Raw genomic sequence first — 242,240 nt, 5'->3', positions numbered from 1 at the left:
CACTGTCGACACGAGTCTGTTGACAGGAGGATGAGAGTATTGTCCTGGACATCATGTCCTTGACCGTAGTCTTGTTATGCCAATGGCCGCAAGAGGCGCTAGAAAAAGCTGTTGCTTGAATTCGCCACCGCATGACCATCGTTAGCCGTATACGACATTCCGTTGGACATTCACCTAACATGGCTCTTCTCTTCCCTTGCTCGTATACAAGAAACCAAAATGGCATTCGTCCTATGGCCTACCGAAGGGCGGTCAATGATTCCATCGGTCGGAGTTCAACGAACACATCGACCGGGGAACAACCGCCATTGCTGAAATGTCGTCTTCAACTTGGCAAATCGAGATTAGCTTAAAATTGTATTAGTTTTAAATGAAGTCTAACAAATTTATTATGTTTTCATTATTTTTACCAGAAACAGTTAAATAAAGTAAAGTATGTAAGTAAGTATGTACCTGAACTGGTGATATAGCAAACCTAATCAGTTACAACACCCAGTACAATCTTCTATAGCATTTTTGTATTTCACGTGCACCTTCTACCCCCCTAACTTTCATTGAATCATAAACCTATTTAGTACTGTACTCCAGAAAATGACAGTACATGTTACAATTAATACAACTCATTGTTATTGTTTATGAAAGTTTGGCATATTCAGATCCTAGAATGCAATGATATATTTTCTGCTTGAAGCGTTCGTTCCTCTTTTTTTCTTTGCGGGGGAAACTATATAGACGAGGGTTTACCGTCTGCATTGTAGAACGAGGTCAATCGCCGACGCCGGGTCAGGCCGCTGACCTTGGAGAGAGGGCGGCGTCGCCAATGAGAATGTTTTCCCCATTTGAACGGGACGCGACGCCGCTATCGATCATTAAGGCTCGAGAGTGGCATTAAATGTATGCATCAAAGATTCGAATTTTTAGATTCCACTTTCGTTCATATTTTTCGGATTTTCGTAATTTTAGCTTTATGTTTTAGAACAGAGTTATGGCCGATCGGTGCGTTTCTGTGCGCACACGCAAAATTAAAGTTCAAGGGTATTGTGCAGGTCAAGGACTTCATCAGCAATATTATCAATTTAGAACGATTTCTGCAAAACCTCAAATATGAAAGAAGAGAGTGGTGAACACTCCGTCAAATTTCGTAAATCGAATGAAGTATTTTTGATTTACCTGATTTAAAAAGCAAGACCACAAGATAATAATAATTACAATCGGGCAATTTTTCTAATTAGCATCAACATTTAAAATGAAAGAAACTTTCTTAAGAAATTACACAAAAAAAATAGATTTAATCACTAATATTGATCGCAAAGTTTAAATGGCAATTACCTACTCTCAAATTACGTGATTAACAATAGGTTTTCTTATCCAGACTTTGAAATTTATAACATCAAAGTTTAAATTTAACAAATAGGTACACTATCTGTACAAAGTGAAGATTACAATTTGATGGAGTACCGCTCTCTACACGTAGTAGTAGTAAGTTAATGAAATGCCCAGAATGACAATGTACATATTTTATTTTGTTTTTAAATGACCATTATGTTGTTTATAATGGTATACATCTATTACTAAATTAAATTTAAAATATTGTTTAAAACAATTATTATAAATTATAAAATATTTCAGGAATCTATAGATAAAAATCTACTGTCCGTTAGATGTCGCCACGGTAACAAATTTCCATGGCCTACTAAATCTGAACTGCGCCACGCTTATTACGGCCGTAACAAACTAGCTGAATGATTGATTCGGCTAACCTCAAAAAATCTACCCTTAACTAGCGCCATCTCTTTAAAGATATTAAACTACAAATCAACTAAATTGCCACAATAATTTAAATTTCCTTGAATTTCATCACGGTTGAAGTACAAACAAGGGAAAATAGTGCGTTACATGCGGAGAAAATAACAACAGTTATTTTCAAATTCCCAGCAACCTCCAAACCAAATCCGAAATTAATAAAATTATAAAAAAAAAATAAATGAAACATTTCACTGTGATACATGTCTCTTCTTTATTATCTACAGCAACTCCAGGACCCTTGTTACGATTAGTTTGGCTTCAAGACCGTGGGGTCTGTAAATTTGTGGGGCTTTTAAAAAACTTTGCTAATATTGCCACACAAATATTATCATATTTAATTCCAAAAAAATCCTTGTCAGCCACTGGTTACTACTTTGCATCCACATTTAATACAGAATTCCATATTTACCTGTGATAAACACAAAGATAAAATTTGTATAGTTATTATCCAATTATTAATGAAACCAATTTTAAACATTTGTTTATAAAAAAAAAAACAGATTACATAAAAACGAAATCCATTCAGAATAAAATCACAAGTAGGAAGGTTTTAAAATTATAAACTTACAAGAAAGGTATTGTCTTCCTGCAGATAGATAGTTTTACTTTTAATTTTTCTACTGTGCTCTATCCATTTTCAGATTTTGCAATTCCATTTAATATATAAATATTACGTTTCATAATTTGATTATTGTAATTATTAGGTATTCTTACGTTCATGAAACGTATTCGTGAAAATTTATTTTGCGTCAAAATGACAAAATAGAAAGTGTTAACCTAACAAAATAAACACGTTATGTGATTGTGATTGGATAATTTCAATTCAAATTACATTTTTCTTTTCCATTTGGCTAACAGATGGAGTTGGTTAAGGGTACATTTTTTGAGGTTAGCGGAATCAATTGCTCCATTGAAAATCCGAGCTTTGTTACGGCCGTAATAAGCGCAGCGCAGTTCAGATTTAGTAGGCCATGAAATTTCGATGAAATTTCCTTGATGTGGCGACTTCAAAATAAAATAAAACCGACCGTACCGATAATAGCGTTTTTAACAATACCGACTTCCCAGCCGTTCGCCATGTTGTAAATTCTGTGAACAACATTGTGAGCACGTGGAAAGTGGTATTAGGAATTTTATGAATACTCATCTTCTTTCAATCAGTTTCAATCATTAAAATAAAAATAACTATAAACGTAGACAGCATACGTTCATTTAATACTGGCAGAGGCAGCCAACAAAACGTAAGTAAATCATTTTAAGACAGTTCAAGTGTTGTTCTGTAGACGTATGTGCCAATGTGGCCGGCTTTCAATATTTCACAGTTTTTTTTAATTATTACCACACTTTTTACGGAATAACAACGAATTTTCCTTGTCGATTATGTATTCCCGAGCCAGTCAAGTGTTGATTGATATAATACCTATGTATTATATCGTTATTCATCGAGTGGTATTTAAATCATCTCAAGTTTTGGACACTTTTGAAGTATCTACTACATATAAACGTGAATAGTAAATAGAATGCCGGAAATTGTAAACAACAAAGGTGTTTGCATTTTGGGTCAGTCGAGTTATTTTTTAAGTGGGTTGACCTCAACGAGAACAACGTTCAAAAATGAGCTAGATGCGCGGAGGGGGGAAGAAATGGAATACAGGAAGAGCATTAAACCAGAATGCAAATGTCAAAAGCTAAAAATGTTGATATAAATATCAATGCATGCATTCTGGAAATTACACAATTGAAAAAGTGTTACAAATTGATCTGGTTTTGAACTAGCAAAATGTGGCAGTTGTAGAATTTTTTATCGACTATCGACTTCACGATAATATTTAAAGTTTATCAAGTTGCAAAAAACCACTTTGCATTTGCAACAGCACCTTTATGCCATTAGTCATTTGAAATTATTTTAAAACTGTACTTATATGGAAAATATTCAATCCAAACTATGATTTTCTGGTCCGTTTGTGTGATACGCGTTAAGTAAATAAAATGTTTTTTTATTTTTAAAAACATGCAGGGCTTGTATTGTCCAAGATGATGGACATATTAAGTGGTATTGTACATCTCATGTAGGTACCATATTGTTGGGCACAAATGGCCCTTGAATCACATTTTCCCCCCCAAGAAACATCTTTGTTTCTCAAAAGAAAATACTCAAATCTGGATAGTTTTTGAAAGTCGTATTATATTATTATTTTTATGACAAGGATGGAAAATTACGGAACATTTATTTCTTACAAATGATAATTTTCGGAATTATTAATTTTTTTATTATCAGCGTGATCGTGATCCATTGTTTGCATCCGTGTAACAATATTAATTTTCAACTCTACCAACAAGTAATAAATCTTGAACCTGCGACTATAACTTGACCGTTGTACGAAACTTTCTTTTTTTTTCCAAACCATGAACCACCTCGCCCTTTTCAGCATGACATAATTCCGTTCCGTGTTGGTGAAATCATCAGATTTTTTTTAATGCTCGATTGCCACCGTCACGCCTAATAGAAGAAAGTAAACTGGTTCAACGGTTTTTTTCTCTTCGTATTCGAGAAAAAAAGCAGTCTTTTTCCACCCATGCCAACAGCGGTGTTTTACTGTTTTATTTTTCACAAAAAACTGAAAGTTAGTTCCTAGTTGAAGGAATTGAACGTTAACTATTTGAATTCGGATTGTCATCTGAAATAAACCTAGAACTAGAAACCGAGAACACCCTTTAAAGTAAACGTAAATTTCCCGCCAGCAGTTGATGGTATGAAAGTTCGGCCTTCACGTAATTGGCGCATGCGTGTGTAGCAGTTGGCATGGAGTGAAGGCGATAGCCACGTGGTAATATTAACCGGTGTTAACAGCGTGGATCGTATGATAGTGCTCAATATTGCACGTTGAAAACAGTCATATTTCGTGAGTGTGTTAGGACGTTTATAATTTCAAGAAGAGACTGTCAGGAGTAGAACAGTGCTTTTTGTTAGATGTGATTTAGATCGGCAAAAAGAATGGTAAGAATGAATAAAACGTGGATATAAAATTTTTTTGTATTTATTTGTTAGGTATTGTATAAATCCCATATTGTATTTTTATCGTTTAAGCGGCTGTTTTTTTTTTAAATAAAATTCCAATACATTTTTTTTTAAATTTCGAGAGATCGGTTCGGTTTAATGAATTTTCAATAAACTCGATGACCTTAGCACTACTTTTCCACTGACATTACACCGCATATGAAACTGATAATATTACCTTGTTCTTATTGGTCCCACAATACTTTCTATTTCAAAATAATTGACATTTACTTTGGTGTCGTTCGTTGGTTTACCGCTTTCGCGGCCAATTTACGTAGACATATGTAGCATCTATTTTTTTTCCGTTGTAGGACTGTTTGGTTTTCGAGGGGGTCAATCGTGGATCAATCAAGATATGGCCCCGTCTCATTCACGCCAGTTGTTGATTTGGACCATACCAACGATCGCAGTGATTTTCAGTTATTTCTGGTACAGACGCAAGAGAATCGAATCGAAAAGTGACCCCGGCGACACACTCAAATGTACAACAGCAGTTACACCACCGCCAAAAACAGAGACCGACAGTGAGCACACGTTCACGAGTCGAACATTTTCTCGCTCTCTATCAGGTGTTGAATCCGCCCCCATCGACATCCCGCCCAAGCAGAAAACCGCCAAACCTAGTCCTGTCATTATATCAGACGAGGATCTGGATTTAGAAATTGAAAAAATTAAATCAATGCGATACGGCGGTTCGATCGATATAAGAAAATCAAATAGTTCTAGTGAATCGGCGGGGGATAAACAAGCGTCCTCTGTTAATAAACAATCCTCATCGATTATGGCTCAAAAAGTAACGGAAGAAAGGGCGCCTTTAGTTCCGACGGAAAACGTCAAAATGGAGAAGTCGCCAGTAAATAGTGACGACATTCAGAGACAGAATAGCGAAAGAGATTCGGCTAATCACAGCCCCGCTGATGTTATGATGGCTAGTCCGACCCTTAGCAGCATTTCTGATAATCAGAGTGAGGTATGGTAATTTTTTTTTCTCATTGTTATGTATTTTTTTTTATTGCCAATATGGTTACTTAATAAATATGAAATTGCGCTTGAGGGGTACCGTTAAAGCAGTCTTCTCTAGTCATATTTGAATAATTATTTGTTCTCAAATTTAAGATAAATTTTATTTATGTTATGCGTAAATGAATAAAACGTCCATGAAAAATGTGTTTTACCAATCCTATTATAATTCTCATTCATAATATTAATGTAGATTAATTTGAATCTGTGTTGAATTTGAAAAATCCCGTGATTCCGTGAAAGGTTAATGAAATAAAAATGAACGTCCTATTTGTAAAGTAGCATTTGTGGCTTTCTAGGAAGTAACAAAGTACCCAAAAGTTGATGGTCTTTTTAAGTTGCTAACAATGTAGCGAGTATAGTAGAAAAATAAATAAAATCCAGTAGCACACGAATGTGTCATAGCTAACCAGCACCAACAAGCATAAATGAATTTCAAAATAGTAAGCCTATTTAATGATGGGACACAAAAACATGCAAGTATTAAAACAGTGACAACATTATCTAAAAACCAAACGTTCTTAACAAGTTAGAGTTGAAATTTCAATTTTGCAAAAAATAAAGTACTTTCAGGTAAAAATTAAAAATTGGTTACTACTTCATACTCGTACACTGACCGGCACAAAAAACTACTCACTTTGAATTTTATTAATATAATTAAGTACATAATTCATTGTCTTACAATTTTTTTTTGATATCATGTATTGATAAGTGTTATTTAAGTTATTCTTTGCTAAAGAATATCCAACAAACAAAACATTAAACACAGCAAATAAAATTTTAATGAAAAAAAAAGTAATTTTTTAGAAAAATTTTTATGTTATGAAAAATTGCCAAAATTTGAACAGCATTTTGAATTAGTATCTCGTATTGTCAAATTAAATCTTTTAACGCGTAAATCAACCGACAAAAACAACATGGAAGTAGCCCAAATTTTCTAATAATTTATTTAAACAAAACAATTCGGTTGCCATGGTGACCATAGCACTCCCGATCATTGAAAATATCCCAATTTAACTATGATAAAGAAAAATAAGCACAAATATATTTTCAAGACCATTTATTAAAGAAGTCATAATGAGTCGTTTTTGTGCGGGTCAGTGTAGTTTGCAGAGTACTATCGTGTTTATTAACTTATAGGAACTTGCAGTATCTTAATATTTTTTAAATTAGCTTTCTTAGTGGCACTTTATCTGAAGATTAAATACTGCTCATTAGATGTATGTATATAAGAAACAAATCTATATTGGAGTTTCAGTTGTTTCTGTTCAGAGCTTCAGTGCACATTGCGTACAGTGCAAGTTAAACATGTTGCATATATTTAAAAAAAATAATCAAGCACCGAAGGAGGAGGTAAGTTACATGTGTACATACACTTTGGTGCGCTTAAATCACATTTAAATTTTTCGTACATAATATTCTGTTTGACGTAAATTGTTCAGAACAATATTTGCACGAATGTATTTACTTTTTTTTTTATTGGATAAAACAAAATTTTTAGTACACATACGACTTTTTTGTAATTTATTTTTATACTTAGGTAATATTTCTACTTTATCGGCCCTCTAAACAACTGTCACGTATTAGTACTGCCAAAGACGCTATGTTTTTTAATTAAGATCTTTATGTGAGCATTATCTGCGATTTCATGGTTTTGAGATTGGAACTGCACAAAATTGAATCGGTAAAATGGCGGATAATTTTAAACCAACGCAGTACGCCCAACCATGAATTCTTTATCTTTAGTCTTGTGTTAATTTTCGTGTTTTTTTTTTGTTTTGTTATTTTGTTTGTTTCAATAGGGTTCAAACGATAGCGGTAAGGGCGGCAGTGATGTAGTGACACCTCCACCTGCGAGATCGCTAGACGTAGAAAGCACCACAGCCATAAATATTTTCGAATTCATCATTCCTCAGTCTCTGGTTGGCAAGCTGATAGGGAAACATGGCAGTTCAGTGACGAATATAAAGGACAAAACCGGTGCTCACGTAGTGGTGAGAAAACATCCGAGCAACAACAAACTGAAAGTGTGCTCGGTCGAAGGTACACAAAATGAGATCGACAGCGCACTCAAACTCATAAGAGACAAATTTCCCATCAAGCGTTATCCAGAAGTCACATTGGAACAAATTTCGTTTCTCCCCCAAGTTTCAACAGTGTCTCTGGTTCCGGATCATTTATATGTAAATGTTTCGAATTTGAAATATTCATTTGAATCAAACCAATATATTTATTTTAGTTGAAATTAATTGAAGGCATAAATAACGATACCATAGTAAGTTGTATAATGGCACCCAACCATTTGTTTTTACAACAACCTACTCATCCTACGTTTCCAAACCTAAACATACTCAGTAGTTTTATGAACACATGCTACTCTGAAACAGATTCTCCGCTGTTGCCAACACCTATTCCAGGTAGTAACCGGCTTTTTTTGCAATCTTTTTTGTGACTTTTTTTTTTAGAAAATACGATTTGCGTTGCGTTTTCGGGTGACTGTTGGTACAGGGCGGTTATCCTTACCGAAGACCAAACGAATGGTACATGTTATGTGAAGTTTTTAGATTATGGTGGTTATGGATACATAGACAAGTCCAAATTGCGTCAGATAAGAGCAGATTTCATGTTGTTGCCGTTCCAAGCGGCAGAATGTTTACTAGCCAATGTCAAGCCGGTGGGGGGTAATTTCACCAACTTAAAATAATTCCGTTGACTTTCAATTTACTCTTGGTTTTGTAGAATCAGGATGGCGTGAAGAAGCATACAGTGGAGTAGCAGAGATGACAAAAGGTGCAATTGTCTTTACGCAAGTAGTTGATTACACAGACGAAGGTATCCCGCTGGTGTACTGCTATTTAATTTTAGGGCCAACGGTGAGTGTACGAACCCTGTTGTTTCACGCCCATCTAACGAGATTTTTTTTCTAGCAAGTTTTATTTTTAAACCAAGAATTAGTGAATCAAGGACACGCTGAGTGGATTAGTGATGGAAATGAGGCCTCAGGTGTAACTGTGGCGTAATTTGTAATTTATTTTGTTATATAGTCACTTGATTGTTTGAATCAAGCTTTTGTTAATCGTGAATTTTTTGTAGTGATTTAGTAGATTTTTTTATGAATGATATTGTTTGAGAATATTTTTAGGTTGTACGTTTGTTCCGGTTGATTTTTCGTAAATAATAAGTAAATGTTAATTTGCCCTATATATTTTTATTTTTTAAATTATTGTAATTGTAACTTGTTTTGTTAAACTAGTATTTCTGACTGCTAATACCAACCGTTAATTGTTTTTTGTGCTCAATAACTAATTATAATGTAATGTTTTACGTTATAGTGAACTTTTTTTTTTAGATAAGTGGTGTTATTTAAATTGTACATAAAAATCGTATTTTTTGATAATATTACGCTAGCTTTTGTGTATAGTTCGTGGGAGCAAGTAAATATGTGAGTGTAGGATGTTAAGTAAGATCATATGATCCTGTTCCTGTATTTTGTTTTTTTTTTTTTTTACCACCGACTGGTTGTGGTGTTTTCATTTTTAAGTTGATTATTTAATTAAGCGCGCGTCGTCCTACAATTACGTTAACTAAGCAACTGTATTATTAACTTTCACTTTAGGATAAGCGCATTTTTATTTCTTTTTTCACGACAATTTCGTATTTATTAAGTAGTGCTCTGTATATAAAGGTTTTCTTGTACTACACTTTCCTTTGGGATTTGAAATATATAAGATACACGCAAATCTCGTGTTTCTGATAACTGGATCATTGTACTATACGTTAAGTCGACACGTGGTACAGTTGCGGAAATAAAATTTCGGGCAGTATTCCAGTATTGGCAATGCCATAACCGTAACATAAACTCTCAAAACAACCTTTTTCAACAACCGTCAAAAAAACACATTTTTGCATCGTTATCAAGCCGCAAAGTATGTCATTTTTGACATGTCAAAAAGTTTCCTTGGATGCTTAAACAACTATTTTATCATCGTAAAATAGTGACAATCCAACTCGAAAATTTTGAACCAATTAAATTGAAGCATTTTTCAAATTTGGACCAATCAAATTGATTTTATAGTGAAAAAACACCGAGCAGTGTTTTTTCGCATAAAAAAAAAATAAGCACAAATATAATTTCAAGATCATTATTAAAGAAATCATTAGTCGTTTTTTGTGCCGGCCAGTGTACCATGTATTCTTCAAGCAGTAACATTTTTACCCCGAAATGATGCTCTAATCATTGTATTCTAGTGCATTTCGTAGTGTTGGGCTAGTCTACAACTTAAAATCTAGACGAAGTATAGAACTTCTGTTCTATGTGCCAAATTTCAACGAGCTCTGATAAACCCCTCTGAAAATATTTAGCTGTATCAATACTTTTTAGCGACCTGTATGTATTTATTGACAGAGTGAGTAAATTTATCTTATTCGTCTTATAATACATTATTACAAATTTTCGGTTGCACAAAAAATGTTGCGTACACTTTGGCCGCGAAATCTTTTAACATCCTCGAGATTGCGATGCCTCGACGACAATTTTCGTTAAAGAATGGTTTGGCGGTCTTGATATACAAATAACTATTACGTTAATAACCTTTTTTATACTTTGCGTTCGTACTGATGCTATTTCGATACTGTTTTGCGTATCGTAATAGGAAAAGGCGTGATATAATAATATGTAATACTAAAAACAGTGAAATTTAATTTTTTAATTTTGACGGATACTGTGGTGTCGCGGCAGACCGCAGACGTGACCTTGGGTGGAATCCTTCAACTTTAACGGTTTTAAATTTTAAATTTTTTTTTTTCATTGAAAAAGTGGCAAAGTAGAAAAAATACTGTATGACATCTCGTTTATAAGGCATTTTATCGCACTTCCTCCTTTAGGGCACTCCTCGCTACGCTCGTCGTGCTCTAAACCCGTGCGTGCGATAAAATGCTTCTTATAAGAATCTTATAATATACTATTTTTTACTCTTGTCATGTTTTTGACTTTATTTACATTCTAAAATTGTGATTTGTGACATAATAACGGGTAGACAACAGATGAAAGCGATGATTTAATTACACTCAGTACAATTAACTCAAAACTCAAAAACTAACTGTGTAACTGACGTAGAAAAGTTTAATTTTTGAATATCAGTCTGGATGACAGTAAAAGGTGGTTTGCAGCGGTTTTGGTGAGTGACAGAAAAATGCTGCTCGAAATTCTATCCATTTTTCGTAATATTTTGTAATCTTTGCTGAAAATAATAACGGAACCAACACTGACAAATCAATAAAATTGACAAAAAAAAAAAGTCGAATACAGTTTCAAACAATACCATTTTATTATAAATATAGCATCAATCTTTAAATTTAACAATAAATTGCAACCCGTCCTTTGAACAAAAACGTGTAGGAATGTTAAAATGCAAGGATTTTAGGCACCACGATAATTTTTTTAAGTTAATGTTAATAATAATTGGACCTAACCGTAATTTCCATTAACTCCACACGTCGGCAGAGTAGCGTTTTTGCGTTTCCATTTTTTTCAAATAGGCTGAAGCTTGTTGTTCGTTCATTTGTCCTTTATCTTGCATTACTTTCATGACGATATTTCGCACATCTGGTGCCATGGATTTTGCGTCCCTGTTACAATACATTTTACAAAAAAATTAAACAAACATGTCGCCGAAAACTTACCCGCAAATATACAAATGTCCGTTATTTTCCACAATAATTCGCCATATTTCGTCGGCGTTCTGTTCCAGTAAATGTGATACATAGATTTTGTGCGCCTGATCTCGAGAAAATGCCAAGTGAAGTGTCAAAAGTCCACTCTTTTCATAATTGAGGAGTTCTTCTTCGTAGATAAAATCTTCGGTTTTCTTACGACAACCAAAGTAAAGAACTGTTTCACCCACTGCTTGTCCGTCTTCTTTCGCTTGGTTTCTCTCTTGTATGAAGCCACGGAACGGTGCCAGACCAGTTCCGGGACCCACCATGATGATGGGAGTTTGAGGTTTTGTAGGTAATCTGAACTGGGACTTACGTATGAAAATGGGCGCGGTCGGTAGTTCTTGACCGGCGACGGGTTTTTTCACTGCTAACCAAGTGGTAGCAACGCCTTTATTGTGACGGCCTGTTGGAGTGTCATATTCAACAACGACAGCAGTGATGTGAACAGTGTTGGGATAAAGTTTAGGAGATGACGAGATGGAATAATAACGGGGCTGCAAACGAGGCAAAAGTTCGCATAAATGATCCAGTGAAGGTTTACAAGATGGCATGTCCTCTAGTATATGGACGATGTTCCGATTGTTAGAAATGATCCATTGCTGATAGAGAGCTTTTCCTTCAGGAGACGTGCTCGACATGAGTCTGAGTTTTTCTTTTTCTGCTGGGTCGCTACAGTATTCGGACAATTCTTTAAGAACGTGAGTTCTAGGATTCATTGTTATATCAAGGTAATGTGTCAATGCTGTTCTGTACGTAGTAGGACAAGGGAATGGATGTTTCTTACTGGATTCTTCATCAGTGTTGATCAAAGTGAAGATCGTTTCCAAGTCCTTACCGGTGTGTTTCCCGATTTTCTCGACTAATTCTGAATCATTAACGGGATAAACGGCCAAATGGTCGCCGGCATCGTATCGCATTTTGGAACCTTCAATGTCAAATTCAATGTGCATGCAAGACCTTTCGTTGCCTTTGTGGAGTTCACGATTAACTCGAATTTTAGACAAGAAGGGATTTTTGGCGTCAAACGGAGGTCTTTGATTTTTAAGCGAATGTAACCTAGCCATTTCACCAGTGTAAAGCTTCTCGGGAGTTTCATCTTTATATTCTTGGAGACGATACTGACGTATGCTAATGTCTTCTCCAGTGGACTCGATACCGAAATGCTCGCAAACCGCCGGCCAAAACTTGTCTTTCCATGTGATGAAGTCGTCCTCGATGCTATTTATCATAATAATCAGTATAAATCGCCGTCCCTTTATTAAATACATTATGTACTTACTTGGCATCGTCATCGCCTAGACCAAGATCAAAAACACGTGTGGCACCCAATTCCTCTAAGCGTTTATCAACGTAAATGGCAACTTGATTGTAATGTTCGTACGTTTTATTCCCCAAGCCAAAAACCTAAAATTATCATCAATTTAAACAATGGCACACGTGTCAATGAAGGTCACTTACAGCATAATTCAAGCCTGATAAATCCGCGTCGCCATTCTGTAACCACTCGTAAAACTCCATCGCGTTGTCGGTTGGGTCTCCTTCGCCGTACGTAGCCAAACAGAAAACGGCCAAAGAAGTTGGAATCGATTTCAAATTGACCAGTTCCTCCATGTCGCACTCCTCTGGATCAGCAACCATACCTTTCAAGTGATAACGCACGCCTTCTTTCGCCAATCGTCCCGCGAATTCTTCCCCAGTTCCGGTTTGGCTGCCGTAAAATACCACTAAGCTTCTCCCCGAAGTCTTAAGTTTTTTAATAAAAGAGTTGTCGGAACTGGTCTGAAGACTCATCGATGTAGGTCTGCAAATTTGATGGTGACTTGCAGAACAGGATTTTTTTAACCAGACTTACTGTATCGAATAGGAACGCGTCGATGTGGTCACATCCTTTTTCTTTTGTTTGTTCAAAAACCACCATGCTATTCCACCGATCAGTATTGTCAGCAGAATTATGTCAACAGTACTGAAGAGAGCTTCTGAGGCTTCGGGAATTTGTTGAGTGCCGATACTTGCTTCTGCTTCGTCCATGTTCAAAATCTGCAAATTTCAGTAATCGATATTTTCGAAATTTATTTAAACCACCGATAAAGTTCAGAACGGGTCTTTTCTACTTCGTTTGGTTACTAAAAATGATAAGAAATTTCAGCTATTGGCAAATTGAATGACATTTAGGAATCTTTGATAGTGACGAACTTTGAACGGCGAGCGATTGTGATAACGGAATTTAGTTTTACAGGCTCACTACTCAAAAAACACACGAACACTACGTGTTAAAAAACCTAAATTCACATCTGAAAAATTAAAGAAAAGAAATTTTTTTTGTGTGTTTCACCTTCTCAGACAACCGGTTATACGTATAAATTAACTAACTGGAAACTTCGTTGGTGTTTGTGTATTAGTTAATAAACCATGTGTTGAATCAGATTGACACAAAAAACCTGGGACGTTGCTATTAATTTGCAAAACGTATCAGATACCTAATCGATAAAATGTTTGTATAATCCAATAATTCGATAGGTATATGCTGCTTATATGAGATACAAAAGGGTTGTAGTAATTTATCCAGTTTCTTGAAGTGATAACGAGATAGCGGAATCGAAAAATTAAAATCAAAAGTACAAAGCAATCTCTAAAACGAACAAGTACGCCGTATTTAAATGCATCCTGTATAAATTGGACGTTATTTTGCGCGGGCAACCTTGATAAACAATTATTAGACCTTTTTAACAATGGCAAAAACTCACCGAAACAAAGAACACAGATAGTGATGTAAAAAATTCAGATAACGTATTCATCATTTTCTTGTAACACTGTTTTATTTAATTTTTTTAATAAATTAATATCACACTTATACGTCTGTAAACATATAATTCTACACTAATACTGGTATGTCCACCACACTACGCTCAGCATAAAAGTGGATAGTTCCTGCTGCGTCGCTGGTTTAAGTAGCAAATTCTTGCTTGCATTATAATGATCTGCATGACGTTACAAGTAATTTACATAAAAAATTGTTTAAACATAATAATCATAATGACATGCAATTTGAATTTGTAGGATATTCAGTAATCGTGGATTATGATTTCAGCAAATTTTATTTCCCAAATTACACTTACTCATTGACAATCTGATTACTTCATCGGCTCATGAATTTTACAAATTGTCTGGACGTGGTTGAGAATGTAACTTTGATACGTGGATTATTCCATCAAATTTAGACAAACAAAAACGAGCGGTTTACGTAACGTAAAATATACTCTGAAGAAAGATGATTTAAAAATACATAGGGCCAGTTTATAGAAAGAGAATGAAATATTTAATTCGACTTAAATTTTAATGCGCGTTTAACCCGTGAATCCGAAACTTCGATTGGTTCAATCTGATCACGTGATTAACTTAATTTCGCTTCTGTAAACTGGCCCATAGTTTTTTTTTTAACTTTTCAGTTTCAATAAAAAACCAAGTCGATGACTTTACCCAAGCTTGTGAATTGTTGTTAATGCTCTTTGGGTGAACTTTATTCCTAGATTTAAAATTTAGTTTTGTTTATATCTAGTTGTTTATTATTTAAGAGGTTTAATGTGAAAAAAACGTTAGCAAAAAATTGACTCTGCACTCGGTCACAAACTGAATCGACAACACAATTGGCTTTTTAAATTTTTACACGAATACTTGAGTGTCACGGAAATTGTAAAAAATTAAATTACTGGTTTGTTTTGCCATAAGAAAGGAAAAGAGTAAAGCTTATTGACGTAGGAATTTGTTTCTAAATGATTTACAAAGTATAAACTAAATTGGTCAATTTTGGCACAAAAAAATGCACACTCGCTCTGAATTTTATATGTACAGTCGTTGACCAAAATAAAATAAGACAAAGTAAATTTCGATTGTGTAATTCGATATTTTAGTGAAATCCATCTCTTAGGAAACAAAAGTGTCAAAAATAAAAATACAATTCTGATAAGTGTCATCATTCGAAGATATTTCAAAAACTCACAATCATTCAATTGAACATAGTGACAGTGACGAGATGACAAGTAAAAAACACAACCTAACTTTTTGGATATCAATCGTCAAGTCAAATCAAGTTGTAATCTGAGACACATACGCCCGTTATAAAAAAAAAAAAAATACACTACACAAATCTTTGAATTGTGAAACTGTCTAAGGTAACACTTTGTCCTATTTTATTTTGCTCAACGACTGTACAGTTGCGGCCGTTGAAAACTCAGACACTTTGACAACGCCAAACTTTTAGTTTTGTAAATGGTATTGAAAGTGACGTTTCTCAAAATGTCACTCAAACATTATCCACATTAATTTCTCTCGCAACGGCTCTTATACTCACACCGTCCTTCAGTCAAACACATTTTTGCAAATCAGATAATTGCGGCATGTCAAAAGTTACGCGCGATTCTGACCTAATATGTCAAATACTGACACTGACTTTATAATCCTTGATGAAAATCCTGTTTACGCTAATCAAATTTCGGAATTTATACAGAGTGTTTAAATCTTTCCTGTCTGAGATTTCAACGGCCGCAACTGTACAGTGGCCGGCAAAAAAAGTTAGCCATCATTTAAATGTCATTGGGCCGTATGATTTCCCATTTGTTAAGCCTTTCATTAGCTAAATAATTGATTAGACAAAGTGGAAGTATATGCCAAGCACTATGTTAGACAGAGACAAAACAATTTATCGACGTTCTATAACTTTAATGAAAGGGAAATCATACGGCCTATCGTCATTAAAGCATTCATTACAGATTTGCATTTTGACGTAACAGAAAAGTCATGGCTAGTTTTTATTGCCAGCCATTGTACTTATTATTGCGGGCAAAAAAAGTGGGACATCAAGTTTCTGTCAGTTTTGAAAAATTCGATGTAGTTCAAGCTTTATTGTCATTTTTTTGACACTTCCAGCTGACAGTTTAAAAATTTTATACTCCTATTTTCCTTTTCCAAATACCCTCTTCTTTTGATAAAGGTAGATTTTGATTGGAACTTTGCATTAAACAAATACCTATTCACTACGTGCTTACTTACAATCATTCCCTACAAACTACAATACTTAATGACAACGTCAATCAATTCAAAGTAGCGTTTATAGAATCAGTAATCAGATAAGGGTTATTTCACATTAAAACTCAAGACAATGACGTTGATGTCCCACTTTTTTTGCCCGCAATAGTACATCAACACCAAAATGAAAATTACCAGGTAATATGTAAATCGATTTTTTTTTTACTTGACGATATTAGCAGCACTGAGTCGACCAAGGAAAGTGCGATAATTTCCAATGTATTGATTAACCACCGATGACTTTCCCATCATATGGCAATACTAGACAGAAAGAAGTTAATGAACTTCGTTGAAAACGACTTTGATTTTCTTAGTAGCACCTATTTAAAATATGTTAAATTTATTCGGGTTAAGTAACGTACAGAGGTCATCCTCGCTTCTTTTTATCATTATATTAAAGGCTAACAAAACGTGAAACTTGACGAAAACTAGTTTTACTAGGTAGTTGGTCTAAAATTTCCAAGAAAATTTATGATGCAATACAGAAAAAAGACAATAACTAGTACCTGCTTAAATTCTCAATGTACTCAAAAGATAAGAAATAATACGTATGACAGAATTATTGTTAATTAAAATATGAATTACACATGGTTGTGTTTAGCTAGTCTTATCCACACCGCCTATGAATCATCCTTGACATGAAACAAGATGAAACTATGAGGTACAGGTATATTATTATTGTGTTATTACAGTTGTTGATGTTGAAAAAAAGCAACGTAATTTTGAAACCATAGTTTTTTTTTATATCTGCTATTGCGTACGTGACTCCAGCCGACGGCTACATGTAAATTAGTAAGGAATTACCAATAAATGAATTCACACTCACTGACGTAGATATTGGAATTAATACGAATAAATGGCAATTGTGGAAATATTGAACGGGCAGGTAATTTATGTATCCAAGATTTTGATACATTACAAGTGAAATAACAAAAAATATTTGTTAACGCAAATGATAACCACTAGATAACCCATGACATACAGTTGTCTTAAATACTTACTTAGTTTAGTGATACGGTTTGTTTAAATGTTGAAACTAATGACGTAGTTTGTATTCACTGGAATTGTGTAAAGATGATTTACTAAATAAATTATTTGGTGCGAATGTAACAAAAACACACCACTACTACCCACAATAGCTCGAAAGACGTGACTGGCAGACTACAGACTACACATATGCACATTCATCATTATGAATTATGGAAAACGAATACAAGGCTGTTTTGTTGATTACATAAAGACAAGACTTTGGAGGTTATGGTGATTATAACAATTTAATTTTCAGTAAAGTGGGTTGCATACCTACTACGTGAAAATACGTTCTCGATTGAAAAATTTTAATAATCCAAAAGACCTAACAATAATAACAGATTTCACTTAAAATAAATACGTAACGGACATTCAGAAAAAAATACCAGAACATTTATCTAAACTTGTTCAAAATGAATTTAAAGAAAAATGACGGTTGGCCTTTACAGCCATTCAATCTAAATTTAAGTAAAAAACATGTAGGTAACGTAAACTGAATTAATGGTTAGACTTACGACAATTAACAGTTTAGTTCTTTGTAATGATTTTTGTTGAAAGAAAACTTCAAGTGAAATTTTTTATTGGTACTTTTAATAAAAATATAAAAATTTTGGTGAAAACAAATATACAAGAATTGTTAGTGACGCCGTAGGAATCTTTTAATTTTATGCGCCACTGCATATTTACCTAACTCCTTTACTAAATCCTAAATCATTTCAAAACACCAGTGACACACTTAAAGTTATCACATTTGTTGTGACGCTTCTTACCATCTCGATTTTGTAATGCTAGAATATAGAAATTATTATACTAAAAACTGAAATTAATTTTTTGAGACGTCGCAATTACATATGCCTTGACCAATTTGAATTGAACGGTTATTCACGTTCGCCATCGTAGCTTTACACTGGTCATCATCAAAACATAACGCTGCAACCCTACAAAATAATTCGTCGATATTTTCACCGGTTTTTGAAGAAACGCTCCAGTATTCGGCTTGCAAGTTCTTAGCGGTATTTAGGGCCATATCCTCTGTGATTTTATAACTCGCTTCTGACTGTAATTTTTTTTATCAGTATAAGTTTTTTATTAATTTCGTTAGGACAGTCACCAACAAGTCTTTTTTAGATCCCACTAAAAATATGTAAGGGGGATCATCGGCAGAGTTGGACACTTCCAAAGCGTCCTGTAGCCACTTTTTGCAATTGGCCAGAGTTCTGATTGCGGACAAATCGAAAATTACCATGACTGCTAAAATAATTTAGAAAAAGTGTCTTTTCACCGGTATATACATATCTATAAGGGTTTTCTCACCATGTGCTTTTCTGTAGTAACATTGAGTTATGCACTTGAACCGCTCTTGGCCGGCCGTGTCCCATCTGTGAACGGTTATATTAATCATTGATTATAATGTCTATTTTACGTAAAAATTACATCTGCAAATGATAAGGGATTCCTAAAATATTAATTTCTTCACATTGAAAGTCTACTCCGATGGTACTTCTATAAGTGTTGTCAAAAATTTTGTAGCAAAACCTTCAACTGACTTGTTGAAATGTCGTCAACTACACTCTTATATCATTACCTGTTTAGAACCGAAGTTTTGCCCACGCAAACGTCTCCCAAAATAATAATTTTACAAACTTTTAAACTACACACGAACGACGCGCAATTTCCGTGAATTGCGGTCTTAAAGTTAAATTTATTGTATGGAGTATAATTGTAAGGTTTGGGGAATACACTTATTTCTTTGTTCACAAACATTTTCATCGTAACTGAGGCAAGTTCCGGTGTTTGTATTGAACCATGGCGTGAACCGTGAAACTACACATTATATTTGAAAATCCCGCGCCACAATCAGATATCACTCAGAGAACAACCATCAACTAACTTCATTGTTGTTGTTAAGTCTATGGTTAAATGGTTAAGTCCATGATTAAATTTTGCACTGGAGCTTGATTTTAGAACATTGGCCCGATTTCTATAATGTCTTTACAGTGTACAGAGTGCAGTCGAAAATTCACTGTCAAAAGTAATTTAACGAGACATCTTCGCATGGTTCACAGCATAGAAGTGGAAAGAATCGATATACTTCCAGCTGATTTCAATGTATATCATTACAAGTGCTTAGAAGGTTGTAACATTTCATTCAAATACAATCGCGAATTGCGGAAACATCTTCGTCTCAAACACGAAATAAATTTGGTGGAATTGAATTTGGAATTTCCCAACTCCAGAGGTAATTTGTAAATGCTTGGAAAAAAAATTGTAATTATGTAGTGAACGGAATTTTAGAGTTTAACAAATGGTTACACAATGAGGAGACCAGTAATTATGTCCAATATGTGCATTTGACGGCAACAAAACGAAAAAGCACAGGTGCCGAAACATATTATTATGAATGCAGCAGAACTGGTGAGTGTCCAGTTAGACCTGAGTAAACAGTTTAAGTTTTACAGTTTTATTATTTACTATTTTTTATTACATGTACATATTCATATATAGACGTTTTCAATGACATCCCGGCTGTCCCTCCGCTGTCAATATGACAGCATGTTGGCATCACTTGCTGTTTCAGTTTAGTAATTTTGAATTTCCTAGATTGGCACTTCACCTCGACGCGGCAAATTTACAAATTCAAATTATTATGTATTACTTCCGACAAATCAAAGAAAATATGTAGTCTGATGCCACTGCCGAGTATGACTTAGTTTAACAACGTTTTACACCGTGTTGAAGATTGAGTTTTATTGTCTGATGTTTGACGAAATATAAATTTTGTTTAACATAACCTCAATTTCTAGTTTGACATTTTTGTAACTAGAATTTGCTTATACTCTAAATACTGGGTTATGAATTTGAGTGTATAATCGGTTACAACATATTAAAAATGACACTGACAGCACGCATGTCGTTGAAAACGACTTTTTTTTTGTAAAGGTGTTTTTTAAAATTTGGTGTCGAAGTAGGCGTTGGAGAGTCGATTGAGATCGCACCACTAAAAAGCACTAAAAGCGTAAGATTTAAACAGCTGATCCGTGATCCGTAACCTGTATAGTGCGTTCACAATCAACAGTTCAACGCCTACTTCGACGCCAAATTTAAAAAAACACCCGTTATATGCCTTTTGAAATTAATTTTGATGGTCAATTGTTAAATTTGAATTGATTTTTTTTTAATGTAAAACGAATTGTAAAAATTTGGATCATATTTTTTTACTCTTTCCAATGCTGTTATGTGATTAGAAAAAATAAAATTAATTAATGCCCCATTGTTATTAGATTGAGAGAGAGAGAGAATGTGTGATATCAGAAGGTTGTTTTTCAGTTTATTACACCACTATACTTTTTTCCCAGGTAAGCGAAGTCACGTAGATGAAAACGTAAGAAAAAGAAAGGCAAGAAAATGGGTGGCGAAGTTAAATCGCGGATGTACAAGTCAAATAATCGTAAATAAATCGCACGACGGTTCGTACTCGATCAATTATTTCAAAACGCATTACGGTCATGAAATCGGCCTCGAACACGTCAAGTTATCGAAACAAGACCGAGGCTCCGTCGCTTCTAAGTTGCTTCTTGGACTACCCATTTCGACGGTTCTCCATTCCGTTAAAAACGCTAACGGGAACTTGAAGCGTATCAATTTATTAGCTCGGAAAGATGTTTTTAACATTCGGAAGTCCTTCAACATCGATTTAAGAGATGGAAAATTGGCAAATATCGATGCTGTCAACGTAAATTCGTTCTTGGCTGAATGCAATACTCATCGAAACAACCCGGTGCTCTACTCCAACGTCGAAGATTTTCCTAAATCTGATGAAATTTGTTTTATAATAATGAGCAGATATCAGTCAGAGGTACTGAAAGAAGCTGGAAATAATATTGTTGTTATTAATACGACGCCGTTGAAAAATTGCGACTTTGAGTTGATCACGTTGTTTGTTATTAGCAAAAGTTGGGAGATTTTTCCAGCGGCTTGCATGTTCACGAACAAAGTCCATTATGGCATGTACGATTTGTTTTTTAATAAAATTCGAGCAAGAGTCGGTACAGTTGTACCGACGGTGGTCGTTACGAATTGTGACGAAATGTATTATCAAGCGTGGAGATCTGCAATGGGCGACGTCACCTTTAACATATACAATCCTATCCAAATCGACGTCGATTGGAAATCGAATCTGAATCGAATAATCTGCGCCGAGACGGACGTGACTCGAGTAAAACGCAAGTGGGTTTACGAGACGATGAAGATTCTCCAAAATAACCACGATGAAGCTGATTTTATGGAAAATTTGGAAGCAACAATGAAAGTTTTGAACAGTGATGAAGACTTTAATGATTTTCTTCAGTTTTTCTTGAAGAACTACAGCGACCCCAAAAAGTGGGCCGATTGCTATAAAAACGGTGTGGATTTGCCGTCGAAACAGTTGGAAGTAATCAGCGACCTGCTGCGGCAGTATTTAAATGAGGAAAACGAAACTCGATTCGATAAAATTTTTCATTCACTCATTAGATTTATACGGGACGAGACGGTAAACTCTATGCTTAAAAGCAAAGCGAATCGAGTGTTTTTCATGAATGAAAACGACTCTAGACACAACTCAATGATAGATAAGCACTTTAATGGAACAAACATAGGGGAAAATTTATGGAATGTCGTCGAAGAAGAGTGCGCAACGACACACGTCGTCCAAAAGTACTTGGAGAGGAAGTGTTGCAACTTAATTTGCACACTTTGCCACATTTGCTTACATTGTTTCAGTTGTACCTGCGTGGATTTCTTCGTCGAGAACTCTATATGTGTGCACATACATTACGTTTGGGTTACTTATTTCCAATCTATCATGCAGAGTGATTGCGATAATGACAGAGAGCCTAGTTGCGACGAAGAGATCATCATCGAAGTGGACCAGGAACATGACGATGAAATTATAGATGACATCGACATTTTGAGAAACACTATAGGCGATAGGACTTCAGTTTTGACAAGTAATATATATAACGTACAAAATAAAAGTACGTTAAAGGTGATTTTAGATACTGTTAACCAATTATGTGATCTTAGTGCGGTGGGTGGACATTTTGACACCTCTCAGCCAGAAGATGGTGACAGAGATATTTTAGGTGACCATTCCTATTTGTAATCTGTTGATATTTAATGAATGATGTTCTGTTAACCGTCATTGATTTTAATTGTTAACTATTTATTTGATAACCATTAAAAGATTTTAACTAAGTAAGATGGGTCCACAAAATGTTATGTTGAAATGATGATTTTAAGAAAAATTAACGAACATTATCTTAGATCAGAGAGAATGCCAGAAAGTGGTCTTAAAACCTCGCCTGTTAAACCAACTGAAACAGAATAAACACCGAAACCGAATGAAATGTTAATTGACATTCTCGCCGTTTTGAAATCAATTGCAATTTACATGAGTTGTTTGTTGCGATGGTTTCCTTCGGTTTTATGCTAATGCTGTATAAACAGGGTTAATTAAAATGTGAATTCAAATATTAAAATGGTGGTGTCTGATAAACGTCGTATCGTGTGTGTACTGGTTTTTGTAATTTTTTATCAACAAATTTGCTGCTCGGGTTTAGGGAAATGTCCCAAATTGGCGTACATGGACAACTTCAACTTGAGTCTGGTTAGTATGATTTCCGTACCAGTTTTTGGACGTACGTGCTTCAGTATGAGTCAGCTAAATTGTTGCAATTCGATTGGATTATTGTTGTTATGTTGTTAGAAATCGTATAACGAGACATTCTTCAGTTTACAGGCCGATGGTACGAAATCGAACGTTCTTTTTACCTCATGCAGATAATATCGAGTTGCGTTAGTGTCGACTTGACCGAAAACGCCAAAGGCCAGCTTCAAGTTGATGTGAGAACGAAGAGCAGATGGTGAGTGCTTTGGATATTTCCGCAAATCCAAAAATGTGTCCTTTCAGGTCAGGAACCTTGACTGTGAGCGAAGGAGTGGCATCATCGACGAGGCGCGATCCTAGTATTTTAGTTTACAAAGTAGTGAGCAAATTGCCTCGGGTTGTTGGTCGGTACTTGCCCGGAGCCGGCGCATATCAGATCGTCGATACAGATTATGAAAACTACGCGATTTTGTGGTCTTGTACTAATTACGGTTTAGCTCATACGGACCTGATTTGGATCTGGGGTCGTCAGAGAGAAATCAGCGCCAACGTTCGTGCTCGCATTTATGCGATGTTGGATGAGATACGGCTGGATTCAGAGAGACTCATTTTACCGAAAAATGCCAACTGTAGCGAGACATAGAGGTGTAGGTTAATTCATTTTTATTCTATGTTATAGGTTTCAATTTATCTCACAAAAAGCCTTAAATATAAAACATCAAGCACTTGAACACACCATGGTAATTGTTTTAATTACAGACATGAATAAATGCTTGATTATGACCATTCCAATTTATTATTACACAATGGATTGATTGTGATATTGCTATCGTCGCTTATTATATCTTTGAGTTGCAAAACTTCTGCTTCTCTCTCTTGCAGATTATTGCTGTAAGCGGACTCGTTTTTCAACCAAGCCTGGTCTTTCCCAATGTCATTTGTAACAACTAAAAACAATTCTTTTTCTCTACAGTCCAGTTCTTCTTTCAAATAGTTTAAAAGATCTGACTCCTGCAAATAAAAAAGAAAAAAAAATCAACTTCCTGTTGCCATTTTCTTTACCTGTCCAATGATCTGGGGTGACTCTAATTTTGAGTCCAAGTTATAGAATAACCCATTCAATTGTCTGATTGTGATCCAATGTCTTCGACGTAATGGCAGTGTGATGAAGCTTATTTTGTATTCACTTGGCACATTTAAAATGTAACCACAGATGTTTTTAAAATTTAAACAGCTGGGATCCCTAGAAAAGTTTATTAACCTGGAGGACTTTGCTTCATCACACTAATAAACTCACTTGCGCTTATCAAACCACACAGTATCACATCCTCTTGATTGTAATGCTTTCATTATTACATTTATGTCATAATTACCAAGTCCCAATAGGGATTTGTGGGGGTTTATCCAATTGTCTGGCGATAAAGAGTGGCAGATCACGTCTAGTTCCATCTTGGTGAATGCATCCTTTGATTGGAACAAATTGTTCAGTGCGTGCAATGCACACAACTCCCTGACTTGTTTTTCGTGGTAAATCTCATTTACGTTCATATTGTGAGGTTAGTTTACATTTGTTCGAGTAATTACAGTCATTTCTGTCTCCTACAGGACTAGACGTTGAAATCTTTTTAATTTTGCCTAAAACTTTCCCACAATTTTAATTTTAAACCATATTAACCGGACTTTATAAAGTGGAGTAAATACGAAACATTGTCCGTCACTGCAGGCTCGTTCTGTTTGTTGCTTTGTGTTTACTGTTTACACCTTACACCCGTCAATGTGATATTTGTTTTCTCGTCTTTTCCTCAGTTTTAAACTTGAAATATGACTCATATCGTCACAAAAATGAAAAGGTATTTAAATACCAGAAAATACTGATATAATATTTATTAACATAACGTAACCTCAATTTTATTACAACTAGTATGTACACAATACACATTGAACGCGAAATAGTACTTTTACAGTAATTACCTAGATAAAATCATTGGCATATCCTTTTGGTGATTTGGGATAAAAACAAAACAAACTTAATTGAAAAGCGGATAAAATGCATCCTAGGAAATTTGGTATCTGCAATGAAAAACAGTAAACATTGTTTTATTATTGAAAAAAAAAACACTTGTCATTTGCAACAGCACTTTTTTCAATATTTTTGAGCCAAATAAATGCGCAAAGGGGCCAGAAAATCAGTTTGGATTGAATACTTTCCATATAAGTACAATTTTAAAGTAATTTCAAATGACTAATGCCATAAAAGTGCTGTTGCAAAGGCAAAGTGGTTTTTTGCAACTTGAGTCAATTATAGGTACCTGTATAAAAGTATCTTTTAAAATATATCCATAAATTAACCATTGCATTGAAACAACAAAGCTGGCGAAAATGATGGGAAAAGGTAAACTTTCTGAATTTTTCATTTTAATGACGTGTAAAAGGGACGCTAACGGTGCCGCAAAGAACAATATAGTTACAACGCAACAGACAATTCCGAGACATTTTTTAGCTTCTTCAAAATTCTCTTTATTTTCTACATATAAGAGGGTGGCAACCAACAAAAAGCAGCAACTCACTCCCTGTCGTATTACAACTGACTGAAATCACAGATTATAGGAAGCATGTAGATTTTAAAGGTAAATGAAATTACCTTTTTGATGCTATAAATAAAAAATGTTATGACATACGCAAAAAATAAACTGGCCCCTATTGTGTTCACTAAAATAATTGAACGTTCGTTTATAAAAAATCCGTAACGGAGCCATAAACTTGTCGACAGACAACCACTAACGAAAGGAAATGATGAAATATCACCACTACTTTTATTTCGAACGATTTTTAAACAAATTAACCTGTAATTAGAGATTTTTAGCTGATCTACGCACAAACAACCACCTTACGTTCCACTTAAGAATTGTAAAATTGTGGAAATCGAAGCCGTGGTTGCGACTACGTCTTTGAGATCTTCCATAGTCATAACTGCACATTTTTCTGTGACATGACACGACAATAATTGTTTTCCAACAAAATTCAACGCAAGCAAATGTATTATGATAACCGGCTTTATCTTGTCCCGTACGAAGGGAGGGTGGGAGCAGAGAGGGGGTGGGAGCTCTGGTGGGAGTGTCGTTACTGTCGTTTCTTTTTTCTTACTTTCTTCGTCTTTCTCAGCCGGTGCGCACTAACTTAGTTAAATCTGGCGGTTTATTTGAATTGTATTCACTTTACTGTACGTTTATGTAATAGTAATTTACGTTATAAGTTCGGTAGGTTACTTGTCAAGAATGTCTATATAAACGAGTACAAGTACTACCGGATGTATTGGGTGATTCAAAATGATTGTGGATAAGTATGGCAACTACTTATAAAAATAGTATATTGTGTTATTAGTATTAAAAGTAATATTTTTTTTGACGAGCAATTTGTTTGCATAGTGAGGCGAAGCGAAGTGTAGCCGAGCCACTACAATAAATGCAAGTCAAAAAAAAGTCACTTTTAATACGAATTTAATTCTCATCACTGCACTTTTTACCTAAAAAATGACAGTTCATATGAAAGCGGCAAAAATTTCATAACATGGGCATGGCCTGCTTCGACTACGATAATTTATAAATAACCCTGCATCTAGAAACTCATTGTTTTTTTGTTCGACACTGTCAGAATTTGAGAATTTTCTTCTGTGTGAGCGGATTTTGATAAATGTCACAACTTGTCAAAACAAAATGTCAAGGTAATTTTAAAGATTTTAAGCGATTTGGAGCCTTTAAGGGGCTCGTCGAACAAGAAAACGTATTCAACTCGTTGGTGTGCAAATTGGGCCTTTTTTTGCATTCGTGGGCTTTTCAAACGCTCGTTTCACTCGCGTTTTAAAATGGCCCACTTGTACAAAAAAAGGCCCGAATTACACACGAACTCGTTAAATAAATAACCATTTTGAAATTGATTGCTAAAAAACAATCACGCAACGGCAAGAAAAGTTCCGTGTTTTTCTTTTCAGTGTAATAAATAGTTTGCAATTTTCTATTGGTGCATGTAATTTTGTTTCTTTAATGTAACTGCTTAACATTATACGAAGTAAATTATCACAATAAATAATATTCACATTTTTAACACTTAACCGTTTCTATAACGCACTATGTAATAATCATTGTTACAAAAGGTAGACTTTCGACGAGATAATAAAATAAGATAATAATTATACTATTCTAACAGTTATATTAAGTTGATATAACAATATTATCACAAAATGGAAGAATTTTTCAATGAAATTTAGATCAGTCATCACAATAATAAAAAAGAGAGTTTCATAGAACCATGTACGAGTACATCAGATATTAATGCATAATGCTAGGTAGTCATGCCTTCACAACCCTATATGAACGGAATGTTTTTCAAAGTCATTAAAGTTGACACTAAAAACAACATAGTTTCCTCCAGGTTTTTCTTTTTTTATGTTTCTTCAACGCTACAGTGATAGCAAGATCGAAAGCTTCTTTTAAATGATGACAGGTTTTTGCAGAGGTCATAACATAGGGAGCGTTGAGCCGTTCGGCTAAATTTTTGGCCTCCATTGGGGGTACGGGACGTTGCTTGCGCATCCTCAACCCCCGAAGAACGTCTGAGTTGTGTTCGAGATCACACTGAGTTCCAACTAGAACGACTGCTGCGCCAAGTCTGGTCAGTTCTTCGGCCCATCTGGTGCCAGCAGAGTAGAAAGACGATGGTTTCACGACGGAAAAGCATAATATAAATACGTCCGCTCCGGGATAGCACAAATTGCGAAGGGGATTAAAATCATCCTGAAAAAATACAGCAAAATTTATAAACCTACACACGTTGAGTTCTTATCAAATATTTAAATGAATTATAATAATCTCATTTTGAATATGTTTTTGTAGATACTATTAGTTGGAACGAAGAGTTGTAATGATATAGATTATGGGTAAAAGTGGTTGAAAACCTTGGAAAAAAAAGTCAAACTAATTAATATACAATAACATATCAATATCAAAAATTTATGTCAACAATTTCAAAAAGAAAATGTTGCGGAACATCTCATTGTTTTTTTGGTATGATTTATTTGTACAAATAAATTATTGCAAATAATGTCATTATCGAATTTATCACTTTTATATCAGTTTAGTTGCACTATCTAAATCACCTTATCACATTTAAATTATAATCGTTTTAAAATAGTACCAAACACAAGATCAGTGTTTATTTTCCAGTGTCGTCCGATAAAATATAATCGAAGTCTTATTGTTAAACATGCAAAATAAAAGTCTAATTGTACAGGGTTATTAATTATTATTATAAATGATTGTAGTTCAAGTAGGCGTAAAAACTGAATGTAAAATTTATGGTTGCCGCTCCATATAAAAAACATCAAAATGATGTGAATAAGTAAGTCAACACCGTTCACACACAGGAGTTAAATTGGGTGCAAAACAACCCAATATTTTTAGAATTGATTGAAAAACCACTCAATATTTTTGGATTAAATCGTTGATTTAAAAAAAATTAGTAAAACTCTCATCACCGCACTTTTGACCTAAAAAATGACAGACAGCGACAAAAATTTCATGGCCTACTTCGACTGCAATAATTTATAATAGCCCTGTAGCTTGTAGCGTATGGATGTACAAACTGTAAAAAAAAAATTATACTAGATATTTTAGCTTTGTAAATAAATAAATAAAATTAAATCACAAGGAGGGTGTACCATCACTGGCCAAAAAAAAAAAAAACGGGATTTCGATACGGTACAGTTTTATTGGTCAAACAAAAAATCAAACCTATGCATATGTAACCTTTATTAAAAAAGTGATGTTTACACAACTCAAATTTTTAATTTTTGGATCTGTTGTTTTGTTGTGTCATCTGTGTACGAGTTTTTTTTGGCCAGCGATATTACGCTCAATAACAGGAAACGCAAAAAAACGAAATACATTTTTTGGCTTATGTGTGTAAAATAAAGTTTATTTTTTAGTAACACGATATTGTTTCTTTTCGTCATAGATACACATTATGAAAAACAAGTCATAACTCCCTTGGGATATTTCAAATTTTTTCGCCCTCCCCATTGTTTACAACAAACTCATGAGAACGAAACTATTGTAAGAAAATTTTAACTTTTAAGTATCGACACTAAAAAATAAAATATTGTATGCACCACGGGAGATATGCATGTATCATGTTCATATCTCCCTTAATGCATAAATATCTATACCCATGCTGCAAAATAAAGTACAACTTTATTTCACTCGTGAAAAAATGTCCACTTTAAACACGTAAATCTGATGAAAAAATTACCTTCTTTTAATGATGGCGACAAAAAAGTGTATTTTCAAAAAGCAATGTATGTATACTAGTTTCAATTTGGTTGTAGGTCGTAAAATTTTATTGGATATTATGAGCGACTAAGGGGCACAATGGTTGGGTTTGAAAAGGTTGGGGAGCGGCGCGTGCCGTTTGCCGTACAATGCAAATATACCAAATGTACAATACAACCCTGCTTAAAATATTACCTGCTAGTGGTAAACTAGGATTTATAAGCCCCGCAAGATCTTTAACTTAAAGTACCATAAAATTTTACGACCTACAACCAAATTGAAACTACAGTATTGAAGGGCACGGAAAAATTTAACTCGGGCTTAAGTGGTGCAACTAAGCTAAAAAGTCGAAAAAAAGGAAGTATTTTTTTATAGTTAACTAAAATGTTCAACGTTATTAACACATATGAAACAGTATTGTGTACGAATTGACATTGACTTTTTTGTTCTTCACGGCCAATTGGGCTCTCTATTGACATCTACAGGGATTAACCTTGACGTTATTTCCTCTATGTACGATGTTAGTATCTATAATAGTAAACATTTTTCCCCATCTAACGTCTTTTTGTGAAAAGAAAGTACGAGCCGCAAAAATTCGATTCCGATACGAAATAGGTTACAAACTGATTTCATCTGTTATGATTATGATAATTCACCGCACAATAGATGTAAGTATTGTACAGCCATCACTTTTCTGTCACATAAAAATCCAAATGTGTATAAATAATTAATGCTTTAATGACACTGACATTTAAATGACGGCTAACTTTTTTTGCCGGCCACTGTACCTACCTACAATATTTTTCTCTGCACTCTGTAGGCAACGTTAACACTACAATCGTAAATTTATGTCACCTTTTCGTAAATAAATCCAAGCAGGACTCCATAGTCGTAAAAAAAAACTTATGATTTGCATAGATAAATAAGGAACATGTGAAAATCTTATTCGAATATTGTTCCGTGCAGTCCGAGCGTAAGAGCAATATGTAATTTTAGTGTGGCGCTCTTTGTGTATGTACGTCCATCGGCAAGTATTTCCGTATACCTGCATGAGTAACAGAACTCTTGTGTGAATCATTTCAATTTTATGACGAAGCTGTTCTCGGGGCTAAATAGTGTGGACTACACAAAAAAAAAAAAACATTTACCTCGCCAGCTGTATCGCAAAGCTCCAGTCGGATTGGTTTTCCATCCACCTGCACCTCCACTAAAATAAAAAAAAAGAGAGATGAGATCGATAAAACACCACTTCAAACATGTTTTACCGCGAAGTTTCCTCAAATAAAATTAATCTTTTAAATTTCCAATACGATTTTTGTTTAATAAAAAAGAGAAACACGTCAATAAAAATGGAACAATGATTCATATTGGTTAATGAAGATAAGTAGGTAGATAAAAGTCATAAAATTATTAAATCTATATTTTTTCTAGAAGTTAGCGATTGCAACATTGTTTACTTTGTTTTTTTTATTGGAAATAAAGTTTACAAACGCATGTGGTATTTAGCCGCATCCTTGCATCTATACCTGAGAGGTGAACTGGCCACTGGTTTGGACAAAGAAATTGGAAAATGGCCGACAGTTCAAGTTCAGTATTTTTTTGTTTTAAATTGATTCGGATGGTTTACAATCGGAAATGGCACGTTATTTTCACGGACAACTTGTTGCCAAGGTCGTACTTTAATTTTTGGCTGATTAATCGAGCATCGTCTTGCCGCCCTATCTAAAGGTTTCGACGGCTTCGAGGCAATTCGATCTTTCGACCATGTCACCAATGCAAACAACTTCAATTTTGCACATAAATACCCTAGATTTGGACAAGACGGAGATAAAAACTGATTAAACCTGTACACCTCGCGAAACGATTAGAACCAAGGCACAATAAGTATACGACGGAAAGCTAATTTTTCGTTTACAATTTTTGACAATACTCCCTTTATGGTGGCGAATAGATTTACAGTCCCTTATTGTAAATTAATTACTCTTTTAGTTGGTAAATCAACAAGGTTTAATTTGATCTTGGCTGTATAGAAATTGGAGTAGTAGGGTAGTCCTAGCTCGGTCAGTTTTGGGAAAATTAATTTTAATGTAATTATGTCGAAGGTAAAACCGTAAATTGAAAGATGAAGAAAGTGGGTTTTCGTTTAACAGACTGAAATAGTATTAATTGTTATCATGAACATTATAGTAAATGTAAATAATGACTGTGTGATTAATTTCGGACAAATTTCGACTGATTAAAAGCGGAAGAAATCCAATTAATGGAAAAATAAAACGAGGACAGAAATGAGAATGGAGCGTGGCCTTCTGACTGACCTTTCGGTAAAATCTAGTAACGCTTTGTCTACCGTGAAAAAAAAAAGAATTCAAACTTACCGTTGTAATTATCGTATGCTGTTGGGATGTATTCGCTGGGAAAGCTGTCGTTGCTGTAAGAAACTGCTAGGGCTGTTTTGCCAACTTCTTTGTCTCCAACGATAACACATTTGATTTTATTCTTCTTCTCTTTATTGTGGGCCTTTGTTTTTAATTTTTTATTATTTGTGTTATTGCAAAATATCACAGATGACTGTTGAGTTAGCAGGGGTTGCTTTGTGTAGTGCAGGTTGACGTTACATTGAGGAGTCATTGTAATGTTTTTAACTGATTTGAGTGTTACTTTCACAAACTCTGACGTTCATAGCAGTGCAGATCGGTAATGATGATATTTGTCAACAGTGTTAAATTTTGTAATTCTTCATTTTTCACAAATCGAACACCACAACTCCACGCAAATATCGCTCACTTGACTGATAAATTGATGTTGATCACTTGCCAGACTTGGCTTGACAGTGAACAGTGACTCATAATAATATACCGAACCGATAATAATCCAGAGGTTCTCAAAATGTTCGTGTAAAAACCGAAAGCAACCATTGTAATTTCTATTTGAGTCGAGAAGTTTTAAAAGTCAGACAAATGAAATAGAACGAAGTTTTAATTAATAAAAAATATAAAATAAATAAATAAAAATTAAAATCTTAATATTTTGTCATTTGACACTTGTGACAAGTATTTTTTTTTTATGTGACAGAACAATGATGTCCAAAATTTAATGATCGTAATAGTACCATCCAGCTTTATTTTGAGTTTAAATTTTTAGTATTTAATTGAAATTTAATTTCAACTTGTACTTAAATGTTTCTTAAATTCATTTCTATGTTGCCAGTATTAAATTGGTCCACACGAGAAGAATAACTAATTATGTCTTGGATTTTATGGTCTTGGTAGAAGACAAATCATGAGTTTCATTTATTACCTACACAGAAAGTTTGATGAAGTATTAAAAGGTCGAATTTTATTAATATTACTGTTAGTTGTGACGATTAGATAACTCTACCTAGAAAGGTGTTTTTGCAATCTTTTTATTAAATATTTAATATCAGTCAAGATCGTGTCAAGATGGTTGACTGGCACTGGTGTAACGCCAAAGGTAGAAGTATCGGAGCGCTCTTGTTTTTGATATAAGCGAAAATGTTTATTCGCTTCATTATTTACCTTTCGGCAAATTACAAAATGTAATATTATTATTAGTTAGGTACTATATTTTAATTGATATTCAAATTAGTATGTTACAAAAAGCTCATTCAGTATATCGTAAATACTTATTTAAATTATCTCGCTTCCGCTTCGATTTTTCATACATACTGCATGCATATGCATAAAGCATGTAATTTTTTTCTTTGTCATTGTCATTTACCAAAGTTCTAAAAAGAATTCTGTTTCTGAACTTTGTTTCCGGCGGCAGTAAAATTTAAACCGGGCTCCGGGGCGGCATCTACTTCGATTAGTTTAAAACTACGATACGTTAACCAAGTAATTTCACATTCCGTGTCGCTTCTTCGGACGCCACAAAATGGATTCAACTGATTACATTTTAGAAACATTAAGGAAGGATATCACAGAACATAATTTGCAAATTAAGGCGATAATCCAGGTACGTAGGTTTAAATTTTGAAAGAATATCCAACAACTGTGACACGTCTGAGACAGGATATCAACGCATGCGTTGGTCCATTGAGCGAACTACACGGTTTAAATAGCGCGGGACGTTCAAAAATATCAGCACTTCGGAAATTCATCGATAAGTTTGGCGATATCGCCAAAGAACGAAAAAATTCACAGTTTTTGAAAGATGTCGTCTCATATAGGGAACAATTAGCAAGGTAAGCCATATAATTTTATTCACGCCTCAGATTGTTCAAACATTTGCGAAGACATTGTATGTACTTAAAGTTGCAGTCAATTACAAGTTTTCGTTATTTTTTCAGTACGATGGATGCTTTTAAAAAGGCAAATATTAAATCAATGTTGGCGATCGAAAAAGGTGTGCAAGACGAATTAATGAGGCCGAAAAATGAAGAAACAATATTGAGACAACGTCAAAAACGCGACAAAGAGAATTTAGTTAAAATGAGTTCAAATATCACTGAACAGTTATTATCAATTAGTAGACAGTTAGCCGACACGACTAAAAGAAGTGCCGATACTTTGGATACTTTAGTGACTTCCTCTGATAACGTAATTGGATCACAGGAAGAACTCAAAGTCACTTCCAGTACGATTAGTCAATCAGGAAAATTGTTGGCGAAATATGGCAGACGGGAATTCACCGATAAGATTTTGATGTTTTTTGCTTTTGTGTTTTTTGTGGCATGCGTTTTTTATATTGTACAAAAAAGGTTATTTTAATGTCGTCAAAAAAAGCATTCAAGTAAATATGTACATGTTTTTCTGCTGATACCTTTCTTAGAAACCAAGATAATTCAATTACTGAACACAAGATACATTTTTGCTCACTCATTCCTCTTTGTGGTCTGTAAGTGCGCCATTTCAAGTATTGAAATGCAAGTCTTCTTCTTAATTTGACCTTAACATTAGGTTTTATAAAGAATATCAAAAAGATAAATTATGACGCGCTTCCACGTTATAAATAGTAACGCTGGCATATTTTGTCACTTTTAAAATTCTATAGCAAAATGAAGTTGATGTGCGTAATGTCTACGGTGTTTGTGACGATTTTACTTCTTTTAAATGTGAATTCTCAACCAGTACCTTTCTGGAACTTGTTTTCTGGTTACGATTATCCTGTACAACGTCAACCTAGAAATTACGGAAGACAGTATGGGGGATCCCAAGGAGGTAATCGAAGATATAAGGCAATCTGCAGAATCCACGCCGTGGACTCTTTGGCGTTTCCTGGGCGAGTAGGGAACCCCGTTTGTCCTTATTGATCAGCAGATTTTTGTAAACATTCTTTGAAACATATATACTCGCAATTAGATTCAATCCACAAGTACATTGTTTTTTACGTATGTGCCATATTTGTATTCATCATTTGCAACGGTCTCAACCTTTGTGATGAGATTCGTTATCGTATCATTTCTTTGTTTTTGTTTTGCAATTTTGATTATTCAATACATTCTGTTTCCTGTTATTGTACGCTAATAGCTGTTTTTTTTTTAAATGAAATGTAATTATTTACACAATAATTACGTATATTAATGACACTGTAATGAAACTAAATAAACATATTACTTGAAGTCTTATTGAACTAAAACTTTATTTCCAAACTTTTATAATCCCATCTCGTGAAGATGAAATCATGAAACACTGTGACGCCTTACACAGTGTTATATCTGTTATGCAGTCTCTATGTCCGGCTGGTGGCTGTTCAGGTCCACCTCTTGGTCCTTCTTCGCTGTTGTCCTTCTGCCTATCGTTTTCTGGATTTTCATAAATTACGTGAAATCCATCAATCAACCTACTTTCATATGTAATGTTGGTGCCGATGTGATCGTTGGCAGCCGGTGCGACGATATGAGACTTCTCCGGATATACTAAATTCCAAAATCTTAATCTTTGATCGGTTCCGCCGGACAAAATGAAAGGGTTCCGATCAATACAACCGGACAGCAAAGCACAAATGCTATTCGATGGACCCTGTGGTAATTCCCAATTGTCGCATTACTTCTTCGTTATCATTACCAACTTACCGATGCTTGTGATAAAGGTGGAGCAGTACTGCCCCAAAGAATTTTTTCTAGAGATTTTGTCTCTAAATTCCACATGAGGATTTTATTGTTGCCTTGGACACTTGAAATGATCCAAGACGGTTCTGTTGGATGACTGATCACTTTCCTTACTTTTTCTTCGCCTGAAAACGGTTGAATAATATGTAAGTTATTATGTTAGTTGATCACGACCTGGTTGTGCAAAAGAATTTATTGGTAGTTGAAATCGCAGATCCCAGGCTTTGTAATGGCCAGTGCTTGTTCCCGAAGTCAAAAGACTCTGATGGGAGTCTACACAAAAACTTGTTATAAAACCATTTTCTAGACTATTTTCTAGTCGCCAAGCTATAGTCGACGTCCTCAAATCCCATCCGATTATAGAACCGTATAACGTGGCGTAAACTAAAATATTTTGGAAACCTGAATCTAAAGTCTGTACGTCCACCACAAATCCATCTTCATCCAAGTTGAGTTGGCGACTTTGTAACAAATTCATTCTGGAACGTTGTACATGTACATACGAGCACGACTTGCTAAAAATGAATTGGGTACTTATTTCCTGTTGGATCTATTCTCAATATATTGACAGATCCGTCAATACTGGCGGCTCCGATAGACTGTCCGGCGTCACATACGGCCATGCTTGTAATTGCGGCGCCGTTAGCTGCTTTGTAATGTTGCTTAGATCGGTTAGCTATGTTTTTCCCCTCCATTTTTGCACAATCCCAAAGCCTCACATATCCGTCTGTAGAACAACTCACGAACAGGGGCTTGTCTGGTATCGCACACACGCGATTGATTGCTCCTCGATGTTCGTGAAGATGTGCTACCAAAACACCTCGCAAATGCCACTCCGGAGGTGGCAGTTGTGGTTGCCATGCCGCCTGCTCGGCCCATTCTTTACCTCTGCGACAATAATCATGATAGGTCCAGCGCAAAACCTCAACAGACTCACCTCAGTGCTTCTAAATAATGCTCTTGTTGTTTGACTTTCAGTTTACTTAATTCTACGTAACAACTCGACCTCCTGTCTGTGAACAAAATGAAATCATACTCTCTGCGTCTGTCTTTACGATACAACGTGTCTCAGAAATAAGTACATTAATTTTAACCAGTGGCAGTTCTCGTCAAGAACAACACAATTTTTATGTATCATTTTCTTCGAAATATAATTTTCATTTCAGTATTTTTCCCCCCCATAAATTAACGAGCTGTCTATTTACCCGCATTTTCTAGTTATTTGACCCAATGACAGTGACCGTGAAATAATACTTTTTGTAAAATCAACGCAAAACATTGTGTTTTTAGAATACAGTTTTTCCGCTCTGCGGCCGAGGTGTAGATTTTAGTTAGTTTTGTTTGACTCCACAAGGCAGATGTTTACGTGTTGGTTCTAAAATTTTGTGAAAATGGCGAGTTTATTTTCGAGTAGTGAATACATAGATAATGTGTTGGTGTGTGGTGAAGCATCGGGGTGCTCCGCGAGTCTAGAGAATTTCCGTACTACTTCTCGTGGGGGTACATGAAGGACTTGGTATATTCGATCCCAATTGATACAATTGAAGTTTCAAGAAAACGGGTGTAAAATGCAGTCACAATAATTTGCAATAACAGAAAAATGCTAGAAAATGTGGAAGAATCATTTCGTCGGCGCCTTCATTATTGTATTGACAATTGCGGCGGTCACTATGAACACTTCTTGTAATGGTTAGTGATTACTGGTTACTCTAATTACTTCATGAGAATTTTTACAGATTAATACACTAATTTCAGGAGACATTTTGTCATTATTTGGGTATGGGCACTTCCTTAGGGTCTGTTTAAAATATTGATTATTAAAATTGTTTTCATTTGATATCTCCCAAATGATTCTCTTTTTTCTTTTCCATCCTTATCATTATAGGTTACAGCAACGGGCGCAGCAATTAGCCGCTACTTAAGTTCGCAAGAAACAAGTGAAAGTTTTCTTGCATTTGTTTTTTGTTCTTTGCTTATCGGCAACGGCGAAGCAAGTAATCCCCATAGGCAGGTAACGAAATTTGTGCCAAATGTTTCAATAATTTTAATTGGATAACTACAGAGCGCCCAGAAATGTGGTAGCAAGTTTTTCATTTGGTTCCGCAAGATGACACTTTTTACAGAGACCTTTTTTATGCATGGCAACGCCGCTATCTAAATTGAGATAAATAAATGTCAACAATTGTCAAACGTAAAACAATCAAATTTAAATTTTATTGAAAATGTTCAAATTGACCACCGTTATGCTCAATGCATAACTGAACCCTTCGAGCAACATCTCGACAAATTTTAGTGCACACATTGGGGGTAAAAATTGTTCGGAAAACCTCCTTAACATATTCTTTTGAAAAAATTCAAAAATTGAATGTTGCAAGATTGAACAAATTTGGTTTTTCGAAAGTGCCATCTTGTGACACTTTGTGTAAAAGTTGCTACCACATTTCTGGGCGCACTGTATAAGGTTAAGGAAAAAAATATATTTAAATAGAGGTATTTTCATATTTGGTGGCGGAAACAAAAGACTGAGAAATGTCACAAATTTGTAATTTGTATTGTCAGTGTCAAATTTCTCAGACGTTCGTGATTTCGACAGAAATGCAGCAAATTGGCAATAAGAAAGTTATTCATCGTCGAACTAGAGAAATAATTTGTAATACGTTTGATTATATGAGAATAACTTTTCCTTTTGAACCACTGACAAAAATTGGTTTCCTTAGAATTTGTTTTTTCAATCTATTTAGCGAAAATTTAAATTTACCTAGACATTCCTTTTTACGGCGTTTATGAGAAATTTGACAGTGACAATACATTTTTGTGACATTTCTCTGTCTTTTGTTTCCGCCACCAAATATGAAAATACCTCTATATTGTTGCTATTAACGAGTTCTATTACCAGTTAAAATTAATGTACTTATTTCTGAGACACGTTGTATGTACCTACATTGTATGTACGACCGTTCGTGGAGACTTATGTTAGAAGATGGCTCTGTACTGATGAACGGCGTGTGAGGGTCCGGAGGCGGTGAAGACGGTCGCGATGATGTCGACCTGGAAGACATACCTCCCGAGTTAGTGCTTTCCGAATGACGCGTCAATATATCGGAACTATAATTCCAATCGGAATTGATATTAGTATCTATAGATCCAGATGTATTGGTGCGGTGCAACCTCCTGTTTGCCGGTATAATAAAAGATAAAATACATTCAAGACGTTACATTCGATACGTTTACCTTTCGGCAATAAAGTCCGTTTTCTGTGTTTCTCCCAAAAAGAACATGTGACCTTTTACTTGACCGTTATAAGCGTGAACGTCAATTTTCCCATCGACTTGATTGTATTTTGGAGCCGTGGCTACTTTGTATTTGTTAATTTTTTTAAGATGATTTTCCATTCTGAGAAGGTAATCTTCCATTGCGTCCGTCATTCCATTGGCTTCAAGTCGCCTGAAAAGCTGCTAAAAGCAATAAGAAGCCGGCCGATGTTCAGTGTAATAAAGTGATTCTTACGTTTTTGATGGAAGCGGAGTACCAATCTAAACTAGTAACGCGACCGACCATAGCCGAGTCTCTGGCCAATTTCCGTTGTTTTAACATCTTAAGCAAAACATCTAGCTCTGAATACGTAACAACACTATCGTAAATATTTCTCGGGATCGGATTATGCAGCGATTCCAACAACAGTTCGGGCCTAAAAACATAAGTTCATAATTGTTCCAGACTTTGCTGGAATTGTACTTGTCGATTTGAATCAGAGGATATTTCATGTAAATTTTCAGATTCGTCATTATTTTGCATTGCACATCTAAAACCGACAACGTTTTGGTCGTGGTCGTTATGAAACCGACAACAGCTTGTCTTATCCATAAATTCGGATGGACCAAAAAACAGGAACATTCAGACACCATTTCGCATAAAGCCGTTTTAGTCATCAGTCCCAATTCTGTCAGTGCGGTCATCGCGTTTATGCTTTTAGTTGTGACAAACTCGCAGGAATCGGTCAGACCCTATAATTCAAGTTAGTTCACGAAGTCATCTATTTACACATGCCGGTTTACCTGCAGCAAAAGCGGTGTCAGAATTCCAGAACAGTGCCAACCTATGTAAGCCGCTACTCCTACGATGCAATCAAAAAACGATCCGCGCAACTGTTTGTCGTCCTTATCGTTCAAAAATGTTATCATGTGAGACAATAGCACATCGTTTGCTTTTTGTTTTCCGAAAAACACGCACAATTTAGTGATTCCATTTTCGATCAACGTTTGCTTAACCAACGCCTGAGAATCTGTTAAAAGAGCGCTGACAGTTTGCTCTACCATCTCGTGGAGCGCTTGCAATTCCAGTTCATAGTTGAAAGTGTGGGAATATTTTTGTTTATTAATGTTATTGTCGTACCAGTCGTTCTGTATTTGGTCTAGATATCTTAAAGCGATTTCTGCCAATGTGGCTATGTTTTTTGCGTAGGCGGCTCTCACGCACGTACTAGGATCGGCTGCCAACGGTGCTAAACCGGGTAATACATATTCAGGAAAAATGTTTGAATCAGATCTGGGCAACTGCTGAACTAAATCAAGACATTTCGTGATAGTGTTGATGGCACAAATCTTTACACGTGATGAAGGGTCACGTGCTAAATACATCTAAAATATAACGGATTTACGCCAGCTCTGAAGTGAATCCCCCGTCAACTTACAATGTACGGTAAAATTCGGTCTAAAATGGTTTCGTCGTTCGCATGATTTGACAGCTCTAGTAGAATCTCAAGGCTGCACAGTTTGGAGCTACAATCATGCAAACCCCGAATGCAAGAAGTTACTAATGAAATCATGATGACTAAGCCTTCACTCTCGCCCTTGTCGTATTTTTCTATATCGTACTTTTCACCGCTGTCTTCGTAAGCGTGTTTAATGGGACCTAAAAATTTAAATATGCTTGCGATGTCGCTTTTTAAGCGCAGAATCTTCTCGTCTGGGGACAAAATCGGCGTGGCAGAAAAAATCAACATGTACGATTGTAAAAATGTATAGAAATATTCCGGAAATAGCTTTCCACGCTCCCTTGCTAAATAATCTTCTGCCGAAAGACGTTTACTAGGGTCTATTTCTATCATACTTAGAATTAAAGATTTTAATGAAAGGTCCTCTAGATTGTCCAAATGTTTTTGCGGCGAGTATTTGCCGGCTCTGTATGCTAATAGTTGAGAATATTCAAAAGGAACATGTAATTCATTCCACAATTCCAACAATGCACAACTGTAATATTTAATTAATCAAAAAGGCTCAAGTACATGCCACAACTTACCCTGTGGAGAAGATGTCCATAGCTGGTGTAAGTTCTCCACTGTCACATGAGGTTTCAGTAATTAAAGCACTGTTTTCACTACTTGTTGTTTTACTGAATCTTTCTGGGGCAATGTAACATGTACGTCTTCTTGATGTGTCAAAAAAATATGAGTAGTCAGCAGGATTATCCTCTGGCACAAAAGTAGGTTTGAATGAAGCAAAATCAACTAACAACACCCAATTCCATGATGTTACTGTAATATTCTCCAATTTGATGTCTCCATGACACACTCCTACTTTGTGACACTGATGCAAAGCATACAAAATTTGAAATGTGATCCAACGCTTCTCAATGTTGGTTAAAAAAGGTCTAGTGCTGATTCTGTCATACAAACTATACTTCACATATTCCCTAACAATGAGACTGGCTTTGTCTGTGAGGATTATTTTTTGAAAAGGGATGCAATTCACTGCACTTGATAGTTTTTTTCGTATTTCTTCCAATTGATCTTTGTATGTTGATAGAGGTAATGATGGATCATGAATTGCAAAAACTTTAACCACTACTAAACCCTCCTGTGATTCCGCTCGGGCTACTTTAAAAAAGCGAGTACTTCCTAAACTAAAAAAACAAAAATTAAGGGTGTTTTTTAGAGATGTATAGTTACCTGAGATCAAATTTTAACTCTGGGTGATCAGTTAGGTATCGCTCTACCGGAAATATTTGAGACGGAGCTATGCCTACCAGTTGATTTCCCATCTTTATTTGTTGATTGAAAATCGTTATTTACTAAAAACAATATTTATACCATTGGTGTGTATCGAAAACAAGTAATTATGTATCATCCGATGTTGTATAATAGGCATTAGGCAACACAATATACACTACCACTACACTACAGCTGTTACCATGTTGCCAACATTATAATCTCAATATTGTTGAGATTGTCTACCACAGAATACCTTTGTCTACTATAATTAGTAATTACTAATTAATTACAATTAGTGTAGGAGTTTTTATTTGTTCGACAATCAGTGAATTTAATGTCAAAGTTATGATTTCCACTTTATATTGTCAAATAAAAATAATGAAAAGAAAACAATATGGTTTATTCAACCATAGAGAATATATTTTTATTCGTACGTACCGATGTAGATTGGTGCTTCAATCAAATGCTGCTAGTCTAAGTTTGACGTAAAAATAACAATGTAACGTTCCTTACTTTAATTGCACAAAGTACACAAGTCCTTTTTATTAACATTATACAAAAATCTTATCTTGAAAAAAATAAAATTCTTGGCGTAACCTACAGCTATTACGCATATTGTTTTTTTTATTTAAAATGTATATAAGTATATATTTACATGTATAATTTATGAATATGAAAACATTGCAATTGCAGGATCTTCAGTTTCGTAAGTAATCAGTACGTCTCTGAATTTATCCAATAATTGTAACAATTGGCTCCTCCTTAAATTTTCCAAATACATTATCTCTTCAATGTGATGATCTCCATGAAAATAGCCTTTGCGACATAATCTGGCAAAGAGTCTCAAATCTTCAGGATTGTTGGTAGCAGGAATCTAATAAAATACATTCTGATTATTGAATATCGTGTCGGGGCGCAACACCCCACCTTGAAAATGTTACTTCTTTCTTCATCAGGGAAATCTAGAAGTAACTCTTCTTGATATTCCTGTTTATCATCTTCAGTTGAGGTGAAGCTGACATTTTCCAGGCTACAATCAATATTACGTAAATTTTTAGTTTGTATTGATTAGGGCGTTGATCGGACTGACTTGATGCTTTTATTAATCAAGTCTGATTCGCTACGGAGTTCGGGTGTTTCCGATACAGTGGAAGTACCACTTTCGGACTCAGCTCGGGAATGTTCGGAAGCATTCGGTTGGTACGAACTGGATAAAACAATGTTTCGTTGCGACGACGTATGATGCCTGTCATTTCTTTCTTTGGAAGTTGACAGTCCATGGTCAGTTGGTATGTACTGTATGTAGGTATGCAATTGTAACAGGAGATGATGCTGCAACATCCATATTATGGTTTGCACTAAATGCGACTGCTGGGCGGGATGACACAACGGATTGCATTTTTGACCCAAGGACGTTGGCAATGCAAAATCACTTATGACCCTGATCAAATTAGAGGCTGGAAATGCTTCAGAGAATTTATCCAGTAAAGGAGAATTTGATTGTATAGGGGCGTCAGGTGATATCACATATTTGTTTGTTAAGCAAATGGGAAAAATTACTGTGGCCTTCGCCCAATAAACGAGATGAGCAGTCAATTCAAAAACCTGGAATAAATCAAAATAAATGTTGTCAATTCAGCGTGAATGGGTGGTACATGATTTAAAGTCAAATCGGCGTCAGCAGCTAATGTTTGGAGATTTTTTATCGGTGAATATTGTTTTAGCATCCTTTCTAGAGATGGAGAACCATCTAAACCAGTAAAATCACCCATCTGTTGTATTGGGTGGAGTAATAACAGACTGTGATAGGGTCGCAGCGCTTTCAAACATCTAAAAATGACAAGATAGAAATCAATTGTGAGATACAAATCAATAGACCTGTCAATATCTTTAGGTTCAACGATTTTACCCCGTAGATGCCATTGGTGTACTTTTTGGGGCAAGCAAAAACTCAATGTTATCCATTTGTTGATTTGAATATTCACTAGTCCTGAATTGCACAAATCTTCATACATCTTTTTAATATTACTGGCCAAAGTACACTTGTTTAAAATCGTCTGAAAGGCACTCTCTGAATTGCTGGCGTAACCGTCGTCGTGTGCAGTCGTCATCGTTTGTGTCTGTTCACTTACGTAACCACAACGTTTTTCTTCATAACGTAAAGCAATGCCAATTCGTTTGCTTAAATCATGATAGCAAGTAACTGAAAATACATTTTTTGATTGATAAAGATATTGCAGAAACAGACAGATTTACCAACTGAATGACTAGCAAGTGCTTGCAGAGCAAAAACGACATTAATCAACATTAAACCGGAAGCATCCTGTTGTTTATTCCTTAATTGTAGCAGTGTTGGATGTCCCACAAAACGAACATCATTTACCTTCAGTTCAAATTTTTTATTGCACAATTCTGATTTGACAGCAAATAGGGATGAAAGTACTTCATCAGTGAATCCAGTCAGCTGCCCTTTGTTTATGTTGGAAGTTGGTTGGGTAGGCGATTGTAGCAAGTCCTCCAAATTTGGAAGAGTGTAAGGATTACGTCGTTTTGTGTTGGCCGGTTCACATTTCTCTAAGAAATGAAAGGGGTAGCGGAATAAAAGTCGGTCGCCTTTGCTGTCGGATTTTACCAAAATAATACTTAACGGATTTACTTCCATTTTGCCGTGAAAATTTTTTCACTTGTAGGTTACAATTTTTACGAAACTCCTACAAATTAAAGCTACAGGTCAATGCACCCTTTACATGTTTACATTGAATAACATAACATAACCTATAAAAGTGACACCACTGACATTTCTCCGGCAGAGTACTGCGGCACTGTGGCCAACCTAGCGGGACACTTTGCATTGGGAAGGTTCCGGGTTCTAACCCCGGTGCTGCCTGACCAGTTGTGGGTTTTTTTCAGAGGTTTCCTCACACCATCAGTCCATCACATCGTGGTATGCAGGGCCGTAACAGGACTTTATTTCGGGGGGGGGCTTAATTTCCTTGGTGGTCTATGAAAAGGGAATGAAAAAAGGCGGAATAGAAGCAAAAAAAACATTGCTCATCTCTAAGTACACGTCTTTATTTTAAAAAGAAATAAGAGATACTTAGTCTGTTTCTACATATTATCGGTAATGGATTTTTACACATTTGTATACCAACATCTGTAACTTCTGCAGCCTGCGCTTATTCTTTATTGCACCCCGAGAAAGACTTGAGTTCTGAGAGAAAACGACATAGGTATGCATTTAGTTAGTGGACGACAAAGATGGACAATTCGGCCTGTAAGAAAAAGTAGAACAGAAACGAATTCTCGAGCACCTAGAATTCACCTTTAAGGAAAAGGTGGGAAAAATCAAGAACAATCGGGAACAACTGGCAGAACAAGAAAAGAAATGTCTCGAACAACAAAAGAAGCTTGTAGAAGAAAAAGAAGAACGGAGGGAAGCAAAAGCAAAGTTTCTATAAGAACAAGAAAAGAAACGTTTGCATGAAAAAGAAGAACGAAGAAAAGAAAAAGCGAAGCAATATTAAAGTAATTAACAGTTTAAGCAGTTTTTATTAAAAATTAATAATATGTAATACCTTTTATTACGGAAACCCCCTTTACATCAAATAGTTCTATAATAATTAAAAAAAAAAACAAAAACCAATCAATCAAAAGTAATTAATACAATTCATATCAACTACGAGTATATTAAAAAAAAAGAAAAAAAATTTCCAGAAAATCTCTATATTGTTATAGAAACGACACAGAATTCTGTTTTTCTATTGGTTATTTTTAAGTGTCGTTCGGTTTTCATTAAAAAATCCTAGCCCACATTAATTTTTTGGGGATTTTAACAGTAATTTACCGAAATCCGCTTACTTAACACAACAAATTACCAAATTTTTTGACAAATACTGTCCAATTTGAAAATCATAGCATGTCATATTTAAAAATCACTAAATTTTAAATCAGTATTTTAAAATAAAAACAGCACCTTTAATCTTATTTATCTAATCCCGTGGAATAAATGATACTTATCCCACTAATTTTGAGTGGGATAAGAACTTCATTACCTCACTCAGTGAGGTAATAAGTTTCATTACCTCACTCAATGGGATAAGTAAATTATTATCCCACTTTTTAATAAGGTATTTAGCAATTTGGTTGGAAAAAAACTGGTGTTTTGTAATTTTTTTTAAAAACAATTAAGAGTATCTAATATTAAGTGAATTCAGAAAGTTTGGGAATCTGATAAAAATCTCACTTTACGAATGATTAAAATAATAGGCATTTTATTAAGTGTGTTTTAAAGAATAATTACAATAGTGTATTGATTTGATGTAAATAAAAACTTTCTGGCCATTAATTTATATTTCAGTAGTTACAAGGAAATTCTTAAATATTTGATTGCAAGGATGTTTGTCGGCGCATAAATATCATAGGTACAGGTACCGTCAAGAGCCTTTTATTTTCTTGTTTTTAGAACACATGACATGGTTACTAAGGGCATTTTCCAAAGGTAGGTAATATCTTTTTGTCAAATTGGTTGTTGAAATTGAAGGTTTTTATTGAATTCAAGACTGTTTTGGTCATGCATCTACGTGATTCTCATTTCCTACACCGCTACAATTGTGGCAACGCTATGGGGTAAATTTTTGAGTCATCCAACCGTAACCAGCTTGGTTAGCTCGACATACCCCGTTAATAAAGTTCCGTTTCCTGGAGTGGCCATATGCAGCTTAAACAAACTCAGCAAAAAGAGAGCTCGAAACTTTGCTAATCGAATGTCGGTGTTGTATTTTTTTTTTAATTTTAACTAAAGGCTAAATTTCAGAGCTAATGTTACCAGACGAAACCCCAAAGAGATTATGAATTACATGCGTTTCATCGGCCAGTTGCATGATTTCGATTTTGAACCATCGTCTGTTTCACAACTTTTAGAGTTTCAGAATATTTTGGATTTAATGCAGATCACAGTAACAGATTTGGCCAAGAAAATTGCTACTCCATGCGAAGAACTTTTAAGAAGTTGCTTTTGGAGAAACGTTGAAGTAAATTGTTCGACAATATTTTCGATGCGACTGACCCATGGTGGCTACTGTTGCGTTTTTAATTATGTCAAGATAACCTCAGATTTGTTATTAGCTTAAAAGGAACGAATTGGGTGATTCAAAATGATTGTAGATAAGTATGGCAACTATGACGAAATTTATGTGGCAACGTGCGGGTGGGCTAAAGTTGACATTTGTATGACATTTCATAAGCGTGCATTTGATTTTTTTTATACCATTGCACACTGATTTGACAATTTTCAAAATGGCGCGACTAAGAACTGTCAAAGAAATGTCAACTCTATTCTACCCACACAGTTGCCACATAAATTTGTGCACATTGTTGCCGTACTTATCTACAATCTATTTGAATCACCCAATATTTGCAATGTAGTTTAATTTTTATTATCTCGTAGGAATAACAGAATCGAAGAGAAGCCTATTACAACCGATGCGGGTGTTGAAAATGGTCTTTACGTGGCGATAGCTAATAATTTTCCTGATTACTATTATACCACTCTATCATCACCCGGGGCGATGGTAAATAATAAACGATTTCTGCTAATGAAAACTACTGATTCAATTTTGTTTAGATAAGCGTTTTTGTTCCTACTGATTATCCAGACAAACCCAGCGGGGCCGTTACTGAAATTTTAGTGCCACCTAATTCCGAGAATTTTGTTGAAATTGTACCAACTACTTTGAGGTCAGTTCGTGATGTTGCTAATTACCCGGTCGCAAAAGTATGGCAGTATTAATTTTTCGTTATATTTTTTACTGTAACGATGTTTTCAGAGGGGATGTTTGTTTGACAAAGAACGAATTACGAGTTTTCAAAGAATTTATTCACAAAGTGACTGTAATGTGGACTGTCGAATGATGAGCATTCAGGCTATGTGTCATTGCATTCCTTTCATGATTCCTTTCAGTAATAGTGACACGGTATGTACCTTGGCTGATATTCCTTGCCTGAACAGATACAGAGGTATGGCAATATACCCTTTCTGGAACATCAATATATTTGTAAATTTAAATTAATAGATAAATGGAATTCTTTGTTTCCCTATGGAGAAGATATAGGACCATATTTGAACAAGGAAAAACAGGATTCACTACGTTGTGACAAAAAATGTTACCCACCGTGCGAAGAAACCGTATACGAGGCATTTGCTACTTCTTTCCCTATTTTTAAGTAAGTTATCAAATATTTCAAATTATATTCTCTGTCTGCAGCTGTTGCAGTAAGACACAAAAAGATGGCAATCTTACACGAATTTACTTATACTATTTAAATAGATTTTCAAAAGTTTATCGACAAGATGTCGTGTATTATTGGTTTGAGGTTTTAAGTGAGTACCTACCCTTGATGTGTTGAATTTCAACTATTTTAACTGATTTTTTAGGCAATTTTGGAGGAATTTTTGGAATTTTTATTGGTTGGAGTCTTATATCGATGATACAGTTTACACTTTACTATTTTCAAAAATTTGTTGAAAAACTTACTAAAATGGGGTAGAAATGGGGTAGTAAATTTTGAAAATGATCAAATCAAATATTTTGTGTAATAAAGAACTAATTAATCAATATTTTTAGTGCTAGCGTATATGAAAGTTTAATTGGAAAAGTGATACGAGGATGAGCTAAAAAAGTATACTTACTATTTTGATTTTTTTAAAATTGTATCATATTAATAAAATTGGGTCAAACAACATTTGTTTATACCTGCTCTCGGCCATATTTACTCCAAAACACCTTAACAATCAATGAACTGAAATGTTTATAGCCATACAGGGTGATTCTGAAATAAGTTTGGAAAAAAAATGTGGAGTATCCTTGACACAAGTTAATTCTGCGTAAATGACTTTTGGAGGTGAAATCAAAAGGATGGAAATTACCCTATATCCTTGTATTTTCAACGCCTATGAATAGGGAAAATTTGTCCGAATTTGTTTATGTATTTATTTTCACCATCATTCATTGTTATTTCACAAATTCCACCTTTTTGCCGTTTCCATTGCATATAACATTTATGTTTTCAACCTCTTTATAACAATTTATACATTTTTCCCAGCCACATCTATGTTCTTTACTGCCCTCTTCTATCATTTTGTTACCTTTTTTATAATGTGATTTATCTTCGACACTGGATGGACTTCGCCCCAGAGAGGAAACATGTTATTTCCTTCTTCAATCATTTTATTACCTTCTTTAATCATTTTGTTACCTTCGTCAACCATCTTATTATTTCTTTTTATTACTCATATGCGGGATAAGTAGGGGAAGAGCGGGCAACTTGCCATACTTAGACTTGGGGGGGTTGCAAAATTGTTTCTGTAAAGTTTATGTCAGAATCCTTTTACGGCAAGTAAGGGTAATATAAATAGATTGTTATGGTAAAAAGGAAACTCTGCAAAACTTTATTTGGAATTGCAAAAAAATATATTTTAGATATCTTGACAAAAACCATCTTGCCCGACATACATAGGGCAAGATGACCTGCATGAAATAGTCAATCATTCACTTACATAATTCACAAGCTGCGAAAGCTCTTTCAGGTGCTTGGAGTTTTTACCTCGGCTACGCTACGCTTCGCCTCGGCAATTTAAAAACACCGCGCACCTAAAAGTAAACTTTCGCAGCTTGTAATGTAAATAAGTATTTTATTGCATGTTATGCTGTCCTTCGAGGCGAAGCCGCCTGGTGATAAAAAGTATGGCTTTTACCTCTTGATGTATAAATAAAGTATTTAGGTACACTTGTTCTCAACTTCTTGCTTAATTTGCTACAGAAATAAAGAAAATACAAAATGAATTTCTGATGGAATACTTGACAGTGATTTACTGTCATAAACGTATTTAATTGTAAAAAAACTTCATTGTTATCAACAGATTCAATCATTCTTGATCACCGTATTTTGCTCAAATGAACAGGCCGGAGAGAGCCAAGAGTCTCGACTATTTAGAAGGTCGTGCTATTTATATAAATACAATTACCGAGTGCTTTGAAATAAATAAGTTGCGGTTTTTGATTATTACGTGTTGTTACCAATAGTTGTTAAGAATAAATTTATGTAACACTCCCTTTGAATAATTTAATTTACATTTATTATGAAAAACCGTCAAAGCTTTTTTAGAGTGTAAGTTCTTAAGACAGAATTTTTAGATTCAGTAAATACTGTAACATAAATAAGAGGCATTCGACAATTGATATTAAACTTAATCCAATGATCAAGCCGAAAGTGCCACCAAAGTTACCTGAAAGTGTGTACCCAAGAATAGTAAAAAATTCGGGTAGAGTACAAATATTCATACATACTTAATATTTCAAACCAGTAGTAAACAACATCGTGTTTATACAAATTGGAAAATCTGTTGTAGTAATAAATATGAACGACCGTGTGATTCCTGCTTTTATGTTTATGTATGATTGCCCTCTCCGAAACTACGTCATACAAAGTGGCATCACATGAGGGATAGCATGTCTGACTGCAACGTAAGGAGTCATGTTGTTCGCGTTGTAAAAGTCCTAAGTCATCTTGTTCTGGATATAAAAAATTCCATTTGTCTGGAAAAATGTCGAATGAATTGCGGGATAGATGAATCTTAGTGAACTTTGTACTTCTATATTGATGTAAACATGCTAGATTATTCAGTGTACATACTGAATCTGTTGTGCTTAAGGGTATCATAAATGGAATACACTGACATAATGCTAAAGTGCTTGCAATTCGACAATCCACATTACAGTCGCTCTGAGAATAGACTCCGTTGAATTTGGTTGGTCTTTCTTCATCAAAAAGACACTGTCTCTGAAAAAAAAATTGGTTAAATTGATCTAGAATAGTAAATATAAGTTGCAGAAGGCATCTATTCAAGCACGCGTAGCGGAGAGTTGAGGAACAAAGTGCTTGAAGGACCTTCTGCAACGAATCTTTTATACTATTTTTTCTATTTTGCCGCTTTATACCATTTTATAAATAAAAAAATAAAAAATTTAAATGTAGGGAATTTTGCGGTGGTTGGTGACATTTTTTATGTGGCATAATTTTAGCCGGCTGTGAAAAAAAAAAAAATTAAAACGTCAGATTATTTTATTTTCGCATTTGATGTTTGAAAATGAATGCTGAAGAAAGTTTATCACTAACGCCGCCGCAAATTAGGCAAATTGCACAAAAGACGTTAGAAAATTTACTGCCGGAGAAGTCCAAATCCCAGAATGAAAATTAAACGTTTTGTTCATTGTTATTTATTAATTTGCTTTATTCTCTGCGTTCTCTGCGAGATTTATTTTTTGACGTCTGTCAGTTGACAGTTCACGCTACCAACATCAATACAATAAATTTTACTAGTCTATTCTAACACGCCAACGACCTCACTCAAATGACGTCAGTTGGGTGCTAGAATAGACTTATTCTAAACGCAAAATAGAAAAAAAAATCTTTTTACTTTATTTAGTGGATATTTGATAACTTCTCCAACGGTTTTAACAGTTGTTGGTTTAATTTTGAGAAAATTTTCAGTTCCTACTTCACCTACAATTTCAGTTAGGCTACCACTAGGTTTGTCAGGATAGTCAGTAGGGATGAATATTTGTATCTAAAACAGAAACCGTTTCTAGTTTTAGTAATAACTTTGACAGAAAGAAGTCAAGATATTTTTATATATATATATATATATAATCAATACCCCTTTTTACCCTTTGGTGTAGGGGTTCATTATTAATTTTACTTTTACTTGTTATAAGTTATCTTAAATTATTTAACTGTGGACAAATCCGGACCAGCTTTTTTTGTCTTGCGCTATCTTTCGCGCTTCTCTCCAATTTAATCCTCGTCTTTCCATCACTTTGGCGACTGTTCCGTTCCAAGACTCGGGGGGCCTTCCCCTTCCTCTTTTGGTGTTTATTCTTGCGTCCCATATTCTTCTGACTTGCCTTGTATCTGCCATTCTGGTTAGATGTCCATACCATTTCAATTGATTTTTCTCGATTGTTGTTGTTACCGGTTCTATTCCTAATTCTTCCCTTATGTCATCATTTCGTTTATGGTCTCTTTTTGTTATTCCTAGTGCTCTCCTGTGGTATTTCATTTCGACTGCTTGTATTCTGTTTTTTTGTCTCTTTGTTATTACCCAAGATTCACTTCCAAATGTCAATACTGGACGAAATATTGTTTGGTACACAGTCATTTTGGTCTTCCTACTAATTTCATTCTTTCCTATGAAAGTTTTGCCTAGTGAATGGTATAGTTTTGTCGCCGCCGATATCCTCTGGTTTATTTCTGTATCTTGCTTCCCCTTGTTGTTTATTGTGACTCCCAAATACTTGAATTCATTGACTTGTTCGATTTTTGTATTTTCAATTTCAATGTCTACATTTTTCTCGTCTTTTGTTATTACCATTATTTTTGTCTTTGCTATGTTTATTTTCATCTGTTGTTCTTTTAATACTTTGTTCCATGTGTTGAGATTTTCTTGAAGTTCTTTCTCGGTAGATCCAAACACAACAAGATCGTCGGCAAAAGCACATTCAGAGATTTTAACTGTTGTTAATTTGTAGTGTCCAATTTTTACTTGCTTCACTTTTTCTTTGGTCTTTTTGATTATTTCGTCCATCATTATTATGAATAGTAGCGGGCTCAGCACTCCTCCTTGTCTAAGTCCATCTACGGTTATGAATTCCTTCGATCTGTTGTTTTTACTCCTGACATAGTTACGGCTATTTTGATACAAACTTTTTGTAGCTGTTATAAGTTGTGGGTCCATCCCTTTTTTTTCTAAGCATTCCCATACTTTTCCCCTCGGTATCCTGTCGAACGCCTTTTCTAAATCTATGAATCCTAGGTATAATTCTGAGTTCTTCTGAATTGTTTTGTATATGCTCTCTTTGATTGTAAAGATGTGGTCTTGGATACTGTGGCCTTTCCTAAAACCGCTTTGTGAGTCTGTCATTTGTTCTTCTATTTCTCTTCTAAGTCTTTTTTCTAGTATCCTTTCGTACGTCTTTGCTACTACACTCAAAAGTGTGATACCTCTGTAATTGTTGCAATCTAATCTATCCCCCTTTTTATATATTGGTATCAGTACTCCTATTTCCCAGTCGTGTGGAATTTTGCCTTCAGCCCATGCTTTCCTGAATATCTTCAGTAATATTTGGGTGCCGTTTCCTCCTAAATGTTTTATCATTTCTGGGGTGATTCCATCGTGTCCTGCTGCTTTTCCGTTTTTTATACTTTTTATAGCTTCTTGTACTTCTGTTAATGTAATCTCATTTTCTCTATTTCTCTCGTTATTTATTTCTGTTTTGTTCTTCCTTCCTTCTTTTACTGTTTTTCCTGTTGATTCTCTGTTTGTCTTTGTAGGGTTCAGTAATTCTTCGAAATGTTCCTTCCATCTTTCCATAATCTTATGCTCTTCTGTTAGTACTTCTCCTTCTTTGGTTTTAATGCTATTGATTATAGGCTGTTCTTGTTTCTCCGTTTTCAAATTTTTTAGTACACGGAAAAAAAGTTTCTGGTTTTCATTTTTATTTTTTTCCATCTTTCTTCCAAAATCTTCCCAGGATTTCTTTTTTGCTTCTATTACTAAATTTTTCACCATTTCTCGTTGTTTTTTGTAACTCATATAGGACTCTTTTGTTCTTGTGTTTAAGTATATTTCCCATTTTGTTTTCTTCTTCTTAATTTCTTTCTTAATTTCTTCATTCCACCAAGCTGTTTGTTTTTTATTTTTATTTATTACTACGGTTCCGCATACTTTTCTGGCTCCTTCTTGTAGTATTGTTTTGAATGTTTGCCATGCTTCTTCTATGCCCATTTGTTCTTGTTCTTCTTTTGTCTGTTCGATTTTTTGTTCTACATATTCTTTATATTTTTCAGCTTGCTCTTTTTCTTGTAGCTTATACGTTTTTGTAGCTTCATGGCATGGTTTCGATTTATTCTTTGCTCTCTTTTCCGTATCTTGTTTCGTTCCGTCTGCTATTTTCGCTACTAACATGTAATGGTCGCTATAGATTTCAGGTCCTCTTTGGACCTTAGCGTCTTTTATCATTGTTCTTTTGTTCCTTTCTACTATTATATAATCTATAATTGATTTTTCTGCTCGGCTTTGTACTTCTCTTGTTATTTTATTTATTTCTTTGTGTGTATAAAAGGTGTTTGCTATGATTAAGTCGTTTTCTATGCAATATTCTATTAATCTTCGTCCATTTCCATTTCTTATATTTTCTCCATGGTTTCCTATTACTTCCATTGTGGTATTATCCTTTTTTCCAACTCTTCCGTTTAGGTCTCCTATGACGAATACTGTTCCATTACTTTTTTCCACAGCTAAATTCATTTCTTCCCAGAATTTATCTTTTTCATCTGTTTTTTCGTCTTCGTTTGGCCCATACGTTATTATTATTGTTATTGGGTTTCCTCCATTCTTCGCCTCAACTTTTATTATTCTCTCTGATATGTATGTCCATCCTAGTATTTTCTTTCTCCATTTCTCGTTTATCAGGCAACCCACTCCCGCTTTTGCTCTTTCATTTGTCGGTACTCCGCTGTAAATTAGGTAATACCCGTTTCCTACTTCTATTGATCCTTGTCCTTTTTTCTTTGTTTCCGTGATTCCTAGAATATCTACATTTATTTTCTGGCATTCTTCTATTAGTTCGTTCTCCTTTCCGCTTAGTCCTCTAATGTTCCATGTTGCTAATTTCCAATAATTCCTTGAGTTATCCTTATTTCGTGTTCCTTTTCCGTGCCGTGTCTTTTCCATTTTCTGATTTCCTTGTATATGTTTATCTAGTTTTTTGAATCTTGAGGTCTCTTGACTTGTTCTTTTTGTTCTTCCAGTCGGTATGTCTTACTGTTCCATGTCCATATTTTTTCGTTTATTGTTAGTTTCTTGTAGCCGATTCTTACTTTATTACCTTTTTCTTTTTCTGCATTTGCCTCTTCCCGTATCCATCCTTGTATATCTCGTTCTTTTTTGGTGAGGTCATTTGTTATAAAGATCTTTCTATTCTCGTTTTCCCGTAAGCATGATTTTTTCTTCATTATTTCTATCTTTTTCTCATATTTACTCACTTGTCCCACATACATTTCCTTATTGATTTTGTATACACTTTCTATCTCGACGTCTATCCCCAGGTTATTTTTGATCCACTCTTCTAGTTTTTTCTCCAACGTTTCATTTTTTTCTTTCGTCAATTCCATTCCATAAATTACTATGTTGTTCTTTTTCTGGTGTCTTTCCATTTGTTCTATTTTATCTTCCATGTATTGCATTTTGGTCTTCATTTCATTGTTTTCTCTCTTTATCTCTTTGTTTTCTTCAGCGAGCTTGTCTAGTATCTCGTGATATTTGTGGTTTTCTTTTCTGATCTCCTTCACTTCTTCCATAAGTTTTTGGATCATGCTTTTCAGGTCTTCCATTTCAGTGTCGCTTCTCTTTTTCTTCGGCGGTGTTCTGACTGTCTTTCTGCTTTTCTTCTTTGTGTCGTTGTTCTCTTCTTCCTCCCTTTGTCTTTTCCGGCTATCGTCTGTTGAATACCCTTCGACGTCACTCTCTTCTTGTTTTTTCATTTGATTTTATGCAGCACCTTCTACCGTTTGCTTGCTTTATGTGTTGCCTATGTCAGAGTAGTAAGGGGTTTTCTTCCGATTTCTTTCCTCGTACGAGAAAAAGCTTATCTGCTTTTTTGTTTCTCGCCGGTCACTTTACGATAAAGTTCTGCTACCGAATTTCACAGTATATTTTGCGTTTATTCGTACGGTTCTTTATTCCTTCCTCTGGTTTTTCCACTATCACTATCGTCTTTAATTACTGTCACTATCACCACTGAGTTTTGGTTTTTATTTCTGCTCGCAACTGCCAAATTTTTGGGTTGATTGCGGAGCGAAAATCACCGTGTTTACTCAACTTTGCCAACCTCTCATTCCTTCCTTTTATGATTTATGTTATTTTATTACTTCAATGCCACATGCCTACCGTCACTCCTTGAGAGTACAAAGGTGCATACATATAGTCTTCAATTTCATTATTTATTGTAACCGATAGTCCCTTGTCAATACCTGCCTCGCCTGTAATGGGAAAATCTTCCATTTCACCTTCGCTGTAAATGAACGTAATTAAGTATTAAAAAATAAGTCATACGTATTTATTTGAAGCCGAAAAGCAAATGAAAACTGTAGCTTTGTTTTGTTTTAAATTGTCTTATTTTACTAGGTTTCCAAAAAGCTACTTACTGAAAGTGAAGAGTTTTCTTAGCATAATTAAAAGTACAACAATATCCATCATAAGTTAATCTCAGTTTAAAAATGTTTGAGCAATTTACGTCGACACCTTTCCAACGACAATTTAGCAAAAGATCTTCGCATTGCAGCGTAAGCTAAAAATTGCAGTTGAATTAAACGCGTTAGGGACTCATACAAGTTTCAGATTTACCATTTTCATAACGGTGATTATGTTTAATTGTAATTTTTCGACTATATTTTGTAACATGCTGATAGTGGGTTTATCCTCTTTGTTATAACTAAAGTCGTATAATTTTCCCAACATTTGTGTTTTGTTAACTATTTCCACAACATCTAATTTTGTGAACTGAGCTCTAAAAAAATGCAACAATTATGTTGTAATATGTATAGGTATAAATGTGTTTTTCTCTTGTTGTCGATGAGAGTGTCAATCTCTTAAGTAGGTATATACAGGATGTTAGGTAAATGTCCTGCCAAACTTTAACCGCGAACCGCGAGCTACTGGCTTCATGTAGAACTCGGAAAAAATATTTAAAAAATTCTGTCAAAAAATAAATTGACATTTAATTTTTGAGGTAATTTTTTTTTAACTGCTTTTAGTCTTCTACGTTGTCCCACAACCTTGTAGGTAAAATTTCGGCATATTTTTAAAATACACCCTGTATATCATATTTTATAAAACGTACGCCAATGCGAAGTAACCTCTAAGAAATATGCTTTAAAACAATAAAACCGCATTGGTGTATGTACGTTTTATAAAATACGATATACAAGGTGTATTTTAAAAATGTGCCGAAATTTTACCTACGAGGTTGTGGGACAACGTAGAAGACTAAAAGCAGTTAAAAAAATTGTACCTCAAAAATTAAATGTCAGTTTATTTTTTGACAAATAATTTTTTAAATATTTTTTGCGAGTTCTACATGAAGCCAGTAGCTCGCGGTTAAAGTTTGGCAGGACATTTATCTAACACCCTGTATATCTAAAAAATAATACTTACACGTGCTTTGCAAATACAGTGGCCTTCTTTTTGCTGATTTTGTTCATATTGCAAATAGCAATTCCCGGATAAGGAATTTTGTTAACAGGGAGATAAGTGCTTTCTAAAGTTGTTACAGTGGGGTTTGTCAAAAATTCTTGCCATAAAGAAAGTACCAGACCGATTGTTAAGACAATGAAAATAATATAAATGCAAGACCAAACTATTCTGAAACAAACATCGCTTCACCAAAAAGAATTAGCGAGGAATTAAAAAACAAACCTTAAAATTACGTATTTGTTTTCTTTAAAAAAAATATAATCGTTTAAGTTAGCCATTTGGGGATGATGGAATTGCAGACGTGTTTGTTGTTGCTAGACACAAATTGATTCAAGTGATTCATTTGTTGTTTAAAATTGCCAATAAACGCGTGACCGGAAATTAAACCTAGGAGTAAAACACGCTAGAATATTCAGGAGAGCCGGTTTTCTCTGTAAATCTTTCTGGTAATTTTTTTGTTGTTTGCATGCACTGGGTTCATTACAGCAGTTACTGTATACACTAGGTTCGTTACGGTTGATTAGTAATAAAGAACGCTATTTCAGGAAAATTTGAAAAACCATGAAACTGTTTAATACGAGTATTTTTCTTTCATAAAAATCACGTGAAGTAAAAAACAATAAAGTTCTTTATTTTCGTAAAAAGTACACTCTAGTAACAAATATGATGTATAAAAATAGCTAAATAATAATAATTAAGAATTAAATTCATGCAGAGCAGCCCGTATTTTTGATGAGCTCATCTATGTTTGCTTTGAAAATCCTATAATTCACCTCGGAGGGATTCAGTCCCTTGTACAAAAAAGCGGGCATCTTATCCGAAAGAATCCATAAATTTCTGTCTGAATCGATCTATAGAAAGTGCTATTTATCAAAACTGATCTATGAAAACAATATGAAATACCTTAATGTCATTGGTAAAAATTAGGGTTTGATTATCCTGAACGACCAGGTCCAAATTCTGTGGGTTTAGGGGTTTCTTAGGGTTCCAGCAAGCCACACCATCTCTGTTCAATTGAGTTAGGAACAGTACGTTGGATTTTTCGTCGAAATCGGATGCCGAAGCTTGAGTCAGATCGCCTCGGTTACCTTCAATCTAGATACTCTAGATTTGTTGAATTTGTTTCATTAAAAAAAGAAACACTCACCTTGAACAAATAGTAGGAATGGGGGTCTGTGGCAACAGTCTTATTCTTCAGTACTTGTGTGGAAACCGAAAACTCTCGTGTACTAGCCAGTGGATGAAAATACAGTGTACGGAATCCGGTTTCCTGTTGAGGACCTAGTGCTAAACCAAAAACCCCATCCGTCCACTGGAAATTGACACCGCCAACATTGAAATCACCTTTAAGAGGATCAAAATGGAAGAAGTTGTGTTTGACTCGCCACGAATCATTTTCAGACCAAGAGTAAACGACAAGACTGTAAGCACCCAAGTCGGGTAGATAGGCGAAAGCTTCATCGCATTTGTCAGCACTGACGTCCACAACCTATTTAACATTTATTAGATTATATTATAGTGAAGCAGAGCGGACACTTATCGTTTACATACAATGTTAGCGAAAAAGGAATCCTCCTTGTAGTCAGTGGGCTTTAAATTATAGCGTCTGATCAGTTTGTCCGTTTTTAAATCGAAAACGAGAATAGCCTGAGGTGAAACTTGCTTTCCTTCTCCCAAGATATCAGCAAGACCCGTATCCATCACCCACAGCCGATCACACGCATCGACTTTTACTCGAAAAGTAGAAACGATTTGATTTTCTTCAGGTGTTTGACCACTTTCTGGAAGCGTGTTGGCTTTCCAGCTTGGATATGGTATTAGCGAACTGGTTTTATTAATGGGTGAGTTTAGAGGTAGGAAGTTTAAAGAAGCGGCTATTCCCGCCTTCCATCTGAAAGTGTATGACATTGAACATAATGGAAAGTATTACTGTCTTCAGTAAAGTGAATAATGACTGTGAAATTTGCTCACGATGCAAATATGCAATATTTATAAGGTCGGTCTACACTTCATCACCGTCTTGCATAATGCGGTTGTTGCGGAATTTCTTATTGATGAAGTAGATATGTATAAAAATATATGTAGGTATAAAGTCCATTCAAAGGTGAGAATTGTAATTTTGAGGTTAAGTGTTTAAGTGTCAAATTACTCAAATTTATCGGGGGTTCGTGTGAATTCTATTCTGGGTATGTTTAATAAATAAATGAAACGTTCTGAGCAATAATAAAACAATTTGAACGAAATTGAATTTTATTTGAATCAAATAAATGTCATAATTTATAGTTACCAACATAGTATGAAAAAATAACTACCTAGGGTTTTTTAAATTTTACCAATCTAAAGCAACAGGTGGTGGTTTTTTGATTTTTGAATGGACTATAGTTGTATGCCATCTGTCAAGTTTTTTCTCATAAAAATGTATAAAGTGTAAATTGCACTCACAAAGATCTTTTACCCTAGGTAGTAGATAGTTAACATGCTGTTTCACAAGATTTATGGTGCAACATTTTCTTAACACATTGACAAAGACATCGGTGGCCTATTTTCGTCATTAGTTATGTAAATTATTCTATGTAGGTTATTTAAAATAAAGTTCAACACCAATATTAATAGAATTCAGTTAAACATCTAGGTTAAGGTGGACCACTTGGTTTTGAAAATATTTGCAGAACTGAGAAACTTACAATGAAAGTAATGCATCAGTAAATGAAGGACGTGACTTTGAGTTATTTTACATAGAATTATTTTTTGCTTGGAGCTAAAATAGAAAATTACCTCGGAACCGTAACAAACAGTTTATCCTTCCATCTGTCCAATCCCAATGGCAAATTGTTTTCCGGAACGTATTGACCAGACTTAATGGCCTCGTCTTTGATCTCGTTGTTGGGCCAATCGAAGGATAATTCATTCCAGGCGAAGATTTCGTCGACTGCGGCTTGGATTTCAAGCAAACCGATCACCAACAAAAACGATAATTTCCACATTCTTAGAACGATCAAATAAACACTCTCCGTTTAACTAGAATGCTTTCTGTTCTGAGGGAACTGATGTTTAATATCGATGTTAAAAACGGTAGGTATTTCTCCCACTTGTGTCAATGGTAGGCTATCCATGACCCTGAGATCGGATAAATGTAAAAAACGTACATTCATTCCGATATTTTGTGAGGTCAATTTTGCGTTCAGTGAGAGAACGTACCTCTATCTCTATAGCATGTACAAAATATTTACAATTAGGGTCCCAATACTTCCAGTGGATCCTGTTGAAAATTGAAAAAGTGGCTCAAAAACTATCACTGACAATGAGAATAAAACACTGGAGCTTGATCGAGTTTAATACTCAAGGATTTTGCATTTGAATGATTTTTGTTGACAAGCACGTACCTAATACATTATTTTTTTGTTAACTTAGTCATTTCGCAGAATTATAATCTACAAGTCTACTTCATATTTCGTTGAATTCGTGTATATTACATTCTTTTGTCAAAATTAAAAGTTTCCGTTACGTCGTGTATAAATAAATTCTCATTTTTCTTCTTTGTAAACTGCCTCTTAACTGCCCTAAAGCAAAATGAGCAGATAACGAACCGTTGCCTTTGACAATACATTCAACGTCACATTTCTGACAGGTCTTGAAAAATTTGTCAAAACTGTCAAAAGCAAATGCGAAACCATTTTTAAAAGATTTGGAAGCTTCAGGGACGTCGTTTCAAATAATAAAATATTGTATGCAACGAGTTTCTGAGTAAATTGGGCTTTTCTAATTGCCCTCGAGGCCTTAAAACCCTCGCTACGCTCGTGTTTTAATCTTGTCCCTCGGGCAATTAGAAAAGCCCAATTTACACAGAAACTCGTTGCATAAATAACTATCTACTATTATCAAATGATTGCAAGCAATTGATATTTTTAAATAATCCAATCTCAATAACAGAGATTATAAAGCATTTGAGTTTTTCATGATTGTATCTTTCAATAAATGTGTAACTGTTTCAAATAACCTTTTTCTTGCTGTTAAAACGGTTGACCTAGAAATTTTTTAAATACTATTTGTAGTGCTAAATTTATTTTGAGCTTTTCCTTATTACTTTCGTTTTTATAAAAAAAAGTTCATACCATTAATTCTCACCTACGAATAGAATAGCGAGCTGCTTCAACATTCCAACGATAGCATAGGTATAATAGGATAGGTAGTAAACAAAATGATGCCTATTTTGAAATTTCAGGAGTAAGAATTAAAATTCAAAATTAAATCGATTAAGTTGTTGATACTGTTCGTAAATGGTAAAAAAAAGCATGAACATTACGCAAGAATTATTCGCTATAAAATGCGTAAACAACTACAGTATAATAGGTTGTCACATGTGAATGATTTTCTTTATTAATTTATTACTGAATTCTGTTATAAGCTGTTGTTAATTTTACTGATAAATGTAATTTGTCGCACATGATTGTTACTCGTTTCTAGGCGGTCCTACTTCAAAGTCCCAATTTAAATTAAAAAAATCCGTACCACGTCCATCGTGAAGTCTGATGTTAGAACGTATCTTTCCGTGTGGTAAATAATCTGGAAAGTACTTAGATTGGGGTGCAAAATTTACTAGCCTGTAGGAACCCTAAAAATGAAATTCTTCAGAGACAGAAAACAAATGAGTACATTTTTCACAAACTTTCTTTATATTACATAAACTGATATATAGCTGAGCATTTTTAAATTGTTCTTTCAAAGAAAAAATGTTTGCTTTTTCAATTTTGCACGTATCCGCTGTAATATGAGTACCCGTGAAACGGTACTCGTTGTGATAAAACTGATAAGCCTTTAGTGAACCCTAAAATAATAGATTATAAAAATTTGGAAATAACCGTAGTTTATTAATATCATAATATCTATAGGAACCATAATATCATACAAAGACGTACCAACAGTTTTTGATTGGTCAAATCTCGAATAATGTCGAAAGAAGCATTTAGGCCCAAGAAAGTCCGGTTAACTTTTCCAAAATGAAAGAAGACGTTCCTTATAAAACTGTCGTTAACGTAAACCAGTTCAGCTCGTTCAGCATAAAACTCATAATTCTGGGAAATTTTAATGTAAAATTAATTACAGAAAAATATTAATGTCCTACTGTGTTGTTATTGAATGATAATAACACAGTTTTCTGATACGTTAATAATCTCCTAGGGAATTATCTTCAAATAACAGTCTCTATAGCGTTATAATGACTTCGTTGCTTAGTTACGACCAAATTTTGACTGATAGGTATAAATTAATCAAATCATTGTCAATCCAAAAACACACGAAATCAGTCGGACATTAAGTTTTGAAGGCACCACGGGTGTTATAATGATACGCCCTCGGTCGGCGTACTCCCCTCGGGCCGGAGGCCCTCGGGTTTCACTCTGCCGACCTCGCGCGTTATCAACCTTATAACACCCTTGATACCTTAATAACTATAGGTACTCACTTTGCACTCGGCGAAATCAATTACATTTGTAGCAATGATGGAAAGACCACAAATTACAATGAAAAAATTCATCGTGATCGTGCAATAAATGGAAGTAATATCAAAATTTTCAAAGTATTTATAATGAAGACTTGTAATTTCCGCTCGAAAAATGATAACCCACTAATGATAATTACTGAATCGTTAAAACAATTGTTACCCATAATAGCGAGTTTAATTGATTCCTGTTGATTAAACTCATTCGACGCGTTTGTTTCTACATTTTTGGTGAAAATCGAAGACCACGTAGAATTTTTGGGAAATAATATCTGTGCCTTTCAGAAAAATGTTGAATATTTTGAAGTTAATTTTGTTTGTTGGCATTTTGCTCGCTGTCACACCTTCGCGTAGACTGTATGGGTGGAGTGTGCTATTGCTATTAACCATAGGTGTGGTTGTATCCACTTTTTTCAAAAAATCTGACTACATGAGTTTAATTTCCGTGAAATTAGTGGTTGCAATTTTTATGGATGCGACCCTTTTTATCTTTAATTGTGTAATCATAGTGGCAGCCACGTCTTGGAAAAGAAAACAGTGGAACAAATTGATGAGGAATTTGAAGATGATGTCTTTACAATTTAATAATCTCGCATCGTACGTTAATTGTCTATTAATTCATTTAATATTTTGGGCTGTTACTGTTTACGATACCTATGCCTGGACCGATATTATGGGTATTGAATTCTTTAAACAGTATGGCGTTGAAATACTCCAGTCCTACTTGCTGTTTCACTACCAATACCTAATCTACGTGATTTTATTGACGCTATTGTCGAGCTACCGAAACCTAATTTCACGTTTGTCCTCATGTGCGCAAATAAATTATTCAGATGTGATTAAAATCAAACATCATTTGTCTCTGTTGCAAGCAACCGTTCGATATTTCAACGACGTTTTCGGGTGGTCCTTTTTATTGATTATTTTATACACCAGTCTTCAGGTTCTTAACTATTTTGATGACAGCTTCAAGAGCGGATCATTATATGACGAGAACGAATACGACGAAGTGATTATTTCGAATGTGTGTTTCTTGATAATAACAGCGGTAATTTTCTGTTTACATAATTGTTACACAATAAATTAGGAGCGTATGTCTTATTGCAGGGTGCGACTACAGTGTTGATTTGGCTATGTGATGCCGTTTTACAGGAAGCGAAGGTTGTGTTTGTGCTGACACGTAGATTTCGTTACAGCGCTGACATTAAAATGCAAAAAATGGAAAAATTTCTCTGGGCTGTCACCAATAATTGCCCAAGATTTTCAGCTGCGGGATTTTTTTTTATTGACAGATCATTGATTCTTAAAATTTTGAGTGTCATTTTTGGTTTTTTGATCGTTATGATTCAATTGAAAGAACGCGGAAAATTCAGTGACTGTGTAACTTTACGAGTTAATAATACTCTTTTTCTTTTAAATTATACCCATCAATCATTTATTGAACAAAAATAATTTGATTTAATTAAGTGAACATTCTCATTTTGAAAATAAACTATAATGAGTATGTAGTGAAATAATCTTTCCAATTTTACAACAATTTTAGTTGTAATAATGGGGGTATTATTCATTTTTTTTTGAGAAAATGGCAAATTTTATTTTTGTAAAAATTTTAATTCACCTCAAACAAATACAAACAACCATCTAAGGTTAACAATAAAGTTTAACGCAAATGTTGAAATTATTCCCTGCCAACCATTTAGCACTTACCGACACTTTGTACACTGCGCTCAATAATGTCAGGGCTTTTCGTTGCATTTTAGAGCGAATTCGCTGCAGTAAATCTTCTAAATGGTTTGGTCGATTAAAATAAACCTTCTGTTTTAAATAAACCCATAAAAAAAGAATTTACATTAAAAATTAAATTAAATTTTTGAAATAAAAATTGCCATTTTCTCAAAAAATTGTTTTCATTCGTCGTTTAGGTAGTAGAAGAGTCTATCAAAAAGAGAAGAAAAAAGTGGGGATTGTCCGAGTGCTTTTCTTAAAAACATCACATTACTTAGATAAGAGGCGGCTATCACTTTGACAGTGTCAGATTTTTCGTTCTTTTGCTAACTCAGCTAATAAACGTCAAACAACTATCACTATTAATAACATTTTTACACAAAAACTTTTTTTTTATTTCAGAACCTGAAAGATTCATCTTACTTTCGTAATGGTGTAATAGGTATATGCAACCAAAAATACTTTCATGCATCCAGAGCATCTGAATGCCTACGTTTACAATTCTAAAGGCTTCTTTGATCTATCTAATCTAAATAATTGTTGATCGCAGTGGCGGCTCGTGACCAAATTGGAAGGGAGGGCACATATGGATCAATCCTGATTGTACCCAATTCTTTTTTTATTGCTGTCTATCAAATATCAAAAACGTAAAATGAAATCCGAAGTATTTTTTATTGGAACGATACCCAGAAGCTAACGCCAAACGTGATGGCAAGCGGACGTGCAGGTAGAACACTCCCCGCACCCCGCTCAAGCAATGACATTTTTCAAGAAAACGTCGTAAAGAAATCAATCTAACACAGAACCTAAATCTTTGAGAGAATAGGAGGAGCACTAATGAGATGTCTGTGCATCTCTGAGGATAAAGGTTGAAATGTGAGTAAAGTAAAAGTAAAGTACATAATACTAAAAGTAAAAATGGGTTTGTGCGCAGACTGTTCTCTCGCCACGCTATCACGTTTGGCGTCGGCAAGCAGTTGCAGACATTTCAAACATACAGGGTGATTCATCTTTTACCGCCGGTGGCAAAATGACCTTTAAAAATTGAGAAAAAATTATGAAATTTACAGATCTGATTTGTCGAAAAATTTACTTTCGCCGGTATAATTTATTTAAAAAAAAACTTTTTTTAAGGGCAGATATTTATAAAAAACTGGTTTTTAAAAAAATTTCATGTTTAAATTTTTGCATCAGAATATGACTAATGGCGTATAAAATCAATATCTGCAATAAAAGATCAAAGCTGCCGACCATATAAAAGAGAAAGTATTAGAAGTTAACTTTGTCAATCTTGATGCATTTTGTTTACTGGGTAGTAATGAATTTGACTATACATAGGTACTATACTATAGAATATAAAACAACCATTTTTATTTTCTTTTATTTGCATGATTATTTTAATATTGTTTGCGATATATCAGGTCTTCATTTAAATTTTCCGTGAAAGTTGGCGTTGAAGAGTCGATTGTGAACGCACCATGGATTACGGATCACGAATTAGCTGTTTAAATCTAACATCATTTTTTGCATTGTTTGTGTTTTTACTCGGCAGACTGACGAGTGGTGCGTTCACAATCGACTTTTCAACGCCAACTTTGACGGGAAATTTAAATGAACACCGATACAATATTTTATGTATTATACGTTAATATAGTTCAAGCCGTCCTGATTTACATTTTGGCCGGTTTCAGTTCTAGATACCATTGTAAAAAAAATATATCCCCAATGTGTTCATGATGACATTTAATGTTGATTCTCCATCGCCCCATTGGTGCATATTTTGGATAGTATTGAGAATCTAATAGAAAATTATTGATTTTGTAAGGCCCCTAAAAAAACGTTTTTGTGTAGCGTCCAAAATGTAACGGAGTTGTTACCTTCTTAACATCGCAGGCATCGATCATAAAACCGGCCCTCTGCAATTGCTCTTTTATGTGAAACATATTCAATTTCCAAACTTGGCAGGCGTTTACAGTGAATTTTTGACCGGAAAATCGGTATTCGTTATGGTAAAACTGGTCACCGGAAACGGTGGCCTGAAATCGGAGTCCAGAATTAAAAAAAATATGTTTAACTATTTTACCATAAGCTTTCCATCTGGGAAATCTCGAAGTAACACGTACGATACGTTGAGAGTGAAAATTGTTCGATTGTATTTGCCAAACTTAAAAATGAAATCCTTCACGATGGATTTATTAATAAAAGGTATTTCTGCACGTTCGGAATTTATTACATAATCGGCCTGAAATAATTTCTGGTTAGAGTAGGTATTCAGAATTGCTTAAAAAATAATTAGGTATGCATGTATGGTATTCTCAATTTGGTTGTAGGTCGTAAAATTATCGCATATTATGAGCGATTAACGAGCACAATGGTTGGGTACAATGCAAATATATAAAATGTACAATACAACCTTGCTTAAAATATTACCTGCTAGTGGTAAACTAGGATTTATAAGCCCCGCAAGATCTTTAACTAAAAGTACCATAAAATGTTACGACCTACAACCAAATTGAGAATAGGTACGTTACATGCGATATGGTAAAATAAAAACCAAACAAAACCATTAAAATCTTGTACATTTTCGCTAGGTAACTATGACACAAAGATACAATGTTTTAGTGAATTATTTTTTTTCACACTGTGTAAGCAGTTGATATTTATTATGGCTGGTTCTCATTAATCATAGTTGATTATAATTCCGGACCATCAGATAAAATTAATAAAACATAATGAGCGTCTCTATTTAAATTTGATTAAAGTAATTAATTAGTCCGAACAATGACTGTTTGGTGGTCACATAATGGGTACTTGGGCAAAGGATAACTTTGAACCCTAATTAATTTGCAGTAACTGAACTAACCGATATTAATTGATTTCTCATGGGTAAGTACGACCAGAAATATAGTGAGAATATGGCTTAATTGCCCGATTAACTATTCCTAGTTCATCTCCAGTAACCATTCTCAACTCTCAACATCTGATCGGGATTACTTTTATTAGGGTTTGCGGTAGGACTGTTATAAAGTAGTCCGGTCGTCACATCGATACCATTGAATTTGTAACAAAAAGTGTACAAATCAAAAGTTGAACACTTTTGGAATATAAATCCGAAGTTTTTTAAGGGCCTTACCGAGTTAAATTTTGAATAAAAGGCTTTCGAAAATGGACTGAATAACATGGCATCTTATGGACAGGTGTTTCGCGGTCACATAAAAATTGAAATTGTGCAGTTAAAAAGCATTGATTTTATAACAAAAAACTGCTGTAAAGATAGAAAATGACTTAAGCAATTCGCTGGTGCCCTTAAGTACCATCCTTACCGGGCATTCCAAAGAGAAAAATTGCGAAAACTAAGAATAAACAGCTATTAATGCAGCCATTGTTCAGACGACCACGTGACTCACCACCAATGCAAACGCAACGTGACCAACTCTTGAGTCAAAACAAGATCCGATTAAAAATGTCAACTTATATATTTAATGATTATTTCTTTATAAATCGATACAAATAAATCGGAAATAATTTATCATAAAATTTTAATTGTATCATTGTAGAAAAATTTTGATTGTACGAATTTAGAAATCAGTTGCTCTATTGACTAGAAACTGAGACGAGTCAAAGCCATATTCGCACTATACAGGCTGTCTCAAAATTCGCGAATTCCGAATTCAGAGCGTGGTAGAGCTTGTGCCAACTGTCATGATTGATGAACTTGGCAAAAGTTGCGCGAAGGCGGAGCCCAATTTTGATAAGTGAAACGTAAAAACGTCGGTCGTTTAGTTCAAATTTTCAGGGTGGCGGCAAATTTGCATTTTACCCTGTTCAAGGATTTGGATTAGAATGTCCGACATGATCTAAGGACTTGTCGGCTTCTCGCCAAATAAATATCAACATAAATTAGCTCACAAATCTGTAAAGCGTGACAAAATGGTATCGACGTTTTTAGTTCAAATAGTACAGACGCTTCGGTACGCATTTTGGTTTCTGCGTCATCGATCATGAGAGTTGGCACGAGCTCTAGAGGGCTCAGTGGAGCTCGAAAAAAAATCGCCCTTCCTGAAAAAGATATAAGCATTTTAATTTTGTTCAATACATAGCAGCCTTCATATCCACAATGACAAAATACAATTCTAGCTACGTTGCCGTTCCATTTTTAAGAAAAATTACAAAAATTTAAGATTTTTTTACTCCAAAGTAAAGTTATTCTTCAAAAAATTGTTTTACGTTATTATTTTCCACAATCATCTACACCATAAATAATAATAAAACACTGAACTTTTTAGCCTGTATCTGAAGAAAACGCATTTCAAAGAGTGCACTTTCAGACCAATGTATCTTTGTGAGGGGAGTCCCGATTTTTTTTTTATTTTCATATTTGGACTACCGAAGTGATCCCCTACAACGCTCTGAATTCGGAATTCGCGAATTTTGAGACACCTGTATTTCTGGTTGTACTTTATGCGGGAATGAACTCGTGGAAGAAAGATCAGGTGGCAGGGTGTTTTTCAGGTAACAAACACAATTTCATTCAATGAACATTCACTACAAATTTTAATTAATTTTGGACTATACAAGAACAACTTCAACAATAACATTTCAAAATAAAAACACAATATTATAGTAAAACATAAATTGGGACGTTTTCCACTCGTTTGATCAACCGGACAGAATTTTACTGTCGTAGTGTTTCTAAACTATGGTCAAAATATGTATATTGCACTTTTTCTAAATCTACAAGACTGTCGTCTGAAAATATTTAGTTATTGTTACAAAAATTGATCACAACAGATTACTTGGACGAATTGCTTATTATACTATTTTTTTTCTAACTGAAACTATTAGAAAAGGTAGAAAATCTAACTCTTCTAATTACGTTGGCCGCAATGAAAATAATATAAACAGTTAACCTACAATCTGTTTCGAATTTTCCAAAAATGGCAAACTAAGACTGCTCTATAAATCTTGGCACGATATAATTTCCAGTGTTCTGATTAGAAAAGTTTTAATTTCCATATAGAAATGGGTCTTTGAAAGACTGTAACTTGACCGTGTTCTTTTCCACCAATGACGTACACGTGCAAAGGAACATAATGCTCTGCGAGCCGGTCGAAATCCCGTTCAACTGGAGTTTTTTCTTTTCTGTTACGTTCTGCTCTTCCAGCACTGTGAGCTCTTCTCTTGGATTCTTTCGGACGCTGTACATAATCTTCTAAAGATAAAATATTTGATGGATGATTATGTGACCGGTTTTTGTAAAAAACTTTGGTATTCTTGTCGATAACTCCGTTGTAATCTTGAAGTTCTAATATATCCTCTTCGGAGCAATGAATCCCTCCTGAGTCTTCGTGTGTTAACAATTTTGCAATATGCTTTTTCTCGCCGTTATTGAGTAACGACTTAATATCTGGACCCATATAGTTCGGATTACAAAAACCAAACGGACCATCTTTTTCTTTGTTCTTTTGGTTTTCTTCTTGCGGTGTATTAGTTTTTACGCTATAATTGCTTGCCGACGATAACCGATTCATTGTTTCGATACTGGCATAGTCCGATGTCGACGACACGTTTTCCTGTTCGGAACTGCTGTTTAGCTTCATCATATGTTGATAGAGAGGATTATCGGCGTAACCTAGATGTGAACTGTAACTCTCACCTCGTTTTGGTGGCTTAAAATTTTCGCAAACACTTAAGTTGGTGGTTTTCGTAACTTGAAAGTTGTCACCTGAATGGCCACCGCTTAGTATATCGCTTTCGTCGTCTGTATCTAAATAAACCAATTTAGTTGCTTCTACAGGTGTTAGCAACGGAGTTGGCAACGTTAAAATGGAAAAATTTGGCACCGAAATCGGTTCACGAGTTATTTTGTTATTCGTTTCGATGCGTTTTTTCGTATAGTCATCTGTTTCGGTTTGACATTTTTTCTTAATTACGTACGCCGACTTTGATTTAACCATGGTGCCTCTCGACGGAGTGGCAATTTCGTCGGGATGTTGTGGATTGGCGTGTTGCTTCAACAAACTTTCTGTACTGTCAGTTGTGCAACCAGTTAGGACAGTATAACTACATTTGCTGTTCAACCTGGATAACTGAGAGATTTTTGAAATTTCTTGGAGAAAGCCTTTGGTTGTTTTCTCTTCGAAATGTTGTTGTGTTAAATCACTGCCGTCTGTGTAATTGCTTTGGGAAGGTTGGAATATGTACGTTTTTTCACATGGAGCGACTCGATTGTTTGGAAGATAAGAGGAATGGCGGCTGTTACGATCGGCTGAGATACATGTCCTAGAACGCAATCTGATCGCTTTACTCTCGGGAGAATTCGAAGACTCGTTAAGCGAAAGTTCGGATATGGAAAATGCAACGCTTTCTGAACGTGGTTGTGGTTTCGTGCCCGATATAGTGATTCTTTCCCAAGACTCTCCGTCTGCAATAAAACAAGCGAGTAATAAATTGTGCATCTATTTTATTTTTGAAGTGAAAACTTTTTTAGGCGCGCCACATACATTTTATTCCCGGGCAGTGAATTAGTTTCATGCAACACGGTAAAATCGTTCGCAGCACAAGCTAAAATCGGAAAATCGTTCGCAGTTCAGCGAAAATCGTTCGCAGCACGACACGGTAAGCTAAAATCAGGGAGTCGAGTTTTTTAGCAGAGCAATAAATTTTGGTCGTCAATGTCATTTCAAAATTTGGTTACATTGTCACAAATTAAAAAAAAATCCCTGCCTGATTATGCCCATGTCAACAAAGTGTCAAAAAAAATGACAATTAATGTCATACAACATGATGATAGGTTATGATCATGGCCAGCTCCATTAACCCTATGATTATTAGGTTTAATGGAGCTGGCCATGGTTATGATATTTACGACTATTTTACAATGGAGCATTTTCGATTACGACAAAGATTGACTTTGACGACCAAAATTTATTGCTCGCGACTGTACGTTGTGTTGTGGTCTGACTGACCTCAGTGCAGGGCTGCAGGAGTAACTGTATATATATACAGGATATTTCAGGAGTGATAATAAGCCTGACGTAATTTAAAATGCAACCCACACTATTTCCGAAAAAAGCTGGCTACTGTCATTAAAATGTCCGGCTTTTTTTGAAAATGTGTTGTGGGTTGAATTTATTATTCCGTCAGGCGCATAATCACTCGTGAAATACTCTGTATAGTTTTATACAATATAAACGATAAAGACACGACAAATATTGTAAGTTTACAGATGAATGTAGGATTTAATACGTAATTCTCAATTATATGGCTTTAACAATTTATCTATTGGAAAAATTTGTGTAGCAAAATGTGAAGAGGAAAATGGAAAAATTATCATAATACCTACAGGTATTGCTATGAAAACTTGTATTGTGTTCAATATCATCGTCAAGAAAATAAATAAAAACATCCAAACCAAACCTAACCTCACAAATTTCGCCAGAGTGTACCTCTAAAAGCGGACGTATTTGCATTTTCTATTGAAAAATACAGATTTTTTATGTTTATTTGAAAACAGCATTGGATTTAAATAATATTAATTACGCAGGTCAACAATGAAAAACCTGTCTCAAAATTAAAAAGTAAATATGATGGACTTTTGGATGCTGATGCTGCAAAAATATTTAAAAAATTCCAGCACGTCCAGTTTTCAAAGAAAAAATTTTGTTTGTTTGTCGTTTATTTGAATCTGGTACAAGGAGAGAGTAGACTTTTTGGACGTTAAAACTGAGCTAGAACAAAAATTTTGCATCTATCCTCACTACTTAAGTTTTTTTGTCTAAAAAAATGTTTGCTGCAATTTTAAATTCGTTTTTATAGTTTTATTGTCGATGGTATTTCTTGCTCCTTATTCCTCCAAGTAGGTACTATCATCCATAATGATATATTTTTTATAGAATAGGTACATATTACTTAAAATCAGTAACGAGTATCATAGAAGTTTTCACTTCTGTCGTGCGGTCTTAAGCACACACTCTTTTTTTTAATTCGATCTTTCGACTTACTGAAATTGAATTTCCATAATTCATTTGTCGGATGTCCATTCCTTTCACCACCGAAAATAAGCATCGACGACGGAAGTTTGCAAATTGCGTGGCTGTGCAAAGGACCCGGACCGATCTTTGTTTTTATTATGTTCCATGTTTTAGACACCGTATCCCACTTCCACAAATCGCTTCGTTCTTGCAAATCAGTCATGCCACCGTATATCCACATTGCATCGTCATGAATAACTGCCGAATGTTTATGACGCGGTGGAGGAAAAAAATCAAAGTTGTTTGTTTTTGCAGAGGAAGTTGAAAGCAAGTGCCAAGACTCGGTTTCTGCAAAAGTTTTTGATTGATTGTACTAATTACACATTTCTAACATTCTCGATTTTTTTACTAACCGAAATGAAAAGCCCACAATTCGCTGCAGGAACCACGTAGATCCTGATAACCACCGTACATCATCATGGTTCCCCGATAGATCAACGCTGTGTGTCCTCTGCGGCCTCGAGGAGTCGCAACACCTGAAGAAATTTATAAAATCATAAAGTAGGTATTATTATATTCAGCACAAGCGAATTGGCACCTTTCTTTGTACGTATTTTCCTCCAGTTATTATTTTTTATGTTATAACACCATAGAGGTGTTTCTGTGCCAGCAGAGAAGCCTACTTCTCCGCCGAAAACATATATGTGATCTTTATACGCAACTGCTGAATGTTCTTGTAATGATGGAAGTTTTTCGCCGCTAGGTTTTAACAACTGCCATTTTCCTGTTGCTGCAACATACGCACATTTAATTTTTTTTATTGTATTTTTCTCGTTACAAAATCCATCTAATTACTACCCATTAAATTAGTTTAATTTCAAGTTTTTCATTTTTTACTTATTTGTCGTAAAGTGCCATCGTTTTTTACGTGATTACGATTGATAATAAAATGCAAATATTAACTTAGATTGTATTTCCAAAAATCCCTCGTTGGTAAATTTCCATTGCGACCTCCTAGCAAATAAACGTTCTCCCCTACAACGGTGGCGCTATGCTTTGATCGAGCTGATGGTGCGGGACTTTCAATATCAATTGGTGCTACTGCACTCCACATGTTCTTCCGCTCAAAGCTGCCGCAGATTTATCTACACAAGAAACAACATTTTTAAATAGTACTTTATATAACGAGTCCTTGTGTAACTTGGGCTTTTTTTGGCATGAGTGGGCCAGTTTACACACGAACGAGTTGAATACAAGGTTTTTTTGTTCGACGAGCCCCTTAAAGGCTCCAAATCGCTTAAAATTTGCTTAACGTTTCGTTTTGACAAGTTGTGACATTTATCAAAAATTCTCAAATTCTGACAGTGTCGAACGAAAATAGTTATTTATGGTATAAGTGGGTTATTTAAGATATTACCCACGAGAGGTATTTGTAACCTACGAGGGCTTGCCCGAGTAGGTTATTACCTCGAGTGGGTAGTACTTAATAACCCACGTATGCCATACAACGTTTTATCCAATATTCCACAATTTTTAGATAATGACATTATTGATGAAATTCTGCTCCCGATGGGTTATGAACGTTAATAACCCACGGTGCTAATGGCAACGTGGGTTATGTATGTTATAACCCACGGTGCAAATGGCAACGTGGGTTAAAACAACAGACTAGTTATAGCCCAGTTTACTCAATTAAAACTAACTAGTAAAACACGATATTACTATTGAATGTTGGATAAACAATGTTATTCTAGAATTAAAATTTTTCCGATATACATAAAATATGCATATTATGTATATTTTTTTACTTTCATTCGAAAGTGTTTTTCATCTCTCCATTTTTAGTCACTTAGGCATGTCATTGGTTTAGGTTTAAGCAAAAATGTATCCACACAAAAGTTATTTCATCTTTTCTCTATATTACATCATTTTACAATACCAAAAATGCACCTGGTTTTAAAAATCTTGCACTCTTGTCTTTTAAAATGTTTGTGGTGTGTCAGATGAGAGCAAAAACATTATTTTTATTTTGTAAATGTGTTAGCCACAGTTTTTTGGACTCTGATGTACCGTTGTTTCAAAATTGCACTAGACACATGGTTTGTTAATTTACACCGTTGTTATCACAATCGAGAAAAATATACACGCATGCGTTAGAATGTATAATGCAGCCCCTTAACAACGCTATACTATTCTGACTGGAGCAGGATTTTATGATATTGATTCGTTTTGTTCACCCCCTCAATGCGACTCTGAAGTTGCTGGTTGCAACAGGAACTTCGATGCGCAGGACTAAATATAATGGTACGATGTCAAATTAGTTTTATGGAAAAATTTTAAAAATGTTTGTGATGGATTTTCCATTTTCTGTCTCTTTGAAATCAGACTTGTTTATTAATTGGCACCGTTCTTTTTTTTTAGATTCTTTCTCAAGCTTAATTTTTCGTTGTCAGCCAAGTGTATTCGTACAGCATCCAACGTTCACTTCTTAGTTCTTTGCTCCTTTAAAAAGTTGGATTCAATAGCTGTAATGATAATAGTTTTTAATTAATGAACTATTCCCGCAAGTGTAGGGGAAGTGTGAACATCAGCGCATTTAATATCTAGCTTCTATTCTGCTGCAAACAAAAGAAATTCGATAATCTAAACTGTACAGCTCTTTTAATGAATATTTTATTTGTCCGCCATTTTTTTTTAATTATGAAAATGCACACATTTTTTAAACACCTTCTCGACAATATTAATTTCGATAACTTAAAAACGTTCACGTAATCAACAAATAAATTTATTATAGTAGTTTATTTAACAAGTACATGTGTAAATTGGGCCTTTTTTGGCATGAGTGGGCCAGTTTAACACGTGAGTGAAACGAGCGTTTTAAAGGCCCACGAGCCCAATTTACACACGAACGAGTTGAATGCAACGTTTTTTTGTTCGACGAGCCCCAAATCGTTTAAAATCTTTAAAATTAGCTTGACATTTCGCTCATTTCGCTTTGACAAGTTGTGACATTTATCAAAATCCGTTCACACAGGAGAAAATTCTCAAATTCTGACAGTGTCGAACAAAAAATGACATTTAACAACATGACTGCCAAAACATGTCACACGGTCCTTCTTTCTTGTTTAACAACAGGTTATGGAGCATGCGGATGAAAGTAGTTTTCTGCACCTTGCCTCCCTTTGTGCACCTAACTCGAATCAGAGTTACAGAAAAAAACATTAGTCAGGAGCATTTAATTATTAGTGTTAATCTAAAACATAACACAAGTTTTTTTTATAAAAGTAAAAGTTAACAAAAAAAAATACATTACAAAAAATACAATATACAGTGCAATGTTAATAATCTAGTAATACGTTCGTTACTTGACAAGGACTTACAAAATTGGGTTTAGATGATTGCGTACAATTCAATATACTTACTTAAATTCAGTTTTACAATCACAGATCATATTTCTGGTAATCGTTGCATATTAATTATATCATAAGAAAAAGAAAAATATAACACGAACAATAAATACGTAGGTAACTAATTTACAGTTTACATTTTTTCCCCTAAGTTGTATATAAAAATGAAAGTATCACAATACTGTCTTCAATCATTGAATTTCAAGATGACAAAAGCAAGGTAAAAATTAGTACCTTTTAAAGTCAGTTGTTTAGGAGCCAATGGAAAAAATGAGCAGTGTTGGTCCTCTTACAGTAATGAAGAAAACTTCTCATAATAACATTGTAACATTTTTCCAAATAAAAAGACACTCCTCAGTAGGCCATACTTAAATAATATGGAGCAATGCTTTAAATTTGTCATTCTCCCACATAATATGTACTATATCTGCCTGTTCATTACAAAGATGATTTTTAGGTATAAAAGCTGTTCATTTTACAGGTTATTATGAATGATTGTCCCACCGCCGGTAGCGCCACCTATCGGCGATACTAGTGTCACTCATGTTATGAGGCTTACGGCACATTCAACTACGTCACCAACACCTACTGCGCTGGGATAATCATTTATAATGATCCTGTATAATTACCTATTACAATGGCCGGCAATAAAAACTAGCCATCACTTTTGTGTTACGTACGTCAAAATCCAAATGTGTAATTAATGCATTTTTGACACTGACATTTAAATGATGGCTAGTTTTTTTTGCCGGCCATTGTACAATATTATTACATATTTTAAGAATTCAAATTTCATGGATTTTGCCATTTTAAGATAGGTAGGTATATTAAAAAAATTAAAACCTTAAAGACTGCCTTGTTTTTAAGGTTTATTAAAAAAATTAAAATCTCAAGGCATGTCAACCTGTTTTTTAAGTTTGTTTTATTGTGTAATTAATAATTAGGTATATTTTTTTGCAGTGCAGAATCCACCGATTCCGAGGGTTCAAGCGAAAAGAACGTTCAGAAAATAATTAATATAAGTATAATACTTATAGTTACAATTGTTAAACAGGCTGTCTTTAAAAAACGGATCACGCTATAACTTTGCTATTGATGACCAAAATGAAAAAAATTATACAGGAAACGAAATGACTACACTACAAACTCGAGTGAGCATATCATTTTTATACCATCTACCCGTTTATGGGCATAGACTTTTTTTTCTGATTGTAATGGCATTAAAAAAATATACCCTTTGATAACGAAATTTCCGAGAAAAAAAGGAAAATATGTTGCAATTAGATTTATTGTCATATTAATGAAAAAATCGAGTTAACCGACCTCCATTTTTCAATGAATTTTAATTAAATAAATAAAATTTGCAACGTGAAATGTGCATAAAATTGCAAAATTACATTTAAGTGAAGTCCAGCACACAACCAACAAATTTTCATTAATGAAATAAGGATAAATCTAATTTTGGTGCAACATACAAGAATGAGAAATTTGACAAATTTACCATCAAAGGTTCGTTTTTGTAATAGCATAAACATAACCGGCATAACCAAAAATGTTTTTAATGTCGTCTCAAGTTAAAAAATCCGGTCAGTGCCACTTTCCAGACAAAAAACACCAGTACTTTCCAATTGTTTCATTGCCAACAAACTCAGTCTTTGTTGATCACGCTGTAGTATGCAATACATTTTATAAACTTCTCTAGACACTGGTTTATTAAAAACACTCGCTCCGCAACGCTTCGCTCGTGCCTAACATAAAACTCGTGTCTAAAATGTCGTTTATAAAACTTGTTGCATCATATACTATTTTTTGTTGCATCAATTGTTTCATTACCAACAGACACAGTCATTGTTGATCACGCTGTATTTCCCTTTTTTTCTCGAAAATTTTGTTATCAAAGGGTATAGTTTTTTGTGTCATTACAATCAGAAAAAAAACTCTAACAGAATCAATTAAAAAAAAAAAAGATTACCACTTGAAAAATAAAAGTTGCCCATTGCTCATAAATGGGTAGATGGTATAAAAATTATATGCTCACTTAGGTTTGTAGTGTTTTTAGAGCCATTTCGTTTCCTGCATAATTTTTTTCATTTGGGTCATCAATATCAAAGTTATAGATAGCATGGGCCGTTTTTTAAGAGAGCCTGTAAATAATAAAATATTTTTTGCAATTCTTTATATACTGCGTAACTTTCTTGTTGTGATTTAAGCTTTTTCTCTGATCGAATGGGTTATTCCATTACCGTCTCCTCGCTTATGTCATAGTGTTGCTGTTTTATTGGTTGATATTGGGTGATTTAAAATGATTGCGGATAAATATGGCAACTATGTACGAAAATTTATGTGGCAACTCTGTAGGTCCCTACCTACAGTTGACATTTGTATGCCATTTCATATTATAGAATTGATAGATTTTACTAAAAATATTTTTTGTCTTAACAGGCAAATATAGTAGTAAAATTATGTTAAACACATGAAACACTGAACACTTAATTTAAAACTATTATGTAATAGAACAGTTATAAATACAAAGAAAAAAAACAATCAAAAACCTAAATAATGACACATTTTCCAAGTTTCCTCTTTCTTTGTTTTTCATTGTCAGGTTGAGGTTGATTTCGAATAATCCGTACAACCTTTACAAAAATTGGTTAGAAAGAATAAGATATTTCTTGTTTTTTTTACCTCATGAAAAGTTGCATCAATATTAACTGGTGGATCTTTAGCACTAGTTTCAATATATGGAATTCCCAATTTATGAGCAAGTTCGCGACCTTGTTCTTCAGTAATTTTGCGGAGGTGAACAAGATCAACTTTATTAGCAACGAGTAGCATAGGATAAGTATCCCTATCTTTCACTCTGAGAATTTGTGTGTGAAAATTTATAATATTTTCATAACTGTTTTTATCAGTGACAGAATAAACTAGTAGAAAACCATCACCTTTACGCATGTATTGCTCCCGCATCGCACTGAATTCCTCCTGACCAGCTGTGTCGAGAACTTAAAAAAAATAATTATTCTAATGGCATGGCAAACAGCCCAATGAATACCATCTAAAATACAACATTGTCCATCAACTTCTACATGTTGTAGGTAACTATCTTCAATGGTTGGGTCATAGTCTGTGACAAATAATCTTTGAAAAAATTGAATTGTTATCGCACTTTTGCCAACGCCACCATCACCAACGACCACAAGTTTGACGGTCGGGGTTTGTTCATTTGGGGGGCGTGTCATTGTGATTCTAGTGTTTAATCTTTCTTTTCGTTTACCTATCTTGTAGTTTGACTAACTCAGTCAACCAACTTTCCTGTAAAAAGATAAATAAATATTTAACTATAGAAAATCGCAAATTCACCAAACAAACATAGTGCCATGTAAGGCCGTTTAAGAAAATATTTACAAAATTCAATTATCTGCTAACTGAAAATCCAAATCAAATGCTAGAAAGTTAGCAAAATAGCAAGAACACGACCACCCTCACATCACCCGATACTCTATCATTCATCTGTCATCTGTCACTGTCATTTAACAGGTATCTGTCAATAGTACGCGGGTATTTCAAACTTCTGTACAGAAGTACAGAAATTTTGACGGTCCTGGTAATTTTGTGGTATTATAAGATTTGTATGAGTCACAGAGACAGTTTCGCGCAATACACCAACATAATTTGTAAGACATGCAAAAAAATGCAGATATTGACATTCAAAAAATTATTGATACAAATGCTTCGACAATTATTTGAAAATCTATGACAACCTTTGACCAAGATAATTTATGATATCCCGGTATAAGCATCATGTAAATTTATACAGGCTGTTTCCTAAAAAAACGCCGCAAGCCATAGCTCCGTTATTTATTATTGTCCGATTTTAATAAACATTTAATCACATTCGTTCCATTAAAGCACTTCTCGCTACGCTCGTCGTACTTTAAACACACTCATGTGATAATAAAGCGTCTTCTTAAACTCGTATACAGGGTGATTTACGAGGAATAATGAGCTCGACGGAATAGAAAATGCAACCCACAATACATTGCAACAAAAAGCCGGACATCGAAGCGGTAAATGTCCGGGTTTTTCTCCTGATGAATTGCGGGTTGCATTTTCTATTCCGTCGGGCTCATTATTCCTCGTAAATCAGCTTGTATTGTTGAACGATTTTAACGAAATTCTAACAGAGTTTAATAAACTCGACCCGTGGGACCACCAGGATTTCTTATACACTCAGCAACACGTCGAGACATGTTAGAAATTAGATTATTATACTCCATCCAGCGAGATATTGGGAGATTTTAAATTGTGGACTTGTGTTGTAATCCAAAGCTACAAAATACACTAGAATACATTAATTAGGGCATAATTTCAGGGCAAAAAATGTTACTACTTGAAGGTAAATAAATAAATCATTTACGCTAGATAGTACTTTCTCTGCGTAGAATTTAGTGATGTTTATGCCAACCAATCTCTCGCTGGACACACTATATCAATATCCTGCCTGGGGTATTTCATCCCAGGCTTCTTGGATTCGACGTCTAAGAAGTCTATGGTCTAAGGTCTAAGTATCCGTGGTCTAAGTTCCACTAGAGTGTTGGGAGGAAGCTGTAAGTAAGTTGCTTAGCCTAGATTAACACTTATCATGTCCTGTGTTCTATCAGCGATAGGTAGATCTGGAGAACGACAGGGCAGTAAAGTGATTTTCGGCACGATGACGTGGACCGTGGAGTGAAAAGTAGACACAGGAATGGAAGGTATAGTTTGTTTCCAAACTATATGCAGTTGTATCAGTTTATAATACGAACTACGTGTATGTAGCTATCTCCTTTCAACACATGTCAAACAAGTTCGTTGCTTCTGTTACGTTCACTATTAAGATTGTCGCTCTAGCATCTCATTCTAAACCGTACGATTAGAGTAACATAGAACTATTGACGTGCGTCGGCTTCGGCCCGGCGTAAGATGTCCACCAAACGTCAAAATGTGAAGAAACGACGAAAATGTAATTCGATTTATCCAAAGCTTTGGAAATCATGACAAAAGTGTCCCAAAAGCAAAACTATTATTATTATTGCAATCGGAATGAAATTCGAAATAAATACACAACTGCGCATGCGCATCATCCATAATTGTCGAATGGATATTTAGATTATTCAAAGCGATTATTTCGATTTATTCGATTATCAAAATATATCGATTATGCCCGTAGAGGGATATGGAGGGAGCACTGCCTATGCTGGCAATGTAAAGGAAGCGGCACGTCGCGAGACCTGTGCGGAGACCTTTTATGACGCCTTTTAAAATGACCGCCAGTACTTCGTGAAATTTTGTGACGAGGGTCGTTGGGCATCAGATGCTTCATAGGCGTCGGTGTTCCGTCATTTTACTGGGATTTGCTTTTTTACACGTGAACCGGTTGGTGAATTATCTTTGTATTTTTTCAGTTGTATAACTCTGATCTGTTTTTATTTTGAAGTAAATATTTACGGTCGTGTTACTACAATTCCTATAAAAATTGTCCCCAGAAAAAAGTTAAAGGGACGCCACTCGCTCGGCTCATCTGGAGACCTTTTATTAGGTCTACAGAAAACCGCGGTCGTATCCACTTTTTTGAAAAGTGCTCCCTCCATATCCCTCTACGATTATGCCCAACACTACAAAATACTATAATTTCTTGACAATGACGGTATCAATCAAGGAGTAGGGATATCCCCACTCCTTGGTATCAATCAAGTCATTATGCTTTGCTGTCAAATGTCAAATACGGACGAACGGCATGTCGTCTTCTTGATTCAGGCGTGACGTCACTGCATATATTTTGGAAATAAACTATAGGATCTGATGCGAAAAGATGTAAACTGTAACCAATGCTAGCCATAGTGTTCTTCGACCAATTGACAATCACCTGACAGTTCCTTTTTGTGTAATTAATACGTAAAGTGAGGATTTTATTTCGATAAACATCAACACTATTAACCCTATGCTCAATTAAAAAAAAACATGTCAATGCATATAAGCATTACCTCCTAATGAATTAATACCAACAACAACTGTTAAAATATCGACAAATAAACAAGTTATTACAGAATAACCAAATTCAGCACATCCTCATGAGCCGAAGGCGAATTCAACCAAGTCTTTAGAACCAAATTTACCAGACTTATGTTCATTAAATCATCCGGATAATTTATTATTAACTTCTAATCACCATTTGTATACATACATATAACCACGAAGAAATAATGTCTTACTCAACGAAAACAAATTTAAACCAGTTTTTAAATATCAATAAGGAGAATTTTCGGAAACAATTATAAATAAAGACAACAGAAAGAGTGGAGTAATACGAGTAGTTTATGATCCATATAATAAACGATGCACCGTTCCTATACAAATATTCAGAGATCAGGTATTTTTCATTTTCTCTTCCTTCTTGTCGCGGGACGTTATAACGCACTGTTGCCAAATAGTCACCTCCGTGATTGCCACATCTGCAACGGTACGTATCATAAAATTCTCGTTTCGAAATGAAATGACAAAAATATTCGCTGGCTTTCCGACTAATAGAACTCGGAGGCTTAAAAAGTTCGTGGTGTGGGCAGTTAATGGCAAAAAGCTGACAACTTGCTAAATCGATTGATCATGTATAGGTGAACTTCCAAAAAAAAGAGTTCAAAAATTGTCGTGTACAAAAGGGCGTTATTCAAAATTTTCGACTAGCGTGTTAGATAGCCGATATTCAAATATTTTTTTGGTGGAAACTTTGTAATATTCTCTGCAGCCGTTTGGTTGTAAAAAAATAAACAATTTTCAAAGAAACATTGCGTTTTATGGGAAAAGCGAAATTGAAATGGCTGTATCTCTGTTCGACGCTCACCAAAAATTCGTTAATTTTGCCGTATTTTCACGTTCCTCACTGCATTGCTCGAGAACTAAGCCTCAAATCGAAAAAATGTATTCTTTAAGAACGAAAGACCGACATTCTCTGATTACGATGGTGTTTGCTATTATAATTTTGACCAAATACTAGTCAAGTTATGATTAAAAACTAACGTAGCAGCAAAATCTCTAAGCGATTAGAAATGCAAACAGAACAAAACAGAGAGGTGCGGGAGGGTAATCGAGGTTTGCGCTTATTAACCCGATAAGATTTTGTTGCAATTTTAGTTTTTTAATCATAACTTGATTAATACTCCCTCAAAATTAGAATAATAAACACCGTCGTAATCAGAGAATATCGGTCTTTAGTTCTTAAAGAATAAATTTTTTCGATTTTGGGCTTAGTTTTCGAGCAATGAAGTGAGAAAGGTAAAAACACGGCAAAATTAACGAATTTTTGGCAAGCCTCGAACAGAGATACAGGTATTTGAATTTTATTCTTTCCATAAGACGCAATACATTTTTGAAAATTGTTTATTTTTTTACAACCAAACGGCTACAGAAAATATTACAAAGTTTCTACCAAAAAAATACTCGAACACCGGCTATCCGATAAGCTACGTAACTCGAAAATTTTGAGTAACGCCCTTTTGCACACGACAATTTTTGAACTTTTTTTTTGGAAGTTCACCTATACCTGACCAATCGATTTAGCAAAATGTCAGCTTCTTGTCATTAACTTCCGACAAGATGAACTTTTTTAGCCTTCGAGTTCTCTGATGGTCGGACAGTCAGCGAATATTTTTGTCATTTCGTTCGCCCCGAGAATTTTATAATTCGTATCATGCGACTTGGCAATCATGGAGCTGACTATCTGGCAACAGTGCGTTAAAATGCAGCACGAGAGCCCACCGCTCAACTCAGTTAAATGAAAAATATAATTGACTGGATAGTGGATAATATATTTTTCTCCCTACCGGTTAGAAATGTAGGCTGTGGATACCTCATTTGAGGTGAGAAAATTCAACTTTCTCGCTAAGGTAAGAAAGTGAATCATGAAATGTTTATGGTAAAACTGTACCAAAATACAAATGTCAAAAGTGTCAAAAGTGAAATAAGTTATTGATAAATGAAAGCCAATTCAATAAAGCAAGTTGGTAGATCAATCATATAATCTGGAAAATAAACAGATAAGCTAGGTAGGTAGATTACTTTACCCTGTTTATATCAAATTTTCGAACAAACCTCAAATCTTCAAATGCGATGACAAGTTAATTAAACAAATAACACAGCCTACTATTCAATTCTCAAAATTTTCGTTTTAATCACGAATATAACCATCTTTTTTGACTTTTTTCAACAAAGTTGTGCCGGTAGGGAAAAAAATTGTATTCAAACCTTGTTAAGAAAGTGTCCTTGCAGACCTTAGGCACTTACAAACCTCGTCTACGACTCGGTTTATAATCTTTGCCTGCGGTCTGCAAGAAACCACTTTCTTACCTTGGTTTGAAATATACTATTTGCACCATTGCCGGACGGTTTGATGGTTTTCAATATAAACATTTTTTAATATTGTTTTTATAAAACCTGACGTTGTCAACTTGTAATCATTGAAGGATATTTTTTTCAAACATCGTGGTTTAAGTCATCTATTCCTAAATTGTAATAGATTAGTATTACTTTTTTGGAGAAATAAAGAGAATAATTTAGCTGTGATGGCAAGCTCGAAATGGTTTAGTTGTTTTACATCTAGATAGACCAGCAACAATTCGTCTAGATTACAACATACCTAACATTTAAATGTTTTTTTCCGTGTTTTGCCCTTTTCTAGAAAATCAAGAGTAAAATTATGATGTTTACCATTCAAAGACTGAGCTTGAAAATTAGAACGGTAAAAAATTCAATGTTATTCCGTTGCATTATAGCTATTAAGACAACAAGTGTTTTATAGACGATTTAAAAATCGAGATCGTAGTTTAAATCAGAGCGACCGCAGGGAGCGAGGATTTAATAGATCGAGATTTTTAAACTATAAAACAGGCGTTGTCTTCAAGATTTTTTCTAACACTAACATCTTATCAGAAATTTTAATAAATTCAGAAATTATTCGAGGCGCGTCACAATACGCAAAATGCGGAGGTTGCCGTGGGTACTATGGTAATAATATCAACAAATTTGGAAAAAAACAATTTTCATCGTTGAAATGTGCCAAAACGTTCCAGAAGAAATAAGAAAAAAGGGGCAATTTGTTACCAATGAAGTCTAAAAGTGCATACGAAAAGGTTTCGTTTCAAGGCCGGAACAATAAAAAAAAGCATCACGGAGGTAACGGAAGATGTCATTTTGGCTTTTCTTGATATGGGGTAAGTGTGTAGAACTTCATTAAAAGTTAATTCACACTACGGCAAGAATCATTTGAAGAAAATGTAAAGATTGCCAGCTTTCGATGGCCGAGAATTTGCATTGGATGAAACAGCAGAAATTAAAGAAGATGTTAGGAACAAGAGCACGAAGCTAATGTGGCAGTTCCAATCCAATAATTGTACTTTTCACTTTTGTGATAATTACTGTAAAAATGATGAATAAAATGTTACTTGAATGATATGTGTGAGCGTATTTTATGACTCTATAAGATACGTTGCTATTGACGACGTGTCTTATAGAGAAAAGCGTATTTTATGGGAAACATAAGGTGTGAGCTCAAATGCACCATGGAAACCATATAAGATATTAGTGTTAGAAAAAGGAATATAACGGGCGACTACTAAAATTTTCACTTGAAGTTGGCTTTGAACGAGTTTTTATTTTTTCTGTTACTTTAGACACACGCAAGAACGAACGACAAATGTCAGTCAGTACAATTGAAACATAACCAAATTAGAGAAAAAACATTTATTGAAATGACAAACTTGTCAGTGTCTAAGGTGCAAAGGAAAACAAAGAATGATCCATAGCCAACCCTAAGTGAAAATTTTAATAGTCACCCGTTATTTCACAAAAAAATGGGTTTGGATAATGAATATAAATGACAAACGATACAGAAATCCAAAATTAATATCTGAATATTTACCGTTGGTAAAACAAATCTCTCACATCTATCAAAGACCTTCTGGAGAAGTTGAAATTATAGATGAAAATAAATATTATTTTTTGCATATCGTAATGAAAATGGCACTTTTTTATACGCAAAATCGTAATGAAAGTAGCACTTTTTACACGAAAAATCGTAGTGAAAGTAGTGCTTTTTTGCATCATTTTATTTCATCTCCTTGGAGATGATTGTCAAAGCATATCTATTTCTTTTTTCTGCTCCATTTGATTTTAGTACATACATACTTTCAATATTCATTGTCCCAATCTAGGTATTTTGGAACAACTTGAAACTTTATTAAATAAGCTGGCTTCTTATAGTTTCGGAACTGAATAAAGACTTTTTATGCAATAATTTATTTATTAAATTCGCTTATACATATTATACCCGTATCTACGTAGTCTTGTCGTTGAAATTCGAAAAAATGCAGCTGTATCCGTTGTGTTATATTTTGCGCCTTTTTATCAATTTATGTTACTATTTGAAGTTATGCAATTAAAGACATGTAGAATTATAAACAATAAACACGAAGATGATAAAATTATATATGAGAAAAAAGATATTTTCATCAATGAATCTGCTATTCTTTAATTTTATAAAAACAGGAATCTAAGTATTCGTTCTTTCTACTGGACCCTAATAATGCGTTGATTTTATGTGTTAAACATTTTGTAGAATTATTATTATTTGCCGTTGAAAATATTCAAATGTAGACGTGCATCAAAATTTCTGTGGTCAAAATAGTGTTTATTAATATTTGAATTTACCGCCTCGACTAAGTTGGTTGCATTTTATCTCACTTCTCTTCATAGGTGCTTCATAGCTTCTCTTCTACCGTAACTACACATGCCGTACACGTGCTCGCCAGTGATCGGTAAGGTAAGTTTAGCAAATTGTATTTTTGTAATTTGCCTCCATTTTGATTCTCTAATAGACATATTAACGAACGCGACGTCATCATCTGGGATGTCCTTATAAAGGGCAAAATGGGCAAATTACAAAAAATAGTATAAAAAACTCGTTTCACAAGACCTTGAAGCACTCATTCTTTAAAATAACTCGTGCCTACGCCACTCGTTTTTTAATCTTGAATTCGTGCTTCATGACTGGTCTTATGAAACTTGTCTTTTAATATACTATTAATCTTGAAGTACCACTATTATTACCCAATTTTAACAATAGGTGCATTTACACGGACACTTTTTTCAACGTCAGAAAACAAAGCAAAGAAAATGAATACACGAGGTCGATCGATTGAAATACAAGAGGAGGTTAGGCCGGTAAATCCACCTTCCAAGAGATATAAAACACATAACATAACATAAAACTGTTTCTGAACTTTCAGTTGACAATAAAAAAATGTTCATGAAATTTTCAAGACTGAATTGTACGGTGGCCGGCAAAAAAAGTTAGCCATCATTTAAATGTCACTGTCATTAAAGCATTAATTACACATTTGGATTTTGACGTAACAGAAAAGTGATGGCTAATTTTTATTGCCGGCCATTGTACCGTCGCGAGCAAAAAATTCTGGTCGTCAACGTCATTTCAAAATTTGGTTAGATTGTCACAACTTAAAATCTTTTTCCTGCCTGATTATGCCCATGTCAACAAATTGTCAAAAAAATTTGAATTGTTATTAAAAAAATGACAGTGTCATACAACATGAAGATAGGTTATAAAATTTACGACCGTTTTGCAGTAGAGCATTTTCCATTGCGTCAAAGTATGATTTTGACGACCAGTTTTTTTTGCTCGCGACAGTACCTATATATTTCGGTTTGTTTTATTGACAGCCGGTATACATTTCAAATTTAAACGTCTAGGTTTTTGTAATCTTTTATTAATAATAGTATCTATATTTCAAACCAAGGTAAGAAAGTGCTTTCTCGCCTAAGGTCTGCAAGGGCACTTTCTTAACAACGTTTGAATACTATTTTTTTCCCTACCGACACAACTTCGTTGAAAAAAGTCAAAACAAGATGGTTATATTCCTGACTAAAACGAAAATTTTGAGAATTGAATAGTAGGCTGGGTTATTTGTTCAATTAACTTGTCATCGCATTTGAAGATTTGACGTTTGTTCGAAAATTTTATATAAACAGGGTAAAGTAATATACCTACCTAGCTTATCTGTTTATTTTCCAGATTATATGATTGATCTACCAACTTGCTTTATTGAATTGGCTTTCATTTATCAATAACTTATTTCACTTTTGACACTTTTGACATGATTAACTTTCTTACCTTATCGAGAAAGTTGAATTTTCTCACCTCAAATGAGGTATCCACAGCCTACATTTCTAACCGGTAGGGGAAAAATGGTTTTCTCGTTGGAACATGACACAAAAGTCACCAGAATTTATTGCCAACTGAATCAGTAATTGTTGCTCACACGGTATGTCTCTGTATTGCTGCTACATGGTTGTTATTACAGGCTGTGACATTTAAAGAACGATCGGTCAACGAGGCACAAGCATCGGAGGAACGAAAGCAGTTGTATTTGGCCGATGTCTTAACAAAAATGGAATCGCAAATAATTGAAATGACGACCTCGATAAACGGGCTGAAGACGTCTGTAGATGGACTGGCGACTTCTATAATAGAAAGGATGAAAGAAGAGCTAAAATTAGTTATTCGAGAAGAATTTCCTGCAGCACTAAAAGATGAATTGAAAAATATAAAACTAGTTTATAAGTCATCTTAAATTTATTTGATGTAGAGTACAGTAATAATAATTTTTCTAGTAAATCTTCAGTTTATTTTCCTATTTTCTCTGCATTTTTTTTCAACTAAAACATCAGAAACAACGTTGAATTTGACTTCTTACCCTTATTTTTAACCCCCAACTTCTAACGCAGATTTTCCAAAAAACATCATTTTTTTAGAAAAATGATTCGATTTTCAAGTTTTAGTCGTTGAAGTTTGTTGAGTTTGAAAAAGAGTCCATTGAGGTCTGTTCAAAAACACAAAAAAATGAGAAAATGACCTTTTTTTTAAGCCCAAATAATTGAATTTTTTTACAGAATTCCCAAAGATTGGCCGATTTTCTGCGCTATTAGCGACATTTTTTTATGTTTCATACGCTTACTGGCAATTTTTTTTTAAATTGATAATTAAAAAATGTCGAAAACTTCATTTTTTTTAAATGACAACTACCATTTCTGACACAAGATATAAATGTAAAATTTAATTTTAAGTCCACTTTTGTTAACATTGTGTATGCCTATTTGCAGCCGTTTTGGCGTAATTTCAATTTTTTGTTTAAATATTTTTTTTTAATCAAGCAATTGTTTTATTTGAATTTTTATTCAAAAATAGCATTGAAATAAATATTGGGTAATTCAAAATGATTGTGGCCAAGTATGGCAACTATGTACGAAAATTTATGTGGCAACATTGTGGGTGTCGTAGAGTTGACATTTGTATGACATTTCATAAGCTTGCATTTCATTTTTTTTATACCATTGCACATTTATTTGAGTTTTCAAATTACGCGCCTATGAACTTTCAAAGAAATGTCAACTCTATCCATTCCACGATATATGCTCTATCCTACCCACACAGTTGCCACATAAATTTTCGTACATAGTTGCCATACTTGGCCACAATCATTTTGAATCACCCAATAGTAGATAACAACAAAAGAATAAAAAATAAGCAAATTAACAAAAAGATATGTTACTGCCATTTTTAAATTTTTATAATTGAGACTTTTGTAAGGGATGTCCAAACCATACAAAACTTTAAAATAATTCATGTTTTTGGATCAAGATATGAATGAAAAACGTATTGCTGGCTGCATTAATATTTCGTTAGGTTCGGAAAGTTATGTGAATCAGTTATTTATATTTGCTTTCCATGTAAATGTTAAAAACTGCAGGGAACGTGTTGAAATAAAGGAAGATTGTGTTGTAAAATAAAAAGGTTTGATCTTAGATCTACACTAACTTGTCCCACTAAATCATGTTTAGATCGAAAACTTATACTGTATTGTTTTTATTATTTTTGAATGTACCTATTATTTTACAAATTTTATAGTTACAGTTGTCTATGAACAAAATATGATTATGTTAAAAATATAATAATAGTTAAAAACAAAATTATAAATAAATAAATAAATATAATAAATAACAATCGAAATACATATAGAGGCTGTTTACAACGTGAGCTTGTATCCGGATTGTAATCCCAACGGTAATGGGACGTCAAAGCTTCTCCCGTAGGAAGAGTGACCGTAATGTCCTCCGTGTTCTTCATGCGAGGTCGAATGTGTGTTGGAATGTGTATAGATCGGTTTCGCTATCACCTCGTAAGTTGTCGATTTGCTGCCTCCATGGGTTAGAGATTTGAGTCCAATGATGGCGGACAGCATCAGCGAGATCAGTGCTGTCATCAGAGCTTTGCCAGCAAGAGCAGCCAGACCTCCCAATGCTAACGCGAACAAAGTACCCTTCATCATAGCTCCGGCAGCCAGTATAGCGCCCATTCCCCCGTCTCCTTTTTTGCCGCCGCCGCCGCCGCCACCTCCGCCACCTTTTCTTGCTGAAACTGCTGAATTGGCATCAAACAGGTTTAGTTTGATGGAATGGCTGTTGAGATATCCAGTGACTTTTTTCATAAGGAAAGCGTCGAGGCGAGCGTCTGGATCGTTAGGGAAGTCTCTTGCGAGTTCGGCGACGATGTCTGCGGTATTTGGATGAGTTCCGTTTTCCCGCACAACGGACACCCCAGGAAGAACATTATAATTGTCCTCCTCGTTCAATTTGTCAACCCACGACACTATATCTAATTTGAGGCAAGTGGACGTATAGGACGTAGCACAGTCTCTTGCTAAAGATTTTTTCAAATCACTTCTATCACTTGATTTCGCAGCGTTTTCGCTGGTCAAGGCCGATTTTAAAAGAAAAACCGTAAAGAGCAACGTCAGGGTGTTAGACATTGTAGTTCGATGTAGGATGATGGACTGATGTTGGAAGTGAAAATGATAATGGCTTATATAGTGGAACGCCAAGAGTGAGAAAAATGCAAGCTCCTGTTTCTTAATTTAGTGACCATCTATCGATGAATGGAGTTAGTGGAGCAAGAAGGAATTGCGAGCGTTAAGTGACGGGGATATAATTCGATAATCTCACTGAACATAAGGAACAAGTCTACTGCTGCCGTACTATCACCGCTCTAATTTTTTCATTAATTTTTCAATAACTGTTACATTATTCACACTTGAAGGAGACTCGGTACACTGATGATGTGCGTTAAAGAAGTGTATTTTTTAAAATTCATTAAAACAGTGAATGGTCGGCTTGAAAGCAGAAACGTTTTACTGTTATTCGAATCAGTGTAAATAATTTGTACGTAGATATTATCTCTTTTTTGCACCATTCTTGGTTTTTAAAGATAAACAAAGTGACATAGGCACGGTGACAAATACAAAAAGTTAGGGATATTGTCGATATGTGGACGATAATGTTGGTCCGCACAGAATACCTACAATTGGTAAATTAGCGAAAATTTGGATCCACGTAGAACGCTAGATACAATTTTTAATTATGCTATAACTTGAAAACAAATGAAAATCGGATTAGAACATACGAGTTTATTTTACATTATTTTCACGTGTGAATACACTCATGGAGTTTCGGCCGTTCCTCCCGATTCACCCTGTATATCAATTCTGAGATTTTAATAACGCAAATGGGGGTTTCAAATGAAACAAAAAATGTTATTGGTTGGGAGTTTTTGCGTAAAATCAAAAATACATTTTTGTTTCCTCTTGTGAACCCAATCCAGGGACATACGGTGTATGTACAGTCGCGAGCAAAAATTCTGGTCGTCAATGTCATTTCAAAATTTGGTTAGATTATCACAAATTAAAAAAAAACCCTGGCTGATTATAATCATGTCAACAAAGTGTCAAAAAAATGACAACTAATGTCATACAACATGATGCTAGGTTATGATACTTACGACCGTTTTACAATAGAGCATTTTCTATTGCGTCAAAGCATGATTTCGACGACCAGTTTTTTTTTGCTCACGACAGTATAAGGTTAGGTTTAAGTGCATTATAACAGAATCGAGGAAGAGTTTGAAAAATCGAAACCAAGTCGAGATTTTTCAACTTACGAGATTCTGTTATGGCATTTAATAACCGTATAGTCCATAAAGCTTTTCGCACAATCGATTATACAAAATGAATTGACTTTGAAGTAATTTTTTGACAAGAGTATTTTGAAGACATTAATGTCATTAATTACTTACCGCATTAGGGCGGTAAGTTCAACTTACAGAGTGTGTCAACAACAATGGTAAGTAGCTAGTAACAACACGATTGTGCGAAAAGTACTTTTATAGTTGTCTTTATACTAAATTGTTATTTGTATTCACCAAAAGAAAATGTTTTAAACGTTGTTTTTTGTAGTGTAAAATTATAATCTTATTTTTATTATTTCACATTAATTCGGTAAATTTTGAAAATAGCATACCTACATAATATGTATTATTCTAGAATGTCAAACTACGAAGATAAAGGCAATAATTTTATTAAAGAGGAAAAACATGTAACAACAGAAAAATAAATAGAAAAAATAAATATTAATATAAAAGTATAAAATACATAATAAATCTTTTGTACTACTTATTGTGGGGGTTTGTAATCTTCTTGTAAACCAAGAGGCAGCGGTACATCAAAGCTTCTTCCATAGGAAGAATGACCGTAGTGTCCTCCTCCTCCTCCATGCTCTTCATGAGAGACAGAATGCGTATTGGCATGCGTATAGATCGGTTTTGATATAACTTCGTAAGTTGTAGATTTATGACCGTGATGGGTTAAACTTTTTAAGCCGATGATGGCCGACAGTAACAGCGAGATAAGTCCTGTCATGAGAGCCTTGCCGGCGATGGCAGCCAATCCTCCAAAAGCCAAAGCCATCAGCGTACCTTTCATCATGGCGCCCCCAGCAAGAATGTATTCTAATCCACCGCCGCCTCCTCCTTTCTTGCCGCCGCCGCCACCGCCGCCTCCACCTCCTCCGCCACCTCTAGCCTGAACTTCATTGTTGGTGTTCCACAAGTTAAGTCTGACGGAGTGGCTGTTCAAGTAACTGGAGACTTTTTTTACGAGGAATGCATCCAGGCGAGCGTCGGGATCGTTGGGGAAGTCTCGAGCTAATTCTGCGACGATGTCAGCGGTGTTTGATCTAGCACTAGCAGTTTCGCGCACTACGGAAACACCCGGGAGGACACTGTAGTTTTCTTCTTCGTTGAGTTTGTCCACCCAGGACACTATATCCAATTTGAGGCATATGGGAGAGTAAGATTTGTCGCAATCTCTAGAAAGAGATTTCTTTGAGTCACTTCGATCACTTTTTACCGCGTCTTCGGCTATTATTCCACTTATTATTAAAACAAGAACCAAGTTCCTGGCGAACATTCTGCCCTTTTGCTGATTACAAGACTATGACTTGTTCGAGGATTGACTTAGTATATATAGCTGGAACAGTGTCGAAAAAAGTGTAACATCGAGTGTTTTTCCTCACGAAACGCGTTTCATGCATTAAAAAAAATTGTTTATCGGATTACGGCTTTCTATCTTAACCATATATGCCATGTACATAAAGACGAAAGCTCATTTAGCTTGAGAGATTAATTTTCCAATAACAGGTTTCATTAGGCTATTCGGAAGATAGTTTAGATGAGAATGGTCTAATCAATTGAGAGCAGATCGCTCGTCATCGTCTACACTTGCTTCTGTATCGAGTGCAGGCACTATCTCAAGAATGTACAAAAAAAGTATAGCATGAAAGTATGGCAAATGATTGTTCTATATTTTAGAAACTGTCTCTCGAGATGTTCTAGTTTCTACATTTTATTCGTTTTATCAAAACCACACATTTTTCGAATGGCTATTAATTGCGATTTTCTAGGTCTCAGGAAGCAGACTTTTTTCGTTGTGGCATCATTTATCGCAGTCATCAGAGGTTTTTCAACTTTATATCGCAATTAAAATTTCGACCAACAGACCACAAAATTATTCTTGAAATTTATTAGCGTATATAACAATCACATTTCATTTATGTACATTTTAACGAAAATCAGAAAAGATATTCCGTATATGTAGTATGTTGTATTATTATAGGTGAAAATGATAAGAAATGTAAATAAAAATAAACTTGTGTTGAATTAAAATTAATTTATTTTTTAACGTCTTTATACAAAATACGCATCAGAATGTTTACATTGCTAAAGATCATCGAAATTTAAAAAAATCAGTTTTAATCATTTGAAACTGACTGATGGTAAGTGATATTAACGTTTGATGTTCTTATAATATTTTCGTAAATTTAATGGATTGTGTGATACCCGGTTGGAAGTGTTTCGATACCTGCACGGCTCCAATAAGGTGAAACAACTTGGGGAACAAACTCATATGTGAGTTTAGTACTCTGATGCCCTTCCAGAAGATTTTTTAACCCTACAGCAGTAGCTATAGTCAGCGCCATTAAACTGACACCGAGTCCGTTAAACGCTGTAAAGGCGACAGCAGTTAATATCAGTGAAATAACAATGATCGCTTTCAATTTCAATACAACTAATAATGGTAGGATAATTTTTTTCAATTTTCGGGTGCGCGCCTCTGAAACAAAAATTAATTTGATTAATCAAAAACGTCAAATTTTCATAAATAGTTTGTTTCTCGTTTGTGGGAATCGGTTTTGCGTACGCTCAACACTAGCTAACAAACGTGAATGAATCGAACAAGGTCAAGAACATGAGGACACACTCGCCAACGTTCATTTAATGACAAGTCTTGTAGGTTAGTAAGTTATTAAGTCGCGCATGCTTGTCTAGCTCTGACCATTCCACTTTGTGGAATTGCGATGTGCTTCGATGCAACGCGAAAAGTTAAAATTCAACTCGTTCATTCCGAAATGTTTTTTTAAGAATCGTTCATCATATTTTATATGAAAAAAAAATACATGCTAGGTACTGGGTATGTATACATACTTTTAGAATTTACAGACTGAGAAATACTTATTCAACTTGTAAATTATCTAGATAATTGTATTAAGTTTTTAAATTTAATTTTTTTTTCACTACTAGTCTCAGAAGGCGTCATTATTGACTCTCGAACCGACCCCAGAAGTAGAATTTCTCTCCCAAGGTTAATAATAATTTTTATTATTAACCAAGGTCAATAATGAACAGCCGTCACCTAGCAACGAAAGATTTTCTTTGATCTTATTGGTTAACGTAGACAGACGATTTTCAATTTTCATAGCTACCGTTGAAAAATGAGAACTCGGATCGTCGCATCGGACAAACAAATTTAATTAATAATTATTATTAGAAAGGGTTTTAACGGATCTAGTAGTGAAAAAAATAATATATACAGCACGCTAGAGAAGACAATTTTAAGCCTCGCTTCTTTATTCCCCTCGAAGCTTCGCTTCTCGCGGAATTAACTAGGTACCTCGGCTTAAAAAAAAATTTCTTCTCTACCTTGGCGTATAACATACTATTAAATATACTTGAGGAATACTCGTACAGTCGGATTATTTTTTTTAGCCTGTCACCTAATTTTATTTCATCGACCACACCTCCGCTTAACCAGGTCAAATGACCGCTGTTTGGAGAGATTTAAATAAAACAAATAACATCGAGAAATATTTTACTCTAAGCTAAAACGGTTCATTTAAATCATGTTCTGGATAAATTGTTGGGCATAAGAGTGTGATAACTAATGTTCTATCGCAGTACCTATCAATAATTAAATTACCATTTTCTGAGTTTCCGTGAGAAGGTTGCAGATGGACTTTTAATTCGTGATCATTTAAAAATCGAATGGATCGCTCCAACACCCCTTCTGTTTTCATAGTTTTGTCACTGTTGTTAACTTTTTTGAGCACTATTTCATTGTTCAAAATGTTAACTGAAGGTTCTTTATCTATTTCATCAAAGAATTTGATTATCTGATGTTCCAAACAATGTAGTTTATCGTTACACTTAAAAACATTGTCACTACTGTTAGCAGCCGTTGCACATAAAATCAACAAAACGACCCGAGAAAACATTATGTTGTAAGGTATCTTAAATACCGTGTGATTTGGTGTTTTCTGAGGTGGTGCTTTTTATTGGTAATTTGGTAAGTATTTATGTCTTAATAGTAGGGATGCCGATAAAATATGTAACACGGATAAGGCAAAAATACTATGTTAAAGCGTGTCTGGAAAAATAACGACTAGAAAATCATTTGTGTGATCTGCCCGACACATTACGTGTATTATTGTACATACGATATAATGCGTTTGTTTCGGGTGTCTTTAATGTTAAAAAATTTAAATTCTAGGATGTGAGTCGACGCACAGGGGGCCGTAATTTAGTATAGTATTGTCAAGAAACGTGTAATTCGTATGAATAATAAAACTATTTTTAATATTTTATTTCATCCTGTGTCAAATTTCAATACTTTACGTCATCAGTTTGAATCCGGGAAAACGCAAAAAACGGCCGGACGCCGGTTAAGTGTTGCTATTGGAAACACAAAAGTAACAATCGGAATAACAATTATTCAAGTTTAAGAAATGTTTTATTCAAAACTACATACATCTACAATACAAGTTAACAATGAAACTTAAATATTAATGTTCAGATTAATAGTACAATTTGTATTGCCCTCAATATTTACTGGAGGATAATTACTGCTAGAAGAAATGGTGTTACTAAGACTGGTTTTATTACTAACTTCTTTCTTTTGCTGTTGCAATACTTCGACAAAGGTTTCTCCGTTCAGTATCATCCTGGCAATTTTATTTTTGCTTTCCAAAGAGTCTTCTATGTATTTTTCAGCCACAGACGAACTCTTCCAAGCTCCGTGTCTTTTTAGTACTGCTAAATCAGCACCAGCATTGGCCAAAAGCGTTGCAGAAGTTCTCCGAAACGAGTGACCAGTATATTTGTCAGGATCTTGAAGACCCAAAAACAGTGCAATTTGTTTTGGCATCCCTCCAATTGTGTGTATTTCTACTCTTTGTACGGTACACTTTGAATTTCTATATCCCAAAAATAACATTCTATGGTTAACATGTTTTGGCCTCAGTGACACGTATTTTCTGAATAACTCCACACATTTAATTCCGTCTACTTCGTCTATTACAGTGAAGGTCCTTCTTTGATTTGTCTTAGTGCAGGGAATTGTAATTACTAACTGCGTTTGAGTTTCCTGGATATCGTCTAGTGAAATGTTATACAATTCTTCTCTTCTACAACCACCAGCTATTCCAATCATAGCAATAACCTGTCAATTCAAAAAAAAACTCGTTTATTTTCTTGTTTTATTTGAAATTTGCTCTTACTTTTGTCAGGAGATATTTGTCAGTACAAGCTTCTTTCATAAATCTATACATTTCTTCTCGGGTTAATGTTTTAGATTGTTTGGATTCATGACCAATTGATTGTTTTTTCAGGAAAGCTAACAATTTAGAAAAGCGAGATATGTCAAAATTTTCATTCGCAATTAATGTTGATTTAATCATTGAATATTTCGGCCACAAAGAAGATGCTCCTATTTTCTTAGACTAAAAACATTAGTTCACAAATAAAATAAGCAATATGACCATTTAAATTCTTACCAAATCTAAAAAATAAGCCAGCATAACTTCTTCGGTAATTTCCTTAACATTATTTTCAACTTTCCACTCGCAAAAATGGCTGAATTGTTTGTGGTATCGTTCACCAGACTTACTTGGAATTAATTTAGCACACGCTTCTTCAGATTTTTTTACACTTCCTGGAGGATTTGCATTGGAAATCATTTTGACACACCAAATTATTTCGACAAAATCAACAAATTAAACAATTGCCAAACAGCCGTTGCTAATAATGTTCCAAAAATGTGACTAGATTTGGAGCATTTGTTGAATTATTTTGAAATTAATTTCAATGTTTCTTTCAAACGAAATTTGAGGCAGGATGAAATAAAATACATAACGACATTCGTCCGTGAACTCTTTTTACAGTACTCGTTTCGAGTTTCAAGACTCGGCTCCTTCGTCGCCTCGTCCTTAAACGTCAAACTCGTACTGTAAACTATGAGTTCCCGGACTTATGACGTTAATTACTATATCTGGTCGACTTGTCGGAACAGACGTCAAAAGTGACAGCTATTTTTGAAATAACCAAAACTTGGATAATTTCGCCAAAGACAGGCGAAAAAATATCACCAGGGAACGCAAGAAGTTTCTTCTTCCGGAAATGAATGAAATATGGTTTGTTATGATTCAAAATTTCCAGAGCAATTCTAACCTTGAGGGGTATGGGAAATTGACGGGAGGGATAGGTATGAAGGAATAGTCGTTTTCAACGACATCCGTGCTGTCAGTGTCATTTTTTATATGTTGGTGCAGATTGTACACACAAATTCATAACCAATATTCAGAGTAGTAAGCAAATTCTAGTTAAAAAAATGTCAAACAAGAATTTTAAGTTATTGTAAAAGAAAATTTATATTTCGTGAAACATCAACAACTAACAAGAAATCAATCTTCAACATGATATAAAACATGGTTACACTAGGTAAGTCATCCTTGGAATCCGAATCACATTACATATTTTCTTTGTTTTGTCGAAAATGATAGATAATAATTTGAATTTGTCAATTTTCCGCGTCAAGGTAAATCGCCAAATTAGGAAACTCAAAATTACTAAACTGAAACAGCAAGTGATGCCAACATCTGCCATATTGACAGCACGAATGTCATTGAAAACGACTTTTTTTTATATGATGAATTGAACCTTTGTTGATGGAAAGTGAAATGGCGACGTAGCGTCAAGTAGTAATATTATTACCTTAAAAATCTTAGTAAAAAGTGAAATATACAGGGCCTGTGAAGTGAATTGGAATCACAAGAAATTGGTCCTGACTCTTCTGCATACACTCTGCGTCTGCAAAGTATGTATTAGCGCAGCTGCATGAGTGGGACGCGTCATCGTCGAAATGAAAGGAAAGTCTTTTAGGAACATTCTGAACTGAATTGAACTAACCTATTTATTTTAGCATCATTATTAATAAAAATTTAAGATCAAATTTTATAACTTAAACGATGTAGAATGCAACAAATGAAATAAGAAACATGTAAAATAAAAAGAATTTTAATTATTCATTACAAAACATCGATTATACTCTGTACTTTTTTTTAAACGCTATTGCTTTCAGTTATCACCAAGGAAAACGCACTCTAAGTTTGATCCGCGAGTTCTGGGACACCTGTAGTGGTCACGTCATTATCGTCATTAAAATTGAGTACCGTTCAGTGATCAAGTTGCCACGGTGTGATCAAGAATGACTGAGTCTGTTGGTAACAATGAAATTTGGCAAATTTGAAATTTACCATCAAAGGTTCATTTTTGTAATAGCATAAATATAAGCATTATAATCAGCATAACCAAAAATGTTTTTTTGTAATTTGCCTCCATTTTGATTCTCTAATAGACATATTAACGAACGCGACGTCATCATCTGGGATGTCCTTATAGCCATTATTTCACGGAACATTTTACGAAAATTTTTAGGTTGGCAAAGCTTGATCCGTCATGCGTGTCAGTTTAAATTACAAAATGTGCAAAGAATTATTTATCAGAATTTATCAGGCCACAAATTCGCGACTGTATTTTTGGCAATTTCACGTATTTCAGCGGGCGTACATGAAAGATTATCTTCCATATTCGTGTTTTGTGACAGAATTTGGATAAAACAAAAGGCGACTTTGAAGACTTGATCAAATTTTCCTTTTAAAAATTAAGACATTACCAACTGCCACAAAAATCCCTAAATCGAGGAAAGTAAACATTTTTGTTTAAAAACGGCTTAAAAAGGGCAAATTACAAAAAATAGTATAAAAAACTCGTTTCATAAGACCGTGAAGCACTCATTCTTTAAATAACTCGTGGCTACGCCACTCGTTTTTTAATCTTGAATTCGTGCTTCAAGACTGGTCTTATGAAACTTGTCTTTTAATATACTATTAATATCGTCTCAAGTTAAAAAATTCAGTTATTGCTAATTACGAGACAAAAAACATCAGTACTTCTCAATTGTTTCATTGCCAACAGACTCAGTCATTGTTGATCACGCTGTATTTTTGAAGAGGTACTACAAGGCGGTCTTTAGTTACAGGCCAGGAGTCTGGATGTGTTGCAACATTTCCTGGTAGGCCATTCCATGACCTACGATGTTCTTAAAATTTTGAAACTAATTCGACATTTAAAATAAATTTTAACAAGTCCTTGGTTAAATTCGTCAAATTGAATTAAAATAGTTATTATTTACATTAGAGTACGGGAGGTGAATTTTCCGGCACGACAACTAGTTGCGGGCACGATGGCGCAGCCGAGTGCCTGATTAGTTGGAGGGCCGGAAAATACCAACAACGCCAACTTCGAAGCCAAATTTAAAAAAACAACTTTACATGTTTCCCCATATGTAGATATGTTACCCGCGTTACAAATTGAATTTAACCAATTACTCTTTCCAAAACAGGGTGATTCAAGTTTTACCGCCCGAACAAAAATACCCACTTTTCTCACTGAGAGTTCTTTCATTTAGGAAACATTTGGTGTCATTGAAACCATGAAAACATCACCGATTTTTGAAATAAATGGATTAGATATCAGTAAAAAAAGTATTGAGTACAAATGGCCAACTTCTCGTATTCGGAGATAGGGAATTACAATGTATTTTTTAAAAAGGAATATCTCCTAAATGGCACAAACAAATCATTTAAACGTCCATAGCTCCCTTATTAAGCCACATATGGCAATGAATTTTGCACCGTTGGATTGCTCTTGTCAAGGCGCTTCTTCTGAGCCGAAAAAAATTTACCTGGATTTTTCCGTTTTAGAGAAATTCGCAAAAAACCAAAAAATCCATATTTTTGCCTCCCACAGCAAAAAATGGGTTCAATGGCCGGAACTTTTACTATACCTGAATTCAACTCATCTTATACAATAACTGACAGCAATTTGGTTCGAATCGGCGACAAAAAATTTTTGGAAAAAAACCACGTACCCCCCCCTTCTATCTAATTTTCACTTCGGAAAATCATTTAAACGTCCATAGCTCCCTTATTAAGCCACATATGGCAATGAATTTTGCACCGTTGGATTGCTCTTGTCAAGGCGCTTCTTCTGAGCCGAAAAAAATTTACCTGAATTTTCCGTTTTAGAGAAATTTGCAAAAAACCAAAAAATCCATATTTTTGCCTCCCACAGCAAAAAATGGGTTCAACGGCCGGAACTTTTACTATACCTGAATTCAACTCATCCTATACAATGACTGACAGCAATTTGGTTCGAATCGGCGACAAAAAATTTTTGGAAAAAAACCACGTACCCCCCCCTTCTATCTAATTTTCACTTCGGAAAATCATTTAAACGCCCATAGCTCCCTTATTAAGCCACATATGGCAATGAATTTTACACCGTTGGATTGCTCTTGTCAAGGCGCTTCTTCTGAGCCGAAAAAAATTTACCTGGATTTTTCCGTTTTAGAGAAATTCTCAAAAAACCAAAAAATCCATATTTTTGCCTCCCACAGCAAAAAATGGGTTCAATGGCCGGAACTTTTACTATACCTGAATTCAACTCATCCTTTACAATAACTGACAGCAATTTGGTTCGAATCGGCGACAAAAAATTTTTGGAAAAAAACCACGTACCCCCCCCTTCTATCTAATTTTCACTTCGGAAAATCATTTAAACGTCCATAGCTCCCTTATTAAGCCACATATGGCAATGAATTTTGCACCGTTGGATTGCTCTTGTCAAGGCGCTTCTTCTGAGTCGAAAAAAATTTACCTGGATTTTTCCGTTTTAGAGAAATTTGCAAAAAACCAAAAAATCCATATTTTTGCCTCCCACAGCAAACAATGGGTTCAATGGCCGGAACTTTTACTATACCTGAATTCAACTCATCCTATACAATCACTGACAACAATTTGGTTCGAATCGGCGACAAAAAATTTTTGGAAAAAAACCACGTACCCCCCCCCCCTTCTATCTAATTTTCACTTCGGAAAATCATTTAAACGCCCATAGCTCCCTTATTAAGCCACATATGGCAATGAATTTTGCACCGTTGGATTGCTCTTGTCAAGGCGCTTCTTCTGAGCCGAAAAAAATTTACCTGGATTTTTCCGTTTTAGAGAAATTCGCAAAAAACCAAAAAATCTATATTTTTGCTTCCCACAGCAAAAAATGGGTTCAATGGCCGGAACTTTTACTATACCTGAATTCAACTCATCCTATACAATGACTGACAGCAATTTGGTTCGAATCGGCGACAAAAAATTTTTGGAAAAAAACCACGTACCCCCCCCTTCTATCTAATTTTCACTTCGGAAAATCATTTAAACGCCCATAGCTCCCTTATTAAGCCACATATGGCAATGAATTTTACACCGTTGGATTGCTCTTGTCAAGGCGCTTCTTCTGAGCCGAAAAAAATTTACCTGGATTTTTCCGTTTTAGAGAAATTGTCAAAAAACCAAAAAATCCATATTTTTGCCTGCCACAGCAAAAAATGGGTTCAATGGCCGGAACTTTTACTATACCTGAATTCAACTCATCCTTTACAATAACTGACAGCAATTTGGTTCGAATCGGCGACAAAAAATTTTTGGAAAAAAACCACGTACCCCCCCCTTCTATCTAATTTTCACTTCGGAAAATCATTTAAACGCCCATAGCTCCCTTATTAAGCCACATATGGCAATGAATTTTACACCGTTGGATTGCTCTTGTCAAGGCGCTTCTTCTGAGCCGAAAAAAATTTACCTGGATTTTTCCGTTTTAGAGAAATTGTCAAAAAACCAAAAAATCCATATTTTTGCCTCCCACAGCAAAAAATGGGTTCAATGGCCGGAACTTTTACTATACCTGAATTCAACTCATCCTTTACAATAACTGACAGCAATTTGGTTCGAATCGGCGACAAAAAATTTTTGGAAAAAAACCACGTACCCCCCCCTTCTATCTAATTTTCACTTCGGAAAATCATTTAAACGCCCATAGCTCCCTTATTAAGCCACATATGGCAATGAATTTTGCACCGTTGGATTGCTCTTGTCAAGGCGCTTCTTCTGAGCCGAAAAAAATTTACCTGGATTTTTCCGTTTTAGAGAAATTCGCAAAAAACCAAAAAATCCATATTTTTGCCTCCCACAGCAAAAAATTGGTTCAACGGCCGGAACTTTTACTATACCTGAATTCAACTCATCCTATACAATGACTGACAGCAATTTGGTTCGAATCGGCGACAAAAAATTTTTGGAAAAAAACCACGTACCCCCCCCCCCCCCTTCTATCTAATTTTCACTTCGGAAAATCATTTAAACGCCCATAGCTCCCTTATTAAGCCACATATGGCAATGAATTTTGCACCGTTGGATTGCTCTTGTCAAGGCGCTTCTTCTGAGCCGAAAAAAATTTACCTGGATTTTTCCGTTTTAGAGAAATTCGCAAAAAACCAAAAAATCTATATTTTTGCTTCCCACAGCAAAAAATGGGTTCAATGGCCGGAACTTTTACTATACCTGAATTCAACTCATCCTTTACAATAACTGACAGCAATTTGGTTCGAATCGGCGACAAAAAATTTTTGGAAAAAAACCACGTACCCCCCCCTTCTATCTAATTTTCACTTCGGAAAATCATTTAAACGTCCATAGCTCCCTTATTAAGCCACATATGGCAATGAATTTTGCACCGTTGGATTGCTCTTGTCAAGGCGCTTCTTCTGAGTCGAAAAAAATTTACCTGGATTTTTCCGTTTTAGAGAAATTTGCAAAAAACCAAAAAATCCATATTTTTGCCTCCCACAGCAAACAATGGGTTCAATGCCCGGAACTTTTACTATACCTGAATTCAACTCATCCTTTACAATAACTGACAGCAATTTGGTTCGAATCGGCGACAAAAAATTTTTGGAAAAAAACCACGTACCCCCCCTTCTATCTAATTTTCACTTCGGAAAATCATTTAAACGCCCATAGCTCACTTATTAAGCCACATATGGCAATGAATTTTACACCGTTGGATTGCTCTTGTCAAGGCGCTTCTTCTGAGCCGAAAAAAATTTACCTGGATTTTTCCGTTTTAGAGAAATTCTCAAAAAACCAAAAAATCCATATTTTTGCCTCCCACAGCAAAAAATGGGTTCAATGGCCGGAACTTTTACTATACCTGAATTCAACTCATCCTTTACAATAACTGACAGCAATTTGGTTCGAATCGGCGACAAAAAATTTTTGGAAAAAAACCACGTACCCCCCCCTTCTATCTAATTTTCACTTCGGAAAATCATTTAAACGCCCATAGCTCCCTTATTAAGCCACATATGGCAATGAATTTTACACCGTTGGATTGCTCTTGTCAAGGCGCTTCTTCTGAGCCGAAAAAAATTTACCTGGATTTTTCCGTTTTAGAGAAATTGTCAAAAAACCAAAAAATCCATATTTTTGCCTCCCACAGCAAAAAATGGGTTCAATGGCCGGAACTTTTACTATACCTGAATTCAACTCATCCTTTACAATAACTGACAGCAATTTGGTTCGAATCGGCGACAAAAAATTTTTGGAAAAAAACCACGTACCCCCCCCTTCTATCTAATTTTCACTTCGGAAAATCATTTAAACGCCCATAGCTCCCTTATTAAGCCACATATGGCAATGAATTTTACACCGTTGGATTGCTCTTGTCAAGGCGCTTCTTCTGAGCCGAAAAAAATTTACCTGGATTTTTCCGTTTTAGAGAAATTGTCAAAAAACCAAAAAATCCATATTTTTGCCTCCCACAGCAAAAAATTGGTTCAACGGCCGGAACTTTTACTATACCTGAATTCAACTCATCCTATACAATGACTGACAGCAATTTGGTTCGAATCGGCGACAAAAAATTTTTGGAAAAAAACCACGTACCCCCCCCCCCTTCTATCTAATTTTCACTTCGGAAAATCATTTAAACGTCCATAGCTCCCTTATTAAGCCACATATGGCAATTAATTTTGCACCGTTGGATTGCTCTTGTCAAGGCGCTTCTTCTGAGTCGAAAAAAATTTACCTGGATTTTTCCGTTTTAGAGAAATTCGCAAAAAACCAAAAAATCTATATTTTTGCTTCCCACAGCAAAAAATGGGTTCAATGGCCGGAACTTTTACTATACCTGAATTCAACTCATCCTTTACAATAACTGACAGCAATTTGGTTCGAATCGGCGACAAAAAATTTTTGGAAAAAAACCACGTACCCCCCCCTTCTATCTAATTTTCACTTCGGAAAATCATTTAAACGCCCATAGCTCACTTATTAAGCCACATATGGCAATGAATTTTACACCGTTGGATTGCTCTTGTCAAGGCGCTTCTTCTGAGCCGAAAAAAATTTACCTGGATTTTTCCGTTTTAGAGAAATTGTCAAAAAACCAAAAAATCCATATTTTTGCCTCCCACAGCAAAAAATGGGTTCAATGGCCGGAACTTTTACTATACCTGAATTCAACTCATCCTTTACAATAACTGACAGCAATTTGGTTCGAATCGGCGACAAAAAATTTTTGGAAAAAAACCACGTACCCCCCCCTTCTATCTAATTTTCACTTCGGAAAATCATTTAAACGCCCATAGCTCACTTATTAAGCCACATATGGCAATGAATTTTACACCGTTGGATTGCTCTTGTCAAGGCGCTTCTTCTGAGCCGAAAAAAATTTACCTGGATTTTTCCGTTTTAGAGAAATTGTCAAAAAACCAAAAAATCCATATTTTTGCCTCCCACAGCAAAAAATGGGTTCAATGGCCGGAACTTTTACTATACCTGAATTCAACTCATCCTTTACAATAACTGACAGCAATTTGGTTCGAATCGGCGACAAAAAATTTTTGGAAAAAAACCACGTACCCCCCCCTTCTATCTAATTTTCACTTCGGAAAATCATTTAAACGCCCATAGCTCCCTTATTAAGCCACATATGGCAATGAATTTTACATCGTTGGATTGCTCTTGTCAAGGCGCTTCTTCTGAGCCGAAAAAAATTTACGTGGATTTTTCCGTTTTAGAGAAATTGTCAAAAAACCAAAAAATCCATATTTTTGCCTCCCACAGCAAAAAATGGGTTCAATGGCCGGAACTTTTACTATACCTGAATTCAACTCATCCTTTACAATAACTGACAGCAATTTGGTTCGAATCGGCGACAAAAAATTTTTGGAAAAAAACCACGTACCCCCCCCTTCTATCTAATTTTCACTTCGGAAAATCATTTAAACGCCCATAGCTCCCTTATTAAGCCACATATGGCAATGAATTTTGCACCGTTGGATTGCTCTTGTCAAGGCGCTTCTTCTGAGCCGAAAAAAATTTACCTGGATTTTTCCGTTTTAGAGAAGTTCGCAAAAAACCAAAAAATCTATATTTTTGCTTCCCACAGCAAAAAATGGGTTCAATGGCCGGAACTTTTACTATACCTGAATTCAACTCATCCTTTACAATAACTGACAGCAATTTGGTTCGAATCGGCGACAAAAAATTTTTGGAAAAAAACCACGTACCCCCCCCTTCTATCTAATTTTCACTTCGGAAAATCATTTAAACGCCCATAGCTCCCTTATTAAGCCACATATGGCAATGAATTTTACATCGTTGGATTGCTCTTGTCAAGGCGCTTCTTCTGAGCCGAAAAAAATTTACGTGGATTTTTCCGTTTTAGAGAAATTGTCAAAAAACCAAAAAATCCATATTTTTGCCTCCCACAGCAAAAAATGGGTTCAATGGCCGGAACTTTTACTATACCTGAATTCAACTCATCCTTTACAATAACTGACAGCAATTTGGTTCGAATCGGCGACAAAAAATTTTTGGAAAAAAACCACGTACCCCCCCCTTCTATCTAATTTTCACTTCGGAAAATCATTTAAACGCCCATAGCTCCCTTATTAAGCCACATATGGCAATGAATTTTGCACCGTTGGATTGCTCTTGTCAAGGCGCTTCTTCTGAGCCGAAAAAAATTTACCTGGATTTTTCCGTTTTAGAGAAATTCGCAAAAAACCAAAAAATCCATATTTTTGCCTCCCACAGCAAACAATGGGTTCAATGGCCGGAACTTTTACTATACCTGAATTCAACTCATCCTATACAATAACTGACAACAATTTGGTTCGAATCGGCGACAAAAGATTTTTGGAAAAAAACTACGTACCCCCCCCCCTTCTATCTAATTTTCACTTCGGAAAATCATTTAAACGCCCATAGCTCCCTTATTAAGCCACATATGGCAATGAATTTTGCACCGTTGGATTGCTCTTGTCAAGGCGCTTCTTCTGAGCCGAAAAAAATTTACCTGGATTTTTCCGTTTTAGAGAAATTCGCAAAAAACCAAAAAATCTATATTTTTGCTTCCCACAGCAAAAAATGGGTTCAATGGCCGGAACTTTTACTATACCTGAATTCAACTCATCCTTTACAATAACTGACAGCAATTTGGTTCGAATCGGCGACAAAAAATTTTTGGAAAAAAACCACGTACCCCCCCCCCTTCTATCTAATTTTCACTTCGGAAAATCATTTAAACGCCCATAGCTCCCTTATTAAGCCACATATGGCAATGAATTTTACATCGTTGGATTGCTCTTGTCAAGGCGCTTCTTCTGAGTCGAAAAAAATTTACCTGGATTTTTCCGTTTTAGAGAAATTCGCAAAAAACCAAAAAATCCATATTTTTGCCTCCCACAGCAAAAAATTGGTTCAACGGCCGGAACTTTTACTATACCTGAATTCAACTCATCCTATACAATGACTGACAGCAATTTGGTTCGAATCGGCGACAAAAAATTTTTGGAAAAAAACCACGTACCCCCCCCTTCTATCTAATTTTCACTTCGGAAAATCATTTAAACGCCCATAGCTCCCTTATTAAGCCACATATGGCAGTGAATTTTACACCGTTGGATTGCTCTTGTCAAGGCGCTTCTTCTGAGCCGAAAAAAATTTACCTGGATTTTTCCGTTTTAGAGAAATTCGCAAAAAACCAAAAAATCTATATTTTTGCTTCCCACAGCAAAAAATGGGTTCAATGGCCGGAACTTTTACTATACCTGAATTCAACTCATCCTTTACAATAACTGACAGCAATTTGGTTCGAATCGGCGACAAAAAATTTTTGGAAAAAAACCACGTACCCCCCCCCCCTTCTATCTAATTTTCACTTCGGAAAATCATTTAAACGCCCATAGCTCCCTTATTAAGCCACATATGGCAATGAATTTTACACCGTTGGATTGCTCTTGTCAAGGCGCTTCTTCTGAGCCGAAAAAAATTTACCTGGATTTTTCCGTTTTAGAGAAATTCGCAAAAAACCAAAAAATCCATATTTTTGCCTCCCACAGCAAAAAATTGGTTCAACGGCCGGAACTTTTACTATACCTGAATTCAACTCATCCTATACAATGACTGACAGCAATTTGGTTCGAATCGGCGACAAAAAATTTTTGGAAAAAAACCACGTACCCCCCCCTTCTATCTAATTTTCACTTCGGAAAATCATTTAAACGTCCATAGCTCCCTTATTAAGCCACATATGGCAATGAATTTTGCACCGTTGGATTGCTCTTGTCAAGGCGCTTCTTCTGAGTCGAAAAAAATTTACCTGGATTTTTCCGTTTTAGAGAAATTTGCAAAAAACCAAAAAATCCATATTTTTGCCTCCCACAGCAAACAATGGGTTCAATGGCCGGAACTTTTACTATACCTGAATTCAACTCATCCTATACAATAACTGACAACAATTTGGTTCGAATCGGCGACAAAAAATTTTTGGAAAAAAACCACGTACCCCCCCCTTCTATCTAATTTTCACTTCGGAAAATCATTTAAACGCCCATAGCTCCCTTATTAAGCCACATATGGCAATGAATTTTGCACCGTTGGATTGCTCTTGTCAAGGCGCTTCTTCTGAGCCGAAAAAAATTTACCTGGATTTTTCCGTTTTAGAGAAGTTCGCAAAAAACCAAAAAATCTATATTTTTGCTTCCCACAGCAAAAAATGGGTTCAATGGCCGGAACTTTTACTATACCTGAATTCAACTCATCCTTTACAATAACTGACAGCAATTTGGTTCGAATCGGCGACAAAAAATTTTTGGAAAAAAACCACGTACCCCCCCCTTCTATCTAATTTTCACTTCGGAAAATCATTTAAACGCCCATAGCTCCCTTATTAAGCCACATATGGCAATGAATTTTACATCGTTGGATTGCTCTTGTCAAGGCGCTTCTTCTGAGCCGAAAAAAATTTACGTGGATTTTTCCGTTTTAGAGAAATTGTCAAAAAACCAAAAAATCCATATTTTTGCCTCCCACAGCAAAAAATGGGTTCAATGGCCGGAACTTTTACTATACCTGAATTCAACTCATCCTTTACAATAACTGACAGCAATTTGGTTCGAATCGGCGACAAAAAATTTTTGGAAAAAAACCACGTACCCCCCCCTTCTATCTAATTTTCACTTCGGAAAATCATTTAAACGCCCATAGCTCCCTTATTAAGCCACATATGGCAATGAATTTTGCACCGTTGGATTGCTCTTGTCAAGGCGCTTCTTCTGAGCCGAAAAAAATTTACCTGGATTTTTCCGTTTTAGAGAAATTCGCAAAAAACCAAAAAATCTATATTTTTGCTTCCCACAGCAAAAAATGGGTTCAATGGCCGGAACTTTTACTATACCTGAATTCAACTCATCCTATACAATGACTGACAGCAATTTGGTTCGAATCGGCGACAAAAAATTTTTGGAAAAAAACCACGTACCCCCCCCTTCTATCTAATTTTCACTTCGGAAAATCATTTAAACGCCCATAGCTCCCTTATTAAGCCACATATGGCAATGAATTTTACACCGTTGGATTGCTCTTGTCAAGGCGCTTCTTCTGAGCCGAAAAAAATTTACCTGGATTTTTCCGTTTTAGAGAAATTCGCAAAAAACCAAAAAATCTATATTTTTGCTTCCCACAGCAAAAAATGGGTTCAATGGCCGGAACTTTTACTATACCTGAATTCAACTCATCCTTTACAATAACTGACAGCAATTTGGTTCGAATCGGCGACAAAAAATTTTTGGAAAAAAACCACGTACCCCCCCCTTCTATCTAATTTTCACTTCGGAAAATCATTTAAACGCCCATAGCTCCCTTATTAAGCCACATATGGCAATGAATTTTGCACCGTTGGATTGCTCTTGTCAAGGCGCTTCTTCTGAGCCGAAAAAAATTTACCTGGATTTTTCCGTTTTAGAGAAATTCGCAAAAAACCAAAAAATCCATATTTTTGCCTCCCACAGCAAAAAATTGGTTCAACGGCCGGAACTTTTACTATACCTGAATTCAACTCATCCTATACAATGACTGACAGCAATTTGGTTCGAATCGGCGACAAAAAATTTTTGGAAAAAAACCACGTACCCCCCCCTTCTATCTAATTTTCACTTCGGAAAATCATTTAAACGCCCATAGCTCCCTTATTAAGCCACATATGGCAATGAATTTTACACCGTTGGATTGCTCTTGTCAAGGCGCTTCTTCTGAGCCGAAAAAAATTTACCTGGATTTTTCCGTTTTAGAGAAATTGTCAAAAAACCAAAAAATCCATATTTTTGCCTCCCACAGCAAAAAATGGGTTCAATGGCCGGAACTTTTACTATACCTGAATTCAACTCATCCTTTACAATAACTGACAGCAATTTGGTTCGAATCGGCGACAAAAAATTTTTGGAAAAAAACCACGTACCCCCCCCTTCTATCTAATTTTCACTTCGGAAAATCATTTAAACGCCCATAGCTCCCTTATTAAGCCACATATGGCAATGAATTTTGCACCGTTGGATTGCTCTTGTCAAGGCGCTTCTTCTGAGCCGAAAAAAATTTACCTGGATTTTTCCGTTTTAGAGAAATTCGCAAAAAACCAAAAAATCCATATTTTTGCCTCCCACAGCAAAAAATTGGTTCAATGGCCGGAACTTTTACTATACCTGAATTCAACTCATCCTATACAATAACTGACAACAATTTGGTTCGAATCGGCGACAAAAAATTTTTGGAAAAAAACCACGCCCCCCCTTCTATCTAATTTTCACTTCGGAAAATCATTTAAACGCCCATAGCTCCCTTATTAAGCCACATATGGCAATGAATTTTGCACCGTTGGATTGCTCTTGTCATGGCGCTTCTTCTGAGCCGAAAAAAATTTACCTGGATTTTTCCGTTTTAGAGAAGTTCGCAAAAAACCAAAAAATCTATATTTTTGCTTCCCACAGCAAAAAATGGGTTCAATGGCCGGAACTTTTACTATACCTGAATTCAACTCATCCTTTACAATAACTGACAGCAATTTGGTTCGAATCGGCGACAAAAAATTTTTGGAAAAAAACCACGTACCCCCCCCTTCTATCTAATTTTCACTTCGGAAAATCATTTAAACGCCCATAGCTCCCTTATTAAGCCACATATGGCAATGAATTTTGCACCGTTGGATTGCTCTTGTCAAGGCGCTTCTTCTGAGCCGAAAAAAATTTACCTGGATTTTTCCGTTTTAGAGAAATTCGCAAAAAACCAAAAAATCTATATTTTTGCTTCCCACAGCAAAAAATGGGTTCAATGGCCGGAACTTTTACTATACCTGAATTCAACTCATCCTATACAATAACTGACAACAATTTGGTTCGAATCGGCGACAAAAGATTTTTGGAAAAAAACCACGTACCCCCCCCCCCTTCTATCTAATTTTCACTTCGGAAAATCATTTAAACGCCCATAGCTCCCTTATTAAGCCACATATGGCAATGAATTTTGCACCGTTGGATTGCTCTTGTCAAGGCGCTTCTTCTGAGCCGAAAAAAATTTACCTGGATTTTTCCGTTTTAGAGAAATTCGCAAAAAACCAAAAAATCTATATTTTTGCTTCCCACAGCAAAAAATGGGTTCAATGGCCGGAACTTTTACTATACCTGAATTCAACTCATCCTTTACAATAACTGACAGCAATTTGGTTCGAATCGGCGACAAAAAATTTTTGGAAAAAAACCACGTACCCCCCCCTTCTATCTAATTTTCACTTCGGAAAATCATTTAAACGCCCATAGCTCCCTTATTAAGCCACATATGGCAATGAATTTTGCACCGTTGGATTGCTCTTGTCAAGGCGCTTCTTCTGAGCCGAAAAAAATTTACCTGGATTTTTCCGTTTTAGAGAAATTCGCAAAAAACCAAAAAATCTATATTTTTGCTTCCCACAGCAAAAAATGGGTTCAATGGCCGGAACTTTTACTATACCTGAATTCAACTCATCCTTTACAATAACTGACAGCAATTTGGTTCGAATCGGCGACAAAAAATTTTTGGAAAAAAACCACGTACCCCCCCCTTCTATCTAATTTTCACTTCGGAAAATCATTTAAACGCCCATAGCTCCCTTATTAAGCCACATATGGCAATGAATTTTGCACCGTTGGATTGCTCTTGTCAAGGCGCTTCTTCTGAGCCGAAAAAAATTTACCTGGATTTTTCCGTTTTAGAGAAATTCGCAAAAAACCAAAAAATCTATATTTTTGCTTCCCACAGCAAAAAATGGGTTCAATGGCCGGAACTTTTACTATACCTGAATTCAACTCATCCTTTACAATAACTGACAGCAATTTGGTTCGAATCGGCGACAAAAAATTTTTGGAAAAAAACCACGTACCCCCCCCTTCTATCTAATTTTCACTTCGGAAAATCATTTAAACGCCCATAGCTCCCTTATTAAGCCACATATGGCAATGAATTTTACACCGTTGGATTGCTCTTGTCAAGGCGCTTCTTCTGAGCCGAAAAAAATTTACCTGGATTTTTCCGTTTTAGAGAAATTCGCAAAAAACCAAAAAATCCATATTTTTGCCTCCCACAGCAAAAAATGGGTTCAATGGCCGGAACTTTTACTATACCTGAATTCAACTCATCCTTTACAATAACTGACAGCAATTTGGTTCGAATCGGCGACAAAAAATTTTTGGAAAAAAACCACGTACCCCCCCCTTCTATCTAATTTTCACTTCGGAAAATCATTTAAACGCCCATAGCTCCCTTATTAAGCCACATATGGCAATGAATTTTGCACCGTTGGATTGCTCTTGTCAAGGCGCTTCTTCTGAGCCGAAAAAAATTTACCTGGATTTTTCCGTTTTAGAGAAATTCGCAAAAAACCAAAAAATCTATATTTTTGCTTCCCACAGCAAAAAATGGGTTCAATGGCCGGAACTTTTACTATACCTGAATTCAACTCATCCTTTACAATAACTGACAGCAATTTGGTTCGAATCGGCGACAAAAAATTTTTGGAAAAAAACCACGTACCCCCCCCTTCTATCTAATTTTCACTTCGGAAAATCATTTAAACGCCCATAGCTCCCTTATTAAGCCACATATGGCAATGAATTTTGCACCGTTGGATTGCTCTTGTCAAGGCGCTTCTTCTGAGCCGAAAAAAATTTACCTGGATTTTTCCGTTTTAGAGAAATTCGCAAAAAACCAAAAAATCCATATTTTTGCCACCCACAGCAAAAAATGGGTTCAATGGCCGGAACTTTTACTATACCTGAATTCAACTCATCCTTTACAATAACTGACAGTAATTTGGTTCGAATCGGCGACAAAAAATTTTTGGAAAAAAACCACGTACCCCCCCCTTCTATCTAATTTTCACTTCGGAAAATCATTTAAACGCCCATAGCTCCCTTATTAAGCCACATATGGCAATGAATTTTGCACCGTTGGATTGCTCTTGTCAAGGCGCTTCTTCTGAGCCGAAAAAAATTTACCTGGATTTTTCCGTTTTAGAGAAATTCGCAAAAAACCAAAAAATCTATATTTTTGCTTCCCACAGCAAAAAATGGGTTCAATGGCCGGAACTTTTACTATACCTGAATTCAACTCATCCTTTACAATAACTGACAGCAATTTGGTTCGAATCGGCGACAAAAAATTTTTGGAAGAAAACCACGTACCCCCCCCCCCCCCCCTTCTATCTAATTTTCACTTCGGAAAATCATTTAAACGCCCATAGCTCCCTTATTAAGCCACATATGGCAATGAATTTTACACCGTTGGATTGCTCTTGTCAAGGCGCTTCTTCTGAGCCGAAAAAAATTTACCTGGATTTTTCCGTTTTAGAGAAATTCGCAAAAAACCAAAAAATCCATATTTTTGCCTCCCACAGCAAAAAATGGGTTCAATGGCCGGAACTTTTACTATACCTGAATTCAACTCATCCTTTACAATAACTGACAGCAATTTGGTTCGAATCGGCGACAAAAAATTTTTGGAAAAAAACCACGTACCCCCCCCTTCTATCTAATTTTCACTTCGGAAAATCATTTAAACGCCCATAGCTCCCTTATTAAGCCACATATGGCAATGAATTTTGCACCGTTGGATTGCTCTTGTCAAGGCGCTTCTTCTGAGCCGAAAAAAATTTACCTGGATTTTTCCGTTTTAGAGAAATTCGCAAAAAACCAAAAAATCCATATTTTTGCCTCCCACAGCAAAAAATGGGTTCAATGGCCGGAACTTTTACTATACCTGAATTCAACTCATCCTTTACAATAACTGACAGCAATTTGGTTCGAATCGGCGACAAAAAATTTTTGGAAAAAAACCACGTACCCCCCCCTTCTATCTAATTTTCACTTCGGAAAATCATTTAAACGCCCATAGCTCCCTTATTAAGCCACATATGGCAATGAATTTTGCACCGTTGGATTGCTCTTGTCAAGGCGCTTCTTCTGAGCCGAAAAAAATTTACCTGGATTTTTCCGTTTTAGAGAAATTCGCAAAAAACCAAAAAATCTATATTTTTGCTTCCCACAGCAAAAAATGGGTTCAATGGCCGGAACTTTTACTATACCTGAATTCAACTCATCCTTTACAATAACTGACAGCAATTTGGTTCGAATCGGCGACAAAAAATTTTTGGAAAAAAACCACGTACCCCCCCCTTCTATCTAATTTTCACTTCGGAAAATCATTTAAACGCCCATAGCTCCCTTATTAAGCCACATATGGCAATGAATTTTGCACCGTTGGATTGCTCTTGTCAAGGCGCTTCTTCTGAGCCGAAAAAAATTTACCTGGATTTTTCCGTTTTAGAGAAATTCGCAAAAAACCAAAAAATCCATATTTTTGCCACCCACAGCAAAAAATGGGTTCAATGGCCGGAACTTTTACTATACCTGAATTCAACTCATCCTTTACAATAACTGACAGTAATTTGGTTCGAATCGGCGACAAAAAATTTTTGGAAAAAAACCACGTACCCCCCCCTTCTATCTAATTTTCACTTCGGAAAATCATTTAAACGCCCATAGCTCCCTTATTAAGCCACATATGGCAATGAATTTTGCACCGTTGGATTGCTCTTGTCAAGGCGCTTCTTCTGAGCCGAAAAAAATTTACCTGGATTTTTCCGTTTTAGAGAAATTCGCAAAAAACCAAAAAATCTATATTTTTGCTTCCCACAGCAAAAAATGGGTTCAATGGCCGGAACTTTTACTATACCTGAATTCAACTCATCCTTTACAATAACTGACAGCAATTTGGTTCGAATCGGCGACAAAAAATTTTTGGAAGAAAACCACGTACCCCCCCCCCCCCCCCTTCTATCTAATTTTCACTTCGGAAAATCATTTAAACGCCCATAGCTCCCTTATTAAGCCACATATGGCAATGAATTTTACACCGTTGGATTGCTCTTGTCAAGGCGCTTCTTCTGAGCCGAAAAAAATTTACCTGGATTTTTCCGTTTTAGAGAAATTCGCAAAAAACCAAAAAATCCATATTTTTGCCTCCCACAGCAAAAAATGGGTTCAATGGCCGGAACTTTTACTATACCTGAATTCAACTCATCCTTTACAATAACTGACAGCAATTTGGTTCGAATCGGCGACAAAAAATTTTTGGAAAAAAACCACGTACCCCCCCCTTCTATCTAATTTTCACTTCGGAAAATCATTTAAACGCCCATAGCTCCCTTATTAAGCCACATATGGCAATGAATTTTGCACCGTTGGATTGCTCTTGTCAAGGCGCTTCTTCTGAGCCGAAAAAAATTTACCTGGATTTTTCCGTTTTAGAGAAATTCGCAAAAAACCAAAAAATCCATATTTTTGCCTCCCACAGCAAAAAATGGGTTCAATGGCCGGAACTTTTACTATACCTGAATTCAACTCATCCTTTACAATAACTGACAGCAATTTGGTTCGAATCGGCGACAAAAAATTTTTGGAAAAAAACCACGTACCCCCCCCTTCTATCTAATTTTCACTTCGGAAAATCATTTAAACGCCCATAGCTCCCTTATTAAGCCACATATGGCAATGAATTTTGCACCGTTGGATTGCTCTTGTCAAGGCGCTTCTTCTGAGCCGAAAAAAATTTACCTGGATTTTTCCGTTTTAGAGAAATTCGCAAAAAACCAAAAAATCTATATTTTTGCTTCCCACAGCAAAAAATGGGTTCAATGGCCGGAACTTTTACTATACCTGAATTCAACTCATCCTTTACAATAACTGACAGCAATTTGGTTCGAATCGGCGACAAAAAATTTTTGGAAAAAAACCACGTACCCCCCCCTTCTATCTAATTTTCACTTCGGAAAATCATTTAAACGCCCATAGCTCCCTTATTAAGCCACATATGGCAATGAATTTTGCACCGTTGGATTGCTCTTGTCAAGGCGCTTCTTCTGAGCCGAAAAAAATTTACCTGGATTTTTCCGTTTTAGAGAAATTCGCAAAAAACCAAAAAATCTATATTTTTGCTTCCCACAGCAAAAAATGGGTTCAATGGCCGGAACTTTTACTATACCTGAATTCAACTCATCCTTTACAATAACTGACAGCAATTTGGTTCGAATCGGCGACAAAAAATTTTTGGAAGAAAACCACGTACCCCCCCCTTCTATCTAATTTTCACTTCGGAAAATCATTTAAACGCCCATAGCTCCCTTATTAAGCCACATATGGCAATGAATTTTACACCGTTGGATTGCTCTTGTCAAGGCGCTTCTTCTGAGCCGAAAAAAATTTACCTGGATTTTTCCGTTTTAGAGAAATTGTCAAAAAACCAAAAAATCCATATTTTTGCCTCCCACAGCAAAAAATGGGTTCAATGGCCGGAACTTTTACTATACCTGAATTCAACTCATCCTTTACAATAACTGACAGCAATTTGGTTCGAATCGGCGACAAAAAATTTTTGGAAAAAAACCACGTACCCCCCCCCCCCCTTCTATCTAATTTTCACTTCGGAAAATCATTTAAACGCCCATAGCTCCCTTATTAAGCCACATATGGCAATGAATTTTACACCGTTGGATTGCTCTTGTCAAGGCGCTTCTTCTGAGCCGAAAAAAATTTACCTGGATTTTTCCGTTTTAGAGAAATTCGCAAAAAACCAAAAAATCCATATTTTTGCCTCCCACAGCAAAAAATGGGTTCAATGGCCGGAACTTTTACTATACCTGAATTCAACTCATCCTTTACAATAACTGACAGCAATTTGGTTCGAATCGGCGACAAAAAATTTTTGGAAAAAAACCACGTACCCCCCCCTTCTATCTAATTTTCACTTCGGAAAATCATTTAAACGCCCATAGCTCCCTTATTAAGCCACATATGGCAATGAATTTTGCACCGTTGGATTGCTCTTGTCAAGGCGCTTCTTCTGAGCCGAAAAAAATTTACCTGGATTTTTCCGTTTTAGAGAAATTCGCAAAAAACCAAAAAATCCATATTTTTGCCTCCCACAGCAAAAAATGGCTTCAATGGCCGGAACTTTTACTATACCTGAATTCAACTCATCCTTTACAATAACTGACAGCAATTTGGTTCGAATCGGCGACAAAAAATTTTTGGAAAAAAACCACGTACCCCCCCCTTCTATCTAATTTTCACTTCGGAAAATCATTTAAACGCCCATAGCTCCCTTATTAAGCCACATATGGCAATGAATTTTACACCGTTGGATTGCTCTTGTCAAGGCGCTTCTTCTGAGCCGAAAAAAATTTACCTGGATTTTTCCGTTTTAGAGAAATTCGCAAAAAACCAAAAAATCTATATTTTTGCTTCCCACAGCAAAAAATGGGTTCAATGGCCGGAACTTTTACTATACCTGAATTCAACTCATCCTTTACAATAACTGACAGCAATTTGGTTCGAATCGGCGACAAAAAATTTTTGGAAAAAAACCACGTACCCCCCCCTTCTATTTAATTTTCACTTCGGAAAATCATTTAAACGCCCATAGCTCCCTTATTAAGCCACATATGGCAATGAATTTTGCACCGTTGGATTGCTCTTGTCAAGGCGCTTCTTCTGAGCCGAAAAAAATTTACCTGGATTTTTCCGTTTTAGAGAAATTCGCAAAAAACCAAAAAATCCATATTTTTGCCTCCCACAGCAAAAAATGGGTTCAATGGCCGGAACTTTTACTATACCTGAATTCAACTCATCCTTTACAATAACTGACAGCAATTTGGTTCGAATCGGCGACAAAAAATTTTTGGAAAAAAACCACGTACCCCCCCCTTCTATCTAATTTTCACTTCGGAAAATCATTTAAACGCCCATAGCTCCCTTATTAAGCCACATATGGCAATGAATTTTGCACCGTTGGATTGCTCTTGTCAAGGCGCTTCTTCTGAGCCGAAAAAAATTTACCTGGATTTTTCCGTTTTAGAGAAATTCGCAAAAAACCAAAAAATCCATATTTTTGCCTCCCACAGCAAAAAATGGGTTCAATGGCCGGAACTTTTACTATACCTGAATTCAACTCATCCTTTACAATAACTGACAGCAATTTGGTTCGAATCGGCGACAAAAAATTTTTGGAAAAAAACCACGTACCCCCCCTTCTATCTAATTTTCACTTCGGAAAATCATTTAAACGCCCATAGCTCCCTTATTAAGCCACATATGGCAATGAATTTTGCACCGTTGGATTGCTCTTGTCAAGGCGCTTCTTCTGAGCCGAAAAAAATTTACCTGGATTTTTCCGTTTTAGAGAAATTCGCAAAAAACCAAAAAATCTATATTTTTGCTTCCCACAGCAAAAAATGGGTTCAATGGCCGGAACTTTTACTATACCTGAATTCAACTCATCCTTTACAATAACTGACAGCAATTTGGTTCGAATCGGCGACAAAAAATTTTTGGAAAAAAACCACGTACCCCCCCCTTCTATTTAATTTTCACTTCGGAAAATCATTTAAACGCCCATAGCTCCCTTATTAAGCCACATATGGCAATGAATTTTGCACCGTTGGATTGCTCTTGTCAAGGCGCTTCTTCTGAGCCGAAAAAAATTTACCTGGATTTTTCCGTTTTAGAGAAATTCGCAAAAAACCAAAAAATCCATATTTTTGCCTCCCACAGCAAAAAATGGGTTCAATGGCCGGAACTTTTACTATACCTGAATTCAACTCATCCTTTACAATAACTGACAGCAATTTGGTTCGAATCGGCGACAAAAAATTTTTGGAAAAAAACCACGTACCCCCCCCTTCTATCTAATTTTCACTTCGGAAAATCATTTAAACGCCCATAGCTCCCTTATTAAGCCACATATGGCAATGAATTTTGCACCGTTGGATTGCTCTTGTCAAGGCGCTTCTTCTGAGCCGAAAAAAATTTACCTGGATTTTTCCGTTTTAGAGAAATTCGCAAAAAACCAAAAAATCCATATTTTTGCCTCCCACAGCAAAAAATGGGTTCAATGGCCGGAACTTTTACTATACCTGAATTCAACTCATCCTTTACAATAACTGACAGCAATTTGGTTCGAATCGGCGACAAAAAATTTTTGGAAAAAAACCACGTACCCCCCCTTCTATCTAATTTTCACTTCGGAAAATCATTTAAACGCCCATAGCTCCCTTATTAAGCCACATATGGCAATGAATTTTGCACCGTTGGATTGCTCTTGTCAAGGCGCTTCTTCTGAGCCGAAAAAAATTTACCTGGATTTTTCCGTTTTAGAGAAATTCGCAAAAAACCAAAAAATCTATATTTTTGCTTCCCACAGCAAAAAATGGGTTCAATGGCCGGAACTTTTACTATACCTGAATTCAACTCATCCTTTACAATAACTGACAGCAATTTGGTTCGAATCGGCGACAAAAAATTTTTGGAAAAAAACCACGTACCCCCCCCTTCTATCTAATTTTCACTTCGGAAAATCATTTAAACGCCCATAGCTCCCTTATTAAGCCACATATGGCAATGAATTTTGCACCGTTGGATTGCTCTTGTCAAGGCGCTTCTTCTGAGCCGAAAAAAATTTACCTGGATTTTTCCGTTTTAGAGAAATTCGCAAAAAACCAAAAAATCCATATTTTTGCCTCCCACAGCAAAAAATGGGTTCAATGGCCGGAACTTTTACTATACCTGAATTCAACTCATCCTTTACAATAACTGACAGCAATTTGGTTCGAATCGGCGACAAAAAATTTTTGGAAAAAAACCACGTACCCCCCCCCTTCTATCTAATTTTCACTTCGGAAAATCATTTAAACGCCCATAGCTCCCTTATTAAGCCACATATGGCAATGAATTTTACACCGTTGGATTGCTCTTGTCAAGGCGCTTCTTCTGAGCCGAAAAAAATTTACCTGGATTTTTCCGTTTTAGAGAAATTCGCAAAAAACCAAAAAATCCATATTTTTGCCTCCCACAGCAAAAAATGGGTTCAATGGCCGGAACTTTTACTATACCTGAATTCAACTCATCCTTTACAATAACTGACAGCAATTTGGTTCGAATCGGCGACAAAAAATTTTTGGAAAAAAACCACGTACCCCCCCTTCTATCTAATTTTCACTTCGGAAAATCATTTAAACGCCCATAGCTCCCTTATTAAGCCACATATGGCAATGAATTTTGCACCGTTGGATTGCTCTTGTCAAGGCGCTTCTTCTGAGCCGAAAAAAATTTACCTGGATTTTTCCGTTTTAGAGAAATTCGCAAAAAACCAAAAAATCTATATTTTTGCTTCCCACAGCAAAAAATGGGTTCAATGGCCGGAACTTTTACTATACCTGAATTCAACTCATCCTTTACAATAACTGACAGCAATTTGGTTCGAATCGGCGACAAAAAATTTTTGGAAAAAAACCACGTACCCCCCCCTTCTATCTAATTTTCACTTCGGAAAATCATTTAAACGCCCATAGCTCCCTTATTAAGCCACATATGGCAATGAATTTTACACCGTTGGATTGCTCTTGTCAAGGCGCTTCTTCTGAGCCGAAAAAAATTTACCTGGATTTTTCCGTTTTAGAGAAATTCGCAAAAAACCAAAAAATCTATATTTTTGCTTCCCACAGCAAAAAATGGGTTCAATGGCCGGAACTTTTACTATACCTGAATTCAACTCATCCTTTACAATAACTGACAGCAATTTGGTTCGAATCGGCGACAAAAAATTTTTGGAAAAAAACCACGTACCCCCCCCTTCTATCTAATTTTCACTTCGGAAAATCATTTAAACGCCCATAGCTCCCTTATTAAGCCACATATGGCAATGAATTTTGCACCGTTGGATTGCTCTTGTCAAGGCGCTTCTTCTGAGCCGAAAAAAATTTACCTGGATTTTTCCGTTTTAGAGAAATTCGCAAAAAACCAAAAAATCTATATTTTTGCTTCCCACAGCAAAAAATGGGTTCAATGGCCGGAACTTTTACTATACCTGAATTCAACTCATCCTTTACAATAACTGACAGCAATTTGGTTCGAATCGGCGACAAAAAATTTTTGGAAAAAAACCACGTACCCCCCCCTTCTATCTAATTTTCACTTCGGAAAATCATTTAAACGCCCATAGCTCCCTTATTAAGCCACATATGGCAATGAATTTTGCACCGTTGGATTGCTCTTGTCAAGGCGCTTCTTCTGAGCCGAAAAAAATTTACCTGGATTTTTCCGTTTTAGAGAAATTCGCAAAAAAACAAAAAATCCATATTTTTGCCTCCCACAGCAAAAAATGGGTTCAATGGCCGGAACTTTTACTATACTTGAATTCAACTCATTCTATACAATGACTGAGCAATTTGGTTCGAATCGGCGACAAAAAATTTTTGGAAAAAAACCACGTACCCCCCCTTCTATCGAATTTGCACCCCGAAAAAACATTTAAACGGCCATAGCTCCCTTATTAAACATACTATGACAATGAATTCTACACCGCTGGATTCCTCTTTTCAATGCGTTTCTTTTGAACCGAAAAAATTTTACCTCGCTTTTTTCGTTTAAGTGAAATTCACAAAAAACAAAAAAACTCAAAACTGGAACCCACTCGGAACCGATCCGGAATTCACCCGGAACCTTCCCGAAAGGAACCCATCCGGAGCCGATCCAGATACCACCCGGAGTAGACCCGGAAACCACCCGCAATCCATCCGGATCCGACCCTAAACCCACCCCGAGCCGACCGGGAAATCACCCGGGACCCACCCGGAATCCACCCGGAAGCGACCCGGAACCCATCAGGAGCCGACGCAGAAACCACTCGGAAACGAGCCGGAAACCACCCGGAACCGACCCAGAAACGAAACCACCTGCAATCCATCCGGATCCGACCCGGAACCCACCCGGAGTCGACCCGGAAACCACCCGGTACCGATCTGGAAACCACCCGGAGCCGACCCGGAAACCACCCGAAGCCGACCCGGAAACCATCATTTTCGAAAACGTTTTGTAAAACAAATAACACATACGAATGAAATTGACAGTAACATTTGACTGTTTGATTTACCTACTTGATTTTTTGACTTGTTTTTTTCCAACTTTTTTTTTTCTCTCAAAAATGTCCAATGTCCTTATATAAGATAACAAATTTTTTATACTGTTATTTAGACAATTGAAAGGGCTATTAGAATCAAGAAAAAAAATAAGGGGTTTCCATTTAAAAAAACTATCGATGACGTCATAACTCGAAAACAAATGACTGCTTGGAATTTTCTTTGGTACTAAAACAGGTATTTTTATAAACTAAAATTGACCTGTCCAAAGATTTTTTTTGAAAAAAATTTTGTTTAGTTTTTAAGTCATTTATTCCATACTTTTGCCGCTCACTGTATACCTGATCAGACTGCACGTTTTTTGACAGAAGATAGACACAGAAAACAAGTGTGGCGGGAATTAATCTGCAAGGCTACAACGGTTTTCTACATAACGTGAAACAATTGAGTCACGTCACTGAATAGTAGCGTCTTGGCAACCGGCAAACGCAACCTTGACAACAGTCACCATGGGTATGCAGTAACACACAAATAAATCATCACAACTTTTTTTTTTGTAATTTTTTACAAATTAGAATAGTCAGGTACGCGGTCGGTCTTGCCTAAATATCGGATATTTACATAAAAATAAATAAATCACTGATTGTTGTACGACTGGGACGTGGTACAGTTGATGTAGCTGAAACTAAACGTCGGCTTGTCGTTGAAGGACACCTGAAACACACATCTCATCACGCCTCGTCGCAAACTCGCCGTCACATACTTGAACTGTAGAGCTGTAACTCCTCGAATGCTCCTTGGCCCTGGGCTCGGTGTAAGGATCTGGCAGGACGCTCTGCAAAAACTCTCGCAATTCAGACGCACCGACTCGCGCCACAAAACTACCATAAGGGCTTGTTCAGGACAATTTAATTTTTAGGTCCAAAATTGTCCCGAAAAGGCCCACATACATACAAGTAATAAATTCACCTTGTTATTCATTTCGGGGAAAATCGTGCACAGGTTGAAATTGGTCAAGGACGTGCCTGCACTGTTGATGGAGGGCGAGATCTCTGGATGTTGGATGTTGCTCCTGCTCACTGGAACCGGAGGCAGCGGCAGCAAAGATCCCGTCGCCAGATCGTTCGACTTGGTGAAGGGGTTTTTGCAGGGGTAAAGTTGCGGTGTGGGCGGTTGCAGGAAGCCCGTGTGCGTGTGAAAATCGTCGGGCAGAATCGGCGAATTTATCGAACCCGGCATCGACAGAAACGGAAAATCGACGAAACCCGGCAAATTGGTCTCGTTCGAGTGTTTCCGTTTCGACTTCTTCGGAGTGACGGAACACTGTTGCTCCCTCGCGTTCCTGTTTTGGTTCTTATTACAGTTCTTATCCTTGTTCACTTGGGGGAACAGGTTCAAGTTGTCGGTGTAATCGTGCGACGGCGGCGCCACCTCGTGCATAAAATTGTAACTGGACGTTATGGCGGTGGTGGGGATGAAAGTGTTGGCCGTGTAGGTGTTGTTCTGGAAGGTGTTGGGGAAATTGTGACCGAAAGGTGGAGCACTCTGGTAGTTCTGGTTCTGTTGGATGTAGTTGTTGTCTTGTTGGAGGTCGACGGTGGGGAAATACGGAATTATGTTGTCGTGCAAGAACGAAGAAACGGACATGGGCTTGTTCCCTCCGCTGTAATTCTGCTGCCTGTTCTTCTGGTTGACGTCGCTTTGCATCTGATGCCCGATCAGAGCCTCCGCGGAATAACTATTCTTAGCGACGTTCCGATTCTTCGGTGCCGACTCGCAAAATATCTCGCTGCTGCTCGAGTACCCCAACTGTTTCATCTGACTGCCTTTCGCTGCACCGCTGGACTCCACTTTCGAAGGATACACCACCTCCTTGTTCTCTTTCCTCTGACCAGACTTCTGCGGTACTTTCTTCGCCGACGACCTGTTGCCGCTGTTCCGTCTGGTTGCGGTACGCGCCGGTACTATTTCCTTGTTGTGATCCACCAGCTGGCTCACCGAAAGGAAGTTCCCCTGGTTACCTTCGTAGTTCTTCAAGCGTCTCGAGTTGTCTTTCTTTTGACATTTGTCAGTTTTTTGGTCCGCAAACGTAAGCGGATTGCCCAAAGCCAAGTCCCCCACTAGAGTTGGGAGCGTGGACGAGACGAAACTGTGAGGGGGGTCCAGGAATTGGGGTATTTTGGTGGGCGACCAGGAGAACTGGTTCTCCTCGACTTCATTTCTCTGGTACGTGTTCACCGGTGGTACCAACGGTAGATCTAGACCTTTGCGCGTGTCTTGGTGGTGTCCCCCGACTTCGTTGTTGCTGGGGTACACCGGATTCGTATTAAAATAGGTGGTCTGGCTGTTGGTGAAAGTGTTAGTCGGGTAGATGGCGTTGTGACCGAACTCGCTCTCTTTGGTCGTGAACTGAGGTAGCGCATAGTCCGCGGGAGTTTGCAATCTGTTGTCGGGAGTTGTCATCCAGTTGATAGGAGGTCTGCTCTGGGTCAAATTCTTATTCTTCGTACTGTTACTGCTACTGTTGAATTTATCCTTAGAATAGTGCGCATTGGAGTAGTAATTCGTGGTTGGGAAATACGTGTTGGAGTCATTTTTTCTGTAATCCGTGTAATTCTCGTAATTGAGGGAGTAGTAACTCCTATTGTCAGTCTTTGGAATCTCCTTGTAGTAGTTCTGGTTGAAATTGTTATCAGTCGAATTGCTATAAGTGTAAGTGTTGCTGTTCGTATATAAAGGATCTGGATAGCTCTTGATGGGATTGGGGTAGGAACAAGTGGTACTCCCTTTACTAGGTTCAAAACTGTTACAAAACCCTTTCTGTGGAGTATAATTCGCGCACGCCGTCTGCTGCTTGCTTTCCAGATTTTTTCCGACGCTCGGCTTCGCTTGGTAGCTGATCTGCTGACGCACCGAATTCGTACTGTTGGTACTACCGAAGTTCTGTACTGGATTGCGGTTCTCGAAACACGGCACCAACTCGTTTTTGTCCTGTTGTCGCTGCTGATAATCGACTTTTTTCTGTTGCAAGGCGGCGCTGCTCTCTTGTTTGGTGTCAGTTTTGGTGGTGGTACTGACAGTGCTCGACGCTGTTGTCGCGGCGATGTTTCCATCGAACGAGTTGTAAAATCCGCTGATATCTTTCGACGAGAAAAACGACAAATTGTCCAAGTTGAGAAGGCTGGGAGTTAGACTTTCCGACTGTGTGGGCTTGGTACTGTCCATGGTACCGATCTGTAAGAGAGTCGGCGTCCCTCTTTGGCTGTCAGTGTTGTCTTCTTCGGTCACTTCGGTCACCTTGACGCCTGTCAACGACGACACCAGAGGGAAAGCGAGCAGAAACGCTGCAGTCGGTGACGTAGATTCGGGATTTTGACAGCCAGCCGGTACTTGCAGCGACGCAAAGATGTCATTCGACAGTTCGGAATGATTTATATTCAGGTCGAGCGTTTCTTCGGGTTTCTTCGTCTCCGCTTCGCTAGTTTTAGGATTCTCCCCTACTTTCTCTTCCGGTCCCTTACTTTTCTTTTCTTCTTTATTCTCTTCTCGGGCGAGTTTCTGCGGTACTACTTCCACCGCCTTCTCCACCTCCTTCTCGTTTTTCTCCTCTTCAACCCTCACTTTTTTCGCTTCAGCCACCTCACTCTCACCATCCGGCGACTTCCTCTTCTCACCCATTTCCGGCCCGTCGCTCTTTGTCTCGGTTTCTTTCGCTGCGTTTTTCTTTTCCGCCGGTTTGGTCTTGACGGGTTTGGACTCAGTTTTGTTCAGTACTACGTCAGCATTGGAGTACCGAGACGTGAGAGCTGGGATCGGTACTTTATTCACTTGAGTAGTTTTAGTAAGGCAGTACTTTGGTTTAATTCGAGCCAAAGTCTTGACACTGCTGGTCGTAATTTTACCCGACTGGGTACCGGCGGTACTCATCGTTACGCTCGCTGGATTTCTTGGCAACAATATGATTGGGGGTCTGGTGATGATTTGAGGAGCGAGAGGAAGGACGGTTTGTTGAGGCAGGACCGGCATGATAGTACCGTTGGCAAGGATTAAAGTACCGGGACCTAAAGGAGGAATGGAAGAAACAGTTTTCGTCGCTTTTGATGACACCAGCGGATTAGTAATCAAACCTGAGTTTGTAATGACTGCAAAAACAATTGTTATTTAATCAACGGACGGTACCACTTTCACACCAACCTGTGGAAGTGGCGCCAAGAATATTGTTTGACGGGGCGTTTGTTATGACGTAACAGGGCTGCGTCATGCTGGGTTGCGAAAGCACTATCACGCATTTTGATGGAGACAAGGCTTTAGATTTTTTCTTCTTTCCTGGTCGAAGTTTTTTGGAATCAGATCGATTCAAAATTGCTTTTCTATGTTTAGGAGTACTATTTTGACCGCCTACTTTATTTTTATTTTTATTTGTAAATTTACGAACCGGCAATTTTTTTACAGACGCGTTATTTTCCTCTACAAAAACAATGTTACAATTGAATTAAAAACAAAATTATGACGTCCAGACTCACTTTCCAATTCCCTTTTTTGCAAAATTTTCGCCTGTTCTGGCAAAATCCTGTTGGACCAGTATAAAGGATTCTTAAATTTTCTAACAATGGCACATCCTGGCGGAATTGTAATTTTGGCATCGCGTAACAAACTGGACAACTGCTCATTTTTACTGAGAAGTCTTTTAATACGTTCCTGAAGTTTTCTAAATTCCTCCCCTGGAGATTCAGGTTAGCGGGACAAATAATTTTTCAAAAAACTTACTTTTAACTTTTTGAGCGGAGTCGTCATTATTTTCCGACATCAGACTCTTAATCTTTGTCTGGAGCTCCTCGATGTAAGTCGCGGCATTTCGTAAGATATCGATTTTACTGGTGTTAATTGAAGGGTCGTAACACGGCAATAACTTACATAACGTTGTGAAGGCCTCATTTAAGCGATTTCTGCGTTCTTTCTCCCATTCACGGCATTTACTGCAACATAACCTTCAGCGACAAGAGGGTTAACGTGATACACCAACCTTGACTCTCTTGGCATAATTATAATTACAAGTTAACTTAAACTGCATCTTTTTTGGTTTTATTCACCAATTAACACATATTGTGTCTCTCTAATCGCAATTAATCACAATAATTAAATCATAACCTCAAAAATTACACTTGTTTTCGCCAGCCGTCAATTGTCCATGTGGTTCAAGTTCCACACCCAACATTCAGAAACAATATAAAAAACAATTACCTTCACACTAAAATAAATAACATGGACGTATTTAAACCTTTCTAAAAATGCATCGCATCGCTTTTTATATTATTCTAAAATTCCTAGATATTTATTTAGGAAAATGTATAAGATATTCAACAATACGAATGTGGTACTCTAGCCACAGCCGCTGTGTCTGCCGACTGCCGTTATCTTTGACAGTTGTCAAACAACTGTCAAATGGATGTGCACGTCAATTTTGAATAATAAAATACTTAAAAATGTCGTGATAAGTGCATTATGGCCACCTATCTCACCCCAAACCGGCACGGCTACAGCGTCCGTTTCTCCCCTTTCAACCCCGACCGACTGGTGGTAGCGACAAGTCAATATTTTGGGTTAGCCGGTGGGGGCACCCTCTTCATCTTGGATCTGACCCCCGAGGGCAAATTAACCGAAACTCAAACCTACCAGTGGTCGGACGGCCTGTTTGACGTCGTCTGGTCCGAAAACAACCCTTCGCTAGTGGTAAGCGCGTCCGGCGACGGCGGTTTGCAACTGTGGAACCTCACCGCCCCCAACACACCTCCCGTCACGTTCTGGGAGCACAAAAAAGAGGTCTACTCTCTAGACTGGTCGCGGACGAGGCAAGAACAGCTGATTTTGAGCGCGTCATGGGACTGTTCCATCAAACTGTGGGACCCCAACCGGCAATCATCCCTCAGCACCTTCTGCGGCCACTCGCAGCTCGTCTACGGCGCCATGTTTTCCACGCACGTGCCCAACTGTTTCGCGTCGGTCTCCGGGGACGGGACCTTGAAATTGTGGAGCACCTTGAACCCGCAGAGCCCCACGTCGTCGTTCCGGGTTCACGACGCGGAGGTCCTCGCATGTGATTGGTGTAAATACGACGAGAACATGTTGGCCACCAGCGGGTCCGACGGGCTGGTCCGGGGGTGGGACATCAGGAACTACACCCAGCCGGTTTTCCAGCTGAAGGGCTGCGAGTATGCCGTGCGGAGGGTGCAGTTCTCGCCGCACCACTCCACCGTGCTCGCCTCGGTCAGTTACGATTTTACCACGAGAATCTGGGATTATAAACAGGGTTGTGACGCTTTAGAGACGATTAAGCATCATTCTGAGTTTGTGTACGGTTTGGACTGGAATACTCACAGGAAGGGGCAGTTGGCCGACTGCGGGTGGGACAGCTTGGTCCACGTTTTCACCCCCAAATGCCTCGACAACTACAATTGAAGACTGGCAGGACGATTCATCTATTCTATTTTTAAGTAGTAAAGTCAGTTCCTAAAGTCTTGACCAAGCGTAGATCCGCGAAAGACACCGAATATGTTGTTTGATTTTCTTATGATTTCTTGTAAAAGACTGACACGTCTCTAAATTGTTTTAGCTAAGCGTAATTTGTTAACTTTTATTTTTTATATTTGTATTGAAAATTATGAAATAAATTTGTAAAAAAATAGAATTGGGTTTTTTTTTCTAGGAAGACTAGGTGCAATCCGTTTCATGAAATTTTGTGCAGAGAAATGATGAAATCATTATTCTTGCTTTCCCAGACGTAAAAAATTCCTTTCATAAATTCGTAGTAAATGTAAACGATGGATCAACAAAAAATTTAAAGTGGATACGTAACCACAAAAGTTTTTGACGAAATATTTGTGCAAATTATCTTGGAATTGTTCATTTTTTTTGTGTGCAGGAAGTACTGTACTAAAACCCTAATTGCCGTGTCAGATTGATTTCGCGTCTAATCTGACTACCACAACGCGCCGCGCCACCTGCCGACGGTGGCGAAACCACAAAAAACTCAACTCTTCTATTTGAGAGACATTGAAATTGACATTCACCCGAGCGTCTCAAATCGATCAAAATCCATCAAGTGTGACGATTAATTCGTTCGATTTGTTTACCAGATTACCCCAAACTTGCGCCATTAACTTGACATTCTTTAGAAATCTCTCTAACGCAAAAAATCCATGTTTTAAGCGGCACATTTCATTAAACCATTTGCGGTTTAATGCTTTTTTCGCTCCGGCAAATATAAATACCACTTCTCAACAGTTTGGATCCAGTCATTGTCCAGCACTCAAACAACAACGATGAACCTCATCGTAAGTAGCGACTCGTTTCGACCGCCGAGGGCCTTCACACTATCTTTGCAGGTGACCTTGATCATCCTCCTTGCCATATCTACGACCCTCGCCACCAACATCACTGAAGAGGCGGCGACGAACAAGACGAAACGTACGATAGGCGGCCAGGTACAGAATTATGGCGAAAACCGACCGGTCCTACTTTATCCGGATAATTCTGGGGCCCCTTCGGGTGGCCTGAACGGGTTCTACGCCCCTGTCACGATCAAACCCGTGTTCGATCCAGAAGTCCCCAAACAGGTGGCGGCGCAGCAAGTTCTCTACGAGTTCCAGCAGACCCCGACCAACGCTGTCAGCAACGTTCACGTGAACCAATTCTACCAACCCTTGCCACAGCAGAGCAAATCAGATAATGCGGCGAGTCCAGGCCCGGCCCAGTTCAACGCAGGCCCCGCCCAGTTCAATCAAGGACCCGCCCAGTTCATCAGCGGTTCCGAATCGGTGGCCACGCCTGTCCAGCACAGCTCGCTGATCAGACACGGCCAAAATTTCGCCCAGGTCCAGTTCCAGCCCCTTCCGGGAGCCCCGCACCACATCCAGACCCATCAGTACGTCCCGGGGAAGTACCTCTACGTCAACGGGAAGATCATATACCAGCCTAGTCCCAATCCAAACCACGCTTTCCAAAGACCTGTCAGTTTCGTGTACAACCACCCCCAGACCCACACCCACAAGTACATTACGCACCCGGTGATCCGCCCCATGCCGTACCGCCGCTTCCACCCGCCGCAGCCTCACCAGGTCCAGCAGATCACCAAACCGATCCCCGTTCCGGAGGTGAACGAGGAGCAGAACGAGGAGGACACCGCGGAGGAGGATAACGCGCAGGTCAAAGAGGAAGAGGTCGATGAAGCGGAAGAAGGCGACGACAAGGCGAGCTACGAGGAGAGCGACGACGACGAGGACCGCTACTTCAGCAAGTACTCGTTCAACGACGACGATGACGAGGATCACGCCAGGTACAGAGAGGAGGAGGAAGATGAGGACAGCGAAAGGGGTTCCTCGAGGAACGTGCCGAAGAAACAGAAGAAGAAAACCGCCAAACCGCAGAAATACAGCAAAAGTAATAATTTTAAATACAGCGAGAATTACAGCGCCAGCAGCAAATTCGAGAAACCTGGCAAGAAAGGAAAGAAAACTGGGAAAGTCCCAAAGATGCACTATAAATCTGTGAAGTACTCAAAGGAAGGACAGGGGAAGCCCCGCATCGAAAGGATCGAAGGGAAACAGTCACAGAACGTGCCGATCGTGCACAAACAGAAGATTTTCAAAGAGAAATGGTACGTCACGAAGAGCACCGATGACTCAACATCCATGTAGTCCAACTAGTTTAACCGTTTTTTATTTTTATTACGTGCTATATTAAGTAAAATAGTATTTTCTTGTTTTTTTTATTGTTGTTTTGTTATTTAATAAATACAGTTAACACATCCTTTCGTTTTCATTTTCATTTCACGGACGGATTGATTTGAACGTGACCTCTGAAGAAATTTTAATTATACCATGTAATTTTACTTTCATTTGAATTGTCAGGCAGGAGTAAAAGTCGGAGGACCTTTCGTATTTCTGACGGGTTTTTTAATCGTTTTTAAGAAATCAGTACCATTTTTATTTACACTTGATATAGTTTCGATCAAAAAAGAATTAACATTTGTCTTGTGAAATCGACAACAACGAAAGTCGTCTGTGCTCACCGCTTTTTTTTTTATTTCTATGGTATTGTAATAAATACACATGAATGATTAAATGTGTGTCTATTGAAAGATGAATTAACAGCTTGCAAAAAGCGGCGGACAAAGCTTCAATGACCTCAGCTGGGTCTATTAATAAGATTTTCCTTTTGAAATAAAATCTCTGAAACCAAATATTCTAAAATCAAACGATTTTTACTAAATTTAATACTTTAGAATGCATTGAATGATTCTGTACAGAGCGCCCAGAAATGTGGTAGCAAGTTTTTCGATTGGTCCCGCAAGATGACATTTTTTTACAGAGACCTTTTTTATGCATGGCAACGCCGCTATCTAAATTGAGATAAATAAATGTCAAGAATTGCCAAACGTAAAACATTCAAATTTAAATTTTATTGAAAATGTTCAAATTGTCCACCATTATGCTCAATGCATTTAACTGAACCCTTCGAGTAACATCTCGACAAATTTTAGTGCACAAATCGGGGGTAAAAATTGTTCGGAAAACCTCCTTAACATATTCTTTTGAAAAAATTCAAAAATTGAATGTTGCAAGATTGAACAAATTTGGCTTTTCGAAAATGCCATCTTGTGACACTTTGTGTAAAAGTTGCTACCACATTTCTGGGCGCTCTGTATAACAAAATAAAACTTGGGATTTTTCTTTTGAGGTTAGTACTCAAGTTATAGCTTAAATGGCATCTAAATTCCTCCAACTCATCTCACTATTTTAGTCCGATTTACATGAATTTGTTTCAAAATCAAAAATCCACCAACACTACCTCGAAAATACAACAAACAACGTCGCCAACTTTTGTTTTGAGTGTTTTTTGGAAGTGTCAGAAAAACGTGAGGTTATGAAATAAAACTGTTGACAGTCGTTTTGGTCGTTAGTGTTAATGAGCGCTCGCTTTAATTTGGCGGTTAAAGGATTCCTTGTTTTCCAAGTTTTTGTGACAAATTGAAGGTCAAATTTTGGCAGAAAACAGAAAAAAATGAAACTTATTCTAGGGATTTATTTTTTCTGCCAATATAATTCAACAAGTGGTGGATTTTTCATTTTGGAACAGATTATAGGTGTATTCAATTCGTTCGCGTGTAAATTGGGATCTTTTTGGCACTCGTGTGCCCTTAAAACGCTCGTTTCACTCACGTTTTAAACTGGCCCACTCATGTCAAAAAAGCCCAATTTACACACGAACTCGTTAAATAAACTAAACTGCTTTTTTGACATGACTGGGTCAGTTTAAACGATAAAACGTGAGTGAAACGAGCGTTTTAAAGACCCATGAGTGCCAAAAAGAACCCAATTTACACACGAACGAATGTTTTTTTGTTCTATGAGCCATCTTTAAAATTAGTTTGACGTTTCGTTCTGACATTTATCAAAATCCATTCACACAGGAGAAAATTCTCAAATTTTGACAGTGTCGAACAAAAAATGTGTATTTATTTTTAGTACCTTCGAGACTTGATAAAAAGTGACAAAAAGAATGTGGACTTCACAAAAGATTGTGCAGACGAAAGTCTCGCAGATGAGTGGTCACAAATGAAAGTATTTCATTTTACCACAAAAAAAAACTTCACAAATAATCGATCAACCGCAAAACAGTGACTAGTGTAACATTGAATTATTATTTTTGCTTACTTTTTTTGAATAAAACCAATAAGAGACGTTAAAAATTTGTTACCATCCAGCATCCATTGATGCGGAGTTGAATCTGACATTAAATTATCATAATAAATATTGTGATCTGATAAACTTTGCAACAAATCGGATTACCTTTCCGTTTTAATTCCATCAGAGTTAGATTTCCTTTTAAATATCACGAATTTTAATGAAAGTCGTGATTACAGGGAGAAGCCCTAATTCAACACGGAAATAATTTCCTCTTCTTGCTTTACTCCTGTCATATAATTACATTAGATTATTTATTTAAACGCGATTTTTAACAAACTGGTCGCTATATAAACACAACCATCCCATCCAAGAATCACAGCTACCAGAACCATCATGTTCAGCACCCAAATGTCCCAAATGGTAACAAAACACCTCAACCTGTCAAAATAAATCAAACCGTTTCGTTTTAGATAACCTCCGTTGTGTTGTTCTTCTTGGCCATCGCCTCCGCCGGCACCGCCTTCGAGGGCCACTTCCCGCACGACTTCGCCGCCTTCGACAGCTACGCTTTCGTCAAACCCAAGCCTCACACCCCGTCCCCGGGTGAGATCGCCGCCGCCATTCAAGCCGCCAAAGAGGCCTCCTCGAACGTGATGGCAGCCCAGGAGCGCGTCCAGCAGGCCAAAGACGACGTCCTCAACCAGCAACACATCGCCAACCACAAGCAGACCCAAGCGGCGTTGGCTCTCCAGAAGACCGAAGCCGCCGCCGCCGTCCAACAACAAGAAGCCAAATCGGCCGCCAACACGCTCATCCAGGCCCAACAGAGACTGGCCCAGGCCAAAGCGGAGGTGGCGGAGCTCCAAAAGATCGCCTCCGCGAAAGAAGCGCACGCCGCCGTCGTCATCCAGAAGTCTGCGGCCGCCGCCGCAGCGGAAATCCAAAAGAGCGGTAAGAAGAAATCCAGTCAGGTTCAATCATGATTGTTTGTTTTGTAGATGAAACCGCGAGGAAACTGGCGGCGTTGCAGCACTCCAATTCTGTGATCATCAAGCAAGCCGCCGCCGGGAAAGAGGGAGCTTTGTCAGCGACTTCGGCGGCTGTCGCGGCGGAGCGCGGTGGCGATCAACACGTGCAGTGGGTCGCCGCCCCCAAATTCGTCCACATCAACCCGTGGGGTTGATTTACTTGTAGCGCTCGATTTCGAGAAATAAACACTAAACCTTGACCTTGTTTTGTTTTTTTGGGGCGGCGGGGACGATCAGACGAATCGATATCATCTGGATTCGTTGCCATAGAGACGGGTGCGGTCCAGATCATCATCACAACAGCGGTGATGCGAGTTTGTTGAGGATGTGGAAATATTTTGTTTTTGTGTGGAATGTGGTCCACGCCAATGGGGACATGTGGTCGTCGCCCAACCCCACCGTTTTCAACATCGGGGGTGTGTTGAGCAGTAACGACAGTGAATATTACTTCAAAGAAACCATCGCGGTGAGTCTCACCCTTCTGATCGTCCAACACTCGACACTATCTCTTCCAGCACCTGAACTTTGACTCGCAATATGTCCCCAAAGGGGTCACCTACTACGACACTGCAATCCTCATGGACCCCAACCCCATCCGAACCGCCCTCAACGTGTGCAAGTACTTGATTTCGAGCAGAGTCTACGCCGTTGTGGTGTCACATCCCTTAACAGGAGACCTCTCACCAGCCGCCGTGTCCTACACCAGCGGCTTCTACCACATTCCGGTCATCGGAATCTCGAGCAGAGACTCCGCCTTTTCGGACAAAGTAACATCCCCCCTCGACTCTACCACGACTAAGACCTTCATTTCAGAACATTCACGTCTCGTTTCTGAGAACCGTCCCTCCTTACTCCCATCAAGCGGACGTGTGGGTCGAGATGCTCAAACACTTCAACTACAAGAAGGTCATCTTCATTCACAGCTCTGACACCGACGGGCGAGCGCTTCTGGGGCGCTTCCAGACCACGTCTCAAAGCCTAGAAGATGACGTCGAGATCAAAGTGCAAGTGGAGTCTATAATAGAGTTCGAGTCGGGTCTGGACAGCTTCAAGGGGCCGCTCGCAGACATGAAGAATGCCCAGTCGAGAGTGTACCTCATGTACGCGAGGTAAACCGACTCCTCCTGGATTTTGGGTGTCTCAATTGGGCGTTTCCAGCAAAACCGACGCCCAAGTGATATTCAGAGACGCGGCGGAATTCAACATGACTGACGCAGGGTACGCGTGGATCGTCACAGAGCAGGCTCTGGAGGCCAACAATGTTCCCGAGGGAATCCTGGGACTGAGACTCGTCAACGCCACCAACGAAAAAGCGCACATCAAAGACAGCATGTGAGCGTTTTGAGGCGAGCAAAGAGACGAATCTGGTCGTAGTTATGTTCTAGCGTCGGCTTTGCGCGATTTGAACCAAACCAAAGAGATAACCGAAGCTCCCAAAGACTGTGACGATTCTGGACAAATCTGGGAAACCGGTCGCGACCTCTTCGACTTCATCAAGAAGCAAGTCTTGATGAACGGAGAGACCGGCAAAGTGGCCTTCGACGATCAAGGCGACCGAATCAGCGCCGAATACAACATCGTCAACATACAGAGAAAGCGCAAACAAGTGACCGTTGGCAAATTCTTCTTCAACCGGGTACGATCTTCTGGTCTTTCGCTTGCGCAATTGATGGTTGCTGTTGTAGGTGAGCAACCGTATGCATCTGGCCGTCGACGAGAAAGACGTTTTGTGGCCAGGTCGCCAACACGTCAAGCCTGAAGGCTTCATGATTCCGACTCACTTGAAAGTGTTGACAATCGAAGAAAAACCCTTCGTTTACGTTCGCAAACTCGTCGAGCCACAAGATCTCTGCACAATCGACGAAATTCCTTGTCCCCACTTCAACACCTCTCAAGACAGTAAGTTTGCAACTCTTTGCGACATCACTCGACTCTTTTTGAAGTGAAAACTTCTTTAGACGCGCCACATTTTATTCCCGGGCAGTGAATTAGTTTCATGCGACACGGTCAAATCGTTCGCAGCACGAGCTAAAATCGTCCGCAGCACAAGCGAAAATAGTTCGCAGATCAGTGAAAATCGTTCGCAGCACGACACGGCAAGCTAAAATCAAGGGAGTTGAGTTTTTTAGCGGAGGGAGCGAAAAACAATCAACTGTGCGTCACTTGTCAATTTTAAATTTTCATTGTACGTTGTGTTGTGACCTGACTGACCTCAGTGCAGAGTTGCAGGAGTACAACGTGATCAAGAATGACTGAATCTGTTGGTAACAATGAAAATTTGAATGATTTTGGTACCACTGTAATCTAAACACATTTCCGCATTTCCGGTTGTTATCTTTGACAGATTTGCCAGGCGAATTTGACGTTTACGATCAAAGGGTCATCCTTGTAATAGCATAAACATACCCGACATAACCTATTTTTTTTTTTAATGTCCGGTCAGTGCCAATTACGAAACAGAAAAACACCAATATTTTTCAATTGTTTCATTGCCAACAGACTCAGTCATTGTTGATCACGCTGTATATACAGGATATTTCACGAGTGATAATGAGCCTGACGTAATTTAAAATGCAACCCACATTAAATTTCCGAAAAAAGCTGGCTACTGTCATTAAAATGTCCGGCTTTTTTTGAAAATGTATTGTGGGTTGAATTTATTATTCCGTCAGGCTCATTATCACTCGTGAAATACCCTGTATATAATAGATATAAACAATAAAGACACGACAAATATTGTAAGTTTACAGATGAATGTAGGATTTAATACGTACCTAGGTACCTAATTCTCAATTATATGATATGGCTTCAACAATTCATCTATTGGAAAAATTTGTGTAGCAAAATGTGAAGAGGAAAATGGACAAATTATCATAATACAGAGTATTGCTATGAAAACCTTGTGTTGTGTTCAATATCATCGTCAAGAAAATAAAACTTAAACATCCAAACATAACCTCACAAATTTTGCCAGAGTGTACCTCTAAAAGCGGACGTATTTTGCAGTTTCTATTGAAAAATACAGATTTTTGAAGTTTATTTAAAAACAGCATTGGAATTAAATAATATTAATTATTTATGCCTTGCTCCTTATTCCTCCAAGTCATCCATAATGATATATTTTTTATAGAATAGGTCCTACATATTACTTAAAATCAGTAACGAGCATTATAGAAGTTTTCACTTCTGTCGTGCGGTCTTAAGCACACACTCTTTTTTTTTCAAGTTACGGCCAATTACTGCTGCAAAGGTTACTGCATGGATCTCCTCAAAGAGTTGTCGAAGAAGATTAACTTCACTTACAGCTTGGCTTTATCGCCTGACGGTCAATTCGGTAATTACATCATCAAGAACAGTTCTGGTAGCGGCAAAAAAGAATGGACCGGTCTCATTGGAGAACTAGTGGGGGAAAGAGCCGACATGATCGTCGCTCCTTTGACCATCAACCCCGAAAGAGCCGAGTTTATCGAGTTTAGCAAACCGTTCAAGTACCAAGGGATAACCATCCTGGAGAAGAAACCATCAAGATCATCCACTCTGGTGTCGTTCTTGCAACCTTTCAGCAACACTCTGTGGATTTTGGTGATGGTTTCTGTACACGTTGTAGCTCTGGTGTTGTACCTCTTGGACAGATTCTCTCCTTTCGGGCGATTTAAACTCGCCAACACTGACGGCACCGAAGAAGATGCTCTCAATTTGTCCAGCGCCATCTGGTTCGCTTGGGGTGTCTTGCTCAACAGCGGAATCGGCGAAGGTACTCCGCGAAGCTTCTCCGCGAGGGTTTTGGGAATGGTTTGGGCGGGTTTTGCCATGATAATTGTAGCCTCGTACACGGCCAATCTCGCTGCTTTCCTCGTCTTGGAACGTCCGAAGACCAAACTGACCGGAATCAACGACGCTAGGGTGATTTTCAATGATTGTGACTTTTTTTCTTAAGTTGGGAACATTTTTCATAAATTATTTTGGCAAACTTGATACCTTGATCAGAACATTGGCGTACGTACGTCATTTTGTATTAATAAATTGTGTCAAATAGCCGAGGACGCCTATGTTTATGTCAACTATCATATTAAAAAGCAGAATAACCAACAATAATATTACCAACCTATGAAAAAAAGTCACAATCATTTAAAATCACCGGGTATCTCCCGACTGTTTACAAACTGACGATAATCAAAATAATTCAGCTCAGGAACACCATGGAGAATCTAACTTGTGCAACAGTGAAAGGTTCAGCTGTTGACATGTACTTCCGGCGACAAGTCGAGCTGTCAAACATGTACAGAACGATGGAGTCCAACAACTACAACACGGCTGAACAAGCTATTGAAGATGTCAAGATTGGGTACGACAACTCAATTATTTTGAATTTTAGATTAAATGGGGTTTTAGGAAGTTGATGGCGTTCATTTGGGACAGTTCGCGGTTGGAATTCGAAGCTGCCCAAGACTGCGAGTTGGTCACAGCTGGAGAACTCTTCGGTCGGTCTGGCTACGGCATAGGCCTCCAGAAAGGGTCTCCGTGGGCCGACGACGTCACCCTAGCCATTCTAGACTTCCACGAAAGTACTTTAAATATATTTTTTTAAAAGTCCGCGTCTACCTCTGTCCGTTGTAGGCGGCTTCATGGAGAGCCTGGACAACAAATGGATCCTCCAAGGCAACGTCCAACAGTGCGAACAGTTCGAAAAGACCCCCAACACCCTCGGCCTGAAAAACATGGCAGGAGTGTTCATCCTGGTGGCGGCGGGGATCGTGGGAGGGATCGGACTGATCGTGATCGAGATGGCCTACAAGAAGCACCAGATCAAGAAACAAAAACGAATGGAGTTGGCCAGACACGCCGCCGACAAGTGGAGAGGCGCAGTAGAGGTAAGTTAGCGCGTGTCGACACGAATTCTAAATTTTCGAAGTTCTCCGATTACCAGAAGAGGAAGACTTTGAGGGCTTCGGCTACCACTCAGAGGCGGATCAAGTCGAACGGAGTGAACGACCCGGCCACGATTTCATTGGCCGTCGACAAGTACCAGAGGATTGGAGGGGCGGAAAGGGCGTGGCCTGGGGACTCCGATATAAGGCAGCGACGCGTGGACGACAGCGGCGGTGTGCAGCCAGTGCCGAGGTATCTGCCGGCGTACACGAGTGACGTCTCCCACCTCATCGTCTAATAACGTCGATTAGATGTAGAAAAAATTGCTTCGATAATTGTGTTTGGACATTAAGTGTAACAAACAAATTATAATTAAAGTCGTAATAAAAGCAATCGTTGATAATCATCGTCACTGTCTTCGCTCGTTACGAGGTCACCAGGTGCTTAATTGCAATTTGTTGTAAAAATGACTGTCGTCATGAAAGCGGCAACTTTTTTTGCTTTATTTTACTACGACGAAGCGAGACGATTGAACAAATTGCTCGTTTTTTACTGCATTTTGATAAATGCAGTGCGAATTGCCAACGAATGCAGTCTTTTCAAGTTAAATGTTGCTGCAAACGAGTCGCATCTCGTCGGTGAAGTACCTCAACAAGTCGAACACCTCACTGGCATTGTTTACCAAGTCACGACTCTTTTTACCATCTTCAGACACAACAAAGAGATTCGTGCTCTATTTGCACACCTACGCCAGATTCAATTGCCGTTTCCGCTGCACACTCGCTGCACCAAACTCCTAATTTGCATCACTCTGACAGCCAGCTTTTTGTCACCTCTACGATTCTACCCCGACGCCAAACTCATCGCGCGCGACATGTTTCGTTCGATTTCGTTATCAGTGGCCGAACTGACACTTTTCATTTTTGTCTTCCACGTGAGGGGCACCCTCGAAACCCTCCTCGTCACGTTTCGAACCACCAATCTGACCCAAACGAAAATGAAACTGATCAGAACTAGTTTCGGTGAGCTGTGTCGACTCAGCTTTAAAACTAGCCTAGTTCTGAGATTCTATTTGGCGGTGTTTGTCCTGTTCACAATCGTGCGAGTTTGGGCCAAGATTTACGTCCTAATTCACCATCTCTTCGTCGATCATGACAACGAATTGCTGACTTGTGCGAGCTACTCTTTGGAGTTGTCGCTTCAAGTTTACAAAGCCGTTTCGTTGTTTTTTTGTGGCGAAAACATTCAAAACATGGTCAGATGGCGAGTGACAATTGTCCTGAACGATAATGACTGGACTGTTGCAGATGGAAAATCTTGACATGGCGATTTGCGATTTATTGTACGATCCCTCGGTGTCTGCACTGTCGGACGATGTACAAAAAGAAGTGGAGGCTTTTTCTTTGCAGGTGCGCTTAGAAAAAGTGCAAGTCTGCGGGTGCGGATTTGTGGTAAACAACGAAATCACATTTGCTGTGCGTCGCCGCAATTTGCTGAATCTCGACTAAATGGAGATTATTTTTAGGTTGTTGCGACCGTGGCGTCGTACATCTTCAGCTTACTTCAATACCAACTGGATTAGTTTAATCTAAATTTGAAAATATCGAAAAGAATCGCGTCTAGTCGGAGTTATCAACACAAATAAAAATGTGAAATAGATGTGTTGGTCGTTAAAAAGTTGACAATACAAGCATGTCAAGACCTTTGATATCTACGTACGTAATTGGTCTCTTTAGTCGCTCCAATCTGAACAAGTGGCAGTCCAGATTCGTCTCTTCTGGTGCTCGCGTCTAAACAACAACCGCCAGATTTGATGTTTTCAAAATTCAAAACTAAAATTAGTGTCACGACCCTGTGATCTCCGCAGCAAGTGATAAGACATTCTTTTCGTTTTTTTATCGTCTCGATAACAATTATTTTATTTCCTATTTACAATAAATTAAAAATCATGAATGCAGTAGGACCCGTTACGAACCACCAAAACGTGAAAAAACGTCCTCAGTAAGTCCTCTAAAAACATGTTTTACCTGTTTTTTTTTTTTGTTGTGAATTTCTAGGTTACACGAAAAAAACTTCTGTTTGAGAAATTCGATGTTAATAGATTTATTCGAAAACATTCACGTCAGAACCGTATATCATTTGTTCGTAGCGATTTTCATCGGCCTCTTCGTAAACACGACAGTTTACGACTACATAAAAAAAGGAGAGTGAGTAGGATGCGTCCACTGTCGTTTTTTATTAAGACAAAATGTTTTAGGGTGGTTTTGGGGCTAAAACTTATTTGGGCAGGTTTCGGTGGAATACACGTAGCGTTGGTGGCATGGCTCGCGTACTTTTCTGTCGCTTGTGTCAGTTGCTTTTTGTTCAAGTTCTGGGCCAGGAAAAGGATCTTCCTCAAACGTAAAGATCCAACGCTGTCCACAACACGTTTCACTTGTTTCTTATTACAGTAAAAAACATCAGACTTTGGGACTTTTTCTGGACACTCGTGACAGGGACCTATTACACCGGTAGCTTTCTTACGGCTGGGTACGTGGTGACCAAATTTAAACTGTCGCCTGCCTCGTCTGCTTTCGTCGTGATCGAACAGGTGGGCACGAGAATGTCTTAACTCTTTTACTCAAACCACACTTCCAGACGAGGATCTTGATGAAAGTCCACTCCTTTGTCAGAGAGAACGCTCCGAAAGTGGTCACTTTCAAGCAACACACCGACAGCGACCTCCCTCTTCCTCAATTTTCGCACTTGTTGTACTTCCTCTTCGCCCCCACCCTCATCTACCGCGATTCTTACCCTAGAAGAGAAAAGATTGACTGGACTTTTGTCTGTTTCCGCTTCTTGGAATGCGTCGGGGTCATCTTTTTCATGAGCTTCGTCATCGACAGATTTCTCAACCCGTCGATCGAAGACTTCGGGATTAGAAAATTCACCGTGAACGAGATCGTACTGTGCATTTTCGAAAACACCATCACCGGCGTGTTCATCCTGCTGCCGATGTTCTTCCTGATCCTGCACTCCTGGCAGAACATGTTCGCCGAGATCACTCGATTCGGAGACAGACTGTTTTACCGGGACTGGTGGACTTGCACCGACTTCTCCTGCTACTTCCGCAAGTGGAACATCATAGTGCAAGAGTGGCTCTACCTCTACATCTACAGAGACTTCAACGAGAACGTGTTCCGTGGCAACTCCACCCTGTCGAAATTAGCCGTTTTCGTGATCTCGGCGGTCGTTCACGAGTGGATCCTCGCCTACATGTTCGGCTTCTTCTTTCCTTTGTTGTTCTTCGAGTTCTTGTTTTTGGGGTCGCTTTTCAACTTCCTCCTCGCCCCCAAGAACACCTTCTTCAACATTCTGTTCTGGTACGCCATATCCTTAGGCATGGCCACTCTGGTTACCATGTACGGAATCGAGTTTTACGCCAGAGCCAACGCGCCCATCGCCAACCCCACGTTCAAGGACCGAGTCATCCCCAGATTCCTGACGTGCGATTGCATCGCATCGGCGACGTAAAAGGTCAAAAGTAAACTCGTCCCACTTGTAAACATTTTTATTTGTATTCTGTTTTTGTATGTAAAAAAGTAACGATAACTGCTTCACATATGAATAAACGAATCCTTCTGACATGTAATTTTCATTTTGATCACGAATTGATAAAACACCGACGGCTAGGAAAGCCCGAATAAATAAATTATTTACATGCAGGCCGTTCTCCCTTCCGATCGTTAAACTAATGGCAGAATCGAATGGAATGAGCTGTACTACATTTACCGAAGAGAAATTAATCAGGCAACAGGAAAACAAGCGACAGTGCTGTACCGGCGAAACGCGTAAATAAACTTAAACCTAAACAGAACACCCTGTATATATCGACACGAAACAAAAAAAAAAAATCAATAAAGGAACTAAAGTTTACGATCAGACGATTTTCGACTCGTTGCGACTCCGAATCGGAAACTTATTCTCTTTGTAGGCGAGCTTTAACGAATCCAATTTTTTTATGTTCGACGGTTGGGCCCCCTCGTCGATCGAGTCGCCCGACGACTTACCCGAGTCCGTCTCGGCCTGCGCGTTTTTCAGAAATTTGGCGCAATCCGCGTACAGATCGTCGTATTTCACTTCCAGGAACAGTTCGTGGAGCATCCGCCGCGGCGACAGGCGGTACGTGCACTCCGACATCATCTTGCACACCTCCGAGTAGAGACAGGGGTCCTGGAAGACCTGGGGGTGGCCCTGCTTGCACTGGAGCAGCGACTGCTTGACCTGCCGGCACCAGACGGGGTTGGCGAACTGGTCGACCAAGCGCAGAACTTGGCCTTTCACGTCTGAGGGTGAAAAAAATTGTAATAACAGGGGGGCGCGGTACGGAAGGGACTCACTCTCGGGGTTGGCGGCGTCGTATTTGGTGTCCAAAGGATCTGAAAAACCGGTTGAGATTTTCGTGCGACAACTGAGAGAGATACCGACCTCCGGCTACCACCATGAAGATGTCGTCGTCTTGGGACGCCTTCCCCGAGCAGAGCAGGCACAGCTCCGTCTCGTGCTTCCACAGCGTCTCCTCGCGCACCTTGAAGTCGTGCATCGCGTACACTATCTCGTCGTTTATTATGGGGAACTTCTCCAGAGAGACGTCTCTGGTTTCCTCGTCGACGTCCAGGAACAGACTGTGAATGGCTTGGGGCAACCCGATGCCCATGTAGCACCTGTCCTCTCCCTCTGACGCGCTCTCGTGCACCGAAAACCTCTTGATGCTCGACGTGGAAGAGACCAAGGCGTTGAAATCGTCGACTATCGAGACGGGAACCTCCCACGCGCTGTCGTTGTGGATCTCTTCGTCGTAGGCCGGTTCTTCGAGATACCTGGGTGATTTGCGCAGCGACCTGAGCGTGGCGTATCCGACGAGATCCTGATGGCTCAACTTGCTGGTGGCGCCGCCGCTCAACGACTGCAGAGACTTCTCCGAGTTGGACCCACCTGAAAAACCCCCATCACCGAAGAGACAAACGGAAACAACTCCTTACTTTGCACCGAAACCCTCCGCGACGACTCCGAATGGCGCCTCGCTTTCTGGCCCGGCTGCTTCAGAGTGCTCAGGCTGCAGGAACTCGGGATGGGGCTCAAGATTTGGGGGCGTTCGCTGAAACCGACACGTTTTACCAACAACTTCGATCGTTTCGTTTCCACTCACTACATCACGGATTTACCGCCGCCGACCGAATCGCAAGAGCTGACCCCCGACGTCGTCGACTCCGTCGTCGAGTTATTCCTGACTCTCCGCACGATCTCGGTGCCCAACCTGAAGCTGCCCTTTTTGCTGTCCGGCGCTCGAATTATCTCGAACGTTTTCGATTCGGAAAGCGACCTCTTGTGGTAGGCCGATGGTTGATTTTGATTGGCGGGAAGAGTGAGAGATTTTTGAGGACCCGCAACGATCGCATCTGCAAAAAGTCGTTGAAGAGATGGGCGAAACGGAAACGAGCACCACCTGGGAGAGCCACCATTGATTCGGACGTGTCGTCGTCGGTGCTGCCCTCTACGTCCTTGATTCCGGAATCGAAGTAGTACAAAGTGGAGGAGATGTCGGGAAATCCGCACGGAAGTCGGAGACTGTCGTCGGCGTCCTCATCCCACGCTTCTTCCTCGATGATGGGCCAAGCGACGTGTCGGTTGTGCCTCGTGCAGAACCACCCTAAACAGATGAATTGTAAAGGTGGCGAGACTAAAACAGCGACGGTTGGTCCCACCCAATTTGAACAGCTCGTCTGCTCCCAATCGCGTCGTCGATATCAGTCCGAGGGCGTAGTACGAGGTGGCTCTGATCGAAAGAACAAGACAATCTTGTGCCAGAGCGATCATCGAGGTTAGACAGTTGTTGAGGAGAAGGTATCTCAGGCCTTCGGTGGTGCTTCCGAAGTGGCCGAGAGCCCACAGCGACGCCTTCAGTTTGAGGATGTCCTCGTCGGTGTCGCACAAACCGCTCGTCAAAAACTGCAACAAGATTTTTTGTTTGGCTCAACACAATTGTAGCCTCTCACCTGGATCATCGTCTCCAACGAGCCGTGATGCACCAGCATCAAAAATCCGTCGGTCTGCCGCGCCAGCTGGCCGTACAAGTGCGGCGGTAGGAAAGTGTCTTTACGATTGGTCGCCCGTATCGCGCTCACGCGCTTGTCGTACTTCCCGTCTTCGTCTCTCTGATGCAGAGTTAAAACATCCGAAGTCTCACCTTCGACTAGTTTGACGTATCTGTAGTTGAAGTAGTCATCCCACCGCTTGACCTCGTTCACCACAAAGTCGTTCTTGTTCAACAGTTGAAACCCCGAAGAAATCGCCAACAATCGGACGGCCAACAGCGAACCCTTCTCGCCCAGATGATTCAAATTCGGATTCAACTTGACCAAAGTCTCCAAACAACTCTCGAGTTCGCAAGCTTCGTGCAGCGAACTCAGAGCCGTCAGATACACACTCCTCGCCTTGTCCTTCAACTGATTGACTAGAAATCTGACGCCCCAATCCGAGAAACCGCTGATTCCGGCCCTCAACAGGACCAGTAGGAACTGTGTCGCGTACAATCTTGAACTCTCGACCTGACACTTCAACACCGAACTCAGCAAGTCCCTGCACGGACCGGGATTGCTGTAGTCCAAAGACGACACTATCAGCTTGACGTAACAGTCGTTATTCGTGGTGGTGGCGAGATGTTCGAGACGCTTGAACATCTCCAAGTTGTTCAACAGTCGAATTCCGACGTCGTAAGCGCTTAAGCGGCCGATGAAGAGGAAATAGCTTTGGCATTGGGTGCTGTTCATGTGCTGGGGGTTGAAGAGACAGTCGTGGACGCTCCGACCGCTCGTGATGGCCGTGATCTGGTCGGAAATGTCCGCGAACAAGTCGACCAACATCCGGTTGCTCTCGTCGTGGTCGAGTTCGAGCAGGCAGTTGATCAGGTCGATTCCGGTCAAGGTGTAGGCGACGCTGATCTTGGGGGTGGTCAAGTCCATGTGGGAATAACGGTTACGCGACGGCGTGTAAAAGTCCACCAGACGCTTCATGAAGTTCCGATGAGTGGTGTCGGACAAATCGATCTTCAGAGATTCCCCCTGAAGCGTAATCGGTCAAAAGGAGTCGAACTCTTCGACGAGCTTACCTTGAGGACGATGCGAATCAGGTTCCAGTTCCAAGTGTACGCATCTTTGTTCAATAAAACTGCAGTCTCTTTGATCACGTCGTCGCCATCTTTGCTGACCAACTGTCAAACAGTTCAATTGTTTTTAAACGTCAAATTTGACTTGTCAAACACGGTTTTATTTGTATTTTGTCAAAAAATAAATAGAGAAAGTGCACCAGTTCGATAAAACGGAGCGCAAAAGTGCGCGCTCTCTGTCGACTTACTTGCTGCCACTTGAACTTGAGCGTCTTGAGTTTGTGCCTGCTTTTCTTGCTATTTTTACTAGAGAACTTGATGTTGCCCCCACTTCTGAGAATAAAGTCCAGGTGAAGACTGTAGGAGGCCGGTCTGGCCTTCAACAACTTTTGCAGCTGTTGCAGACCGTTGACAGCCTTGATGGCTTGAGGTTTCCCGTGAGTGGCGTATTCTAGCAGCGAGGGGAGAGCTGGGGAAACGTTGCAACACTCTGGAGGCAAGAGGATCTGTATCAGGTGCATCAGTTCGCCCAAGAGAACGGTCGCGCGAACGCTGATGAAAGTGTCGCTGGTGGCGATGACCTCGACGATCGCTCCCAGAAGGCCACATTCGAGGAAACAGTACAAAAGGAGGGCCAAGTGCATGTCGGTAATACTAGGGGTCGTTTTGGCCAAGTGAGGTAGGATGAAGCGACCTTCGGCCGCGACGAAGCCTTCGTTCAGTCTCCAGGAAGACTGGGGTTCGGAGGGGTCCACGGCGCCCAAAGCCACCGACAGTTCGTCGGTCCATTCGGGCTGAGGTAAGCCTAGGAGTTCGTACAACAAGTCCAAAACAGCTTTCTGCCAAAGAAAACGACAGTCAAACGGAGTCAAAGAGGTCGACGTAACATTACCCTGACTTCTAATTGTTTCAGATAGAGCACCTCGACCACAGCCTTGAGTCCCGCTTTGTTCGCCGGACCGCAAAAGTGTAAAATCCCAGGCCAGCTCCTGAGAATCGACAACAAAGCGAGCCGGCTACAATTAAAACGCAACTCTCTTTCGTCCCTAAATAAAATAATTTCATCATTTTGCTTTCTCCCCGATTCGATGTCATCTTACACGTATTTGTCTTTGTCTTTCCATCCGTGCCGATAGTGAAAATCACAGTAAGGAGCTGCTATGGAGTGGAGATCGATCGCGGCTTGATTCCTCGTGGAGGGTTTGTCAAGTAACAATAGCAAAACCCCGCACAAAGACTCCGCAATTTTAGGCGTTTGACATTCGAGTAAATTCCGCGTGATAGCTGCCACACCGCCGGTTTCAATAAATAAATTCGTATTGAGCACCCCTGCAACGACGCATTTAAATCTGATGGCTTTCCACGCGAAACCGACATACCCAATTCGCACAACGTGGCGAGACAGATGCGCAGCATCCTGTCTCTCTCCTCGACGACGCCGTTGGCCAAAGACACCAAGCTGCGACCTAAAGCTATGTGAAAGTTGCTCGGCGACAACATCAGAATTTTCCTGATCAGTTTCATGGCCTCTATCCTTTCGACGTCGTTCTTCAGGACCAGATCGAGGGATCGGGCGATCAAAAACGGGATCAGGAGCTTGTTCAGTTGCGCAATGTCGTCCTCGTTGCGCAACACGTGCCGGATGGCTCTCAATCCGCCAGATCTAACTTGAGTAGATTCGTGGAGAAGAGCGATGCGTAAACTGCAACTGCGCGATAGAATGGGGTCGGGCGCGTCGGCGGCGCACTTACCAGCACAGGATGTCTCTCATGCTGAAACCGATGTTCTCAAAGTTGCCCTCAATATGGAGGGTCACTTTGACAAAAGCGTTCAAGTAATTTAAGCGTTTTCCATCGGTAAGGTCGGAGATCTGGCAAAGCGCGGACAATATACTGGTTACGTTCTGGCGTGAATCTGAAACGTGAAAAAATTGTGTTCGGTTGGTGATGGAATTGTAAGAGTGTAGGTTACCGCTATTGACATCGAAATTAATATCGTCTTCTTTATTAACGTATCGACCTACAATCATAATTCATCGTTAAACACAATTCGGGCCGGGAATAAAACGATTACCTCTCTGAAATCGACCGTAACGTGAGTTTGAATATCGCATCCAACTCGTTGTGGCCATATTCGTATATTTGCCGTCACTTTATTTATAAACACTAAATCGTCCTACTGTTATTTATAAATTAAAAAACACTGCATTATCAAATTTTATATACACACACTACAAACTGTCAAACCCAAGTTGTTAGGTTAGGCGTTGAGGGATGCAACCACAGGATGCAACTGTCAGCGACGTTGCCACATTTACAAAACTACAATTCCGAATTAGGCGGTCGCTCAACGAAGAACGTTTTTAATAAGCAAACATTTTCTGGTGGGTTTTCACCTCACCTAATTGAAAAAAATTAAGCCGAATCTCAAAAAAACCCACAGAATAATCGACCTTCAACCGATAAGGAAACGACACACACGGTCTCGTAATTTTTTCTATTTTTCCCCACGATGATTAAGGGAAACTGACGTGGTTATTTATTTTTAAAGTAAAAGGTGTCATTGTACTCCAGCGTTGCGTAGACGACTTTTAAACCGTGAATTTCGGCGAAGCGGACTGCAGACTGAACGCTCGTCACGATATTTTTTAAGGGAAATTGGTAATTAAAGATTCAAACAAAAAGCGTAACTTCACATTTATTACGAATAAAAAATATTTAATACAATCATATAACTTCGAAACAAATTAAATTACACTTACTTGTACATTTATCACAATTAAGAAAACGTAATTGCTATTATTACCTAATAAATAACGGTGGCTTTGGCAGCCCTGAATAAATGCGCGTCGTGAACTTAGCCGCGATTCAGTAAGGCCACTTGTGTCAGACTCTATAATACTATTTCTTACTGATAGTTAGTCCTCGGATTAACGTTGATCATCTCACTAGTACTGTAAATGTAAAAAAACAAATTAGTAGCGAGTCGAGTCAGTTTTTGTTGCGTCACCTTTTTCCGCATTTAATGTGTATGAAAAGTAGTACGATGCCCAAGAGCAAGCACACGCAACCCACTACGATGTAGGCGATCCCTAAGAAAGGATTTTTCCCACCTAGGAGTGAAGTGGTGCTCAAAATCATCCGTTTGGAGCCGTCAAACGGAGTGACGTTGTAGGCTGAAAGCGACACTGATTAGTCCGTCTACAACGGTCTAAAACTCATTACAATAGAGCACCCTCAACTGATATTTCCCCTTGAGGAGTCCATCTTTGTACCCGTCTTGCGTGTGGTCGATCTTTCTGTACAGTTTCCTGAAAGTCGGCAGGGCCGCCGTCCTCATCCACACGATCAAGTCCTCGTTCTGGAACCCGTTGTTTTCGGGGTCGCTCTGATCCAACTCCCAAATGTTCTTCTTCCACGCTAGAGGTTTGGCGAAACTGCTGAAAGCTTTCTCCAGCTCGCCGGGCGGATTCCTGAATTTTATGTTCTTGTCCGAGTCCCACGCGATGCCCTTCCTGATTAGGTCGACGTTGTCCCAGGCGTCGTGGTTGTTGTACTTTTTCAACGTCAAAATGTCGCTGAATAGCGAATTAGCGATGGCCCCGCACGGGGCTATAGGATGGCCAGTTTTGTTTTTGTCGAACGGGCTGCAGTCGGACGACGGGTCCGAGTCCAGCCGCCCCAAAAGCTGGTTGTCGTCGCGCGACTTGACGTACCGACGGTGGTTTTGATAAAAGTTGCTCAGGCCATAGTACATGTAAACTTTGCCCTTGAAGTCGGAATCTAACGTGAACGGTAAGATGCAAGTGCAATTGATGTTCTCGTCTGCGGCGATTATCTCGGAGCAGGGAATGCCGGTGTCCGTAAAGTTGTTCTTATCCACTTCTTTCGTTTGATTGCAGTTGGTGTAGTCGATCACAAGTTCTTTTACTTCATCTGAGAAGTAGAGCAGGCCGATTCCGACCGGAATGAAGGCTATTCCGATGACAAAAAACGTGGGGAGGACCGTGCCCGCGGTAAGGATGGGTTGCCACGCCGGAAGACGCTGCTGTTTGAAAGCGCTGTCTGAAATCAAACCGTGAATAATTCACTTTCCACGCGGAACGTCCGCTTACAATAGCCCCCCATCGCCATCGAGTCGCAACTAAACAAACTTACGTATATTTTACTACACGACATTATCTTTGCTCATGAATTATAAATCATTGCAGGGATAATTGTTTCATGGAATGTCTGTGTGGAAATTGCTATGTTGCTGACCTTAACCAGCAACACATGGCGATTTCTCATACAATTATTTCACGGAGCTTTTTCATTATGCGAATAAGATCGATAAGAAGGGGTGGGTGATGCGACTTCAAGGGTGGACTTGCCCCTTTAAATGTCACCTATTACTAATTTACCTGAGGGTTTTTTGGTTTTGGCTGCTTCGCTACTTTCCAGTGCCATTGCCGTCTTGGATACACAAATCACGAAATTAAAGCCCTCCGAACGTAACTGTTAGAATTACTTGTTTGCAAATTGTCTCGCTCTGCCAGGCGCAAATTTGATAGATAACCGATTCGACATTCGACGAAATGTCAAAAATCAGTGCAGCCAACACACTATTGGTTGGTCAAAAAATGACGAGTTGAAATAATTACCGATTATTTATTGATTTTGTCCGATGCGTAAACTCTATTTCGTTAAGAAACGGAAATGAAAATATTTTGTGAGAAGACAGGAGTACAGTTGCTTACACTTGCCGTTCGAGACTTACAGTTTTTTGCAACATTCGTAGGAAAAAAAATGAATGTTTCTTATGATCAAATAAACAAACACTGATGCCTAACCAAAGATTTATTTCCATCAAGTAACATACAACTTACAGTTTCTATTTGCTAGTGCATTATATCTATATTTTATATACATAAAAACTAGTAAAATCGTTACAAAGAGGTTAAAATACAGCTTAGTTTGCTACAATAGTTTGCAATTACTTAAAGAAAATGTATGTATTAAAAATGTGTCACTGAAGAACGCTATTCTCATAGAAAATAATACAAAAATATATTTGTAATTGAGAGGGTGATAACTCGCAATTTTGGATCCAGTCGCGACCGGTTCACACCATTAAAAAAGCATAACGTCATCGTCGACATGATAAAGAAAACGAAATTTTGACAGTTCGGTCCGAAAATCTCTAGATCAATCAATAAGAAAAACTGAATGGAAAAATCCTATCATGAACCAGACAAACAAAAACAAAACCTATTTACAATCATATGTGTATGGGCACGTGATCTAACAGTTTGGCTCTATCAGAAAAAACGGCACTGCACATTTCACACTTGAACATGTTTTGCGCATGTTGCATCGACAACTCGGCCAGTTCGTGAAGAGGACTGGGATCGACCACTTCCTGTTTCACCTTCACTTCCTCCCTCGCCTCCACGGTCTCGATGTCCGGCAGAATATTCTCCGGTTCCATCCTCTTGTTTTTCGTTATGATCATGCCTCCCTTGACCAACCTCACCACTTTGCTGCCCGGCCCTATGATGGTGCGTCCGGGCCTCAGATTGTGCAACTGTGTGGGAGTCGACGTCACTTTGATTATGTTGGTTGGCACTGGTCCGTTGTCGGTCTCGACGATTTGCTCGGAAGCGACCTCTGGCGGCTGTTCGGCTTGCTCCATGTACACCACTCCGTTGCTGTGGTCGTAGTGCTGGTCCTCTTTCAATAGATTGCTCACGGCTTGCTCTGTGTCGTCATCGGGGAACGTCGCCAACGGCAACTTCTCAGTGTTCAAGATGTGATAACTGACGTTTTTAGTTCTGGGTCTTATTCTCTCCCCGGTGGCGGACTTCAACTCGGTCGGTTGAGTCCTCGTCACGAGAGTCTTAGTCTTGTGTCTTACTTTTCCATCTTCGCCTGTCTCGACGGGCACTCTTGTCTTCTGCGTGTGTATCATCTTGGGTCTCGACGGTACCGCCGGTTCCGTCTTGATCTTCCTCTTCGATTTGGAGGTAGCCTTCGAATTCACGATCGAGTTGATGTTCTCGATGGCCGAAGAGCAACTGTTGTACAGATCTGTGTAGGTTTCGTTCAAAGTCGGCTTCGGCGAGCTCTTCTTCTTTCTGTTGTTCTTCTTCCGTAACTCTCTTTCTTCTTCGGAATCTGTGTAATGATGTTCTTCCTCTTCCTCCACCTCGTCGTCGGCTTTGTTGGAAATCATTTCGAGTTCGTGCGGTTTCAGTTTCCTTCTGCGCTTGTACTTCCTGGGGCCGACTTGGGGCTGTCTCTTCATGGCGGTGTTCAGATCACAATGGTGGATCAGGTGGACTATGAGGTCTTGCGAGGTGGCGAACATGTCCGAACAGACCGAACAGCAGTAGGGGGTGACGCTGTGGGTGTATTTGGGGTCGGGGCCCGAGTGGTGGGACCTGATGTGTTCCCTCAAGACAACTCTTTGGTTGAACGCTCTGGGACATACTGCGCAAGCGTACGGTTTTTCTCCGGTGTGGATTCGTTCGTGCTTTCGCAGGGTTCCGCCGTCGGCGAAGGCCTTCCAGCAGAACCTGCATCCGTAGGGTCTCTCCCCTGTGTGAATCCTGATGTGGATCTGTTGGGAACTGCGCGATCCGAATGTCTTGCCGCACTCTCGACAAGGGAACTGTCTCCCGGAGAGACTGCTGTGACTGTGTCGGTGGTTCATCAGAGACCTCCCGTCGGGGAACTCCTCGCCGCAGACGTCGCACGACACTATCTTGTTCCTGTGCGACAGCATGTGCCTCTTCAGGCGCGCCTTATTGTGGAAAGTCTTGGCGCACTTCGAACACGCGAAACTCTTCTCCTTCGAGTGCTCCCACGAGTGCTTCAGCAAGGTGCGCCTGTCTTTGCAGGTCCGTCCGCACAACATGCACGTGTTCGGGGGCAGATTCTTGCCGTGCTTGGACTGCACGTGCGCCGCCACCGCCTGGTCGTCGTTGCAAACCTCGCCGCAGATCATGCAGCGGTGCTCCGACCCCCGGGCGTGGACCTCCGCGTGGGCCAGCAGGTCCAACGCTTCAGGAAACGACTCGCCGCAGACGTTGCAGATGTGTCCGAACTCGTGGTCGTTGATGAACTCCTCCTTGATGTGCACCCTCTGGTGGCGCTTCAGGTTGTCCTGGCGGTGGAACGACAGGCCGCAGGTCGAGCAGTAGAAGGTGCCGTATTTCGTCTCCTCTTCGGAGTAGTCCTCGTCTTCGTCGTCGTCGAAATCCTCAATGTCGCCGTGCTTGTTCCGGAGGTGCTCGCGCATCAGAGCCACGTCCCAGAACATCTCTCCGCATTTCTGGCACTCGAAGGGGCTGTCGCCGCCGTGGATTCGTGCGTGCGACGCCAGGGCCTTCTCGCGGGCGAACCCCACGCCGCAGTGCTGACAGACGAACGGTTTGCGCGGGTCGGTGATCGGATACCTCACCTCCACCGGCTGGTTCTCCGTCATATATTCCGTGTAGTCGGTGTAGTCGCCTTTGACGTTGTTCTCCATGGCCTCCATCAAGCGCATGTCTTCGTCCACGTAGTTGTACGAGCGAGAACTCGACGCGACGGTGTCGTCGCCTTCGTACGAGTCGTACTCTTCTTTGACTTTGGTCTTCTTTCTCCTGCTCGAGAAAGGTTTGTTTCTCTTAGTGCGACCCTTCTCCACGTCTGACTCGTCCAACTGCTGGACATCTTCTTCTTCGAGCCCGTCCGTCTCGGGTATGTACGCGTGTATCTTCAAGTGGTTCATCAGATCGCACTTTCTTATGTACCTGACCCCGCACAGGTTGCATCCGTGGGGTCTGTCCGTCTGGTGGGCCACCATGTGGTTCATCAGATTCGCCTTCTTTCTGAACCTTCTGCTGCAGAAATCGCAAGGATACGGCCTGGATGCCGTGTACTCATCCTGATCTGTCGGCAACGGTATGTCGAAATCTTCGCTGGCTTGTTCTTCGGTGCCCCCAACGGCTTCTTCCGACCCCACGACTATCTCTTCGGGACAGCTCTCGTCCCACTGTTCGGTAACGATCTCTTCGGCCACTTCCATGAATTCCTCCTGGAAGTTGGCCGTGTGAGTCGGCTGCATGACGAGGACATTGTCTTCGGTTATGTAGACGATGTTACCCTCTTGTTCGGGTTCGCCCTCGGTCTGGACCGTTTCCTCCGCTTGTTGAATTCCGGTGAATTCTTCCGTCTCCGCCGGGAGGATCTCATTCTCTATGCTGCAGATGACTTCCTCGCCCTGGACGACGGTCGCAGAGTCTTCCCAAGCTAAAGCGAAATTATCTTCCATGGCGACTAGTCGTCAACAACATATTTTCAATTCTACAACAAAAAAAATTGAAGTCATGACTTTTTTTTTTAATTGAACTTAAAGAAAAAGTTTAAAAAAGATCCGCGACCCAAGCACACGTCCCTGATCAATCTTCTCTAAAAACACGACATGTTACGCAATTGGAAAATTGAAATCTACTTTTTTTAAACGCGCTGCATAACCGGACTCACATTCCATTGCAAACATTGTATTTCTTAATAACTAAAGCAAATATTAGTACAAAGCTGGTGTATTATCTTAAGTTTAGGCGTTTATTATGTCATGTTACAGCTGTTATAAATCAATTAAACGGTTGGCAAGTTCCATCAATGAGCGAAATCGGGTTTCATCGGGGGCGGGTTCCTGTTTTGGGGTAATTGGGCGATAAGAACGCCGACCGTCGACCTGGCAGCCGCCGCTGATGACGTCAATGTGCCTGGGGGGGCGCTCGAGTGCTGGCGCCGCCTCTCCGGTGGACGTGAGTCGCCCCCTTCGGCCACGTCTGCTTCGATTGAGCGCCATTTCGCCGCCACAACCGCAGACGGGGAGTCTAACTTGTAGGTTAAACAAATTTGACAAGTGAGGTTATGCTTAATTGAGGTTAGCACAGTTTACAATTTCGAAAAACGTAAACATTGGCATTTTTCGAACGATCCGATCAATTTTTCATCGGTTCCCGACGTCGATTGGCGAAATCGGATGAATTAACAGTATGTGCGTGCTATAAACGTCCATTGCATACCAATCTTGGAGGAAAGAAAGGAAAACGACAATTACATCACGGCACAAATTCCGCACGACAGCGACGCCCGACGCGAAACTATGACCGATTCCGGCACGAAAACGGCGAAGCTGACCCGTGGGACCCTCAAAATCAGTACTTACATGGATTTTTACGGCGAAAAATGACAACCTAACCAAGCTTTACAAACTCAGCGTCGACCTTCACTTTACAATGAGCAATGGCTGCTCGACTTGTCGTTTTGTGTTGTGCTGGCCCGTCGACAGAGGCGCCGATTTCGTGAAGAACACGCTGCGGGGGACAAGTGGACGCTCTTTCGCCGGTTCCCGGACAGGGGGTGAGCAATTCGGGGGTGAAAACACAAGAAACAAGCCTCCACCGAAATTAGGTTAACGACAAAATAACCTACACAACAACCGCCAAAACAACGACGCGCTTCCTGTCAGTGCGCGGCGGGAGATTCGAAAATGAGTACGTTCCAAGGCAAGTTGGCCGAGATGCCCGAAATCAGCATCGATCGCTTCGACGGGTCGAATTTCGAGGCAGAAGCGTTCTTTTTGTCGCATTGCCACACTGACCACATGGTCGGATTGCAAGATCCCAAATTCCAACAGAATTTGGTCGAGAATAATCGATTTTTGTACTTGTCACACGTTTCGGCCCAAATACTCAAAAACATGTACCCAAAGATCGCAAATAATTTGGTGGAGCTCGATCTGCATTACCCGACGACTGTCCCTTTGAAAGGGAGGGTTTTGGCGGTGATGCCGATCCCAGCAGGACATTGTCCTGGATCAGTCATGTTTCTGTTTGAAACAGATCAGAATGTATTGTACACGGGGGACTACAGGATCAACCCCGGAGACATCTCCAAATTCAAGGCTTTTTACGACTCGTACAACAACCGAAAACGCATAGATGCGGTGTATTTGGATACGACATTTTTTCTTAAAGAGTATGCAAGGTTTCCCAAAAGAGGCGAGAGTTTAGACGAGATTTGTACTATCATCAAAGAGTGGATCTCGCGAAGTGACAAACACGTCGTCGGCCTCAACACCAGCGCCAAATACGGCTACGAATATCTCTTCATGGAAATCTTCAAAACGCTGAAAATGCCGGTCCACGTCAACGACGAAATCTACGAGTTCTACAGCCGAGTGCCGGAACTAGATCAAGCTGTGACTCGTTCTAAACATCTGACGAAGATTCACAGTGCCTGCGGTAGCACGTATACCGTTATTTGTGCCAATACTGTCGCCTACAAGATAAAAACGATCAAGATCTCGGCGTTTCGCTGGAAGAGCGAGAGTCTCCAGAATGGCATATCAGAGAGCCATCACAACACACATTTTGTGTGCTACTCGACCCACGCTTCGTACGAAGAAGGTGTCGAGTTACTCAAGTTTCTTAAACCCAAGAAAGTGGAAGCGAACGTGTTGCATAAAAAGCCAACGGTTGATCGCGAGATTTTGGCGAACATCGAGGAGAATCTGCGTGGGGGGGAAGAGCCTGAAACTAAGAAGATTAAATTGTTTGAAGTTGTGGAGGAGGAGAGGGGCGAAGACGTGGCGAGAGTCAGTGCAGACGAAGATGAAAATTTCATATTAGATTCTCCCCCGCGACGACTATCCACTTTATGACAGTGGCATAATTTGGTAATTTTTTGTCCCTACAGGTTGCAACACTGACATTTTATTTTTAGTACCAATTTGGTGTAACATTTTCTTTTTGTACAATTTTTTAAATAAAGCTATTATAATACAAATAATTTATTTTTATGACAGAAGATAGGTACAAGTGCTTTTATGAAAGAGTACACGATGGAACGAAATCTTCGACCATGGAACAAATCCAGCATGAGATCAACTACCCTTACATTAAAGAGAATTCAATTTTTATTATTTTATACAATTGTTAACAGTAATTTACACATTATTATAATTATGGAATGAAATTATAGTAGAAAATATAAGTTGTAAGTCAGTTTTTACTTATAAGTTGCATTTTCTACCAAGATATATGGCTCTCACATCTATTATATACACAAGCTATATATCACAACACTACAACTTGTTACCATGCTTGTTTATGTGACAATATTATTATTTACAGTACAATAAATAAAATCACTTAATTCTAAAAAAAACCTTAGGACTATAATTACAGAAAATTGAAAGAAAAATGTAAACATGCTGTGGCCATAAATCATCTGGCAGTACATTGTTTAAAGCAAAATAACATTGGTCCAGTATTATTAAATTACCCTAACTATAATACAAATATAAATAACGTCGTTACGCACGTAAAGTTTTATTTTATCGATATGCTTTTTTCAATGTACCCTAATGACGTCGGACAACTGAATTAAACTTAACAAAATACGTATTGGTCAATCGAAGCGCAGCTTGAAATGATTTTTTTAAATAAAAATATAAAAAACGAACGAGAAAATAATGTAATAATGCCCTTTGCGTATACCTACTACACAAAAAAAAAAAAAAAATAGCTGCCATGAATGAAGAATAATACTCGTAAATGACGCGTCTATAACTATATTGACATCACTACGAACTGTTTTAACATGTGCACCGTGTCATTTTTACGAAACGGACAACAAAAAACCTCGTGAATGCCCATGAAAACAGTTCTTTAAAAGTAGTTGGTTCAAGTCTTTGTGTTTATTATTTAAACATACATCTAGCCTGCCCGGGTTGTCTCTCAGTCGCTCTAATCACACATCCTGCACGAATTCCTTTGATCCTTCGGTTGGATCGGCGCGATCGGCCCGAACGATCAAAACCAATTGGCGCCGTAAAATGGTAACAACTACAAAACTGGCTGACTGGCGATGTGACCAGGCAAGCAAATCAAACAAATAAACGTTAAACTCCACTAATCAGTTTGATTTCGAGTTCCGCATGCGTGAAATAAAAACAAAACGTAAATGAAATGCCACTTACTCTACGAAACACCGATTTTTGTCTAATCAAACTGACCAGGTGTGCACACATCCAGTGTCAGGCAAGCGACGCACTCACACGAACCTCTCGTTCACAGCGCATTCTCTGAGCGAGGCGACGGACCTCTTACGATCAGAGAACAACATCGGGCAGACTATGTGGCCACTAGGCCCTCGAATCGTTATCGTGCACGATTTTTCGTTCCTTATAGTAGATCTCCTCGCTCTCTTTGTCGCACATCAGCAGCACCACGCCGCCGAAGAGGAAGATCGCGGCGCCCCAACCCACTCCGTACGCCCAGCCAAACTCCCATATCGTCCTGTTACCTTGGTTCAGTTCGGCGGCGAAGCACACCGGATATATGATCAGGGCGATGAGTATTGATACCACTGCAACAAACAACCTCAATCTCGACGTTCTGTGTTCACCTCGAGTGCCACTTACGGGCCAAACCCATTACTATCACAGCGGAACGGTAGCACTTGTATTTGGAGTGGTGGTCTTTGGTTTTCAGGCCGAAACCGGTGAGGATGGTCGCCACCAGGTCGGTGACGAGGGTGATCACGCAGAGACCGGCGGCTGCTTGGATGTACGCTGCAACATTTATCGTTTGTGATTCACTCTTTACGTTATGACCACGACTGCGTTTACATGACTTGTCCGTCACGTCGGTCTACCGCAAACTACATCCCGAAAAAGGCATCAACAGATGAATCAACTGTTAACTATTCTTTTGCATTTGGCCTTTGCGGTGGCGATTGCGGACAGCTACCTTTCACCAAAAATTTCCGGTTCTTATCTGTATCGTTAATTCGTAATTAAAAATACATAATCCATTGCAATTAAATAATTTTGTTCTTTGATACGCCTTATCGAATCGATCCAATAAAAATTCACGGCCTTTGAGGAAAAACTCCCGTCCGCCGCCACTGCCTCCCGTCGACCTTTCAACCCCCGCCGCCCCATTTCGGCGGCGGAATTATTAATTGTAGTCGCAACAACCTGCCAATAAAACGCGATATTTGCATTCCGTACGGGGGAAAGATTGATGATCGCCGCCGCCGCGCCACCCCACGTATTTAGGTCGAGTGACATTCTCGTCCCGTTAAATGGGCGAGACTTGTTGAATCCGATTCCGTACCTGCATCCCTAGATTGGTAACATCCGGGCGGTTCTTGCATGTTGAACGGGAGCGGTTGGGGTGCGTTTTCTTCGATGCAGTGCATGAAGAGGCCCTGCCTCCAGCCCGCCGCCATCAGCCAGTCGGTCGACGCCAGGCCCATTATCATCAGGATTATCACTATGAGCCCGCATATGAAAGCTATCACCTGAAAATCGAGCGGCGTTAGTAACGTGAGCACGGAGGCGGCGAACTGGTCGCACCAGTCGGTACCGGCTGTTCTGCGCCGCCACTCGCACCACCGTCGTTTCAGCCATCCTTCACGACTCTGACTAACACTTCCTCCTCTGTGAGGCAAGTACAATCACGAGTCAGGTGTGTCAATCGTCGTGTTTGAGAATGCTGATAACAAGAAAATAAGCCAGCGGTGGAGGGGCGAGACAGGAATAGTAAAAATTTTCATCACACTCAAAATATTTATAGTTACGGGGGTATAATCGTTAAAGTGTGTACTCAACAATACGACTATTAATAGAAATTGATAATTAAAAATACATTCGTCTGAATATTAGTTTGTTTTGATGGCGCAATAAATATAATCAGATCAAATAGCGCAGTTGCACTCGAACGCATTCTGTATTAATTACAGAGGGGGAGACGGAAGACCAAGAATATGCGTTGATTAAACACGAAGGACAAACACGTGAACGCACCAAAACAAGCGTGGATGCAATTTGTTGAAGCTGTGTGCATCGAGTCAACAACAAATATTTACGGAATGGATAAATAAAGCGGGACAGGTTAAATTCCCACTTATCGGATTGGGCACGGGCGTAATTCGGTGATTTTACCATCATAATAAATAATCACCAGAAAAAACTTAAAAAAAGGCACAACCTGCTTTTTGGCTCTTCGCATTTAATTTAAAAAAAAACACAGACACAAAAAACTTGGCTGGGTGTTATGCGTTAGAATTAAATTTTAAAAATCTCCAAAATGCTTGTCGGAATGATCATCACATAACAAAAACACTCGACACAGCAATATCGTTCTATAAAAAAAAATCCAGACATTATTGTAACGCGACTGTCATTTCTCAAATTGCGTGAGTTTTTGTCATTTTCGACTGTCGGATGAAGTATTTATATCGTGTGATCAAATAAATTTCAGATAGAATGTGGTCTGGAATGTCATTTGCTCATTGTCGAATGACAGTCCCAAGCACTCTTCACGTGAAATTTCTTTCATCGCACGTTAACCACAGCAGAGGTCCACTGGACCCTTATACAGTGCGGATGTAAATAGTCTACCCCTCGTAACTAACCAGGGAATATACAGGGTGTTAGGGAATGGTCTCCCAAGAATTTCAGGGTGAGTGTATCAGGAAAAATGTGGTCGAAAACCTTTATACGGTTTTTGGATGAATTAAACCGTTTTCTGAAAATAAAATTGTTCCCTGCTGTTTTGGGACTGCTGAAATATTGCTTTGTACTACAGCGTGATCAACAATGACTGAGTCTGTTGGCAATGAAACAATTGAAAAATATTGGTGTTTTTCTGTTTCGTAATTGGCATTGACCGGATGTTTTAACTTGACACGACATTTAGAACAAAATAGGTTATGTCGGGTATGTTTATGCTATTACAAAAATGACCCTTTAATGGTAAACGTCAAATTCGCCCGTCAACTCTGTCAAAGCTGACAACCGGAAATGCGTTTAGAATACAGTGGTACCAAAATCATTCAAATTTTCATTGTTACCAACAGATTCAGTCATTCTTGATCACGTTGTATTGGGGACACCGAAAACTGGGCAGATGTGTCATTCAGTTGTCAAAAATTCTAAACCATACCTTAGCTACTCATAACCAAGTTGACAGTTTTTTTGAAAATATCAATCATAATGACAGTAAAGGTGCATTTACATTGACACTTTTTGAAATGACAATAGCAGACTGCCCAGGATTCCATGTCCCTCATTGTACACCAAAAAAAAAAATCTTCTTTTCGATTTATAAATGATTGCTTGGTAACGATTTGAAATTTACTACTGTCTGTCAAAGTTTACATTTTAATTTGATCTATCTTTTATCCGTCGCCTGCGAAGACTACAATCGTTTACAATGCCCTAATATTCTATCGAGGAGTATGCAGATATGTATTTTGTGTATGGGAATATAGCGGAAAGGGTTACTGCTGCTGTCCGAAGGTATGCTAATGCTTGTATTAGGACAAACGGAGGACATTTTGAACATTTATTATGATTTTTTTCAATACAAACACAAATAAATAAAGTTCCACCAAAATTAACGAATCTTATTGGTAGTATTAGGTGGTTAATGCTCGATTTCAAATCCCTTTAGAGGTTGATCGAGATATGGTATCACAAATAAAGCTGCAGAAATAATTTCAGTTTATTGCAGCAATAAAAAAAGGACTTACTTCAAGGTTGCAGTGAATCTAGATAAATATTTCGAATGAATTATTGACTTTGCCCTTAAAAAAATGCAATCCTGGTAGTTTTTGATGAGATATTATCCAAGGGAAGTATTCAAAACCGAAACGTCATTGTGACAATAGGTACTTTGTTGTCTTTTAGTTGCTAAGCAATTAACTTTCATTTCAGAACTTTAACTGAGATATTTTCATATTTGGTGGCGGAAACAAAAGACTGAGAAATGTCACAAATTTGTATTGTCAGTGTCAAATTTCTCAAAGACGTTCGTGATTGCGACAGAAATGCAGCAAATGGCAATAAGAAAGTTATTCATCGTCGAACTAGAGAAATAATTTGTAATACGTTTGATTATATGAGAATAACTTTTCCTTTTGAAGCACTGACAAAAATTGGTTTCCTTAGAATTTGTTTTTTCAATCTATTTAGCGAAAATTTAAATTTACCTAGACATTCCTTTTTACGGCGTTTATGAGAAATTTGACACTGACAATACATTTTTGTGACATTTCTCAGTCTTTTGTTTCCGCCACCAAATATGAAAATACCTCTATTTATTTAATTATTTCAACAATAAAATGGTGCAAGAGCTCCCAAACAGTGGGGCACCATTTTAAATTTTTATCTTTGAGAAAACCATTCATGTTGGGAAAAAATGGTATTAAGGTTTTCGACCATATTTTCCCTCACCCTGACATTCTTGAAAGACCATTCCCTAACACCCTGTATAGTGACATTTCAAAGTTGACAACGTCTGCAACGACATCTCTGCAGATTGACGCTTTCAGTTTTACTTTAAAAAGCAAAGTAAAATCGTTATAGATGTGAACTGTCAAAATGACGTTTGGTTGGTATCAACTAAAATTACTAGGCGCGCTTCTCGGGATTTTTGAATTTAAGTTTTTGTTCTGGCGCCAATCGTCAAACGTGACAGAAAAATCAAAGCCATGTTGCCGTATGATATACAGGGTGTATTTTAAAATGTGCCGAAATTTTACCTACGAGGTTGTTTAACAACGTAGAATACTAAGAGGATTTAAAAAAAATTGTAGCTCAAAAAATAAATGTCATTTTATTTTTTGACATAGAATGTTTAAGATATTTTTTCCGAGTTCTACGTGAAGCCAGTAGCTCGTCGTTAAAATTTGTGCGCGCACTTCAAAAACACCCTGTTTAAGAGAGGTAAGGTTTATCAAGCAAACACTATTATTCTAACCAAATCAGTTTTTAATGGTTTTAAACCAATTACATACAACTCTTTAGAATAATAAATTGTTTTGACTAATTTTCGTTGGGTAAACCCGGGCATCATTTCACTTTTTTGTGAATTTTTGAATATTGACAACAGGCAATGAGTGATATTTGACACTTGCCAGGGGTTTGGAGGTTATGTTTGTTGTTTGTAGTTATTGTCGAAAGGTGGCAAACATTTTTTTCCGATACAATTACCCTACGATACCACAATCATTTTTTGTATAATTAGGTTGATGGAAAGAAAATTTGTTTGTTTCTATTTTACCTTCTTCGTCACCAACAATTGCACAATAATTATTAGTCGGCGTCGGCGTGCACACTGTTAACTATCGACTCTTTGAGTCATCTTCCGCTGCATTCGACATTTCACACAAACCGATGTCTCACCCCAAAAATGACATTTTCTTCCTCTACTATCACATTACCAGATTACTGCGAGGGACCTCCCCACTTTATGAGTCACACTTCTCTCAAACTTTCGCCGTAAAATCGCAGATCATTTCTCCCGACATTCCTACATGTTGCACCGGCAACAACCAAAATCTCTTGCAATTTCAGTAATTGCGGTCATTGCCAACATCAACACGTTCACTACTACCATTCATCATCGATAAAATATGCGCCCGTAAACGGAATACGCATTCCTCGATTAAAACAATGGCCAATTTACGACTCACGAAGTCGGAAGAGAGGAGTTTTTCCCGACACCCGTTCCTTGGCCCCGAGCCAAACAAAACTAATTTCGACGAGGCAAAAAATCGTTTAATTAGACGAGGAGGAGAACGACGAACCCCCCTCGTTCGTATTAACTTTGTTCCGATTGAGTCGTCGTATCGAAAGTTTTTTTCATAAAAATTCCCCGGACCAGATAAAAGCGAGTGGTGGAAGGCTTCAAAAGTGGGCCATCAAAGTTTATCGAAAAGCGAGCGACTGGTTTAAGTGACATCACATGTAGCGGCACAACAAAGAACTACCGAAATAAACACAACCCCATTGAACTGGATCGATTGCCGAACGGCGATGCAGCCCAATTAACTCGCACAAAACTTGCGGTCGAACCGCATCGAACGTGGAGCGCGTGTGGACTCCAAACCATCATAAATAATGAAGACACACGTGGTGACACATTACACAAATTGACAGTTGCGGTTGTACCGCAGCACGATCAATTTTCCTGCCGAAAATTCCGTGGTGCAAAGTTAAATGTTTTTCAAAATTTGCCAAAAGCTGTGCAGACCGGCGGTCTGTTTTGTCGGTCGCCGCCACCAAATGCACCGTCTGAAAATTACCTTGTAACCATAGTAACTCACGCTTGACGGTTTCTTCCAGACGAAAAAAATCGATAAGAGGCAGTGCGACCGCGTCGCGCCATAATCAACCCCCCTGTAGCACGTCGGGAGCGAGAGGAATTAACCTGAAGGAACGACCCTTAAATACGCAAATGTGGAAGTTGTTGTTGGGAGAGTAACAAAGCCGGGACCAAGTCGAGGAATAATCGAGTTACGGCTCGGTTGCTTCGCCCGGATAATTCCGGACCAAAAGTCCTGGAGGGAGACAAAATAAAACGGACCATTTTTCTCCAGGAGCGCGTTCGTCTCCGTGAGAGCACTCGATTCCGGACAACAGGATTAATAATGCAGTCCGGGCGATTTTCCGGTCGTCTCGAAAAACCGCCTAAAATGCAAATCGTGCCCGTTTTCTTTTTAATAAACCGTTCGAAGAACAAACAGGGGGCGATTAGCGGCGTTAAAGGTTAACAACATCGTCGAATATCGTCCGGAAAATAAATTCGCAACGACTCTTTCTCCCGAGTGTTCGGAATGAATTCGGTGGAAATTGCTTTCCGGGATGGAGAGCTGCCGGAATATGCTTTTTCCGTGAATTTTGAACAATTTGATTTTGAAACGTGGCTCGGCTTGAGTGGTGGTCGGGGGTGATACGCACGTCAGGGAGTTGAGCCGGGATCGCTTTGTCGAGACCATAAAAACGGCTTAATGGCCACTTTATTACAATTTTTTCCCGAGAGCTCCGAATATGTAAACAAATAAAATAAAATCCAGCATCGAATAAAAAGAAACGGCGCCGTAAACTTCACTTTTATTAAGTGGAAGCGGGGGCCCCGTCCAAGTCACGCGATAAACACGTTGACAACTTATAAACAGGGCAGATTTTGAAAATCCGGGAGCGGGATCCGAAACCACCAAACCGGAAAATTCCGGCCCGGACCTCTTGCGTCATCGATTTTTCAATTTTTTCCGACCAATTAAATTGAAAGTTATGTACTCTTCGCGGACTTCCCCGGCAAGCAATTAAAAAAAAATTGATAATAAATCTCACGGCGGCCGCATTTTAATATAATTATTCCGGGCCGAATCTCGTTCAAGCGACACGAACGCCACATTCATCAAAAAAAATTACACGAAAACAAGCTAATAACGATTCCTAACGTTAATGAGCCATTAAATCCGACTTTAGACGCAATTAAAAACATCCAAACAAATTCCAAACAGCCGTAAAAATTCGTCGACTTTTCCCCACTTTGACGACGAGCCGCCGCTGCCCGCTCGCCACCAATTACACCCCCATTACGACCCATCAAAATAAAATAAAAACAAAACACACGCACTAATCCGCTGTACATATAAAGACGCTCGTAATCCTCCCCGGAGCCCGTTAATTCATATTAAGAGCTAATAACACCCCACCGCGATGTTCGCGACAATACGGGGCCGGATTCGGGGGGGTGGTGGTGCGCTTTTGCCCCCGTCTAGATCCCGTTTACCTGTGCGATCTGATTTTCCGCCATTAAAGCCCAAACTATCGGTCGGCGGTGCACTGAACGACGTGTCCAGACTGTGAGACTATTGGATGCATCTGTCCGACCGGCGTCCCGTACCTTCACCCAACATCACTCACAGTCTAATCGCAGACGGACACAGCGAAATACTCGTCGACCGTACCACACGTGCAACGGTCGGGGCGCTAAATTCGAACTGTGGCCGACCCGAACACCCCGGAGTGTGTGTGCGTGTTCCGTCCCGCTGCCGCCCCCGGAATCGATTATCGGGACGGGCGCGATGCGCCGCCGCCAACCTACGCTCCGGCCTACTCGCAATTTTCGAAAGGCGATTTTTTCCAGTTATTGTTGATGGCGGATCGGCCCCCGGAAGACCACCTACGCCGACGTGTCTCCGGTCACTCCGGAGGACCGCCACAATTAAAAATCGATAGCGACGGAAAAAAATGACTTCTCGTCGATTAGGGGGGGTCGAATTGGTGGCCACCCTCGACAATCAGCGGGTGATTAGCACTAAAAAACAAACGAGCCGTTCTCCCTCGTGCATCCAGTTAACACTAATTGGTGCCGCATCGAGGGTCGGGGGTTGTAAAGGGAGACGAGGACCTAATTTTCATAAATAAAAAACGTTTACGACCACTTTCGAATGGTCGTAATGGAGATGAGCTTCGACGACGGCTGTTCATGTCCAAATTGACACCATTCTCGGTGTCGTTAGTTGACGATCTCGTGTACTCGACAGAGTTGGGTGATGTTGACAGAAGAAGACGGCGCACGAGATGAATTAATCTAAGACAAATCAAATGCTGGCGTGATCGAATACCCTGAGAACAATCAGATAACTCGGACGTATACATGGATGAACTTTGACGCGACCGGACATGGGTCAGCTCTGTTTGCACCGGAAACACGGGGTTTACAGTTTCCTCCATTATCGTACCGCTCAAGATAAACCAGAACACAAACTTCCCTGCGTGATCCCATCGAATCTCGCACGGATCGCTCGTTTCTCATGCTAGAAAAACTCCCATCTTCATAAATTCGCCCAGAGACATCACACCGAAACCATAACACGACCTCGTAGATTAATGCAGTCTCGCAAACGCCCCGAATCCGATCTGGTACCCCTCCTAATGACTGATCTGTCGGCATCGTTGATAAGGGTCTGATGAATGGTATGAAAAATCAATTTTATGGAGAACCTCGTCGGGAACGCACCTCCGAGAGGAGCGAGAAAAAAAAAAACAATCGAAGCGCGTCAGGAATTGATTAAAATTTTAAACGCATTCGGTGCGGCGGGGGTGGCGGCTAGATCTTGTGCGATTAGAGCCGACTGGCCGCAGGGGTCGCACAAAATGGATACCGAACGTCTGAACACGTCCGTCATCGGGATCGGCTCCGGCCGAGAATGGGGCTTCGTGTGCACCTTTGCCATCGAAATCAGGATGCAGCTGCTGGTGCGGCATAATCGCTCTTTTCTTCCGATAATTAGGGGGAGAGTCGGAACGCGCACCTCGCGGCGATCCTCGCAGAGCGCGAGGCCTTTATCGGGACGAGTTCTTTATCGAGTTTCGAGAACAGCCATCGAGGCGACTCTTCTCGGATAACTTTTTAATTAAAATACAGTGTAATACAAGGGAGGACGACGTCTCAATGTGGCGCGATCCTAAACGAGGCGAAGTAAATTTCCCTTCCGACAGCCCGATGGGGCTGTCCCGATGAAAAATCCATAGTCGGGACTCTTTGCTCTTATTAAGAGGCTTCTCTATAGACGCGCCAATTTCCTCCAAATTGTGCACTCCGAAAAGGAGACGAGTACAATCGGCTCAACTTCTGACGACCGACCGAAACTTTGTCATGAATCGGAAATGCTCTACATACAACGTGTTTCAGAAATAAGTACATTAATTTTAACCAGTGACAGTTCTCGTCAAGAACAACCAAATTTTTATGTATCATTTTTTCGAAATATAATTTTCATTTCAGTATTTTCCTCTCACATAAATTAACGAGCTGTCTATTTACTCGCATTTTCTAGTTATTTGACCCAATGACAGTGACCGTGAAATATGTAATACATACTTTTTGTAAAATCAACGCAAAACATTGTGTTTTTAGAATACAGTTTTTCCGCTCTGCGACCGAGGTGTAGTTTTTAGTTAGTTTTGTCCGACTCCACAAGGAAGGTGTTTACGTGTTGATTCTGTGATTTAAGCTAAAATTTTGTGAAAATGAGTTTATTTACGGGTAGTGAATACATATATATTGTGTTAGCGAATGGTGAAGCGTCGGGAGTGCTCCTCGAGTGTAGAGAATTTCCGTGCTACTTCTTGTGTGGGTGCATGAAGGACTTGGTATATTCGACCCCAGTTGACACAATTGAAGTTTTAAGAAAATGCTGCCACAACAATTAGCAATAACAGAGGCATGTTGGAAAGAGTGAAAAAATTATTTCGTCGGCGCCTTCATTATTGTATTGACAATAACGGCGGCAACTTTGAACAGTTTTTGTAATGGTTAGTGATTACTAATTACTCTAATTACTTCATGAGAATTTTTACCGATGAATACACTAATTTCAGGAGACATTTTGTCATCATTTGGGTATGGACGATTCATTAGGGTCAGTTTAAAATATTTATTATTAAAATTGTTTTCATTTAATATATACCACATGATTCTCTTTTTTCTCTTTCACCCTTATCATTATAGGTTACAGCAACGGGCGCAGCAATTAGCCGCAAGAAACAAGTGAAAGTTTTCTTGCATTTGTTTTTTATTCTTCGCTTATCGGCATCGGCGAAGCAAGTAATCCTCGTAGGCGTGTAATGAAATTTGTGCCAAATCTTTCAATAATTTTAGTTGGATAACTAAAGTCCATTCAAAAATTTAAAAAACCATCAACGTCGCATTTTCCTCGATAATTACTATCGGCAACGCTGTCTAGTGTAAAATTTGGGTGAGACTTGTAATTTTGAGGTTAAATGTTTATTGTGTCTTGTTTTTCTGGGCATGTTTAAGTGAAAATAATAAGAATCAATAAATAAGTGAAACGTGCTGCTAATAAAACAATATGAACGAAATTCAAAGCAATTGAATTTTATTTTGAATCAAATAAATGTCATAATTTATAGTTACCAACATAGTATGAAAAAATATCTAGGTACCTAGGGTTTTTTAAATTTTACCAACCTATAGCAACAGGTGGTGATTTTTTGATTTTTGAATGGGCTTTATAAGGTTTAGCTGAAAAATAAATTTAAATATAAAACCAAAAAAAATCTGGGCTGCCATAAAGCAAACTGTAACAGTTTGGATAGAATTTACTAGTTATTTCGTATTAACCAGTTGGTAGTATCCACGGTTTTAATCATCTTTTGTTTAAATGAAATTTAAATTTTCAAAACGAACCGAAAGACAGAAAAACAGCAAGCCTGAACGAAAAAAAATATGAATGAAAGCATGAATGAATACTTTAACGAATGAATTAATGTGGACCGACAGAGAGACAAACATACAGAAAAACATTACAATCGGCGCTTTTTGCAGTAGTGTGTTTCTTTTATGACAACCACATTACAGTCACGCCTTTAACAAAAAACGCGTCTGATTTATGGCCAGAGGTCTTAGACAATTTTAATCCAACAATGTGGAGAAACAGCATCTTGCAGTGAGAAAAGTTAAAAGATAATCGGTCAACTATGACGGCTAACTCTTATATCGGAGACGTTCCGCTCATAATTATATCTTGAACAGAATCCGTCTCAGACGTGAAACGCAATTTTTTTTTCTGATTCTGAACACGAAACAGATTATTTTGCTTTATTAAATTGCTGTATTTATTAGTTGCTGCATTTCGCTTGAAGAGCGCTTAATATCAAAACATAACCCAAATTTATTTTGTTACTAGATTATTTATTTAAGAGAAAACTTTATAACCAAGTACGATCAAAACAAACACTTCATCAAAAAATTCCGAATAAAATAAAAACATCCAAAGAATAACGAGTTGAGCCGGGTGTACTACTCTGTCAAAATGACATCAAGATCCACTTAGAAAACTGCAAAAGCCGCCCCCTCCCTCTAAATTTCGTCGTGGCTCGTCTGGACTTCCCCCTCTAAACTGAAAACTTCTGGAATCCGTTGTTCCTTTTCCCCATTGATTCGCCGCCTCGAATTGCGCCTCTTGTTCATTTTGTTTATTAGAGTTTTTCGCTTTCTCCGGTTGACAAGACGTCTAAATTAGCACTCCCTCGGGTTCCGTACCCGACCCCCGGCCCAGCACACCTGATTACAAACAAACAAAAAAAAAACACACCCCGTTCCGCTACTCGATATTTTTCCGGGCCGGAGCTGCTTATCCGGAATTTAAACACCGGCCGTGCCGAATCGATTGATTCGATTGGCTCTCGGCCAAATGCGATTTGCCGTACATACACACGGCCGTTCGTCGAACTGTGCGCTCGCTAATTGACCGAATAATTCGTCATGCGGTGGCGGAAGAAAGTTGGGCCGAGAGGGTTGTAACTTTTTTTTTTGTGTGTGTCCTCGATAAGTTAATTTGCGTCGTCTTGTCGACTCCTGACCCCGAGCATATTCCTGTTTGTCCTTTGTTCGAGAGGGGGAAAGTTTTTACGGCGTCCTAAATCTGGTCGAGAGCCACCGATACGCCGGGGGATGGATAAAAGTTTTTCTTTTCGGTGAGGCAATAAAATAAAATGCGGGACGAATTTATTTGATGGGGTCTCGTTTAGGCGGGATATCGGCCGATCTTTAATTATTCAACGGGGGCGGCGGGTTTTTTCTCTTTCCTCTTCTGGACAATGCAGTCGATTGTTTCGTCGCGAGCCGCAATAAATTCATTCGACCGTCGCCGGGGTGAAATATGAATAAACATCGGCTTTGTTATATAATGAAAAACATATTTTCGCAGCGAACACGATTCGTACAAGACAAAACACGAGTTCCAGTCGCGCTCGCTTCATTATTCATCACGGGGGATATTTCATTATTCAATATTGCTTTATTTTTCTCGGTTCGAGTCAGGAATTTACTTAAGAAGAGCCCTAACGACCGACTTCATAAAACAAGAATCTCCCCTTCGCAGCTGACTCCCCGGTAATGATTTATTAAGAACAATTTTCGAGTCGAACGATCCCCGACGAAAAACATCCACCGGAGCTCCGGAATCGATCCCGGCACGGAAAAATAAAAGGGATCCCATTACTTTTATGTGGAACCATGAGAAATGAATCCAATTTTTACGACGCGCTCTTCTACAGAGATAAACGCTTACTGGAAATATCAAATTTTTAAAAAGACACAGAACAATAAATCGAAACCGCCGCCCCCTTTCAATTACCATCGGGGGCGCTGCCTAAGTGTCCGGACGGACGCTGCGGCGCGGTTAGATTGGGCGTGCGACCCCGTTATGGTCTGTCGGGCGCGAAAATGAGAAGAAAAGGACCAAGTCGGATATTTTATTCGACAACGGCAATAATAAAATTTAACACGGAACGGGTACCCGCTGGCAAAATGCAAAGACGAAATGGGAACGGGCGAGATCCACCCTTTTCGGATATTAATCGCCGACGAAGCTCCTCCAATTAAATATTCTTGCGCGTCTGCAACGTGACCCCGGCGCTCGAGGGTAAACAGCCCCGCAACGATTTGATCCCGACTCTTGATTTGACATTTTTCAGCACAAGAATTTGTTTTCTTTAAATGTGCAGCCGCGTCTGCACAATCGACATCTCGGTTGAAAAATTCGCAACATCTGGAACCTTTCCCGCACGTATTTACCTCCGAAATTATGAATTCGCGTCGCGGCACCCTCCCCACACATCCACCCGAACAAATCCCCCCCGGAACAAGTGACAAAACCAGAGAAGCCAACGTACGAGAGCCCTCGACCTCGATACGGGCGCGTTTATTCGCAATTTCCTCGTTTTCCTACGAGCGGACACGTCGATTTCCCACAATCACGACGTTGCCCCCGCGAGATGCTCGCAATCGTACGGACGCAACGCCGCAGGGGCCCACCGCCAATAAAACATAAGGGGGTCGTGGGAGGTTATTGTGCGGACGACGACGAGAACAACACGACACCTCGGGGCGGGCTCGCATTGTCGAGATTAAGATTGCAATCATGATCGCCGCCCCTGAGGGGTACGGACTCGGTCATTACGTCCTCCCCCGATTGATGTTTGTTCCTGGGTGGGTTGTATACTTATTAAGCAGTAGGACGCGCTTCTGGGTCAGGTCTTGATGTCTTTCTGGACCCAGAGGGAAAGTTGTCTTGATGGGAAACATTTGACGCGAGAGATGGACCCGTTAAGAGCCGAAATGGTAACGCGGCGGTTTCGCAACGTATTGTTTAGGACCTATAAGTCTGTTCCGGGTCTCGAGACACTCGACTTTCCCTTTCTTAACATCGTCATTATTAAAATTGCTCCAGTTCACAGTTTCGAAACAAAAACTAAACAATCACACTCACCTTTAGTGGTCTGGTAATAGTGACGGTCTCGATGGTGGTGGTCTGGGCCATGTCGCTGCAAAAAAAGAGCCAAATCAGATCCACCCTGTAAACTGCACGCCGAAGAATCAATCAGGGTAAAAGTTTGAGCCGTGTTCGGGCAAGTTTCGGATCTTTTGTGTCTTGTCGTCACGACTCGAACTTTCCATTAAAACAGTTGGGGGCAATTTAAAGAGCCAACACAAAGAATTCAATCGGACGGAATGCCGTTATCATAAATCTGGCGTCGGGGGTGGCGGGTGCCTTGTTTTGAATTTGGTTTATTTACCCCTTCGAATTGCATTAATCACCGATATCCATTGTGTTCCATCACCGACTCCGTTTCCTGTTAATATCGCGTTGCGGCGTGTTCGTGCACAACCCTTTTCATAAATTATGCAGCTTTGCGGAGTTGTGACACTTTTTCGGTGGAATCGAGCCCCCGGGACGTGGCTCTAAACGAGCGAAGATCGTCAAAGGGTCAAGCACGGATTTGCCCAAAACGCTCTTAACTAATCAATGCGGATCCGAGTTCGCGAAAAGCAACCCTACTGCATTTAACGGCTTCACTCGGGACGCGTTTAAACGCAGGAACGGGGAAAAAAACAAACCGAACAAACCACTTAAGCGGGAGCACTTTAAAATATAAAGTATGTTAACCTTTTGACAGTCACGATTTCGAAGTGTCACGAAGAAAGCAGAACACGAGGCTTAGTCACACACCACGGACGGGGCATTATTCGAAGCGGCTGACAATGTAAATTTCTGAATCATCATTGCGTAAGGAAATTCAACCCTCGCTCGCTCGGGAACGGTCGACGTATTCCTAATTGGTGAAATTTCAGTAAACAGACGTGATATTTTAGTTTAATTAAATTAGTGTAATTGGACATTTTAGAGAATTCGCTTTGCAACTTGACGGAATTAAATTTTTGGCGAGTAACCAGCTTCTAATTAATTAATAGCGGAGACAGGTCGGTGCTCCGCTACGATACTCGCAAAGACTTTACAACAAAAATCCCGCCAACAACTTTGGTTCGAGTGGAGTTGTTGACTCTTTTGGAGTGGTGCCAGTTCAATTCATTCTTCCACAAGACTCTCCTTAAGTAATTTTTAGTAGCACCCCTACAAAAAGTGCTCCGATTATTTCCCATTCTTTTTAAATGTGTATTCACCGTTTCGGTGCCGGTTTCGTTAGCTTCTCTGTGTTTTCTCTTTGTGTTTCGCTGTAGTTTTCCTCTTGGAATAATAAATGTCTCATTAAAACTACCTCGTGTGCATTTTCTTTGTTTGCATTATTACATTCGTTCCTGAACGATAACGACAAACTTTCCGTGTTCAGAACCAACATTGTCGACCGCTCCACCATTATCAACGTCAAATTCCTCTCCGACACGAAATAGTTACGCTCATTTCTGAAGCACCCTTAAAATTACACGCCCCATAGACCGTCCCTCAGCCAGTAAAATCATTTATTCGTCCTGTGGTGGTGTTGCGGTTTCCAATCGTTCCGGACGTCCAAACGATTACCCCTCAGGTCACATTACCCTCCGCATGATCTTATAACCCCATCGTCAATCTACTAATCTAGAAACTCAACCACCTGTGCGTGCACCCACCCCTCGTTCCAACGGGGGACAGGTGAAAAACCAGTTTTTCGGTCGACACCAGGTGCGATCGCGATAACCCCCTCGTTAAAACCACCCCCGCCCCGTAACCTGAAAAAAGCGTAAATTATTGTTTACGTGAGACGCGTGTACAAAGACATTTCGCAATTTGACAATCTGTCACGCATTTCGTTGTTTCACACCATGGCCCACTCGTTTCGGAAAAATCGCGTTTCTTTGTCGGAGTTAATTTAGTCGGTGAATGTAGATGGGGGCATTACTATAAACGGGCCGTTATTTGCATGTCAAAGGCTCTTTAAATTGTTAATAACGGAACGGCGGGTTGGCGCGACGTTTCGCACTACGTCATTTGTTGCGTCAGGTTCACTCACCTTATCGTTATCAACGATCAATACGCACACTCTTCGACCGATAAGATTATAGGATGTTGCACTTATAAGGGGCGCACATGCACTTTACCAACGTTCACGTCCATGTTTGTTTTGGGAACATGGCGGAGGATGGTGATGAATCTGGACCGAAAAATGTGTCATAAACAGAATACGGCTGCTGTCAAAGAAGCAAGGTGCTGCCACCTACCGAATCAACGCCGGTTAGGCAACCAGTTATACAAACGTCTGGGTTCTTGTTTATTGATGTTTTGATGTTTGTTATCAAGCTTATCACCAGCTTTTTTATCGGTCAAACGAAATTGTTCGTTATTGTGACTCATAATAAACTTGACATTGGCATTGGGTCGAAATCAAACTGAGTTATTCGGTTATTTCGTTCATTCCAACTGTTATATCCGTAAATAAGAACTGCTAACACAGATTACACCACTTTTATGATAAAACCAAACGTTATTATTCTCTTCTGAATAATTTTAATAAAAAACGAGTAAGCAAAAACAGAAGTTAAAAATAAAATGCAACTGATTTTTTTTTCTGCAAAAGATTGGTTAAATAACAAGCAGCAAAAAATATCTTAAAAAAAGTGTTCGAAATCAACGATGACTTGGTCTCTGCAGGAATAAAATAGTCTGTTCAACTCCTGACATTAGGATACGGAATTTCCAGCCGTTTGAAATGATTTGTAAATATTATCGTAGATTTCAAACAATTTATTGTTAAATGCTCACGTCATACGTGCATATTTGAAAAATTCGTGTACAGGAAACCGATCATGTACTCATTTCTTAAAAAATATATCAACTGGAAAATAATAACATCCGATAAGGCCAATTACGTGTTTATGTTGCAATTTAATTTCTGGCAATTTTCCAGCGCATAGTTGAAAATCGGATGTCCTCGGAATTTATGACTCCCAATACTTTTTATTTTAAAAAAACTCCACATAAGTGTTGGGCGTCATTTCCCGCGAAATGATGAGGCAAGTATGATCTAAGGTGGTCATCAAGATATTGTGGTTTACTTATAGCATGAGTCAATTGTCAAATAATGACTTACTAAATAATTTTTGAAGTCTTATTGATCAATAACAGATGATTTCAGTTGCGATAAAAATGAGCAAATAAAAATGTTGATTCAGTAGTTTACACACTTGAGAATTCTAGGGTAGGTACATCACAAACAACTTCTTAGTACACACTCACTGGTTTTTAGCAAACAATTATTGCGACTTGTTTTTTTTTGTCCGGTCGAGTGGTATTACGAAACGGCTTTAGTTTCTACAAATCGTCCGGATCATCCGATGTACTTGATGGATGTCACGTAAAAAAAGTGAGCTAAACGGAGACATAACACACTTGAATCGTGGAATTTTGATTGGATTTATTTTCAATAAATGCTCTGATATAACACAGTGAACAGTAATAAATTCATTATAATTAAACATGCAACTATTAGCAATATAACAGGGCACATTAATAAAAACCTAACAAACTGTCAAGATGTACTTTGAAAAATCTGCTATCCGACTTGTAAAAAAAAACTTTACAACAAATAAATTAAGAATAGATTTAATAATAAACCTACATACGACACATTATTTTACAAAAATATCCGCCATTTTGGATAACTACTTAGGCCGAATCATCACAATTTCAGTTCCCACATGACTATATGGGCGTCATTCCTGTTCGACTCCCGAATCGAGAACGAACTCTTCGACTTGTCCGCGGAGCAACACGGCTGCCTGAAATTGACGTACCCTCTGCCCCCCATCAACGTGATCACCGTCCTCCGCGCGTTATCCACTGCACTCCCTTTAGTCAAAGTCTTCGTCGCGGTGACGTTCTGCTTGCCAACTTCCTTTTCTCTGTTACTTTCACTGACACCGTTCAACTCTCTGCTAGCGTTCGAGTTGTTCCGCGACACACTCCTCCCTATACCGTGCCGTAGCGCCATGCTCTCCTCGCTTCCCGAAGAAGTGCACAAGCTCGAAGACCTCGAGTCTACCGACCAATTCGACAGGTCCAACGACCTCGGCCGGCTCACCTTCATCTTGAGTCGCCTGTCCAAAGTGCTGACTTTGTTCGGAATGGCCAACTCGGGATCGCTACGACGCAGAGACTCGTAAATGGGGTCGTTGAGGATGTTCTCCTCGCCTTCGTAGTCTTTGATGTACATCAGTTCGCCGTAAAGGCCGTAAACGTCGCACGTGTCGCCGGAGACCTGCGAGGAGGTGGTGCTGGTCGAGAAGATGGACCCTCCGTTGCCGAAACCTCGGGGGAGGGTCTTAGAGAGACGGGAAAGTTCGCAGTCTTTGGATTTGCGCCGGCGGACCACCACTGGGCTGCTCGTGAAGTAGCGGAGTTTCGACGACATCGAAGTGTCGGAAAGTTGCTTCTCCATTTTGGGACGTTCATCTTGGGACTTTTCGCTGAAGCTCCCCTCCAAGGCGTCAATGTCCGATTTGGGGGGTTCTTCTTTATCGCGCATTTTAGCGGGATTCGTCCCGGTCTTTGGTTGTAGTGCTAGGAGGAACGAGATTGGTCCGAAGTGGGCGTGGTAGGATATGTTGACGCGGCCGCTGATGGTGGGGACGCCTTCGAGCCGCGGTAGGGGAATGGTGAGGGTGATGCCCACGTTAGTACCTACCCAGAGGAGACCTTTGCAGGCCAACAAAGCGGTGACGTTGACTTGCGAGCGGTTGTTGTTGACGCCGCTTTCCACTCGCATCACGTTCGACGCTATGTTGATGTCCTGCAGGTGCTTGAACGTCTCGGTGTGGTACAGACAGATGGTGCTCGAGTGCTTCAAGGAGATCCAAAGACCTATTCCGCTGTGAGCCATCAGATTGACGTTGCCCACGTGTTCGTGTTGAATACTGAAATTCTTTTGTACTTCGCCGGTGACGCCGCTCACCACCCAGACTTTCTTGCCGCACGCCGCGTAAAGACAAGCGTTTATGGGCAACAAACTGGAGACGGCGTCGGTGCCGAGGTTCAGTACCACGGGCTCCTGGAGCATCCAACTGCCGTCGACCACGTTCCGTCTGTACACGTTCAGGGTTCCGTTGGCTAGGGCGACGAAAACGCTATCACAGTGACACTTAATTTGGGTTATGACGTCCGAAACGGCCACGCTGGCGATCTCCTCTTGTTTCTCGGGCTCGTCGGCCGCGTACAGGAAGAGGCGGTGGCTGTCGGTGCCCATCCAGACGGAGTCCGAGGCCAAGCTGGGGCACGGCGGCGAGGCCCCCTTCACGAACTCCATCGAAGTCACCTGCGTCTCCACCAGAGAGAAGGACGTCACGTCCTTCAGGACGCCAGTTTGTTGGTGGTGTTGGGCCAGAACGGCGATGTGGCTGCTCGCGCCATCCGTCGTGCAGATCCAGAGGTAGTTTTGGGTGCGATGGCGGCGTCGCGTCGTTTTCACGGAGTTGACAGTGTAGTAGCAACCGCAGCGCACCTGGAACGATCGATACTGAACGCGTCCGAGAGAGGGCGGCCGGTTACTCACCTCGGTTTGATGCTGCGACTTGTACACACACTGCGACTTGACGAACAGCGGCATCTTCGTCGACGGCCTCTGTTCCTGTTCGGGGACTTCCCACGCGGGGGAGTTATTCGGATCCAACGCCAGCTGCGCCAATCGCAGCTCCGTTATCCACTCCTTCTTGATCGAAGGATTGTCCGTTTTGAAGGTGAACACCTCCTCCTTTCCTTTGCTCTTCACGGCCAACTGGAGGCAACAAGAGTCGACCCACGCCATCTCCTCGTCCTTCTGCTGAATGGACGTCTGGATCTGCTGCAGGATCTTTCGCGTGTGTTCTAGAGTGATGTCTTTGTAACTTCCTTTGAGAGAGCTGATCAGGTCCGAGATGCGACTCATGATCTCGTAGTCGTGCATCAGATTGCTCATCTCCGTGCACAGATTGTTGGCGTCTTGGGGTGGTTGTCCCTCGAACGACCCGTTCGATTTGACGCTGCCGCCTTTACTCAGACCGGCGGTTAATACCCGACTCAGCGTCGGAGATGCGCTCGAGTCTTGGATTTCTACGTCCGATACAGGATACGTCCATTTCAGATTCAGTCTTTCGCTCGCTCCGAAATCGTCCGAAGGCTTGGGAGCCACAGAAACGCACACCACCAAATCGTTCAAGAGCAACAAACGCCGCTTCTTCGCCTTTGTGATCATGCCGCTCTGATTGTACTCCTAGAACAGACGAAACATCAAACAGGGGTTAATTGAGGGCAATTAGGACGGACCAGTTGCATAACGTTATCTTCGCGCAACAAGTATCGGTTGCAATCGGACAGAGGGCGGGCCGAGAACTTGCCGCTGATGTGGCGCAACATCTCTTTGAACGCCTGATACTGCTCGGCCTCCCTTTTCCGCTCGTTCAGCATTTCGGCGAGGGATTCCAGCTGCGTCAGCGCCAACTGCAGAGACATGCGATCGTGATGACCTTGAGGGGTGTGTTTCAACAAGTCCTGCAAAGATTCATTGAAACAGAGATCGCCGCCGCCCGTGGACGTCTCACCTGAAGGAACAAGATGAATTGAGGGAAACGCTGCACCGGCTTCACCATCAGACCGAAAAATGATAACCGATCGTGTGACCTGATCTGTTTCACCTGAAACAAAAATTTTCGGAAACCATTTTCGAAACGAACGATCGAGCTTACTTTCAAAAAGTCGGCAAAAGCCGATTTTCTTTTGGCTTCCATCTTGGCTAAATCCATAGCTACGGAAAAGTTGTTGATGAAGCCGCTGTAAATGTCGAGCACGATGGCTTTGGAGAAGGAAGCGACGAAGACGTCGCCGATCTTCTCGTCGCGGTCCCAGTTGCGCACGCTCTCCGCGAGAGCGATCCGAAATAAGGTATGGCACTGAAGTATCTCCGGGAGGCGGTGAAAGAGCGTTGCTATCTTGGAGCTGCTCAGAATTCCCGGACTGCTTTGTTCTAGGGGCTTCTTGTAGTCCTACGCTCGATTCAAAATTAGCAAAATTTGGAGCAACCACGACCAACACCACTCACTGTGACTAGCCTCTGGAGGGTAGCGACGTACGAATTCTCGCTGTGTACGATCGCCGCAACAATCATCCTTCTCTTGAGCTGCTGCGGGCTGAGATTCGGAGGCGGCAGCGGAAGAGCCGGCGGCACCTGCCTTCTCTGCTGGGCGGTACAATTGAACACGTTCTCTTCCTCTACTTCCGACAGGAGCGGCATCTTGTTAGCGGGCGGCGTCTTGGTCCCGTCCGCGTTCTCCACATCGTACTGATGCGCACTCCCCCTCCTTATCGAGAACCACCTCGACAGTTTCCCTTGAGTCGCCTGGTTTTGGGGGGAGGCGTCCCCCGGTAAAGTCCCGTCCAGCGACAATCTGTGATTCGAACCGATGCCGCCGCTGGCCCTGAACTTGTCGCACAACGTCTTCGCCTTGTTCAGAGTGTTCCGGAATTGGGTGTTGTTGGCCCTGTACAACCCCCCCGTTCAGCCGATCATTTTCACTAGTTACACACCACTGACCTAGTATTCGAGGTGGCGCTCCTGTCGCTCTCGCCATCGGAAGACAACTCGGGGTCGGAGCCCGAACACCAGCTGTCTTCGGTGCTTCGCTGGAAGATGGGGTAAGTGCCGGGGGCGATTCGGTGCTCGCAAGGGGTTTCCTCCCATGTGCCCGAGCGGATGCGTGGCTCATCTGGAAAAAGGACGGGTAAGCGTGAGAAATGGGTCGCGATGACCTTTGGCTCGCCCAGTATGCAAGCGGAAGTGGGCAATTGACTGCAATGCCGCAAGAAAGACACTCCGCGTGTAAATATTAATTGTTGACAAGTTTTACTGTTGACATTTTGATTTGATTTGGGTATTTTTTTGGAAAATTTCGCGCGGTGCGGTTGGTACCGTTAACTGTCAATCTGTTGACAAATGTGTGTCAATGAAACACAATCATTACGCATCTTTTTGTAAACTAATTGAAGATTTTCAACAATTTAAGTAAGTACATATTTCAAATCAAATGTTTACAATCATCTTCAAGTGACATGTGGTGTACAGTTCTCGCAATACCCAAAATACATATCGATAAGTTATCCAATTTTGGGGGCAGCGAGTTATGGCGAAAGTCTGATTACTTCTGATAACTTTTTCAGGTTAAAACCCATCTGCACTGGATTATTACAATAAAAAAAGAACGAAGGCCGCTCAACAAGTACTTGATATTCCGCAAGCGATTGCACAACGCCGTTGGCCATGAAACCCGTAATTATGACAAGCGGCGTCCCCATGGGGGGGTAACAGAACAATTTCGCTTGTGAGCAACATTTTAATCAGGAAATAGCCGGCAACAAATTGTTATTTATCGCGAATAACCCGCCAATGTATTAATTGTAAAACCGCCATTTTCGACAACTGTGACGTAATTTACGGGATGATGGAGGTCACAGGACGAAATTAACAATGGAAAATTGTAAATCATCCTCGGGGCGATGATGAAAACAACCGCCGCCGTTATTTTCGTTGTTTTGGGGTGTCCGTCCCTCACCAAAAAAAAAAATCCACAGTAAAAAGTGATCAACGGTTTTGAAAAGAATATTGTGTAGAGCCCGATGACTTCAAATTGCTTTAATTGCGACAGCTTGTAAACTGGCACGACCTTGGACGTTAATCTCAATTTTCGAAGAGCACACCGAGTTCACCATCGACGGACGGAAGCCTGGCGCGTTCATGCATCAATTAAAAGTTGGGCGATCAAAGTTGAGAAGTTTTTCGACGAAACAAGATCTACATTATTTAGAAAGGCGACGACGAGGGTGACATTTGGAACGTGTCTTCGTCTCGATTGTTCTATTCTGGATCGCTAGCCGAGGTCGCATCTCGAAAAGGCAACAACAATTTCCACTGCGCCATAAAAACTGACCAATCGCACTAGCAAAATGGATAAAATCACGGGAATACTCACCGGGCCTGGATTCAGACTTCCTGGTTAAGACGTGCATAAGAGAGCCGAAATGTTCACACAAGTCGCAAACTCACATCTCGTCGGGAGACAACAATCCAGCGCGCTTTCTCGTCGAGACTGGAGTCGCGTTGGAGAGACGGTTTCGAGTGCGTCACCCGCGCAATTCTCATTCGGCGCCTATCTTACCTACATACTTTGCAAGGTCCCATTAAATCATCCACGGCGGAAAAGTCGCGCACACATCGCATTCGACATGATCATCACCGAATGACGGAAAACACGATCGATGTTCGACCGTCCAGATGCGGTGGGCGTCGGTTTACGCAAAAAAGCGTCACCCCACATTTCCACGTATTTTTTTCCAATTAGAAAAACGCCCAACCGAAGGGAATTAAAATTCCCGCCGCATAAGCCCAAGGGGCGTGACGTGACTGACAGCTAAGTCGACTTTTTATTAGCCATTTCCGGAGCACCGTCCACAACAAATATGTTGTTATTTACATTATTAAAGCGCTTGTTTACTGGTTTTATTGACTTACATGTTTCGACAGTGAGCGGCCGCTGAACCGTGACGGATACGAACAGGCCCTCCGATCAAAATTCCAGGACTGGACTCGATCGGTGCGACGCACTCGCACGAAAATCCACCGCTGTTTAATTAACTCGGGTAATTTTCCGCGTTTTTTGAGTGGCCTCTACAAACCGATAAATTACCCGGTCGGCGATTAAGTCGATTAGTGAAAATAAACTGGGAGGCCCTCGCAAACCCCAAGCCCGAGGAGTGTGAAAGATTCCAATTAAACTGGATGAGATCCAGATGGAAACGAGCGAGCTTCCGCGGGTTAGGCCGGAAACGGTTCCGCTTCGCTCAGATCATACCAAAACAAATCCTCAATCCGGTCCTGTTGTTTTTCCCATTCGGGGAAATAAAATGCTCGGCCCCCATTATCGATCCAATGGGTTAGTGGGGGTCATGGAAGCTAATTTCGAAGGGATTGGAGAGCGGATGTGGGTAATTATTGTACAGCATTGTCCTCTGCGGACGCCCTTATCAAAAGGTCACCGCGCCGATTCAATACAAACTGAAAATATTATTCCAATCGGCGAAACACCGATAAGGAGTTCAAGGTTGGACCGACGCGACCCTTGCCCAAATTCGACTGATGCAACCTCCCATCTCTCCAGGAACCATGAAAGTCACCGACCTTGTCTTTGTCATCCACTTTTATTACCGACTTGCGTAACTTTATTGTCCGTTGTAAAAAGCACAATTCCTGCCGCAAGGGGGCCCCCCGAGATCGTGTGCGTCAAAGCACGGTCAAATCCCCCGACAACGGGTGAATCACTCATGTTTGCATGCCCCACTACCCCATAAAGATCGCTATCTGCTTTCGCGGGGGGTACAGGTCGGGAGGCAGGGGTGCCAACCTGCTCCCGACACCTGCTCTCCCGCTTCGTCTGCATATTTATCCAGCTGCGTTCCGTGAAAAGAAAACAGGACAAAACACGACCCCCGCCGAGTCCGCCCGCATCGGCTTTATTGCCACGTTCGACCCGATCGAGCGGGAGGACGCGGTCCTCGAACGCGAGGAAAATTCTTCGGGGCCGGTTTGTTGAACTCGATTTTCGTTACACCTTGATTGTTTTCAAGAGAACAGACAAAACGTGAGTCATGCGTGGCCGACGTTAATCAAAAATCTAGTGGGGATAATCGAACGGATGTTGGTACCACTTTCGTTTATTACCGCACGATGAATGGGTTGGCGGCCGTGATGTAACCCGATATTATTCCGTGCACAGCTTTAAATTTAAAACAAAGCAAACAAACATATCGTGAAATTCGATCTACGAGCGGGTTCCCCGATTATTTGTTTGGTTGTAAGAGCAGATAAAAAACAAAATTAAGAGTAATGTAGTAATGGGTAGATATTTATAGAAGTAGCCGGCACTAACTTGGTTCGTTTACCTTTCTTATCGCTTTTATTATACCGACTCCTTGGGCGCAAACATGGCGGTTCGACTTTTCGTTTTGTCTCGGACAAACGTGAGAGAATAATCGCAATTTTAGAGATGTTTGGACGACGTTTTAACTTGGGGGGAATTCCGTTCTAAAAGCGCCAATGTCCCCGCTAAATATAAGGACCGTTTGCACAGATGTTCCGACGATCCACCGTAACATGTTGTATAAGTTTATGCCGCGTTTGCTCCGCTTTACCCACGAAAAAAGACCCATCTTGTCTGTTTTATTGCACCAGCATCAGTGCACAAAGAACAACGAACGCTGCACCCGACTCCGATCAAATTACTGACCAAGTTGACATTTAATTATCGGCTGCCACTTTTGACGTTTGTCAACAGTGTCAAACTAACCCAAGAATCGTTCCCAGTTGCCGCCAGATGGCGATAAAACAAAACGAAATAAAATTCCAGAAACAAGAAGAAAAAAGACGCGAGGAAGCGCAAGATGAGTCAGATTATAACTGTTTCTTGATAATTTTGAACAGGTTAAGGAAGTACGTTGATATCTTGACGTTCACGAAGTCAGTGGTCAATGGTTATTATCTTGAAAAGATACAAAAAACTCATCTTTATGTTTCCCAAACCATAAGGCTTAACTGTGGGAAAAATTCCCTGGCGAACGAAGAATGTAATAAGAATTTCAAATGAGTTCAATTTGTGCGATTCCTGGTTTTAGTGTAAGTGCGACATGAAAAGATTGCTCCGGTTTCCGTCGATGGAGAGACGTGCAAAGGAGGATGTTTTTCTCACTGGATTACTACTCTGATTACAATTTTTTATTGCAGAAATTCATTCTCTGAGAAGACATTCAAGCGCGTAATATCATGAAAGCGGATTATGTTAATTTGTGTCAATACGACGCCGCGATGGCTGAGTATGTTTGCCAACAGATAAAACCGTGGAGAAGTGAATTAAATGAAATTGAACGTCTTTTCATGAATAATAATTTAGCGAGTGACAGGTCACAACTGGACATTTATTAAATACACATTCGTACTGGCCTTGGTGTCGAAGTGTCAGCACATTATCCACTAGGTCGTGGTTGATTCCAACTGTCAAAAATGTCAAGTTTATAACCTCGCACGTTAAAAATGAACGATTATTCAAATTAATTAAGTGAATTACAATAGACATTACGAACGAAACAGGCTTGTTAATCAGCGCACGCATTCCGTCATCGTTTGATTAGATTAACAAAATGAATAATTAACCAGCGGCAATTTTTCCGTCCAATTTGGGGTGAAATCGGATTTCACGAGTAACGGAAATCGCGAATAATTGACGACGAGGCGCAAACAACTGGAGCGGATTCATTAAATTTAATTGGGAAAATGCGCCCCGATCAACCGCGAACGGGAAAAATCGGTGCATAACCCTTCGACGTTTTGAAATCTAGAATTACCCATTAATTAGTCGACCGTTCAAGTACACATTTATTTATAGTTAGACGAACACGATAAATGAAACGACATTGTTGACCCAAATACCCCGAAGCACATGGTACAGCTCCCCTCGAAAAGTGTGAAACTGGCAGAGCGCTACCCCAAGCAGTGTGAAGAATTAGAAAGGTGAGAAACCGCGTCCTTGAGCCTCGATTTCAACAAGAAATGATACCGATTGGAGATTTTTCTCGTCGGTAATTGCGGAGAGTCCGCACTATCAGATCTCGGAACCAGTCCGGGAGAGTACAGTCTCGCTATAAGCCAGGTCCCTCAACAGGTGGTTGATCCGGACACCCCCGAAGTCGGCCGTAATCCGGGGGTTTGTGCTCTGCGTGGAGTCTCACCCAGAATTAGACTTCCACGCGGCGTCACCGCTCTCGAATTAACTCGATTATAAATAGAATCCAGTCGCCTTCGAGGAGCAGAAGCGGCGCAAAAAATCGCAGAAAACCGAAGAAAAGACAAGAGAGGCAGCGAGTTTTGTTGTCGGAGTCGTCGGTGCCAACTCACATTTGATCAAGACCACACCGTTGGTGACATCTTCCATTTTGGCAGCACTGCACTGGTGTCACTCACTCATCACAGGGTCGAAGTTCACTGAGAAAGGGTGAGAGAGATGGGCGAGGGGGTCGCCGCGCAAGAAACATGGCCGCACAAGCGACTGAACAACGCCGACTGGATTGAATCACGGTGCTCGACTGCGGCAGTAGGTGAACACACGAACACAACTCCGAACAAGTCGGGCCCTCGACGAACAGACAATGCGACGATTTTTTTCTTCCGGTTATTCCCGAAAACCAAGTTGGGTCGGGTTCACGCGCGTCCGGACGCCAACAGATGCAAGAATGGGCGACTGGAAGGTCTCGGGGACCGTTGTGGGTGTTGGGCAGGTGTTGCAATGTTTGTAATGCCTTCCATGCGCACTTCCCACGCGATTACTCAATCTAATGACTGCGATTGCAAATTAGCGACGAAAACTGAGCCTGAATGGGGCAAAACGTGCGGAGAACGAGTCGCGACTGCGATTTCTCGCATGATTCCAGATACACAACAGTCGAATCTGACACTGAGGGACGACGAACGAATCGCTTCTAAAAATATACAGGGTTCTCCGAGGAAAACCATCAATTAGGTGGATTCCTAGATTAATCTACTTCGTACGCAAAGGCTAGTTTATCGCAACTATCGAAAAGATCCTTCAACGACGCCCCAACGCGAGTATTTCACTTTTTGTTGATGAATGGATATTTGGCACGTGTTCAACCGTGAGAATAAGCGGTAAAACCGCACTTTGCTGTCGTACCAAATAACAGCGAAAAACTGAAATTGCGTTAACTCCCAAAGAACCGATTACATTTCAACAAACCAACTTTAACAACGATTACGTTCACTTCAGTGTATCTAATAACAGGCAGCGTCTGTCAATACGTTCGACTAATTTAGATATTACTTAATTGAAGCTTGAGAAAATATTTGTGCAAGATCTCGACTGGATTTTTTCCAATTAAAACACATCGGAACGTTATATTATAAACACTTAACCTATAAACAACATTAAATTGCCTAGAACATGTGCTCGTGGAAAAAATTCTAATTGAAAATGTCTGTCAGTCGCTGGGAGCCAAGTAAACTCAAACCTCGAAGCAGATTACAAAGATCCCATGGTACTGAACCGGTTCAGTGAACAACCAACCCTAGGGCGGTTTAGCTCTGCTGGGTTCATCGAAAAATCTACGATCGCCTTCGGGACACGATTTAAAAATTTTATGTTTGATAAAACACTAAATTTCAGATTTACTAAATGTTTAGATATTAGATTGAAAATTTCCAGAAAACGTACTAATAAAGTTCAGTTAAAATTTCCTCACTTTGATGTTCGTGTTTATGATTTTCACCATAAAGATGTTTTTTTATTTCATGTTTCTGGTTCGTTCTGTTTATTGTGGTTACAGTCCTTGCGCGATATTTTTGCAAAAGTTGTTTGTCATCTCAAGGTAAACTATTTTGATTTCATTCGGATTTACCACAATTACATCATGTAGTTATTTAAACCTGTCCAAAACATTTCTTCTTCACCTGAGCAAACAACAAAAAGTCAGACACCAATTAAACTCGACGAATTTACGGAACTGGAGAATTTAAAGCTTCTTTTGGCTAGTTTCACGTCAACGGAGCGTGACAAAAAAAGTGTTGTTCGCTCTTTTGGAGTGAAGTTTTTCTACTTTTGGTTCGGACGTCTTTTTGGCAAGCTGTTGCACTCTCCCAAATCCGATTAATTCACAATCGAGATCAAAGTCTCGGCCGCCAATTCCCTCGCCACGCTCAACAGCTGGCGGATTCCGGCACATGTTGCACGTGAAACCGCCTCCGCTCGCCCGCCCCGGCCCCGAACTCTGCACCCTCTTGCAGACAGGAAGAGCCCCACCAGAACGTGTCTCTCATTTTCTACCTGGCGCTCACAATAACCTCCAGCTGGATCGTACTCGAGCAAGACGCCCTCGTTCCACCCTGGCTCTCGGGCCACATGACTAGTTTTTCATTCTCGTTGAGAATTTTTCCGGGTCGAAACCCACTCTTCGTACCGGCCCACGGTTTATTTATGCGAGATTTTCGTTATTAATGCGCTCGATAATAAACTAGTTCCTGGTTCTGGCCGCCTATTTATAATTTATCAGTTGGGCCGTAACTGTTCAGTGTCAGGAGTTGCGCAACTAGAAGAGGCAGTCCATCAATCAAAATCTTACCGACGTCGGGTTCGTGGTCCATCGAAAACGCACAGCACTCGACATCTCGCCAGATACTACTGACAAGTCGCAACCTTCTGGGCTTCCAGTTAGCCCACGCTCGACCCACGAGCCCCCCGACCGAGATTTCACCAAAAACGTCAACAGATTCGCAAAAAACACCACAGTTGTTGGTTCACAAATCGCGAGATGGGGGCTCGATGACGCGCATCTTACCAAACTGTGACAAGGTCTTGGCTTGTTTGGGTCGCGATCGATCTCACCTAGACGAAAACTCTATTGCATTTTAGCTTCTCGCGGGACGCCCCCCAGACGTCGATTTCGCGTACTTAACTCCTAATTATCTTGTAAATTATGAAAAATGTCCCCGTCATTGTAAGACGAGCCGCCTTAATTAGCAGCTTTCCTGAAAACATCGCAGTCATTAAAAGCCAACAACACAATTTCAAGAGCGCATAACGAACAGCTCTGGCTCTCTGCCAGTTCTATCAATACCGCGGTTTTAATTAGCGACGGGGTGGTTTTCCCGCAACGTATTTTTTTCTAAAAGTTTTCCCGGCGGAAATAAACCGGAAATGTTTGGCCAACGACTCAACTCCGACCGCTTTCCCACGTCGCACCCGACAAATTTAAGGTGCGTTTTTTTATGAATCATGTATGACTTACGCTGACACGTAAATGTTTTAAAAATAAAGAATGAACGATGCACAACCGCAACGGACGGCGAGATGAATAAATTTGATAAGAGGAACGATGAATGTGCGACCGTAAACTGCGTGGCAGGCAACCAACAATACGCCGGTGTGGCGAGGCTCGCATATACGTCATCGGTGTTAATTCAGTTTCTTCTTTTGCCTTTGAAGTCGTGTGATTATGATTATGGACAGTGCGGAATTATCATGAGAACAAGACCGAGGTGATGACCTTGCAGAGGATTGATTGTTATGGTTTGTAATGATGCGATTGTGGATCGTGCAAATGTACACAGTGGCGCCGTAAAAACCAGAACAGACTAGTTGGAAGGCGCAACAAAAGTTGTAGGCGGAAATGATCGGCGAAAAATTATAAATTAAAAATTTACTCGCCGATTTGTGAAACAATGGTTCTTGTCAAGGTCTATAAAGTTGTTGGAGTTAAAATTAAAACATTTTCTTGCGGCATTGTATTCATGGTACTTTTTTGCAGAGATGTCATCGCCTAAACTCGCTTGTGAATTTGTCCTTGTTAGAACCACGAGTGCACAGATGTTGCAGATTTGAGGGTTTTCGCTGCAAATTGCAAAAAACATGTTTACCGCATGCACATACGTGACGTAACACAGGCGACGGAAAAAATCCGAACCTCTTGAAGTGTCGCTGTCAAACAAATGTCAGATTTTGACGTTTGAATTATTTATTTTGTCGGCGGCAGCTCGTTTCAGCGGACAGATAGGTGAAAAGGTTCATTAAAAAGTTCATGAAAAATGAAAGAAAAGGTATGGACTTGAAATAAACGGATCGTTGCAAAGCAAAGTTCAGTTTTTTGGTGGAGGGCAAATTTCATGAATATTTTAAGTGCGCCGCTGAAGAGGAGAATAATTGATTCGGAAGCTGGATCTTTTTGTTGCGATGATGAATTACCCAATTCTGAAAGCATCAGGATGGGTCTCAATAATTGATGGGGCCCTTGTTATCGCCCGAAACTAATTTTATCCGAATTGATAATCGAGAAAGTGGCGCTGTCGCGGGCCGAAACTACAAACGACGCCAAAATAAGCGCCTCGAGCTTACAACAAGCAAGGAGCGAGCAGGCAGGCAACATTAAATATTCATCAAAGATTTTGTTAAAACAGACAGTAAAAATTGGGCGGCAATTCCGCCGCATCGGGAGCTGATTTACATAAACAAACACATTGTTTCGGTCGACTTACACGGCTTTTATCACACTGTTAAATCTCTCCACACTACCGCACAGAATTTATGAAATTTCCGAGACACAGTCGTAATATGAGGCATGGCCGGGGCCATTAAGCCTCACCCATAAACTATGAGAGGCATTTTATAATAATTTAACGTGTGAGAGCGATGAAATCAGCCGCGAGTGATCCGAAAAATGCGACCCTGACTAAGCGGCGGGCGGACGAAAATCTCGCGTCACCCTGTATATCTAGTGGGATGTGGTCAAAGTGCCACCGTCCGTGGAATTCGGTAATAAATCGATTGTCACCTGGTCCCGGAATAATGTGGCCACCAACGTGTTTCGCGTCCAATAAATTTTCATAATGCTTTATTAATTTCGTTATAAATCAATTCGAAATCGCCGCCGTAAATATGGCGAAGTGTCATCGCGTTTTCTGACCCCTCGCCAACCTCGTACCGAGAACTCGACTGTCATGGACGATTCTCACGGGTGAAAAATCCCACTACTACGAAAACTCCAAAACTTTAAATCCGACACGTGCGAACACGTTTCAAGGCGAGGTTTAATTGGGTTCGGCAAAAAAGATTAAAAAAAAAACCGTGATTTACTCCTCGCTGTTCATTTTCAGTCAATTTTTAAACGTCCCAAGCGCCCGGAGCGGTGTGATAGGTCAGTGCGTTGGCGTACAGATCGATTTTGGGATTTGTGTAAATCCTCATTTACATTTTATCGGTTTAATCGCTTTCTGTAATGTGGATTTGTTGTAAACTTGACATTATCAAAGCCTCGTTAGAGGCGGGGGGCGGCCTCCTTGCGGTTTTTTCATCGTTGCATTAATTATTTAGGGATTTTTGGCGAAATCGCCCGCAGTTGGTAATTTCAACATAACCCAACTTCCCGGGACTTCCTTCCGTGGCCAATATCGGTAGAAAAATCCATGAAAAATTAATGACATCGCAAATACGGACCCGGAATCAACGGATCATTACTGCGCGATGTCGATTTTTGGCCTACGCTCGTGCGGAAAACGGAAAATTCACTTCAAACGCGCCGCCCCCGTGTATGCACAATACGTGCAACGGTTGATGCAGTTCCTGACAAATTTATGAACGCGCGTGCCGTGTTTAAAAAACGATAAGCCGGAGGTAGGATCTGATCGAAGTTCCACGCAATGTCGCATTAACCGAAAACTGAAAGCACGATTGGTGAAGCGTGCAGTAATTTGTTCAAAGGAAAATCGCACAAAAGTCAACGAACACTTCTTCAAACATGAACTCTATCGATTAAAAATAAACAGGTCGTAATAAGCTAGTCGATCGAAATTCTAGAACATAAAACAAATTCGATGGTGCAAGAACAATCGTTCATCACGCAAGTTAAGCGAATTATGGCTTCGTGAAAGTAGCTGCTTAAGTAAAAATAACTAAACTGTGAAACTAAAATAAATCAGTCGAGGAGAAAAACATAGAAGTCAAAGAATGCGACTGTGTTATGCGTGCTGAGCAAATTACCAGTTTGGAAATGATTCAAAGCTTCACAATAACCTGAACGGCTGCAAATGAACTGGTTCCTAGCAAAACAAACAGCGAAATTGGAAATACAAATTTGAGAAAACTTCAAAGTCAGTAACTTGGATCAGATGTCGTCGGAGATTTGTAGAAATTTTTTGTGGTCTGGTGTCGGTAACTTTGTGCAAAAAGCGACGGTCCCGACACCGCCTCCCGTAATAAAACATGTAGGAATTCGTGCTATGTGGGCACCGTCTGCTCCATCGAGGACCCTATGTTTGCATTAAGATCGGAACAATTAAGTTGGGGGCGTTCCGTCCGTTGGAAAGAAAATAACTGGAAGTGTTCGCAGCTTGTATCGAAACATCAACACGAGCGTCGTAACGAACAATTCGTCGGAGTTTTGAAGGCGCAGCACCACCTATGGCGTGAATTCCACTCTTTCCGACCGATTTCCGTCTCGTTAACGCGCCTCGTCTCCATTTTCTGCACGGTCATTATTCGTGGAGCGCGCGGCCGAAGACGACATCTAGGCGCGGACGGGCGCAGCGTAACTAGGACGTCCCCGTCGAAGCTCCTTTGTTTGGCCTCAACGACGACAAAAAGCCCGCCGCGGACCGGATGATTTACGACTGATAATCAATTTTTATTCGATTATGTGGGGCAATTATGTAAATCCGTCGGTTTTTTCCCCAGGTTCGGCACGACTCGATGATTGATGTAACGAAAACGAGACGAAGGATGTGTGAAAGTCGAGAGACGGGCCACGGAGATGCCACCCAGGAGTCATCTCGCTGATTTGTCTCGCGGAATTGACGACTCCGTCGGTCTATAAAACGATTCCGCGTGGGCGTCGCCGTGAATTACGACTCTTTGAGACGGTGCCGATGCGTTCCGTGGTGAGACACGAAGACGCCGGTGGTTGTTTTGTGAGACGCTGCGCTGTTTGTGCAAGTGTTTGCGAGGAAACGCCGCCGGACGTCTACAACTAGCGCCCTCCGCATCAACATCGTGACATTCCTGTTTCCATTCCGAAACGGCCTGTGGCATTACCATCAGTGGCGGTTTTTCAATAAGGGCTGCAGAGCTGCAGCACCGGCTCTTAATTTAGAAAATAATATGTTATTACATATTGTATTTTTTAATCCAAGATTTGCCAAAACAAAATAATATCTGCATTTTTCCGAGCATTTTTCATTATCTCGTGAGACTCGAATATCGAGAAATCAACATACACTATTTTGTATTATATCGGCAGTCCACAATACATTCGTTATTCCTTGTCCTGCCTCGTGACGTCAGCTAACCGTTGCAGCCGACATAAACGCGTCAAATTCGTCATCCCAGAGCCTGAATTCACCTGAATATCATACTTGGCCTTGAGTTGACCAATGAACGTCAAGTATTATATGGAAGTTTTGCATGGGCTCTGAGCTGCAAGTCGCGCAGCCAGATACTGTGACGATGGTGTGACGTGAATTAGTAGATGTTCCTAATTTTCAGTCGATTGTTTTTTAACATTAAACAATAAAAATGGATATTATTTCAAAATATCAAAATTTTCTTTTTATTTTATTATAGGTACAGGGTATAACAGAAAAAGTGCATTGATTTTTTTTAACTGGTAATAGGGCTCATCTACTACAACTTTTCTAGATATTTTTTTTTCGAAAACAAATTTTGAAGGGTTTTAAAAATTAATATAAATTTACTAAAGATTTGGTTACTCGCCTATGGAACGATTTTATCTAACTACATTTAATAAAGAAACAAAACAAACAGCAGTAATAAAAAAACAAAGTGAATTCATTTTATTCATAAAATGCAATAAGAAGGGAATAAAAACATTCAGTTTTTACGATTCCTGTTTAAAAAAGTTTTCAGATTTATAAAATTGCATTCAATGTAAACGGCACGTCAAAATAAAGAGGGGACAAATGACAATTCAAAATTGCAAATTCCAAGAAACTTTATTTAGAAAAGTTGATGAGTACCTACTATTACCAGTTAAAATAAATGCACTTTTTTCTGTTACACCATGTATACTCGAAATGTTTTGGATATGGATTGTCAAACTCAAGGTCGCCTAAAACTTATGATTGAACTGTACATTAGTGAGATCTGTCATAAGTTCCAGTAACCTTATTGGCGCGCCTAGTTACTTTTGCTGGTAGTGCCAACTTAACGACATGTCCCCAATCCATATCTATAACGTTCCGACTATATGTACTTGGACTTGGGCTCTGCAGCACTGCCAAGTCCGAAAGTCACGAGCCGCCACTGATTGCCATCTAGAACACAAAGCCTTTAGGCAGCAATTGTTTTTGATCGTGACGTCACAGTAAAGGCTTCACGAAAAACGAATTGAACCTCCAGAATTTAATAAAAACAGTAAAATTTTTGGTTAGCACTCTTTTTTTAGTAGAACGATGTGTTTGGGCTTTACAATTACTGCCTCGTGGAGTAAAATGCGATTAATGACGCGAAAATTGTCATTTACAAGTGAGGTTAAGTTTGTGTATTTATTGTGTTTGCATAATTTTTACTTTGTTAATCAGTTAAATAACACCAAATCACAACAAATTATGTGTAGCAAATATGTTTTCAACTAATTGTACTTACGACTTACAATCACGAAAATGTTGATCGGGTATAAAATTGTTTCCCAAGTTTCAACGTCTTTTGCGACGTTCGATGAACAGTAAATATGTACCTTGGTATCAACTGAAATTATTATCCATCCATCCATCCATCCATATTATGCCATCAAGCTTTTGCTTATCTTACAATTTTCAATCTTCCATAAGAATGATTAAAACACCGCATTTGACACTTTCTGAAAATGTAAACAAATTTTGACGTTTGGCTTTCCTCGTGACGTCACACGCTGTCTGGCTTGGTGTTCTAGATGGCAATGGCATTCCTGTTTTATCATTGTCTTTTATGCAATACATATTGCTACCATTTAATAAACTAAATATCCTCGCAGCATCATTTTTTCCCGAAAATGTACATAATTTTAATAACAAAACCTTATTTAAAAATTATCATCTGCGCCATTTTATTTTTTGTTTTTTGACAATCATTAAATTGACAAGTTGCTTGCTTTATTTCCGTTAACGTATGATGTAGTTTCATTAGCTGTCAAACCCCAGATGTCAATATCAATTCGGCGAACAAGCAATGGTGTGATTTATGTTTTCTGTTTCAAATCTAACCAACGAGAGCCTTCATGGTTTTCTTGGAAGGTGAGGTTTTATCTATTTGAAGGAAATGTCAAAGTACATCGGCTAAAAAACAGCTCGTGTTTGTAAATAAGAGAAAAAACTTCTTGTGCTTGAGCCCAAATTTCTTAAACGCTCGTCTGACTTAAGACCTGGTGTTCTAGGTGGCAATGCCTGTGGCAATCCTCACCCCCGACCGCCGAGACTTATCTCGAACCTTGCCATTTGTTCGATTCCGGCGAACAAAGCGCCGCAATATATTCTTGGGGATTTTAATCCCATTTAAAATCTGTGAGTAACACGCACGAAATTGCATCTGCGTAACGGTCCGGAAACGCCATTCCGATTTGAATTTTTCACTCCCAGTAATTAAAATCATTAATAGCGGCAGATTTTTCAGGGCCACAGCGATAAATGACTTGCTCATGCGATATTGTATTTATTCGAAAATCTAAATTACTACTTCGCAGAATCTCACACTGACGGGAAGCTGCTTAATGAGCGAATAGAGATGGTTATTCATACGACTTATTGATTTTTGTGTAAACTGTTGGCATTGTTTACAAAAAGTTTACAGAAGCGTTGCTTCGTTAGCGATTTTCTTTAATGGGTTTTTTAAGAGATTCTTTCACACCAGCGCGAACGATTTTGCAATTTACGATAATGCCGGTGTTAAGCTGGCGATGATATTGCTCTTGCAAGTGAAAATTCTCGGTAAAGCTTTTAACACCGTGTCACGATGACACAATAATTCCAAGTTGAGAGCGTTCCGTGTGTTAATTATTATCGCGAAGTTACGCAAAAATTATTCCGCTTCGTCTGGTGTACGTGTTTCCATTCCGCATTAGACTGCGTTCGGAATTGTTTACCTTTGTTTTTGTTGAGGCTGATGTTGCTTGGGAAGCCCGTGAGCTTTTTCCAGGCCTTCTTCCCCCAGAAGCCTTTGCTCTGGGTCCCCTCCGTGGGGGTGGAGGTCCTGGCCCCCGACGAAGTCGTCGATTTGGGCCGTTCGAGTCCGCGTCTCAAACTCCCCGCCGCACTGCGGTAACTAGCACCACTAGAACTACCACTGAATCCGCTGTCCAGGTCCACCAGAGGCACCGGCGACAGCAGCTCGTCCGTGGGTCCGATCGTGAGGAGGTCGGCCAGTTGGTCCTCCGTCTCGCCTTCCCTGTCCGTGTCGTCGCTGCCTTCGCGCGACGACGACGGCATCAGCATGGCCTCGATGGAGAGGTTGAGCTCGCCGAGGACCCTCCGGTGGCCGCTCTGCACCCGGCGGAGCTCCTCCTCGACGAGGCTCTGGTTGATCGACATGATGCTCTGCTGCGGGCGCAACCTGGCCCGCGCCACCTCGCTGATCTCTTCGTAGATGTTCTCCTCCGTGCCGTAGCGAGTTAAGAAGGTGTGGCGCGTCCTGTACGAGCCCTCGCGGTAGGTCCCCGGGTATCTGCTGGGAACGTTGGTGTGGCGAGTCGGGGGTCCCGGCACGTAGTACGCGTACGAATAGTCATTTGGCATATCCCAAGCATGCTGAGTCGAGGGTCCTGGAGCGCTCAGCAAGTGCTCTTCGGACATGGCAGAAGTCGACGGAGGAGGGTAATTAGGTGGGGGAGGGAACTGCAAGTGGGCCCGGCGGACATGAGGAGGCGTCTGTGGGGGGCACGCGCGTCCGAACAGCCCTGAAGTTCTCTCGGGGTGGGCCGCAGGGTGGGGATTCAGCTGTTCCATCGTGCATTGTTGCCGCTTGGTGCGCGGGCTGCGCCACATCTACCTGCAACAACAAACGCCATCATCACTTCACTGGACATTCCCAAAATTGGAAACATCCAACTTACACATTTAACACCTAACAAAACGTTTTCTATTATTGTTGTTTACGATGGAACACTCGAGTGACCCATTATACCAACGAATGTCAATTGTCTCGACCCGCGAGTTATTGTGCTTGTTCACAGCCAATTAAATAAGTCGCACGATAGATAATCGTGTTCGTGCGAGCGCCTTTTATTTAAAGCACTGCGGTGGATTGAGAAAAACAAAATACACTCACTTGATGGAGTCGATTCAACATGGCGCCAATCGATAAATCCGCCATTACGTGTTTATTATGCGACTTAAGTGTCAAATAAAAAGTAATTAAACTGTAACTTGCTTAATGATACCAGACACGTGTTTAGCATCTGTCAAAGCAAGAACTGAAGCAAACACGCGAAATGTAACAGTTCTGGAGATACAGAAATGCGATACATCAAGTGAAGCGTCCAAGATTTGTGAAAAATCGTTGTGGAAATTCAGATGATTCGAGTTTTGGGCGGCGGCCAAACCGCTGAAATCTCGGCCTTTGGTTTTTTTTAAATATCTCGAAACAAATCAAATTTGGAAAATGTCGACCTTGCCCCATCTCGGAACGAATCCATCTGACACGAATCGGCTTTGGTGGATTACCGTCGACCTTTGCCAATCAATAACCGGACAATCACACCTTGATGCATAATTGAACACAAGCAAATCGAAGTCCTCATTAAGAATTAACGACGATAGTACCGGACTAGCGACCTCGCAGTCGAAAAAAGGCCAACCAAGGCCAAAACAAATCAATTATACTTAACTAAAATTAGAAAAATAGACCGCGATCAAGCAGCGCAGCTGTCGTTCTTTCGCCCGGACGCGGACCCGAGTCCGGGGGCATTTCCGGAAAAACGCCATTTTCCTCCGGCCTAATGAAGCTTCAATAATCGAGCCGCGATAGCCATCAAAATATTTAAAACTCGTACACATTTAAATCTGAGATTCGGAATCAACAGACTCGTTATTCATCTCGTTCAGTGAACTTTCGCCGTTGATGACGGCGGCGATACCTTGCTGGTGCTTTAATTGGACGCCTTTTTGGATCCCGCCCTTTTGCCAAATATTTGCTCGGCTTCACGGCCGTTATCTAATCGGGCGCAAACTCGCTGCATTTCCGGAGAGGACTCGTGAATTTTGGCATCCGTTCAAGACTCGTGGGTGGGAAAAATTTCTTCTGTTATTAATTTAATTGTGTGTGCACGTTTCTGTTTTGCCAACGATTTTAATTAATTAACGTGGAGTCTCGTGCGTGCATTCTGAGCCGTTTAACGGATTCTATTTGCTATTTTAGAAGCCCGGAGATAATTAATGGGCGATTTTATACATGCAGTAGTTGATGGGAATCGTTTTTGCTCCTCTCGTCGTGACCGCCTTGTCTTGGTGTTTTCCAAAACGCGACCAACCGAAAGAATCTCGAATATGAGCTTTTTTCATGGGGAATTCTGGATGGCCCCCCGGTTCTCTTCGACACCAACTTTAATTTTACCACGGTCTTTGTTTTGTGACATAAAATTCAATTAACGAGTGTAACGGACCAGAACAACAAGGTTTTTGAGTGGGCGTCCAGCATCGAATTTTCTCGGTTCCGCTCTGCTCAAAAACTGTTAACAACTCGAAATTTTGCAACTTTTCCAAAATCAATATTTGCAACGTAGATGCGAATCGTGTATAGATAAGATAACTCGAACCCCACCTTGAGGAAGAGGTGGCCTCGATGCAACTGGCAAAAACGTGGAAGATGTTTTGTAACGAGTACTCAGAATTAATCAAGACAAGACCCTTCAGCGCATCAAAAGTGGAACAAAAAGTCGCATCTTCATTGTGCCGGGGTTAATGACAGCCCCCGTTAAGGCGTGCATTCAGAGCTTTTGTGTGTACACATCGCACCCTTATTTCGCAGTGCACCCCGCGCTTAGCCATGCATTTAGACGGACAATACACCACCGTATACATTATTAACAACCCCCATTGTGATGGCGACTCACTTTATACCTAATATGCGGAAGTTTAAATTTTATTAATAAACCGTCCTAGATTATAACAGACGTCACACCCCTCGCAAATGCATAATTTAGCAGTTTTCAGAGGCAAATGATATCGATTCGGCGCCGCTTTAATTATCGTTATTAACTGTACAGCGGGAGACACTGGGTCCGGCCGTCGGTGACAAGAAGTGTACAAAACACAATGACCCGGGCTATATTTAGCAAGTCGTCTCGAATCCGATTTATCCCTCTTAGAAACTTCCTCCTCCTCTATTTTTAGATCGGCGATATGCTTTTAGAAATCGCCCTTCGGCGCTCGCTAATCTTTCCATAAAGCATAAACAATCGGTGCGACTTCCTGGATCGCAGATAGCTCGGCGAGCGTGGGATTCCTTTTTTGCTACGATTTAGGACTTACGAGACATGATGATGCGATGATGCTGGGGCAAGGGGGCGACCGACGTGCACTCGACACCGTTGCGTTTGTTAAACTGTCAACTCCATGCGGTCGGCTTATCTGCGCGCTTGCGTCTCGCAGAGGGACACATGTTCTTGCAGCTGTCTCCTCGCCAAAATAGAGCAACAGGGCTTACGGACGAAGGAGCTGGCGGAGCGTGACGCCGTCACCGCTCCGGATGGAAAGGCGTCGAGCCGAAGGTGGCGGCCTTTCGCAAAGGGAGATGGATCGCAGGAAAGTGGGTCTTCCGCCGTCGCAGACGAATTTATTCCCTCAGGAATGATCGACGTCATTTGCATCTGTGATTCTTCTGCGACATTTTTTACTACGCCACTTGCGCAAGGGCCTTCTCGCGATTTAAACGCGAAGTACGCTTTACGGGAGAAATCACGGCCTTTGGTGACCCGAACGATGTTCACGCGAGGTTAACTCAGGTCAAATCTACACAACCAGAAGACGACTACGCTGAAACCGCTCGTTATCACCGCCGAAAGACTAGTCACGTGACCACCGATTACACATATATTTGCAACAGTTCCAAACATTGCTCAGTCTTGTTATCATCCTAAACGAGGCCATGGACGAGTTGCATTTGGACTTCACCAGTCCGCATAAAAAATCTGCACTGAACTTCTCCGTCCGGGAGTACCTCCTGCTGGGCGGCGGTCCCACGAATTGTTCGGACAGAGTGCGAAAAGTCCTCGCAACGCAATGTCTCAACCCCATGTCCACCGACACTTTTCAGGTAAGACCCAAAAACTCGTAATTCTTGCATGACAGTTTTTCAGGTGATGGACGAGGTGAAAGTGTTCTTGAGATACGTTTTCCAAACGAAAAACAATCTCACTATAGCGGTCCAGACGTCAGGAAACGGCGGCAACGAGACTATCTTGACTAATCTCCTCGACCCTGGAGATAAGCTTGTTGTTGCTGTCGGTGGCACTTGGGGCGAGAAAGTGGTAGATATGGCTGAGAGACACAGTAAGTGCGTTTTTGTACCGACAGCACTCTAAAAGTGAAACAGATTTGGATCTTTTGGCCCTCAGAAAAGCTCCCGGCGAGATCTACACTTTGGAGGAGCTCGAAGCTGCGATCACTCAACACAAAGCCAAGATGTTGTTTGTGACGCACGGGGAGTCCACTGGAGGGACTCTCCAAGTTCTGGATGGTGTGGGGGAGATGTGCCACAAGCACAACTGTCTGTTGGCTGTGGACGCTATCGTGTCCATCGCTTCGGACCCTCTCTTCGTCGATAGGTGGGGAATCGATGCTGTGACCGCCGGCAGTCAAAAAGCGCTAGGAGCGCCACCTGGGATGTGCATGCTGTCATTCAGTCAACTGGCAGAGTAAAAGTGTCGGCGCGTTTCGAAACCTTTCTATTCGATCATTTTTCCAGGAAGCGCATGTTGGAGAAAAAGACTCCACCTCCGTACTACTTTGACGTGAAGAGATTGGCCGACTATTGGGGTTGCACCGAAGAAAACCGAACTTACCACTACACTTTTTCTTCCAACATGTTGGTGGCTGTTCGCGAGGCTTTGGCTCAAGTGTGCGAAGAAGGGCTCCTTGCAATGTGGGAAAGGCACAAGAACAATGCTCGTCTCTTCTGGAAGAAGTTGGACGAGATTGGGATGGAATGTTTCGTTGAGAAAATAGAAAATCGATTTAATGGAGTCACCGGAGTCAAAATTCCCAAAGGAATAGACCAACTGGAGTTTCTACACTTTCTCAAAACTAAGTGAGTTGGTTATTTCGTATGTCTGGTATTAGATTGTTTGGTTTAGGTACGCCATCGATATAACTCCAGGTCATGGACCAACTTTGGGCAAAGCAATGCGTGTGGGACTGATGGGTCAAAACAGTCGACCAGAAGTGGTGGAGTATTTGATCGAAGCATTGAAAGACGGTTTAAAACATTTCGGACACACTTTGTAAAAATAAATAAATAATAAAGTACATGGAATAAAAAAGTTTTTTATTTTCAAGCGGTCGAAAATCGCACCTTTGTGTATCTCCATAGGGGCGGTTAAACTGTCATTTTTTTTCTGAGCGGAGTAGAAGTACTTCAAGTCCTACCAGATCAAATTGCATCGCGCGGTCAAATGAAATCCTGGGCCGAGTAGGCGTTGGAAAAATTAAACCGTTTAGAACAGTGTAAAGTTTGAATTTCCCGCCGTTTGACACGAATGACATTTGTTTATATTTAATCGGGACATAATTGAACACGTTTGTTTTCAGCAAAGGGTGCCCTTAGATATTTGCTTCGAGAATAGGAATCGTTACGTTGTTCTATTTTTAACGTAAAACATTGCAAAGAAAGAAAAAAAGAAAATAGTTTTTGGCTCTAAATTTTAGGTTAGCTGTCAAGATGCTCTAATTAATCTACGCATTAAAAAAGCACAACAATTGACGGTTTCCGAGCCCAGGATTTCATTTGAACGCGCATTATTTATAGTGAATTCCAAAAACATCCGAACTATCAAAGTTCCGTCAAGTTGTCACACTGATTATTGACAAAGCTGTTCTAATCATTTTCAATGTACTTGGTTGACCACCCTGCAGCAATACAAACCCCGCTAAATTTTTATGACACAGTGTCAATTACAATTTGTCAACAATTCGAAAAAAATGGAAAAACAAAACAGAACAGTATTTAAAGACAGAGAAAAGCAAGCAATTGACTGTGTACGTTTTATAAAATATGATATACAGGTTGTATTTTTAAAATGTGCCGAAATTTTACCTACGAGGTTGTGGGACAACGTAGAAGACTAAAAGCAATTAAAAAAACATGTACCTCAAAAATTAAATGTCATTTTATTTTTTACAGGATTTTTTTAATTTTTTTTCCGAGCCAATAGCTCGTGGTTAAAATTATGCTGGTTCATTCTGGGACACCTGTATAAAAATATATTTTATTATCAAGGTTTAGCAATGTGTAAAAAAAGTTTAAAATAATAGTTATTTATTTAACGAGTTCGTGTGTAAAATGGGCTTTTTTTGGTATGAGTGGGCCAGATTAAAACGCGAGTGAAACGAGCGTTTTAAAGGCCCACGAGTGCCAAAAAAAGCCCAATTTACACAAGAACGAGTTGAATACAAGGTTTTTTTGTTCGACGAGCCCCTTAAAGGCTCCAAATCGCTTAAAATCTTTAAAATTAACTTGACGTTTCGTTTTGACAAGTTGTCACATTTATCAAAATCCGTTACAAAGGAGAAAATTCTCAAATTCTGGCAGTGTCGAACAAAAAATAAATAAATGAAACACCTAAAATAATGGGAGTATTTTATTTGTGTTGTAATTAAAACGAATAGTAAAATAGAATGGAATTTAGGGAAGGAGGTAAAAATCACAGCAGGCTCTGAAATTTTGCACCTACCACAAGCCGATAGATGGCCTCGGCTATAAATGTCGCATGGACTTTGCATTCTATAGTATTTTATTTTATCTATGGGTAAAGCGTACACAAAGATGCCAATTTCATCGTTCTCCGGGCGTAATCATCGTTGTAACGCCCTTGGTGGCTAATTTTTTTAACTTAAATTACAGACCTGCTCGTAACATAATAATTACTTGTTAGTTGTTATCTATAGTAGGTACTATTTAAAGGTGGTGCAATGGTAACTCGCCGTTAGTCAACATGTCGCACTATACATTAGACTATCCTAAAGAGTTCAAAAAATCAGCGGAACCCTATTCAATTCCGCAATACCTCCTCCTTTGCGGTGGACCTTCCAACGCGTCAGATAGGGTACTCAAAACCATCAGCAGCCAAAACTTGAACCCCATGTGTGGCGCCAACTTCAAAGTAAGAACCCGCAATTTATTCACATTCACTGGATTATCCTTTTCAGATAATGGATGAAGTGAAGATGATGTTAAAGCATCTCTTCCAAACAACAAATCCTTTAACGTTGGCCATCCAGACATCCGGTAACGGAGGCAACGAAGCAATCATCCTCAATCTTCTTTCTCCAGGCGACAAAATACTGATCCCAATAAAGGGGATTTGGGGCGATACCCTTGTAGATATGGCCTCCAGACACGGTAAATTCTTTTCCGCGGGCTTGATGCAACATTGCCGAAATGTTTCTCAGGTTTAGAGATCTTCACCGTAAGAAAAGAACCGGGCGAAGTCTTTACCGTCGACGAACTCGAAACCGCCATTACCGCACACCGCCCCAAACTTCTTTTCCTAGTCCACGGTGAATCCAGTGTCGGGGTTGTACAAAAACTAGAAGGAATTGGCGCGATGTGTCACAAACACGATTGTTTATTCGCAGTAGATGGTGTTTCTTCGTTCTGTGTCCATCCACTCTTCGTGGACCGTTGGGAGATCGATGCTGTTTCGGCTGCTTCTCAAAAAGCTGTAGGAGCCACAACTGGGCTTTGCATGCTCTCTTTCAGCCCCAAAGCACAGTAATCCTGCCTGCTAGTTTAAAACTTTCACTCCTTTTGTCTTCTTCAGGGAACGAATCTTCGCCAAAAAGCGACGACCTCCGTACTACTTTGATCTGAAGCCACTTGCAGTCTACTGGAATTGTTGCGACGCACCCAGAGCGTACGTCTTTGTCTCTACACTACTGGCTCATGATTTGGACATTTCAGATATCACTACACGTTTTCTTCCAACTTATTGGCAGCTCTGCGCGAAGCTCTCGCCCAAATATGCGAAGAAGGACTAGTGAACGTGTGGAAAAGACACGAAGCTAATGCTCAACTTCTGTGGGAGAAACTTGACGATGTTGGGCTGGAATGTGCGGTGCAAAAACGTGCAAATCGATTCCACGCGATCACATGTGTTAAAATTCCTTCCGGAATCGACGATTTAGCATTTCTGAACTATCTCAAGTCTAGGTAGAGGTCTTTTGGGATTCAATTCAATTCTAACGGTTTATTTCAGACACAACATCGATATTAGTGCAGGAGATGAACCCAAAATGGGCGTAACAATGAGGATTGGATTGATGGGCCTCAACAGTAGAGCAGAAGTGGTGGAGTGTTTGATCGAGGCTCTGAAAGATGGTTTAAATAATTTCGGGCACAATAAACAATAAAAAAGGGAGGGAAGAAAATAAGTGTTTTTTTTTAAACAGCTGATCGTAAAATACTTATTATACAGGGTGTTATTGAAAGTTGTACAGATATTTTAACCACGAGCTACTGGCTTCATGTAGAACTCGGAAAAAATATCTAAAAAATTCTACATCAAAAAATAAAATGACATTTTGTAAAACATGATATACAGGGTGTATTTTTAAAATGTGCCGAAATTTTACCTACGAGGTTGTAGGACAACGTAGAAAACTAAAAGCAATTTAAAAAAATTGTAGCTCAAAAAATAAATGTCATTTTATTTTTTGACATAGAATTTTTTAAATATTTTTTCCGAGTTCTACATGACGCCAGTAGCTCGTGGTTGAAATATCTGTACAACTTTCAATAACACCTTGTATATTCTACCTAGACCGCCACTGTTATCGATACATGTAGATATTTACGTGACTGAGGTAACCAAGTTATCGCTAATGAGGAGCTACTTAAAGGCCTGGCAATGCGTGCTGTTCCTTAGTGACCATGTCGTACTACACGTTAGACTATCCCGCCGGGTACAAAAAGTCGGCGAAACCCTATTCAGTTCCGCAATACCTCCTCCTTTGTGGTGGACCCTCCAATGCTTCAGACAGGGTGGTCAAAATCCTCAGCAGTCAAAGCTTGAACCCCGTCTGTAGCGCTACCTTGAAAGTAAGAACCCGCGAGGTATTCACATTCATTGCACCATCTCTTTCAGATAATGGATGAAGTGAAGGTGATGTTAAAACATCTCTTCCAAACAACAAATTCTTTAACGTTGGCCATCCAAACGTCCGGTAACGGAGGCAACGAAACCATCATAACGAATCTTCTAGAACCGAGTGAAAAAATCCTGGTGGCAATAAGTGGAGTTTGGAGCGGAGTAATCGCAGACATGGCCGACAGACACGGTAAAAACTCTTCTATCAGTGCGCCCACCACACTTTACCAACATGTCTTCAGGGTTGGATGTTCGTACTGTACGAAAAAACCCAGGCGAAACCTTTTCTTTGGATGAACTCGAGAATGCAGTCATCACACACCAACCGGCGCTGCTTTTCTTAGTCCACGGTGACTCCAGTATCGGAGCTGTGCAGAAGCTCGAAGGAATAGGAGGGATGTGTCACAAGTACAACTGTCTATTCGCAGTTGACGCTATCGCTTCGTTTTGTATCCATCCAATTTTCGTAGATCGTTGGGAGATCGACGCTATTTCTGCTGCTTCTCAGAAAGCTGTAGGGGCTACAGTTGGACTGTCTATGCTCTCTTTCAGTCCCAAAGCGCAGTATTGCTGAATCATCTTTCTCAAAACTGTCTGTCTAATTGTCTTTTGCAGGGAGAGAATCTTCAACAAAAAGCAGCGACCTCCGTATTACTTCGATCTGAAGCCACTGGCAGCCTACTGGGACTGCTGCGACAAACCCAGATTGTAACAAACCTCTCCTTTTCTACTCTTTCGTGATTGCGACATTTCAGATACCACTACACCTTTTCTTCGAATCTATTGGCGGCGCTTCGCGAAGGTTTAGCACAGGTTTGTGAAGAGGGCATCGTGAGTATGTGGAAAAGACACGAAGCTAATGCCCAACTCCTTTGGGACAAGCTTGACGAACTTGGATTAGAATATCTAGTGAAAAGTAGGGAAATTCGGTTCAATGGCGTGATATGTGTCAAGATGCCTAACGGGATTGATGAGACAGCATTTCTCGACTATCTCAAAACCAAGTAAATGTTTTCTTTTGAACAGGTTAAAAGTTAATCGTTTACTTTAGGTACAATATTGATGTTAGCCCAGGTTTTGGACCAACGGAAGGCAAAGCTATGAGAATTGGGCTCATGGGTCAGAATAGTAGACCCGAAGTAGTACAGTATTTAATCGAAGCTTTGAAAGATGGATTGAAACATTTCGAGGAATAGACTATACGAGTAGGTTGTATGTTTTAAAGTCAATTGAAGGTTATCTCTAGACTTTTTGTTTTAAATAAATACACACAAAAACACTGAAGGACAGAAATTACGACATTTAACAGATTAAACAAAAAAATATATATGTAGTCCAAAGTGACGCAATAGTTCGATAAAATATCTATAAACAACATGAACACCTCTTTTGTTATGTATATTTACTATTTAGTACCAATTCTGTAGAATACAACGTCTGTAGTACTAAAAAAAAAGATGCACCGTGAACTCTTTTTTCTCAAGCCTGACACAATATTGCCGATAGAACGATGCACTTTCCGCTGCTTCTCAACAAGCTGTAAGAGCCACAGTTGGACTCTGCGTGCGCTCTTTCTTATTGACAGCTGTTCACAAAGATGTCGCCCAGATATGGGAAGAAGGAATCGCGAACGTGTGGAGAAGCCACGAAGCTAATGGTCAACTTCTGTGGGAGAAACTTGACGGTACCTCCCGGATTCGACAAGCAGATGCAGCATTGATTTTAGTCCGGCAGATGAACCCAAAATGGTCGAAACTATGACGATTGAATTGATGGGCCTGAATAGTACAGGGTCGCGTCGTATACGCGAGAAATCACGACTGCTAATTAAATAAAATTGTCAAAATTTTATACAGGGTGATTCACGTAGCCCGTTCGTTTGAAACTTTCTGATTTCCCAAAATCGTATTAATACGAAAATTGGTACCCAACTATAGTCGACTACTCCAAGTTCAAATAAAATATTTTCAAAAGCGCGACACTTCCGGAAATACCGGAAATCGACGCCATCTTCAATTTTTAAATGGAAAGGCCCCATTTTGATTTCATATTTGGATTACACGTTAAATTTTGAGTTTAGAACGTCCTTCTGTTAACACTTATCTGTCATCGTTTTTGGCCTGTCATTTTTTTCGCAAAAAAAGCGGGGTTGCAGGGCTTCATTAAAAAATTTATAACTCCTGAACCATTAGAAATAAATATTTGATTTTTTTTTATTGAATTCCCAAAGATTTGGCCGATTTTTTGCGCTATTAGTGACATTTTTTTTGTTCCATACGCCTACTACAATTTTTCAAAATTGATATACAAAAAATGTCGAAAACTTCATTTTTTTAAATGATAACTAACATTTCTGACACTAGATATAAATGTAAAATTAAATTTTAAGGCTACTTTTATTAACATTGTGTACATATGTATTCCTATTTCCAACCGTTGTGGCGTAATTTCTATTTTTTGAATAAAATATTCTTTTTAATCAAGCAATTGTTTTATTTGAATTTTTGTTCAAAAATAGCATTGCAATAAATAGTAGATGACAACAAAATAATAAAAAATAAGCAAATTAACAAACAAATATTTTAATGTAAATGTGTGCTGCACCGTTTTCATTGAAAATATTTTTTTGTTAATTTGCTTATTTTTTATTAATTTTGTTGTTATCTACTGTTTATTGCATGCGATTTTTGAATAAAAATTCAAATAAAACAATTGCTTGAGAAAAAAAAGAGAAAATTTTATTCAAAAAATAGAAATTACGCCAAAACGGCTGTTACATTTTATCAAATATTATGATATACAAGGGTGTATGTATTTTTAAAATGTGCCGAAATTTTACCTACATGGTTGTAGGACAACGTAGAAGACTAAAAGTAAGTAAAAAAAATTGTTACTCAAAAATTAAATGTCATTTTATTTTTTGACAGAATTCCACATGAAGCCAGTAGCAAGTGGTTAAAATTATGCTAGTTCATTCTGGGATACCCTGTATATCTAGTGTCAGAAATGGTAATTGCTATTAAAAAAAAAATAAGTTTTCGACATTTTTTGATTACCAATTTTGAAAAACTGCAGTAGGCGTATGAAACATTAAAAAAATTCACTAATGGCGTAAAAGATCGACCAGGCCTTTAGGAATTCAATTAAAAAATATATTTTTTTTCCAATGGTTCAGGAGTTATACATTTTTTAATGAAACCCCGCAGCCCTACTTTCTTACGAAAGAGATAACATGGGTCAAAAACGAAATGGTATAATTTGCCAACAAAAGGACCATTCACTACTAGCCGAACGTTTTGAGCCTCTTATTTACAGCTTTGCCATAAAATTGACAATTCCCATTGTCACCTAAATTTACAACAGCACAACTAGCAGGTCATAAATAAAAATGATTTTCAAAGTTAAAGTAGAAAATTGCGTTAATTCAAAATCTAATTGGTGTTTTTTTTCGCTGATTTCGTAAATAGGTAATTATAAGAAGTGAATCTGGGTAGGCCAGTATAAAAATAAGAATTTGACTTTTTGGTAAAATTTATTTATTTTCTTTTACATATTTTGTTTGTAAGTGAAAAATTATCAAAAAATTATGAAATGTACCTTACCAATACCTAGGTAAGTGTGAAAAATTTCAACTACCAGAAGTGGTGGATTTGCTGATCAAAGCATTGGAAGAAAGAAATGAATTATTGAAAGTGTAATGTTTTTAATGGGTCTATAAAAAACGAATAGGTACATGCTTAATACATAATTTCCAAGTAAAATGTGTAAAAAAAAATAAAAAAAGATAATTATAAAATGTGTGTTTTATCGTATGTGTAAAAGTGTGTAACGGTTTTGTATTGTTTTTCGGCTAGTTTTGTGCGAAACATAAAAACTGGTGGTCAACTGTTGTCGTACGAGGAACAGACGGTGTCATTTTTGTACATTTACAAATAAGAAATTTCCTCGTTGTGTGTATTTGAATCGATGAAAACAGCAGTGGTCCAAAGCAGCCCCTGCGTGACTCCACCTCGGACATTTTTTCTCCGCGAATGCGAAATCCACACCGTACAAAGCCATTAATCTTACTTCCGACTCATAAAACGGCATAAACGTCACGTAAATTTGTAGGAAAGTGGCAGGAAAATGCGGCGTTCGTGATTAATACGGTTTAAATAACGAAGCCTTACGTAATAAAGCCGTTCTCCCCCTGCGCCCAGATAAAGGACGATAAGAAAGCCGCCTCGGTTACGAAATTAACACAATGAATTAAAACGGCTCCGGTCGCTCGATTTATTGCCATAATCCATGAACCGGTAGGTGGTGGCGAACGAACGGCGTGCACCGACGGACGTAAATTATCGCTTGTTTACAACCGTGGGGCTAAGAAAAAGGGTTTGTTTGACTATCGGTGTCGTTTAATTACGCGCATGGTTGACGGCGAGCAACGCGCACTGTCACCGGACATACCTGCCGCAGACGAGGAAAGATGGATATCTGTGAGTCATTCCGGTACGCGACCATGGTAATGGGTCGAAATTTCGAAATAATTACGATCGGTTTGTGTCGTCGCACTCTTAACGGCCGAACACAATGGGCGCTTCGAGACGGTATTGTTAAACAAACCGAGGTCCATAACGGCGAAATTATCTGTCCATCATCAACAAGCATCATTAGGCGAGCTCTTGATGATGAGACCGATTCGGATACAGACACAATGCGCGTATGTTGAACTCTAATTGCTCGAGATGACCCTCGAAGAAGTGTTGTGGTTACGGTTCGATCGATGGGGCGCTGTTTGCCAAGAAAACATCGACGCTTTTACCGTAACCCTGACAAAATATTGGTCGAATTGAAATTTGGCGCCTTCAGCTGCACCTCGTATTGCACGGATTCGAGTCCGGGTGAATTTGTTTAAATGGGAGCAAAGTTGAAGTGCGTGGATGACGTCGGGACCGTCCAGAGCTGTCCAAATATTTATCCGGGTGATGAAAAATCGACGCAATGTATTCTGCAGTCGGTTTATCGGTGTTGACACAGCGTCAACCGGGAAAATGGCTTTTCCGAACGGCGACGTTCGCCGCCGCCATCAATTCAGCATTTCTTTGGGGAAAATTTACGGCCACTTTGTACCAACCGTATAAGCTAATGCCGCTCCAGGAATGCGCCTTAATGGTCTTGTAAATTAGCAGATTTACGCAAAGTGCACCGTACATTCCGTATTGTTTCGAACCGGAAAACGATAAACCCGTCTGAAATATTATGAAGGGAGAGTCCTCGCATCCGGCACAAGACCATTATCTAGCCGGAGAAAAAAACCAAGATCACCTGTCAGTCGCATTATCTCGCGCATTTATAATAGACAAATTGTTAAAGCGGTAGCGCTGGTTCTTTTTAATCCCTCACGTTGTCCCACCTGCCCATTATCGGATCGGTTCCAGCCGAGATTCGTTCCGGACACTCGACAGACCTAGTAGATAACTCGGATTGTAATTACGTTGGCAACGACAAAAACACCAAACAATGCCGAACGTAATTTATCATAAACACACTGTAAATAAATCAGCGACAAAAACATGGCTCCGCCATCCTCAAGGTCGACCGGATTCGACCAACTGCTCGCAAAAAACAAACGATACGGTTGCGAGCGGAGCACACGCGTAAAATGGGCTTTTTTCCGTCGGGACAGGACCTCAGGAGAAAATCTTGACGAGGGGGCGCCAACGCGAGAACATTTTTCCAGGTTTTTTCGTGCCAAGTTGCGAAACAAATTGTTGTTGACGTTCGCGGGGCCACCCAAGTCGGGCCGTCGACAGGGGGCGCTTCGTCAATTGCGACCGCGGATTATTAAAAAGACTGCTGCTAGAAGACGCACTCAGTCACTCACCACTTGACTGCTTGTGGCTAGAAGAACAGGTGACGCGTGGTCAACGAGCAGACGGTCGGTCGGGCCTCTACTTGTTAGGGATAATGGCTTTCGGGCAGGTAGACGGTCGGACGTGCCACCACTGCCATTACGGCTGTTTATACAGAAAACGGGCCGAACGTATGATTTATTGTTTGAACAGTGCGGGGCTCTGTAAACAAATAAAATGAGATTTTGGCGTGAATTGTTCGCCGGGGAGATAATGGCGATACGGGTTCCCAGAACCAGAATTAGCACGAAAAACAAGTGGGGAAATATTGGGGGCGAGATAGTGAATTGATAGTCCAGAGCGTTTAGTCGATCTGTCCGAGATGGAAAATGTGAAAGGTCGCCAACAAAAAAAAAAACAAAAAAACTGTTTGATTGCCAACCTCGTCACGATTTTATCGATGTTCACTGCATGGAGCAAATTTGTAGTGGTTCGGCAACACAAAAGCGATATACAGAGTGGACTCAGTTTTACGGTCTCACCCTCCAAATAAAGATCTAGTGACAAGTATGAGATGACTGTCACTTGCAGGTAGCCCGCGGGGCGCGCCGAAGACACGAAGCGGTGAAAAGAGGATCCTTCGTCCGAAATCCGTGGAAGCCCTCGGAAGCGACGGCGACCCGGCGTTCGTTAATTAAGCCAAATTACCATAAAATAAAGTGGCTGTTTAACATGTCCCGTTACGAGCGCATAAATTCGATCCTTAAAAATGTAGTGTTGCGTGGCCCCAACTATTTCCCATCTCTTCTGCGCGTAATCAGCTTAATTTAAAACCAAACAAATTAAGTGAATTTAAATTTCAGGTTGTCGGACGACTCTTTATTACACGTTTTAATTCGAAATTATAACTTACACTTTTATTTGTTCGCATGTTCGGTTTGGGTGGTCGCGTTTTTGTGGCGGCTGTACTCAAAACTCGGTCACTGCCTCGTCTTTTTGTCCGAACGGCTCCCGTTTCAGCCAAACCTGGCTTCGGAGATTGCAGGAACCCCCGAACAGGCTCGATCAGAAACACCAGTTTGTAATTGAATCCGGCGTTTGCATGCGCGTGAATATTAGGGGTGGTTTGTTGGGAGGGGCGCATGGGACCAACACCTGCCCCGACCGGTCGTAAATCCTACCTCGCCTCCCGATAACCATCATCGGCGACGACTTTTATGACTGCGTAATATTAATTGATTTCGTTACGTCAGAAAAACCATGCTGGGGACCATTGTCAGACGCTCATCCACTTAAGCTCTGATTACAACTTATTGTGTTCAATGAACTTGTGGATAGTATTTCACATTCATTTAATTCGTTTTAAATTGCTTCTGTTTCTTGTGCAACGGACACTCCTCGAACGACGTTGAATCGTCTGGAGCCCAAATCACCTGTTTCCGGTCCCCAAAACTTGACACTTGACACAAAACATAACCTCAAAGGGACAACTGTCGCCGCATCCAGTCGCAAAAAATTCGATTTAACAACCGGAAAATCTCGAAACAACCCAACCGTGTTAAAATCGTGACTGAAAACTGGTGTTCTGCCATCCTTTCGCTACCATTGTGCGATTCGAATTCAAAAATTCTGGCGCTCTTTTTCAAAGTTCAAAAATGGACTCACCGCCTACTAAATCCTTATCCAAATGTCAAATTGGCACTAGCACACTATTCCCACATGTCACTTGTCATGTTCCCCATTAACAAAACGTGGACTTTCGGAAGTCTTCCAACCGAGATTCTGCGGACCAGCTCCAACGTGTTCAGCGCGCACCAAACACCACGATCACAAACAACCGACTGTCGAAGGAGCCGAGTTGTTACGAAAGCTGCACGAACTCAACAGGTGGCCATATTGTTGTCTGGAAGGGAGGTATACTGTTTTTTTTTTCTTCGAAAGTTGTAAAATAAAATCTGTTTCCAAGCGGCGGCCTCTTCTGGGCCGGGGAAATTAATTGAATTTGACCGACACGCCGGATCAAGGCGGCGAGATGCGCGCTGCTGCCAACCGAAAGAAGCTGACCGCGTCCGAAATGATAAACAAGCGGATTCTTTATGAGTCGCGATTGCTCGAATAACTTATAAAAATTAGTTTATCTGATCTTGGGAACGAGCGGGTCCGCCGGAGGAATCTCTTCATTGAGAGATAAAACGCGGACACGCCGCGACTCCACCGCGTTACGTCACGCGGTCACGTGACACGACATCTGTCATTTTGTGGAAAAATGTCGGTCTGTAATCTGAAAGATCTTCATTCCAAAACTAATCGTCGGTGAAATTTTAGCCAAATTGAATTACATACAAAATACAAATTGAAAACTTGCGTCTTGTTGATCGAACGTCAAACAACTTGATGCGGTGATACACGATATCGTGTTTAAGTAATTGGAACCCCCCCCCCCTATTTCATCTCGGAGATGATTTCACGTGGTGCGGCACCCTAGAATGCGCAACAGGAACAACAAACAGAACTACAACCTATAACACCCTCGAATAAACATACCCGTTCGGATTGTTCCAGAGAAAATAAACGAAACTTTTGTTACGAAATGTTTCTAAAGTTAGCTTCAGTTCAATTAATGGGCGACACAAATTACAATCCTATCGCTCATGCCTCATCACGACAAACTTATTTATTTATTATTTCGAAGAGGCGGATCTTTGTATTCTAAAGGGATGGCCTATCGTTGGAATTTTAATGCACTCTGCTTATAAAAGTCTTATCTTTGACTCTTGCTGACCGTGGGTTACTCTAGAATGATCGTGCGTTAAATAATTCCATAACTATGACCAAATACGAAACTGGTGCGGTAGCGAAGCAATGTTAAAAGGTTGAACCTTGATAAAAGTTATTACTCTTCTGATAAGTAAGTAGCATAAACATTGCGCTTCGCATGCGAACAACATTCCAAAACAAGTCTTCGTTGTGGTAACATTTCAACTGTGAAAATGGACATCCCGCCACCTCAAGTACTGAAACAACCCCTGAAAGTCCCCCAGAAGACTCTGATGGGACCGGGACCTTCCAACTGCTCCCCAAGAGTCATGAACGCGATCAGTCAACCCATATTGGGACACATGCACCCTGAGATTTTCAAGGTGAGTCGACCTACACCCACTTCACGTACCGAGCCCCGATTGTTCAGATCATGGACGACATCAAAGAAGGAGTTCGCTACGTGTTTCAAACCACCAACCCCTTGACCTTGGTTGTGAGCACTTCGGGCCACGGCGGCATGGAAGCCGTGCTTTGCAACCTCCTGGAACCCGGCGACGTTGCGTTAATTACCGTCAACGGCATCTGGGGTGAAAGAGCCGCTTCAATGGCCGCCCGGTATGGTGCTTGCGTTGTCACCATCGAGACCGAGCCCGGCAACAATTTCACCCTGGCCCAGCTCGAAAACGCTGTCTCTAAACACCGCCCTCGACTCCTTTTCGTCACTCAAGGCGAGAGTTCTTCGGGAGTTTACCAAAACGTAGAAGGAATCGGCGATGTTTGCCACAGGTACGGTTGTCTCTTGGCAGTAGATACCGTTGCATCTTTGGGCGGAGTTCCCCTACTCGCTGACAGGTGGGGTGTAGACGCCATCTATACTGGTAGCCAGAAAGTACTAGGCGCACCGGCGGGGCTCGCACCGATTTCTTTCAGCCCCAGAGCACAGTACGTTTTTTTTTTCAATTGTTTTCTCGCAATCTGATCGAATCTTCGATAGGCGACGCATTTTCGAACGGAAAACACCAGTCAAGGTTTTGTACTGGGACATGACAGTTTTAGGGGATTACTGGAATTGCTTCGGACGCCCCCGAGTTTATCATCACACAATTTCTTCACAATTGCTCTACGGACTAAGGGAAGGTTTGGCCATGATCGCCGAAGAGGGACTCGACAACGTGATGAAAAGGCACCAAGCGTGTGCGGAGAGGTTTTACCGAGGCTTAGAAAAACTGGAACTGGAGCCGTTTGTCGAAGATGTGCATAAGAGGTTGCCTACGGTCACTTCCATAAAAGTTCCCAACAATGTGGACTGGCGAGATGTCGTCACGTATGCCATGAAAACGTATTTTCTTTTGCTATTATTTTTACAATAGGCGTAGAGTTTTTCTTTACCTAATTTTTTTCTGTTACGTGTCAGACGCTCACTCTAAATTTAAAAGTTTCTTGTAGTTATTCAGTGGAGATCAGTGGAGGATTAGGACCCACCGCGAACCAGGTCTTCAGAGTCGGTCTCATGGGATACAACGCCACTCTCACGAACGTCGACCTAGTCCTGGAGGTGTTGCAAGAAGCACTGGACTTTGCTCGGACCAGAAGACGCAGTAAATTGTAAATAAAACGCGACTATTTCAGAAGCGTTTATTCTAAATAGCAGGTACACTTATATATAAAGTTGACTCAAGTTGCAAAAAACCACTTGTCATTTGCAACAGCGTTTTTTCAATATTTTTAAACCAAATAAAGGCACAAAGGTACCAGAAACTCATAGTTTGGATTGAATATTTTCCATATAAGTACAGTTTTAAAGGAATTTCAAATGACTGATGCCATTAAAGTGCTGTTGCAAAGGCAAAGTGGTTTTTTGCAACTTGAGTCAATATTAGCTGGATTGTTAGTTATATGTTGCATAACCACTTCCATTTCCTAAATAATGTCAACAGAAGAAACAAAATTACCAAATGTAATCTTGAGGCCCTCTTTATCACTAGGTATATTACAATCTTATTAAATACAAAACTTAGTTGAATAATAACAAATTATTATTATATATTATATGTCTTAACTAGAAAAAAACAAATTTACAAAGCGTATGTTTTTTTTATATAATCATTTGTCAATGTTAAAAAACAACAGAAAATGTATCAGAACTTTTTTTCTTGTCAGTAAGTTAAAAATAGTATATTATGTTATGAGGAGCAAAAATGAAGTTTTATGTGCTGCGGCTGGTAAAGTCCATTCGTTTTAATAAACAATTGTCAATGTCAAAAATTCTTAACAGACCGGACTGTACCACTCCAGATTCCCCAGAATATTGTAATTATGGACCAGATGTATAATGGTTTTTACACTAGATTTTTATTGAGGTTATGTATATGTTGCACTTTGACGTTTTTCTATCGCAATTACACAAATCACAACAACATTTTTTTTTAAATGTCATATCCAGCGACCGGTACGAAAGTACCTACAGAAAAATGATATTTGTTAAGACCTTGCACATCAAAAGCAATGTTTCGTGATGTTTAATGATTCTGAAAAGTGAGTTGCGTCTTCAAACTTGGCAAGAAGAAATGAAGGTTTGTACAGAATATTTACTTGAAATCCAATAAATCGGGAAATGTGAACGGTTAAATAAAATGTGGATTGAAAGATAAAATACAAAAACTAGTTTAATATGAGTAAAATGAAAAAACTAGGAAATAGGTTTCATCAAAAATATGAGCAGCTTTCTCGCAAATTTCTTTCATCGACATTCATGGTTTTTCCGTGTCCAATTCTTTGCAGTATCGAACTACTCCCATCTTTTCAGGTTGAAGAAGCGACTGACCTGTACCCCTTTTACGTGAAGGCATTCTTCACCTTTAAATTCTTCACCAATTTTGAATATTATGTTTTTATATTTAAACAAGTCCTGCGCATGTCAAATAGATGAAATTTGGCTGACACTCAGAGATACCAAGATTGATTTATGAAATAACTAGATTTGACATTTTGGCAAGTCTACCAACTTGACAACATTTTGACAATTGTTTATTAAAACGAATTTATTGTATAGGCTCTGCCATTTCTATTGAAACACCACCTGTTGGATTTTTCCTAAAATTTAGCAATGTGTAACAGGTTCGTTTGGTTGTAAAACGGCTTTTAGTGAGAAATTTGAAATTTTGACATTTTCTAGTTCCTAAAATGTCAAAGCAAATCGCTGTCAAAATAAGTGTGATAAATTGATAAATCAATGATCTAACTACACATTTAGCAATTATTTATCTCGTCGACGCATCGTGCATTCTTAATATAATTTAATATAAATGTTAATAGAAATCTAAAAATTTTACGCCTGCGAAACCTACCACTACAAATGTGAGTGAGTGGTTTTTAGCATGGTTATCTGTCGTTGTTAGTGTTCCTGCTGGAAGGTAAAACCCAAGGGAAACTCAAAGAATTTTAATCAATGAACAAGGAAATTACAAAATCAAAGGATTGGCGCCAGTTTTGGAATCTTGAAGGATTTCGCCTCTCAGGTGTGATTGGATAATTCTGTAGACAGTAATATCAGATATCTGGAAAAAGAAATTGGTGTTATGGGGGTATGTGGGTAATGTAGGGTAAGATTGTAAGGATAAAAAAAAAAATCAGGAGTTTGAGGAACTCAAAACTCATAATTTAATGAATTGGGGAAAATTGTAAGTAAAAAAATAATTATTTTCGTTTATTTCAATGTACTTATATGTATTAAGTATTTTAATAAACTACACTTGCTGAAATGCTTTTTTTTATTGAATTTTTCTTATGGTGAAACCACAGAGGATGAACGAAACTTACACATAACCTCACTTTTCTGCTGTTAAAGTTAAATGAGTAATAATAATTAATAACGAATAAAACTGCACTCGCTGAAAGTTTAGCTGAAGAGATGAAAATCAAAGTTACAATTAATTCCAATTTAGAACAATAATTTAAGATGTCCCCTCAAGGCGCATGTGCCAAGTGGCGTGTGATAAAAAGTGCGGGATTTAATTTTGATGTTATACCTAAATGTTAGCAAATGTAAATACGTTCTAAGCTGACGCTTTTTAGAATGATAGAAAGACGCTTTTTTTTAACTTACGGAAAAGATTTCTGAAATTTCAACACAAATTTTTCTGACTGACCACATTGGGTGACTTAAATGCAGTTTATCATATAATTTAATAAGAGCTCTCTTCATGTCAGCACCCATAAGGACTCGTTTTTTCTATTTTGCTCTATTTTCGTGAAAAAATAATAAATTCTTGATAATTATTGGTTTATAATTGAATGAAAGATGCGTTGAGTCAAATATGACATGACATTCAACAAAAATCAAGATTGGCAATAATAGTCAAAAAATTACTAAACATATTTGCAGCGTTGCCAAACTGACAATCAACAGGTGGTGTTTCAATAGAAATGGCAAAGCCTATAGATAAATGCATTAATATCAATTCGTGTCACTGTCAATTAGGTATTAATTTAAAGGCTAGTTTGATCATGGCTTTTATAGGTACTGTTACATTTAAAAAAAAATGCAAGTTTTCTCCATGATTCGATCATCGTGCGCACGACGTTTTCCGCCAAAAATAATAATAACCCGAATTGAGAGGGGCGAAACTATAAAAGACAGGAGAAAGTGCGGGGAGGGCCTTTTTGTCTTTGGTCTTTGGTCAGGGAGGTGAGATCGGTGCGGGACTGTGAAAGGGGCTGAAACTGCGAAAAAAGGGTGTGGAGACGTCGAGGGTCCGAAGAGGGTGAGGCTGGAAGAAGAGTCCAAGAAATCCAAACCCAGACGCCGAGGAGCGGATTTACGGATCCCCGACGGAAGGTTCGTGAGGAACCAAACGCCGCAGTGCGGAGTCACACCTGGATTTCGTCGTCCACCGTGGGCCCTAGGAAGTCTCCGAAGAACGTCCAGGTCACCAGAGACGTCGACCGTGATAGTAATTTTTTTTAATTTTCGCGGTTCGGGTTGAGTTATCGGTCTGCTGGTGACCTCGCCTGCAAACGGCCGGTCAGGCCGATAACAGTTTTTTTTTTTTGTAAGAGTTCTTGTTTATTTTATTTCTTTATCTTTTGTGTCCTCGTCCGCCGCGCGACTTCCTTTTCTATTTTGAATTTAGCTTTTTTTTTTGGGAAACGAGGTGAGGCCCGAGGGAACGGTCCCGCCGATCGTGGGCGGCGTAGAAGAATAGCGTCGAGGACGATATCGGACTTCACTTTCGGCTCTCCCCCTTTTTTTTAATTTAGTTTTTGAATTCAATTTATTTTTCGAGAGATGGAGATTTTGACAAACTGAATTTTTAGCGGTATCGTAGATCCATATCAATTATAAATAAATCTAAGGTATCTAGGCAGCATTGATAACTGTATATTGGGCTGCCTGACTTTTTCTATAGCATTAAAAAATAATCTATAAATGATGATCCTGATGACGATGAGGAACTTGGAGATCTGCAAGAACAAAAACAACCGATATAGAATTAAAACTTGTTTGGTACTTACACATTGAGATCTCCCAGCTGTGTTACAAAGTGCTCTTTTGCGTCGCTATCAGGAAAAATTATAGTAATCCATTGTACTCCTACCTCCGATGTAATTTCTATGGTTCTATCATCCACATGGATCAAATTTTGCTGTGGCAGTGGAAATCTTTGTAATCCATTAGTTATACATGGAAATGGAATTATTGAAATCATCCTATTCTGTGCCTGAATTTTTCTCCGTATGCTAATACCAGTAATCTGTTTTAACTGCTCAATTAAATGAATTGGTACCATATACTGCTTATCTTCCATTTCTTGTCTGTATAAAAAAAACAGATGGAAAAAATTTGAATAATGTTTACACATAAAAAAAACAATCTCCGCTACAGAAAATTTATATTTGTAAGTATGTACTTACACATTATAATTAGGTATTTGATTTTTAAACTGTAGTAAGATATATTGATAAAAACAATGTTGTTTTGAAAGTTATTTTGAAGACCTTGTTAATTTCATTTCTGTGATATTTTTTATTCTTCACGAGGTACCTAATTTTGTGATTAAAATAATTGTAACTTTTTTAATAACTTGATCATTTATTTCAAATTGAATTGTAAAGATACATATAAAGTTTTCCATTTATATGTACAATTCACACCTGTGAAATACAAATGAAACACTTTGCGCTACACCTAGTAGCCTAGTACCCCCAGAACAGCCACCTAGAAATTGAAAACTGCTTTGAAGTTCGAACAAGTCATGTAGCCGTGCATCAAACCAACAAATGTTTTCGTCAAACGTTTGGATGAAGTCCTTTGACGCGCTCAAGAACACCGACAACAGCCGGAACATGATCCAACGCGAACGTTGGATGCTCGACATCTGTCGTTCGTGGATTGAAGATCGGCCACACGATGCGACGCACTATCAACTCTCCAGCGTTGGAGGGTGTTCGTAGCATCGTGTAGCGCCGGCATTATGACTCTTGCTGACCGTGGGTTACCCTAGAATGATCGTGCGTTAAATAATTTCATAACTACGACCAAATACGAAATGAGTGCGGTAGCGAAGTGCAATGTTAAAAGGTTGAACCTTGATAAGTTATTATTCTTCTGATAAATAAGTAGCATAAACATTGCGCTTCGCATGCAAACAACATTCCAAAACAAGTCTTTGTTGTGGTAACAACGATGAAAATGGACATCCCGCCACCTCAAGTACTGAAACAACCCCTGAAAGTCCCCCAGAAGACTCTGATGGGACCGGGACCTTCCAACTGCTCCCCAAGAGTCATGAACGCGATCAGTCAACCCATATTGGGACACATGCACCCTGAGATTTTCAAGGTGAGTCGACGTACACCCACTTCACGTACCGAGCCCTGATTGTTCAGATCATGGACGACATCAAAGAAGGAGTTCGCTACGTGTTTCAAACCACCAACCCCTTGACCTTGGTTGTGAGCACTTCAGGCCACGGCGGCATGGAAGCCGTCCTTTGCAATCTCTTGGAAACCGGCGACGTTGCGTTAATCACCGTCAACGGCATCTGGGGTGAAAGAGCCGCTTCAATGGCGGCCCGATACGGTGCTTGCGTTGTCACCATCGAGACCGAGCCCGGCAACAATTTCACTCTGGCCCAGCTCGAAAACGCTGTCTCTAAACACCGCCCTCGACTCCTTTTCGTCACTCAAGGCGAGAGTTCTACGGGAGTTTACCAAAACGTAGAAGGAATCGGCGATGTTTGCCACAGGTACGGCTGTCTCTTGGCAGTAGATACCGTTGCATCTTTGGGCGGAGTTCCCCTACTCGCTGACAAGTGGGGTGTAGACGCCATCTATACTGGCAGCCAGAAAGTACTAGGCGCACCGGCGGGGCTCGCACCGATTTCTTTCAGCCCCAGAGCACAGTACGTTTTTTTTTTTCAATTGTTTTCTCACAATCTGACTGAATCTTCGATAGGCGACGCATTTTCGAACGGAAAACACCAGTCAAGGTTTTGTACTGGGACATGACAGTTTTAGGGGATTACTGGAATTGCTTCGGACGTCCCCGAGTTTATCATCACACAATTTCTTCACAATTGCTCTACGGACTAAGGGAAGGTTTGGCCATGATCGCCGAAGAGGGACTCGACAACGTAATGAAAAGACACCAAGCGTGTGCGGAGAGGTTTTACCGAGGCTTAGAAAAACTGGAACTGGAACCGTTTGTCGAAGATGTGCATAAGAGGTTGCCTACGGTCACTTCCATAAAAGTTCCCAACAATGTGGACTGGCGAGATGTCGTCACGTATGCCATGAAAACGTATTTCCTTTTGCTATTATTTTTGCAATAGGCGTAGAGTTTTTCTTTACCTAATTTTTTTCTGTTACGTGTCAGACGCTCACTCTAAATTAAAAAGTTTCTTGTAGTTATTCAGTGGAGATCAGTGGAGGATTAGGACCCACCGCGAACCAGGTCTTCAGAGTCGGTCTCATGGGATACAACGCCACTCTCACGAACGTCGACCTAGTCCTGGAGGTGTTGCAAGAAGCACTGGACTTTGCTCGGACCAGAAGACGCAGTAAATTGTAAATAAAACGCGACTATTTCAGAAGCGTTTATTCTAAATAGCAGGTACACTTATATATAGCTGGATTGTTATATGTTGCATAACCACTTCCATTTCCTAAATAATGTCAACAGAAGAAATAAAATTACCAAATGCAATCTTGAGGCCCTCTTTATCACTAGGTATATTACAATCTTATTAAATACAAAACTTAGTTGAATAATAACAAATTATTATTATATATTATATGTCTTAACTAGAAAAAAAAAACTAACAAATTTACAAAGCGTATGGTTTTTTTTATATAATCATACAGCAAACTATGTACAACAAATTTAAACTATGTATGTATATAACTTAACACTTTCATAAAAATCACATTCACACAGAACTGGAGCGTATCCTAAAAAATAATTTAGCGAAATACTGTATTATTGCAAGGGAGATTCCGATTACAATTAAATGCTCTTACGAGTGTAGTTTAATTGTTTAAGTACCTAAAAGAATTTTTGGGGGATGGCACCAAATGATATGTCCTACAAGAATAGTGATACGATTTACAAAGGGAAGATGCACAAGAACCAGTACACAATAAATGTACAATTAGTAGAACCGTAGAGAATATGGAGTATAAATATTATACATAAGAAAATGGCGATTCGTGTGCAAGTTCCTCGTCCCTATCAGCCTTCATCTCTAGTGAGTATTAGGTTTCCGAGTGTATCGAAAACCCCTGATACAACTATGGAATAACTTATACCATGTCAAATAAATAGTAAAATGATGCGGCTTGCCAGTGCAGTCAAATAATTAAGTAATATTCTGCCGAAAACTACATATAAAAAAATAAATAAATAATCTGTCAAAGCACCGAATTAGATGACTGCGCCCTCTGTCCAAACCTAACCTATAAAATGACGTATGTGCTAACATTAACGAATAAATACGACAGCTTAGGCCATGCTGCAACTGTCTCAGTCTTCTTTGGTTAACCGGTAACTAGACTTGAAGTCCTTACAAAGTCCCAACGCGTACAGTAAAGTCGGTCTAGTTTCACTAGTAACGACCTTCCGTATTCGACCTCTTCAACTTTTCAGCGACCGGTGGTTCTTCTTGTGCCTGTACTTCTTGCAGAGCCTGGGGGTGCAGCAAGACTGGGCGCTGTTCCACTTGCCCGTCTGCTGTCGCTGCTTCTTTTTCATCTTGAAGATCAAGTCGCACGCGGCCCTGTCGCACTCCCTCCGACATGACGGTTTACCATTCTGAAACGACAACTGAAGATTGAACAACCAACCTCACCCCGGCCGCAATTCACTCACCTCACATTTACAAGTAACGCACTTGTATTCCCCTAGGGAATCGATGGAGGGATGGTACTCGGTACCGTTGGCGTAGGGCCTCTTCAAGTCGTACAAGTTTTGACAGCCGCCTTCGGCCAAGATCTGCTTGGCGCTCTTGTTGGGGAGCTCTTTCCGCGGCACGATCCCCGCGAGCAGCGGTACTTCGTCGTCTCCGGGGAAAGTGCCGTTCATGCTGTAGTCGACGCAGTTCTTGCAACACTCTTTCCCGTTGGAGATGCGAGTGCACTTGATTTCAAGGTAGACAGGATTGCAAGTGCACACCGTGCAAGAGTCGAAACCGTTGGGGATGAGGAAAGGATGGAATCTGCTCCCGGGGGAGTACGGTTGTCCGTTGAAAATACATTTCTGGGGGACGTTCCTGTTGGTCTCTATCAGACTGGTCGAGTTTCCACAAATGGGGCAGCACTCGCCTGGGAACTTGATCAGTTTATAAGGAGCGGGACAAATCACTTCCGGACACTCCATAGTGAAGCACTTGTTGACTCCGTTCTGGCAGAAGCACATGGTGCAGGGATTCGCGCTCGAAGTCCACTGGGCCTCCTCTTGGTAGAATTTACCCTCGTCCAGGCAATCCCCGCTGGGTCCCATGCCGGCGTCGTCTATACTGCGAACGTCATTGTCGGGAGGCGGGGACTGACAAGTCGATGGTACTATCACGTGACGGAACGTCGCAGCCAGCAACGTAATCTTGGTGTCCTTCTCATTGACCTTGAGGAATCCGACGCCGTTCTCCAAACGATTGATCTCCTCACGGTTGAGAGCGTCCACCGGACTTCCTTCGACTTGGTTTCCTTGGAATTCGTCCAAGTGGCGCGTGATATTATTCGCACCAGGTGCCAACATGGGGAGGAGTTCCAGCGAGAGTTCCAATTTCCTGTCGTTAGACCCCAGCCCCCACAACGTGACGTCGTAGTGGATGCAACAGTCGTTGTCGACGTACAGCCACGCCAATCCCACCGCCGAAGTAGGAAGGGTGTAGTTCTCCCTTTTGAGAAGAAACGGAGCGGGGGCATCTCTGGCTTCGGCTACCGGTTTGGCTACGAGCCGCCCCCGAATCAAACTGGTGTCGTTGGGGGTGGCCACGTTGACCGCCAAGTCTCCCGAGTAGAGAGGCTCCAGCACTTTGGGACTCAACTTGGCCAGAGTACCGTTGGCCCAACCGTTCGCGAAATCAAACGACGGCGTCAAGTCCTCCAGTTCGGTTCTTCGTCTGGTAGTCATGTCCACGAGAGTGATGATCGTGGTGTTGTCGGGCGTGCTTCTCAGGTTGTTGATTTGGACGTGGTAAACCAAAGAACCTTCGTTGTTCAGGTACAACCAAGCCAAGCCGGAAGTACCGTGCGGGTTGTGGTCCGAAGGACTCGAAGCCAGAGTGGTTTGGAAGAGTTCACACGTCACTTTGGTCATGACGCTGCCGCTCAAACGTAAAGCTTCCGGCTTGGAGACGGAAGATACCGTCAGCAGGAGTCTACCTCTGGTCAAGAGGCGCAGATCGGCAGACGTCACAGGCGAACGGACCTCGATCATGTTCAGCTCGTAGTGCGGTTTCTTGACGCGGACCACCTGAAACACGAACGTGTAAAACTCCAAAAACAAAAATTACGAACGGTGGTGGTACCTCTTGCAGGATGTACTTCTTGTCGTCGAGCGACAGAGTGACGTTGAGCGGGACATCGGCGACGTCGTCGGCCCCGAAGAGCCCGTTAAACACGACGGCGAGGTAGATGGAGGTCGACACCGATGTAGAGAACGACACCATGGCGGTACCACCAGCTCCCGTCATTTGATTGCTAGTACCGGCCGACGGTTCCAGCAAAGAACTGAAGTTCTCGGTGGCCAGAGCTGCATATTTCATCACTTGACCGCTGAGCGTGAAGTCGCCTCCCCACACCAGCACCACGTACATTTTCTCCTGTCGGAAGCGCTTGCGGTACTCGTGGGGTACTCGCCGCCACACCCCGCAAACCTTCCTGGTCGCATTTTGGTACAAACTGTTGACCAGACCTCCGGCTCGGGACAGTTGGAACTCTTCCAGGATGTTGCCTTCGCTGTCGGCGAATTGCAACGAGCGCGGTCTGGCCGCCTTGTCCGAAATGTAGAAAGAAAAATACAGATTCTTCTTGTGGAAGCTGAACCTTCCAGTTGCGACCACATTGTTTTTGTTCTGATTGTTCGAAATGAGCTTGTAGTCGTTCTTCAGCACCAGAGACGACCTCTCGGTGAGGAGCGCCGAATAATCTGCGCGGACGGTACTGTTAGGTAACAACGTTGGATTTCGAAAATTGGTGGGTACTCACGTTTGGTGGAGCTCTTCTCCTCGTCGTCGAGTACGTTTTGGGGTACCACATCTTGGATGATGTCAGAGTCTGTAATCGAGATGCAAATGAGCGGATTCCGATCGGTCGATGAGAATTATGAATGGAACTGCCGGACGAGGGCGTAAGTGCATCGATCGGAACAAATAGAAAGTTGGAAGAAAACAAACGACGTTCATATATGGTAGGGACGACCGTATGCTACGAAATCGTCCCGAATCCGGTCGAATTTTGGACGGTTCGAGCCGCCAACATCACTGACCTATTCCCGCGTCGGCGAAAAGCTCCCAGTTCCGGTACCGCTCGTCTAGGTGTAGTGCGACATGTCGCAGACGCGAGAACATTATCTCACCTCGCGGGCGCCAGTCTGCCGTTAAAAGATCGCATTCATCACCGACAACCTGTCCATAAACCTCATTGATTATTCCGTTCCATCGGCGAAAAAAGCGAAGACTAGCCCCTGTACCAAATGGAAAAACACCGAAGCGGCTATTTTTAGCGAACGGGAATGAAATAATAGTCGTGCGAGAGTCGCAAGGCACGCGTCTCGCTGTAATAATAGACGTAACTAAATATTTACACTGGCGCCATGAAATTATATGCAAACGTCATGAAACCGTGTCAGTGTTGAAGAACAAACATCGAGAGACATCTCGATTGTTGCGATCGCCTTTTATTTTTAGAAGTGTAGCGTCCGAAAGGCGACGACGCTCTCGAGTGTCGCGCGGTTTCGGTGTGTTAAAAAAAAATTGAATAACAAGAGAGACTCGCCGACAGTCGGTGACACCGCTCTCGAAATATATTGGCCCGTCAAGTCATATCGCAGATCTCGCGGCCGCCGCCATTTTACCGTGCTCATCAATCGCGAATCGTAGGAGTACTATTTAATAAAATAATGACAGACGTGGCGCAGACGGAGGAGGCTCACCGTGGCGCCATCTGCATTTCAGTGGGTGTTTTTTTTTTCTCGAGACGTCTCACCCACGACTCCCGTCGTGGAAACGTGACGCGGTGGACCCCTCTTCTTCACACCGGTGGCCTTATCCGTGCACTCTGAACCGGGTTCAAGAAGCCAACAGTGTTTTGCAAGAGCACAGGCGCCAATTAACAACCGACGTCGATTTCGGGATACGTCAGTTTACGCGCTGCACCAGTGCAGAGTAAACAGACCAGTGGCGTAGACTGGCGGATGTTTATGTAGGTCGGCGGGCGCCGCCGCTCACGCCGATCCGGATGGCCTTGCATTTTACCGGAGTACGTGCTCTCTCAAAGTCAATATACCGCGAAAATGCCAATTTATGCAGACATTGCTAATGGAACGCGCAGAAAATGCGGTTTTCTCATTAGCGAGGCTGTTGCGTCACTTTCGTGTTGCGAACGGGGGAATTCGAAAGAATTTTTTACGTAAAACGCAACCGGGGAATGCCGGTGGCGGTTGCGTTTTCTCGGAAGCGGCCGCGAGTCGCGGCGCGAGGCCAGGGGCGGTTCAGGTTTCGCGAGAAAATTGCTTTTCTTCGGGCTCGATGCACGAACGCCGACTTGGCACAGGAATGCGAGAAAATCGACATTTTTCTCAGCTAAATTTCAACGTTTGCTTCCGACAGTATCGTTCTGGCCTCGCCGGAGATTGCGAAACAACTTTCCCAATTCAAGGAAACTGAATATTCGCGACAGAACTGATCAATTTTTAAGCCAACTTACGACGAACTAATAATCATTGGAAATTCTTTTTGCCTTCATTAGCACAGCTTAATTACACGTTGCAGATAATTATGATATGCAAATAGAGCAATTAATCACCGATGTTTTAATAAATAAGGTTCAAATATCTTCTGAGCTGTTTGTATTTTATTTGAACGGAACGCAATGGTCAGTGGTCACGAAACTTTGACAGTTCTGTATGATTTGCAACTTTGCCGCGCCGAGATAGATGTCGCTGATGCCGGCGCGGCAAAAAACCGAACGAATCTGACAGCGACGGTGAAATTTTGACGCAAAAGTTTCCTTCTCGCTTACCGTAGAGATCTCCGGGGCAGGTCTTGCAGCAGCGCTCCGGGTGATGTACCGGTTCGGCGCACGTCGGCTCCGGACATTCATTCTTGATGCTCCGGCACTGTACCCTGGCCACGACTCTTCGCTTCTTCTGTAGCTGCGCAAAAAGAAACATCAACGAAATGAAAACGGGCGTGTACAGTTAGGAGGGCGCCGAGATGCGAAAGGTGTCGGTAGATCACAGAGCGTGTTGGAACAGTTGCCGGTCACCGACCCGGCTGACCTCTACCTTTAGACGCCCCCATCTCGGCGACTAGAAACGAGAAATCTCTGACACACTATCATCGAGTGTCGGTCCGGTCCTGGCCGGAGCCTTTCCCGGTGAATAATTCATCAATGAGTTTTGAGATTCGGCGTGCGTGGTCGCCGCTGAATGAAATGTCACTTACCGCAACGCACTCGCATTTCATGCAGTAGAGGACGCCGATGGGAGTTCCGAGGTCGGGGATCCACTGCGAGCCCAACTCGCGCACTTGCTTGCCGAAGACGCACTCTGGAACAGAAATGGGGATCAGATCGGGCCGTCGAGTTGGCGTCTTCGTTCGAAATCCGGGAAGATCGAACGTGTCGTTTCTGCCGCTCGCTGACGTCACAAACGGGATGACTGGCGACCGCCCTTTATTTAGCGATCCGGCCCCGCGTCTCCCGCCCCCCGGCTCCGCCCGCCCATTAATTTCGCTTTGACCTTTCCCAACAATTACACCAGACAACGCGTCTCTAGCCGACAATGCGCGCCCCCCCGATGGAACCCCCGGCCGTTGCGCAACGGGACCTCCGAACGCATGCGCTTTTTTCGTATTATTATTCGGTGATCTAAGCGACATTGGCCTCAAAAATATGTTTACTACGAGCCTGCGGCGTATTTTCGACGATTATCAACTTGTGTGTGGCTTTTTGCTTTTTTGCGCCCGCCGTCTGGACTATTTTATAATTGAAACGCGCGATCATTCCCAAGTGTTTTGAATCGCTCGGATTTCTACATTGCACCGTACCTCGTACAAATGTCAACTCGAAGGTGTGATCTTTGCGCGGAACATGCATTTCCACTTAGGCGAAATGTTCCACTTTTACTGCGCCATATTGGAGAGCACACCCCGGTCGCCATTTTCATTCACGTCATCCTCCTTTTTCTCCAAAGGGTAATGTCAATCGGAGGAGGCCAGCTGAAATAATTATGTTGCCAGTAATTAATAGGGGGGTCATAAAAACCGATATTATAATTTTAAAAAAGAACAAGTAATTGCTGGCTAATGATAGACATTAAGACACATTTGCATAGAGGCATTCTAATAAATTAAATGGATAGGTTGGATACTCGGACTGATAGCACTCGACGTCGACGGGGACAAGGCACAAAAATCGCTACCAGCGGCGCACGTCACTCTAACGGTCCAATTTAACTTCACCTCATTTACAAGTCGCAACTTCCATGCTTGTCAATCTTTCAACATTTTCTTTCTACCGGGACAACAGGTTCCGCAACTTCCGCCAGAACTCGACAATAATTGACAAAATTCGTTCTTGTTTGTCTACTACTACACGCAGACACAATTAAATGAAATAAAACGAAGGTAAGAACGATTTCTTGTGGATTTTTCCTGATTTACCAACATCTTACGAGTGATTCTGACATATGATTTAAGCGATGCGGTTAGAGTGCGGAAATGACAAAGTGCGACACCTTAGACACTCGAAGATTTTTGAACTTTGTTCTAAATTTTTAACAAATCGTCTCGAGAAAAATTTCAGAAAGGGGAGTTGATGGAAGTGCAATGCGCTTTGAAGTCGATGCCAATTTTTTTTGTGGAAGAATGTTGCACGGGGACCGTCTGTCTACTGGCAGTACCGAATCGTACAGTTTCTATTCGAGTTAACCAAACGCGATTTTAGTCTGGCGTGTAAAAAAAACTTCAGTGAAAGTCGCCGTGGACAATTTTAACTGTAATTGACGTATTTCATTTTTATTATCAATGATTTATGTGTAGAAATCCTTCAAGTCTGTAGTAAAAGAAAGCATCGCACATCAGCGCCAAGTGAAAAAGTGAAGTCGGAGTAGCTGTCATCTGCGAGCAGTGGCGTAGTCGCGTAAAAAGGGTGATAGGTATTAATTTTTCGGTCGAGCGACAGTCTCGAGACGTCGGTGTTTTATCGTCTACTTTTAGATTTCAGGGAAACCGTCAGTCAGTGTCGTCCTTCGGTCTATTAAAAGTCGCTTTTTCGATACAATACCGAGTGTCGGTATCGTGAAGGTCGGTCGTCGCGTGACGTCACAGTTCGCGGGTGGTTCTGCAACACCGGTGGTAAGAGTCGTCGACGCGTAATGATACCTCTATTAAACAAGCTGATGTCGAGTGTCTTATTTAACGTTAAGGAGAACAATTTGGTCTTTTTGTCGAGCCAGCTTTTTCCACTTCACGGTGGGCTGAGATACTACAATTCTCTCTAGAACTGGTTTGATTTTTTCTGGAACGTAAGTATAACTAGCGCATAGATATTTTGCGGTAATATGGCCGCGTACGGAGTGCGTGCCACCATCAATTTCGGCTCGTTTGCTCGTAGTAAATCGCGGCAATTAGCCGGGAAGTGTCGTGAAAGTGAGAGTGAGCAGCGCACGCCATGTGGAAGACGCGGCCATAACGCGCTAGACGCCGCTGAAATGCCAGGAGTTCAATCCAGATGGGCCTCAGGATATATTAGTCATGTTATATTGAGCTTGGCGCGAATTCAATGCCGCAGACGGACGACACACCTCTAGACCGAGGCGCATCGACATCCAAGACGCGAAGCGCAGAGGTGCACTCGCGGGGCTTCCTGGTCGACCGACAACGGTGACGTCACCGCCGCGCCGATAAATAACGCCATTATCGCGGCATTAGCCCGACCATCAGGCCTGGTTAATCTTAATTTAATTCGATTTCGCGGCCGGCGCCAGATATTAAACCGCACACGGGGCCCCTCTCTCTCAATATGTCAGTATTACAGCCGCACTCAAAGTCAACGATCTGGTAATGTGGTTGCAAATACGCGCCCGGCCCCGGCTCTCCTTCTGTCCGGCTATATTTAGCGATTCGATTCCCGAAACGAGTCGGACAACTACTTCCGTCACGAGCGACGATGATCGACAATCCCGAATTCGACCCCAAAACGTCCACGTCGAGTCGAAATGTCAAACGAGTCGATCGCGGCGGACAAGTTCATTCAGGAAAAATTTTTGGCGCACCGTCTCGAGTGGGACGAAAAGACATCGAAAAAAATCGACATGTGGACGCGTTTTATTGAATGCTAATGCAGAGGTGTTCCGCATGGAGCGCGCACGTAGGTGCCCTCTAGTTCAAGAACGAACGAAAAATGGCCGCCATTGTGTTACGATCAAAAAACGCGAATATTTGTACAAGTCGTGTGTCATACTTATTTAAAACACCTGTGATTCGCGCGCTAAGGTGTGTGTTTATTGTTCATCTGGCACGCCATAAATTATGTGGGTGGATGGGCGAGGGACGCAGGACGGGGGAGGTACACCCATTGGCCCGCGCCTAGAAACGGGAGGTTGCCCCAAATCCGAAAAACTATCCGCAACGAAAATCCCCAGATTCAACACGCTTTTTGATGCAATCTGGAAAAACTATCCGAAACGAAAATCCCCAGTTTTTTTGACGTAACCTAGAAAAGAATGAAACATTTCCGGCGGGATCCTGCGGGACGGTCTTATTTGGCGTCGGCCGTCACCGGGGGCGGTCGTTTCGCTTTCGCCGCGCCGTGAAAGCCGCCAAGGAGCCGTCTGCAAGGTGACGCAAGTCGTGCGCAATGTTTTCTGCACGAGTTAACAAATTCGCAGCAAATTACAACGTACCCACCACACGCGATCCGACCCGTTCGAATTGTAAAAGTTGCATTAATCTCAATGACATCCGGCGATCGGTCCACGTTCGGCAACACAGATTCATCGACACTAACCTATCATCGTCCGATCGGCATTATTGTCGGTACGGCCGTCCAAATCAAATAAACGGACCGTCAGCGCACACATGTACTCGCAGGAACAATAAACAGACGCCGGATGATAGATAAACCGTCGAAAGAGAGAGGAAGGTGCGTGGGGCGCCCCCTCGGAAAATCCGTCCGGTGCAGGTCGATTTTATTTATCGGTTGCGAAACGGAATCGGGACCCAAAATCGAAATGTCGTTAACCTCACATCGATAGATACTGTAGTATTTTCGAGCCGCCAATTTCACAACAATCATTATGTAAATACGATGATGCCAAATAGAACATTAATTTTCAAGGTAAATGTGTTAATAAATTATCGGGACTCGGCGGAGAGAGAGAAGTAATTAAGTAGTAAATTAATTTTTAGCCACATGTAATGTTGACATTTGCAAAAAAATCCCCCCGAGACGGTGCGGCTATTTTTAAAAACTACTTATTATGCAAATATTGTTTAATGTGTGCTCATTAGAAGTCGTGCGATTTTTTCTGCAAATGTAATTATTTATTTTTTTTCCGATTTGGTAGAGAAACGGGAAATGTCGCGACGCCCCCCGAAACCGGCCTCCGAAATCACACGGAACTGAAAAATTGCGTTTTATTTACGTTTACCGCTGATTTTTATCGCGTTTTTGGTAGACGTGTTCATTAAATATCGATGATTTTGCATTAATGATTTTTTAATCGAAAGCGACGTGAACGCGCAAGGTTGCAGAGGCGCGGACAAGGAGGGACAACGCAGCCCCAACACAAAAAATACCATCGCATCCAGCCGTCAAGTGCATCGAAGAGAGACAGTGTTCGACCTCACGGTGCACTCTGTGCCGATTCAGACGAATCCATCAAGGTTGGGAAAATTTTAGACCGATTCCGACGTACTGCAGATCATCTGACGTTTTCAGGAAATCCAACTTTCCACAAGCGAGAACAGATGCTTTTTGTTGGGATAAAATCTGAAATTTGGAGCGACAATGGTGGGATTTCCAAGAAGTATCTGGAATCAATCAAACGGGTACTACGATTTGGTGGTTAGTTGGTAATAGTGATAATAAAATCGCGATCTGATTTTCAACAAGTCGCACCCAAATACGGATAATGATTAGATAGAAAAATATCAAATCCAACGGCAGAAAGAACGGAAGTCGTGGACTGAGTTATTATGATTTGAGGTTGCAACTAAAAAGTGTTGCATAATCGACGCCACCGGGGTCAGGGATAGTTGTGGCCAGACTCGTAAAAGACAAGTGTCTATTCTGGAAATTAAAAGTTACAAAGAACTGATGTTCAGAGGGAATCAGGTGAAAAATGTCAAAAGTGGTCGAAAAATAAAGATGAAAAATCTGGGTCCCAGAGCGGATCCTTGAGGCGCGCTGCTCAGGATGGAGCCGCGCTTCACATTTCGGACATTTGCGAGTTCGACCAAGAGGATACGTGAAGGGTATTTGTTTTTGATGTGATCTTGGTGTTGTTTGGAGGTGAACAGCGCCGCCACTGTCGCCTGCATGAGTCGCCTTGTGCGTGGCACAGCCTTAACGAGTCGACTTAAAATTTTTTCCCATCTCATGAATGAGCATTTATAACGAAGTCTGCGAATCGACCTTGCCGCCATTTTCCCTATCGGTCGAGCAATAAAGGAAAAAAGCGGAAAAAAAAGAAGCGGCAACGGCGGTGATGCTCCTCGATGCGCATTTCCGCCCGCCAAAATCCAGAAGGAAAGGCGTCCGTCGGCCGTTCAGCCGCATCATTTATTATTTGTTGTTGTAACTAAAAATAGCCGGCGCCAGCGATTGTTAAAATTTCATATACACACGACCGCGCCAAAGCTCTCCCAACAACAAACACACACGAATTTGTTTATCGCAATTATTATCAGGAATTACAGTTACTTAACGCGATTAAAATACGGCCGTTTTTTCCCAGGCGAGCGCCTCTTCTCCGCCGTTTTACGACGGTTTTACGCAGTTGCGTTTGATTTATGCGTAATATTTCGGGCGCATTCCTCGCTGGTGGGATCACGCCGCTGCACCAGCACCTATCAAAAACAATTATAGTCGCGGTTACGACGTCCACGTCGCGACGGAGGTCTATTTGGGGCTGGACTCGATTCAGGTCGTCCACTCCGAGACGGACGCCGCGAAGACGACCTTCGACAGATAAGATTCCGTCGCGCACATTTCTACACATCATTTTTTCCCGTTCCTCTCTCCTTCCAGGATTTTGCGACGAAAGTTCGCACGAGTCTTATCGAAAATGGGGATCGCGGACGTGGAGTTATGTGACGAGGAGGCCGACGCTGTCCCGTCCGATCGAATCGCCGATGCTGGACTAAAAATGGAAATGAGACGCCGGTTATGTGCACGCGGACGTGACACAGGTGTCTGGAAAAAAGGAGATGCGCAGATCCGGAACGAGGAATGCGAACGGGGGTCCTCCGGAGGGAAGAACTTCAACGCAGAAACCACGAATTGTCCACGAGAATTCCGAATTCTATCCATTTCGTCGATCGAAAGGTTTTTTTAAATACAACGCAAAATAAATCGTATCTTTATTTTGGTGATCGAATTTTCGATACTGCAAAATCTGGATTGAACCTGATCAATATCGCTCGCTCACCTAACGCACTTATTTTTAAAAAACAAATCCTGCAAGCTGCGTCGTCAAATTTGGTTCTCACGATGAGTTTCGAGTTTCGACAAAATTAATTTCGACGATTTGCCAACAGGGCACTTGGTTTGACGCGAAACTGTTTCGAAACTGATTCTGGATCGAGGTACGACTTTTTTTGCAACAGTTTGTTTTTTTTTTTGGCACCTCGGAGAGTAATTATTATTATTGGCGAAATTTAAATGAGATTTGAGCCAGCTTAAATTAAGTCATTCTGCGAGATAAGAGGTGATAATTGTTTCGACATTTTCTCAAATGCTCGGAGAAAATTGTGGTTGGTCGATGGAAAAATCGAAAAAAGTGACAGTGTCGTTTGTAGAATGGTCCAGATTGGTCCACCAACGCGAAATCGTGTCAAGACTCGAGTCGAGACCTTTTTCGAGATAAAATTAGCCGAATTATTAGAAGGTGGCAAAAAGTGAACTGAACGAGCGTCCGTCTGATGTAATCACCAGACGGGAACCTAGACTTGCTTTGTATTTTGGGTTAAAATTAGTAATTCACAACTGAAAAAATAAATGGGAGCTAACCAGTCACTGATTCTTGAACTAGTAAAAACTGTGTTGTCTCAAGTTCACCGGAAGTGACCTCAACTTTTTTGCCAAATTCCTGGTGGGTAATTCTTACAGTTAGTGTTTTTCAACAATATCGCCCGAAAGATTGACACGAGTGCCCCGCAGTTGAAACAATTAATTATCGACAGTATCTCCGATAACGAATCTATAATTATTTTTAATTCGTCGACGATAACAAACACAATTTGTTGTATTTTTTTTTTAAACGAAACGCTCCCAAAATACGATATTTTGCGAATTGGGTCCCGGTGGCCTTTTTCCAAAAATCCGTGTTCTCGAAGCGCTGCACTGGCGAACCTTATCACAGCCACGACCTTGAGATGTACCCAAACAATCGGTATCGCGGATGAAAAAATAAATAAACGGCGGGGAGCGATCGCGGGGGTGCGAGTTTCGGACCACCTGTGCGGTAGGGGAGCCCGGCGAAAAACCGAGCGAAAGCGGGTGAATTTGGGCGCGATCGAATGCACCGGCGATTCGATCGTTGGGTCTTATTAGGCGACGAACGTACGTTGCAGCAGAGTTCGCATACGTGACCCGAAGCCCAAACAATAGCCGATACGCTTTGGCCTTTGGGGCCAGCGGAGGGCGTCGATTTCGGAAAATGGTTGCGCAAGAGACGCACCTGCGGCCTTGTTCCTTGTCCTGGTGCCGTCGTCGAGGAGCGGCGTCTTGGTCCTGGCGGCGGCCAGGGCGAGGAGGGCCGCCAGCGGGGCCCAAATCAGCACCATCGTCGCGGCTTTATCGGGGAGAGAAATCACAAAAAACACTTCACTGGGTCCGTCGCGAGCGCGCCTTTATCTCGAATACATCTTCAGAGATACGACTTGTTTATGTAATAATGAGGTGACACCGTGACGTAGACGTACGAGCGCGTCGCCAGCCTAGTGTGTACTGATTGCTAAGAAACCACGACGTACGACTATGTACTATTCCCCTACTCTGTGCCGGCTCCTTCTATTTATCCTGTAGGATGGAGCGGTCGAGCTTTAGGATAATGCATCCGGCCGACAGCCAATCACGGCCGGACCGCGGACTTTTTCTAACCCCCCACTCGAGGCGCCACCGGCGACGAGCCCCCGAGAGGCGCGGTGGGGCGCTCCCGCTTATCCGACACAACAAAATTAACCGACGGGATTAGCGCGGTTTTCGACTTTTTCTTGAAAGTTCGCCGCCAACGGACCGATTTCGTTCCGACAGAGAAGTGAAAGTGTGTTGTTGTTACGTTAGCGCGACTGAAAATTAACTGCTCGCTTGGTTTTCCTGCCGGTCGGGGGGCACCACTGACCTGCTGACATTTCCGCACATTTTACACCGAAACTGCTCCCTCTCGCTCGATACCGCTCGTCGCAAAATACTAATTTTCACCTGACAAAAAAAAATTCAAAATTCTGTTTTTGACAATCAAACTTCTACAACTTCCAAGTCCTGCAGGATTGCACAAAACGAGATCAAATTATTTATATGTAAGATTTTTCTTTACTTGACATTACATATTACAAATCTGCATTTTTTTGCCATTTGCAAGAAACATAGCACAACCTCTACTGGATTTATACAAAATTTTTACTTATCAAAAGTTTTTGAAAATTCTATTTTTAGCAATCAAACAACGTGTAAGTATTAGTACATATCAAGATTACACAAATCAGGATAAGGTTATTTATGTAAAGTCTGTTTTTACTTGACACTATTTCAAATTTATGTATTTGCAAATTTTTTTTTCAATTTTGTTGTCAGAAATACAATACATATTGGATTTAGACAAAATTTTCAGTTATTAAAATTAGGATGTAATACAAGGTAATCAAAAAGGACCTTTACCCCGTAATAATCACATTATTCAAAATGTCCCTAGAACTCTAGACTTTCGAAATCTTTTTGAAAATGCCGTTTTTGACAATCGAGCAAGTTGTAAATGTCAGAGAGGGTCAGATCAAGATCAAAATTGCATAAGGATAGGTTGTGTCAGTAAGATCATTCTTTACTGGAGACTGTTTAAAAAAATGAAATTTTTCTATTTTTGAAAAAAGTTGTCGCCAATATGATGAAAACTAATTTATTCGATTTATCCTTTCAGATAAAATATTTAATTAAGTATTAAAATACATACAGGTGTCTTAAAATTATCGTATTCCGAGTTCGGGGCTTGTTGACCAAGTAAAAATGTTTAAAAAAAAAATTGCTGTCACTTTGAAAAAAATATAAAAGTTGCCAATATTTGTTCAAAAGTACCTGATTAATATTCTAGCTATGTTGTACTTCCTTTTTGAACAAAAATTGGAAAAATAAAACTTTTATTTTTTCGAAATAAAGCTGTTTTTTCAAGAAATGTCTTTTCATTTATATTTTAATATTTTACATAATCATCTTCACCATATGTATTTTAAAATGAATGTCAACCATTTATATTTTTTATTTGAAGAAAACATGATGAAAAGTTTGAACTTTCAGACCCATATATCTTTGTAAAGACACCCCCTGTATTTTTTATTTTATTTTTTCGAGATTCCTGAGATTTTTCCCTACAAGACCCCCGACTTGGAATACGTTAATTTTGCGACACCCTGTATAATCGCATCCTTCTACTTGTAGAAATTTTGGCTTATCTTTTTGAAAATCATGCTTTCAGGAATCGCAAGTTTTAGTACGTATCACGATTATAAGGATAAAGTGATTTGTACCTATAATATAGATTTTTTTACTAATTATCATTGTTAAAAAAATTCCGCAATTTCAACTTTTTCTTTGAAAAACTTGTAACAAAACTATAATTAGAACTAATCATACCTTTCGATGATAATATAAATCTCGTGATACAAGAGAACAGTGTTGCCAACTATTTGTATTTTTGATTTTTAGCACAATTCCAAATAAACGAACGGCCAAAAAATTAATTTGAAGTGACTCCTGTTGCTCCTTGAAATTTGTCATCGTCCTTTGTTTCCTCTACAAAATCAGAATCCTGCCGGTACTTCGATTAGCCTCCTGCGGCGCTCATTATTGGTCGCCGCTCATATCAATTTACAGGGTGGCGTTACGAAACCGCCCAAGTCGGCAAGACTACGGTTAAAAAAAAAAAAATGCGAGATCACTTCCCGGTCCAGCAGGAGCGCGATTGTGCTCGTTTCTCTTGGATTTCTGCGTGAGACAAAACGTGGCGCCTCTGGCCGCGATTCGGTGGTTCTTGTCGGCAGTACAAGTATGGAAACATCTCCGTGCTGGCTATAAAAGGTAAGTTCTGTCGAAGAAAGCCTTATATACGAGCGAGTCTCGCACAGACCTTGGTCCATTTCCTCCAAAGTGCGTCGCGGCTGACACAGAACGCGATCACGCCGATAGGAAATCGAACAAATTGCGACAAAAAATCGCCTCGTCTCGAGGACGCGTTCAGAACCAGAAAGCGGACGCCGGGGTAAAAATGGACACGCGGCCAGAATTTCGATCGCTCGAGTGGTTTCGATCGAGTTGTTTATCGAAAAGGTTTTATCAGGATTTGATTGCGCGAGGGTACCGGAATTGTGAAAGTAAAAATTTTGCAAGTTTTTTGATCGACGATGTCCTGATTCGAGCGTTGTTTTTCGGCCTTCGAGATAAGTCGCGACATCAAAATATTCAAGTCGAAAGTATGGTTTTTGGACAACAAGCCCAGGATTAACAGACAGATAGTGCAAACTATTTGTTTTGCACAAACTACACCATTTTTCCACTCATGATTTTATCAAGGCTGTGCCGACGATTTCCAAAAAAAATTTTCGTGCAAGTGGAGACAAGTGGCGACTTGTCGGCGCCACAGGACATAGCGTCTTAAATTAATCCTTTTACCATCCTGGTCGGAATACCCTTCACAGAACGCACCGAGGGTTGGGATTTCCCAATCCAGTAGCCAGTGATAAATTACTTAACAGCGGCGCTTGTTACGTTGACAGGGCCAAAATTTTGGAAATCCCACTTTCAGGTAGACAGATTTTGCAAAATCGCTTTGTTGAATGGCGCAAATAGCGCAATTAAAATCGTAATTTGTGTCCTATTAACGTACACATTGCAGCCGACATCAATCAATGCCGCATTCTTAACGGTTGACTTAAGAAATATTTTTAACTCCGCTCAAATAAATCGAGTTATGATAATAAAGAGGGGAATAATAGACTTATCGAGTACATTTGCATGACATCATCTATTGTTACAATTGCGCTCTTGTGCACGTCTGGACCGAACTGTTAGAATTAGATAATCGATTTTTATTTTCGATGACATGATTTTGGCTTTTGCTCTTTTTTTGGGATATGCACAGAAAGACACTCTCACGGTGAATTCGCTATTTCGCCACGTGCAACAGATCGGTGATGGTTGTCTGGAACAACTTCGGCGGTGTAACTTTGCTGATTAGTTTCATAGTTGAAATATGACATTTTTTCGGGGAAGTCTAGACCCCAGTTCGTAGAAAATTGACACACAATGAGAGAATGAAATTTTGATTGACAGGAAGTCGTGAGAAATATTTGACGCAATTTCGGAAACATTTTTCAAAAAGTGCAATTTTTGATTTTGTCTGATCTTTTTTCATTCTTACTTATAAAAAAAAATTGAAACCAGGTCAGGACCTGAAGTCAGAAATTCTGTTGACAAGGCAAGTAACGTGCGATCAATTAAAAAAAAATCGAGTTACCTGGATTGTGCTATTGCTTTGATTGGTTCAAACCACCATTTTCGCCTACTCTGATTTTTTTTTATTTGATCGCACGGTATAATCTGTTTCAAAATCAAAAATCCACCACCTGTCGCGAGCAAAAAATTCTGGTCATCAATGTCATTTCAAAATTTGGTTAGATTGTCACAAATTAAAAATGTTTCCCTATCTGATTATGCCCACGTCAACAAAGTGTCAAAAAATTAAATAATTAATGTCAATTAATGTCATACAACATGATAATAGGTTATGATATTTACGATCGTTTTACAATGGAGCATTTTCCATTGCATCAAAACATGATTTTGACGACCAGTTTTTTTTTGCTTGCGACAGTACAAAAAGGTGGTAGCTACATCACCTGTTTCGAGTGAAAAATAAAATGAGAATAAATGTCAGTTTTCTTTCATAACCGCACTTTTTCCGACACTTGCAAACACACTAAAAACAAAAGTTGGCGACTTTGTCGGTTGTATTTTCGATGTAGAATGCAATGTTGGTGGATTTTTGGTTTTTTCAACTAATTATAGGTATTGATGTGTCGAATGTCCAAATAAAGATTTTTATTGAAACACATTTTTTTTTCAAAACTACCATACCTCATACATAGTTATTACAAATTGGTCTCTTCTCTTAAACAAAAGATATTTTTGACAGAAAGTTAATGACGACTCGATAGTTTGATACAGACATGTTGATTTAAATGTAAACATCATGTTTTTGGAAATACGGAAGATATGATATGAGGGCATTTCAAAATTTGGTTAGATTGTGACAAATTTAAAAAATTTCCCTGCCTGATTATGCCCATGTCAACAAAATGTCAAAAAAAATGAGAGAAAAAAAACAAGAAAAAAATGACAATTAATGTCATACAACATGATGATAGGTTATGATATTTACGAGTGTTTTGCAATGGACCATTTTAGATTGCGTCAAAGACGACCAAAATTTATTGCTAGCGACTGTAAGTTCAAGAACGTCAAAGTGTTCCTGATAAAGTTTTGTGACGAATAAGTCTAATCCAACCAGGAAATCAAACTAAAATGTCTCAGTATTTATTCGACAAATTATTTTGAGAATCATACAAAATTTTGATTTGCAAAAGTGAGAGTTGTGTGTTTAGTTTGGAAAAAATCCTGAGCGTTTGTATTAGGCATTCACGATCTTTTTGGGACTGAGTTGGCAATGACCATTTAGTGTTTTTGTTGGCAGTACCTCGGTGATAACTAAATTCCCTAAAGAAAATTGACACTTTTGCGTGGTAGGTTAGGTTGTTTTCAGTTTATGGTTGTGTTTTCTGAATACATAGGTACATTGTTGCCGGATCTCTTCAATCCGGTCTGTCCTTTTTAAATCGGAATTAGCATCGTTTAATGAAATTTTTTTGTCGTAACAAAATTATTTTGGCAATTTTGACTTTTCCTATTACGGAAATTAAAATTATGTTTACTTTCTTAAGAACATTAAAATAATAAATCTGGCAATGCGGTAGCAACAAAATGTCGAACAGACACTGACAGAATAAAAAGTAACATCCGTTGCATCACTGAATCAGTTATTCCAACATGCAAAGAAAAAATCGTATCCAACTCGGTCCTACAAGGTGATCAAGAAGGACTTTTTGAGTTGGCAATACAATTTAAGAAAATTTTTTTATTCGGTTATTTGCAACACTGCAACTGTTGGTTTATTTGACAGATATCTGACGGCGACAAAATGGGAGTTACTCGAGTTGTACCATTTAAAAATAAAATTCAGTATTACCAACACAAACAGCCGGTAGGTTGGTGTAATGTCAAATTTTGAAAAAACTGCGTTTGTTCAAAACGTCAAAATCCTTAGCCTACTGGTGTTGGGCATTCGACTCCCTTACAATAAAATAGATACCTAATCGTGTTATTTGTACAGCAACTTATTTATATTTGTACTTTATATCGGTGAATTATTGTTGTATCATTTAATGCACTCCTTATCGCTGCACTTACCCATTATGTGTATGTATTTTCCACTTGGAGCGCATCATTTTTATTTTCGCCTAACCCGTTAACCTCAAATGGTTAGCAATTGAACCGTCGCCGCTTTTTATTAGACGACATAATTTCGAGCGGATTTTACGAGTCCCGTCGCCCCACCTGACCTGCCCCAACCCGCGCCTCTGCGCGATTTTTCCGTCTACATATTATCATTTATCAGTCGTTTGTTTTTCGCGCGCGCTCCTCAAAAACGAGAAGAAAAAATGGTCGTCGACGATAACGCCGGAATTAGCATAACAATCGTTTTATTTTTATGGTGTCTGAGTGACGGGCGCCACTGAGATGTCTATCAGCGGTCCCGAAAATGTTAATTGGACCGAGACGGTGGCGCCGCCGATGACGCGCTGATTTATTAAAGAGCGGCCATCTCGGTTTGACCCGTGACATTTTCGATTTGTTGGGCGCATTTTACGAGCCCGATATGGTAATGGGGTAATTAAATATGGCCCATAAATACATTAAAGCGCCGTAAATGCGCACCGGAGACGGAGGCGCGATCCCGACACTCGATTAATTAGCGGAGGTTGCGATCTTTTCCGACAAAAATTCGCCGAATGAGCTGATTAATCGTAACGATATCGAGGAAATGGCAGCGTGTTGACGGTTGTAGCGTAAATCACTTTTACTACCGGCAGACCCACTCCCTATTGGCCGCCCGGCTCCACACGTGGCAGCTGTCAACAACGTCATCTGTCACCAAACGTCAAACGTCATCTTTCGATTCTTCCATAAATCGCCTCCAATGAAAATATTTTCACGACACAAACAAGATGTTATTGTTTTTATTCGATAATTGCGTCTTTTTAAGGCAATTCAAGTTGTTTATTGCGGACAATCTCGAACCGAGAACTTGTCAAATATCTCCTGCCTTTGCGAAATAGCAAATCTTCTTTCGAAACGTCTGTCAGGTGGTCTTTGTGGGGTCGAATGAAAAGATGGGGTCGCGGAGGGTCCCCTGCGGCGCACCAGAACATCGGAAAATATTTATCTCGCGGATCTTCGATATTGTCTACAAAAATAGCGTCCCCTCCTCCGCACCGGTACGAAACAACCTTGACTTTCAAAAAACTCAAAGTCTACTCAGATTACGGGCGTGTGTTGGTGCTGGAATAGTAGATGCACCGAAATCGGGGGCGTGTTCGGGGTACGCGAATGCAAATCGCTCTGGTCTATTAGCGGCGGCGTCATTTTGGGTCTGGGAGCGGTTTGGGACCAGTCGAAATGTCGTTTTTTAGGTTTTGGGTGGCACTCGTAGAGATCGTGATCTGCGCAAAGCGGCTTTTGGCTAGAGGGCGCTGCGCGGCGCGCCCTAGCGTCGCGAATCGGAATCAATCAAATGAGTTTATTTACTGTCGTGTTTACGTTCGAAATTGACACAGTTAACTCGATAATATATTAAATTGTTACATTTGCATACAGTAGTAAATTATCATAATGGCTTTTACGTAGCGCACATGACGAATTTAATAATAACAAATATAGTCGTCATCAATCACGGCGGCCATTGTTGTGCGCTTTTTTAAAGAAAACTGCGCCGCTAAGAAATTCTTCGCGCGATTAATGTTTAATTTATGAGCGCGGAAACAATGCCGATGTAGGACGATCGGGGGGCCGAAACGTCGCCGACCGAGACGGTCCTGCT

At 39.7% G+C, this 242,240-nt stretch overlaps 35 protein-coding genes and 5 long non-coding RNA genes across 68 annotated transcripts; 19 read left to right on the top strand and 21 right to left on the bottom strand.

Annotated features, from left to right (window-relative positions):
- The first annotated feature begins 2,875 nt into the window (after positions 1–2,875).
- Positions 2,876–9,624, top strand: spoon (spoonbill). 2 transcript variants are annotated; one of them, XM_069041530.1, is made up of 7 exons: positions 2,876–3,047; positions 5,176–5,834; positions 7,687–8,067; positions 8,124–8,301; positions 8,350–8,565; positions 8,624–8,757; positions 8,812–9,624. In XM_069041530.1, exons 2-7 carry the CDS (start codon positions 5,220–5,222, stop codon positions 8,902–8,904), a joined length of 1,617 nt encoding a protein of 538 aa, XP_068897631.1. In that variant the 5' UTR covers positions 2,876–3,047; positions 5,176–5,219; the 3' UTR covers positions 8,905–9,624. The 2 variants fall into 2 exon arrangements, with proteins under 2 accessions (XP_068897631.1, XP_068897632.1); XM_069041531.1 differs by lacking the exon at positions 2,876–3,047 and adding an exon at positions 4,615–4,804.
- A 1,563-nt stretch (positions 9,625–11,187) lies between these two features.
- Positions 11,188–14,530, bottom strand: Cpr (Cytochrome P450 reductase). The gene is made up of 6 exons (XM_069041524.1): positions 14,347–14,530; positions 13,455–13,639; positions 13,061–13,403; positions 12,882–13,006; positions 11,567–12,820; positions 11,188–11,512 (listed from the first exon to the last, which is right to left on the bottom strand). The coding sequence occupies exons 1-6, from the start codon at positions 14,398–14,400 to the stop codon at positions 11,368–11,370; spliced, it is 2,106 nt and encodes a 701-aa protein (XP_068897625.1). The 5' UTR covers positions 14,401–14,530; the 3' UTR covers positions 11,188–11,367.
- A 4,910-nt stretch (positions 14,531–19,440) lies between these two features.
- Positions 19,441–22,952, top strand: LOC138125944 (uncharacterized). Its single transcript, XM_069041523.1, has 3 exons — positions 19,441–19,952; positions 20,009–20,128; positions 21,070–22,952. Exons 1-3 carry the CDS (start codon positions 19,700–19,702, stop codon positions 22,854–22,856), a joined length of 2,160 nt encoding a protein of 719 aa, XP_068897624.1. The 5' UTR covers positions 19,441–19,699; the 3' UTR covers positions 22,857–22,952.
- LOC138125955 (apolipoprotein D-like) lies at positions 22,926–24,146 on the top strand. Its single transcript, XM_069041544.1, has 3 exons — positions 22,926–23,360; positions 23,486–23,616; positions 23,664–24,146. Exons 1-3 carry the CDS (start codon positions 23,232–23,234, stop codon positions 24,001–24,003), a joined length of 600 nt encoding a protein of 199 aa, XP_068897645.1. The 5' UTR covers positions 22,926–23,231; the 3' UTR covers positions 24,004–24,146.
- On the bottom strand, positions 24,007–25,118 carry LOC138125953 (josephin-2-like). The gene is made up of 3 exons (XM_069041542.1): positions 24,658–25,118; positions 24,423–24,603; positions 24,007–24,371 (listed from the first exon to the last, which is right to left on the bottom strand). Exons 1-3 carry the CDS (start codon positions 24,906–24,908, stop codon positions 24,138–24,140), a joined length of 666 nt encoding a protein of 221 aa, XP_068897643.1. The 5' UTR covers positions 24,909–25,118; the 3' UTR covers positions 24,007–24,137.
- Positions 25,119–25,229: 111 nt separating this feature from the next.
- Positions 25,230–26,646, bottom strand: slv (saliva). Its single transcript, XM_069041543.1, has 4 exons — positions 26,252–26,646; positions 26,002–26,203; positions 25,670–25,948; positions 25,230–25,430 (listed from the first exon to the last, which is right to left on the bottom strand). The coding sequence occupies exons 1-4, from the start codon at positions 26,326–26,328 to the stop codon at positions 25,332–25,334; spliced, it is 657 nt and encodes a 218-aa protein (XP_068897644.1). The 5' UTR covers positions 26,329–26,646; the 3' UTR covers positions 25,230–25,331.
- A 900-nt stretch (positions 26,647–27,546) lies between these two features.
- LOC138125951 (cell division control protein 42 homolog) lies at positions 27,547–32,530 on the bottom strand. Its single transcript, XM_069041540.1, has 3 exons — positions 32,059–32,530; positions 30,832–30,890; positions 27,547–28,150 (listed from the first exon to the last, which is right to left on the bottom strand). Exons 1-3 carry the CDS (start codon positions 32,309–32,311, stop codon positions 27,764–27,766), a joined length of 699 nt encoding a protein of 232 aa, XP_068897641.1. The 5' UTR covers positions 32,312–32,530; the 3' UTR covers positions 27,547–27,763.
- Positions 32,531–32,754: 224 nt separating this feature from the next.
- Positions 32,755–35,264, top strand: Sec20 (vesicle transport protein Sec20). Its single transcript, XM_069041541.1, has 3 exons — positions 32,755–33,658; positions 33,715–33,887; positions 33,993–35,264. The coding sequence occupies exons 1-3, from the start codon at positions 33,578–33,580 to the stop codon at positions 34,411–34,413; spliced, it is 675 nt and encodes a 224-aa protein (XP_068897642.1). The 5' UTR covers positions 32,755–33,577; the 3' UTR covers positions 34,414–35,264.
- A 1-nt stretch (position 35,265) lies between these two features.
- On the bottom strand, positions 35,266–41,926 carry Vps15 (vacuolar protein sorting 15). Of its 5 annotated transcripts, none has more exons than XM_069041522.1 (13): positions 41,701–41,926; positions 41,052–41,654; positions 40,444–41,002; positions 39,809–40,390; positions 39,489–39,757; positions 39,261–39,441; positions 38,985–39,208; positions 38,695–38,801; positions 36,691–36,766; positions 36,288–36,641; positions 35,925–36,232; positions 35,718–35,878; positions 35,266–35,664 (listed from the first exon to the last, which is right to left on the bottom strand). In XM_069041522.1, the coding sequence occupies exons 1-13, from the start codon at positions 41,790–41,792 to the stop codon at positions 35,284–35,286; spliced, it is 3,897 nt and encodes a 1,298-aa protein (XP_068897623.1). In that variant the 5' UTR covers positions 41,793–41,926; the 3' UTR covers positions 35,266–35,283. The 5 variants fall into 5 exon arrangements, with proteins under 5 accessions (XP_068897623.1, XP_068897619.1, XP_068897621.1 ...); XM_069041518.1 differs by having other exon boundaries at positions 38,695–38,924; positions 41,701–41,925; XM_069041520.1 differs by having other exon boundaries at positions 38,695–38,924; positions 38,985–39,205; positions 41,701–41,925.
- Positions 41,927–42,242: 316 nt separating this feature from the next.
- On the bottom strand, positions 42,243–44,628 carry Nprl3 (GATOR complex protein Nprl3). Of its 4 annotated transcripts, none has more exons than XM_069041528.1 (7): positions 44,508–44,628; positions 43,999–44,453; positions 43,621–43,945; positions 43,398–43,572; positions 42,833–43,347; positions 42,670–42,772; positions 42,243–42,616 (listed from the first exon to the last, which is right to left on the bottom strand). In XM_069041528.1, exons 2-7 carry the CDS (start codon positions 44,402–44,404, stop codon positions 42,407–42,409), a joined length of 1,734 nt encoding a protein of 577 aa, XP_068897629.1. In that variant the 5' UTR covers positions 44,405–44,453; positions 44,508–44,628; the 3' UTR covers positions 42,243–42,406. The 4 variants fall into 4 exon arrangements, with proteins under 4 accessions (XP_068897629.1, XP_068897627.1, XP_068897630.1 ...); XM_069041526.1 differs by having other exon boundaries at positions 44,498–44,568; XM_069041529.1 differs by having other exon boundaries at positions 44,518–44,534.
- A 1,328-nt stretch (positions 44,629–45,956) lies between these two features.
- Positions 45,957–48,481, top strand: LOC138125949 (sodium channel protein Nach-like). 2 transcript variants are annotated; one of them, XM_069041537.1, is made up of 9 exons: positions 45,959–46,240; positions 46,301–46,507; positions 46,556–46,858; positions 47,189–47,312; positions 47,366–47,515; positions 47,568–47,757; positions 47,814–47,964; positions 48,015–48,121; positions 48,176–48,481. In XM_069041537.1, the coding sequence occupies exons 1-9, from the start codon at positions 46,215–46,217 to the stop codon at positions 48,286–48,288; spliced, it is 1,371 nt and encodes a 456-aa protein (XP_068897638.1). In that variant the 5' UTR covers positions 45,959–46,214; the 3' UTR covers positions 48,289–48,481. The 2 variants fall into 2 exon arrangements, with proteins under 2 accessions (XP_068897639.1, XP_068897638.1); XM_069041538.1 differs by having other exon boundaries at positions 45,957–46,240; positions 47,814–48,121; positions 48,176–48,215.
- A 682-nt stretch (positions 48,482–49,163) lies between these two features.
- Positions 49,164–57,574, bottom strand: LOC138125948 (sodium channel protein Nach-like). 4 transcript variants are annotated; one of them, XM_069041533.1, is made up of 9 exons: positions 57,275–57,574; positions 57,014–57,220; positions 56,204–56,366; positions 56,005–56,147; positions 55,748–55,871; positions 51,308–51,367; positions 50,391–50,580; positions 50,088–50,336; positions 49,164–50,026 (listed from the first exon to the last, which is right to left on the bottom strand). In XM_069041533.1, exons 1-9 carry the CDS (start codon positions 57,328–57,330, stop codon positions 49,917–49,919), a joined length of 1,302 nt encoding a protein of 433 aa, XP_068897634.1. In that variant the 5' UTR covers positions 57,331–57,574; the 3' UTR covers positions 49,164–49,916. The 4 variants fall into 4 exon arrangements, with proteins under 4 accessions (XP_068897634.1, XP_068897633.1, XP_068897635.1 ...); XM_069041532.1 differs by having other exon boundaries at positions 51,218–51,367; positions 57,275–57,573; XM_069041534.1 differs by lacking the exon at positions 51,308–51,367 and having other exon boundaries at positions 57,275–57,573.
- An 88-nt stretch (positions 57,575–57,662) lies between these two features.
- Positions 57,663–60,147, bottom strand: yellow-c (L-dopachrome tautomerase yellow-c). The gene is made up of 5 exons (XM_069041539.1): positions 59,828–60,147; positions 58,604–58,943; positions 58,200–58,541; positions 57,956–58,147; positions 57,663–57,903 (listed from the first exon to the last, which is right to left on the bottom strand). Exons 1-5 carry the CDS (start codon positions 60,034–60,036, stop codon positions 57,760–57,762), a joined length of 1,227 nt encoding a protein of 408 aa, XP_068897640.1. The 5' UTR covers positions 60,037–60,147; the 3' UTR covers positions 57,663–57,759.
- A 2,660-nt stretch (positions 60,148–62,807) lies between these two features.
- Positions 62,808–63,745, top strand: LOC138125957 (uncharacterized). The gene is made up of 2 exons (XR_011157561.1): positions 62,808–63,597; positions 63,657–63,745. It is a non-coding gene; the product is annotated as an uncharacterized lncRNA (long non-coding RNA).
- Positions 63,746–68,799: 5,054 nt separating this feature from the next.
- On the bottom strand, positions 68,800–75,328 carry LOC138125940 (uncharacterized). Of its 2 annotated transcripts, XM_069041511.1 has the most exons (6): positions 74,198–75,328; positions 73,211–73,392; positions 72,846–73,037; positions 72,661–72,783; positions 72,278–72,595; positions 68,800–70,698 (listed from the first exon to the last, which is right to left on the bottom strand). In XM_069041511.1, the coding sequence occupies exons 2-6, from the start codon at positions 73,359–73,361 to the stop codon at positions 69,269–69,271; spliced, it is 2,214 nt and encodes a 737-aa protein (XP_068897612.1). In that variant the 5' UTR covers positions 73,362–73,392; positions 74,198–75,328; the 3' UTR covers positions 68,800–69,268. The 2 variants fall into 2 exon arrangements, with proteins under 2 accessions (XP_068897612.1, XP_068897613.1); XM_069041512.1 differs by lacking the exons at positions 73,211–73,392; positions 74,198–75,328 and having other exon boundaries at positions 72,846–73,178.
- A 144-nt stretch (positions 75,329–75,472) lies between these two features.
- LOC138125942 (ras-related protein M-Ras-like) lies at positions 75,473–79,197 on the bottom strand. 4 transcript variants are annotated; one of them, XM_069041516.1, is made up of 4 exons: positions 79,060–79,197; positions 78,707–78,966; positions 78,340–78,656; positions 75,473–78,290 (listed from the first exon to the last, which is right to left on the bottom strand). In XM_069041516.1, the coding sequence occupies exons 2-4, from the start codon at positions 78,891–78,893 to the stop codon at positions 78,207–78,209; spliced, it is 588 nt and encodes a 195-aa protein (XP_068897617.1). In that variant the 5' UTR covers positions 78,894–78,966; positions 79,060–79,197; the 3' UTR covers positions 75,473–78,206. The 4 variants fall into 4 exon arrangements, with proteins under 4 accessions (XP_068897617.1, XP_068897614.1, XP_068897616.1 ...); XM_069041513.1 differs by having other exon boundaries at positions 79,015–79,184; XM_069041515.1 differs by having other exon boundaries at positions 79,020–79,184.
- A 4,357-nt stretch (positions 79,198–83,554) lies between these two features.
- Positions 83,555–88,375, top strand: LOC138126723 (uncharacterized). Its single transcript, XR_011157933.1, has 4 exons — positions 83,555–83,573; positions 86,437–86,503; positions 86,807–86,904; positions 88,062–88,375. It is a non-coding gene; the product is annotated as an uncharacterized lncRNA (long non-coding RNA).
- A 1,232-nt stretch (positions 88,376–89,607) lies between these two features.
- Positions 89,608–91,069, bottom strand: LOC138126631 (uncharacterized). Its single transcript, XM_069042416.1, has one exon. The coding sequence runs from the start codon at positions 90,564–90,566 to the stop codon at positions 89,784–89,786; it is 783 nt and encodes a 260-aa protein (XP_068898517.1). The 5' UTR covers positions 90,567–91,069; the 3' UTR covers positions 89,608–89,783.
- Positions 91,070–92,150: 1,081 nt separating this feature from the next.
- On the bottom strand, positions 92,151–93,104 carry LOC138126495 (uncharacterized). The gene has a single exon (XM_069042255.1). The coding sequence runs from the start codon at positions 93,054–93,056 to the stop codon at positions 92,262–92,264; it is 795 nt and encodes a 264-aa protein (XP_068898356.1). The 5' UTR covers positions 93,057–93,104; the 3' UTR covers positions 92,151–92,261.
- Positions 93,105–94,118: 1,014 nt separating this feature from the next.
- On the bottom strand, positions 94,119–97,722 carry LOC138126497 (uncharacterized). Its single transcript, XR_011157852.1, has 4 exons — positions 97,255–97,722; positions 96,979–97,200; positions 95,403–96,920; positions 94,119–94,259 (listed from the first exon to the last, which is right to left on the bottom strand). It is a non-coding gene; the product is annotated as an uncharacterized lncRNA (long non-coding RNA).
- A 25,301-nt stretch (positions 97,723–123,023) lies between these two features.
- On the bottom strand, positions 123,024–127,705 carry LOC138126489 (probable serine/threonine-protein kinase DDB_G0282963). The gene is made up of 7 exons (XM_069042248.1): positions 127,515–127,705; positions 127,259–127,467; positions 127,015–127,212; positions 126,686–126,958; positions 123,461–126,633; positions 123,255–123,326; positions 123,024–123,205 (listed from the first exon to the last, which is right to left on the bottom strand). Exons 1-7 carry the CDS (start codon positions 127,529–127,531, stop codon positions 123,128–123,130), a joined length of 4,020 nt encoding a protein of 1,339 aa, XP_068898349.1. The 5' UTR covers positions 127,532–127,705; the 3' UTR covers positions 123,024–123,127.
- Positions 127,706–127,897: 192 nt separating this feature from the next.
- On the top strand, positions 127,898–129,176 carry Pex7 (Peroxin 7). Its single transcript, XM_069042254.1, has one exon. It carries the CDS (start codon positions 127,994–127,996, stop codon positions 128,945–128,947), a length of 954 nt encoding a protein of 317 aa, XP_068898355.1. The 5' UTR covers positions 127,898–127,993; the 3' UTR covers positions 128,948–129,176.
- Positions 129,177–129,220: 44 nt separating this feature from the next.
- Positions 129,221–131,295, top strand: LOC138126493 (uncharacterized). Its single transcript, XM_069042252.1, has 2 exons — positions 129,221–129,822; positions 129,874–131,295. The coding sequence occupies exons 1-2, from the start codon at positions 129,811–129,813 to the stop codon at positions 131,182–131,184; spliced, it is 1,323 nt and encodes a 440-aa protein (XP_068898353.1). The 5' UTR covers positions 129,221–129,810; the 3' UTR covers positions 131,185–131,295.
- Positions 131,296–132,680: 1,385 nt separating this feature from the next.
- Positions 132,681–134,404, top strand: LOC138126496 (uncharacterized abhydrolase domain-containing protein DDB_G0269086-like). Its single transcript, XM_069042256.1, has 3 exons — positions 132,681–133,596; positions 133,647–134,127; positions 134,175–134,404. Exons 1-3 carry the CDS (start codon positions 133,570–133,572, stop codon positions 134,357–134,359), a joined length of 693 nt encoding a protein of 230 aa, XP_068898357.1. The 5' UTR covers positions 132,681–133,569; the 3' UTR covers positions 134,360–134,404.
- Positions 134,405–134,422: 18 nt separating this feature from the next.
- On the top strand, positions 134,423–139,462 carry Nmdar1 (NMDA receptor 1). Of its 2 annotated transcripts, none has more exons than XM_069042249.1 (11): positions 134,423–134,670; positions 134,720–134,971; positions 135,018–135,313; positions 135,363–135,536; positions 135,579–135,840; positions 135,890–136,103; positions 137,431–138,107; positions 138,392–138,549; positions 138,597–138,769; positions 138,822–139,075; positions 139,117–139,462. In XM_069042249.1, exons 1-11 carry the CDS (start codon positions 134,530–134,532, stop codon positions 139,369–139,371), a joined length of 2,856 nt encoding a protein of 951 aa, XP_068898350.1. In that variant the 5' UTR covers positions 134,423–134,529; the 3' UTR covers positions 139,372–139,462. The 2 variants fall into 2 exon arrangements, with proteins under 2 accessions (XP_068898350.1, XP_068898351.1); XM_069042250.1 differs by having other exon boundaries at positions 134,426–134,670; positions 139,132–139,462.
- Positions 139,463–140,634: 1,172 nt separating this feature from the next.
- LOC138126492 (sterol O-acyltransferase 1-like) lies at positions 140,635–142,697 on the top strand. Its single transcript, XM_069042251.1, has 5 exons — positions 140,635–141,074; positions 141,131–141,280; positions 141,331–141,473; positions 141,524–141,663; positions 141,711–142,697. The coding sequence occupies exons 1-5, from the start codon at positions 141,022–141,024 to the stop codon at positions 142,584–142,586; spliced, it is 1,362 nt and encodes a 453-aa protein (XP_068898352.1). The 5' UTR covers positions 140,635–141,021; the 3' UTR covers positions 142,587–142,697.
- rictor (rapamycin-insensitive companion of Tor) lies at positions 142,609–148,491 on the bottom strand. Of its 2 annotated transcripts, none has more exons than XM_069042246.1 (16): positions 148,291–148,491; positions 148,189–148,236; positions 147,969–148,131; positions 147,597–147,919; positions 147,318–147,546; positions 147,110–147,263; positions 146,466–147,056; positions 146,221–146,322; positions 145,109–146,173; positions 144,818–145,061; positions 144,556–144,762; positions 144,262–144,511; positions 144,095–144,210; positions 143,541–144,047; positions 143,453–143,491; positions 142,609–143,398 (listed from the first exon to the last, which is right to left on the bottom strand). In XM_069042246.1, exons 1-16 carry the CDS (start codon positions 148,346–148,348, stop codon positions 142,992–142,994), a joined length of 4,503 nt encoding a protein of 1,500 aa, XP_068898347.1. In that variant the 5' UTR covers positions 148,349–148,491; the 3' UTR covers positions 142,609–142,991. The 2 variants fall into 2 exon arrangements, with proteins under 2 accessions (XP_068898347.1, XP_068898348.1); XM_069042247.1 differs by having other exon boundaries at positions 144,559–144,762.
- A 405-nt stretch (positions 148,492–148,896) lies between these two features.
- On the bottom strand, positions 148,897–150,822 carry Cdc50 (cell cycle control protein 50A). Its single transcript, XM_069042239.1, has 4 exons — positions 150,620–150,822; positions 149,442–150,281; positions 149,227–149,392; positions 148,897–149,170 (listed from the first exon to the last, which is right to left on the bottom strand). The coding sequence occupies exons 1-4, from the start codon at positions 150,663–150,665 to the stop codon at positions 149,125–149,127; spliced, it is 1,098 nt and encodes a 365-aa protein (XP_068898340.1). The 5' UTR covers positions 150,666–150,822; the 3' UTR covers positions 148,897–149,124.
- Positions 150,823–151,037: 215 nt separating this feature from the next.
- LOC138126484 (zinc finger protein 569) lies at positions 151,038–155,560 on the bottom strand. The gene is made up of 2 exons (XM_069042237.1): positions 155,422–155,560; positions 151,038–154,547 (listed from the first exon to the last, which is right to left on the bottom strand). Exon 2 carries the CDS (start codon positions 154,513–154,515, stop codon positions 151,477–151,479), a length of 3,039 nt encoding a protein of 1,012 aa, XP_068898338.1. The 5' UTR covers positions 154,516–154,547; positions 155,422–155,560; the 3' UTR covers positions 151,038–151,476.
- Positions 155,561–155,745: 185 nt separating this feature from the next.
- Snm1 lies at positions 155,746–157,424 on the top strand. The gene has a single exon (XM_069042238.1). The coding sequence runs from the start codon at positions 155,746–155,748 to the stop codon at positions 156,916–156,918; it is 1,173 nt and encodes a 390-aa protein (XP_068898339.1). The 3' UTR covers positions 156,919–157,424.
- On the bottom strand, positions 157,032–174,554 carry LOC138126487 (transmembrane protein 47). 5 transcript variants are annotated; one of them, XM_069042242.1, is made up of 5 exons: positions 174,379–174,554; positions 172,362–172,416; positions 159,380–159,566; positions 158,683–158,832; positions 157,032–158,627 (listed from the first exon to the last, which is right to left on the bottom strand). In XM_069042242.1, the coding sequence occupies exons 2-5, from the start codon at positions 172,410–172,412 to the stop codon at positions 158,404–158,406; spliced, it is 612 nt and encodes a 203-aa protein (XP_068898343.1). In that variant the 5' UTR covers positions 172,413–172,416; positions 174,379–174,554; the 3' UTR covers positions 157,032–158,403. The 5 variants fall into 5 exon arrangements, with proteins under 5 accessions (XP_068898343.1, XP_068898344.1, XP_068898345.1 ...); XM_069042243.1 differs by lacking the exon at positions 174,379–174,554 and adding an exon at positions 172,669–172,969; XM_069042244.1 differs by lacking the exons at positions 172,362–172,416; positions 174,379–174,554 and adding an exon at positions 165,851–166,015.
- Positions 174,555–175,759: 1,205 nt separating this feature from the next.
- LOC138126206 (rho guanine nucleotide exchange factor 10) lies at positions 175,760–212,027 on the bottom strand. 6 transcript variants are annotated; one of them, XM_069041926.1, is made up of 10 exons: positions 211,778–212,027; positions 210,145–210,334; positions 195,063–195,964; positions 179,926–180,097; positions 179,434–179,872; positions 179,081–179,377; positions 178,937–179,029; positions 178,662–178,886; positions 177,913–178,608; positions 175,760–177,861 (listed from the first exon to the last, which is right to left on the bottom strand). In XM_069041926.1, exons 3-10 carry the CDS (start codon positions 195,958–195,960, stop codon positions 176,044–176,046), a joined length of 4,638 nt encoding a protein of 1,545 aa, XP_068898027.1. In that variant the 5' UTR covers positions 195,961–195,964; positions 210,145–210,334; positions 211,778–212,027; the 3' UTR covers positions 175,760–176,043. The 6 variants fall into 6 exon arrangements, with proteins under 6 accessions (XP_068898027.1, XP_068898024.1, XP_068898026.1 ...); XM_069041923.1 differs by lacking the exon at positions 210,145–210,334; XM_069041925.1 differs by lacking the exons at positions 210,145–210,334; positions 211,778–212,027 and adding an exon at positions 198,445–198,601.
- Positions 180,309–181,534, top strand: LOC138126217 (uncharacterized). Its single transcript, XR_011157689.1, has 2 exons — positions 180,309–180,393; positions 180,549–181,534. It is a non-coding gene; the product is annotated as an uncharacterized lncRNA (long non-coding RNA).
- Positions 199,019–200,453, top strand: LOC138126212 (alanine--glyoxylate aminotransferase-like). The gene is made up of 5 exons (XM_069041941.1): positions 199,019–199,228; positions 199,272–199,464; positions 199,508–199,829; positions 199,880–200,221; positions 200,268–200,453. Exons 1-5 carry the CDS (start codon positions 199,061–199,063, stop codon positions 200,416–200,418), a joined length of 1,176 nt encoding a protein of 391 aa, XP_068898042.1. The 5' UTR covers positions 199,019–199,060; the 3' UTR covers positions 200,419–200,453.
- LOC138126652 (alanine--glyoxylate aminotransferase-like) lies at positions 202,068–203,686 on the top strand. The gene is made up of 6 exons (XM_069042429.1): positions 202,068–202,292; positions 202,339–202,531; positions 202,582–202,903; positions 202,953–203,045; positions 203,093–203,341; positions 203,388–203,686. Exons 1-6 carry the CDS (start codon positions 202,125–202,127, stop codon positions 203,539–203,541), a joined length of 1,179 nt encoding a protein of 392 aa, XP_068898530.1. The 5' UTR covers positions 202,068–202,124; the 3' UTR covers positions 203,542–203,686.
- On the top strand, positions 204,015–205,665 carry LOC138126900 (3-hydroxykynurenine transaminase-like). Its single transcript, XM_069042715.1, has 6 exons — positions 204,015–204,229; positions 204,276–204,468; positions 204,521–204,842; positions 204,894–204,986; positions 205,034–205,282; positions 205,330–205,665. Exons 1-6 carry the CDS (start codon positions 204,062–204,064, stop codon positions 205,472–205,474), a joined length of 1,170 nt encoding a protein of 389 aa, XP_068898816.1. The 5' UTR covers positions 204,015–204,061; the 3' UTR covers positions 205,475–205,665.
- A 963-nt stretch (positions 212,028–212,990) lies between the features above and the next one.
- LOC138126213 (alanine--glyoxylate aminotransferase-like) lies at positions 212,991–216,633 on the top strand. The gene is made up of 4 exons (XM_069041942.1): positions 212,991–213,252; positions 213,300–213,814; positions 213,867–214,211; positions 214,319–216,633. The coding sequence occupies exons 1-4, from the start codon at positions 213,103–213,105 to the stop codon at positions 214,479–214,481; spliced, it is 1,173 nt and encodes a 390-aa protein (XP_068898043.1). The 5' UTR covers positions 212,991–213,102; the 3' UTR covers positions 214,482–216,633.
- Positions 216,634–217,846: 1,213 nt separating this feature from the next.
- Positions 217,847–218,918, bottom strand: LOC138126218 (uncharacterized). Its single transcript, XR_011157690.1, has 2 exons — positions 218,387–218,918; positions 217,847–218,335 (listed from the first exon to the last, which is right to left on the bottom strand). It is a non-coding gene; the product is annotated as an uncharacterized lncRNA (long non-coding RNA).
- Positions 218,919–219,075: 157 nt separating this feature from the next.
- Positions 219,076–221,078, top strand: LOC138126211 (alanine--glyoxylate aminotransferase-like). Its single transcript, XM_069041940.1, has 4 exons — positions 219,076–219,713; positions 219,761–220,275; positions 220,329–220,673; positions 220,781–221,078. The coding sequence occupies exons 1-4, from the start codon at positions 219,558–219,560 to the stop codon at positions 220,941–220,943; spliced, it is 1,179 nt and encodes a 392-aa protein (XP_068898041.1). The 5' UTR covers positions 219,076–219,557; the 3' UTR covers positions 220,944–221,078.
- sog (short gastrulation) lies at positions 221,074–235,032 on the bottom strand. Of its 2 annotated transcripts, none has more exons than XM_069041934.1 (7): positions 234,498–235,032; positions 227,038–227,141; positions 226,613–226,745; positions 224,579–224,647; positions 223,900–224,519; positions 222,240–223,844; positions 221,074–222,182 (listed from the first exon to the last, which is right to left on the bottom strand). In XM_069041934.1, the coding sequence occupies exons 1-7, from the start codon at positions 234,601–234,603 to the stop codon at positions 222,006–222,008; spliced, it is 2,814 nt and encodes a 937-aa protein (XP_068898035.1). In that variant the 5' UTR covers positions 234,604–235,032; the 3' UTR covers positions 221,074–222,005. The 2 variants fall into 2 exon arrangements, with proteins under 2 accessions (XP_068898035.1, XP_068898036.1); XM_069041935.1 differs by lacking the exon at positions 234,498–235,032 and adding an exon at positions 227,641–228,327.
- Positions 235,033–242,240: the final 7,208 nt, after the last annotated feature.

This window comes from Tenebrio molitor, chromosome 3, assembly GCF_963966145.1.
Source record: "Tenebrio molitor chromosome 3, icTenMoli1.1, whole genome shotgun sequence".
Classification (NCBI taxonomy): domain Eukaryota; kingdom Metazoa; phylum Arthropoda; class Insecta; order Coleoptera; family Tenebrionidae; genus Tenebrio; species Tenebrio molitor.
The sequence above is the reverse complement of the archived record's forward strand: the minus strand, read 5'-3'. Positions and strand labels throughout refer to the sequence as shown.

Excerpts from the sequence above, each read along its gene's own strand:
- spoon (XM_069041530.1), top strand. The coding sequence starts at position 5,220 with ATGGCCCCGTCTCATTCACGCCAGTTGTTGATTTGGACCATACCAACG. Across the intron at positions 5,835-7,686 it reads TTTCTGATAATCAGAGTGAG|GGTTCAAACGATAGCGGTAA; the intron begins GTATGGTAATTT and ends TTGTTTCAATAG. Across the intron at positions 8,302-8,349 it reads GTTGCCAACACCTATTCCAG|AAAATACGATTTGCGTTGCG; the intron begins GTAGTAACCGGC and ends TTTTTTTTTTAG.
- Cpr (XM_069041524.1), bottom strand. The coding sequence starts at position 14,400 with ATGATGAATACGTTATCTGAATTTTTTACATCACTATCTGTGTTCTTT. Across the intron at positions 13,404-13,454 it reads ACGCGTTCCTATTCGATACA|ACCTACATCGATGAGTCTTC; the intron begins GTAAGTCTGGTT and ends TCAAATTTGCAG. Across the intron at positions 12,821-12,881 it reads CTAGGCGATGACGATGCCAA|CATCGAGGACGACTTCATCA; the intron begins GTAAGTACATAA and ends TATGATAAATAG.
- LOC138125944 (XM_069041523.1), top strand. The coding sequence starts at position 19,700 with ATGTCTTTACAGTGTACAGAGTGCAGTCGAAAATTCACTGTCAAAAGT. Across the intron at positions 19,953-20,008 it reads GGAATTTCCCAACTCCAGAG|AGTTTAACAAATGGTTACAC; the intron begins GTAATTTGTAAA and ends ACGGAATTTTAG. Across the intron at positions 20,129-21,069 it reads TTATGAATGCAGCAGAACTG|GTAAGCGAAGTCACGTAGAT; the intron begins GTGAGTGTCCAG and ends CTTTTTTCCCAG.
- LOC138125955 (XM_069041544.1), top strand. The coding sequence starts at position 23,232 with ATGGTGGTGTCTGATAAACGTCGTATCGTGTGTGTACTGGTTTTTGTA. Across the intron at positions 23,361-23,485 it reads ACAACTTCAACTTGAGTCTG|TTTACAGGCCGATGGTACGA; the intron begins GTTAGTATGATT and ends GACATTCTTCAG. Across the intron at positions 23,617-23,663 it reads GTGAGAACGAAGAGCAGATG|GTCAGGAACCTTGACTGTGA; the intron begins GTGAGTGCTTTG and ends GTGTCCTTTCAG.
- LOC138125953 (XM_069041542.1), bottom strand. The coding sequence starts at position 24,908 with ATGAACGTAAATGAGATTTACCACGAAAAACAAGTCAGGGAGTTGTGT. Across the intron at positions 24,604-24,657 it reads GTGTGGTTTGATAAGCGCAA|GGATCCCAGCTGTTTAAATT; the intron begins GTGAGTTTATTA and ends AAACTTTTCTAG. Across the intron at positions 24,372-24,422 it reads CACCCCAGATCATTGGACAG|GAGTCAGATCTTTTAAACTA; the intron begins GTAAAGAAAATG and ends TTTTATTTGCAG.
- slv (XM_069041543.1), bottom strand. The coding sequence starts at position 26,328 with ATGACTATGGAAGATCTCAAAGACGTAGTCGCAACCACGGCTTCGATT. Across the intron at positions 26,204-26,251 it reads TTACAATTCTTAAGTGGAAC|GTTAATTTGTTTAAAAATCG; the intron begins GTAAGGTGGTTG and ends CTCTAATTACAG. Across the intron at positions 25,431-25,669 it reads TAAAAGATACTTTTATACAG|ATACCAAATTTCCTAGGATG; the intron begins GTACCTATAATT and ends TTTTCATTGCAG.
- LOC138125951 (XM_069041540.1), bottom strand. The coding sequence starts at position 32,311 with ATGACTCCTCAATGTAACGTCAACCTGCACTACACAAAGCAACCCCTG. Across the intron at positions 30,891-32,058 it reads AGCATACGATAATTACAACG|TGGAGGTGCAGGTGGATGGA; the intron begins GTAAGTTTGAAT and ends TTTTTATTTTAG. Across the intron at positions 28,151-30,831 it reads TTTGCGATACAGCTGGCGAG|GATGATTTTAATCCCCTTCG; the intron begins GTAAATGTTTTT and ends GTATTTTTTCAG.
- Sec20 (XM_069041541.1), top strand. The coding sequence starts at position 33,578 with ATGGATTCAACTGATTACATTTTAGAAACATTAAGGAAGGATATCACA. Across the intron at positions 33,659-33,714 it reads AAATTAAGGCGATAATCCAG|GATATCAACGCATGCGTTGG; the intron begins GTACGTAGGTTT and ends CGTCTGAGACAG. Across the intron at positions 33,888-33,992 it reads TATAGGGAACAATTAGCAAG|TACGATGGATGCTTTTAAAA; the intron begins GTAAGCCATATA and ends TTATTTTTTCAG.
- Vps15 (XM_069041518.1), bottom strand. The coding sequence starts at position 41,792 with ATGGGAAATCAACTGGTAGGCATAGCTCCGTCTCAAATATTTCCGGTA. Across the intron at positions 41,655-41,700 it reads GAGTTAAAATTTGATCTCAG|TTTAGGAAGTACTCGCTTTT; the intron begins GTAACTATACAT and ends TTGTTTTTTTAG. Across the intron at positions 39,442-39,488 it reads CCTCTGATTCAAATCGACAA|GCCCGAACTGTTGTTGGAAT; the intron begins GTACAATTCCAG and ends TTATGTTTTTAG.
- Nprl3 (XM_069041528.1), bottom strand. The coding sequence starts at position 44,404 with ATGGAAGTAAATCCGTTAAGTATTATTTTGGTAAAATCCGACAGCAAA. Across the intron at positions 43,946-43,998 it reads ACTTGCTAGTCATTCAGTTG|TTACTTGCTATCATGATTTA; the intron begins GTAAATCTGTCT and ends ATGTATTTTCAG. Across the intron at positions 43,348-43,397 it reads CCGATTTGACTTTAAATCAT|GTTTTTGAATTGACTGCTCA; the intron begins GTACCACCCATT and ends GATTTATTCCAG.
- LOC138125949 (XM_069041537.1), top strand. The coding sequence starts at position 46,215 with ATGGTTACTAAGGGCATTTTCCAAAG. Across the intron at positions 46,241-46,300 it reads ACTAAGGGCATTTTCCAAAG|ACTGTTTTGGTCATGCATCT; the intron begins GTAGGTAATATC and ends ATTGAATTCAAG. Across the intron at positions 47,758-47,813 it reads TTGCCTGAACAGATACAGAG|ATAAATGGAATTCTTTGTTT; the intron begins GTATGGCAATAT and ends TTAAATTAATAG.
- LOC138125948 (XM_069041532.1), bottom strand. The coding sequence starts at position 57,330 with ATGGCTAACTTAAACGATTATATTTTTTTTAAAGAAAACAAATACGTA. Across the intron at positions 55,872-56,004 it reads AAGAAAACTCTTCACTTTCA|CGAAGGTGAAATGGAAGATT; the intron begins GTAAGTAGCTTT and ends GTTCATTTACAG. Across the intron at positions 50,027-50,087 it reads CTACTGGTTTGAAATATTAA|GTAACTTTGGTGGCACTTTC; the intron begins GTATGTATGAAT and ends ACACACTTTCAG.
- yellow-c (XM_069041539.1), bottom strand. The coding sequence starts at position 60,036 with ATGTGGAAATTATCGTTTTTGTTGGTGATCGGTTTGCTTGAAATCCAA. Across the intron at positions 58,944-59,827 it reads CTGTTTGTTACGGTTCCGAG|ATGGAAGGCGGGAATAGCCG; the intron begins GTAATTTTCTAT and ends ATACACTTTCAG. Across the intron at positions 58,148-58,199 it reads ATTCCTACTATTTGTTCAAG|ATTGAAGGTAACCGAGGCGA; the intron begins GTGAGTGTTTCT and ends TAGAGTATCTAG.
- LOC138125940 (XM_069041511.1), bottom strand. The coding sequence starts at position 73,361 with ATGTGGAGTGCAGTAGCACCAATTGATATTGAAAGTCCCGCACCATCA. Across the intron at positions 73,038-73,210 it reads TTTTTGGAAATACAATCTAA|CAACAGGAAAATGGCAGTTG; the intron begins GTTAATATTTGC and ends CGTATGTTGCAG. Across the intron at positions 72,596-72,660 it reads ATTGTGGGCTTTTCATTTCG|AAACCGAGTCTTGGCACTTG; the intron begins GTTAGTAAAAAA and ends AAACTTTTGCAG.
- LOC138125942 (XM_069041516.1), bottom strand. The coding sequence starts at position 78,893 with ATGACACGCCCCCCAAATGAACAAACCCCGACCGTCAAACTTGTGGTC. Across the intron at positions 78,657-78,706 it reads ACAATGTTGTATTTTAGATG|TTCTCGACACAGCTGGTCAG; the intron begins GTATTCATTGGG and ends ATTTTTTTTAAG. Across the intron at positions 78,291-78,339 it reads TTGATGCAACTTTTCATGAG|GTTGTACGGATTATTCGAAA; the intron begins GTAAAAAAAACA and ends ATTTTTGTAAAG.
- LOC138126631 (XM_069042416.1), bottom strand. The coding sequence starts at position 90,566 with ATGTCTAACACCCTGACGTTGCTCTTTACGGTTTTTCTTTTAAAATCG.
- LOC138126495 (XM_069042255.1), bottom strand. The coding sequence starts at position 93,056 with ATGTTCGCCAGGAACTTGGTTCTTGTTTTAATAATAAGTGGAATAATA.
- LOC138126489 (XM_069042248.1), bottom strand. Across the intron at positions 123,327-123,460 it reads TCCCCGAAATGAATAACAAG|AGCGTCCTGCCAGATCCTTA; the intron begins GTGAATTTATTA and ends GAGTTTTTGCAG. Across the intron at positions 123,206-123,254 it reads GTTACAGCTCTACAGTTCAA|GTGTCCTTCAACGACAAGCC; the intron begins GTATGTGACGGC and ends TGTGTGTTTCAG.
- Pex7 (XM_069042254.1), top strand. The coding sequence starts at position 127,994 with ATGGCCACCTATCTCACCCCAAACCGGCACGGCTACAGCGTCCGTTTC.
- LOC138126496 (XM_069042256.1), top strand. The coding sequence starts at position 133,570 with ATGTTCAGCACCCAAATGTCCCAAATG. Across the intron at positions 133,597-133,646 it reads GCACCCAAATGTCCCAAATG|ATAACCTCCGTTGTGTTGTT; the intron begins GTAACAAAACAC and ends GTTTCGTTTTAG. Across the intron at positions 134,128-134,174 it reads AGCGGAAATCCAAAAGAGCG|ATGAAACCGCGAGGAAACTG; the intron begins GTAAGAAGAAAT and ends TTTGTTTTGTAG.
- Nmdar1 (XM_069042249.1), top strand. The coding sequence starts at position 134,530 with ATGTGGAAATATTTTGTTTTTGTGTGGAATGTGGTCCACGCCAATGGG. Across the intron at positions 135,841-135,889 it reads GCAAATTCTTCTTCAACCGG|GTGAGCAACCGTATGCATCT; the intron begins GTACGATCTTCT and ends TTGCTGTTGTAG. Across the intron at positions 139,076-139,116 it reads AGTGGAGAGGCGCAGTAGAG|TTCTCCGATTACCAGAAGAG; the intron begins GTAAGTTAGCGC and ends AAATTTTCGAAG.
- LOC138126492 (XM_069042251.1), top strand. The coding sequence starts at position 141,022 with ATGAATGCAGTAGGACCCGTTACGAACCACCAAAACGTGAAAAAACGT. Across the intron at positions 141,075-141,130 it reads AACGTGAAAAAACGTCCTCA|GTTACACGAAAAAAACTTCT; the intron begins GTAAGTCCTCTA and ends GTGAATTTCTAG. Across the intron at positions 141,474-141,523 it reads GAAAAGGATCTTCCTCAAAC|TAAAAAACATCAGACTTTGG; the intron begins GTAAAGATCCAA and ends TTCTTATTACAG.
- rictor (XM_069042246.1), bottom strand. The coding sequence starts at position 148,348 with ATGGCCACAACGAGTTGGATGCGATATTCAAACTCACGTTACGGTCGA. Across the intron at positions 148,237-148,290 it reads TTACGGTCGATTTCAGAGAG|GTCGATACGTTAATAAAGAA; the intron begins GTAATCGTTTTA and ends TTATGATTGTAG. Across the intron at positions 147,057-147,109 it reads TGAAACAATTAGAAGTCAGG|AAAGCTGTTTTGGACTTGTT; the intron begins GTAATGTTACGT and ends TTTCTTTGGCAG.
- Cdc50 (XM_069042239.1), bottom strand. The coding sequence starts at position 150,665 with ATGGCACTGGAAAGTAGCGAAGCAGCCAAAACCAAAAAACCCTCAG. Across the intron at positions 150,282-150,619 it reads CAAAACCAAAAAACCCTCAG|ACAGCGCTTTCAAACAGCAG; the intron begins GTAAATTAGTAA and ends GTTTGATTTCAG. Across the intron at positions 149,393-149,441 it reads TCAGTTGAGGGTGCTCTATT|CCTACAACGTCACTCCGTTT; the intron begins GTAATGAGTTTT and ends TGTCGCTTTCAG.
- LOC138126484 (XM_069042237.1), bottom strand. The coding sequence starts at position 154,515 with ATGGAAGATAATTTCGCTTTAGCTTGGGAAGACTCTGCGACCGTCGTC.
- Snm1 (XM_069042238.1), top strand. The coding sequence starts at position 155,746 with ATGAGTACGTTCCAAGGCAAGTTGGCCGAGATGCCCGAAATCAGCATC.
- LOC138126487 (XM_069042241.1), bottom strand. The coding sequence starts at position 159,675 with ATGGCTGAAACGACGGTGGTGCGAGTGGCGGCGCAGAACAGCCGGTAC. Across the intron at positions 159,567-159,621 it reads AGAACAGCCGGTACCGACTG|GTGATAGCTTTCATATGCGG; the intron begins GTGCGACCAGTT and ends CTCGATTTTCAG. Across the intron at positions 158,628-158,682 it reads GATAGTAATGGGTTTGGCCC|TGGTATCAATACTCATCGCC; the intron begins GTAAGTGGCACT and ends TGTTTGTTGCAG.
- LOC138126206 (XM_069041926.1), bottom strand. The coding sequence starts at position 195,960 with ATGTGGCGCAGCCCGCGCACCAAGCGGCAACAATGCACGATGGAACAG. Across the intron at positions 179,873-179,925 it reads AGCGCCACCTCGAATACTAG|GGCCAACAACACCCAATTCC; the intron begins GTCAGTGGTGTG and ends GGGGTTGTACAG. Across the intron at positions 179,030-179,080 it reads CTTTTGCCGACTTTTTGAAA|GTGAAACAGATCAGGTCACA; the intron begins GTAAGCTCGATC and ends TTTTTGTTTCAG.
- LOC138126212 (XM_069041941.1), top strand. The coding sequence starts at position 199,061 with ATGGACGAGTTGCATTTGGACTTCACCAGTCCGCATAAAAAATCTGCA. Across the intron at positions 199,229-199,271 it reads TGTCCACCGACACTTTTCAG|GTGATGGACGAGGTGAAAGT; the intron begins GTAAGACCCAAA and ends ACAGTTTTTCAG. Across the intron at positions 199,830-199,879 it reads TCATTCAGTCAACTGGCAGA|GAAGCGCATGTTGGAGAAAA; the intron begins GTAAAAGTGTCG and ends TCATTTTTCCAG.
- LOC138126652 (XM_069042429.1), top strand. The coding sequence starts at position 202,125 with ATGTCGCACTATACATTAGACTATCCTAAAGAGTTCAAAAAATCAGCG. Across the intron at positions 202,293-202,338 it reads TGTGTGGCGCCAACTTCAAA|ATAATGGATGAAGTGAAGAT; the intron begins GTAAGAACCCGC and ends TATCCTTTTCAG. Across the intron at positions 202,904-202,952 it reads TCTTTCAGCCCCAAAGCACA|GGAACGAATCTTCGCCAAAA; the intron begins GTAATCCTGCCT and ends TGTCTTCTTCAG.
- LOC138126900 (XM_069042715.1), top strand. The coding sequence starts at position 204,062 with ATGTCGTACTACACGTTAGACTATCCCGCCGGGTACAAAAAGTCGGCG. Across the intron at positions 204,230-204,275 it reads TCTGTAGCGCTACCTTGAAA|ATAATGGATGAAGTGAAGGT; the intron begins GTAAGAACCCGC and ends CATCTCTTTCAG. Across the intron at positions 204,987-205,033 it reads TGCTGCGACAAACCCAGATT|ATACCACTACACCTTTTCTT; the intron begins GTAACAAACCTC and ends GCGACATTTCAG.
- LOC138126213 (XM_069041942.1), top strand. The coding sequence starts at position 213,103 with ATGGACATCCCGCCACCTCAAGTACTGAAACAACCCCTGAAAGTCCCC. Across the intron at positions 213,815-213,866 it reads TCTTTCAGCCCCAGAGCACA|GCGACGCATTTTCGAACGGA; the intron begins GTACGTTTTTTT and ends AATCTTCGATAG. Across the intron at positions 214,212-214,318 it reads GTCACGTATGCCATGAAAAC|TTATTCAGTGGAGATCAGTG; the intron begins GTATTTTCTTTT and ends AGTTTCTTGTAG.
- LOC138126211 (XM_069041940.1), top strand. The coding sequence starts at position 219,558 with ATGAAAATGGACATCCCGCCACCTCAAGTACTGAAACAACCCCTGAAA. Across the intron at positions 220,276-220,328 it reads TCTTTCAGCCCCAGAGCACA|GCGACGCATTTTCGAACGGA; the intron begins GTACGTTTTTTT and ends AATCTTCGATAG. Across the intron at positions 220,674-220,780 it reads GTCACGTATGCCATGAAAAC|TTATTCAGTGGAGATCAGTG; the intron begins GTATTTCCTTTT and ends AGTTTCTTGTAG.
- sog (XM_069041934.1), bottom strand. The coding sequence starts at position 234,603 with ATGGTGCTGATTTGGGCCCCGCTGGCGGCCCTCCTCGCCCTGGCCGCC. Across the intron at positions 227,142-234,497 it reads GACAAGGAACAAGGCCGCAG|AGTGCGTCTTCGGCAAGCAA; the intron begins GTGCGTCTCTTG and ends TTTCTGTTCCAG. Across the intron at positions 222,183-222,239 it reads GCGTTACTTGTAAATGTGAG|AATGGTAAACCGTCATGTCG; the intron begins GTGAGTGAATTG and ends TTGTCGTTTCAG.